This window comes from Lynx rufus, unplaced genomic scaffold (assembly GCF_022079265.1).
Source record: "Lynx rufus isolate CCGP_SWC_20201006 ecotype Redwood Valley unplaced genomic scaffold, mLynRuf1.p SCAF_1, whole genome shotgun sequence".
Taxonomy (NCBI): Eukaryota; Metazoa; Chordata; class Mammalia; order Carnivora; family Felidae; genus Lynx; species Lynx rufus.
The window spans coordinates 116,836,725-117,122,322 of NW_025814823.1; the positions used below are offsets into that span (position 1 = coordinate 116,836,725).

Here is a 285,598-nt window from a genome sequence, read left to right on the forward strand (position 1 = left end):
GGAAGACACTTTAGTTTTTTGCCTAGTAACTAGCCCTCTGTGTTTCTGTGGGTAACACTCCTCAATTCAAGCAGCAACCATTAAATCAATAATGAAACTTCCTATGTCAGCCCCTAAATTGTAGTTTTTATATAGGGTTAACTATCTAAGTTCTGACTTAATCTTAGACACTTTTGAGAGTGAAGGGACACTATAAGTAAGTATACAAGACTACAGACATAAACAGAGTATATCCCAGGTAACTTGGGGTCTATGGCCAGCCTATCCTATCCTAGACCTGATAATGCTAACTGCATTAGCAACGTCTGGAGTCCTTATTGAACATTCTGGTTCCCAGACTCTACTCCACAATTTCTGAAATAAGTAGGACTGGCAAACTTGCTTTTCAATAAGCACTCCAGGTGTTTCTTATTCAGCTGAAGTTTTAGATCTAATAGGCTTATGAGACACTTAGCAAAGCAAGTTCCTATTAATTGAGAGTATATAATTTAACTACCCCTGCTTTGTATTCATTATTGCAGATTTAGCTGGCACATTTATGCTATTACTTGCTATAAAATGCACATTAAGGGGCGCCTGGGTGGCACAGTCGATTAAGCGTCCGACTTCAGCCAGGTCACGATCTCGCGGTCCGTGAGTTCGAGCCCCGCGTCAAGCTCTGGGCTGATGGCTCGGAGGCTGGAGCCTGTTTCCGATTCTGTGTCTCCCTCTCTCTCTGCCCCTCCCCTGTTCATGCTCTGTCTCTCTCTGTCCCAAAAATAAATAAAAATGTTGAAAAAAAATTAAAAAAAAATAAAATGCACATTAACAGGAATGGAGTATAGTTTATATTATTACCTTGTGTTGCTATGATTATTCACTAATAAACTTATTTTTAGATTCCAGAAAGTAGCTCAAACTAAACATTGATTGGTATCGTAGATAGATACATAAGTTGTTACACTTTAATTTGTGCTTTACAAGAAAAATAGCCACTAAAACCAGAATTTGAATGGATTTTCACCTAGGGTCAATCTGAAGAAGTAGAAGATTATAAAAACAATTTAATGGCACACATGAATCCATGAATTAAATGACTCTCATTCCTGTCACTTTTTTTGTTCATAAGTGTTAGTCTGTTTTTCAGCTCTTAATAGCAACTGAAAGAGTTCAAAATTATTGATCTCTGTTATAACTTACAATATCATTAAAGTAAAGAAAATAACCTTTGTTAAGACCAAAGGTCCTATTATTTAGTTTTTCCTTTTTGGGGAAAAAAAGAACTTTTTCTCTTTTTTCAGTAGTGCAGATATATTAATAGAGAATTTCATTTGCTAAATACTTGATTCTAAAAACTTTAAGAGAGAAAATATTTTACTCCAGGTGATGATGGATATTTTATTGACACTGATAAAACTATTAGATAATTCCCAAACTGTATATTTGGGGTACTCGAAAAGCTTAAATGTAACAAAGATGAAAGTGCTTATCTTTAGAATCATAATTAAAGTTCTTTTTTCCCATGTAAGATACATATAAAAAATGTAACTTCTCCCTGTATAACTGATTTCTCAAAAAAAGTACTTTTCTGCTTTCCTAAGATGGGAACCACCCACCACTCAGCCTGTGTAGTAGCAATCGTAAAGGTATTGCAGAATGATAATATTATATAGGTAATAATTTTTACCAAAAAGCTGATTTTGGTCTCGACCATTATGAAAATACATGTGGCTAAATTGAGGGCTGAAAATATTGCCATTTATGAGCCACTCACTTTCCTTAAGGTAATATCCTAGGTCTCCTTAAGGTAATATCCTAGGTATCTAATGTATCATAATTCACACAACCCCCATATTATTATTGTATGAATGTTATGAAACTGGAAACAGAGACAGAGAGAGTCACACAACCAGTAAGTTTAAGAATAGGAATCAGAATGGAGTCATTTCCAATATTGAGCCGGTGTTCTTCTCTCAACTTTCTAGTGATTACTGAAATTTAAGAGTTTCAAACACCTCACAGAGAAGTGATACTTGAGATTAGCATCTGGTAAGGTTTATTTAATCGCAAAAATAATGAGAAAGAGAAATGAATTAAGTATCAAACTTGAAGACATATAAATTTGTTATCCAGCAAAATACTAATACACTAGTATTATAAAATATTAAGAGCATTTTCAAATGTAGCTAATGAGAGTCATGGGGAAGAAATTACTTCCCAAGATTCTGAATTTAAGAAAACGCTGAACTGAAGGTCGACAATGATTATTATTATGTACAAAAGAGACCTCATGTGAAGTTTTGAAGATCCATAGAGCTACAAATATGTACAAATAGAATCAAACGCTGTGAATGAAAGACAAGTTGTTAAAACTCACGGAATTGTACTTACACATTCAGCCACCGGATGTCGCTGTCTTCCACAAAATTTTTTTTGGAACAAAGGCATAATCCTGTTTCTCGAGGACTAGAAAGGAACTACATTCGCAGATCTCGGCCGTTTCCATAAAAGTGGATGTAAGAAATCGAATAGGAAAATTCAGACAGCAGTTGTTCTAGACCGCTGATTCATCAATTTGTAAATCGGCAGAAAGGTATGATGTTGGTCTACAGACCCAGGGGGCCAAGAGACTGGAGCCTGCTTCTCTTGCTTCTGCTCGCCGCAGCCTGGAAGGCGGGGAGCGGTCAGGTCCACTACTCGGTCCCGGAGGAAGCCAAACACGGCACCTTCGTGGGCCGCATCGCGCAGGACCTGGGGCTGGAGCTGGCGGAGCTGATGCCGCGGTTTTTCCGAGTGGAGTCCAAAGGTCGCGGGGATCTTCTGGAGGTAAATCTGCAGAATGGTATTTTGTTTGTGAATGCTCGGATCGACCGGGAGGAGTTGTGCGGGCGGAACGCAGAGTGTAGCATCCACCTGGAGGTGATCGTGGACAGGCCGCTGCAGGTTTTCCATGTGGAGGTGGAGGTGAAGGACATTAACGACAACCCACCAGTCTTCTCCGTCTCAGAACAAAAGCTTTCAATACCCGAATCTCGACTGCTTGACTCTCGATTTCCGCTAGAAGGCGCATCTGATGCGGATGTTGGAGAGAATGCAGTGCTTACTTACAGACTCAGTCCAAATGAGTTTTTCATTCTTGATATTATAAACAAAAAAGACAAAGGCAAATTTCCAGTGCTTGTTCTAGGAAAAATGCTGGATCGTGAAGAAAATCCTCAGCTTCAGTTATTATTAACGGCAACCGATGGAGGCAAACCCGAATATACTGGATCTGTTACTCTGCTGATCTTGGTGCTGGATGCCAATGATAATGCGCCTATGTGTGACCGATCCGTTTATGAAGTTAAAATGTATGAAAATTCAGCGAACCAAACGTTAGTAATATGGCTGAATGCGTCTGATGCGGATGAAGGAATAAACAAAGAAATGATATATTCATTTAGTGCTTTGGTTCCATCCAGCGTAAGAAGGAAATTTCTAATGAATGAAAAAACGGGAGAAATACGAATAAATGATGCTATTGACTTTGAGGATAGTAACACTTATGAAATTCATGTAGATGTGACAGATACAGGAAACCCACCTATGGTTGGTCACTGCACTGTCTTAGTGGAAATTCTGGATGAAAATGATAATTCACCTGAGGTGGTTATCACTTCTTTGGCTCTTCCGGTACAAGAAGATGCTCAGGTAGGCACTGTCATCGCCCTGATCAGCGTGTCCGACCGTGATTCTGGAGTTAACGGCCAGGTGACCTGCACACTGTCGCCCCATGTCCCCTTCAAGCTGGTGTCCACCTTCAAGAATTACTATTCGCTGGTGCTGGACAGCGCCCTGGACCGCGAGAGCGTGTCGGACTATGCTCTAGTAGTGACAGCACGGGACGGGGGCTCGCCTTCGCTGTCGGCCACGGCCAGCGTGTCCGTGGAAGTGGCCGACGTGAACGACAACGCGCCGACATTCGCGCAGGCCGAGTACACGGTGTTCGTGAAGGAGAACAACCCTCCCGGCTGCCACATCTTCACGGTGTCCGCGCGGGACGCGGACGCGCAGGAGAACGCGCTGGTGTCCTACTCGCTGGTGGAGCGGCGGGTGGGCGAGCGTGCGCTGTCGAGCTACGTGTCGGTGCACGCGGAGAGCGGCAAGGTGTACGCGCTGCAGCCGCTGGACCACGAGGAGCTGGAGCTGCTGCAGTTCCAAGTGAGCGCGCGCGACGCGGGCGTGCCCCCGCTGGGCAGCAACGTGACGCTGCAGGTGTTCGTGCTGGACGAGAACGACAACGCGCCCGTGCTGCTGCCGCTGCCTGGGGCGGGCGGCGCGGGCGGCGCCGTGAGCGAGCTGGTGTGGCGGTCGGTGGGCGCGGGCCACGTGGTGGCGAAGGTGCGCGCGGTGGACGCGGACTCGGGCTACAACGCGTGGCTGTCGTACGAGCTGCAGCCGGCGGCGGGTGGCGCGCGCAGCCCGTTCCGCGTGGCGCTGTACACGGGCGAGATCAGCACGACGCGCAGCCTGGACGAGGCGGACTCGCCGCGCCAGCGCCTGCTGGTGCTGGTGAGGGACCACGGCGAGCCGGCGCTGACGGCCACGGCCACCGTGCTGCTGTCGCTGGTGGAGAGCGGCCAGGCGCCCAAGGCCTCGTCGCGGGTGTTGGCGGGCGCCGCTGGCGCGGAGACGGCGCTGGTGGATGTCAACGTGTACCTGATCATCGCCATCTGCGCGGTGTCCAGCCTGCTGGTGCTCACGCTGCTGCTGTACGTGGCGCTGCGGTGCTCGGCGCCGCCCAGCGAGGGCGCGTGCGGGCCGGGGAAGCCCACGCTGGTGTGTTCCAGCGCGGTGGGGAGCTGGTCGTACTCGCAGCAGAGGCGGCAGAGGGTGTGCTCTGGGGAGGGTCCGCCCAAGACCGACCTCATGGCTTTTAGTCCCAGCCTTACCCCGTGTCCAGTACCAGATGTGCAAAGGGAAGAACAGTCTAGTGGAGAGGACTACTCAAGGAAGGTGAGTTATTACTTTTTATTTCCATATGTTGCCTTATGAATAATATTTTATTAACCGCTTTCCCCCGTCTTATGTATGTCTCGGATATCTTCATCCTTTATAACATAGCATATTTCTATAATGAAATATTTTAGTAATACCTAATATAATATTTATTTTAAAGTTCATGTTGTATTTTGTCTATTGTACCTTATGCATTTTTTCTTGATACTTCAATTTTTTAAATTATTCAACCTATTTTTAAATATTTATATTTCCAATGCAAGTATTTGATGTAGTTTGTAGGTTTTTTCCCTTAAACCACTGTCTTTTTTATGTTACAAGTATTTATGAGATTAGTACTTTATTTAATTTGTACTCATTAGTACTTTAATTTTATTTAACTTTCAAATCTAAATTTTGAAATGACCCTATTATCTTAACAAAGACTGTTCTGGTAAATTCTCTTGATGGTGAAACAATATAACTTATAATGCATACTATATCCTCAGTAGGCAGTGTTTACATTTTGTTTTTAATGGTAAGATATGTAGACTTAAAGTTTGTTCATAAATGTCATAATTGGGGCACCTGGATGGCTCATTCGGTTGAGCATCCTACTTTGACTCAGGTCATGGTCTTATGGGTTCGAACCCCACATTGGGCTCCCTCCTATGAGCAGGAAGCCTGCTTAGGATCCTCTGTCCTCTTCTCTCTCTGCCCCCCACCCCCCGCCCACTCGCAGGCTCTCTCGCAAAAATAAACATTAAACATAAAAATGGTTATTATGTAATAGTTATTAACATAATTTTACGCAGTAGCTTTTCATCATCTACTCCTCTATCAGCATGAAATCTTGCTTATGATATTCAAGTATTAGCTTTTTCATTCTGAGGAAAGAGTCATGATTATGTTTAATAATGGAGAATATTTGAAAATCACTTTAAGGAGCTCAAAAAAGTTACTTTAGTCAAAATTAATATGAAAAATTTGAAGAGAAAATTGAATTGTTCTCTTAGAATGTTTCCTACTGATTTCATATCATATAAGTGCAATTTAGGTTATAACTACTTTAGTCATCTTAAACAGGGTTGTGTTGGAAGAGGTGGACTGAGAAATGCCAGATAATTAACTCGCAGGATGCCAACACTATCCTATTCATTATTACATTCTAAAACATGTTATCTGATCCCTATGATTTAATTTTTGTTTAAGTTCAGTGTTACCAAAATAGCAGTGCAACTAGTTTACGATCTTGACTCTGGTTCTTAGCAATATTTTCCTTTCTGTATGCAGACTGAATTTTTACTCTGAATGTGCCTCACAAAAAGCTTCCCATAAATCTTGAAATCTCAGGGCACCTGGGTCACTCAGTTGGTTAAGTATCCCTCTATTGATTTTGGCTTAGGACATGATCTTGTAGTTCATGAGTTCGAGCCCACATTGGCTCCTCACCGACAGTGCGACAGTGTGGAGCCTACTTGGGATTCTCTCTCTCTTTGTCTCTGTCTCTCCCCGCCCCCCCCCCAAAAAAAAACTAAAAAAAAAAAAAAAAACCCTTGAAATCTCTATTCAAGTTTAGGAACACCAGAAAAGACAATTGTGGCAGGAGTTTAAGCATGGCATTGCCTTCGGTGTTAATACTTCCTATGGCCAGTCTCTAACTCTCAGAGATTACAAATGATAAGTTAATGCAAAGTATTTAAACTTGTGTACAGAATTCCTTTCTTTTATATCTGCCTTCTCTTTCAGCCTTTTATAATGTCATTTTATCCCCCTTGCAGAAAGGTCTTATACTAAGGTATCTGTTTATCTGAGCAATTAATGAAACACAGAATTGTGTGTTTACCAATTTAGTCTTATTTATTTTACTTTGCTTTTTTTGGGGGGGCATGTTTAAAACACAACTATGCACCAAAAATTTAACATAACTAATTAGCATTTTACCCAGCAACATAATAATTTTAAAGTCTTTGCAAGAGGTAGTGCAAATAGGAGAGGAAACAAGGTGGGATTTCAGGATAAGTTGGGAGATAGTAAAGACACATTATGTTTTTAGTTTGACAATGTCTTCCTCTGTCTCTGTTTTAAGATAACTATTTCAAAAAACTTTATGGATGGTTTCTTTTCATTCTATTTAGAATTACTGAAATTTTGGAATGAAACCAAAAAATTTTCCAAGTCACGAATTGCTTTTAACATACTTGTCAAAAAAGGAATATGTCAATTTCTTTTAAAGTTATAACATCTTAATTTTATAATCATGTTTAATATATTCTTTATTGGATGTCATTAAACTCAGGCTAATCATGAGTACTCTACAGCTCTTCAAGGCATAGTATTTGTTATAGTCTGTGTCAAGATCAGTAACCAACCCATAGCTTTACTGGTATACCATAGTTATTTAGCTATATGATAGCCTTAGAATTTGGGGACTTGAAAAACGATCTTTAATGTGTACTTTATGTGTACTTAATTAATGAACCAATTCCTTAAACCAAAAATGGAATGGACCTTCAGTATGGCATCATTCTCAAAGGGACTGGATTATTTAAATTAGCAAATGCAAGGGGATTTATTTCTTAGTCATGTTTTTTTCTGAATTTAGTCACTCTCACCCCCCCATGTGCTAAAATTTTTTGCTCTTCTTTAGGCGAATATGTTGGTCTTGAGTTTATGGCTTCCACAATTAAAAAATAATTAAAAGTAGTTATAACTATAAATCTTTTGCATAGATCTATAATAATCAAATCACTATTTTATTTATTTTTTCATTTTTTATTTTGTTTACATTCATTTATTTTTGAGAGACAAAGAGAGACAGAGCACAAGTGGGAGTTGGGCAGAGAGAGGAGACACAGAATCCGAAGCAGGCTCCAGGCTCTAAGCTGTCAGCACAGAGCCCGACATGGGGCTTGAACTCACAAACCACAAGATCATGACCTGAGCTGAAGTTGGACGCTCAACCGACTGAGCCACCCAGGCGCCCCTCAAATCACTGTTTTAAAAAGTGTTCCAAAATGAAGACTACAGCTCACTTTCACATAAAACCTAAGATTCCTTTGTGTAGCCATTTACAATATTTTTTTAGTAAGAAAGTTTGGGATTTTCCAAGTGGCTGCTATCTTATCAAAAGGATTTCAAATACTGGATATAGTTGGTTTCTTAACAGCCTTGAGAATGATTAAACTATTTTTCTCTTTTCATACAAGACTGATAAGCTTATTGCAGTAGATAACAGTTCCTATGCAAATTTCAATTTGGTTTTTGTATCTGAGATAAGAACAGGAAAATAAAATTGAGTGAATGAATTAGATTTGGAATGCTTTATATACTCTAGTCTCCTTAAACCATTTTTGGAATAAAATGTGTGTAAACAATCAGACAAATATAGCTTGAATTCATGATTCAGTGGGTTGGGGGGTAGAAAGAAATTATTTTTCAAATAGTAGTGGATATAATGCAAATATAAGTTGTTCTTCAGTCTGGAAACTACAACATTCACCCTTAGCAGATACTATAATTAAAAAAAAAAGCTTTAAAATGAGGCAAAGATAAATATACTTTTTATTTCTAAGGGTCAGTACTTGGTAAATTCATTAACATCAAATAAAATAAATCTTTGGGTAAACTGATAAATAGCTTGCATATCAGCATTGATTTGAAACACCATTCTATTGAGGTGGTAACTTAGAGAACTTGCATCTTGAATTATTCTGTGTACAACTGAACTAAATGTTTAGAATAATTTAACATAGTACAAGGATTAAGCAATAGAAATTAGTGTTAGCAATGGAGTAAACTTAATAAAAGTCCATTCCAAAGTAATCAATTTCTACAAGTCTAAAAAACATGACACTAATAACCAAGAAATGTGGACTTTTCATGCTTATATCCATGATAATTATACATGATAATGTATAGTTAGTGCAGTAGTAGTACGTCCTCTTGGATGTCTATATCCAAGATAAAACTCTTCTTAGGATTCTAACTTGTAAAACAAAAGCTACCTTTGTAGAGCTAGTGGTCATACACAAGGAATGTATAAATAAAGAATTAAAAGCCTACAAAATAAAACATGGACCAATATATGAAGGAATTTTGAGAGAAGCAGTATAGGTGAAAGAAATAGTATAAACACAAAGGCACTTCCATTTTGAGCCACGGGATGTCGTTGTTCTCCAAGAAGAGGATTATTTTAACAGAAGAAAATTACCATTATTCACGGACCAGAAAGAATCTCCACTGTTCCGGTGTTTTAAAGACTATACACACCCATGTTGTTAAGATCCAGTAGAGATCTCAGGAACAGACTCAAAAGAAAGATCTAAAAGGACTACACATTTCCTCTCATGAAACGTTGATTTACTAACCTGAAACAGAGCAGGATGTTAGCTTCAGGATCAGGTGGCCAGGAAGTCAAGCGCTTGCTGCTCTCGGTTATGCTCCTTGCAGCGTCGGAGGCCGAGAGCGGCCAAGTCCATTACTCTGTCCCGGAGGAAGCCAAACACGGCACCTTCGTGGGCCGCATCGCGCAGGACCTGGGGCTGGAGCTGGAAGAGCTGGTGCCGCGCTTTTTCCGAGTGGCGTCCAAAGGTCGCGGGGATCTTCTGGAGGTAAATCTGCAGAATGGTATTTTGTTTGTGAATTCTCGGATCGACCGCGAGGAGCTGTGTGGGCGGAGCGCGGAATGCAGCATCCACCTGGAGGTGATCGTGGACAGGCCGCTGCAGGTTTTCCATGTGGAGGTGGAGGTGAAGGACATTAACGACAACCCGCCAATGTTCCCAGCGACACACAAAAAATTGTTTATTTCTGAAACTAGGGCTCTTGACTCTCATTTTTCACTAGAGGGCGCGTATGATGCAGATATCGGGGCCAACGCTCTGCTGACTTACAAACTGAGCCCCAACGAATATTTCTCTCTGGAAGTACCCACCAACGAGGAACAGGTAAAACCGCTCGAACTAGTACTAAAAAAATCTTTAGACAGGGAAGTCGCTTCAAAGCTTCTCTTGGTGCTCAAAGCAACTGATGGGGGCAAACCTGAGCTGACAGGTACCACAGAGTTACACATCACAGTGCTGGATGCAAATGACAACGCCCCAGTATTTGACAAAGCAGTCCATCGTGTAAAATTACTGGAGAATTCGAGAAACGGTACTCTGGTTATTAGACTTAATGCCTCGGATTTGGATGAAGGTTCCAACAGTCACATTCTTTATTCATTTGCAACTGATGTCTCCTCTAATACAGAAGCCTCTTTTCACATAGATTCAGACAGTGGAGAAATAAAAGTAAACGGAAAAATAGATTTTGAAGAAACTAAATTATGGAAACTTCAAATAGAAGCAGTTGACAAAGGAAATCCTCCGATGTTTGGTCACTGCACAATCTTGATAGAAGTCTTGGATATTAACGATAATGCTCCGGAGTTGCTAGTGACTTCACTATCGCTGTCTGTTCCAGAGGATGCTCCACTGGGGACCGTCATCGCCCTAATCAGTGTAACTGACCGTGACGCTGGTGGCAACGGGCAAGTTACCTGCTCACTAACACCCCATGTCCCCTTCAAGCTGGTGTCCACCTTCAAGAATTACTATTCGCTGGTGCTGGACAGCGCCCTGGACCGCGAGAGCGTGTCGGACTATACTGTAGTGGTGACCGCACGGGACGGGGGCTCGCCTTCGCTGTCGGCCACGGCCAGCGTGTCCGTGGAAGTGGCCGACGTGAACGACAACGCGCCGACATTCGCGCAGGCCGAGTACACGGTGTTCGTGAAGGAGAACAACCCTCCCGGCTGCCACATCTTCACGGTGTCCGCGCGGGACGCGGACGCGCAGGAGAACGCGCTGGTGTCCTACTCGCTGGTGGAGCGGCGGGTGGGCGAGCGTGCGCTGTCGAGCTACGTGTCGGTGCACGCGGAGAGCGGCAAGGTGTACGCGCTGCAGCCGCTGGACCACGAGGAGCTGGAGCTGCTGCAGTTCCAAGTGAGCGCGCGCGACGCGGGCGTGCCCCCGCTGGGCAGCAACGTGACGCTGCAGGTGTTCGTGCTGGACGAGAACGACAACGCGCCCGCGCTGCTGCCGCTGCCTGGGGCGGGCGGCGCGGGCGGCGCCGTGAGCGAGCTGGTGTGGCGGTCGGTGGGCGCGGGCCACGTGGTGGCGAAGGTGCGCGCGGTGGACGCGGACTCGGGCTACAACGCGTGGCTGTCGTACGAGCTGCAGCCGGCGGCGGGTGGCGCGCGCAGCCCGTTCCGCGTGGCGCTGTACACGGGCGAGATCAGCACGACGCGCAGCCTGGACGAGGCGGACTCGCCGCGCCAGCGCCTGCTGGTGCTGGTGAGGGACCACGGCGAGCCGGCGCTGACGGCCACGGCCACCGTGCTGCTGTCACTGGTGGAGAGCGGCCAGGCGCCCAAGGCCTCGTCGCGGGTGTTGGCGGGCGCCGCTGGCGCGGAGACGGCGCTGGTGGATGTCAACGTGTACCTGATCATCGCCATCTGCGCGGTGTCCAGCCTGCTGGTGCTCACGCTGCTGCTGTACGTGGCGCTGCGGTGCTCGGCGCCGCCCAGCGAGGGCGCGTGCGGGCCGGGGAAGCCCACGCTGGTGTGTTCCAGCGCGGTGGGGAGCTGGTCGTACTCGCAGCAGAGGCGGCAGAGGGTGTGCTCTGGGGAGGGTCCGCCCAAGACCGATCTCATGGCCTTCAGCCCTTGTGTTCCTCCCGGTTCAAGTTCTGGAGATAGTGGAGAACAACGGGATATTTTCGGGAATGATGTAAGTACAGTAATTCTGGAACATTTTTTATGCCTTTTGATGTCAATTGCATAGTATGTTCAGCAATATTATTGTAAATTTATTACTTCATTTATTTGTTTCTGGTATTTTCCCTTGGGGTGGTTTATTTTAAAGCACATTGGAAGTCCATCCGTTTTCATTACTTTTCACTACAGTCTTCATGAACATGCCTGGAACATAATTTGCTGAAAATAATGAGAGTGGTAGTAATTGCAATAATGAAACAGATGGCTAACACTTTCTATAAATGAAAAAGGTTAAATCCTCCTGTAAAGAAAGCAAGGATCACTCATGGGAAGTGGAGGATATGGGCAAAGCTTACATCTTCTAGTTTTCAACTTTGCAGCAAGTTCATTCTTCCTATTTATTTTCTTATTCTAATTGATGTCCTCCACTAATTATATTAAATGTATTCAAAATTACCATAATAATGCATAACTTCATAATTTAGTTATTTTGAGTTTGAAATCTATTTAAATCCTTACTTCTCTATAAACTATATGCTTATTACTAATGGGCATGGGCTGTTGAGGTGGCTTCCTTTTATAAATAATTTTGTTTCTTTATCATCAATGGCATGCTTCTTTGAGATACTGGGTGAAGTTTCAGCCTTATCTTTGAAGAGGACTTTACTTTTTTGTCTTTAGGTCTCTCACAATTTCAAGCTTATTTTCTTCATAGTCTTCAGCTGCTTCACATAAACTACATTTTTTATGTAATTCTTTTTTTTATGTTTGTTTTTGAGAGAGCACAAGCCGGGCAGGGGCAAACAGAAGGGGACAGAGGATCCCAAGAGGGCTCTGTGTTGACATCAGTGAGCCTGATGTGGGGCTTGAACTTAACGAACTGAACACCAAATGGCAAGACCATGACTTGAACCAAAGTCAGTTGCTCAACCAACTGAGCCACCCAGGTGCCCTTTTCTTTACTTCTCGATATAATTTCAGTTTTGCTAATTGCCTGTTGAATCTATTGCTGCTGTCCTCCATATTAATTCATTGATTTCCATTTACTTTATTTGGAAGATTTATTTTATATTTGATCATATTTATGCTGCTTACATTCATGGGACTCATTATGAGGCTGTATGGAAATTTTTTAGGGTAGGGTAGAAAAAATCACACTCCTTTGTGTTTTGAGTTTAAGAGAGTGTTCCCATAATGGGGAAAGGTGATACTGATTCATGTGTTCCCCAAGCCACTTGGTCATTGAAATGACTTTGGTTTAAACAGCTTATGCATAACAACCATGAAATATACACAAAGGCACTTCTATCTGACAATGGTGTTGATCACATTTCACAATTTAACATTGTATACTGTAGATACATTTGATGCAAACTTTTTTTTTGTCCAAAAGCTATATTTATGTGAATTGCTTAAAGAATCACAGAGGGGGTGCCTGGGTAGCTCTGTTGGATAAGCCTCTGACTCCATCTCACCTCAGGTCATGATCTGTCACTTCCTGAGTTTGAGCCCTGCATCAGGCTCTGCTCTGGCATCGTGGAGCCTGCTTCAGATTCTGTCCCTCCCTCTCTCTCTGTCTCTCTGATGTAAAAGTTTATTATTATTATTTTTTTGCTCCAGTGTACAAGTTAGAGATCTTTTAACTATATTGTGTGAAAAATAAGTTATATATATTTATATATGGAGTAGAATGATGTTATGAATAGGGTGAAGTTAATAGAAATGGTGAGACGTCATTAGTGACCATTTTATACCCAGGAAAAAAAAGATGATTTCTATGAAGATGAACATTAGGAAATCTTCAGAAAAGGAAAAACCAGGGCCTAGTATATCACACTGAAATTCTCTTCCTCCAAAGCTACAAAATAGAACAAGAACAAAGTCACTAGCTATAAATAAACCACTACTATTTGAACTATTTCAGTTTATTAGACAATATGCAAAGACTTAAAATATATAATTTTATTTAATCTTTATAACAACTTGTAAAGTACGCATGACTACCTGAATTTTAAAGATGAACTAAGCGATGAGAAGATATTTGTGTAGCTTGTCTACTGCCATTCAGCTAGCACATGATAAAGTTAAAACTCAAATGCATATCTTTTGATTCCAGAGCCATTCTTTTATTCACCATACAGCTTACTACAGTAAATCTTTTCTTTGATCAGGCATAGTTTTGGCTAGGAAGGTCAAGCACAAACTGTTTACAAGTGAATCCTTCTTTCTGTTTTGCTTAAGAAAAAGCCTTCATGATTATTGTCATATTTAATTTTGTAGAATGTCATAATTGAGATCAGAATTGAGTTTTTTAATGTTAAGTGATTTTTTTCTCAGAAGAGTTTCTGATCACATTATCATGTCTTCATGCCACATTGGGATAGGTATTTATATTATTCAATCAGTAGATAATGAAGAATTGCCATTGTAAAGACTATATATATATTTTTGGAAGTAATATAAATAAGAATTATTTAATATGTGAGAAAATCCATAAGATTCTGATCTGCAATGTTCTAGCAAAACACTAAAGCCAAATGACAAATATGAAAATGACCCTGCCCTTTTCATGCTATGAATAAGGATGTTTTGGACAAATATAAGTGATAATATGATTATTTCCAGGATCCTGAACATCCACAAAGGATTCAATAAGTGTTTCCAAAATGTCATACTTCAGTAACAGCTTTAAGGTGTATATTGCCCTGAAAATCTTTGAATGTGTGTAGGTTTTTCAGAATTCAGTCTTCTTCAGTCTTGTTATCTGTAAGATTTGTGCTCACTGGACAAATGATCTGTGATCAAATAACTGTGTATACTTTAATGAGCAATGATAGCAAAGAGTGAACATCCATGAGTATATCCTATAATTTTGATAATACAATGTTGACTACTACTTCTAATCCATTTATTTTTAAGAACCTCCTGGGTTTCTAAGTATGTTTCAAGATTAGTTTCTCTGTTTTATGTTTTCAATAATAATGTTACCAGACTTGTTATGCTCTATTAGTGGATTATGAAGACTAGAAGAACATTAAATCATGCACTCTAATATATGGCTAGCAGGACGTACAGTTGAAACTTAATACTAATCAGATTGGTTTAGTAAAGGTCAGGCACAAAGTTCCTTTCAATCAATTTTACTGAATCAATGTTAAGAACAATATTGATATGAACTTCTTGACATTAGCTTATTGCCAGATCTTGAGCCCATCCCCAAAGATGAATTCAAAGATAGTATGATCTCTTTTATATGAGCTAGTTGAGATGGTGATACCTGAAATATCACAGCCAAAATGCAAAAGATGGGTCATTGGTTTATACAACACATCAACTCTTTTTAAAAAGTGTTTATTTTTAGAGAAAGAGAGCGAGTGGGGGGGGGCAGAGAGAGAGGGAGAGAGAGAATCCCAAGTAGGCTCCGCACTGTCAGTGCAGAGCCTGACATGGGACACGATTTTACAACCATGAGATCATGACCTGAGTTGAAATTAAGACTTGGATGCTTAACTGATTGAGATACCCAGGCAGCCCTATATCAAACTCTTTTGTGACTTGGTGTTCATCTTATATCCTTTCAGAAACTCAAAAAAAACCCCACTACATATTACTGGAGAGTAATTAGTAAAATGACATCTGGTTTTAATTCAGACATGTAATATTATCTAGCTTGGGTAACCTTTCTGATGTTTATCTCTTTATCTACCTTTCACGACTCCATATTGCATGTAACATTGCAATCCCCAATTTCTGTAATGAAATGACTGGAGATCTCTTGCTTCCTTTTTCTCCAAAATAAATCTAACATGTTTCAGATAAATGTTAAATCTACTGTTAATGTAATCTAATGTTATATTTTGATTAGAGGCCCTTATAACTGATTGCTTCACACATGCATAAGAAAATTCAGTGTTATAAAAAGTGAAGAGTCTGCTTTACTAATTTTTGATTTTTTGTCATTTTTTAAAATATGAAATTTATTGTCAAATTGGTTTCCATACAACACCTGCTTTATTAGTTTCTTAAGAAGGAATTTTGCATTTACTAAGAGTTCTAACAGGATGATAATATCAGCCATAGTGTATATATATGTGTGTGTGTGTTCAAGATAAAGAAAAATACTAACATACATATACATGTACTAGTAATTTTTGTATGCCATTTAAATATTTTTATTTATTATTTATTTATTATTATTTTTTAGATGTGGGCCTGTTATATTGTAACATTTCAAAAGGTTTTATTTATTTATTTATTTATTTATTTATTTAAATATGAAATTTATTGTTAAATTGGTTTCCATACAACACCCAGTACTCATACCAACAGGTGCCCTCTTCAATACACATCTCCCACCCCCCATCAACCCTCAGTTTGTTTTCAGTTTTTAAGAATCTCTTGTGTTTTGGCTCCTTCCTTCTCTAACCTCTTTTTAAATATTTTTAAATCAGAGATGAATCAGCAAAATCATACAACAAGCGGTGCCCAGGTTGCTCAGTCAGTTAAACATCCAACTTTGGCTCAGGTCATGATCTCACAGTTTGTGGGTCAGGCTGTGGTCATGTCAGGCTGTGTGCTAACAGCTCAGAGCCTGGAGCTTGGTTCAGATTCTGTGTCACTCTCTCTCTCAAAAATAAACATTAAAAAAATTAAATCCTACAACAAAATACTCAAGCTAAATGATCTTTATTCTAAATAACTTTCTACTTTAAACTTCCATTATATTCTCTTTTGACTCCTTTAATTCCAAGTCTATATGAAAAGACAGAAGACATATAACCAAATTACATCTTCATGCAATGAAAACTTGTATCAACAATTCCCATTTTCTACTTGGTGTTTTATGAAATTGAATTTACACAAACAGTAAAGTCATTTGTCATTTGGTTGAATTGTTTGGTTATTTTCTCCATATATATTTAGCACAGTATTAGGTACTTACAGGAGTTAATTACAATTATTTCCCTTGTTATGGATGAACTTATGATCCCAAACCCAGAATTGTTTCAACAAGGAACAGGTCAGCTATTTTCATGTATATATCTTGACAGATATACATAAACCAGTGTTGGTGACTTGGAAATACCAATATGGCACACACATTTTCATGGTGGTTTTTATTTATTTCATTGAATTATAATAAAATTTATTTTATAATTGAAAGACATCTTCTATATCATTAACATAAAGGTTTTGATACCTCACATTTTGATTCCTCACATAATTTTTGATACCTCACATAATACTGTTAACAATGCAACTTACATGATAAACCATGTGTGTCAAATATAATTTCATCTACATCCATAGACTTTTCCATTATGAATTCTGTTTTAAACATTAAATTTGAAAAAATATTTTTGTTTTTCAAAGGATATAGGATTGTAACAAAAACAAATGTATATAACAAAAATAATTGGAATTAAATAGATATGAATAGAAGGCAAGTGCACATAGATAAGAACACAACATGCAGAACTTAAAGACTAAAGAGTTGTTATTAAAATCTCAAGTTGGTCTTTGAGTTTCCTAGCAGCCAAAGTAACAAGAGAGACTAGAAGTAAAGCAATTCAAATTGGATAACATTTTGATATGAGAAGTAGTATCTTTAGGAAATGTTTAACCCTACCTTTTCATAAGGCTACCTGGAGAATTAAACTCTGTGTGTATTTATGTAGATAAGTAAAACAACAATTTTATAACTCTAAATCAAACATAGGAACAATAATTTCAATTTCATATTAAGAATAAAATGCCATTTTCCACATACCATCGGTTTCAATATAACTTATAATACGAGTGTTCCCTAAATAAGCACTTTGGAAATATTATTTTGGGAGTAAAATAATATGAAACGTGTGAAGTTTATTATATTTTTCTCTTTAAGTAAAATTCTATAATGTATGGTGTAGTGTACAGTACTCACTATTCAGGCGCAAGGTGTCGCTCTTTACTTGGTTGAAGTAGTTCTTTCAAGGGTTGGTCTGACCGGCCAGGAACGCCCCGTACAAAAACGACTCCATCATGCCTAATGCTACTGTTAAAGGATTCTTTGAAACTTCTCAAAAATTCAGCTAGATTTTTAACCCTTAACTGGAGTCTCTGGTACTGTAAGTGTGAGAACCTTATTTTGGAAGTCAATGTCGTATGCGATGTTTGACTCTCAAAGAAGGGGATTGCGCACTCGGCGTCTGCTGCTGTCACTTCTGCTGCTCACAGTATGGGAAGCTGGGAGCGGCCAGGTCCACTACTCGGTCCAGGAAGAGGCCAAACACGGCACTTTCGTGGGCCGAATTGCCCAGGACCTAGGGCTGGAGCTGGCAGAGCTGGTGCCGCGCCTTTTCCGGGTGGCGTCCAAAGGCGGCGGGGACCTTCTGGAGGTAAATCTGCAGAATGGCATTTTGTTTGTGAATTCTCGGATCGACCGGGAGGAGCTGTGCGGACAGAGCGCAGTGTGCAGCATCTACCTGGAGGTGATCGTGGACAGGCCGCTGCAGGTTTTCCATGTGGAAGTGGAAATAAGGGATATTAACGACAATCCACCGGTGTTCTTTCTCAGAGAACAAAAGCTGCTGATTCCCGAATCTAAGCAACCCGACTCTCATTTTCCTCTAGAGGGAGCTTCTGATGCAGATATAGGAGAGAATGCTCTATTGACCTACAGACTAAGTCAAAATGAGTATTTTTCTTTACAACTACCAACACATAGTAAGCAGACTAAAAGACTGTCGCTTACATTAAAGAAATATCTAGATCGAGAGAAAACTCCAGAACTTAATTTGCTACTGACAGCTGCAGACGGGGGAAAACCAGAGCTCACTGGCACCGTTCAGCTTTTCATCCACGTCTTGGATGTTAACGACAATGATCCAGAATTTGAGCAATCAGAATACAAGGTGAGATTGATGGAAAACGCAGCTAAAGAAACTTTTGTGATAAAGCTAAACGCCACAGATCGAGATGAAGGAGTCAATGGAGAGGTAACATACTCCTTGATGTCAGTTAAACCCAATGGAAAACTCTTATTTACACTAGATGAAAATAGCGGAGAAGTGAGGGTCAATGGAACTTTAGATTATGAAGAAAACAAGTTTTATGAAATTGAAGTACAGGCTACAGATAAAGGGAATCCCCCAATGGCAAGTCACTGTACAGTCTGGGTAGAGATCTTAGACGCCAATGACAATGCCCCTGAAGTCACCTTGACTTCCCTGTCTCTCCCTGTACGAGAGGACACTCAGCCCAGCACGGTCATTGCGCTGATCAGTGTATCCGACCGTGACTCCGGTGCCAACGGACAAGTGATCTGTTCTCTAACGCCCAACGTACCTTTCAAGATCGTGTCCACGTTCAAGAACTATTATTCGCTGGTGCTGGACAGCGCCCTGGACCGCGAGAGCGTGTCGGACTATGCTCTAGTAGTGACAGCACGGGACGGGGGCTCGCCTTCGCTGTCGGCCACGGCCAGCGTGTCCGTGGAAGTGGCCGACGTGAACGACAACGCGCCGACATTCGCGCAGGCCGAGTACACGGTGTTCGTGAAGGAGAACAACCCTCCCGGCTGCCACATCTTCACGGTGTCCGCGCGGGACGCGGACGCGCAGGAGAACGCGCTGGTGTCCTACTCGCTGGTGGAGCGGCGGGTGGGCGAGCGTGCGCTGTCGAGCTACGTGTCGGTGCACGCGGAGAGCGGCAAGGTGTACGCGCTGCAGCCGCTGGACCACGAGGAGCTGGAGCTGCTGCAGTTCCAAGTGAGCGCGCGCGACGCGGGCGTGCCCCCGCTGGGCAGCAACGTGACGCTGCAGGTGTTCGTGCTGGACGAGAACGACAACGCGCCCGCGCTGCTGCCGCTGCCTGGGGCGGGCGGCGCGGGCGGCGCCGTGAGCGAGCTGGTGTGGCGGTCGGTGGGCGCGGGCCACGTGGTGGCGAAGGTGCGCGCGGTGGACGCGGACTCGGGCTACAACGCGTGGCTGTCGTACGAGCTGCAGCCGGCGGCGGGTGGCGCGCGCAGCCCGTTCCGCGTGGCGCTGTACACGGGCGAGATCAGCACAACGCGCAGCCTGGACGAGGCGGACTCGCCGCGCCAGCGCCTGCTGGTGCTGGTGAGGGACCACGGCGAGCCGGCGCTGACGGCCACGGCCACCGTGCTGCTGTCGCTGGTGGAGAGCGGCCAGGCGCCCAAGGCCTCGTCGCGGGTGTTGGCGGGCGCCGCTGGCGCGGAGACGGCGCTGGTGGATGTCAACGTGTACCTGATCATCGCCATCTGCGCGGTGTCCAGCCTGCTGGTGCTCACGCTGCTGCTGTACGTGGCGCTGCGGTGCTCGGCGCCGCCCAGCGAGGGCGCGTGCGGGCCGGGGAAGCCCACGCTCGTGTGTTCCAGCGCGGTGGGGAGCTGGTCGTACTCGCAGCAGAGGCGGCAGAGGGTGTGTTCTGGGGAGGGTCCGCCCAAGACCGACCTCATGGCTTTTAGCCCCAGCCTTCCTCCAGGCCTGGATAGAGAAGTCGAAGGGCAAAGGCAGGAGGCAGGATCAAATCATCCTGGGCAGGTGAGTTCTATAGATTCCTCTTCTTTTGAAGTCTATGTTAAATTTTGAAAAATCCAGTTTATTTCATAGAAAAATTTAATGAATACTCTGTTTTGAGTATTAATGTTTTAAATGAGTATGAAGTTTTTAAAGAACAATTTCCTTTAATGAAATGTCAAATGGGACAAAAATCCAATTTTAATCATGAGAAGAATCAGGTTTTTAGCCAATAAATGTCCCGTTTCTCCTAATGTTTTGGTATAAAATAGTGAAAGAAGATGTTTCTCCTCTCATCACTTTATGAGCAACAATTTCTAATTTTCTTTTTTTAATTATTTTTTTAAATTTACATCCAAGTTAGTTAGCTTATAGTGCAACAGTGATTTCAGGAATAGATTCCTTAATGCCCCTTACCCATTCAGCCCACCCCCCCTTCCCACAACCCCTCCAGTAACCCTCTGTTTGTTCTCCATATTTAAGAGTCTCTTATGTTTTGTTCCTCTCTCTGCTTTTATATTACTTTTGCTTCCCTTCCCTTATGTTCATGTTTTGTATCTTAAAATTCTCATATGAGTGAAGCCATATGATATTTGTCTTTCTCTAATTTCGCTTAGCATAATACCCTCTAGTTACATCCATGTAGTTGTAAATGGCAAGATTTCATTCTTTTTGATTGCCGAGTAATACTCCATTGTATGTATGTGTATATATATATATATATATATATATATATATATATATATATACCACATCTTCTTTATTTATTCATCTGTCTATGGACATTTGGGCTCTTTCCATACTTTGGCTATTGGCAATTGTGCTGCTATCAACATTGGGGTGCACGTGCCCCTTTGAAACAGCATACATGTATCCCTTGGATAAATACCTAGTAGTGCAATTGCTGGGTCGTGGGGTAGTTCTATTTTTAATTTTTTGAGGAACCTCCATACTGTTTCCCACATTGGCTGTGCCAGTTTGCATTCCCACCAGCAGTGCGAAAGAGATCCTCTTTTTCTGCATCTTCGCCAACATCTGTTGTTGCCTGAGTTGTTAATGTTAACCATTCTGACAGGTGTGAGGTGGTATCTCATTGTGGTTTTGATTTGTATTTCCCTGATGATGAGTGATGTTGAGCATTTTTTCATGTGTCAGTTGGCCATCTGGATGTCTTCTTTGGAGAAGTGTCTGTTCATGTCTTTTGCCCATTTCTTCACTGGATTATTTGTTTTTTGGATGTTGAGTTTGATAAATTCTTTATAGATTTTGGTTACTAACCCTTTATCTGATATGTTGTTTGCAAATATTTTCTCCCATTCTATCGATTGCCTTTTAGTTTTGCTGATTGTTTCCTTCACTGTGCAGAAGCTTTTTATTTTGATGAGGTCCTAATGGTTCATTTTTGTTTTTGTTTCCCTTGCCTCTGGAGACATGCTGAGTAAGAAGTTGCTGTGGCCAAGGTCAAAGAGGTTTTTGCCTGCTTTTTCCTCGAAGATTTTGATGGCTTTCTGTCTTACATTTAAGTCTTTCATCCATTTTGAGTTTATTTTTTGTGTATGGTGTAAGAAAGTGGTCCAGATTTAATTTTCTCCGTGTCACTATTCAGTTTTCCCAGCACCACTTGCTGAAGAGACTGTCTTTATTCCATTCGCTATTCTTTCCTGCTTTGTCAGAGATTAGTTGGCCATACTTTTGTGGGTCCATTTCTGGGTTCTCTATTCTGTTCCATTGATCTGAGTGTCTTTTTGTGCCAACAATTTCTAATTTTCTTTTTTTTTTTTTTTAATTTTTTTTTCAACGTTTATTTATTTTTGGGACAGAGAGAGACAGAGCACGAACGGGGGAGGGGCAGAGAGAGAGGGAGACACAGAATCGGAAACAGGCTCCAGGCTCTGAGCCATCAGCCCAGAGCCTGACGAGGGGCTCGAACTCACGGACCGCGAGATCGTGACCTGGCTGAAGTCAGACGCTTAACCGACTGCGCCACCCAGGCGCCCCAACAATTTCTAATTTTCAATGACCTACCTAGACCACTTCATTTCATCTCTAATCCTCACTAATGTAGATAATCACTATGGATCATTTCAATTTACTCATCCTCTTTGTCTTTTAACACAGCCTTTTACTTTTATATTTTCACATTATTAGGTTGCTTGAGTTTTCTCAGTTCAGCCTTGTGTCAAAGATTGAACATTAAGTCTGAAAAGATTTACCTTTCTTTTTCTGTGGCATTAAACATAGATCATACATTTATTGTCCATTAAATAATCTTTAGTTTTGCCTCAACTGATAAGTTAAAACCTGTTCTCATATTATTTGCAGTTAAAAATTAGTCTTGCATTTTTGTAGGCTGTTTTCATTGAAATAGTGTAATTAAAGGTTCTGTTGATTTATTTTTTTAAGTTTTTAATGTTTATTTATTATTATTATTATTATTATTATTATTATTATTATTATTTTGAGAGACAGAGTGTGAGGGGGTAGAGGCAGAGAGACACGGAGACACAGAATCCAAACCAGGCTCCAGACTCTGAGCTGTCAGCACAAGAGCCCCACACATGGCTCGAGGAATGCAAGATCATGACGTGAGCTGAAGTCTTCTGCTTAACCCAATGAGCCACACAGGCACCCTTGTTGATTTTTTTTTAAACCTGTAATGGGCACAGATTTATCTACAACACACTCAAACAGAACTCCCATATTTATGCTTGCAAAGTTTACTAGGCAAATAAAGTTATTCATATTACTCAACCAAGTCTTCAAACTTGCTGGAGACATACACATAGGGCTATAATATCTGCAATATATGCTAGTTGGCAGTCTTTCCTAAGCTTTGTGAATTCATATAGAAAGGAAAATGTTAAGTCTATTAAAGTGAAATGAAAATTACCATTTTGACTCCTCTCACATTTTAAATGTCCTGTCTTTAAATGCTTTCTCTAGTGCTTGTAAAATTTTCTTTCTATGTGGTATAATCACATCTGATGATTCTATCAAAGGTTGTTTACCTCTAGGTCATTCCTCTAATTCAGTGATCCTTAGCTATATGCAGGGTGGCACAATTGCTGATCTCTTTGAGAATTTAATGAAATTCATATGTGGCTATTCTCGCTTTAAAATTATAGGTTAAAATTTATTTTATAGTAGGTAATTAAAATAAAATATAAAATGTCTCAGACTTAAAAGATTAAGCCATTGTATCATTTATGCAACTTTGTAAATATAATAAATGTGAATGTAGGGCACACATTATTATCCATCTCCAAATGAAGTTCTTAGAATGACTCAAGGTCATTTAAATTTAAGAAACAAAGATATTAGAATGATTTAAGTATATGTTAAATTTTTGTAAATTATTACTTTTATAGTACAAAAGTAGTTGATGCACATTTTTAGATAATTCCAAATTACATGGACTATTTTCTACAAGTTTTGTGTCTTTTATACTTATTCTTAATTTCAAGATTACATTCAGTGGTGTAAAATTATAATTTCAACCATTTTCTAGTTTAGTTGTTTAAGTATTAAGCTAATTTTATATGTTCCTATCTTTTTAGTAATTTAATTATGTCTAATGGTGTGTAAGGACTACATAACACACTACTTTTTCAGTAAAGTTTCTTAGCAATCACTGTACATTGACTATTTTTGAAAATGAGAGATAGAAAATGAAGAAGCATGGTAGTGATATTAGACAACTTAAATAGTCCAATAGCATCAAAAAATTTTTTTTGGTTAATTAAGAGCCAGTTTTATAGTTGATTTAAGTTATCTTATACTTGTAGAACCATTATTGATTACTTTTTTCTGGTTCAATAAATATTTCTTATCTCAGTTCCTTTTGTTATTATATGTAGAAGGAATGGTGACCGATCATTGACTTTAAAGATTTTGACTTGAATTTTAATGAGCTTATATACTCTGTATTTAATTGCTCACAACTAGCTGTAGGATCTTATCTGTGTTGTGTTTTCCCTTAAAGGTGCTCTTGATTTAATTAATCAGATTATGATAAGTCCTTTCTTTCTCCCTTGCAATCGTAGTCACCATTCTGACTTTCTGAAGAGAAGCATATTTTGAGTGACTACTAACTGGCCTGATGGGAAAATTTTTAAAGGGAAACCAGAAGTTCATTGTAAAGTTGATATTCTTTTGATTTTAGTTATTGAGACTGGGCTCCAAAACATCTCACCAGTTCTTTTCATATTAGGGCTCCACTTCTACTTTAGACAGTTGTGAAATTTGGAGGTTTTGATTCAACATTTTACAGGAAAATGCTTTCCTTCTGCTAGAATAAAACTTCACTGGATCTGTACCCAAACCTCATTTTAACATGTTATGGGAATGAGAGCAGTTGTATGAAAAGTCATCACATTTGAGTATCAAGGAGCCAAAACAATGACATGCTTCATATTTATGTTGAATTCTCATATTTACCAGAAGTATGAATAAAATAATTTGTATGAATGAAATATTCAGTTAATAGACATATCTTAGTTTCTTTTTCTTTACTAAATGAGGGATTCTTGAGTTTTCCCTAAAGTCCTACAATTAAGTGCTTGTGAAGGAGAAAAGGCACTACAAGTGGGAATTGTAAGCAAAGTCGAGGGTGATGTATATTATTCTTTGTTTTGTTCTCCATGATAGGCAAAGAGTAGCTTTTTATGGCTATTTTATGATAGACTTTGAAGCAGAATATTTAATAATCTGAAGAATAATGGAAATGATTGTCCTTTGTTACATTAAATAAATAGTCATTTACAAACGATCCATGAAAATATCCAAAAGTCAAAAAACTTAAAGTGTCCTGGGAAGTGGCTAAACCAAAAAGAACCTCAGGATCTTTCTTGTACTTACATAATCAGTCACATGATGTCGCTGTACACTCAGAAGGTGGAAAAGGAAAACTTTGTCTCGCGTTCAGCTTCCAACCACTGGCAGAATAGGATCGACTCCATATTGACCGGAACGCTGGGTAAATTTTATCAAACATATACCTACGGAAAGGAAGACTGCTCACAAAGGTTCCCAGGCGAGCAGTCCCTTAAAACTAACAGTCCCATCTCAGAGATCTCGTTAACTACAATGGTGTTTTCCTGGAGAGGAGGCCCAGGAGCCCGGCGATTGCTCCTGGCGCTTCTGCTCCTTGCAGCTGGGAAATCTGGGAGCGGCCAGGTCCACTACTCGGTCCCGGAGGAGGCCAAACACGGCACTTTCGTGGGCCGCATCGCGCAAGACCTGGGACTGGAACTAGCGGAGCTCGTACCGCGCTTTTTCCGTGTGGCGTCCAAAGGCCGCCGAGACCTTCTGGAGGTAAATCTGCAGAATGGCATTTTGTTTGTGAATTCTCGGATCGACCGAGAGGAGCTCTGTGGGAGGAGTACCGAGTGTAGCATCCACCTGGAGGTGATCGTGGACAGGCCGCTGCAGGTTTTCCATGTGGAGGTGGAGGTGAAAGACATTAATGATAACCCGCCGGTGTTCAGAGAAGTAGAACAAAAGGTACTTATCTCTGAATCTGCACCTCTGGATTCTCATTTTCCTCTAGAGGGCGCTTCCGATGCGGACATCGGCGTAAACTCTCTTCTGACCTATAGGTTAGGAATAAATGAGTATTTTACTCTTAAATTAAAAACGAAAAACGATAAAAGTATATTGCCTGAACTAGTTCTACGGAAGTCATTGGATAGAGAGGAAACGCCAGAACTTAATATATTGCTGACCTCCCAGGATGGCGGCAAACCCGAGCTAACAGGATCTGTTCAGATTAAAATAAGCATCCTGGATGTGAATGACAACGCTCCGGAGTTTGATAAGCCTGGCTATAGAGTAGTGTTGTTTGAAAATGTCCCAAACGGCACGAGAGTGATTCAATTAAATGCTTCTGATCTAGACGAAGGGGTCAATAGAGAAATTTCCTATGCAATCAGACTGATTTTGCCAGTGAGTGAGAAATGCATGTTTTCAATAAATGCAGAAACAGGTGAAATCAGAATTTATGGGAAATTGGATTTTGAAGAGAATAATGAGTATGAAATTCAGGTTAACGCCATTGATAAAGGGATTCCTTCCATGGCAGGTCACTGCACAGTCCTAGTGGAAGTTCTGGACCTGAATGACAATACCCCTGAGGTAATGATTACTTCGTTGTCTCCCCCGGTGAGAGAGGATGTTCAGGTGGGCACTGTCATCGCCTTGATCAGCGTGTCCGACCGTGACTCTGGCGCCAACGGGCAGGTGACCTGCTCACTAACACCCCATGTCCCTTTCAAGCTGGTGTCCACCTTCAAGAATTACTATTCGCTGGTGCTGGACAGCGCCCTGGACCGCGAGAGCGTGGCGAACTATGCTGTAGTGGTGACCGCACGGGACGGGGGCTCGCCTTCGCTGTCGGCCACGGCCAGCGTGTCCGTGGAAGTGGCCGACGTGAACGACAACGCGCCGACATTCGCGCAGGCCGAGTACACGGTGTTCGTGAAGGAGAACAACCCTCCCGGCTGCCACATCTTCACGGTGTCCGCGCGGGACGCGGACGCGCAGGAGAACGCGCTGGTGTCCTACTCGCTGGTGGAGCGGCGGGTGGGCGAGCGTGCGCTGTCGAGCTACGTGTCGGTGCACGCGGAGAGCGGCAAGGTGTACGCGCTGCAGCCGCTGGACCACGAGGAGCTGGAGCTGCTGCAGTTCCAAGTGAGCGCGCGCGACGCGGGCGTGCCCCCGCTGGGCAGCAACGTGACGCTGCAGGTGTTCGTGCTGGACGAGAACGACAACGCGCCCGCGCTGCTGCCGCTGCCTGGGGCGGGCGGCGCGGGCGGCGCCGTGAGCGAGCTGGTGTGGCGGTCGGTGGGCGCGGGCCACGTGGTGGCGAAGGTGCGCGCGGTGGACGCGGACTCGGGCTACAACGCGTGGCTGTCGTACGAGCTGCAGCCGGCGGCGGGTGGCGCGCGCAGCCCGTTCCGCGTGGCGCTGTACACGGGCGAGATCAGCACGACGCGCAGCCTGGACGAGGCGGACTCGCCGCGCCAGCGCCTGCTGGTGCTGGTGAGGGACCACGGCGAGCCGGCGCTGACGGCCACGGCCACCGTGCTGCTGTCGCTGGTGGAGAGCGGCCAGGCGCCCAAGGCCTCGTCGCGGGTGTTGGCGGGCGCCGCTGGCGCGGAGACGGCGCTGGTGGATGTCAACGTGTACCTGATCATCGCCATCTGCGCGGTGTCCAGCCTGCTGGTGCTCACGCTGCTGCTGTACGTGGCGCTGCGGTGCTCGGCGCCGCCCAGCGAGGGCGCGTGCGGGCCGGGGAAGCCCACGCTCGTGTGTTCCAGCGCGGTGGGGAGCTGGTCGTACTCGCAGCAGAGGCGGCAGAGGGTGTGTTCTGGGGAGGGTCCGCCCAAGACCGACCTCATGGCCTTCAGCCCCAGCCTTCCACAGTCGGGAGAAGATTGTTTAAATTCTTCCAGTGAAGTAAGTCATTGATATTATTTAAGCATATTTGTTTTCTTTAATAACTTTTTGTTAGCGTATAAATAATCTTTTCTTTTTTCTTTGTGTTATCTTTTCTTTTTAAATTCATTTATTTTGAGAGAGAGAGAGAGAGACCAAGCAGGGAAGGGGCAGAGAGGAGAGACAGAATCTTAAGCAGGCTCCACGCTGTCGGCACAGAACCCGAAGCGGGGCTGTATCTCACAAACCCTGGGGTCATGACCTGAGTGGAAATCAAGAGTCGGTTTAGCCTACCGAGCCGTCCCGGGGCACCCCTCAATTGAATCTTTTAAAGTGTATTTTACATCTTGTAATTTTTTTACCGCAAAAAAATCCAGAGGTTTCTCTGACTAGAGAATAAAAACTTAAGTCATTCAGCCTGGTAGTGAAGGCCTTAAAATTTCCTGCCTTTGCCTACTACTATGTCACATATCTTTAGTTAGAACATGAAATATAGCATCATTCCATCAATAATTTTAATCATATATGGTATTGAAATACACCACCTAGGTGGTTCCCTCCATTGTAGAAGTGTAGGTATACTCTTTATTAAAGAGTTCCTTGAAAGATAACTTTTCTTTAAAAAAATTTTTTTAAGTTTTCATTTATTTTTGAGAGAGAGAGAGACAGAGCATGAGTGGGGGAGGGGCAGAGAGAGAGAGACACACAGAATCCGGAGCAGGCTCCAGGCTCTGAGCTGTCAGCACAGAGCCGGATGCAGGGCTCAAACCCACAAGCCGTGAGATCATGACCTGAGCTGAAGTTGGACGCTTAACTGACTGAGCCACCCAGGCACCCCAAGATAGATAACTTTTCAACTGGAAAGTGTTCCCTTTGGAGAGATAAGTATGAATAATTGAAAAGAGTTTGCTCTAGTGAATGTGTACTTGAAGGATGGAGCAGGGGAGATTCTGAAGGTAGGAAAACTAGTAAAGAATTTTTTTATTGTATTCTAGATATCAGGTAATGGAGACAAATCATGACAGTCAAAATGGATTGAAAGAAACATGTACAAGAGGCATTGGCAAAGTAGAGGCAACCTAATAATGACTGATTCATTACAAATCATAAAAGAAAGACAAAAGTAGAAGACGACACTAATGTTTTTAGTTTGGTCACTTAGGAGGATGAGATTGCCAGTAACTGAGATGCAGGGTACAGGAGAAACAGTTTGTGTATGGTTGTCCAGCTACCAAACGGAGAGAAACATTTAAGAAAATATTACTTTTGTGGTTCTTGGAGCATGCCATTATGATTGGAAATGTCATTTTGATCTGGAACTCAGGGGAGATTATAAAGGTAGATTTGGGAGTAATTCCTTTAGAGAACAACCTATGAAAGAATTAAATCAGAAGATATACATAACAAAATGAAATCAATGTGTCCAAGTAAAGAATTTAGGTGAATAGGTGTGTTAGTTCCTGGGGTTGCTGTAGCAAATTACCAAAAACTGGCTGGCTTAAGACAACAAAAAATTACTTTCTCTCCACTCTGGGAACAAGAAGTCCAAAATTAAAGTTTTGGCAGGGCTGTACCCTCTGGAGCTTGAAAGAAAAATGTGTTATCTCTGATATCTCCTGATGGCTATCGGCATTCCTTGGCTTTTGGCCACACCACTCTGTCTCCCTGGTCACATTGCCTACTTTTCTTCTTCTTTTTTATTATTATAATAATTTATAGTTTTATATATTCAAAATCTGAGTGTATCCATTGTTTATAAATGTAGATTCATGATTACAAGTCAAATTGGGTAGTATTTATAAGTATGATCTATAAGTATTATTTATTATACTTATTATATAGCAATTTAATTTCTTTTGGACACAATAGAAACATATTTCTAGTTACACTCTTGGTTAAATTTATATTCCTTAGTGATGTGTTTATCCTCTGGAGTTATTACCGAGCATCAGAAATTCAGAGGAGAGGTTGAGGCTACATCTAAGACTTTAGTCAGAGATTCCAGTCTGTAATTATTGGGATGTCCATTACTCTTTTCAAAGCTACTATTTTTTCCCTGAATTTTGAGCCTTTAATATGGGCACAAGATTCTCCAAAATTTGAAGATTAAATTTTTTGCTTATGTTTATCTTTTTGATCCTTAAAACATTTAAAATGATTTTTTGAGGTGTAAAACTTCTTTGTAAAGAAATACACAATGTTAAGAACTATGTAGAATAAAAAGCGTAAGCTTCAAATGCTGGTAAACATTAACAGTTGGAGCCTATATTTTTAGATCTTTTGTCTGTGAATTAATAGGTCAAATTATAGGTATTCTATATAAATACTTTTGTCACTTTTGTTCAATGATTCTGTCTCTATTTTTCTTCAAATGGATTTTGAATTTGAACCCATTGCTAGAATAATTGTATAACATTCAAAAAAATTTAAAGTAAAATATCCTGTTCATTGCCACTATCACATAATTTTTTGACAAAAAAGTTTTATTTTTATTGGACTTTGTGCATATAATATTTCCAATAAAACAAAAAGTAAAAAATAAAAAATAATATATTATAAACATGCATATATAATGATTGTTTTTTAATTCCATTAAGTAATACCATTATTTTTTATCGTCCCTGTATTTATTTTATTTTAATTTAAATTTTATCTAGTTAACATACAGTGCAATATTGGTTTCAGGAATATAATTCATTGATTCATCACTTACATACAGCACCCAGTGCTCATCACAACAAGTGTTCTCCTTAGTACCCATCAACCCGCCTAGCCCATCTCCCATCCTCCTCCCTCCATCAACCCAGTTTGTTCTTTATCATTAAGATTCTCTTGTAGTTTGTTTCCCTCTCTTCTCTTCCCCCTCCTTCCCATATGTTCATCTGTTTTGTTTCTTAAATTCCACGTATGAGTGAAAGAAATCATATGGTATTTGTCTTTCTCTGATTGACTTATTTTGCTCAGCATAATATATTCTAGCTCTATCCACATCATTGCAAATGGCAAGATTTCATTCTTTTTGATGGCTGAATTACATATTTGTACATATATACATATCTTCTTGTCCACTCATCAGTCTGGACATTTGGGCTCTCTCCATAGTTTGGCTATTGTTGATAATGCTGCTATAAACATTGTGTTGCATGTACCCCTTCAAATCTGTATTTTTGTATCCTTTGGGTTAATACCTAATAGTGCAATTGCTGGATTGTAGGGTAGTTCTATTTTTAGTTTCTTGAGGAACCTCTATACTGTTCTCCAGATTGGCTGCACTAGTTTGCATTCCCACCAACAGTGCAAGAGGATTCCTTTTGCTCTGCACCCTCAACAACACCTGTTGTTTCTTGTGTTGTTAATTTTAGCCATTCTGACAGCTGTGAGGTGGTATCTCATTGTGGTTTTGATGTTTATTTCCCTGGTGATGAGTGATGTGGAGCATCTTTTCATGTATTAGTTAGCCATCTGTATGCCTTCTTTGGAAAAGTGTCTATGTCTTCTACCCATTTTTTAACTGGGCTATTTATTTTTTTGGGTGTTGAGTTTGATAAATTCTTTACAAATTTTGGATACTAACTCTTTATCAAATATGTCATTACAAATATCTTCTCTTATTCTGTAGGTTGCCTTTTAGTTTTGTTGATTGTTTCCTTTGCTGTGCAGAAGCTTTTTATTTTGATGAGGTCCCAATAGTTCATCTTTGCTTTTGTTTACTTTGCCTTCAGCGACATGCCTGGTAAGAAGTTGCTCTGATTGAAGTCAAAGAGGTTTCTGCCTGTGTTCTCCTCCAGTATTTTGATGGTTTCCTATCTCATATTTGGGTCTTTCACCCATTTTGAATTATTTTTGTGTATGGTGTAAAAAAGCGGTCCAGTTTCATTCTTCTGCATGTTGCCATCTAGTTTTCCCAACACCGTTTATTGAAGAGACTGTCTTTTTTCCACTGGATACTCTTTCCTACTTTGAAGATTAGTCGACTATATATTCGTGGGTTCATTTCTGGGTTTTCTATTCCATTCAATTGGTCTATGTGTCTGTTTTTGTGACAGTACCTTATCTTTGTAATACAGCTTGAAATCCAGAATTGTGATGCCTCTAGATTTTTTTTAAGGTTTGCTTTGGCTATTTGGGGTCTTTTGTGATTCCATACAAATTTTAGGATTGTTTGTTCTAGCTCTTCGAAAACTGCTGGTGGTATTTTGACAAGGATTGCATTAAATGTGTCAATTGCTTTGGGTAGTATAGACATTTTAACAATGTTTCTTCTCCAATCCACGAGCGTGGAATGCTTTTCCATTTCTTTGTGTCCTCTTCAATTTCTTTCATAAGTGTTCTATAGTTTTCAGAGTACAGATTTTTTACCTCTTTAGTTAGGTTTTTTCCTAGGTATCTTACTATTTTTGGTGAAGTTGCAAATGGGATCAATTCCTTGATTTCTTTTTCTGCTGCTTTGTTATTGGTGTATAGAAATGCAACAGATTTCTGGATGTTGATTTTATATCCTGCGACTTTGCTAAGTTCATATATTAATTCTAGAAATTTTTTGGTGGAGTTGTTCGGGTTTTCTACATAAGAGTATCATGTCGTCCGCAAGTAGTGAAAATTTGACTTCTTCCTTGCCAGTTTGGATGCCTTTTATTTCTTTTTGTTGTCTGATTGCTAAAGCTAAGATTCCCAGGACTATGTTAAATAGTAATGTTGAGAGTGGACATCCTTGTCTTGTTCCTGACCATAGGGGAAAGACTGTTGGTTTTTCCCCATTGAGGATGATATCAGCTGTGGGTCTTTCATATATGGCCTTTATAAACTTGAGGTATTTTCCATCTATCCCTACATTATTGAGGTTTTTTTTTTAAAATCAAGAATGGTTGCTGTATTTTGTCAAAACATTGCCTCCTCTTCTGAATATCATCTTCTTCATATGTTTGTTTGCCTTATAAGGATACATGTGATTGCACTTTAGGGCCTACGTAGGTAATCGAGGCTAAGCTCCTTCTCTCAGGACCCTAAGCTTAATCACATAATTTTCCATAGAAAGTAATATTTGCAGGTTCCAGGGATTAAGATGTGGGCATATCTTTTAGGGGAGTTGCCATTCAACCCACTATAATAAGCTAAAAATCACAAGGTAATACAACAGACAGCTGAAATAAAACTCAAAGTACAATACATCAAGTAAATGTTAGAAGTTTGAGGGGAAGAGGAGGAGATAAACAGAACAAACTTCCCCCCGAAGAAGTAGAAAGTTTAAATGTGTGTGTGTATAATATGTGTACATGTGTATGTATACATATTTAAAGACACTTGAGTATTTTTGTAGTGTGAAGAAAAGAAGCAAGTAAAGAAGGAGATACTGAAGATGAGGCAGATTAAGAATGTAGATAAAGATGAAAAGTATGAAGGATAATGTTTTAAGAGGATAAGATTGGCTTTAAAAGTAGGGACCACTTTTCCTTAGTAGGCAATGAAAAAATAGAGAATATAAAGAAAAATGTTGATATAAGAAGAGAGCCATTAAATTTATGTTTGATTACTTATCTCTCTGGGTAAATTATCTGAGAATGAAATGGTGGGAATGAGGCTGGGAATTTGAGAAGAGAAAGAAGAAAATCTAGAAGAATCTCTGTATGTAGGAGGAAAGAGTTATGAATTCATTTGAGAGCCCAATCAAGGTAAAGGTGAGAGTAAGCTTGTAGGGAATACAGAGATGATGGTGAAATGGCATCCCTAAATGGAGAAGCTCAATAAGAGAGAAAATGAGTAGTTAGGCTGTGTATTGGAAGCTAAGGGAAATGTTAGAGGAATAATGTAAGTAGTTAAGTGCTTTTGGGGTGTCTGACGTATTATAAATAGTTGATCATATAATCAAGGTTAGGTGGAAAGGAAAGGGAAACAGGATGGAGCTTGATAAACAAGAACAACAGAAAGAATTGAGGGACTGTTCCCACTATAAGAGTAAAGCTATGTTAATAAAAGTAATGGAACATGAGAGGAGGATGAGTTTAAGAGAATATCAAATACACTACCCAAATTTTCACAGATGAGCAAAAATACAAAAATGAACTCAACTATTGTTTCCTGCAGATTTGTGCATAGAACAGGCAAGATAATTGTTGGAGCTGTACTGCATCTTTTTTTTTAATTGTAAAATGTTTGTTTTTAAGAGAGAGTGAGAAAGAGTCACAGCGCAAGTGGGGGAAGAGCAAAGAGAGGGGGAGACAGGATTGGAAGCAGGCTTCAGGCTCCAAGCTGTCAGCACAGAGCCAGACGTAGGGCTTGAAGTGGTGAACCGTGAGATCATGATGTGATCTGAAGTTTGATTTTTAACCGACTGAGCCACTCAGGAGCCCCTGTACTGCATCTTTCATAGCCCTATTTCACCTGGAACTTTTTGGCTTGGTAAAGATAGTTGTAGCAGTAGGTAAATGTAAAATTTTCTTCCTTTCTTCCTTGCTAAAGATGTGTTAGCATCTACCTGTTGATTTTTGGAGTATCAGTCAATTTAAATGATAGTAAGTTTTTTTTACAGTGATGGTGTGCAAGAGAACAGGGAAGTTTAGCTTATTTGTAGTAATCTAAATTCCATCAAATAGATAGGATGCTACTTCTTGGCATGTTTTATACAAAGAGAAATTTAAAGCATTGTTATATTTTAATAGTCTAAATTATTGTGTTTATGCACAAGTGTGCTCCCATACAAACTCATACACACATTGACAGGACACTTCCTTTAAATACAAATATTGTATCCACATTTCACCGTCATATTTGGGGGAAGTTACAAATACAGTATATTTATTTAAAATCTGGTATATCACTTATTAATATTTTTCACAATCATTTGTTTTCTTCTTATAATTGATTGTGTTTCCATTTTGAGTCAATGGCTGTTGTGTGAGCAGTTATAAATAAATATTATAGGAAAAAGATATTCCCAAACAAAACCCCCAAAACTAGGCAGAACTGGAAACTGATTTCCAAAAGTAAATGCCGAAACTTCCTCTTTCAAAATTCTGCATGAAAGTTTCTGCAAAAATTTATTTGTGGAAAAATGGAATTCATCGACAAATTTTCAACTAGCATCCAATAAAAAGAAGAATGTAGTTATTTACTGTCTCTGGAACGAAAGACATTTAATCTTCAGTTGGGTATTTGCAGTGAAAAACCTCACGAAATGCAAAAAAAAAAAAAACAAACCAACCCTACATCAACGGAAAATAGGAATACTGAATCATGTTTACAGTTACAAATTCATGCGCTTGGTGTCGCTCTTCACTGAGAACGTTTGCCTGAAGAACGTGCCTCCGCTTCTTCCGTCCTGCAGAAAATTTGGCAGATAGTGGAAAACCTCTAGTGAATCCTTCCCCAATAGAAGGCCGTGAGAATCAGTTTGCGGTAAGGTATTACATATACATTAAGCTATCTTTGAATCCTTTTGAGTGTACCATGCTGTTTTCCTGGCGAGGAGGCCCCGGAGCCCTGAGTTTTCTCCAGTCGCTTCTGCTGCTCACAGCCTGGGAGGCTGGGAGCGGCCAGATCCACTACTCGGTCCTGGAAGAGGCCAAACACGGCACTTTCGTGGGCCGAATCGCACAGGACCTGGGGCTGGAGCTGGCAGAGCTGGTGCGACGCCAATTCCGGGTGGTGTCCAAAGGCCGCGGGGACCTACTGGAGGTAAATCTGCAGAATGGAATTTTGTTTGTGAATTCTCGGATCGACCGGGAGGCGTTGTGCGGGCGGAACGCGGAGTGCAGCATCCACCTGGAGGTGATCGTGGACAGGCCGCTGCAGGTTTTCCATGTGGAGGTGGAGGTTAAAGATATTAACGACAACCCGCCTGTGTTCCCTGAAAGTAAGAAAAGAATAATCATTGCGGAATCTAGACCCCCAGAAACTCGGTTTCCACTAGATGGCGCATCCGATGCAGATATTGGAGTAAACTCAGCCTTGACCTACCGAATCGATCCCAACGACTATTTCGCTTTGGACACACAAAACAATCGTGAACAAACGTCTTCGTTGTCACTTGTGTTGAGAAAATCATTGGACAGAGAGCAAATTCAGGAGCATAGTTTATTATTGACAGCCAATGATGGGGGTAAACCGGAGATGACCGGCACAGTTCAGCTGCTGATCGAAATTCTGGATGTGAATGACAATGCCCCAGAATTTGACCAATTCATTTATAAAGTGACGGTATTAGAGAACGCATTTAATGGTACATTAGTGATCAAGCTAAATGCCACAGATCTTGATGATGGTGCGAATGGAGACATAAGCTACTCATTTAGAAGGCCTGTATCTCCTGCAGTGCTGAATGCATTTATCATAAATCCTAACAGTGGAGAAATTAGAACAAAGGGTAAACTAGATTTCGAAGAAAAGAAATTGTACGAAATATCGGTGGAGGCAATAGACAAGGGGAATATTCCAATGGCAGGTCATTGTACCATTTTTGTGGAAGTACTAGATATAAACGATAATATCCCACATATTACCATCACTTCTCTGTCACTCCCGGTACGAGAGGATGTTCAGGTGGGCACTGTCATCGCCTTGATCAGCGTGTCCGACCGTGACTCTGGCGCCAACGGGCAGGTGACCTGCTCACTAACACCCCATGTCCCCTTCAAGCTGGTGTCCACCTTCAAGAATTACTATTCGCTGGTGCTGGACAGCGCCCTGGACCGCGAGAGCGTGTCGGACTATACTGTAGTGGTGACCGCACGGGACGGGGGCTCGCCTTCGCTGTCGGCCACGGCCAGCGTGTCCGTGGAAGTGGCCGACGTGAACGACAACGCGCCGGCATTCGCGCAGGCCGAGTACACGGTGTTCGTGAAGGAGAACAACCCTCCCGGCTGCCACATCTTCACGGTGTCCGCGCGGGACGCGGACGCGCAGGAGAACGCGCTGGTGTCCTACTCGCTGGTGGAGCGGCGGGTGGGCGAGCGTGCGCTGTCGAGCTACGTGTCGGTGCACGCGGAGAGCGGCAAGGTGTACGCGCTGCAGCCGCTGGACCACGAGGAGCTGGAGCTGCTGCAGTTCCAAGTGAGCGCGCGCGACGCGGGCGTGCCCCCGCTGGGCAGCAACGTGACGCTGCAGGTGTTCGTGCTGGACGAGAACGACAACGCGCCCGCGCTGCTGCCGCTGCCTGGGGCGGGCGGCGCGGGCGGCGCCGTGAGCGAGCTGGTGTGGCGGTCGGTGGGCGCGGGCCACGTGGTGGCGAAGGTGCGCGCGGTGGACGCGGACTCGGGCTACAACGCGTGGCTGTCGTACGAGCTGCAGCCGGCGGCGGGTGGCGCGCGCAGCCCGTTCCGCGTGGCGCTGTACACGGGCGAGATCAGCACGACGCGCAGCCTGGACGAGGCGGACTCGCCGCGCCAGCGCCTGCTGGTGCTGGTGAGGGACCACGGCGAGCCGGCGCTGACGGCCACGGCCACCGTGCTGCTGTCGCTGGTGGAGAGCGGCCAGGCGCCCAAGGCCTCGTCGCGGGTGTTGGCGGGCGCCGCTGGCGCGGAGACGGCGCTGGTGGATGTCAACGTGTACCTGATCATCGCCATCTGCGCGGTGTCCAGCCTGCTGGTGCTCACGCTGCTGCTGTACGTGGCGCTGCGGTGCTCTGCGCCGCCCAGCGAGGGCGCGTGCGGGCCGGGGAAGCCCACGCTGGTGTGTTCCAGCGCGGTGGGGAGCTGGTCGTACTCGCAGCAGAGGCGGCAGAGGGTGTGCTCTGGGGAGGGTCCGCCCAAGACCGACCTCATGGCCTTTAGCCCCAGCCTTCCTCCGTGTCTGAGTTCTACAGAGGGAACAGGTGAAGGAGAAGCTGATTCAGAACGTTTGAAAGAGGTGAGTTCGTATTTAAAACTGTCTTACTATTTTAGCCTTATTCACACTTTTATCGTTTAAGATTCATTCTCAATTGTAAGATTATTCTTTAATTTTGCTCATGGTTATGGAATTTAATGAGTATTACTGACATAGTGGGTCGAATTATTTTTCAGGTAAGTTTTTAGTAAAAAGTCATGATAAACTGCCCATAACGGTCATCATTTGTGGCGGTTTTTTGTATCACACAGGGTTTATAATTATTTGTTTCCTTTTTTAATGTTTATTTATTTTTGAGAGAGAGAGCGTGAGCGAGGGAGAGGCAGAAAGAGAGGGAGGGGCGGAGAGAGAGGGAGACAGAGGATCGGAAGTGGTGCTGCGATCGCAGAGCCTGATTCGGGACTCAAACTCACGACCTGAGCTGAAGTAGACCACCTACCTGACTGAGCCATCCAGGCACCCGTATTATCATTTATTTTCTGTGTGAGCATTTATAAGAAACCACACCTTGTGAATACTTAAGCATTTAGAAGAGGTTTGTTTTAATGAGGCTAACCAGAATTTTAAAACTTTAAATGTTTTTATAAAATTTATACATATGCCATTTTACGTGTTTTATTTTAAAGAGGGCATAACCTTTTACATAAATGCCCTTCAAAGGTGCATTTTTGTTTCTTTAAAAAAATTTTTTTTCTGGGGGCTCCTGGGTGGCTCAGTGGGTTAAGTGTCCGACTTTGGCTTTGGTCACGATCTCACAGTTCGTGAGTTGGAGGCCCGTGTTGGGCTCTATGCTGACAGCTTAGACCCTGGAGCCTGCTTCGGATTCTGTGTCTCCTCCTCTCTCTGTCCCTCCCCTGATCGCATTCTGTCTCTCAAAAATAAATAAACATTAAAAAATTTTTTAAAAGGGGCGCCTGGGTGGCTTAGTTGGTTGGGCGTGCAACTTTGGCTCAGGTCATGATCTCAAAGTTTGTGAGTTTGAGCCCTCCCCCCAGCGGGCTCTGTGCTGACAGCTCAGAGCCTGGAGCCTGCTTTGGATTCTATGTCTCCCTCTCTCTCGGTCCCTAACCCACTCGCATTCTGTCTCTGTCTGTCTCAAAAATAAATAAACAAAAAAAAATTTTTTTTTAAGTTTTTTTGGCTTGGTCCCTCCTCATTTTCTTCTAGTCACATCACCATTCCTGTCAGGTATCCAATACAAACAGGCTTGTAATTTTCCTTTCACATATTTATTTGCAGTCATTGGATTGCTACACATGTGCAAACATCTGGTGGCTTTTTGCTAGTGTTTATTTTAGCTTATTAGGATAGATAATGCATTTTACATTTCCTCAATCACCAATACCTTTGGAAATCCCCACATATCTAATACTTTTGTATGTTGTCAGACAAGTATCCAATTTCTTTTTTGTTTTTGTTTTTCTTATTTTTTAAAGTAAGCTCCACGGGGGTGCCTAGGTGGCTCAGTCGGTTAAGCCTCTGACTTTGGCTCAGGTCATAATCTCACGGTTTGTGAGTTTGAGCCCTGCTCAGAGCCTGGAGCCTGCTTTGGATTCTGTGTCTCCTTCTCTCTCTGCCCCTCCCCCACTTGTGCTCTGTCTCTCTCTATTATAAATAAATAAATGTAAAAATAAATTTAAAGTAGGCTCCACACCTAATGTGGAGCACAACATGCTGTGTGAACTCACAATTGGATGCTTTAAACAACTGAGCCACCCAGTTGCCCCATGATATTTTTAATAGCCGTGTAGTACCCCATAATACAGGGTGAATCATTGATATATATTCAGTTATTCACCTGTTGATGAGTATTTTGTTTCAAGTATTCATTAGCCCTCCTAAACCATGGTGTACTATTACTTACATGTTTCTTATTTATTTATCAAAAACTTTACATTTATTTATTTTTATTTTTAATTTTTTAAAACATTTATTTAGGTTTGAGAGACAGAGCATAAGCAGGGGAGGGACAGAGAAAGAGGGAGACACAGAATCAGAAGTAGGCTCCAGGCTCTGAGCTGTCATCACAGAGCCCAACACGGGGCTCAAACTTACAAGCCATGAGATCATGACCTGAGCCAAAGTTGATGCTTAACCGACTGAGCCACCCAGGCGCCCCTACATTTATTTGTTTATTTTGAGAGAGAGAGAGAGAGAGAGAAAGAGAGGGAGCACGAGCCAGGGAGGGGCAGAGAGAGAGGGAGGGAGAGAATTCCAAGAGGCTCTGTGCTGTCTGGAGCCAGATGCTCGGCTCAATCTCACCAACCTTGAGATCATGACTGGAGCCTAAATCAAGAGTCTGACGCTTAATCTACTGAGTCACCCAAGCACCCCTCATTTATATATTTCTAAAATATTGGTGGTTTCATTTCTGTGAAATTCATTTTCAGATGTGGAATTGACACATCAAAGGGTATTAATAATTTTAATTTTCAAATGTTTTGCTAGAGTACTTTTCAAGAATTTTGTAGTACTTTTAATTTCCACCAAGTTATGAGCAACCTCTTTTATCTCTAAAAGCAAAAGCAGTCTTACATTCTGCCAGTGTGATATCTCATTGTTACTTTAATTCCTACATACTACCGGTGAATTTCAGCATACTGTCATTTATGTTTGGTTTTCTTTGATTTATCAATTAAATTCTTTTCCCATTTTTATTTGAAAAAAAATGTTTTCAGTTCGAGAAAGTTCTTTTTAAAATATAGATATTAACTTTTATCTTCTACCTATATCACAAATATTTTTTCTCCTATACAACTTATATTGATGTAGTTATGTATATTTTGCCATATAAATGTGTTTTTTACATTTCTGTACTAAAATACATCTATTTTTCTTTTATGGATTTTACAGTCTCCATGTTTATTTAGGAAGATCTTAATTTTTATATGGAACATCCATTAATTAAATTAATTTAATAAACATTTATTTCTAATTTAAGTTAATTTGAAAAATTGAAGTATAATTGACATATAACATTATACTCATTTCAGATATACATATAATGGTTTGACATTTGTATATATTGGAAAATGATCACCACAATAAGTCTAGTTAACACCCATCAACATACATAGTTGCAACTTTTTTTTCTTGTAATTAGAACTTTTCCTATGTACTCTTTTAGCAACTTTGTTTTTAATATTTATTTATTTTGAGAGAGAGTGAGAGCAGGGGAGGAGAGAGAGAGAAAGAGAGAGAGAATGAGAGAGAGAATTCCAAGCCAGCTCCATGCTGTCAGTGCAGAGCCTGACTTGGGCCTCAAACTCACAAACTCAGATCATGACCTGAGATAAAATCAAGAGTTGTAGGCTTAACTGACTGAGCCACCCAGGCATCCCTAGCAACTTTCAAATATACAATTTAGTATTATTAAGTATAGTCACTGTACTGTACATTATGTCCCCAGAACTTATTTATTTTATAACCAGAAGTTTGTACCTCTTGCTCACCTTCAGTCATTTTGCCCACTCCCACCCCCTGCAAATGGCAAACACCAATCCATTCTCTGTATAGTTTGGGTTTTTTTAAGGTTCCACACCAGTGAGATAATTTTTCTTTTTTTCTTTTTTATTTATTTTTTAAAATTTACATCCAAATTAGTTAACAAATAGTGCAACAATGATTTCAGGAGTAGATTCCTTAGTGCCCCTTACCCATTTAGCCCATCCCCCTCCCACTACCCCTCCATAACCCTCAGTTTGTTCTCCAAATTTATGAGTCTCTTCTGTTTTGTCCCCCTCCCTGTTTTGATATTATTTTTGTTTCTCTTATGTTCATCTGTTTTGTCTCTTAAAGTTCTCATATGAGTGAAGTCAAAGGATTTTTGTCTTTCTCTGACTGACTAATTTCACTTAGCATAATACTCTCCAGTTCTGTCCACATAGTTGCAAATGGCAAGATTTCATTCTTTTTGATTGCCAAGTAATACTCCATTGTGTGTGTGTGTGTGTGTGTGTGTGTGTGTGTGTGTATCACATTTTCTTTATCCATTCATACATTGATGGACATTTGGGCTCTTTCCATACTTCGCCTATTGCTGATAGTGCTGCTATGAACATGGGGGTGCATGTGTCCCTTCGAAACAGCACGCCTGTATCCCGTGGATAAATGCCTAGTAGTGCAATTGCTGGGTTGTAGGGTAGATCTATTTTTAGTTTTTTGAGGAACCTCTATACTGTTTTCCAGAGTGGCTGCACCAGCTTGCATTCCCATAGTGAGATCATTTTTCTTTTTTTTTAATGTTTATTTATTTTTTTTAAGAGAGAGAGAGACGCAGAGCATGAGTAGGGGAGAGGCAGAGAGAGAGAGGGAGACGTAGAATCCGAAGCAGGCTTCAGGGTCCAAGCTGTCAGCGCAGAGCCCAATGCGGGGTTCGAACTCACAAACTGTGAGATCATGACCTGAGCTGAAGTCGGACGCCCAACCAACTGAGCCACTCAGGCACCCCTTGAGATCATTTTTCTTAATGTAGTTATTTATTGCTGTAAACTTACCTCTTAGCACTGCTTTTGCTGTATCCCCTAAGTTTTACTATGTTGTGTTTCCATTTTCACTTCTTTCAAAATATCTCTTATTTCCCTTTTGTTTCATCTTTGACCCACTGTTTTTTGTTTTTTTTTAATTTTTTTTTCAACGTTTTTATTTATTTTTGGGACAGAGAGAGACAGAGCATGAATGGGGGAGGGGCAGAGAGAGAGGGAGACACAGAATCGGAAACAGGCTCCAGGCTCTGAGCCATCAGCCCAGAGCCTGACGCGGGGCTCGAACTCGCGGACCGCGAGATCGTGACCTGGCTGAAGTCGGACGCTTAACCGACTGCGCCACCCAGGCGCCCCAATTTGACCCACTGTTTTTAAGGAGTGTGTTGTTAAATTTCCAAGTATTTGTGAATTTTCCCATTTTCCTCTGGTTATCGACTTCTAGTTTCATATGATTATGGTCAGAAAAGATACTCTGTATGATTTTAGTCTTTTAAAATTTGCTGAGACTTACTTTGTGACCTAATACATGATCTATCATGGAGAATGTTCCATGTGCTCTTGAGAGGACTGTGTATTCTGTTGAAGTTGGTGGGTATGTTCTGTACATGTCTATTAAGTCCATTTGGTCTAGTTCAGTGTTTTCATACTGATTTTCTGTCTGGATTATCTCTCCATTGATGAAAGTTGGTGTACTGAAGTTCTCTGCTATTACTGTAATGTCATCTATTACTTCCTTCAGATAAGTTAGTATTTGCTTTATATATTTATGTGCTGTGATGCTGGGTAGATATATAACAATTGTTATATTCTTTTGTTGACTTTTATCACGATATAATGACCTTTGTCTCCTGTTACGGTTTTTTACTTAAAGTCGGTTTTATCTGATATAAGTATAGCTACTCCTCTTCTCTCTTTTGGTTTCCATTTGCACAGAATGTATTTTTCCTTTTCTTCACTTATTTATTTGTTTATTTATTTATTTATTTATTTTAGAGAGAGTGAGCACGGGGTGGGGGACAGAGGGGGGGGGAGAATCTCAAGCAGGCTCCATGCTTAGAGTGGAGCTCAATGTGGGGCTTGATCTCAAGACCATGAGATTGTGACCTGAGCCTAAATTAAGAGTCAGATGCTTAACTGACTGAGTCTTTCAGGTGCCCCACGATTTACATCTTTTCAAAGGGTGTATCCATTAACAAATAATTGTAACTATCACTAGTTTTAATATATCTGTTCTTTGACTCTTAAAGTAGTTATGGCACCACCGTATTACAATATTAGAGTATTCTGAATCTGACTCTATACTTACTTTACCAGACTGTGGTATATTTTCATATGTTTTCATGTTACTAGTCATCACCCTTTCATTTCAGCTGGAAGAACTCCTTTCAGCGTTTCTCATAAGGCAGGTCTAATGGTGATGAACTCCCTGAGCCTTTTTTTTTTTTTAAATTGGGGAAAGTCTTTATCTTGTCTCATTTCGAAGGATAACTTTACTGCATAACACATCCTTGGTTGGTGGCTTATTTTTATTTCAGCACATTGAATATATCACCCATTCTCTCCTGGCCTGCGGTGTTTCTGCTGAGAAATCTGTTAATAGCCTAATGGGGGTTTGCTTGTATGAGAGAAATTTTTTTTCTCTTGTGTTTTTAAAATTCTCTCTTTGTTTTATACAGTTTTATTATAATTCATCTTAGGGAAGAGTGTTTCGGATTGAAATTTTGGGATGACCTACTAGCTTCAGGAACTTGGATGTCCAAATCTTTCCTCATATTTGAGAAGTTCTCTGTCATTATTTCTTTAAATAAGCTTTCTACCCTTTTCCCTCTTCTCCTTCTGTGACTCCAATGATTGTTTCTTTTTAAAGGTGTCCCATAAATTCCATATGTCCCAAAGGTTTTCTTCATACCTTTCTCTATTTTTTGTTGTTGTTGCTCCTTTTGACTGGGTTATTTAAATTATCTTTGTTGCTCCCTCTAGTGTCTGTCGGCAGCATTTCAGTTTTCTGGTTCTACAGCAGTAAGCTCTTCTGTTCTCAGTGGCCAGTAGGCATCCAAGTGTGCTGGTTTCCTGTCAGCACCCCTAGTCAGGTAGACAGATAGCAATTCCTTAGATAGCTTTCCGAAAACCCAAAAGGCTAGACACACCCTCACTTCTCTCCCTCCTTCCTGAAGGAGCAAGCTGACCCCTTGCTATTTTTGTTCTCTATAGCCCCCAGGCATCCAAACAATGCCAGTTCCATCAGTTCTCTGATTGAGGCAATACAGAAACTAGTCCTTTAGACAGCCCTGAGACCCATGTTATACTCTTCTCTTTCCCCTTGAAGGTGAAGTAGTGAGAGTATTCTTTCCGGGTGCTGAGGTGTACCAGTATGGGTGAGGGGCTGATGTGAGCAAAGTTAAAATGATCCTTCCTACTGATTTCAGTGCAGCTCTTTCAGCCTTGTGTTCACCTGGGGTACTCCAGCTTCTTAACTGGATTCTGGAATCCTCAAAAATGAATTTTGGCTTATATATCATTGTTATTGGTTATTTTTGTGTGGGAATAAGGGCTGGGAATTCCTATTCTGACATTTTGCTGGCATCATTTTGATACATTTTGAGTTAATTTTTGCAGCAGGTGTGAGGTAGTGATCCAGCTTTATTCTTTTGCAAGTGGATATCCAGTTATCCTGGCATCATTTATTGAAAAGAACTATCCTTTCCCTGTTGAAATGTTTGGGAACCATTGTTGAAAATCAATTGATCAATAAATGTGGGAGTTCATTCCTGGATTTTGATTCTATTCCATTGATTTATATGTCTACCCTTATCCCAGTACCACATTGTTTTCATTATTGTAATTTTGTGGCACGTTTTAAAATCAGGAACTATTAGTGCTCCAACATTGTTCTTTTTTTCAAGATTGTGTTGGCTGTTCTGTGTGACTTGCATTCCCATGTGACTTTTAGGATCAGTTTATCAATTTCTGCAAGGAAGCCAGCTTACTTTTGATAGGGATCAATTTGTACATCAATTTGGGCAGTATTGCCATCACCATCTTAACTTTATAAAGTCTTCTGATCCATGAACGTGGGATTTTCCTCCCATTTACTTAGTTCTTTAGTCCCTTTCAACAATGTTTTGTAGTTTCAGAGTATGCATTTTATACTGATTTTGTTACATTTATTCCTTAGTATTTTGAGTTTTTGATGCTATTATAAATGGAATTGTTTTCTTATTTCATTTTTTGTTGGTTCATTTTTAGAATGGTTAGTGTGTAAACTCTAATTGATGGATTTTTAAAGTTTATATTCAAGTTAGTTAACATACAGTGTAGTCTTTGCTTCAGGAGTAGAACCCAATTACTCATCTGTTATGTATGACACCCAGTGCTCATCCTGAAAAGTGCCCTTCTTAATGCCCATTACCAATTAAACGCACCCTCCCACCCACCCACACCCTTCTAGAAACCCTCAGTTTGTTCTCTGTATTTAAGAGTCTTTTATGGTTTGTGTCTCTCTCTGGTTTTTTTCTTATTTTTTCTTCCCTTCCCCTATGTTCATCTGTTGAGTTTCTCAAATTCCACGCATGAGTGAAATCATATGGTATCTTTCTCTGACTGACTTATTTTGCTCAGCATAATGCCCTCCAGTTTCATTCACGTTGTTGAAAATGGCAATATTTCATTCTTTTTCATTGCTGAGTAGTATTTCATTGTGTATGTGTACCACATCTGCTTTATCCATTCATTAGTTGATGGACATTTGGGTTCTTTCCATAGTTTGGCTATTGTTGATAGCACTGCTATAAACATTGGGGGTGTATGTGCCCCTTTGAATCAGCATTTTTGTATCCTTTGGATAAATTCCTTGCAATGCAATTGCTAGGTTGTAGGGTAGTTCTATTTTTAATTTTTTTGAGAAACCTCTATACTGTTTTCCAAAGTGGCTGCACCAGTTTGCATTCCCACCAACAGTGCAAGAGGATTCCTCTTTCTCTGCATCCTTGACAACACCTCTTGTTTCTTGTGTTGTTAATTTTAGCCACTCTGATAGCTGTGAGGTGATATCTCATTGTGGTTTTGATTTGTAATTTCCCTGATGATAAGTGATGTTGAGAATCTTTTCATGTGTCTGTTATTCATCTGGATGTCTTGTTTGGAAAAGTGTCTGTTCATATCTTCTGCCCATTTCTTCACTGGATTGTTTGTTTTGTGTTGAGTTTGGAAAGTTCTTTTTTTTTTAATTTTAAAACCTTTATTTTTTTTATTTTTTATGTTTTAGCTTAAAATAACAGAAATTTATTCTCTCAAAGTTCCAGAGTTAAGAAATCCAAACTCAAGACATCTGCAGGGTCATAGTCCCTCCTAACCTTCTAGAGAAGTGTTATTCCTTGCTCTTCCAGTTTCTGGAGGCTGGTAGCTATTTTTGGTATTTCTTGGCTTTTAGGTATCATTCTAACCACCACATCCATTTTCACATTGATTTCTTTGTTTTAAATTAAAACAATATTTTTTCAGGAATAGAACTTAGTGATTCTTCATTTACATATAACACCCAGTGCTCATCCCAACCAGTGTCCTCCTTAATGCTCCTCACCCCCTTAGCTCTTACCCCCACCCAACACACTGCCAGCAACCCTCAGTTTGTTCTCCATATTTAAGAGTCTTTTATGGTTTGCCTCCCTCTCTGTTTTTATATTATTTTTGCTTCCCTTCCCTTATGTTTATCTTTTTTGTGTCTTATTTATTTTTTATATTTATTTATTTTGGGGAGAATACAAGTGGGGGAGAGGTGGAGAGGGGGGCAGAGGATCTGAAGTGGGCTCTGCACTGACAGGCTGACAGCAGCAAGCCTGAAGTGGGGCTTGAACTCATGTACCGTGAGATCATGACCTGAACCGAAGTCAGACACTCAAATGACTGAGCCACCCAGGTGCCCTTGTTTTCTATCTTAAATTCCACATATGAGTGAAGTCATATGATAATTGTCTTTCTCTGACTGACTTATTTCGCTTAGCATAACACACTCTAGTTCCATCCAAGTTGTTGCAAATGGCTTGATTTCATTCTTTTGGTAGCCAAGTAATATTCCATTGAATATATATACCACATCTTCTTTATCCATTCATCAGTCCATGGACATTTGAACTCTTTCCATACTTTGGCTATTGTCTATGGTGCTGCTGTAAACATTGGGGTGCATGTTCCCTGTGGATCAGCATTTTTGTATCCTTTGGATAAACACATAGTAGTGTAATTGCTGGGCCATGGGGTAGTTCAATTTTTAATTTTTTGAGGAACCTCCATTCATTTTTCTAGAGTGGCTATACCAGTTTGCACTCCCACCAGCAGTGCATAAGCATTCCCCTTTCTCCACATCCTTGCCAACATCTCTTGTTGCCCGAGTTGTTAATTTTAGCCATTCTGACAGGTGAGGTAGTATCTCATCATCATGGTTTTGATTTGTATTTCCCTGATGATGAGTGATGATGAGTGATGTTGAACATTTTTTTCATGTCTGTTAGCCATCTGGATGTCTTCTTTGGAGAAATGCCTATTCATGTATTTTGCCCATTGCTTCATTAAATTATTTGTTTTTTGGGTGTTAAGTTTGATAAGTTCTTTGTAGATTTTGGATACTAACCCTTTGTCTGGTATGTCATTTGCAAATATCGTCTCCCATTCTGTCAATTGCCTTTTAGTTTTGTTGATTGTTTCCTTCGCTGTGCAGAAGCTTTCTATTTTGATGAGGTCTCAATAGTTCATTTTTGCTTTTATTTCCCTTGCCTCCAGAGACATGTCAAGTAAGAAGTTGCTGTGGTCAGCGTCAAAGTGGTTGCTGCCTGTCTTCTCCTGCAGGATATTGATGGTTTCCTGTCTCACATTTAGGTCTTTCATCCCTTTAAATTTATTTTTGTGTATGGTGTAAGAAAGCGGTCCAGTTTCATTCTTCTGCATATCACTGTACAGTTCTCCTAGCACCACTTGCTAAAGAGACTGTCTTTTTTCCATTGGACATTCTTCCCTGCTTTATTGAAGATTAGTCGGCCATATATTTGTGGGTCCATTTCTGGGTTCTATTCTGTTCCACAGATCTGTGTTTGTTTTTGTCCCAATACCATACTGTCTTGATGATGACAGCTTTGTAATACAGGTTAAGGTCCAGAATTGTGATGCTTCCTTCTTTGGTTTTCTTTTTCAACATTCCTTTGGCTATTTGGCTATTCTTTTGTGATTCCATACAAATTTTAGTATTGTTTGTTCTAGTTCTGCAAAGAATGCTGATGTTATTTTGATAAGGATTGCATTGAATGCATAGATTGCTTTGGGTAACATCAACATTTATTTTTTTTTAATTTATTTTTTTAAATATGAAATGTAATGTCAAGTTGGTTTCCATACAACATCCAGTGCTCATCCCAACAGGTTCCCTCCTCAATGCCCATCACCCACCCTCCTCTCCCTCCCACCCCCCATCAACCCTCAGTTTGTTCTCAGTTTTTAAGAGGCTCTTATGTTTTGGCTCCTTCCCTCTCTAACCTCTTTTTTTTTCCTTGTCTTCCCCCATGGTCTTCTGTTAAGTTTCCCAGGAACCACATAAGAGTGAAAACATATGGTATCCGTCTTTCTCTGTATGACTTATTTCACTTAGCATCACACTCTCCAGTTCCATCCACATTGCTACAAAAGGCCATATTTCATTCTTTCTCATTGCCATGTAGTATTCCACTGTGTATATAAACCACAATTTCTTTATCCATTCATCAGTTGATGGACATTTAGGCTCTTTCCATAATTTGGCTATTGTTGAAAGCGCTGCTATAAACATTGCGGGTACAAGTGCCCCTGTGCATCAGTACTCCTGTATCCCTTGGGTAAATTCCTAGCAGTGCTATTGCTGGGTCATAGGGTAGATCTATTTTTAATTTTTTGAGGAACCTCCACACTGTTTTCCAGAGTGGCTGCACCAATTTGCATTCCCACCAACAGTGCAAGAGGGTTCCCGTTTCTCCAGATCCTTGCCAGCATCTATAGTCTCCTGATTTGTTCATTTTCGCCATTCTGACTGGTGTGAGGTGGTATCTCAGTGTGGTTTTGATTTGTATTGCCCTGATGAGAAGCGATGTTGAGCATCTTTTCATGTGCTTGTTGGTCATCTGGATGTCTTCTTTAGAGAAGTGTCTATTCATGTTTTGTGCCCATTTCTTCACTGGATTATTTGTTTTTGGGGTGTGGAGTTTGGTGAGTTCTTTATAGTTTTGGATACTAGCCCTTTGTCTGATATGTCATTTACAAATATCTTTTCCCATTCCATTGGTTGCCTTTTAGTTTTGTTGTTTGTTTCCTTTGCTGTGCAGAAGGTTTTTATCTTCATGAGGTCCCAATAGTTCATTTTTGCTTTTAATTCCCTTGCCTTTGGGGATGTGTCAAGTAAGAAATTGCTGCACCTGAAGTCAGAGAGGTTTTTTTCCTGCGTTCTCTTCTAGGGTTTTGATTGTTTCCTGTCTCACATTCAGGTCCTTTATCCATTTTGAGTTTATTTTTGTGAATGGTGTAAGAAAGTGGTCTAGTTTCATCCTTCTGCATGTTGCTGTCCAGTTCTCCCAGCACCATTGTTAAAGAGACTGTCTTTTTTCCATTGGATATTCTTTCCTGCTTTGTCAAAGATTAGTTGGCCATACTTTTGTGGGTCTAATTCTGGGGTGTCTATTCTATTCCATTGGTCTATGTGTCTGTTTTTGTGCCAATACCATGTTGTCTTGATGATTACAGCCTTGTAGTAGAGGCTAAAGTCTGGGATTGTGATGCCTCCCGCTTTGGTCTTCTTCTTCAAAATTACTTTGGTTATTCGGGGCCTTTTGTGGTTCCATACAAATTTTAGGATTGCTTGTTCTAGCTTCGGGAAGAATGCTGGCGCAATTTTGATTGGGATTGCATTGAATGTGTAGATAGCTTTGGGTAGTATTGACATTTTAACAATATTTATTCTTCCAATCCATAAGCACGGAATGTTTTTCCATTCTTTTATATCTTCTTCAATTTCCTTCATAAGCTTTCTATAGTTTTCAGAATACAGATCTTTTACATCTTTGGTTAGGTTTATTCCTAGGTATTTTATGCTTCTTGGTGCAGTTGTGAATGGGATCAGTTTCTTTATTTGTCTTTCTGTTGCTTCATTATTAGTGCATAAGGATGCAACTGATTTCTCTACATTGATTTGGTGTCCTGCAACTTTGCTGAAGTCATGTATCAGTTCTAGCAGACTTTTGGTGGAGTCTACCCAGTTTTCTATGTATAATATGTCATCTGCAAAAAGTGAAAGCTTGACTTCATCTTTGCCAGTTTTGATGCCTTTGATTTCCTTTTGTTGTCTGATTGCTGATGCTAGCACTTCCAACACTATGTTAAACAACAGCGATGGGAGTGGACATCCCTGTCGTGTTCCTGATCTCAGGGGGAAAGCTCTCAGTTTTTCCCCATTGAGGATGATATTAACTGTGGGCTTTTCATAAATGGCTTTTATGATGTTTAAGTTTGTTCCTTCTATCCCTACTTTCTCGAGGGTTTTTATTAAGAAAGAATGCTGAATTTTGTCAAATGCTTTTTCTGCATCGATTGACAGGATGATATGGTTCTTATCTTTTCTTTTATTAATGTGATGTATCACATTGATTGATTTGCGAATGTTGAACCAGCCCTGCAGCCCAGGAATGAATCCCACTTGATCATGGTGAATAATTCTTTTTATATGCTGTTGAATTTGATTTGCTAGTATCTTATTGAGAATTTTTGCATCCATATTCATCAGGGATGTTGGCCTGTAGTTCTCTTTTTTTGCTGGGTCTCCGTCTGGTTTAGGAATCAAAGTAATGCTGGCTTCATAGAATGAGTCTGGAAGTTTTCCTTCCCTTTCTATTTTTTGGAACAGCTTGAGAAGGATAGGTATTATCTCTGCTTTAAATGTCTAGTAGAATTCCCCTGGGAAGCCATCTGGTCCTGGACTCTTATTCGTTGGGAGATTTTTGATAACTGATTCAATTTCTTTGCTGGCTATGGGTCTGCTCAAGTTTTCTATTTCTTCCTGTTTGAGTTTTGGAAGTGTGTGGGTGCTTATGAATTTGTCCATTTCTTCCAGGTTGTCCAGTTTGTTGGCATATAGTTTTCATAGTATTCCCTGATAATTGCTTGTATTTCTGAAGGATTGGTTGTAATAATTCCATTTTCATTTATGATTTTATCTATTTGGGTCATCTCCCTTTTCTTTTTGAGAAACCTGGCTAGAGGTTTATAAATTTTGTTTATTTAAAGAAAAAAAAAACAACTCTTGGTTTCATTGATCTGCTTTACAGTTTTTTTTTTAGATTCTATGTTGTTTACTTCTGCTCTGATCTTTATTATTTCTCCTCTTCTGCTGGGTTTGGGGTGTCTTTGCTGTTCTGCTTCTATTTATTTTAGGTGTGCTGTTAGATTTTGTATTTGGGATTTTTCTTGTTTCTTGAGATAGGCCTGGATTGCAATGTATTTTCCTCTCAGGACTGCCTTCACTGCTTCCCAAAGCATTTGGATTGTTGTATTTTCATTTTCATTTGTTTCCATATATTTTTAAATTTCTTCTCTGATTGCCTGGTTGACCCATTCATTCTTTAGTGGGGTGTTCTTTAACCTCCATGCTTTTGGAGGTTTTCCAGACTTTTTCCTGTGGTTGATTTCAAGTTTCATAGCATTGTGATCTGAAAGTGTGCATGGTATGATCTCAATTCTTTTATACTTATGAAAGGCTGTTTTGTGACCCAGTATGTGATCTATCTTGAAGAATGTTCCATGTGCACTCGAGAAGAAAGTATATTCTGTTGCTTTTGGATGCAGAGTTCTAAATATATCTGTCCTGTCCATCTGATCCAATGTATCATTCAGGGCCCTTGTTTCTTTATTGATCCTGTGTCTAGATGATCTGTCTATTGCTGCAAGTGGGGTATTAAAGTCCCCTGCAATCACCACATTCTTATCAATAAGCTTGCTTATGTTTGTGATTAATTGTTTATATATTTGGGGGCTCCTGTATTCGGCGCATGGACATTTATAATTGTTAGCTCTTCCTGATGGATAGACCCTGTAATTATTATATAATGCCCCTCTTCATCTCTTGTTACAGCCTTTAAAGTCTAGTTTGTCTGATATAAACATGGCTACTCCAGCTTTCTTTTGACTTCCAGTAGCATGATAGATAGTTCTCCATCCCCTCGCTTTCAATCTGAAGGTGTTCTCAGGTCTAAAATGAGTCTCTTATAGACAGAAAATAGATGGGTCTTGTTTTTTTATCCATTTTGATACCCTCTGTCTTTTGGTTGGAGCATTTAGTCCATTTACATTCAGTGTTATTATAGAAAGATATGGGTTTAGAGTCATTGTGATGTCTGTAGGTTTCATGCTTGTAGTGATGTCTCTGGTACTTTGTGGTCCTTGCAACATTTCACTCACAGAATACCCCTTAGGATCTCTTGTAGGGCTGGTTTAGTGGTGATGAATTCCTTCAGTTTTTGTTTGTTTGGGAAAACCTTTATCTCTCCTATTCTGGTTGACAGACTTGCTGGATAAAGGATTGTTGGCTGCATATTTTTTCTGTTCATCACATTGAAGATTTCCTGTCATTCCTTTCTGGCCTGCCAAGTTTCAGTAGATAGGTCTGCCACTACTCTTATAGGTCTACCTTTGTAAGTTAGAGCCTGTTTATCCCTCACTGCTTTCAGAATTTTCTCTTTATTCTTGTATTTTGCCAGTTTCACTATGATATGTCATGCAGAAGATTGATTTAAGTTACATCTGAAGGGAATTCTCTGTGCCTCTTGGATTTCAATGCCTTATTCCTTCCCCAGATCAGGGAACTTCTCAGCTATGATTTGTTCAAGTACACCTTCAGCCCCTTTCTCTCTCTTCTTCTTCTGGAATTCCTATTATACGGATATTGTTCCATTTGATTGCATCACTTAGTTCTCTAATTCTCCCCTTATACTCCTGGATTTTTTTATCTCTCTTTTTCTCAGCTTCCTCTTTTTCCATAATTTTATCTTTTAATTCACCTATTCTCTCCTCTGCCTCTTCAATCTGTGCTATGGCCGCCTCCATTTTATTTTGCTCCACATTTATAGCATTTTTAGCTCCTCGTGACTATTTCTTAGTCCCTTGATCTCTGTAGCAATAGATTCTCTGGTGTCCTCTATACTTTTCTCAAGCCCAGCAATTAATTTTATGACTATTATTCTAAATTCTTGCTCTGTTATATTGCTTAAATCATTTTTCATCAATTCGTTAGCGGTCGCTACTTCCTGGAGTTTCTTTTGAGAATTCTTCCGTTTGGTCATTTTGGATAGTTTCTGGGGTGGTGCAGAACTGCAGGGCACTTCCTCTGGGCTGTCCAGAGTAACTTGTGTTGGTGGGCTGGGCCGCAGTCAGACCTGATGTCTGCCCCCAGCCCACCACTGGGGCCACAGTCAGACTGGTGTGTACCTTATCTTCCCCTCTCCCAGGGGCAGGACTCACTGTGGAGTGGTGTGACCCCTGTCTGGGCTACTTGCACACTGCCAGGTTTGTGGTGCTGCTTTGATGGGATCTGGCATATTAGCCGGGGTGGATCTGCAAGGTGCACAGAGATGGAAGGAGCAGGCTTAGCTAGTTTTGCCGGCGGTGGTCCCCTGGGGGAGGGGCCCTGCAGCACCTGGAGGGAGGCCGACCCCTTGGAGGGATGGATCCAAAGAAACACAGCATTAGGCGTTTGTGTGGTGCAAGCAAGTTCAGTGATGGGAACTGGTTCCCTTTGGAATTTCGGCTGTGGGATGGGAGAGGGAAATGGCACCTGCCAGCACCTTTGTTCCCCCCACTGAGCTGAGCTCTGTCTTCTGGGGTTCAACAACTCTCCTCCCGGTGTCCTCTCACCCTCCCCGCTCTCCAAGAGCAGAGCCGTTGACTTTTAACATTCCAGATGTTAAGTCCCACTGGCTGTCAGAACTCACAGAGTCCGGCCCTCAGCTTTTGCAAACCAGACTTCGGGGGCTCTGCCTTGCTGGGCGGGTGGGCTGCTCCCCTACCGCTGCGGCTCCCTCTCCCTGGTCCTTGTAGCACGCATCACCTCTCTGCCCTTCCTATGCTCTTCTGTGGGCCTCTTGTCTGTGCTTGCCTCTAGTCCGTTCTGCTAGTCTTCTGGTGGTTTTCTGGATTGTTTAAGCAGATGTGGGTGGAATCTAAGCGATCTGCAGGATGAGGTAAGCCCAGCATCCTCCTACTCTGACATCTTCCTCCTAGCTTTTCTTAATAAATAGACCCCTTAATTATGATATAGTGCCCTTCTTCATCTCTTATTACAGTTGTTGTTTTAAAATCCAGTTTGTCTGATATAAGTATGGCTACTCCAGCTTTCTTTTGATATCCATTAGCATAATAGATGGTTCTCCATCCCCTAACTTTCAATCTGCTGGTGTCCTCAGATCTAAAATGAGTCTCTTGTAGGCAGCATATAGATGGTCTTTTTTTTTTTTTTAATCTGTTCTGATACCCTATATCTTTTGATTGGGGCATTTAGCCCATTTACATTCAGATTGATTATTGAAAGATATGGATTTAGTGCCATTGTGTTATCTGTAGATTCCATGTTTGTGGTGATGTCCTCTGGTCCTTTGTAGTCTTTGATGCTTTCCACTCACAGAGTCCCCCTTAGGACCTCTTGCAGGGCTGGTTTCGTGATCATGAACTCCTTTAGTTTTTGTTTGTCCTGGAAAGTCTTTATCTCTCCTTCTATTGCAAATGATAGTCTTGCTTGACAAAGGATTCTTGGCTGCATATTTTTCATATTCAGAACATTGAATATTTCCTGCCACTTCCTTCTGGCCTGCCAAGTTTCAGTGGATAGGTCTGCTACTAACCTTATGTGTCTACCCTTGTAGCTTAAGGACATTTTACCCTAGCTTCTTTCAGAATTCTCTCTTTATCTTTGTATTTTGCCAGTTTCACCATGATATGTTACAGTGATTAACTGGTTTTTGTTGATTTTGAATGGAGTTTTCTCTGCCTCTTGGACTTGGATGTCTGTTTCCTTCCTCAGATTAGGGAAGTTCTCATCTATAATTTGTTAAAATAAACCTTCTGCCCTTTTCTCTTGCTCTTCTTCTTCTGACACTCCTATGATATGGATATGGTTTCATTTCATGGAATCACTTAGTTCTCTAATTGTCCCCTCATGATCTAGTACTTTCTTTTCCATCTTTGTTTCAGCTTCGTTATTTTCCATAATTTTATCTTCTATTTCAGCTATTCTGCTGTCTGCTTCTTCCATCCTTGCTGTCACTGTATCTAGTTTATTTTGCATCTCGGTTGTAGCATTTTGAAACTCATCCTGACTAGTTCTTAGGTCTTTGATCTCTGCAGCAAGAGTTTCTCTGGTGTCTTCTATACTTTTTTCAGCCCAGGTATTAGTCTTATGACTGTTTTTCTAAATTCTTGTTCAGATATATTATTTATATCTGTTTTGAGCAATTCTCGGGCTGTGATTTCTTTTTTTAATTTTGTTTATATTAAAAAAATTTTTTTCAATGTTTATTTATTTTTGAGACAGAGAGAGGCAGAGTATGAATGGGGGAGGGTCAGAGAGAGAGGGAGACACAGAATCTGAAGCAGGCTCCAGGCTCTGAGCTGTCAGCACAGAGCCCAACATGGGGCTCGAACTCACAGACCGTGAGCTCGTGACCTGAGCCAAAGTTAGACGCTTAACCGACTGAGCCACCCAGGCATCCCACTGGCTGTGATTTCTTTTTGACCTTTCTTTTGAGGGGAATTCCTCCATCTTGTCATTTTGACTAGGTTTTTGTCTTTTGTGTGTTTTAAAGCTTGTTATGTGTCTTGTACCTGAGAGTACTACTATATTAAAAAGGGGGTCATACCCTCTCCAGGGCCTGGCACTCCAGGGAGTGTTTCTGCTGTATGTTGCGTGCACTCTGTTGTTGCATTTTAGCTGCTCTGTTCTACTGGTCAGTCCTCTGCAGAGCTCTTCCTTGATTGCAGTGGTGGAGTGTTTGGACCTTTAGGTAGGTGTGCTTTGATTTGTTGAAGTAGCCCTAGAAAAATAAGGGAGGGTGAAAGCCTTATGCCGTAAAAAGAGAAAAATGAAAGGAGAGAAAAGTAAACCAGAGAATCAAAAAACTCGATCCTGCCAAACTATCTCCTTCCAACTGTGGAGATCCTTCTGCTGCTCTGCAGATCAATTTCCTGGGTGTTCCAAGTGATCTCAACCTCAAAACAGCTGCGTTTGAGGGATGAGGACAATCCTGGTCCCCCTACTGCTCTTCCATCTTAATTCCCCCTGAACTCTTTTTTTTTTTATTTCTTTAAGGTCAATAGTAATGTCTCCTCTTTCATTTCTGGTTTTAGTAATTTTCATTTTCTTGTCTTTTCTCTTGGTCAGTCTAGGTAAAGGTTTGTCAATTATGTTGATCTTTTCAAAGAACCAGCTTGTGGCTTCAGCTTCATTGTCTTTCTCTACTATTTTTCCATTATTTATTTCATTTATTTCTGCCATAATCCTATTTACTCTCTTTCTATTGTTTGCTTTGGGTTTGGTTTGCTCTTATTTTTCCAGAAACTTAAAGTAGGAGGTTAGGTTATTGATATGAGGCATTTCTTCATTTTTCTGTGTCAACATTATAGCTGTACATTTTCCTCTGAGCACTGCTTTAGTTGCATCCCATAAGTTTCTCATATATTGTATCTTCATTTTCATTTGTCTCAGAGTGTTTTCTAATTTTCCTTGCTCTTCTTTGACCCATTGGTTACTTTAGCATATGTGATTTAATTTCCCCATATTTGTGAATTTCTCAAATTTCATTTTGTTATTGATTTCTAATTTCTTTCCATTGTGGTCAGAGAACACACTTTATATGGTATCAATACTTTTAACTTTATTGAAGCTTATTTTATGGTTAGTGTTGGGAAGGGCAGTCTAATTTGTAGTCTTTCAACCTTCACTTATTCACATAAGAATGGGCCTTGGACTTGGAACACTTCCTTACCAAGAGATAAGGAGTTCACACAGCCTGTCCTAGGCTTATCATCTTGTGTGGAAATATCATTCCCTATTTTAGGCTCAGTGAAGCACTTTTGTTTCTGCTTAGAGTGTGTGAATCATATGGCATCTGACCAGTCCCACTGTTAGTCTTCTGTGGAAAGGGGTAAAGGTTTTTCCACTGTGGTACAAGAGTGCACATAGTCATATTGCCCTGCTATAGCCTCTAGGAGAAACCCACTGGCCTTGGGGTACTGATGCTCAATACTGAAATTGATTACCACACTTTCCAAAGCTCCAGTGGCCAGAATTCACTGTTAGCACTCTCTCACATCTTGGTCCAGTTTTCATGGCACTTAGTAACTTCTTTTCATATATATTATGCTTGAAGTCCAAATGTTTTATAGAATCTCATCAAAGATGAAAGCTAATAATGTCACTGAACTCTTTTTAGTTCTAATTATTTTTTTCTTTAATTTTCTTGGATTTTATGAGTAGAAAATTATATCAGCTATAAACTTATCTTGTAACCATACATGTTATCCTCCTTTCTAACACACACACACACACACACACACACACACACACACACACAGAGTCACACTTTCTTATCTTGTGTTGTTTAGAGTATCCAAGTCAGTATTGAATAATACTATGACATGAAATGTCTTGTTATGCTCATGATTTTTCATGGAGATAATTCTGGTGTTTTACTGTTTAAAATGAAGATGGTCATTTGTAACAGCTGTCAAATTTTATCAAATTTCTTTTAAGAATCTATCATAATGATGATCTAGTGATATTTGTTTAGCATGTTTTGAAACCATAATGTGAGATTTGTATGTTGTCTTTTTTTGGATAATGTTGATAGTGTCTTGTTAGATTTTTTTTTTAAGTTTATTTTTTTTGAGAAGGAGAGAGAACACAGGGGAATGGCAGAGGGAAAATCCCAAGTAGGCACTCAGCTGTCAGTGCAGAGCCCAGTGCAGGGCTTGATCTCACCACCATGAGATCATGACCTGAACAGAAATAAAGAGTCAGACACTTAACCAACTGGGCCACTGAGGTGCCCTTCTTGGTTTAATTTTTATTTCAGGTTAGGTACTGTCTAATAAACTGATGTCTGGTGGGGTTGTTGGTAAAGGTTTCAGGGCTTCCTTTTCAGCTACACTTGATGAAAACTTTCATCTGCAGCTCAGAGGAAGATGTGGTGTTACTACTTACCAAATACATAGCAATATGAAATTTGAATGTAGGTAAAATATATTATGTGATTGAACTAGATAGGTTAGCTCTTAACACAATGACATTCATCATATTTGAGTGAAAAGAAAAAGTATAGAAGTCTAGGACTTTCTGATCTGTGGCTTAAGAGTATCTCAAAAAAAATAGGTGTGAATTTTAGTTTTCAATCCATGATTAAAAAAGTGATATGGGTGTTAAAGAGCTAGATGCAATTTTAGACTCTTTTCCTTGATTTATAGTATTTTGTTTGAAAGTGATGCAGGGGTACCTGGGTGACTCAGTCGGTTAAGTTTCTGACTCTTGGTTTTGGCTGCACTTGGGTCATGATCTTGGGGTTGTGAGAAAGAGCCCGATGCTCCAATTCTCTCTCTCTCTCCCTTTACCATTTGCATTCTCTCTCTCTTTCCCTCTCTCTCAAAAAAAAAAAAGTGATGCAGGTTGGCTGGGTTCAAGGAGCCAGAGGGGGGTCCCACAGGACCAGCAAAGGGGGTCCTTGGCTTTTCCCAGGATGGAAATCAAACATGAACCAAAAGGAAGTGAGAGCAGAGTTTATTGAAGATACAGAGAGAGAGCAGATTCAGACAGAGAGTCTGAGAAACTCAGAAGGAAGGTAGGGGCCTAGGTCCTAGCAAGAACTGAAGCAGGAAAAGGAGCAAAAAAGGCAGTTTTTTCATGGGGTCCCTTCAGTTTCCCTTTCTAGATCTATTCTTACACATGCCTTAATGTACGTCCTCCTTGTAAAGGTCAAGGATTTCATGATTTCTTTGGAGTCTTCCAGCACAACAGATTAACATCTAAGGAATGACTAGGTGAGGTTGTCATGAATGTTTTCCAAGACCACTGACTCAAGGGCCTCAGTGACTTATGGAGGACGTCTAAAAACTCATCGTTTTGACCAATTCTTGGATGCCTGAGGGGACACATATACCAGACCACCATCCTCAACAAAAACCCCAAGCCCCAAGCAAAGACAAGACTCTGTCTCTCCTTTCCTTTCTGAGTCTCCCAGACTCTCTTTCTGACTCTGCTCTGTCTATCTTCAGTAAACTCTGCTCTCCCTTCCTCTTGGTTTGCGTTTCCATCCAGGAAGATTGATTTCCATTCTGGGAGAAGCCAATGACCCTCTTCACTGGTCCTGTGGGACTCCCTCTGGGTCCTTGGACTCAGCCAGCCTGCATTGAAAGGGCCAGATATCCTCTTTTTGGATAAGATATGACCAACCTGGAGTATGACTTTAGGTTCTGAGGGCTATACTTTGAAGATGAAATAGAAAACAATTTTTAGAAAAAGGTAATTTTTGGAAAATTATTACATAATCATAAAGTAGTAAGTAAACACAACATAGAGTTAGAGTGAGGATTCACAAAAGAAAGGTCCAAGATACTTTATATGGTATTATGTGATGTATTATGTGAAAAACTGGTTCCTTGGCAATAGAAAATTGAGAAAGAAATTCTGTAGTAATGTGTTATTGGTAAGGATGTAAGTAAAAAAAGAAAAAAGGATGACATAGGTTGTTGTATATTGAGAGTGCTTTAGCCACTTAATTTGTGTGCCCAGAACCCAGCTAGATACTTAAGACACAAAATTTGAGTGATACAGATCTCTACTCTCAAAGAAGTCCTACTCTGTTAGACTTGATTTGGACACTTCATTAAGCTTTACAGGATGAAAATGTGCTTGATGTGATGCTGCTGATGTCCTGTCTTTTAGTTTCTTAAGCACATAACATGTTCCCAAGGAATAATCTTAAGCACTAAGAAAAAATCTGGTTTAGGGGCACCCTGGGTAGCTTACTTGGTTAAGTGTCCAACTTTGGCTCAGGTCATGATCTCACAGTTAGTGTTCGAGCCCTGCATCGGGCTCTGTGCTGACAGCTCAGAGCCTGGAGCCTGCTTCCATTCTCTCTCTCTCTCTCTCTCTCTCTCTCTCTCTCTCTCCTCTCTCTCTCTCCCTCTCCCTCTCCCCCTCCCCCATTTGTGCTTTGTCTTTTTCTCTCAAAGGTAAACATTAAAACAATTCTTTAAAAAAGAAAATCTGGTTTAAAATCATACATATCCTTTTGTTGTGGGGTTGTCAAGAACAATGGCCAAGAATTTCTTGAGATGTTATATGGTGCAACATAGTGAGTTTATTTAAGTAGCATAGGACAGGACCCATGTGCAGAAAAAGCTGCACTTTCTGCTGTATGAAGCTTGTAGTTATATGCTTAGTGCTCAAGGTGGAGGGAACATGTAGGAAGTATCATAAATATTTCTTTGAATTTCTACTCATAAAACTGCTTTCACAAGATTTCTCTGGTGTTTATCATTCAGTTTGATATTAACTATGGGTGAGATATACAGGCAGTCATGAGACCCTTTAAGGATGTAGCAACCAGCACATATTTAATCCTTATTAAACCTATGCAAGCATGGCACCTGGGTGGCTCAGTTGGTTAAGCTTCCGACTTTGGCTCAGGTCATGATCTTGCAGTTCATGAGTTCGAGCCCTGTGTCAGGCTCTGTGCTGACAGCTCGTGAAGCCTGGAGCCTGCTTGGGATTCTGTGTTTCCCTTTCACCCTGCTCCTCCCCTGCTCACACTCTGGTTCTCACTCTCATAAACAAATAAAAATATTTTTAAAAACTATGCAGGCTGTAGGTCAGCCTTCGGGACTAAAGGTGAGCATTTCTGCTTCTATCCTTCATCACTTTTGCTGACATACTCTTTGGTGTATGTCAAATTTACTTTTTTCCTATTTGGCTGCAAGATCTCTAATAGGAGCTTATGCATTATGGCTAGAATTCTTTTGAATTTATTTCAAAATTTATTTATTAAATAAAAATTTGAAGTTATTTAGTTTAAGGCCAAGTTTGGTTGGGAGAGCTTTATAATAATTGTTTTGGCAATAGAATCCAAGCAGAAATCAAGACTGTTTTTGTATTGAGTCCACTTAAAGTTATACTTGCACGTAGTTAAAACTTGAAAATACCTGAATTAGGGGAAACTATGGAAAATGGCATAAAATGGCAAAATGAAATATTTGAAAGTTAATGCTAAGGAGAAATTTTGTTAATTTATGATTTAATGTTCAACAAGTCATCTTATACAAAAGGAAGAACTTGTGACTTCCTCATCTTTGGGGTTTTCGAATATCCCAAGTATCTCCTAAATAATGCTTTCGCACAAATCCCAGTTATGCCTAAAGATAGGGAGGCTGATGTTGGGACAAATCCTATCAGGTGAGCGCTATTCATTTATTCTTTACAGAAATTAAATCTTTTGAAAATAATCATTAGTGGCAGTTTGGACAGAGAAATGGGGGAAAGGGGAAGCCAAAAGTGTGAGAGGGGTGTGAAGGGGGAAGAGTTTTTGTCAGCATTTTCCATGTTGATTTTCAGTATGAGTTTTTCCTTTTCCCCACTTGCTAATCTACACCCCCACACACTGTCCTCCTAGACAGAGCTCAGAAATCCTAAATCCAGTCTAACTGGGAACTTGATTGTAGGTCTTAAAATCAGGGGCATTCCAAAAGTTGAGTATATCTCTCCAGATGTATTTCATCAGGTGCTATTGGAAAAGTGAAAAGTATAATCTTTCACCCCAAAGCAGTTAGCAGCATTAAATGAAAGCGAGGAAATGCAAATTTTAATCTCTGGCATTTGAAGTAGATAATTAGTTTTGGTTCTGAAATTTGGTGAATAAATTTAATTTTTATGGGTTATTTCACATCTTAATGCAGATCCCCAGTGATGGCTATATTTATGTCTCTACCTAAACATTTCACTGGGCTGACATATTTCCTGCTTTAATTTTATCCAAGACTTGGTGTCAATGATTTTCTTGGTTCCTTATCTCAGAAAGACAAATTATCAAGGGCATTTACTATTTAAATTGCCTTATGTTGCGCTTACTCTGCTTTCCTGGAAGAGATAAGGGCTGGGTTTATATTGTTCTGGGGAGGTGATTGGTTCTTAGTGGCATAATGAATTTACCAATCCCACTTTCAGTCTTAAAACCAGAATGCTGGAACAGCTTACCTCCCCCACCCCCATTTTAATCATCAATTTTAAAAACTATTATAACAGTGTATTCAAACATACAGTAAAGAGAATTGTGTAATTAAATTTTTTTTTTCAACGTTTATTTATTTTTGGGACAGAGAGAGACAGAGCATGAACGGGGGAGGGGCAGAGAGAGAGGGAGACACAGAATCGGAAACAGGCTCCAGGCTCTGAGCCATCAGCCCAGAGCCCGACGCGGGGCTCGAACTCACGGACCGCGAGATCGTGACCTGGCTGAAGTCGGACGCTTAACCGACTGCGCCACCCAGGCGCCCCGAGAATTGTGTAATTAGCTCCCATGTATCCAGCCTTCAGCTTCAGTGATTATCAACACTTGTAGGCAGTTTTCTGAACAGAAAATACAGTGCCCTGAAAGCTTCAATTCTTGATCAGTATCTAGCTTTTGTCTTTCAAATTTTGGTTCCTGGGGTTTTCGACGTTGCAATTACATTAAAAGAAGTTTAAGGAATTTAGTGTTTAATAGTCATTGAAGTCACTCTTTTTCAGTTCGCCTCCCCCTCAGGGAAAGCCGCGGGTTGTTGGGCACAAGGCCAAATTTGGAGATAACTTCTTGTAGCTCGGAGGTGTTTTTACAAGGACAGACCAATGTCCCAATTTCCCTTCAGAATACCGGCTTAAAAACGAAGTTGGACAACATATGGGCAGTTAGTTCCTACCCTGCCTCAATGCTGTTTTCTAAATATTTACAGAGAATAAATTTACACAGTAGTTTTCTGGTTACACTCTGGAGAGTATCTCAGTAACTTTCTTCCACTTCCACTTCACACGCCCCATTGGGGAGGAGTGTCAGTTTTTCTGAGTTTCAGGGGCTTGTACTGACTGGTTTCTAACCTGTCTCATCCAGAGCGTCACGGGCCGCTTGTAAAGCAAGTAGGGGCTCCTGAGGAAAGGGAAATTGCTGACCCACAAAAAAGCGGAACGAACCATAAGCCTGGCGCTCGCCCACCTGGGTGTCTCGAAAAGCTAGAGCCGGGGATGGGGGGTGGGAGGGAAGCTTGGGGAAGACCCTATTACCCAATTTGTTCCTCACTGGTCGCCTCTGTTGAAATCTTGGCTTCCCATATATAAGAAGGTGCACAGAGACTTTAACCCTCAGTGGAGAGGCTAGGAATCTAGAATGTAATGCTTCAGCCCTTAGCTTGGGGCTTCCGGTTTCCTTAAGCTTCGAAGGCGTGGTCATTCAGGGTCGCGATTCCACCTCTCGCCGCCTCCGCCCCGCGATTTCTCTGGGAGTTCCGATCTCTTCGCCGGCACTGGAGGGGTTCCGTGGGTCCGAGCGCCCGGAACTGGACGCTCCCCTGTGAAACAGTGGAGAGAGAAGCCCAAACGAGCTCAGCCTCAATTACGAGCAGTCTTCAGTCAGAGGTTGTGGAAGTTAAGACGGAGGCCTTCTTAGGGCGTTTTCCTTAGAAACAGGGTTCAAAGGAAGATGTGTTAATTTCTCACGGCATCTTCCTCGCTGTGCCCCGCCCCCCACCGGCTGCCGGGACTTTGTGGAGAGAGCCCAGCTCGAAGGGCATGGAGATGGCCCCTCCCTAGCCTGAGTAGTTTACCTCGTCTCTGCACCCCTAGGCGGCGCTGCGCTCCTCTGCACCGACCAGCTCCGCTTTCCCAGACGGCTGCCAAGCCTCCAGTCCCGAGAGTTTAGCTTCCAGCCCGTCAGCCCGGGGCAATTCCAGTATATTCAAGAGGCAGAACGTCGGCGGTCTGTGCACCTCGAGTCCGCTTCGGCGGGCGGCCGGCTCTTGCTCTTTACCACAGTTCGTGCTCTCCGGGAGTCCGGAGCATGGTTCTGGGTCACTGCTGGTGGAGCGGGGACGCCAAGAGGGAGGAGGATGGTGGTCTGGAGGGTGGCGGTTCTATGTCTGTGGGTCTCCTGCTGCTCTGCCGCCAGACAGCTGGAATACTCAGTGTTGGAGGAGACCGTGCGGAGCGTAGCTGTAGGTAATGTTTCCGCGGACTTGGGGCTGTCAGCGGCCGCTCTACGCTTGCGGAACTTTCGCTTACTTTCCAGCCTCCGCGAGCCCTACTTCGGGGTGGATCTGGCCAGCGGTAGCTTGGTGGTCCGAGAGCCGGCAGACCGCGAACGGCTGTGCGGGACTAAAGCTGCCTGCGTCTTGACCTATGAGCTGGTGCTCGAGGACCCGCTGGAGCTACACAAGATGCGAGTTCACGTCGTGGACATCAACGACAACCCTCCTGTCTTCCCTGCCGGCGACGTGCAGCTGCACATCCCCGAGTTCCTGTTGCCTGGAGCCCGCTTTACTCTTCCTAATGCCCTAGATGCGGACGAGGGAAGCAACGGTGTCCTGACCTACACCCTGAGCCCCAGCCAGCACTTTCGCTTGATCATGGGGTCGCGAGTCGACGGCAGTGAATACCCGGAGTTGGTATTAGAGAAAGCGCTGGATCGGGAGCAGCGTGCCACCCACCAGCTACTGCTCACCGCTAAGGATGGAGGGCAGCCCGCGCGCTCCGGAGAAGCACAAGTTACCATCATAGTGGTGGACACAAACGACAATGCGCCTGTATTTGAGCGCACAGTATACCGTGCCAAGGTACCAGAGACTGCCCCGAACGGGACTTTGTTATTACGAGTTCAGGCCTCGGACCCGGATGAAGGCTCCAATGGGGAAATCCGGTACTCCTTAAGCAATAGCACGCTGGTGGAGCTGCGACACTACTTTCACGTGCACCCTAGAAATGGGGAAGTGCGGGTAGCTGCTTCACTCGGTCTACCTGAAACGGTGTTGGAAGCATACATTGAGGCGAGGGATGAGGGTACCTTCGGTCTAGCTAGTACTGTCAAACTGCTGGTGGAAGTGACTGATGTGAATGATCATGCCCCTGAGGTGAACCTCCTGACTCTATCCAGTTCAGTTTCTGAGGACGCAGCCCCTGGCACAGTGATTGCTCTCTTCAGTCTAAGGGACGAGGACCTCGGTCCCAATGGTAAGGTCTTTTGTAGCATGTCCAGTGGAGGCCCTTTTAAGCTGAAGGCTTCTTTTGACAACTACTACAGCTTGGTGACTGATGGGCCGCTGGACCGGGAGCAGGTCAGCGAATACCATGTCCTGATTACTGCCTCAGATGGTGGCTCACCCCCACTGAGCACCCGCAGGACAGTGACTGTGTCTGTTGCTGATGTGAACGACAATTCACCAAATTTTGCTCAACCACAACAGGAACTTTTTGTGGCTGAAAACAATGATCCTGGGGCCTCTTTAGGCCGTGTTTTTGCCCAGGATCCGGACCTAGGGGAAAATGGCCTTGTCTTCTATGAGCTGTTGGATATTATCTCTGAAAGGCAGACAGCCTCTAGCTTGGTGGCAGTAGAATCATCCAGTGGGGCTATCACTGCCAAAATTCCCTTTGACTTTGAGCAACTCAGGGGGTTTCACTTCCAAGTGGAAGCCCGGGATGGTGGCATTCCTCCCAGAAGTGCAGCAGTGACTGTGAACTTATTTGTGGTAGATAGGAACGACAATGCTCCAGTCATCCTGTTTCCCTTGCCCAGAAATGGCTCTGTTCCAGTGGAAATTGTGCCTCGCTCTGCCAGAACTGGACACTTGGTCACAAAAGTGGTAGCAGAGGATGCAGACAGTGGCTCTAATGCTTGGCTTTCTTACCATATTTTTCAGGCTTCTGACTCTAGCCTCTTCAGAATTTCAGCCAATATGGGAGAACTTCGTACTGCCCGCTTCATTCTTCCCACTGATGCAGTTAAACAGAGGGTGGTGGTAGTGGTTCGAGACCATGGAGACCCCTCACTTTCCTCTTCTGTCACATTAGGTATACTGTTGAGCAACTTTGCCCCTCAGGTCCTTCCAGACTTTGAAGATACCTGGGAAAGAGGAGGCCACCTTTCCACCCAGAACCTGTATTTAGTAATTGCCCTGGCCTCTATTTCCTTTTTATTTCTGGGGTGCTTACTTTTCTTTGTGTGCATCAAGGTGAACCAGAGCCCAGCTTGTTGTTCTCAAAGCTGCTGTCGCTCTTCAGAAGAGCTGAGGCAAGGGAGGAAGATGGCTTCAAGTCCTTGTATGACATCAGCCACGATAGATGTCACTACAGTTGAGAGACTTTCTCAGACCTATCTCTATCGGGCCTCTCTAGGGCTTGGTTCTGATAATAACAGTTTGCTGTTGCGTGGGGAATACAGTGCTGCTGACCTGAGAAATCTGGCTACTGGGGTAGGACTGAATTTGCCAATATCCTGCATTCACATTCGGAATAGGAAAGGGGATCACGTAAATGTCAATGCCATGGTAAGCAAATCTTGAGGGATTTGATTCCCTTGCCCAGGAGATGGCTGCTAGCTATGTTCTGAAATGCTTCTTAGATGAACCTTTAGCAACATTTAATCCATTGAATTGAACACTCCTGCTTAGCACCCCCATGCTAAGAATTCTGGGAGTATAAAAGTATTAAAAGACTGTCCTTGGCCTCAAGGAATTTATAGTTTATTTCTGAGAAACAAGGGTAAGAAATTTAAGCCTATTAAAGAACAATAAAAGTAATCTAGTGTACAGGACTAAAATTAGAAATAAGGCACCAAAGTTTCTGGTACAGGAAATAAATGGGGATGTCTTTAATTCCTTTTATGAATTTATTCAAGGAATTATTTAAAGCATAAACCCCTTCATTAAAAAAAACATTTTGAGCCACAGATGTGTAAGGCATTTTTTTAAAAAGTTTATTTATTTATTTTGAGAGAGAGAGGCAGAGGGAGAGAGAGAATCCCAAGCAAGCTTGGTGCTGTCCGCAGAGAGCCTGACGTGAGGCTCAATATCACAAACCATGAGATCATGACTTGAGCCAAGATCAAGAGTCAGACCCTTAATGGACTGAGCCACCCAGGTGTCCCAGATATGGGTAAGGCATTCTGATACCAAAAATGGGAATGAAAAATATGCAAGGATCTTTACATTACATAAGCATAGTATCATGGAAGATGAGGCATTTGCCCAAACCATTACATGATTTGACAATGATAACCTAAAAAATGTAAAAATAAATTGCAATGGATGTTCAAAGGGAGAGAGAGACTGTGAGAGGACATCTGGGAAGGGAGGAGGAGGAAATCAGAAGAGGAATTGTGGTAGAGATGGCATTTGAATTAGATCCTGAATGATACACCATTTAATAAAATGGCAACATATTTTCTAGGTCATACTTTTTAAATAAATGCCATTTTTGCATAGTAGTCTTTTTTGAGAATGGCACTCTGAAACATAGCTAATGATAGCTCCACACAGTGTTTCTAAGTATATGGAAATTATAAGCATGTCTCAGAATACCTGTTTGTACTGATAGAAAATAAAACCATTGGGTATAGGACTTGACAACCTTTTATTTTACATTTTATTGATATATTTCACAAAGAAGAAAGAGTAGTAATTGTTTTTAAAATTTTAATTCCAGCGTAATTAATATACAGTGTCATATTCATTTCAGATGTACAATATAGTGATTCAACAATTCCATTTATTACTTATTGTTTGAAAGAGGAGTAATTGTTGTGTCAGAAACATTTGTGTATTCAAGGTGCACTTGCCATTCAAAGTCCATTCAACTTGGATTTAATTTTCTTATTATTTTAGAAGCCAATATACTTTAAAATAAGTAAATGCTATATTTGAAAGTAATGCATGTAAATATTAACATATTTTACAGTACTAAAATCTGTCAGTTTAGGAAATTCAGGAAAACATTTTTATCTTTATTTCTCGTATTAATAATACTTTATAGATATAAACAAAATGAATAAGTTAAATTATTCAAATACTTAAATTTATCCTTAGTGGCTCTTTGCATTTCAAAAACTTATCAAATAGAGTGAGGACAGTCTTCAGCAATTTTACAGTATTTCTGATTTTTCATAGAGATCATTGATAAAAGGGAAGGAGGTATGCAGAAATTGGGGAAGGGAATGGAGGATTCCTTGTTTTATGATTCCAGGTAATAGGGGAAAAGTAAGTTATAAGTTAGTTATTCTTCAAATGATGATCTTAACTGAAAATAAAATAGATTTATATGCATTATAATTTTGCATATTTTATGTTTCACATGGCATAAGTGCTTGCTGAATGAAAGAATAAATACATTTGTGAATGGATGAATTGGGTGTTAATGTAGATGGAAGAGTTCAACATCGAGAACAAAGATTTAACTTACTTTTCCACTTTATGTGTATATATATTTAGCAGTTTAAAGATCTCTTTCAAATATATTATTTCAATGATTATTTTCTTCCTCATGTATAGTAGTGAAACAACATTAACAGTGGGATTTTCTGGTCCTAGAAAAACCTCAATACTGTGTCTGACACTAAATATGATCACAGTTCCTATAGATGACAAAGTGATTAGTAGGGACACACATGTTTATACTGTGAAAGTTGCAGCAAATACAAATGAAAATGTAGTTAATTTTAAGACAGAAAATTGGTGCATTGTAATGTTAATATTTCAGGTATCAAAACAATGTATAAACTCTCTTCCTATCAAGAAAATGCATCATTTATTTTATTTCACTGCTTTCTATAACAAATAGAGATGAGAATACTGAAGTTTGGGAATCTGAATGTTTGGCAGTCAGGTATTGTTTGAGAAACACATTTTGAGCAGACTTGAAAGAAATGCATCTGGAAGTTGGAAAATTATTTAAAAGGAGGAATATAGCTAGTAACAGAGGAAAATATCCCTTGCCACTGAATTTTTAAACTTATATGAGTGACAGTAACAAAGATAGACTGTTCATACATGGAGGAATACTGTGCCATCCCATTTGTTTACCTGCACAATCTTTTTCCATCAATGTTGATATTTCAAGTTATAGGTAGTCCATTGCCTGCTAATAATTTTTGTGTACTAGATATTTCCTTATATGTAAAGAAAGTATGATGTATAAGAACATGAATAAAATAACTTCTAGAAAGCTGGAGTATTTGTAATTCACCCAGGCATTTTATTATTGACTTCTTCCTATCCAATTGCATATCGATCCAATCTTGATTCTTTAGAACAGAATGCTTGTCATAGTGTTCACTGAATGCCGTAATACCAACTACAGAATTCTAGAAATAAAATATTTACTGCTTGATTTTATAAAACAAAAATCCTTTGAAAAGAGTGCAATTTCATAATAATTTTAACTGTGTGCCTGAGTCATAAAGAATCTTGTTTAGGGGCGCCTGGGTGTTTCAATCAGTTGTGTCTAACTTCAGCTCAGGTCATGATCTCACGGTTTGTGGGTTGGAGCCCCGCGTCGGGTTCTGTGCTGACAGCTCAGAGCCTGGAGCCTGCTTTGAATTCTGTGTCTCCCTTTCTCTCTGCCCCTCTCGTGTTCACACTCTGTCTCTCAAAAATGAATAAATGTTAAAAAAATTTTTTATTAAAAAAAGGAATCTTGATGTATATATATTTATATTTTTTTCAAATACTAAGCCCTTCTTTTTTACTTAAGTTTTTATTTTAATTCCAGTCTAGTTAACACAGTGTTATATTAGTTTCAAGTGTACAATATAATGATTTAACAATTCCATACATCATCCATTACTCATGATGACAAGTGCACTCCTTAATCCCCATCACCTATTTGACCATCCCCCCACCCACCTCCCTCTGGTAATCATCAGTTTGTGCTCTATAGTTGAAAGTCTGTTTCTTGGTTTCTGTCTCCCTCTCTGTCTCTGTGTTTTTCCTTTGCTCATTTGTTTTGTTTCTTTTTTTTTTTTTTTTTTTTTTTTTTTTTTAATTTTTTTTTCAACGTTTATTCATTTTTGGGACAGAGAGAGACAGAGCATGAACGGGGGAGGGGCAGAGAGAGAGGGAGACACAGAATCCAAGGCAGGCTCCAGGCTCCGAGCCATCAGCCCAGAGCCCGACGCGGGGCTCGAACTCACAAACCGCGAGATCGTGACCTGGCTGAAGTCGGACGCCTAACCGACTGCGCCACCCAGGCGCCCCTGTTTTGTTTCTTAAATTCCACATGTGCGTGAAATTATTTCGTATCTGTCTTTACTGACTTATTTAGCTTAGCATTATACTCTCTAAATACTGAGTCCTTCTGTCTTGTTTTAGTTTACAGTGTGTATTAACATATTTTACAGTACTAAAATCTGTCAGTTTAGGAAATTCAGGAAAACATTTTTATCTTTATTTCTCGTATTAATAATACTTTATAGATATAAACAAAATTGATGTACTATGCAACAAGTAGACAACATGTGTCTCATGTTAGTTTTTTGTAAGATTTGTGATGGGCCCTTTAATTTTTTTTAGGTTGGTATCCAACATGTTACCTCGGAGATGTACATTTCTGCCTATCATTTAAAATTCATTGCATTGGCAAATTTTTTAGATAATAAATATTAATGTAGCAAAAAATTTACAACAGTGAACAACTGACTTTATTAAATATTCCACATGAAAATTATAGTGAACATATCAGTGTTATGTTAGTGTATTGTTCTTCTGTAACTGAAGCAGTTTGTCCATTGCCACGATGTATATGTAGGGTATACAATATTTGTCCTGTGCAGTGTCATTTGTTTACAGAGTGGTAGAATGTTTTTGACATTCTACGTGTTTTTATTTATTAAAATATATGCCATTAGCAGACTTTCCCATAGGTTGATTAGATATTTCCTCATATCTATTTTGACTTTTAAACTGATAATTGACTTAGAAAATCTTTAGAGTGCTGTAACTAAGGAAGCTTGCAGAGCATATGAAATACATATGGATTAAAAAAACTATGTAGACAGTACAATAGAATTTATTGTATAATAGAGAAACCTCAAACTAGTAAAAGGGAAGGAAAAGAGCTTAATACCTTGAGGAAACAGTAGGAAAAAGCAATGCCTGGGAAATGTATCAATGTGGAAATTTTAACAACATGTCTGATAATGTTAATATCTATTAATGTGTGTTGCCTTAAATATTTACAGTTAGAGGGAAACAATTACATTCCAGAGACTAAATATGTTTTGCTGGGTTGGAGTGAAGATGGATTAAGTCCTAAAGAGACTTTTACATTTCTCAAATGGGGATAATAGGAATATCAGAAATAATTAACATTTGGAAGAATGTCAAGTGAATGTGGATCACAGCCTAGGGTTCTGACTGAAGTATTAAGGGAAGTAAGGAGTTTATTGGTAAAGATTATTCTTAAAAACAACAACTAAATCATAAAAGTAGTTACTTACTTTTTTCCCAATTTTAACTGACAAGATGAGAATGGTTTAGGATATAAATAAGGTACATGTCTCTTTTATTCTGCGTTTATGAAAAAGAAGAGAATTAGGATAACAATTTCCTTCTCAAGCTATAAACACAGAAGGTCATTATATATTCATCTGGAACTTGTCTTTCAATCTGGGAATGAATATGCAATCACATATTCTCTCTCCTGTGCTTCAGAGAAAGAGAAAAAAACTTTTCTGTCACATCCCCAAATCTTGGCTGTTCTAGAACCATCTGGTTGCCATCTACATATATACTGTTTTCATAGCAGAAGTGTAATGGCACACCCTCAGAAATGTATTCTCTGAATTCATGCACATTATGCTTATTCTTTAGAATCTTTAAGCAAAGATTACAGCTGTTTTGTTTAGTCTCAAAATGATGTTCATACAAAATAAAAACAACCAGTTAAGACATCTTCATAATGGGGTTTTGCATCTATACTTACCACTCAAGATAGGCTTGTCATTTTCCTTTCTTATAAGGATTTGATGTCAAGGTTATGCTGGCCCTGTTAAACAGGTTCAAAGTATTTTTTCTCTCTCCTCTTTTATATTCTCTGAACATGTTTATTAAGATTGGTGATATTTCTTTCTTAAATATTTAGTAGAATTCACTAGCGATATTCTCCGTGCCTTAGTTTTCTTTGTGGGGAAGTTTTAAGTCATGAAATTAAATTTTTCCATTAGTAATAGAATTATTTATATTTTTACTCTTCTTGCTTTTTTTTTTATGAACTGTCTTTTCCAAAAATATGTTAATGTCATCTAAGCTTTCAAATTTTGTTATGAAGTTGTTTATAGTGTCCTCTTATGATCTTAAAAAACATTTTTTTATAGAAGTACAATTAACATACAGTATTATGTTAATTTCAGGTGTATAACATAATGAATCCACAATTCTATATATTACTCAGTGCTCATCATGATAAGTGTAGTCCCCATCTGTCACCAATGTTGCTACCATCTTAATGACTATATTCCCTATGCTATACTTTTCATCTCCATGACTTATTTATTTTCTTACTGGAAATATACACCTCTTAATCCTCATTATCTATTTCACCCATCTCTCCATCCACTTCCCCTTCGGAAACCACCAGTTTGTTTTCTTTATTTAAGAGTCTGGTTTTTTGTTTGTCTCTTTTTCCCTTTGTTCATTTCTTTTGTTTCTTAAATTCCACATATGAGTGAAATCATATGTTATTTGTCTTTCTTTTACTTATTTCACTTAACATTATACCTCCAGGTCCATCCATGCCGTTGCAAATGGCAAGATGTCATTCTTTTTTATGGCTGAGTATATATGACATCTTTATCTGTTTATCTATAGATGGTTATTTGGGTTGCTTCCATATCCTGGCTATTGTAAAGAATTGTAAATAATGCTGCAATAAACATAGGGTTGCATGTATCTTTTTGAATTAGTGTTTTCATTTTCTTTTTTTTTTTTAAGTTTATTTATTTTGAGAGAGAGCACGTGTATGCAAGCAGGGGAAGGGCAAAGAGAGAGGGAGATAGACAATACCAAGAAGGCTCCACACTATCAGCATGGAGCCCAACGTGGGGCTCAATATCATGACTATCACCTTAGCCAAAACCAAGAGCCAGATGCTTAACTGATGATCCCAAGTGCCGCAGTGCTTTCATTTTCTTGGGGTAAATTCCCAGTAGAATTACTGGATCATACAATATTTATTTATTTATTTATTTATTTATTTATTTATTTATTTATTTAAAAAAATTTTAATGTTTATTTATTTTTGACAGAGAGAGAGAGAGAGCACATGAGTGGGAGGGGCAGAGAGAGATGGAGACACATAATCTAAAGCAAGCTCCAGGCTCTGAGCTGTTAGCACAGAGCCGGATGCAAGATTATGACCTGAGCAGAAGTCGAAGCTTAACTGACTGAGCCACCTAGGTGCCCCATATGATATTTATATTTTTTATTTTTTGAGAACCTTCCATACTGTTTTCCATAGTGGCTGCACCTATTTTCATTCCCAGTAGCAGTGCACATGGATTCTTTTCTCTCCACATCCTTACTAACACTTGTTATTTCTTGTCTTTTAATTCTATCTATTCTGACAGGTATAAGGTGATATCTCATTGTAATTTTGATTTGTAATTTCCCTGATGATCAGTGATGTTGAGCATCTTTTTCATGTGTCTGTTGGTCATTTGTATGTCTTTGGAAAAATGTCTATTAAGGTCCTCTGCCCATTTTTATTTATTTGTTTATTTATTTACTTATGTAGGTTTATTTATTTACTTTATTTTTATTTTAAGTTTATTTATTTTGACACCCAATGTGGGACTTGAACTCACAACCCCAAGATCAAGAATTGTATGCTCCCTTGACTGAGCCAGCCAGGCACTCTACCTCTGCCCATTTTAAATCAAATTATTATTGTGGGGTGTTGAGTTGTATGAGTTGTTTATGTATTTTGGATATTAACCCCTTATTGACTATGTCATTTGCAGCTGTCTTCTCCCGTTTAGTAGGTTGCCTTGTCATTTTGTTGATGGTTTCCTTTGCTGTGCAAAAGCTTTTTGTTTTGGTATAGTCCCAGTAGTTTCTTTTTGCTTTTTTTTTCCTTGCCTGAGGCGATACATCTAAAAAAATGTTTGTAGAGCTGATGTCAAAGCGATTACTGCCTATGTTTTCTTATAGGAATTTTATGCTTTCAGGTCTCACATTTAGGTCTTTAATTCATTTTGAGTTTATTTTTGTGTATGGTTAGAAAGTGGTTCAGTTTCTATCTTTATTGTAGAAAAAAAAATCAATGAAACCAGGAGCTGGTCCTTTGAAAAGATAGACAAAATTGATAAACCTTTAGCCAGACTCATCAAGAAAGAAGAACAAAGCTGCTAGTGTCCCAATCCCAGATTGCAAGATATACTACAAAGCTGTAGCAATCAAAACAGTATGTAGTACTGGCACAAAAATAGACACACAGATTAATGGAACAGAATAGAGAGCTCAGAAATAAGCCCATGCTTATATGATAAATTAATCTATGACAAAGGAGGCAAGAATATACAACGGGAAAAAGACAAGTCTCTTCAACAAATGCTGTTGGGAAAACTGGATGGCTTATTCATTCATTTTGAAGAGAATGTCTGCTGTTTGGTATTACAGATATCCAGGTTCATCTTGTAAACTTCTTGTCTCAGACCTGGAATTAAGCATTTTTCAAGGATCCTTCAGTATTTTTTGTGCATGGTGATATTTGGAGATAGAATCTTGACAACAGGTGTGCTTATTGCTACAGTGTTGAGTCAGTGTTTTAGGTACTTTTAGTTACTGAGCTAAGGGATGTCCATTTTTTAAAAAAATATAAAAGGCATAACGTTTTTTTTTTAACTTTTTTAATGTTTATTTATTATTGAGAGACAGAGATGGAGCGTGAGTGGGGGAGGAGCAGAGAGAGAGGGAGACACAGAATCTGAAGCAGGCTCCAGGCTCCGAGCTGTCAGCACAGAGCCTGACGCGGGGCTCGAACTCACAAACCCGCAAACCGGGAGATCATGACAAGAGCCAAAGCCGGACGCTTAACCGACTGAGCCACCCAGGTGCCCCAAGGCATCACAAGTTTATACTAATCTGTCTAATTCAAATTCATCACTCTAAGGCTTTTACTTAATTCCATCAATTTTACATTTGTGTCTCCTTTCTTCCACAATAAAAATCCCAGTTTTCATTTATATCAACATAATTACTCATTTGTTACCCCACACTACTCAAAAAACAGACTTAGAAAACAATACCAGCACTAAACCAACAATATGATTACAGTATCAGTTTAATATTTTTGTCATTATTTTCACTTGGAGGGTATATCCCACTAGGCACATATAAATTATTGTGTTTTAAAGTTTTGGGATGGGGGGGCACCTGGGTGCCTCAGTTTGTCGGGCGTGGGACTCTTGGTTTTGGCTCAGGTCATGACCCCAGAGTCATAGGATTGAGCCCCACATTGTGCTCTGTGTTGACAGTGCAGAACATGCTCAGGATTCTGTCTCCCTCTCCCATGCTTTCCCTCTCCCTCTTACTCTCTCTCTCTCTCTCTCTCTCAAAAATAAATAAAAAATAAACTTTAAAAAAAAAGTATTTTAGCGGGTGCCTGAGTGGCTCATTTGGTTAAACATCCAGCTCTTGATTTCAGCTCAGGTCATGATCTCACCGTTTGTGAGATCAAGTTCCGAGTCTGGCTCTGTGCTGACAGCATGAGATTTGCTCTCTCTCTGAGATTTTCTCTCTCTCTCTCTCTTTGTGCCCCTCCCTTGCATGCATTTTCTCTCTCAAAATAAATAAACATTTAAAATATCTTGGAGTAGCTCATCTCTGTGTAGGTAAGCTGCCAAACACATACAGAGTTAGGTTCATTTGTTTTGAGTTACTTTCAAATTTAGGCCTGAAAGTAATATTACACTGTATGTTAACTAACTAGAATTAAAAAAAAAAAAAAACTTTTAAAAACTCAGGCTTGTTTTTTAAAATTTAATTTTCTTTTATAGCTATGTGAAATGTTACAATGGTTCTAAAACAAATTCATAAAAGAAAGTATATTTAGAGAAGTCTAGTATTTACTATGCCTGTTCCTCCACTCTAGTCTTTCTTCTTTTTTTAAAAAAAATCATTTTTACGTTTATTTATTTTTGAGAGACAGAGAGAGACAGAGCACAAGTGGGGGAGGGGCAGAGAGAGAAGGAGATAGAATCCGAAGCAGTTTCCAGGCCCAGAGCTGTCAGCACAGAGCCCAACACGGGGCTCGAACCCACAAGCCATGAGATCATGACCTGAGCTGAAGTCGGACGCTCAACCAACTGAGCCACCCAGGTGCCCCAAGTCTTATTTTCTTCTAACTGGTAATCAAATTTTATGATTTATCCTTTTATTATTCCTTTTTAAATGCATATATAAGTGTATATATATTATATATATATAGACACATTTATATGTATTTATACATATAAACGTATATATATTTTAAATATATATATATATATATAAATATAAGCAAATGTATATGTGTGTATATCTTTTTAGGATAAATTATAACATACGAAAACATACTCTTCTCCACTTTGGTTTTTTTCACTGAAAAACATATACTTGTGGGGCGCCTGGGTGGCTCAGTCGGTTAAGTGTTTGACTTCTGTTCATGTCATGATCTTGTGGTTTTGATCCTGCATGATGCTCCGAGATGATAGTGCAGAGCAGAAACTGCTTGGGATTCTGTCTCTCCCTCTGTCTCTGCCCCTTCCCCACTCCTTCTTTCTCTCTCAAAAATAAACATGTATATAGATGTATATCTATACATAGATAGATATACATCTATATATAGATATAGATAGATATATAAACTTGCGATCACTCCATAGGAGTATATAGAGCTACTCTATGTTTCTTAATGATGTCTTTTGATTAACAGGAACTCCTAATTTTAATGAGATCTAACGAAATCTAATGCATTTTCTTTTTTACTTGGTACTCTTTCTATCCTTTTAACAAAAATGTAGCCTACTTCAAGGTCATGAAGATATGTTCCTATGTTATCTTCTAGAACATTGCTGTCCAATGGGACTTTCTGTATGTTGGAAATTTTCTATATCTGCATATATAGGACATATGACTACTGAGCACTTGAAATGTGGCTAGTGAAACTGTGGGACTGAATTTTTAATGTTCCTAAATTTAATTTGATCTTCAGTTTAAATAGCCATATTCGATTAGTGGTTGCCATAGTTCCAGCAGCTTTCTTGTTTTAACATGCACATTAAGAATCTTAATCCATCTGAAGTTGTATTTTTGTGTATGGTGTAATGTTGGAGCTGAGATTAATTTTTTTCCATGTAAAAATCCAGCTGAATTTTCTACATACACAGCACCACTTAATAAAAAGACCATACTTTTCTTGCTATTCTGTAGTGCCGCCTTTGTCATAAACCAAATGACTGTATAGTTGTACCTATTTCTAGACTTTCATTCTGTTTTAGTGGTGTAGTCCTATATTCTTGTGCTGATACCATTCTGTGTTGATACGCACTGGTATACAATTGTGTAAGTTTTTCTAGCTTCTTCTTTTGCCTCCTGATTAATTTAGTTATTTTCGGCCCTTTGCATTTCTACATAAATTGTGAATCATTGTGTTAATTTCTACCCCAGAAAACTCTGCTCATATTTTAATTGGTGTTACATGGAATCTGTAGAAACTATGAGGCATATTCCCATTTTGACAAACTTTTACTTGGATTTTTATTTACTGTGTAAAAAATAAGGGATTTATTAACACAATGATAATATGTACATAAACATCTGGTCTACTAACATGATATATCTTTCTATTTATTTTTTTCTCTCACTGTTTATATGTGTTTATGTGTCTATATAGAGATATTTTTGTACAACTTCATTAAATATTTGATATTTTGATATAATTTTAAATGGCATTTAAAAAATTTCATTTTATAATTGTTTTTGTTGCAGGTATATAGATATAAAACTAATTTTTGTATTACGTTTATATCCAGGGTCCTTGCTAAATTTTATTTTGAAATGTCACATTTTTATATTATTTTATATTTTCTATAGACACTGTTTGCCATTTCCAATACTCTTAGTTTTATTTATTTATGTTTTAACTTTCTAATCATATTGTTTCCTTGTTTTATGGTTTGGTGGCATTGCTGAATTGAAGTGATAATAGTCTTGTCTTAATCCTGTCTCAGACAGAAAGTTTTTTGTATTTAATATGAGATACATTTTGTTCCAGAGGTCTTTTGTCAGGTTAAGGAAGCTTCCTTCCCTTTCTAATTTAACTAAGGGATTTTTTAAAAATTATGAATGGGTATTAAATTTATCATATATTTTTCTGTTTAAGTGATCATATGATATCCTTTTATTTTATTCAAATCATGAATTATATTGGTTGATTTATTAATGATAAACCAATATTACATTCTTGGAATAAACCCTGGTTGGTTGTGATATATTATCCTTCTTTATATCACTGGATTTCATTTCCCAATATTTTGCTTAGAATTTTAAAAATCTGTGTTTATGATAGAAATTGGTTTGTAATTTTCCATTCTTCTAATCTTTTTGTCAGGGTTTGGTATCAAGGCTATGCTGGCCTCTTATAGTAAGTGGAGAAGTTTTACCTCTTTTTCAATTCTTTGGAAAGTTTGTTTAAATCATTTTTTCTCCCATAAATATTTGGGAGAATTCAGAATTAAGCTTTATTAGAGTTATTTTCACGAAAATGTTTTTAATTACAAATTCAGTATCTGCAGTAGGTTTAAAACTATATAAATTTTAAACTTCTAGTTGTATAGTTTTGCAAATTGGTTTTTTTTTCAATAAATTTGTGCATTTATAATGTAATATATAGGCTTAAAGTTATTCATTATATTTCTCATTATTTTAATGTAGTAGGAACCATAATGGTTTTTTTTTACATTTCTCATTTTGTATTTTTGCTTTCTTTTTTTTTTTTTTTAATTTTTTTTTCTTTCAACGTTTATTTATTTTTGGGACAGAGAGAGACACAGCATGAACGGGGGAGGGGCAGAGAGAGAGGGAGACACAGAATCGGAAACAGGCTCCAGGCTCCGAGCCATCAGCCCAGAGCCTGACGCGGGGCTCGAACTCACGGACCGCGAGATCGTGACCTGGCTGAAGTCGGACGCTTAACCGACTGCGCCACCCAGGCGCCCCTTGCTTTCTTTTTTTTGAAATAAAGTATGCCATAGCTGTATTGATTTTATTAGTATTTTTAATAATCTTTTTTTGACAGCCAGAAAATAAAAGACTTATTACCTTTATTTTTTATTTTTTTAATGTTTATTTATTTTTGAGAGAGAGAGAGAGAGAGAGAATGTGAGCAGGGGAGGGACAGAGAGAGAGGGAGACACAGAATCCAAAGCCAGCTCCTGGCTCTGAGATGTCAGCACAGAGCCCAATGCTGGGCTCAAACCTATGATCTGAGAGATCATGACCTGAGCTGAAGTTGGACACTTAACTGAATGAGCCACCCAGGTACCCTAAGACTTATTACCTTTATTTTATTTTATATTTTTAAGACTTATTACCTTTAAATGAGCAATAGCAAGACTGACAACTGAACTCTCAAAAAAAAAAAATTGGAAGCCAGAAGACAATGAAATGACATCTTTAAAGGGCTTAAAGAAAACATCTGCAAACTTAGAATTTTATGCTCAGCAAAAAATATTCTTCAAAAAGGAAAGTAAATGAAAATATTTTCAAATGAACCCAAACTGAGGAAATATATCCCAAGCAGATCTTCACTGAGGTAAATAGTAATTTCTTTAGGTATACATAAAATATTTCTAAGTAGAAGCATGAGAAATATAGGAAGGAAGGGAATGAAGGGAGGGAGGGAACAAAGAAGGAAGCAATGGAGGTAAATATTTACTGAATATAACAAAACTAAAATATAGTAGGATTTAAAATATGAAACGAATTCAAGTATATGAGAACAATAATGTGTTCTTATATCTAGAGAAAGGTAAATAGAATTAATGGATTTAATAGAATTGAAATTTAATAGAATTAAAAGAATCTAAGGCCATTATATCATTCCAGAAGTCAAGGATGCATTTATATCTTCTAGGTTAATCCATTTAAAATATTAAAAGAATTGGGGCGCCTGGGTGGCTCAGTCGGTTAAGCGTCCTACTTCGGCGCAGGTCATGATCTCGCGGTTCGTGAGTTCGAGCCCCGCGTCGGGCTCTGTGCTGACAGCTCAGAGCCTGGAGCCTATTTCAGATTCTGTGTCTCCTTCTCTCTCTCTGACCTTCCCCCGTTCATGCTCTGTCTCTCTCTGTCTCAAAAGTAAATAAACGTTAAAAAAATTAAAAAAAATATTAAAAGAATATGAGACCAGAAAGTTATTAATGGGGTCATAATAGGATAAAAATATACTTAATTAATCTATGAAAAGGCCAGAAAGGGGGAAAAAGACAAATAAGAACAGATGGGATTAAAAAAAAAGTGGTAAAATGACAGATTTAAATTGAAGCATATCAGTAGTTACATGAAATGTAAACAGGCTAAACATTCCAATTAATGAAGATGGTCAGACTGGTTAGAAATTAAACAACCATATGTCATTTATCAGAGACATACCTTTATTAAAAGGATAAAGAAAGGTTGAGGGGTGCCTGGGTGGCTCAGTTGGGTAAGTGTCTGACTTTGGCTCAGGTCATGATCTCACAGTTTGTGGGTTCAAGCCCCACGTTGGGCCCTGTGCTGACAGCTCAGAGCCTGGAGCCTGCTTCAGATTCTGTGTCACCCTCTCTCTCTGCACCTCCCCTGCTTGCACTCTGTCTCTCTCTGTCTCTCTCTCAAAAATAAATAATAAACATTAAAAAATTTTTTAAAAAGGTTGAAAGTAAAAGGATGGAAAGAGATTATACTATGCAAATACTTATCAAAAAGAAACTGTATACAGTATTTGCTATACAAATATCACTTATAGTAGACCTTAAGACAAGAAACCTAATAGATATAAATAGGGACATTATATAATGAGAAGAGGGTCAGGAAGTTAAAATAATAATAAATTGCATCCTACACGTTTTAATAATAATTATTAGGTTATCTTGCCTTAGAACACCTGAGCAACTTGAGTGTTTACCCGGGGAAAATGTTGGGGTTTTCTCCTAAAAATCCTTTTGAAGCTCTGTAGCTTATTTCCTCTTAATTTTCCTATTTCCTCATAGTTGTGAAGTGAGATGTTAGAACTATATCTATTTCTTTTAATCATCTACTCCACTGTATAGTTCCTAAACTCTGTATAGTTTCCACTCCAGAAACATCCGTTTGTGCTCTCAGCTTCTAATATTGTCTTATTCTTTCCATTGATGATTGTGATTAAAAATGTTGTCTTTTTAGGGGCTCCTGGGTGGCTTAGTTGGTTAAGCACTCCACTCTTGATTTTGGCTCAGGCCATGATCTCCTGAGTTTGAGCCCTGAGTTGGGCTCTGCACTGACATTGCAGAGCCTGCTTGAGATTCTCTCCCCTCTCCTCTCTGCCCCTCCCCAGCTCCTGTGCTCGAGCTCTCTTTCCCTGAAAAGAAATAAACTTTTAAAAATGTTTATTTATTTATTTTGAGAGAGAGAGAGGAGAGAGAGAGAGTGTGTGTGTGTGTGTATGTGCACAAAGAGAAGAGGTGGGGCAGAGAGAGAGGGGGAGAGAGAGAATCCCAAGCAGGTTCCAAGATGTCAGCACCGAGCCTTACTCCAGGCTTGATCCCACCAGCTGTGAGATCATGTCCTGAGTAAAAATCTAGAGTCTGGCGCTTAACTGACTGAGCAACCCAGGCACCCAAGAATATTGTCTTAACTTCTCTGCTGGATCTCCTGTAATTGTTGTAGATCATGAATTATTCTCTGAGACATAATTCTCTTGGGTTCCTATTTCTAGCCATAGTTGGGTCTATTTTGGAAAATATTTAAAATAGTCCATCAGATCTAATAACGAATTGCAAGTTGTCAACTGAGCCTTATTGTCTCAAGTCCCCAACTTAGTACCTACAAATAACATAGACACCCAGTAGGTTAATAACAGACCTAGTATTTTCATTCCTACTCTTTTGATTTGGAAAATGTCATATAATAGAGAAAAAGATTTTACATTTGGCTTCTTCTCTTAAAAAGAAGGACATATTCTACATCTCCATCGAAGCCCTAAAGGATACCTTCCTAAGGTTAACGGCAGCCTGAGTAAGATAGTTAGTAATTAAGGTGTTTAAGGTGAAATGCATCTCCCAAACACCTATTCTCTACCACCAAAGGTTAAAGTATTGGGAAGATCTTAGCCATGCTGTCTGCATTTTGGTGCATTGTGAATCACAGTTAGTGATCTCTGATGCCTCTCAACTTTTATTCAACTAAAAATTAAATAGGTTTGAATTGTCATGATGCTCCTTGTGGCTCTGTGGAAAGGAACTTTTATTTTTATTTATTTATTTATTTATTTCTACAATGCAGGGCTTGAACTCATGACTCTGAGTTCAAGACCTGAGCTGAGATCAAGAGTCAGATGCTTAACCTGCTGAGCCACACATGTACCCCCAAAGGACCTTTTAATTTTGAGAGCATAAGCATTATCCTTTGCCTCTTACATTGTGTGCTTCAAAATCTATGACTCTTGGGTTCACAAATAGCTTATTCGTACTAATTTTTACCACCAATCAAGAAGATTTACTGTGTGTGTAATAAATGATGAGTTGGAAGTAGTTTATGTTCATATTTGTAGTTATGATATTCTGTATTCTATTTAGGTGAGCAAAGGGATAAATAATGAAAATTTAATCTATAGTTTAGATATATTTCAACTGCCATCTGCCTGATTCAGTTTTGCCTCTTCTCTGAAGTATGCTATCCATTTTCATTCTATAATGCATTTATAAATTAATCAATATTTTATCTATTGTTCTCTTGAAATGTCCTACTGTAAGTGTTCCCTAGAGTGTTTGATCAAATTTACTTTGAACTTTTTTCTCCTTTTTGTCTATATAATGACTGAATAGTCTCCTATTCAAAAGTTTACTGGGGGGGGTATTTTTTCATTATTTGTTTATTTATTTATTTAATATTTGTTTATATTTTGAGAGAGAAAGAGAGAGAGAGAGAGAGAGAGAGAGAGAGAGAGAAAATCCCAAGCAGGCTCTGTGCTGGCAGCACAGAACCGGACACGGGGCTCAATCTCATGAACTGAATCTGAGATCATGAAACTTGGGGGGTTTTAGAAAACCAAGACAAGAAACTTAAATCAATTTTTGTGTTGGAAGATTTTGTTTTCTGTTTATAATGTCAGTAGAGTTTGTTTTACATCTAAAATAATACAAAAATTTTACACAGAAACTGTAAATCCCCAGAATCCCCCAAGGTATTAAGTAATCTAAATTTAGATAAGCAACTATATGCAGTTAAGGAAATGGAATAATTTCCATTTCCCCCATTGTTGTTTAAGGTTTTTATGAAGTACCTCAAGATAATTTAATCAGGATAAAAAACAAAAGACCAGTATCCACATTGATCTAAACACCTTAAAATTTTATAGTGATAAACATAATGTATCTGGCTTTATTTTTATCAATTTTATTAAAGTATAGTTAACTAATATAGACTGCATCCATTTAGAGTATATGATTCAGTGAATTTTGATGATTGTATACAGTCTTGAAATCACCAGGAAGATCCAGAATATTTCCATCACCCTCAAAAGATTCCTTTTGTTCCTTTGCATTCATTCCCCTCCCTCTGTCCCAGGCCCCAAAGAACAACTGATCTCCTTTCTCTCACTATAGATTAATTCTATTTGGAATTGTATGGAATTGTTCAATGTGGGCTTTTTGTATCAGCCTTCTTTCACTCAGCATAATGAGTTTGAGATTGATTTATGTTGTGTATATTCAGTAGTTCATTCCTTTCCATTGTTGAGTAGTATTTTCCATTGTATGGGTATATCACATTATTATCCACTTACCTGTTGATGGATCTTTGAGCTGTTTCCAATTTTTGGCTACTGTGAATAAGAGTTCTGTGTATGTTTGTGTGCAAGTCCTTGTATGAATATACGTTGTTTCTCTTTTATTTCTGTACTACTTGTGAGTACATTGATTGGGTTCTGTAGTGGATGTATGTTTTAAGGAACTGACAAACTGTTTAGCAAAGTATTTGCACCATTTTACATGTTCACTAGCAATGTATGGGAGTTTCAGTTGTTCCATAGGCTCACAAACATTTAATATTGTCAGTCTTTAATATTATCCATTCTAATGGGGGTGAACCATTATCTCATTGTGGCTTCAATTTGCATTTCCCTGAAGACTAATCATGTTGAGTGTTTTTTTAATGTGCTTCTATTTGTATGTTATCACTTGTGGAGTGTGTTCAAATTGTTTGCACTTTTTAATTGGTTCGGATGTCTTATTATCATCATGTTGTAAAAATCTATGTACAAGTCCTATATCAGATGTATCTATAGCAGACATTTTCTTCTGTTCTATGGCTCGCCCATTCCTTTTAACAGTGTCTTTTGAAGAACAAAGTTTTAAATTTTGATGAGGGTAAATTATTTTTTTGTTTTATGTCTTTTGTATTATGTTTGAGAAGCTTTGCTTACCCCAGGTTATAGAATTTTCTCTCACGTTTTCTTCTTGACGTTTTATAGTTTTAGCTTTTAAATTTAGTTCTGTGATCCACTCAAGTTAGTTTTTTGTGAATGGTATAAAGTAAGTATCTAGGTTTATTTTTCTCTATTCGAATATCCAATATACCATTTGTTGAAAAGACCTACTTTTTTCATTGAATTATCCTGGCATCTTTGTAAAAAAGTAAGATAAAATCAATGCACCTCATCTGGAATTCCATTTCATTCCTTTGATCTGTATATCTATCTTTTCACCAATAATAGATTATCTTTATATTGTAGTTTTAAAGTTTGGAAGATTTCTTGGGATTTTCCATGTAAACAGTCATATGATCTGAAAAAAGAGTCAATCTCTTTCTTCCAAACTTACATTTAATATTTTTTCTTGCTTTATCACAATGGCAAAGACTTACAGCACAATATGGAATAGAAATGTTGAGAGCAGGCATCCTTGCTTTATTTCCAATTGTAGGGGGCAAGTGTTCAATATTTCACCATTAAGTATTATGGTAGCCAAAGATTTTTCATAAATGCTTTATCTAATTGAGGAAGTTCCTTTCTATTCCTGGTTTGCTCAGAATTTTATCATGAGTAGTTGTTGAATTTTGTCAAATTCTTTTTTTTAATCTGTTGAATATAAGGTTTTCTCTTTATCCTACTAGTTGGTGAATTACCTTGATTGATTATTTATTTATTTAAATTTTTTTTTAAAGTTTATTTATTTTGGAGAGACAGAGCACAAGCAGGAGAGGGGCAGAGAGAGAGGGAGACACAGAAACTGGAGGCTCCAGGCTCTGAGCTGTCAGCACAGAACCCTATGCAGGGCTCGAACCCACAAGCTGTGAGATCATGACCTGAGCCAAAGTTGGACACTTAACAGACTGAGCCACCCAGGTGCCCCTGGTTTTTTTTTTAAATGTTTATTTATTTTTGAGACAGAGAGAAAGAGAGATCACAAACCGGGAAGGGGCCAAGAGAGAGGGAGACACAGAATCCAAAGCAGGCTCCAGGCTCTGAGCTGTCAGCACAGAGCCTGATGCGGGTTTGAACCCACCAGCTGTGAGACCATGAGCCAGAGTTGGACGATTAACCAACTGAGCCACCCAGACACCCCTACATTGATTGATTTTTGAATGTTGGAACAACATTCCATTTCTTGAGTAAATACCACTTAGATATGATTATTATCTTTTTATATGTTGCTGGATTCAACTTGTTAATGTTTTACACCTAATGTAATATTTTCACATCTGTGTTCATGCAAGATATTTGTATGTAATTTTCTCATCTTTTTTTCTTTTCCTGCCTTCCCTCCCTTTCTTTCTTTCCCTTCCTTCCTTCCTTCCTTCCTTCCTTCCTTTTTCTCTTTCTCTCTTTCTTTCTTTCTTTCTTTCTTTCTTTCTCTCTTTCTCTCTTTCTCTCTTTCTCTCTTTCTCTCTTTCTCTCTTTCTCTCTTTCTCTCTTTCTTGTCTTTGTCAAGTTTTGGTATTATCTGACCCAGTAAGATGACTTAGGAGGTGTTCATTCCTTCTGTTTTCTGAAAGGCGTGTAATACTGGAATAATTTATTCTTTGAATTAAGCCTCTTATAGTTGGAGTTTTCTTTTTGGGAAGTTTGAGAATGAATTCAGTTTCTTTAATAGATTTTTCAGTTAAAAATGGAAACACTTGGGACTCCTGTGGCTTAACTCAGTTGGTTAAGCGTGGGACTCTATTTCTGCTCAGATCACAATCTCACTGCTCGGTTCGTGAGTTCCAGGCCTGTGTCGGACTCTGTGCTGACAGTGAAGAGCCTGCTTGTGATTCCCTCTCTCCCTGTCTCTCTCTGCCCCTGTGTCATTCATGTGCATGAAATTCTCTCTCTCAAAATAAATAAATAAACTTAAAAATGTTTTTAAAAAGGAAACACTACCTTTTTGTGTTTCATCTTTTGTTAATCTTGTTAAGTTGTATTTTTCAGAGAATAGAAATCATTTGAAATGAAATACCCATTTTATTTAATTTGTCACATTTGTTGGTACAAAGTTAATATTCTCTCATCTTTCAATGTGTGTTTAATCTGTAGTGATAGCAATTCTTTCATTCCTGATATTGGTGATTTGTGTTTTGTTTCTTTTTTTCTTGATTAGTCTAGCTAAGAACTTATTAATTTTGTTCATCTTTTCAAAGAGCTAGTTTTTGGCTTTGTTGATATATTCTCTATTGTTTTTCTTTTTTTCTTGATTTATGCTTTTATCTTTGTTATTTGCTTTCTTCTAGGACTTTGTATTTACTTTTCTCTGTGTATATAACTGATTTTAGATTTTTTTCCCTAATATAAAAAATTAAAGGTATAAATTTCCCTGTAAGAACTGTTTATCTGCATTAAACAAATAATTTTGGTATGTTGTATTTTTATTTTATTCATATGAAAATGTGTCCTAATTTCTTTTATGATTTATTTTTTCACCCTTGATTACTCAGGAATGTGTTCAAACTTATAAATATTTTCATTTTTCTAGATGTCCTAGTGGTTTTGATTTCTATTTAATTCTGTTGTGGTCAGAGAAGATACTCTGCATGATTTCAGTCTTTTAAAATTGATTGAGGCTTATTTTATGGCCCAGCATTCAGTCTGTGTTGGTGGATGTACCAAGTGCACTTGAAAAAAATGTACGTATGGGCATTTGGCTGGCTCAGTCAGTTGAGTGTCCGACTTCAGCCCAGGTCATGATCTCACAGTTCTTGGGTTCAAGCCCCAAATTGGGCTGTGCACTGACAGCATGGAGCCTCTGTCTTCCTCTCTCTCTGCCCCTCCTCCACTCACACTCTCTCTCTCAAAAATGAATAAACATTAAAAAAAGAAAAAAAATATGTATATTCTACCGTTTTCAAGTGTAATGATTTATAAACATAAAAAATCATTATTCAGATTGTCTTTAATGTTTTTTCCCCCCAGTTCTATCAGTGGCTCAGGGAACAGTGTTAAAATATTTATTATTATTTTTCTCCCTTTAATTGTGACCCATTTTTGCTTCATGCATTTTTGAGGCATATATATATATATATATGGCATATATATATATGCCATTTTATAAGGCATATATATATATATATACACACACATTGATATTCATTAAAAACTTCTTGATTTATTGATCCCTTTACCATTATGAAATATCTCTCTCTTGCTGGTAATATTCTTTTTTTCTTCTTTGAAGTATATTTTATCTGATACTAAAGTGGCCATTCCAGTCTCATATTTAGTGTTTGCATGGAATATCCCTTTTTGCCCATTTACTTTCTGTTTCTTTAAATTTAAAGTGTGCCCTTGTCAGAGTGCCTGGCTGGCTCAGTCGGTGGGGTGTGTGACTCCTGATCTCCATGTTGTAAATTCTAGCCTCATGTTGGGTGTAGAGATTACTTAAAAATAATAAAATCTTAACTAGCTAACAGATACATGAAAATATGCTCAACATCACTCATCAACAGGGAAATACAAATCAAAACTATAATGAGATACCACCTCACACCTGTTAGAATGGCTAAACTAAACAACACAGGAAACAACAGATGTTGGTGACAATGCAGAGAAAGGGGAACCCTCTTACACTGTTGGTGGGCATGGAAACTGTACAGCCACTCTGGAAAACAGTATGAAGCTTCCTCAAAAAGTTAAAAATAACCAATAAACATAAAAAAAGGAGGGTGTGCCTGAGTTGCTCAGTTGGGTAAGCATCCGACTTCAGCTCAGGTCATGATCTCACAGTTCATGGGTTCGAGCTCCACTTTGGGCTCTCTGCTGTCAGTGTGGAGCCTGCTTTGAATCCTCGGTCTCCCTCTCTCTCTCTGCCCCTCTTCCGCTTGCGTGCACACTTGCTCTCTCAAAAATAAATAAACATTAAAAACAAATAAATAAGTAATAATAGAACTACCCTATGACCCAGCAATTGCACTACTAGGTGTTCACCCAAAGAATACAAAACTACTGAATCAAAGGGGCACATGCACCCCAATGTTTATAGCAGCATCATAAACAAGAGCCAAATTATGGAAAGAGCCCAAATGTCCATTAACTGATGAATGGATGAAAAAGATGTGGTATATATACACAATGGAATATTACACAACCATAGAAAAGAATGAAATCTTGCCATTTGCAACAATGTGGATAAAGTTAGCATGTATTATGCTAAGCAAAATAAGTCAGAGAAAGACAAATACCATATGATTTCACTCATATGTGGAATTTAAGAAACAAAACATAGATGAACACAGGGGAAAAAAGGGAGAGAGAGGCAAACAGACTCTTAACTATAAAGAACAAACTGAGGGTTGCTTGTGGGTGGGGAGATGGGCTAAATGGGTGATGGGTATTAAGGAGGCACTTGTGATGAGCACTGGGTGTTCTATATAGGTGATGAATCACTAAATTCTACTCCTGAAACTAATATTATACTGGATGTTAACTAACTAGAATTTAAATAAAAACTTAAGACATTTAAAAAAAATTAAATAGCTAAAGTATGCCCTTGTAGAAAGACTATTTTTGGATCTTGTTCCTTTATCCATTTTGCTCATCTCTGTCTTTTAATTGAAGGGGTTAGTCCAATAACATTAGTGTAATTGTTGATATGTTTGAATTTGTGTTCTCTAACATATCATTTGTCTTTTATTTGTCCCCTCTTATTTATTGCTCTGTTCCCCCTTATCTGTTGCCTTTTGAATCCTTGAATATTCTTTAGAATATCCTTTCATTTTTAGATCTGTATCTACTTTCATTTTTTAGTGGTTGCTGTGAGAATTATAGCATACCTCTTAACTTTCCCCAGTGTAGTCACAGTTACTAGTATATCATTTCATAAGATATAGAAACTTTGCAACCGTGTTAGACCATTCAGATCTTCCTATGCCATTGCTTATGTTATAGGTTTTGTTTGTATTAAATATCATACAATATTAACTCCATAAGACAAAGTTATAATTTTTCATTAAACATTCATTATATATTTTAAAGAAACTAAGGGGGAAAAAGTCATTTCTGTTTATATGGACATTTATCATATTCAGTGCTATTAATTCTTTCCTAAAGAACTGAGTGGCCCCATAGGATCTTTTCACTTCGACCCAAAAAACTTCAGTTAGCACTTCTTGTAATGCATATCTCTTGCAGCGATTTCTCTTCCTTTCCCTGTATCTGAAAATGTACTTATTTATCAGGTATTTTTGAATGATATAGAATTCTGAGCTGGTTTTGTTCTTATAGCGTTTCAAAGATTTTATTCCATTTTCTTCCAGCCTCCATGATTTTTTTTATTTAAATTTTTTTTTCAACGTTTATTTATTTTTTTTTGGGACAGAGAGAGACAGAGCATGAACGGGGGAGAGGCAGAGAGAGAGGGAGACACAGAATCGGAAACAGGCTCCAGGCTCTGAGCCATCAGCCCAGAGCCCGATGCGGGGCTCGAACTCACGGACTGCGAGATCGTGACCTGGCTGAAGTCGGACGCTTAACCAACTGCGCCACCCAGGCGCCCCACCATGATTTTTTTTTAATGTTTATTTTTGAGAGAGAGAGACAGAGAGACAGAGGGTGAGTGGGGAGGGGCAAAGGGAGAGGGAGACACAGAATCCGAAGCAGGCTCCAGGCTCTGAGCTGTCAGCACAGAGCCCTGATGCAGGGCTCAAACCCACCAGCTGTGAGATCATGCCCTGAGCTGAAGTCAAACACCTGACTGACTGAGCCACCCAGGAGCCCCTCTTTTTTTTTTTTTTTACACTTAATTTCTTTATTTTGAGAGAAAGAGAGGAAGTGCACATGAGCAGAGGAGGGGCAGAGAGAAAGGGGAGAGAGGCTCTGTGCTTATAGCGCAGAGCCCAAGGTAGGGCTCTGTCCCACAAACCTTGAGATCATGACCCAGGTGGAGAACTAGAATTGGAGGCTTAACTGATGGAACCAGCCTGGAGCGCCTAGCCTCCATGATTTCTGATGAGAAGTCTATAGCTATTCAAGTCATTGTTCCCTTTTTGTAATATGGTTGTTGTTTCTCCTTTTGGGGAGTGAGGGGCACTGATTTTTCAAGGTTTTTTACTTATCTTTGGTTTAGAAGTTTGACTCTGAACTTTTTATGTACTTTTCATATTTATCCTGTTTGAGATTGGCTGAGCTTACTGAATCTGTAAATTTGTTTTTCATCAAATTTGGAAAAAATTTGGTTCTTATCTCCTCAAATATTTTTTGGTTCTCTTCTCTCTCTCTCCTTTCTGGACTCCAACTACCTACATATGAGACTTTTTGATATTGTCTGGTTTCATCATCTGGGTTAAAGTTTGTTCTTTTAATAATATTCATTCTTTCTATTCCTATATTGTCCCAAAGGTGTCTGAGACTTTGTTTATTTTATTTCAATTCTTTTTCTCTCTCTTAATTCATATTTGATCATTTCTATTGCTCTATTTTCAGGTTCACTGAGTTTTACCTTTGTTATTTCCATTCTTCTATAAGGCTCACCCAGTGAATTCTTAGTAGTAAATTTTCTGCTTGGCTCTTTTTTATATTTTCTATTTCTCTGCTAAGGTGTACTTTCTTCCCATTCATTGCCAGCATGTTTTCCTTTACCTTATTACATATAGTAGCTACTTTAAAGTCCTGGTCTACTAGCTCCATTATGTGCATCATCTCAGGTTTGGCCTCTAAATGATCTTTACCCTTGAGAATGCATAATTTTGAGAATTCCTTATTTTTTTTCATGTTTATTTATTTAGAGAGAGAGAAAGAGCAAGTAGGGGAGGGGCAGAGAGAGGAGTACAGAGGATCCATCTAAAACAGGCTCTGTGTTGAGAGCAGAAGCCCAACATGGAGTTTAAACTCACGAACCCTGAGATCATGACTTGAGCCAAAGTCAGATGCTCAACTAACTGACTGAGCCACCCAGGCGCCCCTCCTTCTTCCTTATATGCTAAGAAATTTTGAATTGTGTCCTGGGTACTATAAATGTTTTCTTGTAGAGACTGCATTCTGTTATATTCCTCTGAAGGGTGTTAATGTTTTAGTTTTAGTAGAGGATAAACTTTGTTGGACTAAAAATATAATTTCTCTCTTGCTTGTGATAGGCAATCATTCAAATTTTAGTTTAATTTGTTTAGCTTTAGCCTTAGCTTTCTATATATGTGGTTCAGGGATCTGTAGAGATGTGGGAAGAATCCAAGTACAGAATTTAAAGATTCCTTTTTTTGGACTTCTTTACTCAAATATCCTTCCCCTCCACCACCCTGCTTGCTAGTCGCTACTGGCTTCTTCCTCTTGTTCCTCCTGCATGAGAAGCTGAGGGCTATCTATTAGAGCTTTAGCTTCCTTGCGCTATGCCATAACCATGACCTGTCTTCATGCCAAAGCAACAAAAACAGGAAACTCACTCCATCCATGCTAATCCCTTTCTCCAAATTTTGACTCCATTCTACTTCCCCTCAAATCTGCCTACTTTTGCTTATTCTCAAGAGCTCTCAAAGAATTGCTTTATGAATTTGTCTCTGAAAGACCTGTTGTGAGCTTACATAGCTATACTAGATTCAGCTAAATCTCACATTTATCTAAGAATTAAATATATTAATTTCTTAATCTTTGGCTAAAGAGTGAGATATCAAGAAATATCTGTTCTTAAAGGAACAAGATTTAACCCTGTTGGATATAGGGTGAAGATGATATAAAATACTGTGATGAAACCAGTCCATTTAAGTAAAATAAATTTAAAGAAGTAAGTTGACTTTTTCAGTGAGCATTTAGGTACTTATGCGAGTCATATGAAATACATTATAATATGAGACCTTTCTATTAAGGAAAATGAAATATTGCTGTGAACATGATTCTGTGTTTCTTTACTACATTATGAACTAAGATTTTTGGAGACAAATCAGAAGTAAATGAATTGGCTTGTTTACATTGAGAGTATAAATTGGCACAAAAATTTGGGGAGGCAGTGTGGCCTAACTAAAAATTAAATGTGCATCCTTTTAACTAAGCACATCTTAGGGGCGCCTGGGTGGCGCAGTCGGTTAAGCGTCCGACTTCAGACAGGTCACGATCTCGCGGTCCGTGAGTTCGAGCCCCGCGTCGGGCTCTGTGCTGACTGCTCAGAGCCTGGAGCCTGTTTCCGATTCTGTGTCTCCCTCTCTCTCTGCCCCTCCCCCGTTCATGCTCTGTCTCTCTCTGTCCCAAAAATAAATAAACGTTGAAAAAAAAAAATTAAAAAAAAAACAAAAAACAAAAAAAAAAACTAAGCACATCTTAGAATAAACACAGAGGCATTTACATGCACATACTTTCAGAAGTGCACCTAAATATTCAATCATGGAGTAAAAATAAATTATGAAATATCTATACCATTCATATTATGTAGCTGTTACTAAGATGAAACAGAATTATAGGCATTGACATGGAAGGATATCCATCATATATGTTAAGTAAAAATAAAAAAGTGAAGTTTCATGATAGTGCATAGAATACAGTTACATTTTGGTAAAATATATATGTGCATATTTATATGCGTATAAGTAAAATCCTGGAGTGACATACAATTATCTGTTAGAAGTGTAATCTATTGGAGAAAGGCATTTGAAAGGACTTTCCCTTTTTTTTTTTTTTTTTTTTTTGCTTTTTACAATTCTGGATGAATTAAATTTTGTACAAGGACACATATTATTGAACCTAAATTAAACAAATAGAAGACCAATAAAAAAATAAAAATAAGTCATCTAGGAAGTATCACCAAAATTTATGTCTTGTAAAAAACCTAAAATATATGGATATATTGTATTCACTTATTCAAAACACACATGTGTGTAATAGCAACTTTTTTTTACAGCAGTATAAGCTGTAATTTTACTGTTTAATGGTACCTATATGATTTTTCCTTCATTAGTTACTTCTAAGAATATGTAGAACACCAAGTACCCTTTGCCTTGGGTAGGTGATCTGTGCAATTTTGTAAGTATTTCAGGAAAGGTCATATATATAGAAATGAGGAGTATCGCTGTAGTAGAAGAGTAAGGCCAGTACAGGAAGCAACTATTAAATTTTTTAAATGTTTATATTTCAGAGAGAGAGAGAGAGAGAGAGCGCAAACAGGGGAAGGACAGAGAGAGAGGGAGAGACAGAATCTGAAGCAGGCTCCAGGCACTGAGCTGTCAGCTCAGAGTCCCATGCGGGGCTCAAACTCATGAGCTGGGAGATCATGACCTGAGCGAAAGTTGGAGGGTTAACTGACTGAGCCACCCAGGCACCCCAGAAAGCAACTATTAAAGGGTGAAGGATAACTCTGCCACTTTACCCAGTGTCTACATTTATTCAGAAAATATTTATTCATTAGTAATTTAAAATTTTTCAGCCCAGACTCTTCTGCTGAGTTCTGAACTCTTGTATCTGATTGCCTAACATTTCTGCTTGGCTTTCTCACAGGCAATTCACCCATGTCTAAAATTGAACCCTTGATTTGTAGACCTGCTCAGACCATCTCTTCCCAAAGCCTTTTTAGAATCTGATTCCGCTGTCCACTCAGTTCTTCATGCCAGAAGCTGGGGAGTCAGTTCTTGACAGCTCCCTCTCTAGAGGGTAGCTTGTCGTTTCTCTTTAATCAATCAGTCCTATAAATTCTACCTCTGAAACTCAGTTTACAGGTGTCCATCTTCAACTGACAGCCATTATCTTGGTCTACATCACCATCTTACCTCCCCTGGATGCATGTAATAGCCTTCTAACTGGTTTTCCTGCACCCTTACCCCGACCCCTGCTCACTATAGATCGTTCTCCATATAGCAATTATGGTAATATTTTTAAATATATGCAGTGGGTCATCTTATGCACCTGATTGAAACCTAAAATAGTGTACTACCTTGGAATAAATGAAACAAAATCCAAACTCTTTATGGTAACATACAAGACTATAAGATCCCACCCTGGTGGTTTCCCATCCATCTTATACCACTCTTCCATTGCTTCCTATGCTTCAACCATAATCTTCAGGTGTGACTCACTTTTTCTACTCTAGTGTTTTCACACTTGCTGTTCCCCCAGCAGGAAATGCTGTCCCTTCTAGTCTTTGCATGGCTGGCCTCTTCTCATCCTTCTGGTCACAATTTTTTTTTTAATTTTTTTAATGTTTATTTATTTTTGAGAGCGAGAGACAGAGACAGAGTGTGCGTGGGGGAGGGGCAGAGAGAGAGGGAGACACAGAATCTGAAGCAGGCTCCAGGCTCCGAGCTGTCAGCACAGAGCCAGACGCGGGGCTCGAACTCACAAACTGTGAGATCGTGACCTGAGCCAAAGTTGGACGCTTAACCGACTGAGCCACCCAGGCGCCCCTGTGGTCACAATTTTTAAATGTTACCTCCTCAGAAAGGCCTTTCCTGATATCCATATCTTAGTATATTTCCTTCAGGTGTCCTTTATCATAATTTCTTGATTGTTTCTTTTATGTCTTTTTCACTTTTTGCCTATTTGTTTATCATCCTCTTCCCTTATTGCACTACTCCATGATCAGTATCATGTCTATTTCTTTTGCAATGGTTCCTCCAGCATCCAGAAGAATGTCTGACACATAATAGTCATTCAATCAATATTTGCAGCATGAATGAGTAAACTCTGTCCCTTAAGCACGTTGAACTGGGAAGATATGTACACACCTAGCTCTAATTTAATATATAAATTAAAACTATACATGAGAGGTACCAGGAGAGTGCTACACAGGTTAAATATCTACTTCAGTCCTTGTCACAAAGTTAATGTTCAATAAATGTTGAATGAATGAAAAGTTCCCCAGCATCTGAAAGTGGACATGTTTTCTTTTAATAAGAATAAATGGGGTGCCTGGGTGACTCAGTCCATTGAGCATCTGATTTTTGATTTTAGCTTAGGTCATAATCCCAGGGTTCTGGGATCGAGCCCTGTGTTGGGCTCCACACTGAGCGTGGAGCCTGCTTAAGATTCTCTCTCTCTCCCTGTGCCCCTCTCCCCCTCTTGTGCACACACACTCTCTCTCTAAAATAATAATTTTTTAAAGTTATAAAAAAATGAAGGGACACCTGAGTGGCTCAGTTGGTTAAGCATCCGACTCTTGATTTAGGCTTAGGTCATGATCTCACAGTTCATGAGTTTGAGCCCTGCGTTTGGCTCTACACTAACAGCATGGATTCTCCTTCTCTCTCTCTCTGCCCGTCTCTCCGTCTCAGTCTGTCTCTCTCAAAATAAATAAATAAACTTAAAAAAGAATACAGTGAGTTTGTTTTGTTCTGACTTCTGCAATTAAAATTCTTACACCCTAATTTGGGGCACCTGAGTGGCCCAGTGGGTTGGGCATCTGACGCTTGATTTTGGGTCAGGTCATGATCCCAGGGTCATGAGATAAAGCTTCATGTCAAGCTCTGCACTGAGCATGGAGCCTGCTTGGGGTTCTCTCTCTCTCTCTCTCTCTCTCTCTCTCTCTCTCTCTGCCCCCCTCTGCTCCTCTCCCCAGCTTGCTTGCACATGCTCTCTCCCAACTCTGTCTGAAAAACAAAACAAAACAAACAATTCTTACACCCTAACTGAAAGCATTTTTTTCTTTACAAATTCTGAGATTTAAAAATTTTAAAAAGAATAGACATAAGCTAAAAATAAATGGAAATACAATGCACATATTTCTCAAGGGTTAGGTTCCAAAATAAATATGTATGGTGAATATTATCTTTAAGTAATAGTAAGCTTGAAAATCACATACATTTTAACAAGTACAATTTTCCTGGTTGTATTGGTACCACCTTACAAAGAAATTCTCATTGATGCTGAAATTTGAGAGCCGCTAAACTTATGTAAATCAGGGAAGAAAAGAAATGTCTATATCTAGACATTCAAATTTTTCTGCCTTTAAGATAAATGATGAATGAGGGTTTGTTGGAGAATTACAAAGTTTCTGCTTGCCTACAGGGTTTACTCCAAACACTTTTAACGTTGACTCAATAATCTTGATGTATATTGAAATATTTCTTTAATGAGATTGGCACATACTAGATTATGAATGCTTGATGAATTTGAATTTAAATCTTGCTTAATTAGACCAACATACAAGAGTTTTGGAATACTTATATGGAGAAAAATGTGATTTACTATTTCCTGCATTTCCAAGTTGGCATTTCCTGTTTACTACCATTGAATCCCTTCATAATTTTTTTTTCAAAATATATTGGCCCATGGGGAAGTAAGATTAGGAAATGATTAATGATAATTTTCTGGGCTTGTCTGAAACCTACAATTGCCAAGTTCTCAGAATTATAACTGGCTTTTTCATCCAGAGATGCAGTATTCATCCTTGTACCCAGGAAATCACAGCCTGACTTTATTAGGATGGTTGCTACTTTCTTAACATACCATTATTGACCCTTGGAAAGAATGACTTTTTGTAATTTGAAAATCTCCTTTATTTCTCAACTTCTGCTAGCTTAAGGAGCACTAAATCCACATATCCTAGGAGGAATAGCTGTGCAATATATCCTATGTATATATTGATTTATGAACCAATGAATGTTTCATATACAGCTGAGATTTTAAATGAGCTTATGATAATTGGATCAAAAGAATACTAGTCCAGCTTAAGAATACCATAGATAACTAATCATGGGAAGCTATGATGAAATTTTAATTGTAAAGGATATTGAAAATCCTAGGGTGACAACTCTGTTATAATAGATGTAACACTGAATTGGAAAGACAGAAAGTGAGATTTTTACCGAGATCTGCTTGAAATCAACTCTGTATTTCTAGTAAATTATTGAACCATTCTATGCCTCAGTTCTATATCTTTGTTGAAGTTACCACTGCATTACCTTTGGTTCAATGGATTTATTAGACAATTGTCCAATAGAGTTAAATAAAGAAAAGTCACAGGTAAAGTGTTGGTTGATTGGGAAGTTTTGTGTATATTTTTTCCTATTCAGTGCTGAAAAGCTGAAGTTGGCATCAACCAACTTCAGGTTGTAGATGCATCAAGTTAAATGATTTTAAGATTTTTGAGACTATTAGTTCGGAGGTGCTGTATGAATAGAAGCAGTACTACATTTTCCTTCTCTCTACCTAATTCTGTCAGTTAGATAGAGTATATACTTTTTGCTTGTGATATTAAAAAAGAGAGAGAATGCAGAAGCTTGGATTTTCCAATTTTTTTTTTGACTCGTCCTTCCTTTCTCCTCAGGTTATTTGGATAATTTCATGAGACTTCTATTCCTATGCTGCCCCCCCCCTTTTTTTTTTTTGGCTAATAATCACTAGGAATTTATATACTGATTTTTTACATGCTTCATCTCAATCAACATTTGTAGTAAGTACTATGTTTTCCATATATTACTAAGCTGAGTTTTAGGGAAATTAAACAACTTTTCCAAGGACACATAATTAGTAAACAGTAGAGCTAGATCTTGAATCACAGAGTCTGGTTTTACTTCAAGCAGGAGTGCTAGAAGGCGGCCCTGCCTAGATGCATGATCTCAGCATATAATGTGATTAAAAACCTTGAAGTGGGTGGTGGGTCTGTAATTGCTAGTGGAATTTAATCCTAGATCCTACTACCTAAAAGTAAAAAAATTCTGAGGTTACCACAAAATTCAAGAATCTATAAGTCTTTTCTAAATAACTTTAATAAAAGGAGCTTTGATAAAGTTTTTTTTAGATAACCTTAATTCTCATCAAAATGCTTTAAAGGATCTTTTAATATTCACAGAAATACAGTACATCCTAACTTAGCTAATTTAGAGGATTTATATTTTACCCACCTTATAACGTGTTGTGTACACATAACTGCTGAAGGAATTATGTAACAAAATCTACCACAAGGAATACATGAGTGGCATTTAATTCAGAAAAGTCCAAGTCATTTGTAAAACCCCATTTGTAAGAAAATTGTAGGTGGGATGATGATACTGAAAGAAGAGATTGGGATATGAAATACAAATTTATTTTTATCACAATTTTGCTAATAAGGCCAGCCATTAAAAAAAATTCAGACGATCCAATAGAAGTCTCTAAAAGAAAAAGAAATTTGTAGTTATGGAAATAATTGAATAGGATCCCATATGAAATACTTTGAAATTAATAGCTCTTGAGACCAGAGAATACAATTCTTAATCAGGAATGCATGTGTAGTGGTCAGATGTCATAGTAGAATCTCAAGAAACAGAGGCATGGAAAAAAGTTTCCTGGAGATTCTGAGACATTATCTTCATCAATACTCATTGTGCTCTTGTGAGGATTAAATGAGATAATATGTATAGGAATAATATGTATAGAAATTCTGTAATATGTATAGAAATTCTATAATATGTATAGAAATAGTAACTCTCAAGTGCTAAGGCATCAGGAGGAAAGAGGCACCCAAAAAGTCAACAATCACTTCATACTCTGAATATATGAACAGATACTTTTGAGAAGTATCTGAGAGGTATAGTTTTGTTTTGTCCAAAGAGCAAGCAAACCGTGGCCTTTATTTAGACTGAGCTTAAGTCATATCTTAGAAAACAGTTAAATTCAAGGAACCTCAACAATATGTAAATTTTTTTTTATTTTTGAGAAAGAAAAAAAAATATCCAAATCAATGAATGCTTTGGCTAAAACCCACTTGGGAACAAAGATGTTCTTTAGTGCCAGATTCCCATCTTATTTTATTCTATGGCTAAAATCCCAAGAATTACAGAGAAGAAACAGGGCCAGATTAGGTTTTCTATTAAAATAAGAGGCCCCGAGTGATGAATGGAAACTTGGAACAGATTTTAATGCTAGCAGAAATTAGCTTAAATACAAACTTAGGAATTTCTGGCGTGTATTGAATCTCAAATAGGATATTGGTATTAATTTTAGTGAATTAGAAACATGGCTTAACCTAAGCAGTTGTTCTCATTCCAGAGAGCTCAATTTCTTGCTGGATTGGCCTGGACACTTGATGCTTCCTTGTCTTGAGTCATTGATAAAATATGGAATGGGATAAGACCAGTGGGGGATTGCTGTATGACTCAGAATTAACCTTCGGAAGCATTAATAACACTAACATTAATTAACACTCTTTGGTACTGTTATTCAAACAGTTATGAAATCACTTAATTCTATTGTGCAGCCTTTCTTAATTTCGTCTGCAAGGATATAGTGGGAGATTTTGTTTAGTTGTCTCCTTGAACTTCAGATAGAATGTGCCTATAGCATTTCCATTATCAAAGATTCTAGCAACTGAATATCTAAAATGCCAATGAGAAATATTTTTTTTAAGTCCATGTGGTTGGTTTGATGTTATCAGTTTTTAGTTAAGCCAGTATAGTCTCTGGTATGAATGCCTTCATTTCTAAATGCTCATAAACAATCGCTTTATTGATATTAGAGTTTGAAGGAATTTATATCAAGCTCAATGGCACTTTTTTAAAAATAGGAAATTTGGTTCCCTGGTTACATCTGTAAGTGCTTCCATTACCCTGGAAGATCATTTATCTAGTTAAAGACATTTGACTTACTACTGGCCCTGATCTTGAAGTTTAAGTTCTGCTTAAACTTGGGTGAGATAGTTTGTAAATATCTTTCAACCTTTAACATTATGATTTTTGTTAGGCTTTCTCCATTGAGAATACTGATCGAGAAGTGGAACCACAAAATAATTGGAACAGTTTGATTTTATCTGTCAGTATTACACTGTCTGCCCAAATCCTTTGGCCTACTCTCTCCTTAATGTTACTCATCCAAAGATAGTTTGAGTATCTTTGCTTATTGTAAGCAATTTTCAGATGCCTCAGTTAAGAATCAACAGTGTATTATATTTGTTTCTCAAAACTAAACATATAGAGATCTTTCCCTAAAAGTTAATGCGTTCTCTCTGGAGGGAAGGGAATGTGAAAAAAAAATACCTGTAATGTTATATGAAAAATCTTTTTATCTCCCCATCTACTGGATGCTATACCTGTAAAGAAGGCTGTAAACACATTGAAAAGTATTTTACTTCTGGAGATGCATAAATATCAGAAGTCCTGTTCCTTTATAACAATGTGAAATTGTTTAACGTCTTTGGACTGCACTAAACATTGGGATGTTCATGGTCTCTGTTTTTAAATTTTATATATATATATATATATATATATATATATATATGCTCAGTTTGTGAAACAACACAAATATACATCTTAAAAATGAAAATTAGATCCTTCCTGGGGCACCTGTGTGACTCAGTGGGCTAAGCATCCAACTCTCGATTTTGGCTCAGGTCATGATCTCATGGTTTGTGAGATTGAGCCCTGCATTTGGCTCTGCACTGATAGTGTGGAGCCTACTTGGGATTCTGTCTCCTCTGTCTTTGCTCCTAACCAACTCCTCCCTCTCTCTCTCTCAAAATAAATAAATAAATAAACTTAAGAAATTATTTTTAAAAATTAGATCCTTCCTGATTTGGCAGATATTCTTTTTTTAATTTTTTTTAATGTTTATTTGTTTTTGAGAGAGAGACAGAGCGTGAGTGGCAGAAGAGCAGAGAGAGAGCGAGATACAGGATCCAAAGCAGGCTCCAGGCTCTGAGCTGTCAGCAGAGCCCGACGCAGGGCTCAAACCCATGAACTGTGAGATCATGACCTGAGCCGAAGTCAGACGCTGAAGAGACTGAGCCACCCAGACACCCTGGCAGATACTCTTATCATGGCCAGCCCAAAGCCTGATCAAACTAATGGATTATGTCCCCTTGACCTATGGCCAGAAGACTCCAGATGGTTTGGTTCTAATCATTTCAAAGTAAAATTATTTGTAATGATGCAATAATAAAGGGAAAATTTATGTGAATTAGGAGAGTTCACTGAGTGCCAATATTTTTCTTAATAGGCCTAATTCAGTTGTGTTGTGATTGGTTTTGCTCTTGTGCCCAATGACCTCACGATAGATGTATTTTACAAATGCAATTAAGGGATACAATTGAGGAATACTGTTTAAAAGTTATTATCTACCAAGGGGATACACAAAACCATGTCTACTATGGCACTTCTCTCATCATGTCACTTTTCTTGTTGGTTATATAAGCAGCAAATACCTGTACTTTATAAGTTATAATTACAATACAAAGTAGAAAAAGCAATAACATAATACTTTTGGGCAGAGCCTTTTTTAAAGTCCAGCAACTTTATTAGTGGGATTCAGTTCTCCAGGTTTGAAATACTTGTATTTCAAATATTAAAGGAAGAAATCTATAGTAAGGTCATTTCAGACTCTTGAGCCCTCTCTCCATTAGAAATGGTCTGTTCATATACAACAAAGAGGACAAGCCTGAATTGTAGCAACTCTTGAATTTGCTAAAAAAGGATCTGAAGAAAATTACACAATCATCATTTATTGTGAGTTTATAAGGTCTCCCACACTGTGAAGAATACACAGAAATAGAAGGCATGGCTTCTACTTGCAGGTTGCTTATAATTCAGGTAAAGAAATGCTACTAAAGCTTTTGGATGAATTAAAGAATGACACATGTCAGCATTCAGAAATATGTGGTAGACTGTGAAAGGGGGGAAAGGCCATTGTGATTAGAATAGACAATGTTTTATGGATTAGGTGAGTTTTAAGATGGATTTTTGGAACGTATATAAGACTTAGGGGGAGAAAAAAGAAGAAGCTATTTCTATCTGAGAGAATTGCACAAGTTGTAAATTTAGTTCTGTTCAAAAAACATTAATTAAGTGCCTCTGTGCCAAGCACTATACTGGGTGCTGAAGATTACAGCATGCTTAGGAACTCTTTCGTACCCTGTTGCTAAAGTATCTTCACGTATCCTAAAAAGGTGAATCTCTCTCTTGTGAGGAAGTAAATCCCGTGGAGGAATTCTCATGACAGAAGTCCCTTTTCCTTGGTGATATAAAATGGGAGTGGTTTTTGTTTTCAAAATACAGGATAATCTCTAGAAGTAATTGGAAAGCTTAACTTTGGAGCTCACTCAGCTTCATCACTGACTTCCTATCTGGCGTAGTTTCAGATGCTCACCTGTGTTTGATACCTAAAGGGCTATATATAGACTGTCAACTAAGGTATTATTTGATAATAAATTGTTGCATTTTAGTAATAATAATAATAGTTATACTTGTCAGTCACTATGCAAATGCTTTATATATATCATCCCATATAATCATAACTACCTATGAGTTTTACTTAATATTGTGTCTTCCCTGATTAAAATGAGTGAACTGAAGCTTGGGTTTCAGTGCATGTCCATGGCCACACAGTCATTGGCAAGGGTGTGAATGACTCCAAACTCTGTGTTCCTAAACATTGTGTTATTCTGCTTTTTAATAGGGGTTCTTAAAGTTCCAAGGAAAGGAGTGTATAGTGAGAGAAGGAGTGGTCAAGGCATTAATATTCATATTTCTAGACAGGACACTTGCCAGCAATGTAAGCAATCTCATTCCACCAAGTAGGAAGGTTGGCAATTTTTAAAAGGTTGGCAAGCCAATTTTTAAAAGGTTGGCAAGAGGCTAAGTACAATAGTGTGTGGAACAAAATTATTGTAATATCACAGTACAGTCAATGGGGTGCCTGGGTGGCTTGGTTGAACAGCAGACTCTTGATTTAGGCTCAGGTTATGATCTCACAGTTCATGAGATAGAGCCCCGTGTCTGGCTCCATGCTGACAGCGTAGAACCTGCTTGGGATTCTCTCTCTCTTCTCTTCTCTCTGCCCCTCCCCCATTCACATGCACACTGTCTCTCAAAATAAATAAATAAACTTTAAAAAATATATAGTACAATCTCTTTAGTACAATGTCTTTGAAAAGGTGTCTGATTTGTGTTGGTTTTCTGTTTGCCTTCCCAATCACTGAGGGAGTAAATACTAGTTGAAGCTTATGATCCTGACACATCAAAATGGACAACCTGGCAGGTGTCCTTGCTGAAAGATGACAAAATTGCTAAAAGGCAAGCCCCGTTTTTTTGTGTTTTTTTTTCTCTAGAGATGTGACACTTGGGGGCTTTCATTAAAAACTTCACCAAGCCTTTGTCATTTTAATCTCTCCCTTAAGTGCCTTTGATCTTTTTAGGGGCACAGATCCATGCATGGTCAATACCCAGTGGCCAGGTTTCTGAGCTGTGGGCAAAGGTGGCAGTGACTGTCAGAGCCTGGGAGGAGATGAGAGAAGAAAAGGTTACTCCTCCTGACAACTTATAACTTGACTCCACTTAGAAGCCATTTATTTTCAGAAATAAGTAATGGGTGAAGACATAGGCCAGGCCTACAACTCATGCACTTGAGAGTTTAAGGCTTTCTGAGATCAAATTACCACAGCAAACAGAGATAGGATTATTGTAGGGACATTTGGGGAGGAAGCAGACAGAGAGGGAGAAGGGAGAGACCTAAGAAAGGAGACAGGAATAGAATGTGATGGAAATTACTTCCCACTCTGCACCCTTGAGGGAACAAAGAGGACAAATAAGAAGCAGCAGTGATAGGAGGAGTCTGGGAGCATCTCTGGAATAAAATTGGTTAGGTTATGGAGTGTTGTCAGCAAGTTCACTTAGTGGGTGGAAGGGAGGGATGTGCTAGTCCAGGCCTTTGAAATCTGGCAGGATCGTTGCCTTGGGCCCTTCACCTATGCCCTCAAGGCAGGAAGAATACCAACTGTCAGGTCTCATTCTGGCGTTGTTTCCAGCTCAGGGCTAGAAAATGACCCACAGAGGAAAATCTAGGAGTGAGAAGGTGCTAGGAGATGAGAAAGGGAAAGGACTTTTTAGTGAGTGTTTTTTGCATGTGGGACAATGGATTTTTCTTTTTGAGATTCTTTTTTAAAATGTTTATTTTGAAAGAGAGAGTATGTGCACTTGCGCACCCATGGAGGAGGGGCAGAGAGGGCTGGGAGAGAGAATCCTAAGTAGGCTCCTTGCTCAGCACTGAGCCCAATGCTCGGATGCTTACCCGACTGAGCCAACGAAGCACCTCAACAATGGATTTTAAATTTCTGTGGAAGAGATGAGAGGGCCTGGGAAGAGTGGATATCTGGAACAGAGAAGCAGAGGCAGTGACACAGCATGGAGCTGCTTCCTCTGATCCATTTGCCTTTTTGTTCACTGGAGAGAAAATCGGTCGTCTTTTTGTTATCTCTGTAGCAATACAAGATTGAGTCTTAGGGGAAAGGAGCCCCAGAGGTGTAAAGGAGACTCATATTTATGGAAGGTGAGCTGCAGCCATCGAAACTGCTGGCTGTTGTTAAGACAAATGCCAGCCTCCCACATTTTGCCTAATAACAGCAGATTTTTCACTGCAAAGCATTAATGGCATCCGAATTCCAGCCGGGCTTGGGAGATGAAGAGTAACGCTCTTGACGTAATGGTTTTGCAGCCTCTTGAAGACATTGTCATCTATTAAAGAAATATTTTAAACCACTCATGAAGGAACAAAGAAAATTTCTTGGATGATAAATGAAAAAAGATTTGGAGTAAAATGAGGAAAAGCTTGAGAGAAGAATTTCTTTAAAATTTTACCATATTTCCCCACTATGATCAAAAGAGGTCAAATAAGAGCTTAGCCTGTAGCTTCGTGGAGCCAATTTTTAAAAGAGAATTTTAAAACTTCAAATACTGGTTATTTGCCAAGATACACACTTGAAAAGCAAGCGCTACTTGGCTCCTAGCAGAACTGAGTATTGAGATCCCAGGATGTTTTTGGCTTGCTCCGCAGAAGAGGACAGCATTTGTCCTCCCCCTCCCTTTGCCCCAGGAGTTGAACACTTTCTGTTCTATTTAGGAGTATTCTAGGGAAAATTTGGGGGGCAGGTAAATAATCTCCATCATCAGCAACCCCAGAGCGCCTCCCTTGCGTTCGTTTCTTTTGACTGTGGGGCCGCCGCCCAGGTGCCCATACTTAGCTAAGGTCCTGAGTTTATTTTCCTGAATTGCGGTTGGAAATCTTTTCCTGGGAAGGTCGGATAGCCCAGGTCCTAGAGACACAACTGTCTGTCCTAGAATAATATCCTTACAAGACCCGTTAAACAGCCGAGGTACCGTGGAGACTGGCTGAACCGGGGGATGGGGGCAGGGAGAAAGGGAGTGGCCGTGTTCCCGCGGTCTGCCGGGATCCCGCGTGTCCAGGGTGAAGGAGCCGGGGCTAGAGTGGCTGGGGCGACCGATCACTTGCGGTTGCCGTCTGCCACCTCGGTGCGGAATCGGAGCCGGACTTGCTGAGCACTCCTCCCCCTCCCGTTCTGCTTCCTTTTCCCTCCCCCCTGGAGCGGCGGCGGCGGCAGCGGCAGGCAAGCAGGCAGGCTTGCAGCGAAGCCAGGCGGAGCGACTCCCAGGCGAGCGGAGGAGCTGGGATATGGGGAGTCAGCGGGGGCGGCGGGGCCAGGAGCCCTCCGGGGGGCCTACGAGAGGAGCGGCCCCCGGCGTTTGCTAGCGCGTGAGCGGTGGGGGAGCGGGCGCAGGGCAGCACGAGCGGAGGCGGAGGCGGGGCCCGGGCGTGGAGCGCGGCTGGGAAAGCTGCTGCCTCCGGCCCTGCCCGGCTACCTCCGCCGCGGCCGGTGGCTATGGAGCTGGCGGGCACCAGACCTGGGGCGACAGAGCATCTACGACTCCGGCCGCCCATGTCCTGGCTGCTGCTGCTGCCTCTCCTGCTGCTACTGCTGCTGCCGGGCCCAGCGGCCTCCCAGCTACGATACTCGGTGCCGGAGGAACAGGCACCCGGCGCTCTTGTGGGCAACGTGGCTAACGCGCTGGGGCTGGAGCTGCGGCGTTTGGGGCCGGGCTGCCTGCGCATCAACCATCTGGGTGCGCCCAGTCCGCGCTACCTGGAGCTGGACCTGACAAGTGGAGCGCTCTTCGTCAACGAGCGCATTGACCGGGAGGCGCTGTGTGAGCAGCGGCCTCGCTGCCTGCTCAGCTTGGAAGTGCTGGCGCACAGCCCCGTGGCGGTGAGTGCCGTAGAGGTGGAGGTACTGGACATCAACGACAATTCGCCGCGCTTCCCGCGGCCGGATTACCAGCTTCAGGTAAGCGAATCGGTGGCTCCTGGAGCGCGCTTTCACATTGAGAGCGCGCAGGACCCCGACGTGGGCGCCAACTCGGTGCAGACTTACGAGCTCAGCCCCAGCGAGCACTTCGAGCTGGACCTTAAACCCCTGCAGGAGAACAGTAAGGTGCTGGAGCTGGTGCTGCGGAAGGGCCTGGACCGCGAGCAGGCAGTCTTGCACCACCTGGTTCTCACAGCTGTGGACGGAGGCAGCCCAGCCCGCTCGGGCACGGCACAGATCTCTGTGCGTGTCCTGGACACTAACGACAATTCTCCCACCTTCGACCAGAACACTTACCGTGTCCAGCTTCGGGAGGACGCTCCTCCGGGCACATTGGTGGTGAAGCTGAATGCCTCGGACCCGGATGAGGGCTCCAATGGCGAGCTCAGGTACTCATTGAGCAGCTACACGTCGGACCGGGAGAGGCAGCTCTTCAGCATCGATGCCAGCACTGGGGAAGTGCGGGTAAGTGGAGCACTGGATTATGAGGAGGCCTCTTCCTACCAGATCTATGTGCAGGCTACTGATCAGGGTCCAGTGCCCATGGTGGGTCACTGCAAGGTGCTGGTGGACATCGTGGATGTGAATGATAATGCACCAGAGGTGGTACTCACGGACCTGTACAGCCCAGTGCCTGAGGATGCTGCATCGAATACTGTTGTGGCCCTTCTCAGTGTCAATGACCAAGACTCAGGCCCCAACCGGAAAGTGAGCCTGGGCCTGGAGGCCTCACTCCCTTTCCGGCTGAATGGCTTTGGAAACTCCTACACACTGGTGGTGAATGGTCCGCTGGACAGGGAGCGGGTAGCTGCCTACAACATCACAGTGACAGCCACTGATGGGGGAGTGCCACAGCTCACATCCCAGCGGACACTGCAGGTTGAGATCTCTGACATCAATGACAACCCACCAAGCTTCCTAAAGGACTCCTACAACATCTACATCCAGGAGAACAATTTGCCGGGGGTGTTGCTCTGCACTGTGCAAGCCACAGACCCAGATGAAAAGGAGAATGCAGAGGTGACCTACTCCCTCCTGGAGAAGGAGGTTCAAGGGCTGCCAGTCACCTCCTATGTCTCCGTTAACAGTGCCAGTGGCAGCCTTTATGCTGTCAACTCCTTTGACTATGAGAAGTTTCGGGAGTTCTTTGTGACTGTGGAGGCCCAGGACAAGGGGAGTCCACCGCTGAGCAGCACTGTGACCGCCAATGTGTATGTGGTGGACATGAATGACCATGCCCCTCACATCCTATACCCTACCTCAACTAATTCGTCAGCAGCCATTGAGATGGTGCCTCGAACTGCCCCTGCTGGCTATCTGGTCACCAAAGTCATAGCCATGGACTCAGACTCTGGGCAAAATGCTTGGCTCTTTTACCACCTGGCTCAGACTTCTGACTTGGACCTCTTTAAAGTAGAGCTACACACAGGAGAAATTAGGACTACCAGGAAGATGGGAGATGAGAGTGGAACCACTTTCAACCTGACCGTGGTGGTTCGAGACAATGGAGAGCCATCACTGTCAGCCTCTGTGGCCATTACAGTAGCTGTGGTGGATAGGGTTTCCAAAATCCTCCCTGATACTCAGAGACACGTGAAGGGTCCTCGGACATACTCTGAGATTACACTTTATCTAATAATAGCATTAAGCACAGTGTCTTTTATATTTCTTTTGACAATCATTGTTTTGAGCATCATCAAGTGCTACCACTATACTGCATATGGAACCGCGTGCTGTGGGGGCTTCTGTGGAGTGAGGGAGCGGTGCCCTGCTGAACTAAACAAACAGGCCAATAACAATATTGATGCCAGGTTACCGCACGGCCTCAAAGTGCAGCCTCACTTCATTGAAGTGCGAGGGAACGGCTCCCTCACCAAGACCTACTGCTACAAGGCCTGTCTGACAGCAGGCTCAGGGAGTGACACTTTCATGTTTTATAACACAGGGGCACAGACAGGACTGGGGCCTGGGGGAGCCCAGGCGACAGCGAGTGACAGCAGGCACCTCACAGGCCAAAGTGGGCAGAGTGCCGGGAACCTGATCATTCTCAAAAATGATGCCATTCCTCAAAACGAGGTGAGATAGCAGTCAAGGGGTTCTTCCACAGTCGTGCATTTTCACACACACCCTCCCTTCACCAATATCGTGCGCTCTACTGAGTTATTAACATTGACAGGAGTTATCTGGTAAACTGAGGATACTTAGTACCTGTGACTTGATATTAATCTGCTCTGTTTCTCCTCTAGAAAAATAGTATCAGAATTGCTTTACTTTATTTTCTTTTTGGATATAGGAGGCCTTAACCATAACATTGTTAGAGAAATAAGAATTAGTCTTAAATGTTTGATGCTAAAACACAGCTCTGCAGAGGTATGGAACAGGCTTGAGAATAAGATGATGCCATAGTGGGTAATATTTTGAGATTCAGGGACAAATGGCCTCTGCTGTATCATCTATAGGGAAAGTTCTCTTTTGAAATGCTACAGGAGTGTTGGTTTTTAAAAAGCTCTGAGACCCTAGGGGTTGTGGTGGTCACCTCTGCATGCTGTCCTTGTTTATATCTTGAAAATTATCCAGTTAATATTTCCAGTAATTACACTGAACTAATGTGGTAGGACCTTCTGGAAATTCATGTCAGAGGTGACAAAGCCCTAGACTGTGGATTTCACCCTGAAGCCAAAGTTTGCTTCTTTGGCTGTTTGATGCGGTAATTCTTCTGTAGGTGCTGTCAGAGGAGATGAAGGATGGTGGGGCAAAGAGACCAAGGACCAATTTGTCTGGTTGGGCCAAGGAGATATTAGAACAAGTGGATTAGGGATGTGGGGATGTGGTGAATACCAGGACAAGCTGGAACTGGAGAGAAAGAGAAGGAGAAAAGGACTTTTCCATTAGTTACCTTTCTGGTATAGCGGGTGTTCATCATAAGGTGATTTCCCTGCATTAGATTAAATGTAGTCTGTAATCTTCTGATTTCCTGTTGGCAATTTGTAAAGTTTTAATGATATGTGAAGTAGCCTCTCAAGCCCTTTATGTCTTTAAGTTAAATGACAGTACTTCCAACAATACTCCAACGTGTTCCAAAGCACATGTTCATTTTCTGAATCTAAATTTTAGTTTGTGATAGCTAGAAAAGCCTTGTAAAGTGGATGGCTTGCTGTGCATGAAGGACAGGAGTTAGTAAATACATTGGTTTTAAGTAAGCATAGGGCCAGCTTGCTCATTATTATGAAGACTGCGTATAAATTATTGGACAGTGCATGAATGTGCGGATGTGTTTGTGTAGTATGTCGCCGTATGCAAACTTGAAAACAGTGGTTTGCTTTGTGATACTTTAAAGTTGTATTTCAGGGGCCCCTGGGTAGCACAGTCAGTTAAATGTCCAACTCTTAGCCCTGCATTGGACTCCATGCTGGCCGTGGAACCTACTTTAAAAAAAAAATGTATTTCAGAAGCCAAATTTTTGTTTCATCAATAGTGATGACCTGTTATCTTCCCAAACAACTACTTTGTAGCGAGGACTTTGAGAGGTACTATAAAAGGCATTAATAATTGTCCCTCCTATATTTTTGTGATGTATTTTCATTGACATTTTGCTGTCTTTTTATTAATGTCCCTAGTTTCACATCCTAATTCATGCTAATCTTGAGGAAAGTAATGCTTAAATACAGAAAAAAAAAAAAGATGGATTGAGAGAATTTCCCATGTACCTTGAGATGTATCAGAAAAGCCTGATAAATTTTAGTTGATACATAGCAGCCACAGGAGGCAGAAGGCAGATTAAGAAATACAAGGGGACACAATCAAGGCGTTTCTAGAATTCTTTAGATCATAGCTTTTGGAAGCATGTAAAAAGGCCTAGCTTTAAGTAAGGATGCTGTAGACCTTTGCTTAACAAATTCTTGTGAAGTCCTTTTGGGCCTGGGTGGGCTGCAGATGGTGAAGAGGCTGGGAGAGCAGGCCAGACAAGCTTGCCACCAACTGGGAGCTGGAAGCTCCCAAAGGACACTCTACCATCGTTCTCCTGGTTCAGAGCTTGGGGCAGTTTGACACATGAACTATTTCTGTCTTACACTGACCTGTGTGTTAATGCATGTTTTGGTACACAAATCTTTAATTGAGGAAGAAAATTATGTCAGAAAAGTGTTTGCTCTTGTGGGATTTTTCCAGGAGAATGTGTGATTTGAATTAAAGCAAATTTCTGCCAGCCACTTTCAGGAATCCAGTAGAGAGCCCTAAGATCTATAGCTCCTGACATTATTACAGTTAAGAGGAGAGAGAGAGTCAGGTCAGCATGGCAAAATGGGAACAAAATCAGTCAACTCTGAAAGTCATGACCGCTAGATCAACCTGTTAAATTCCCATGTTAGGCTTTCTCTTTTCCCTACCCAGTTACTGCAGATGGCATAAGAGTCCTGAGGTGCACTTCATGCCGTGTGCCTATGTTAAATGAGATGAAGATTAGATTATAAAGGATGAGTAAGGGAGTTTGCACTCATTGACCACTATGCTATATAAAAATGTTCTGCTTTGCAGCATATGGGTGGTTTCATTCCCTGTAAGTCATATATGAAAGAAACATTTACCAGCATCTAACATATGAGGCAATAAGCTCAGAGAGGTTAAGTAAGACACAATCATTCTGCTTGTCTATTTTAAGTCCGGTCAGTCTGATTCCAAAGACTGTGTTGTTTGAAATAGTACAAGTAGACAGAAATCCCAACGTATATACTTCTTTTCATATGTGATAACTTGGGCATTTCAGCCAGCATTGGTTCACCTAGTGGTGTAAGTTAACTTACTTTTAGAGATTAACTGCTTTTAGAGAAAGAGCAATTCCTTGAGTAAAAGTAGGTCACAAATGGGAGGATCAATGAATAAAAATGTTACTACCAAGCTGATTTATTTTTATATGTTTATCTGTTTTACTTTGGCATAGCCTGTTAAGATCTTTTATCTCTGTTCTTTTTCTGATTTCTCTTTTGTTGCTTATTAAACAACATTTAATACCAGACTCTAATCTTTTGACAGATTTCACCCCCCAGTGAGTTTATAGGATGAGTCACTTGTGCAGTGAAGTTTTTGAAGTAACTGTTTGGCAATGGGGCAGAATTTCTCTTTGGAGATTTCTGAAAACCCGATATTGAATGTGGTTGGCACCCCTTTCAGAATCTCCAAGAAAAGGAAACCAAATCTTAAGGTAGATTTTGTGCGTCTGTGGTCCTGTGACTGCTAATGAATCACTCTGAGTGCTCTGGACAGACTTGTCCAGCTGTGCTTCCATGGGACCAGGTGGCTCAAGGTGTGGAAATCACAAAAGACTAGCAGAAATAAGATAAGTTTGCTTTCATTTATTTTCAAACAATTTGGAGTCATCAAATCTTGAGTATTTCTGCCACTGTGTATGCACATTCACCCTCATTCCAGATGCAGTGATCTGAAAAAGTTAACTCTTCTTTTAGTGGCTCCTAATTTATCTCCCCTAGGACTGACTTTTCTATCTGGTGACTGTGTCCTGTTTCAGAATTTACACTTAGTGCAAAGTGACATGGTGTTATATTTATAAAAAGAGTATGGTGGTCAGAATAGGTAGAGAAATTCTATTTGTGAACTTCCATTCCAGTGTTGCATCCTCTTGTGGTCACTTTTGAGTGGGTGGGCTGTTTTGTCTTGCCATTTCCATACCGGTTATAGGACTGTTCTTCTGAGAAAAAGTTTATTTTCTTTCATCTGATAATATAATAATTGCTTCAGATTACCTCCTTCCTCCCTTTTTCTGCAGATCTGCTGAGCCAGATGGAATTATGGCTGAGCTCTTCTCGGTCTCTTTATCTTGCACATATTCTGACTGATGAAGAAATCTATTTATTGTAGCTTGAATGTCATTGGCCTACCCTTTCCTCTGACCCAGGAGTGAGCTGTCACATGGGCATCTGGTCTACCTCCAAACACTCTGCAGGGACACAGCCTGGCATATTATAAATCGTCTATTGGCATGCTGTCTGCTTGACAGAATAGCAGAGTCGGTTCTGGATACTTGCCTTGGTTTTCCACCAATTTTTGCTCTCAATGAGAGGTTAGGATGATGTCAGTTTTCAAATATTTGAGGAAAACTTGCCATCACCAAGCCCAGTGGTTTAGATGGATTTAATGGAGATTTACAGGTGTCTTTGAATGTGACTTTTGTTAGGAATTTACCTAGCTCAATTTTTCTGTGCATATTAAGTATAAATGTAAATTTAGTTTATCCATATGATAATTTTTTAGCATTATAATCTATAATCATGATTTCAAAAAATCAAAGGGCAAGAGGATTCCTTAGCAGCATTTTAAATCTGCTCACCTAAAAATTAAAATTTTTTTCTTTCAGGAATTTGAACTTGACCTGCAAAGAAATATCTGACATTGCAAAAGTGAAGAAACTTTAGTTCCTTGGCACATAAACAACATGAGTTCCTTTCTGGCCTTGCAGGGTCAGAACTCTGGGCTCCAGGGAGGTGAAACTGTGAGAGAGAGGGTAACTGCTGTGCTGGCAGGCTGTGTGTCCAGAATTAAGCAAACCTAGCATTTTCTGTTGTACTGAAACCCATTCGGTATATTTTAATATTGTGTTTATTTTACTTTCCTGCTTCATGGATTAGGGATTGCAAATGACTTCAGAAGAAAGTATTTCCCTTAGAATCCACATATTTACCATCTTTTCAACTTGATTTACTAGAAGACTAATATATAACAGTGATTATTTTAAATGTTATACTTCTTTTTGCCTTAATGACCAATAGTTTATATATTCATTTGCTATTGCTTTATAAGAAATTACCACAAATTACTGGTTAAAAATAACTCTCAGTTATTGTCTCAGAGTCCTGCAGGATGTGAGTGGGTTCTCTGCTCTGGTTTTCACAAGGCTGAAATCCATATGGCAGCTGGGCTGAGTTCTCTTCTGTGGGCTTTGGAAAAGAATATGCTTTTAAGTTCATACAGGCTGTTGGCAGAATTAGTTCTTTTTAAAAAAAAATTTAATGTTTATTTATTTTTTGAAAGAGAGAGAGAGAGCAAGCTGGGGAGGGGGCAGAGAAAGGAGAGAGAAATTCCTAACAGGCTCTGCACCATTGGTGCAGAGCCCCACATGGGGCTCAGACTCTCCAACCGTGAGATCGTGACCTGAGCTGAAACCAAAACCAAAAGTTGGATGCTTAACCGACTGAACCACCCAGGCGCCCCAGAAGTTAGCTCTTTCTGGACTACTTACATACTGTTAGCTGGAGGTCACTTTCAGCTCCTAGGGGTTGTGCTCAGGCCCTTGCCCCATCATTGCCTCCATCATTAGAGCTAACAGGGGAGAATCTTCTCTCACGTGGAATCTGTCTCCAATTTATGTCTTCAAATCTCTCCAATTTATGTCTCTGATCTCTAGACCCAGATTTAAGGAGCTCACATGATTAGGTCAGTCCCGCCCAGATCGTTTTCGTGTCTTTTTTTTTTTTTTTTAATGTTTATTTATTTTTGTTAGAGAGAGACAGTGTGAGTGGGGAAGGGACAGAGAGAGAGGGAGACACAGAATCCAAAGCAGGCTCCAGGCTCTGAGCTGTCAGCACAGATCCCTACATGGGGCTCGAACTCACAAACCTCAAGATCATAACCTGAGCCAAAGTCAGACGCTAATTGACTGAGCCACCCAGGTGCCCCATGGTTTCCTTGTCTTAAAGCCAAGCGTGTCATACGACATAACCTAATCAGAGTGAGAGCCATCATATTTATTCTTGGAAATTATGCAGGGCATGTACACCACAGTGTGAGGATCTTAGGAGGGCATTTTAGAATTCTGCCTATCATAGTTTATATCAGTGTTGACACAGTATCACTGAAAAAAATATGCAATGGATACATCCTTAATAGAGTCCTAATAGAAAGGAAAAGGAGATGCTACTTATAGTTTCATGTCTCAGAGGGCCATTTACTGATAGCTTCAACATAGATTTCCATGACAGAGTGTCATTTCCGGAGTGGTCTAATGATTTTTTTTTTTTTTTTGAAGGAGACAGGGTATTTTAAACCTAGTTTGTTTTAAATTTTTCTTGAAAAGGTGATTCATCCTTCTGTAGCTCAAATATTCTATGGTATAAATATTACAATAACATGGTAATAATATCATTACAGGATAAATTAAATCTTTGCTACAATTTTGATAGAATCTTAAGTGGGTTCCTGTTCTTCATTGATGCTATATCACCCATATGGACTACCTAATTCATTTTTTCCACATCTGGAATTTTGTGGCCATTAGTGTCCTGAAGGACTAAGCTTTGAAACGACAGACATACTGGGGCTTTTCACCAATAGAAAATAAGCATAGTTCTGGAATGTATCATCCAAGTGTTAGGGAACTAAACAATCACAGTTAGTTCAGATCCTCACTATATGTCTCCAGTATGTCAGAGATATCAGAAGTCAACCTTTAAACTTGAGTTTTTCCAACTTTAATCAAGTTTGGTTGAAACCCATGTGCATTTATCACTTTAAATTATGTATCATTTAAAAGTAAATCAATATCTGTGAAACTCAGAAGTAAAAGAAAAAATTAAAGTACAGTTGGCCCTTGAACAACACGAGGATTAGGGGTGCCAGACCCATGCAGACTTGAAAATCTGATTATAATTTTGGCTCCCTTAAAACTTAACTACTAATAGCCAGCTGTTGCCCAGAAGACTTACTGAGAATGTAAACAGTTGGTTATCACATATTTTGTATGTTATATGTATTATATACTGTATTCTTTAAAAAAAATCTTTTATTATATTTTATTTTATTTTTTGCAAGAGAGAGAGAGAAAGAGACAGCAAGCTGGGGAGGAGCAAGAGAGAGGGAGAGAGAAATCCCAAGCAGGGCCCTGACGTGGGGCTCAAACTCACAAACTGGGAGATCATGACCTGAGCCAAAACCAAGACTCCCATACCTAACTGACTGAACCACCCTATATACTTTATTCTTAAAATAAAATAAGAATAGCCTTAGAGGAAAGAAAATGTTATTAAGAAAATCATAAATAGAACGCCTGGATGTCTCAGTCAGTTAAGTGTCTGACTTCAGTTCAGATCATAATCTCCTGATTCATGAGTTCAAGCCCCACGTCAGGCTCTGTGCTGACAGCTCAGAGCCTGGAGCCTGCTTCAGATTCTGTGTCTCCCTTTCTCTCTGCCCTCCTCCCCACTCAGACTCTCTGTTTCTCTCTCAAAATAAATAAATAAACATTTAAAAAAAGAAAATCATAAGGAAGAGAACATACATTTACAGTACTGTATGGTATTTATTGAAAAAAATCCACATATAAGTGGACCTGTGCAGTTCAAACCTCTGTGGTTCAAGGGTCAACTATATACATGTCATTCTGTGTAAATTAATTTAAAACACGAACTTTGGTTTAGGGAGACCTAAATGTAACGATCAACAAATCCACCAAATCAGGCAAGTAATTTAATCTCTCTAAAGCTCAGATTTCTTATTTCTATACATTTAAATACATTAATATTATCCTTGCATGATCATAAATTTGTTCAGAAACATTTTAAAAACCTACCAAATACCTGAACACTGCTCAGCTCGGAGGACATAGCTATGTATTATGAATATCTGAGCATATTCATATGTTTTATGGACAAAACAGATATATCCCTTTTATAGAATTTATGGTCAAAAAAAGTGTTAAGATAAATGCAATAATATGTTTAAAGTGCTTATCTCATTGCCTAATATTGTGTGGATCCTTAAAACATTCTGTATTCTTCCTTACCTTTTCCCTGCCTGATCTTACTACCCTAAGTGATCTCATATCTATGATTCTGGCAAATGAATCTGAGAGGCACCTTGTTGTTGATGGACTATCATAGAAAATAGCAGCATGAGAAACTGTCGTTGAGGAAGTGACTCAGTGAACTGAGTTCCATGGTCAGTCCCACTAGAATTGTGCCTCTCAGCAAAATGAGGTTGGTGCTCTCAATCCAAAGATCAAGTGGCAGCAGTTTTCATCATGAATGTTATCCAATCGTAAAAAAAAAAAATTGGCAACATTTACTTAACAGGTGTCCAAGTCTTTACTGAAGAAAGGTTCTCACAGTTGATACTAGTTCTGCTGATGGTAAGGGAAGAGATGATGGTGATTTGATTAATACAAATAGTTCAGTCATATTTCCAGGTTTACAAAATGATTTGCAAATGGTTTCTTTTGGTTCCGTCCAACACAACTAGTAGAAAATGGGAAACCCTTTCATTTCTTCTGTGGAGAGTTTCATGCTACTTTACATGGAGTATCTGTAGTATTCTGAGAACTGCTTCAAGGATAAAGCAGCTTGCATATTCACATCTTGCCAGCAAAGTTGAAAGGAGCGAGGGCAGTTAGTGTGTGGGGACATTTGAGGAAAAGTATTCTAGACTTGTAGCTTTTCCTGGGCCTTGACTTTGGCTAACTCTCTGAATACCATCTAACCACCCCCTAGTCTGTCTGAAAGTTGAGATGCTGATCACTTCTTTCCTAGGTGTTGTGAAAACGTGTCTTTATGAAATACTCTGCATCCTTTGAATAAACTATAAAAATGATATGGACAAGAATTATTGACATTTTGAAGTAGTTTACTGGTATTACTGTGGCTTTGTGTCTATGAAATATGATAATTATAATCCAGAGGAAAATACAGAATACAGCCTCCACCTCTTCATCTTTCTGCTCACATAGACCTCAGTATTCAGTGACAGGGCCGTGAAAATACATTTAAAGGAAGACCTAACACAGGTTTTTTTTATAATAAACTTTTTGCTAATAAATACAAGATAGTGACAGTCATCTCCATTTTGTCTCCTGTGATTCCTGAGTGGCTTCTCTTCAGCCCATAACTCCTCAAACAGTCTTCTGGGGCCTATATGTTCCTTCTTTGTCCACTCCCCTTTGAATTGACAGTTTGTAGACAGAAGGCAACAGATCTTTCTAATACATAGGTGGTGCAGCGTGAGTCAGGTTCTTCCTGGGTTTCAGCTACTCCCTGTTAAACAATCAGAGCTTGGTGAACAGTAATTGAGTGAGGAGGCAAAGCACTCAGAAAAGCAGGGAGCGAGTGCAGTTTTATGAAAAGGATTACGTAGCAAAATAAGATCCAGCTCCCGTAGTGGTTTATTTTCCTCTCTCTAGTATTCCTCTTCAGTCAGCAGAAGAGGCAGTTATCAGTCACTGGCGTTATGACTGGGCACATCCATCCTGGGTCAAACATGCTGCAGTCTGCAAAGCCAGCAGCAGATTGCAGTCCTCTGCAGTCCGGCCAGACCAGCAGAACTTGTGTAGTTGTGCACCCTGTTTTAGCTTGAACACCAAATTGGAGATGTTCCCTTAATGAGGCATTTGAGGGCAAAAACAATGAAAGCTTTCCCTGTCTCAAAATAGACTGCCCTCCCCCTGTTGCTGCTTTAGGAACGTAGACCTGTTTTGAGCAAGGCGAAGCCACAGCTGGTCCTCACAGCATCATTAAGTCTAGTTTTTCATGATATTTAGTCTTTGCAAGGACCCTGATGAGCTAATTTTCTCACGAAGCGCTGTATATCCAGATACCCTCATAGAGTTGCACATAAAATGGCTCCTTCAATGTTTTTTTTCACATACATGGAAATATTTAAGAAACAACTAATCAATCACTGGGAGATCTCTGTTTTGCCTTATTAACACAGCCTCCCTTTGTGATTTTGCAGCCACGACAGCCCAACCCAGACTGGCGTTACTCTGCTTCCCTAAGAGCAGGAATGCACAGGTATGTGTTTCCTTCCTTTTTTTCAATGAGAAGTACTTTAACTTTTTATGTCTCAGACAAATTGTGTGTGTAGGGGCTGGAAACTGTTGTTTAGAAGCTTTAGATACTTTTACAGGGGAACTTTGTCTCCATGTCTATTCCTTGAAACATTGAACATACTGCCAAATGCTTCTCAAACGCTGGCAATAAGAGTCTCTTGCAAAATTACAGAGACAGACTGCTGTATACTTTTCTCTCATCAAAATTTCCATAAGGAATTAATGACAACTTCTTTCATCCCTTCTCCACCTATGCTTTCTGTCCCTCCCTTAGAAATTATAATGAACACTGATGCTTTTGTACTGGAATATATGTACATGTTGTCTGCCTTGGTTTGCTATCACACATCACCTCTTATATCCTATCAACCACAGTAATCAGCTCTTATTCTTGTTCATGTTTACGCATATTAGAATCTCCTTATCTTTTCCATCTTGTTACTCTTTTGTTTCCCTCAATGGCATGGGCTCTTCAGAGGATGAGCCATGTGAAAGGCCTTTATTGAATATCTGGAGACCCAATCTAGCTTATTTTAAATTAATCTAGAGTAATAGCATTACTCTAAGACTCAGATTAATATAATTTTGCTTTCTCTACTTTGTCTCTGTGACAGTAATTGATTAACTACCATTATTCCCAGAGCTGATTTAATGCCATGGGGCCAAATAAAAGATTCTTTATGTTTGAGTGTCTTTGGAAACCAAGAAACCATAACAATCAACACCCACCAAAAGGATTTAGTTTTAAAGAAGGAATAAACTCTAAACTTAAGCTCCTCAAAATGTGAGCAACACTTAAGTAGATCTTTACCAAACCTGGATCGATTTTCTAAAGAGAGAGCTCACAAAGTATGTGTTAAGTTAATGAAAAATTAGTTTTAAGCCCCTTTAGAAATGCATTAAAGTAAAATAAATTAACACATTCTCAAGCATTACAAGTTGAGCAGAAATCATTATAATGGGTGCTGTGTCTGAACAAGAAGCAATCAGTGAAGGGCTGCAGATCATAGCTGGCATAGTGAGATGTCACTTTGGAACCAGGGTCACAATTTTAGCCCAGAAACACTTATGCAGATGCCAGGATACGAGGTATCAGAGGGATTCTTTCTGTTTGTTAGTGACCAGTTTATGCTTTGGCCTGCACCTGAGCTATCATTGCAAAACCATATAAGAGGAGAAAGCATGGTTTATAATACCAGCTTATTCGCTCCCAGTTGAATCCGTACTTTACTTGAAAAGTACCAAAGCCATGAGATGTACCTTTAAAAATTCACTTAAAATAAAATACTAAAACATTATCACTTCCTTATTCTATTTTCAAGTGGGGAAAAGAAAGCCAAGTATCCTCCTATTCAGGTTTCGATTAAGATATTATGAGATATAAGTAGGATAAGAAATGTAATCAGAATGGAAGCTAAATGTAATTTATTCCCCACAGTGTACTGAGCAGGTATTAGAGTTGTAAACTTAAAGAATACTTCTTTTTTACACATATGCTTGGCTTCCTGGCAGTTCCAGCCTCAGACATCATGTAACGGTATCTGGAAATTCTGCTTTGAGCTGAGCTGGTTCCCAGGTAGTTACATCTTCAGAATGAGTCTGATTAAACCCATATAAGTTGCTGGTAGAATCCAAGAACACACGAAGTATATTACTATTTGGAAAAAAGAGAGTATTCTAGGATATAGATGGAGGGAAGAATAACAGTAGGGCAGAGCGTAATGAGTGAATTTCGATTAGATACGTTATTCAAAGTCACAGAGTGAGAAGATACTCAGTTTATAGATGGGCTTCTCCCACGATAGTTCAAGATTGTCTGCTCTGCTGCCTCACATAACCCCTCGGACAGTAGTATAAATTTTGTCTCTGTAACTTAATTTGCAAGATGAACCGATGTCTGTTTTAAAATAATCCTCTAATTCTGGTGAGGATGTTCTTGGATGATGTTTGCTTTTAGAGTCTTTGTTCCTTCCTTCATCCATCTAACAAATACATGAGGGTCTTCTATGTGCTGGCATTAGACATACATCGATTAATATTTATGAGTGCTGCATCCTTGAATAGCTTATATTCTATCTCTACTTGCCTCTAAGCATATCCCACTTTATGTCTCACTACCTGCAGTAGTTCATGCTGAATTGATTTCTTCTGAATTGGGATCTGTGAGTGGTGATGATAGGCTTCCTCAAGTCCCAGGAAATGTACTAGGATGGGTTGTTTGCAAGTAAAAGATACAGAAAGAGTAAAACAGAAAATAAGGTCAAGAAGGAATTGGGTAGCTAAATGGGAATGATGCTACAGTTGCCACCAAATAATTTTTTGTGTTTTCGTCTTTGCTATAGAGAACCCAGAAACAAGACAATCAGCAAGAGAGGCCTGGGGCTTCTGGTAGTAAGCTCTCCTCCTCTGCTTCAGCATTTAGATGTTAAAATGGCATTAGCCCTCTGATGGGCTTCCTGTTAGATTTAGTGAATGCCATGTGGCATTGATGATGACCAAAATTGTCTTAAAGATAAAACATGTTTATTGCCTGAATGGTATAGCAAGCAGCACATAGCCCTGCCTCCAGAGATGTATGCATTTTCTGAGGGTGGCAGGAGATCTGGAGAGGCATTTATGGTCTAACCATGATTTGGGTCTGTGTGTTTACTCAGCTCTGTGCACCTAGAGGAGGCTGGCATTCTACGGGCTGGGCCAGGAGGGCCTGATCAGCAGTGGCCAACGGTATCCAGTGCAACACCAGGTAAAGACCCAAAGTGTCTCTCTTCTTGTGTGGGTTCTAGCAAGCAATTAGATGATCTGTTTGTTTTTAAGACCAGGAATATTAATGGTTCTCTTTTTAGTCTTTCTTCTTTTCCTTATATGTATGACATCCTTACATACATGCATGATTATTTTAGTTTTCTACTTAATGTCCTTCAAGAACGGAAAACAGATAAAGGTGTCTCTGTGTGTGTGTGTGTAGCTGTTTTGTAAAATAGCCAGGCATCTTTCTTTATTTTTTTAAGTTCATTTATTTATTTTGAGAGAGAGAGCAAGACAGTGCACGTGGGGGAGGGCCAGACAGAGAGGGAGACTGAGAATCCCAAGCAGGCTCTGTGTTGTCAGCATAGAGCCTGACATGGGGCTTGAACTCGTGAAACCATGAGATAAGACCTGAGCCAAAACCAAGAGTCGGATGCTTAACTGACTGAGCCCCCTAGGCGCCCCAAACCAGCATCTTTCAAATACTTAGGCTGTCTGAGCTACACAGAGAAGATCTGGTGGTCTTATGCACAGAAATGACACTGTTAGCAAAGATCTTTCAGTTGGAGACAGTGGAACCCCATTCAAAGTGGTAAGCAAAAGAGAGATACATAGACACATAAACAGATACATAGATAGATGGAATGGAGTTTCTCATGGAAGTGGAAAGTTATGAAAACCAAGACACTACTCTCTTTGACTTCAGGTTAAAGTCAGATCTGCTTCTTTCTGCACATCTATATGATGATCTGTATCACTCTGCAGACTGACTTTTACTGCCTTGACATGGACATTTCCAGACATGAACATCTCACAGTGTCTTAGTTCAGAGGACCAATGGGGACCAATTCCTAACCTAAACTTTCAGGAAAGAGAATCTTCCAGGTTGGATCAAGAGCCAAGTGGCTGATGAGCATAGACAAATTGCTTAAACTCGTATTTCCATAGTTTCCTTATTCTTGCCCAATCACTAAAGCAATGTCATATAATAAAAATATGGCTTTGGAGGTCCATCCCTGTGGCAGTTTTCAGAAAGGAAGGATTACAGAGACTGCAAATGGTGTCCATCATAATCCTCTATTAATAGAACATCATAATGATGATAATAGTTACTAATTATTGAGCCATTATCAACTCAGACATTGGGCCGAGCTCATTATATATGTGATCTCATTTATTCCCCATGACAGTCTTGCAAGGGATTTATTAGATCTATATTACATGTGAGAAACTTGAGACACCAAGAGGGTAAGAAACATACCCAGGTTCAGGCAGTTTTGTAAGTGGCAGAGGTAGGATTCAAACCCTGTGTCTAGCTCCAAATCCAAGTGTATCTAGCACTTATATTCATACCATGGCTGGCTTGCAAGAATCCATCCAAATTCAAATACATACATAGATACATTACAGATGACATAAGTGTGTGTGTGAAACATTCTTTCCAGAAATAATCAGGTGCTTTTCAAATGATTAGGCTATCTGAATAACATGTGCAGCAAAGGGCCCATTTTTGCTGGCAATTCTAAGAGCTTTCATTGATTCTAATCAGCCAGCATTTGCTATTTGTGAATGTTGCATGATTCAACTAAAAGTCACATTTGTCAAAAAAAAAAAAAAAAACAAATGCACAAGCTAAAGCAATTCATTAGAGTTAATATTGCCAGATGGCAAAGAGAAGAACATAAAATAGTTCATTGACAAATCTGCAGCCCCAATACCAGTGGTGAAGTGAAGAAGTGGCTTTGGGCTGCCAAGTATAGCAGGATAGGAAGCATCTGGAATGGTAAGAATGATGCTATGAAAGCAGCCACAACCTTGCCCTGCTCACCTGTCTTCAGGGCTTTTCTTGTTCCCACAGAGGGTTTGCAGGTCGGTCTAGTGAGCCAGGAACTAAGGTTGAATACATTCTCCTTTTGTTGATGATGCTGGTGGGTGTGTATTCCTAGGCAAATATGCATTAGGAGCTGTCTGCTGATTATTTCAGGTCTCTCCTTCAGATTTAAAAGAATGTTAGGAACCCATCTTCTTCACACAGAAGATAGGGAAGGAGTCCCATTACTCTCCTTCCCGAGTTTCCCAACCCCTCCTGTCTCATCCCTTCTGTCCAGGACTGTGCCTGGCTCCTGATTCGAGTCCCGGTCCTCATGGACTGAGCTGTACAGACTTTCCATCTTCCCAGTGCTCCATGGGTGACCTAGCCTTGCATGTCAACATACCTCCTCACAGTGATACTAAGTTAAAGGGAGGTCCCTCTGCCTGCCATTCTGACCTTTTGACACTTGACAGTTTTAGGACTCAAAATACGCCTGCACTGTTAGTAGAGAATAGCTGCAGCTGGGCAGAGAGAGAGAGAGAGACCTGCTGTGCACTAATCCTCATTCACACGTCTTCCTGAAAGTTGTTTTTCCTCCATTGATGAATTCTTTTGCTTTGTCACTAAACTGTTCATTTATCTTCACAGTCCTAGCATAAGGATCTGAAAGGATCAATGGGGATATCACCAGGTGATGTTTCCTGCAGGATAAACAAGTCAGGCATTAAATTGGTTAATCCTGATGACTGGCCCCTCTCTCCAGCCTCACCTCTGTGTGAGCAGACCTGGCCTAAGGGCTTCTTCTTTAGCAGCTTCCCGTGAGACAGAGCAGAGAAAGAAATGGGCTGAGGAGGGAGAGCCTGGCATCCAGTTACAGCTTCTTCAGAGGGAGGAATGTATTTGGGGGGAGGGGCATTAAAGGGCCAGTCATTCACAATTACAACTCTCACTTTCTCAGTGTGAATGTTCTCAAGAGGTTTTAATGAGTGCCTTTGTGTGATCAGTTCCTAGAGGGAATCCCAAGAGGTTGTAAAAAGACTGCGCCTTTGAGACAGCTGGTCTGGCTTCAGGGCACCAGACTGCTTTGCTCTCTCCTACTGGTCCTTCCGGGGCCCCTCTTCCTACATTTCACTACCTAAGGCAGCAGTAAATTGTTCCTGGAGAGGGACATACTATTTTCAGAAGAGCTCAGGGAATTCCAAAATACACAGCACTGCCAAACATAACACTATAGTTTGTCAAGGAAGACCCCAGGGGATCTGGGACTAAGCAGTGAAAGATTACTTAGGCAGATGAGGTGACTAAGGCAGTAAGGCCTAGAGGACCTCAGTGTTGAGGGACCAGACAGTGGTTCTCCAAGTACGATACTTGGAGCAGACACACTAACAATTGCTACCGAATCAGAAATTCTCAGAGTGGAGCCCAGAAATCTGTGTTTAACAAGCCCTCCATGTGCTCCCGATAAACCCCAAAGTTTAAGAACTGGTCTAGAATCAAGAGTACATGTTCCTGAGGTTGTCTTATATCTTTGGAGGCTCAGAAATCATGCGAGGAAGGCATCTACTTATGATTCTTGCAGGAAGCAGGAAGCAGGAAGCCTTTCCCTATATCAGAGAGATCATCACTAAGAGCTCAAGCTCTCGGTCAGAGTAACCCTCCTTTGAATCCTAGCTCTGTTACTCAGCAGTTCTGAGTCCCCTATTTAACTTTTCTGGTTCCTAGTTTCATTCTCTGTAAAATGGAGATAATAGTAGTGTCCACCTGATAAGGTTGTTACAAGAATTAAATGAGATAATACACGCATATTACACAGCCTAGAGAACAATGTTTATAGTAAATGGGAGCTATTTTAGTGATTTTTCAAGGTAGGAGTCTATCTTTCACATTCAGAATTTAGGTCTGAGTTGTTCTGAGTAGTCTCTGTGGGAAGGCTCTATTATAGAGATTTTTCTCAAAGTGCCTGTTTTTTTGTGTCTTTGGGGGATTGTTTTTGCCCTGGTTTGCCATATCTCTTCACTCTGTGGTAGATGGACATAGTTTATGTGCCCTAGTTTTAGGGGGAGTGAGGGGGAATTCATGCTTTTGTTTTAGGATTCCTACCTCTCTGACAAAATCAACTTTGCGTGAAGGGGCTTTATGCAGACTCCATCTCTGATTCTTCCCCAGAAAGAAGGCATGATCTTTAAGTTTTTTGGAATCCATTTAGGAGCACTGCCAACATGAATTTTTCCACTTCACGAGTGAGGACAGCCTCAGGCCTCGTTTGAGAATTTAGAAAGCATGCTGTTCCACTAACCTGCTCACCCTCAACTTCTGCTGTTGTCATGGTGATGACAGTCCTGGGAGGTGTGTACAGATCCTTATTAGGGAAAAAAATGAGGTCAGCGGTCTCTGTGTGTGGGGCAGCTCCTTCCTCAGCATTGTCCATTCTCACCTGCGTCTCAGGGCCAGAGGGCCAGCCTGGCTTAGAGGTCTCTAGCTGAGGAACGTGAGTGAGTCCTTGTGAGATGCACTGTTACTTTCTGGGGGTTTGGAGTCACCACATCTGCTGGAGTTCTCTGTGTAGCTTGTGTGGTGTGTTCTGACCTGGCCTGGAGGGAGGGAGCAAGATAGTGTGGGAAGGCGAATTAGAATCCTCTACCTAGGAGAAGCCATGAAACTTGTCTGTACTGGCTTCATTCATTCCCCTTCATCTCCTTCTTAGAAGAACACGCTGTCCCTTCTATTTTTAATGGTCATATAAATGAAAAACTAGATGGAAGACTTCCTGGTTTTTCTGAAATTAAACATTTCTGTTTAGTAAATGGATTCTGAGATAGTTCTTTCCTTCCACTCTGTGTTTCCCCCACCTCTCCCCCTTTTTCTACACCCTTTCCCCCAGGATTGGTTAGCCCCGGGCAGAATACAGTCAGAATTGGGACCATGATACATAATAAATACATTTCTTCCTTGAAACAGAGTTCATGTGCTTCCTGAAAATATAATCCTGTGTGCACTCCACTGTATGCTCCTGGGCATACATTTTATAGGGTAGAGCGAGGAGAGAAGAGCAGCAAGAACTGTTCCCTTAGGCTATAGTTTTCTTCAAATCCCACAGATGCAGAGAAGCAGCTAATGCAGGGTCAGGAAATGGATACTCATTACAGTTCCTTAGGTTATCATTGATCCACTTAACGTGTCACTAGAGCATACAGTCTGGCCCCTGAAAACTTCATCATGAGCAACAACTTTTGAATAATGTCTTAGGAAAATGATACACTTTTATCCTTCTTTGTTTAAGAGTTTTGCATGGGACGAGAGAGTTTCCAAATTACCTTCTCTTCTAGTTTTGTCTACACACCATACTTTGTAGCTAAATTTTTAAGTGCCTTATCAGAAGGGAAATTCAGGTTTATACTGGGAAGACCCTAGTGTCTCAAAGGACCAAGGAAGGAGTGGGGAGGAGGAAGTCACAAGCTACCTGTAGTCTGAGAGCTCTGTGGCAAAGTAGAAGTGGAGGGTGAGAGTCTACGCTTCATTCTGGGGGAAAGATGTCTTGGATTGTTTGGAATTGCTTGGAGCTCCTCCCTCAGAGGTGTTTGGACAAGAAGGACCTGCTTATAATCAGAAGTGAGGGCAGAGGAGAAGTAATGGCTTGTAATTACTTTAAGCTTTGCGGTTCCAGCAAGCGTTGCCTTAAGCCTCACTGATTCTAGTAAACTAGAAACGAGAGCCTGTCCCTAGCAATAGCAAGGGTCTTTAATGACAAGTGTTTTCAGAGAAACTCAGCCCAGATTCCGAAAGGACTTGAAAAGTTCATTTTCACAGAGGCAGTCAACTTTGAATTGAGAAGGCCATTGCCTAATCTGGAGAAACATATTCAGGTCAAGCACTGGCTACAGCCTTGGGGCCTCTAGGAAAGGGTCACTAGAGAGTTCATTGCCAAGAGACCTGGACTTGAGCATGTGGACTGGAGAAGAGCCTCTTCTGCCTCTGCACTTAGAGTTTATTATCCAGAGTCGAAAAAAAGAGAGGAAGCAGAGATCAATGTCATTCTACTCTCATCTCAAAGAGACCAAGAGTTTCCTCAGCAGTAGTCCTGCCTGGAATGGTCTACTGCCAGAGAGGTGGGTAGGTGAAGAATGGGAAAAGGCAGTCCTGAGCATGGCAGTAACAAAAGAAATAAAGGAAAAAAGGAGTACCCTTGAAACTCATATAACACTGTATGTGAGCTATACTGGAATTAAAATAAAAACTTAATAAATCTTTTTAAAAAAGGATGTTTGTGGGGCAGCTGGGTGGCTCAGTTGGTTGAGCGTCTGACTTTGGCTCCGGTCACAATCTCACAGTTTGTGAGTTCGAGCCCTGCGTTGGGCTCCGTACTGACAGCTTAGAGCCTGGAACCTGCTTCTGTGTCTCCCTCTCTCTCTCTGCTCTTCCCCCACTCATTCTCTGTCTCTTTCTCATTGAAAAATAAATAAACATTAAAAAAAAAATTAAAAAACAAAAGGATGTTTGTACCAGTATGGAAATAAGATATTGAGAGCTTTGTAGAAGTAATTCTCACAGGTGTAACTTTAGAAAGTTGGGGTACAAAAAGTAACTTTTAGGAACCAAATTTTTATCTATAAGAAAACAACGATGATAAAAAGCTTATTGTTACTAGAGTGTGGCTCTTGACTGCTGAGTCCCAAATAGTGTACTGGGCCTCTAGATTACAGCTGCCAGTGAATGTAATAAACAACAAACAAACTTTAAAAATGAAGAAAGTCTGAACAAACAAGTTTGTTGTTAATGGTCCCAGAAAGTCTGGCAGTTTGTGCTTCCTTCCAACATTGGACCAATCCAGTGTCCAGAGTTGTTGCTCTGGGCAGTATCATGGGCCAAGCTGAGTAGCAAGGTGACATTTCCCAAGTCTTCTCTTTTATGTTTTTTGACTCTGAACTACAGATACTATCTTACCCAAAAATGCATGTGTCACATCTCTGTTCTCATAATCATCTAGGGTGACTCAAAGGTCTGTAGCAAGGCTAGAAGCCTCAGTCTGTAGGTATGATTTACATTAGACGCACACTAAGCTTCATGTCAGAGAGTTTTGGGCGGAAAAGAGTATTACCATGTATGTAAACAGCCCTGAGGTGGACACTTTTGAGCCTGTGAGATTGGTTCTGTGTTTGATGATGAGCCATGGAATACAGAAACCTATTAGCAAGGAAGTATGTGTGTTGATGAGAGGGTCTTTGTTGTTGAAGCTTCAAAGTCTTTAAATCCTGTTCTGTTGCTCCCTGTTGTTGTACAAATAGCCTTTTAGAACAAGAGAAAGGAAGGCTTAATAGTAGTTATTATTTAGTGAAACTGTGGTAAGTACTTTACATGCATTGCATACTTAAGCAAGAGAGAAACTGTTATTCCCATGTTTTAGATAATGAACTTGAGACTCATAGGAATTAAGTGAGTTCCATACATTCATACATGTAGTGTTTTTTTGCTCCCTATTATCCCAGTCAAGCAAGGTGTCTAGCACATAGTGGGGCTTAATATTTGTTGACTCATTAATGAATACAATGGCAAAGGCAATATTTGAACCTGTGTCTGTCTGCTGCTGAATGCTGTGCACTTAATTAACACACTACTGATTCTTTGTCCCATATGCCAGCTGAAGGGAATAGTTTGGTAACTTGGAGAGGTATATTCATTGTCTGAGTTCTAGGCTGACTGTAGGGTCTGTATTAGTTTCTGATTACTATTATAACAAGTTACCACAAACTTCATGGCTTCAAGCAATGCAAATTTATTATCATACAGTTATGGAGGTCACAAGTTTTACTAGGCTAAAATCAAGGCGGATTCCTGTTACTATATAACAAGTATCCACTTTCCTTCAGTTTCCAATAGTATGTGCCTCATTTGCATTAGAGCTATCACTAACAACACTTTTAATGTCCCTATTTGTACTAACATTCTGTTCATGACAATTTATTTTTTTTTATTTTTATTTTTTTTAATTTTTGGGACAGAGAGAGACAGAGCATGAATGGGGGAGGGGCAGAGAGAGAGGGAGACACAGAATCGGAAACAGGCTCCAGGCTCTGAGCCATCAGCCCAGAGCCCGACGCGGGGCTCGAACTCCCGGACCGCGAGATCGTGACCTGGCTGAAGTCGGACGCTTAACCGACTGCGCCACCCAGGCGCCCCTGTTCATGACAATTTAGGTATTCCCTAAGATGATGATATGTTTTCTGTAACATGCTACTCACTTCTTTCGGAGTCCTCTCTAACAGAGTCTTAGTATCTACTTTTCTGCTAGCAGTCTGTTCAAGGGAAGCTAGGCTTCTCAGAATTCTTCCAATCTCTGACCATTGCCCAATTCCAAAGCCACTTCAGGATTCTTAGTTATTTGTAACAGCAGAACCCCACTTTCAGGTACCAAAATCTGTATTCATTTCCCAAGGCTGCTGTACCAAATTACCACATACTAGGTGGTTTAAGCCAATACAGTTTTATTATCTCATGGTTCTGGAAGTCAGAAGTCCAAAATGGGTTTCACTGCACTACAATCAAGATGTCAGCAGGGCTTCACTACTTCTGGAGGCTCTATGAGAGGATCTCTTCCCTTGCCTTTACCAGCTTTTAGAGGCTGCCTGCATTTCTGGGCTCCTGGCGCCTTCATCTTCAAAGCCAACAAAATAGCATCTGCAAATCTCTGTCTGACTCTTGACTTTCCTCCCCCTCTCTTTGCCTTATAAGGACTCTTGTGATTACATTGGGCCTACCTGGATAATCCAGGATAATCTTGCTATCTTAGCATCCTCAGTTTAATCACATTTGCAAAGTCCCTCTTGTCATGTAACATATAACATATTCACTGGTTTCAGGAATTAGGATATAAGCATCTTTGGGGGACCATTATCTGCAGAGCTGTCTGTGTGCATCTGTGTGTTGTAAACTTCAGTAGAGGCAAAGGTAAAATAAGGTGCATCTTAGGACCGTGAAGAGGTTGTAGTCAGTGTTGACTAGACTTTAAACGCCTTTGAAAGCTATTATTAACTGTCAGAACTTTGGTGGAGACTAATTAACCACCTTCCTTTCCCTCCAAGTCTTAAATAATTAAGAATAGATGCAGGGAGCCAACTGAGGGACCAAAGTTCAGAATCAGACTTGTAATTGGTAAAGATGGTCTGGAGAATATGACAGGACCTCCACCTCCTACGTACAAGGGAAGAAAATCAAGAATGGCAGACCTCTGCCTTTGTGAGGAGGGGGAACTGTCCTGGTTTAATTACCAAACAGAGCTAGAGCAGAGTGAAAAAGAGTTAGAGGAGAGGTATATCATGAAAAAACAGTGTCTGTTAGTGCTAATTTAACCTAATCAAAAACAATGATCCCTTTGAAAAATGACTTATGATAATCTCCCCAATTAGACAAGCAACTTTTCTTTCCTGGGAAGAGTAAGTATGGAAATGGAGCCAAAGGTGAGAGCCCCCTTCCTAACCCATTCCCCGAGGATGGAAGTATTGGTTGCTGGGTGTCTCTTTTCTGTGGGCAGAGGTGGAAATGTGGAGACAGAAGGTAGATGGTACATTGTTATATTAAAGACTAAGATATATTGTTCTGTCCCAGGCTTAAGAGTATTTTCCCAAGAATTAGAAAGCAGTCAGGAGAAGACAGAACTCCTTGGATCACCACAATCTGGAAAGAGTCAATTAAATGACATGATAGCCAGTGGAAAAGTCACTGTCCCCAGGGTGATGTCAGGAGATAGGGACAATGCATATTGCCTGCTCTGTGTATGCATCTAGAATCTGTGTCTAGGTGAAAGCAGATTAAAACATATATCCGGGACTGCCTTGAAGAAGAAAGTAGAGCCTGATTGGTGTGTATGTGTGTGTCGGGGGTTGTGGGCAGTGTGGGGGAGGAGATACTTCAGACAGCATTCACTTGCTTTTCCTGAATGTGACGTCCTACCTGCGGCAGGGGCAGGGGTCACAGTGGTTGCAGGCCAAGTCTATGGATACATAGAATGCAGGATTTGTTTTTTTTTTTAGGAGCATTTTGCGTAACAGACCTATTCTCATACTAGCTACCTCCTTGAGATCCTAACAGGCTAGGCACCTCCAAAGTCTAGAGCCTCTCAGCACCCTCAGCAGCTCTCACCAGAGACCAGATCACCTCCCATGACTCTGACAGTGAATAGGCATTTGACCCATGGCAGAACCTTCTTGGAGGCCAACATCCCCCATAGGCTCCTTGTGTCACCAAGATGTTAATCCAACTGTTGTCCCTGCAGTCTGCAGTCAGCGGGGTTGTGTTTAGTCAACCAGAAGTGCCACATAAGTTTCCCCCTATTAAACCAAGTATAAATTGATTCTAAATATTTGCTTTGGGGAAATTTCTTTGGGAAGAATGAGCTGTCTCTAAATCTAGGGATTTAGAGATATACATTAGCTTCTTTTGTCTTTTCACTCAGGGTTGCAACCCTGCGTTCTAACCCTTTAAATGGGGGTAATTTGAAGAGCACTAGGAAGATGCTCACAAAACCCACCTCACAGGCAGGTTCCTAGAATTCCACCATCAACCACCACCACCAGCATTCTCATTTAAAATCCTTATTCATTCGGGGCATCTGGGTGACTCAGTAGGTTAAGCGTCTGACCCTTGGTTTCCGTTCAGGTCATGATCTCACAGTTCATGAGTTTGAGCCCCACGTTGGACTCTGTGCTGACAGCATGGGGCTTGCTTGGGATTTTGTTTCCCTCTCTCTTTTCCCCTCCCCTGCTTACTCTCTCTCTCTGTCTCTATCAAAAATAAATAAATTAAAAAAGTAAACTGTTAAAAAAATCTTCTAAAAAAAAAGAAAAAGACTAAAATCCTTATTCATTAAATCTCTCTCTCTCTCTCTCTCTCTCTCTCTCTCTCTCTCTCTCTCTCTCACACACACACACACACACACACACACACACACACACACAAGTGAAGTATTGGAGTATTTTATCCAAGCGTAGGCTTTAATATAGAATTTGTTTGGAACCTTTTATATAGTCATTAAACAAACATTAAGCACCCACTTAAAGTCAGTCTCTAGTCCAGGTGATGCCAGAATAATATTAACACAGTCCTGTCCTCGGAATTTAGTGGGGGAAGATAGAAATGTAAGGAAATAAGATGGAAATATTACAGTGTCCTGTGATAAGGACCATAATAGCACCATGCACAGGTAGGGCCAATGAGGGGGAAGGAAGCTGGGACAAACCACCAGAGCATGTCAGTCCAGAGTGGTATCCAGAGTCGTCTATCTATATTGTAATCAGTACAAACTCCATGTAAATGTGGTAAGCTGGCCCCCCCTTCCTGAGAGGGCGCAGACCCTCCCTCAGTAACCATGAATACTGAATGTTGTGGGAGCCCAGAACATCGAATTGGGGACCATCTCAGAGATTGTGACATTTAATACTGGGTATTGAAGGCTGGTATGTAGGATGTTGGGAGAGAATTCTGGACAATGTAAAAAACACCAAAAATCAGAAGTCCATAATCTTGGTGAATAGAATAAGTACACTTGATGGATGGAAGGGATAGAAAACTGTTGGGAAATGAGATCCGAAAGACAGGAGTTAGATTTTGTAGAGCCTTCAAAATCCTGCTAAAGAACTTGAAGTTTCCTTTGTTGGCAGTGGTGAGCCACCAGGTTGGTTTGTTGGTTGGTTGGTTTTTAAGAAAGGAGGCTCTAGGGGTGCCTGGGTGGCTCAGTTGGCTAAGTGTCTGACTCTTGATTTTGGCTCAGGTCATGGTCTCACTGTTCCTGAGTTTGAGCCCTGTGTTGGGCTCTGCAATGGTGGTGCAGAGCTTGCTTGGAATTCCCTCTCTCTCCCTCTCTCTGCCCCTCCCCCACTCTCACTGTCTCTTTCTCTATTTCAAAAACGAAAAAATAAAAAAAAAATTTAAAGAAAGAAAGGAGGCTCTGTTGAACCCCCTTACCTCTGCTGAATCTTCAAAAATATTCCTATATCAAGACAAGCTCATGATCTATTAACTTTACTGGTTTTTTCTACTTAAACCAAGAATTGGAAACTTTGAAAATTGCATATAGTTAACATACAGTGTTATATTAGTTTCAGGTGTATATATAATTCAGCAATCTATATATTATTCAGCATCATGATAAGTGTACTCTTAATCCCCATCATGTATTTATCCCATCCCCCTACCTACCTCCCCTCTGGTAACCATCAGTTTGTTCTCTATTTTTAAGAGTCTGTTTTTTGCTTTGTTTCTTTTTCTTTCTTCGTTTGTTTTGTTTCTTAAATTCCACATATGAGTGGAAGCATGTTATTACTCTTTCTCTGACTGTCTTCTTTTTTTTAATGTGTATTTATTTTTGAGACAGAGACAGAGCATGAACGGGGGAGGATCAGAGAGAGAGGGAGACCCAGAATCTGAAGCAGGCTCCAGGCTCTGAGCTGTCAGCACAGAGCCTGATGCAGGGCTCGAACTCACGGGCTGCGAGATCATGACCTGAGCTGAAGTCAGACACTTAACCGACTAAGCCACCCAGGCACCCCATGACTGTCTTATTTCATGTAGCATTATGCCTTCTAGATCCATCCATGTTGTTGCACGTGGCAAGATGTCATTCTTTTTTTATGACTGGGTAATATTCCATTGTAGATATATACCACATATTCTTTTATCTTATTTTTTTACATCTTCTTTATCCGTTCATCTATCACTAGATACTTGGGCTGCTTCCGTAATTTGGCTACTATAAATCACACTGCAGTAAACATAGGGACACATATGTCTTTTTGAATTAGTGTTTTGTATTATTTGGGTACATACCCAGTGGTAGAATTATTGGATCAAATTGTAATTCTATTTTTAATTTTTTGAGGAACTTCCATACTGTTTTCCATGGTGGCTGCACCAGTTTGCATTCCTACCAACAGTGCACAAGGGTTCCTTTTTCTCATATCCTTGTCCACACTTGTTATTTCTTGTTGTTTTTGATTTTAGCCATTCTGACAGATATGAAATGATATCTCATTATGGTTTGATTTGCATTTCCCTGATGATGAGTGATGGTGAGCATCTTTTCATGTGTCTGTTGGCCATCTGGTTGTCTTCTTTGGAGAAATGTCTGCTCATGTCTTCTGCCCATTTTTCAATTGGATTATTTGTTTTGGGGGGGTGTTGAGTTGTATAAATTCTTTATATATTTTGGATACTAACCCTCTATCAGATGTCATTTGCAAATATCTTCTTCCATACAGTAGGTTGCCTTTTAGTTTTGTTAGTTGTTTCCTTTGCTGTGCAGAAGTTTTTTATTTTGATGTAGTCCCAATAGTTTATTTTTGCTTTTGTTCCCCTTGTCTCAGGAGACAGATCTAGAAAAATGTTGCTATGGCTGATGTCTGAAAAATTACTACCTGTGCTCTCTTCTAGAATTTTTATGGCTTCAGGTCTCCATTTAGGTTCTTAATCCATTTTGAGTTTTTTTTTTTTTTTAACGTTTATTTATTTTTGAGACAGAGAGAGACAGAGCATGAACGGGGAGGGGCAGAGAGAAAGGAAGACACAGAATCGGAAGCAGGCTCCAGGCTCTGAGCCATCAGCCCAGAGCCCGACACGGGGCTCAAACTACGGACCGCGAGATCGTGACCTGAGCTGAAGCCAGACGCTTAACCGACTGAGCCACCCAGGCGCCCCATTTTGAGTTTATTTTTATATGCGGTGTAAGAAAGTGGTCCAGTTTCATTCTTTTGCATGTTCCTTTCAGGTTTTTCCAACATCGTTGGAAAGGAGCTGGTATTTTTCCCCATTGCATATTCTTGCCTCTTTTGTCAAAGATTAATTAACCGTATAATCGTGGGTTTATTTCTGGGCTCTCTGTTTTGTTCCATTGATCTGTGTGTCTCTTTTTGTGTCAGTACCATACTGTTTTGATTACTGCATCTTTGTGTAGTATATCTTAAAATCTGGGATGGTGGTACCTCCAGTTTTGTTCTTTTTTTTTTTTTTTTCAAGATTGATTTGACTATTTGGGGTCTTTTGTGGTTCCATACAAATTTAGGATTACTTGTTCTAGTTCTGTGAAGAATACTGCTGGTATTTTGATAGGGATTGCATTAAATCTGTAGATTGCTTTGGGTATTATGGACATTTTAACAATATTTGTTCTTCTAGTCCATGAGCATGTAATATCTTACTACTGGCCTTGGAAATGTTCTTAGCTAATTCTGGTGGACTTGATCTAATCTTATCTGAGAAAATGTGGAGAGTGAAGGCCATATTTGTTTAAATTTTGTGTTGGTTTGCTTCTTAAGGGAGGCAGCATAGCATTGCACAGTGCCTTGGGTCCCTATTGTACCACTCAGTCATTGTGTCTCAGATTTATTAGTGTGCAAAAGAGGAAAGACTGTTGGCTGCTATAAGGATGAAATGAGAGTACATGCAGAATGCTTAGTGTAGTGCTTAACTCATGGTAAGCATTCAAAAATATAATCATTTACTCAATTTAATATTCCTGGCACTTAGCACAATGCCCGGCACACAGTAAATAGGATTCAAATTGGTTTTGTTAAGGGACACCTGGGGGGCTCAGTTGGTTGAGCATCCGACTCTTGATTTCAGCTCAGGGCTCAGGTTATGACCTCATGGTCATGGGATTGAGCCCCGTGTTGGGCTCCATGCTGAACGTGGAGCCTTGTTGGGATTCTCTCTCTCTCTCTCTCTCTCTCTGCCCCTCCCCTGTGCATGCTTTCTCACTCTCTCTTTCAAAATAAATAAATAAACATTAAAAAGAAATGGTTTTGCTAAATTAAATGAAATGGTATAGAATAGAAGTGCAAAGTGGGGGATAGTGGTGGTGGAGTGGGTTTTCCCCCGATGACACTCATTCTCTTGCGCTCCTTCTACTGCAGTGTTCTGACGGCACCTCCATTTTATACCCTCGGTGCAGGGAGATCACTGCTTGTCTAGAAATGGTTGCTCAAGGCTGAGAAGTGACACAGCAACACAGAGCCTGGGATTGCTGCCAAATTTTAAGAAGCACAGATTGCGACAAAGTGAGGGGGAAGGGTAGCGACGAAAAGTTTGAAAACCCAACCAACCCGGAAGCAGTTTTACTGTTGGGTGAAATGATTATCTCTCACAGGTGGACAGGCAGCGTGGAAACTCTAGAAAGAGTCCCTGTCAAGCTGTGGTGCTGAAGTGGGGACCCAGCACTGGGCTCTTGGGTCCAGACAAGGCTGCTTCATGGGGCCTTGCACTTAGAAGGGCCTCTTGGTTTAATATTATGCTGTTGCCATCTCAAAGTACTTAATAATTTTTTATGGGCCCTGCAAATCATGTAGCTGGTCCTGGGTCCAGACTATCTGGGACAGTGATGTTTTGTCTCAGCTAGTTTTTGAATTTACAGCTGATTAAGTAGTGGCTGGGCTAGTCATCTTTTTAATCTCTCTCTCTCTTTCTCTCTCTCTCTCTGATTTAACTGTAAAAGAACAAAGATTATGACAAATTAAATCTGTACAAAAGCAAAATAAAATGATTAGTACCTTACCTCTATCTCCGGTCACGCTCCCACGAAGTAACCTCTACCAATAGTTTAGTGTGTATCCCCCAGATTTTTTATAAATATAAAGTTCAAAGTACTGTATTATAAAATAACATGTAATTATATTGTTGATATGGATATGAAACAATACAACATCATTTGCATGAAAATATTCAAGTGTCCCTGAATCCCACTCCCCTTCAGTGAGGCAACCACTGTTAACAGTTTTGTGTATATCTTCCAAATATTTTTTGAGGTTAATAGACTTTATTTTTTATAGCAGCTTTAGGTTCACGGTAAAACTGAGCAGAAGGTACAGAGGAGTTCCTATGTAGCCCTGTCCCCACACCCGCACAGCCTTACCCACTATTGAGATCCAGCACCAGAGTGGTCCATTTGTTACAATCGACAAATCTACATTGACATGCACTATTGCCCAAAGTCCATAGTTTACTCTAGGCTTCCAAATATTTTTCAAAATAATTTTTTTTTATTTGAGAGAGAGAGGGAGAGAGCATACACACATGAGTGGGGAAGGGGCAGAGAGAGAGAATCTTAAGCAGGCTCCATGCTCAGAGCCAAGCCTGAATCAGGGCTCATTCCCATCACCCCAGGATCACCATCTGAGCCAAAATCAAAAGTCGGATGCTCAACTGACTGAGCCACCCAGGTATCCCCAAAATAACTTTTAATCACATAATTGATACATGAATTTTTTTAAGATTTTATTTTTAAGTAATCTCTACACCCAACGTGGGGCTCACTCACAACTCTGAGATCAAGAGTCGCATGCTCTACCATTTGAGCCAGCCAGGCACCCCTGAATGTTTTTGGCTTAATAAAAAAGAAGTAGGTTTTCAAAAAGCAAAATGAGATGTTATATGTATTAGTATACAGCTTTTTTTTTAAATAAACATCTTTCCAAATCAGTACATATAGACTCACCTCATTTTTCTTTAATAAGGACATATTGTGCCGTATGCCCATATTATTATTTATTTATCCAGCTTCCTGTTGGTATCTATGTTTTTTAAACCATGCAATGGATATTCTTATACATAAATCTTATGTATCTTATGTTTCCAGAAGTGGGATTACTGGTTTATAGGGTATGAACATACCAAATTGGCATGCTCTTATCTAGGGTTGGACTGCATTTGTTACACATTTCCCTCTGACCCCACCCCTAGCCAGTACTATGTATCACTTAAGTTAGCCATCCCACCAAGGGACTTAGCCCTCAGGCTTGAGAATTCCTGGAGCAGAGATAATGAGAGAATTTATTTGTGAATGATAATAGTAATAGCTTACCTGTATTGAGCACTTAAACCATGTTTTGTTTACTTAAGCCAGGTACTGTTCTAAGCACTTTACATGTATTATCTATCTCTTCCTGTGTATAACCACCCCCAGAGAAGAGTCTTTTGTAAATGTTTATTTTTATTTTTGAGCAAGAGACAGAGTGTGAGCGGGGTAGGGGCAGATAGAGAGGGAGACACAGAATCTGAAGCAGGCTCCAGGCTCTGAGCTGTCAGCACAGAACTGGACTGAACCCACGAACTGTGAGATCATGACCTGAGCCAAAGTGGGACGCTTAATTGACTGAGCTACCCAGACGCCCCTGTTATTATCCCCATTTTAATGCTTAGGAAACTGAGGCACCTAGGGTTAGGAAAGGTCACATATCTATCTAGTTAATTGGGGGGTACAAGATCTGAAACAGGGCTCACTGACTTCTGAGCTAGTGCTCTTAACCTCTGCACACACTGTCTCTAGAGAGTTTAATGCCATCTTTATGCCATAGTTTCTCTATCTTGTTTATTCCTTATGTAACTGGGTCACAGAGGTGCAAGAGCACGTGGCTCTGGGGCATCCCAGACAGACCAGGTTCAGCCGGTCGCCACTGACAGAATCCAAAAGCAGGGAGAAGAGTGGTGGTGAAACAAGACAGGAATTTAGTTCAGTGAGGCTGACACCAGGAAGACAGTGTGCCAGTGTCTCAAAGACTGCCTCCAGAGTGCTGAGAAGACTTCCAGGTTTATATAGGGAAAATGTGGGGCAAAGGTGGGTGGGTACAAGTGCTGGGCAGTAAAGGTTGGGTCGATCACTGTCTTGGGGTCAATCATGCAGAATCTTGCTGGAGTCAGGGCAGTAGTAGTTAATGCTTGAGGGGCAGTTTCACTTCCTGTCCTGGAAGGCTTTGCCTGCTGGGAAAGATATGCTGGAAAGAAGAACTCAATTAGTTAGAAAGTACAGACTGAGGTCACAGTGGAGGTAGTTGAAATCCCCTTTCACTTAAAACAATATTGTATTTATTCATTTATTTGTCTTTTTCTTCAGTTTAACTCTTGGAGGGCAGGGTACCTGCCCTAATATTATTCATATCTCTGTCCCTAATTCCTAGCACAATGTCTAGTTTATTGTACATAATAAATAAATTTAGTTGCCTCTTGGAGGTGGCTACTATATCCATGTTACCTGTGAAAAAACCACAAGTCTGCTTCACCCAAGTAGTGTAGTAGAAAATAGTAGAACGCAGAATGCCAGAACTGCGATTTGAACCTGTCTTTTTAAAAAAAAGTTTTTTAGGGGCACCTGGGTGGCTCAGTTGGTTGAGCATCTGACTTTGACTCAGGTCATGATCTGATGCTCGTGGGTTCGAGCTCCATGTTGGGCTCTGTGCTGATAGCTCAGAGCCTGGAGCCTGCTTCAGATTCTGTCTCCCTCTCTCTCTGCCCCTCTCCCACTCTGTCTCTCTCTCTCTTAAAATAAACATAATAATAAAAAAAATTTTTATGTTTATTTATTTTTGAGGGAGAGAGAGAGAGACAGAGCATGAGTTGGAGGAGGGGCAGAGAGAGAGAAGGAGACAGAATCCAAATCAGGCTCCAGATTCTGAGCTGTCAGCACCAAGCCTGACATGGGGCCCAAACTCCTCTGCCATGAGATCATGACCTGAGCTGCAGTCGGACGCTTAACCGACTGAGCTACCCAGGCACTCCCTCAAGTCTTTTCCAACTTCATCCATAGTGGGGTCCCACCGTGACTAAGGTGCATCCTTCCTGCCTGCTTCAGAGGGCTCTAGAGAATGGCTCTCTACCTAGCAACCAGTCCTAGGATGGAAAACTTCACAGCTAGACTTCTTTAATGATCCCTGGGAGTGGCAGAGCCAGATGGGAGGAGGGCCCCTGGAAAGGAGAGTTCCTGGAATTACTGCATCCAGGAATAAATTGTTGGGGGGTAGGGTGGGCAGGGAGTCAGGTTCCTCAGAGGAACACTACATTGTAATAATACCAATCCTCTATTTCGGTTTCTGCGTGACAGGCATTGTTCTATGTGATTTACGAGCACTATGTCCTTTTAGTGCTCACAGTTCCATTAGATGGATATTGTTATCTGTTTTACATATGAAAGAATGCAGGCTGAGAGGCCAAGCGACTTGCTCTAGGTTACACAACAAATAGGTGATAAAGCTGAGATTGCAGCTCAAATGTTTGTGTCCCCCAAACCTTCATTTTCAGCATTCTGCTAGCCCTAGGTTATAACAGCTTGGCTGAGGCTGGGGGCATTGTAAGAAGGCTCTAAGGGGAAATTGCCCTCCCTGGACTCCAGCAACCAGGAATAAGGTACAGAAAACCATGCAGCTTGAGCCCTGCTAGGTTAGGGGGTCATGGAAAGAAATATTATTGATTTTTTTGGCTTACTTCGGAGAGCTTGGAAGATTTGAAACCAGCCATTCCAGTTTCTGAATCTGTGTTCACAGCACATGATGTCTTTATACTCTTAACCTAGAAATGGTAGAGTTATTTTGGGCACAAAGCAAGAGCTGTGGCTTTAAAAATATGCCACTGTATTTATCTCTTCCGCTCCAAAATTACTGAAAATTAGCCCAGCTGTGGCCTGAGGCAACAAATAGCCACAAAATCTCCTTCCAGATCACGCAGCCACTGCCCCCCTCAACCCCCCAAGCAGGCGGTTCACCCAGGAGTGGCACTCTCTGGGGAGTGGATTCTGACCAGCCTGCCTGGCTTCATACTCACATCATCCCCTCCCTGCCACTCTAGGGGTCAGACTGCTAGGCCTGTGAGTGAGCTCAACTCTGTCTCCTCCCTCATCCCCAAGGCTTCACAGAAATAAAATAATAATAACAAATCAATTATTGAGCTGGGGAGTCCGAGCCAAAAGAATTTTTCAGTTTTATTACCAAATCCCTGTGTGATTCAGGGCAAAAGACCTTGCTGTAATTAAGCCTTCAGTTCCTTACCTATAGAATGGAAAATTTTTTTTTTTTTTTCAAAGTAGGCTCCCTGTCCAGCACGGGGCCCAATGTGGGGCTTGAACCCACAACCCTGAGATCAAGACCTGAGCTGAGATCAAGAGTTAGACGCTCCACTGAGCCACCCAGGCACCCCGGAAATCCTTTTTTATAACAATTATTTTTTATAATTATTACTTATTATAGGGAATATATGTGTGTGTCTGTATGTATATACATATAAATGCAAATGCAAAATGCTTTATAAAATGCTTGACCTTTAATAAGCAATTTATCAGTATTCCCTAAGTGACTGAATCTTCTGCTCCTCTGATCTTACTAACAAGTAAAATGTAATGAGTTTTTACTTTGTGTCATGTACTGTTTTATATTCCATAAGGATAATTACATTTAATCCTGCAAAAACCCTATGAAGTGCTATTATCTCCTTTACACATGAAAACTGAGATACTAAATGATTTGCTAGACATCACATAATATATACGCTGTAGCCATATTTAAACCTACTATTCTGATTATAGAGCCTAAGGTCCTAACAGAGAACACGCAGTGTATTTTTACATTGTCTTGTTTCCTCGGAAAATTCTTTCCACTGACTTTTGAAGGCCTAGGAAGTGGTGGAGAAATGGTGGAAATGCTAGCCCAGGTGGTTGGAGCTTTCTCCCTCTCTCTCTGATCCTGAACAGGATTTGGGTTGCAGACTGCGGTTCTCCTGTGTTTTGTGGGCTGTAATTACTCCGATTAACATTGCCCAATTCATAAAGGCTGAGTGAGCGAGAGGAGGCGGAGCTTGTTCGGGCAGCCCACAGCCCCACAGATGGTAGGATGGGGGTGGGGTAGAGCTAGGGATGCTTTACAGCCAGGTCTTTCAGCAGGTTTGATGGCGGATGGTTTTTGCCTTTTGGTCAGACTGAGCGTGTATGATTCTACAATCTGCTAGGTTCTGCTAAAACACACACACACACACACACACACACACACACACACACACACGAGAGACAGATGAAATGGTTGCTTAAGACGGTGCAAACAAAATCGGAGCTGCTTGAGGCTGTAGTGGCAGGCTCCGGTGGGGAGAGGAGTCAAGGAAGGGGGAGAAGTGGGGTGTCCCTGCGCAGAAAGCCTGCATGTTCACCTGCAAACCCAGAATCTGCAGAACCTTCTGTGCTGTGACTTTTCCCTGGGCAGCCAGAAGTAGCAGCGGCAGCCCCAGCCAGAGAATGAGCAATCCAGGGGAGCTGTCTGGCTGGGCCGGAAATGGCTGTAATCATTTAATAGCTTTTGCTGGCTGCACTGACCTAGCGGAGTGGGCGGTAGGCAGGCTGCAGAGTGCTGTCTGGAAAGATAGCCCGGGCTTTAATCAAAATGATGGGTTTTCTGGAGGCTCTTTATTAACCTTAGGACTAAATCCCAAAGATGGCAACAAAGGGATGAATGGGGTGGTAAGGGGAGGGCTGAAACCTGCAGAATGGGCTGTGATTTTCCTGAGCTTGTCACTGCTGCATCCATGCCCCGCCCCCAGCCTCTGTTCTTCTTTCAGCTGATTCTAGTTTAGGGGTTCCTGCCTGCATCTCTGTCTCTCAAATGGTGGCAAAACAAATCTACCAAAGTAATCGCTACATTTGTATAATGCTTCAGGGTTTTTCAAAGGGCCTTCAGGTACAGCTCAGCATGTGGTGGAGTTAAGACTGCCTAGGTTCCATCCGGTCCTAGGCTCTTCCACTAAGTAACTGGGAGATCATTGATCCTTAGTCTCTTCTTTATAAAACAGACATACCTATAAAAGAGACATGGATATTGGCAATATTTACTTCGTCTGGTTCTTGTGAGGAGCAGAAATTATATTGCACACAGGTCTGCTTAGCCTGTGCCACGCACATAGGAAGAGTACAGAAAATGTTAAATACATCCAGAATCCTGTGGTGTAGACAGCAAGGTGATCATCTCCATTTTATGGATGAGAAAACTGTTTCAGAAATACTTATGCAAATTGCCCAGGACTTTGTATTATGAATGATAGAGGTCAGGGCAAGCTCTCAAGTTCAGAAGAGCAAAAAGCAAGGTGAACAGAGGAAAAGAGAATTCGACCCCCCCTACCCCCCCCCCAGCATACTCCAGCCTGTGACCCTCCAAGAGCTTTCCTCAAAGTACTATCCTTGGTCAAAATGACTTGGTGTTATTCTGTTGGGGAAAATTAATGTAAATCAGAAAAATCTCTTCTGGCCTCAGCTGACTGCCCAGAGCAGTTCAGAATAGGGTTGGGGGTGAGTTCACAAGGCTGGCATTTGCTGCACTCTGTTCAGGACCTTCCCCACCATGTGCTTTGGCAAACCCACTCATTCCCAGTCCCTGAGGCCAAACTCTGGCCACAGTTCCTTTATAAAACAGTAAAGTTGGATGTTGCCAAAAAAGACCCTGGGCAGTGCCTGAGAGAACTGTCTAAGGTGGCTTTATAGGATTAAATGAAGTAGCTAGCTACCTTCAGAGGACAGGGGTTTTGTTGTTGCTGTGTTGTTTTTTGTTTTTGTTTTTGGTGCAAAAAGGTGATTTTATTAAAGTATGGGGACAGGACCTGTGGGCAGAAAAAGCTGCCAGCAGTTTTTTTTTTTTTTTTAAGTTTATTTATTTGTTTTGAGAGAGAGAGAAAAAGTGTGAGTGGGGGAGGGGCAAAGAGAGAATCCCAGGCAGGTTCTGCGCTATCAGTACAGAACCCAAAGCCCAATTCGGGGCTTGAACTCACAAACCATTAGATCCTGTGGTGTAGACAGGAAGGTGATCATCGTGACTTGATGTGAAGTCAAATGCTTAACCAACTGAGCCACCCAGTTACCCCAGAGGGCAGCTTTTTAAGTTGGAGATCTTTATGCATTTTAAAAAATATATATGTTGTTCTGACTTTTAAATGTATTCCTACATGTGGTGGAGAAATCAGCCAATACCAAAAAAAGGGGAGGAGGCAAAACCATTTACTGTAATTATGATTATATTCTATTAAAGCTTTTATTTATTTATTTTTTTAATGTTTATTTATTTTTGAGAGAGAGACAGACAGAGCGTTAGTGGTGGAGGGGCAGAGAGAGAGGGAGACACAGAATCCAAAGCAGGCTCCAGGCCCTGAGCTGTCAGCACAGAGCCTAATGTGGGGCTTGAACTCACAAACTGTGAGATCATGACCTGAGCTGAAGTCAGACGTTTAACCGACTGAACCACCCAGGTGCCCCTCTATTAAAGCTTTTAAATCCCATTGGCTTGTAATCTGAATGTCAGGGAAGGACTCTGCCTAAGGATCCAGACCCCCACCTGCTTGGTATATACCTGAAATCCCCTTTCTAGGCTCTGATAGAGTCTTAAAGTTTATTTATTTTTTATTTATTTTGAGAGTGAGAGATGCTGGGTGTTGGGGGATGGGCAGAGAGAATCCCAAGCAGGCTTCACACTGTCAGTGCAGAGCCCAATGCTGTGCTTGAACTCACCAACTGTGAGATCATGACCTGAGCCAAAATCGGGAGTCGGAAACTTGACTGAGCCACCCAGGTGCCCCTCCCCCCATAGAGTCTTGACTTGTTAGTCTTGGCCTTGCCAGTGAGCTAGGTTCCCTAGGACAAGAGGGGAGGGACTTGTGGGAAGTCACAGGAGGGGGAAAAGGAAAAGAGGAAACATTCCCTGGATTGACTATTTGCTGGTACTGGCCCTGGTGTCTCTTCCTTTCTCATCTTCTTTAAAGGGGAGTATTTCCTTGATCCTGCCCCCAAAGTCACAGCATTTTATAGGTGAATATGGCCAAGGAGCTTTAGTGCTCGGTCAAGAGGGACTCAAGATTAGGAGGTCAGTAAGTGTTGTTCGTCAGATTCTGAAGCTCTTATTTCACCTGAATGAGCCCTCAGAGATGTTTGCTTACACATGAACCAGAACAGGTTAGTCACAATCGTCTGTAAGGGACTCTAGAAACCAGATTTCCTTCTGCTCTGCAGAAGCTGGATATGAGGAAGATGCACTGGAATGGATCTCTGATCGCTTCTTGGAGTTAAGGCTGAGTCAGACCAACCAAGACTCCCCACAAAGGCCGAGAAGCTCAGTGACATGTAAAAGAAACTCATTAACTCTTAGCAGTCCTGCTGTGAGGGGCTCCCTTGTCCAACAGACCTAGCCTTTAATGTCCTTTAATTCTGCAAGATAAAGACATCTCTGAGCTCTGCATCTCCAGATGACAGTCCTGAGGCCTCATGCAGAGTCCTGGCTGTGGTTGGGAAAAATTTCCATCCTGGGCTATGTGAGAGACCCCAGAGTGGTATTGAAACCCAGTTTTCCTAGATGACAAATCCCGGCTTTTAAACACCTGCCTTGCTTTTGTCTCCATCTCTCAAGGACCGGGTCTGTATGTTAAAGGTAAACAGGCAGCTTCTGGCTGAGCTCAGTTGCAGATTTATCTCTGATGGCTAAAGAAATTAGTCTTAGTCTCAGAGAAAAAGCATCCGTGGCCCCCGTGTCCACAGAGCAGTAAAGTTCACTCTGCCAGGGGAAGCATGTTGTAGGGAAAGAGATTTGGGGGAGAGATGAAAGTTCCTTGCTTCTTTTCCCTACTGCCTGCTGGTACTTGAGCTAAATTTGCAATATATTCTTAACCTGCCTTCCTAGCCCCAAGAGCTGTGCCATATATAGTTGCCCATATGTGGTTCAATTTATTGGGCTCTTACGTTGTGCTGGCGATCAGGCTTAGCACTTTACACACATCACTTCACTGTCTTTAGGGACAAGCAGCAGTGAGTGCAGTCAGTGGAGGGCTGTTGGATCTGTTGGGGGGCCTGCTGCTTCTCCTACCAGTCCTTGAATTCACCCACCCAGCAAGTATTTATTTAAACCCCTGTTATGGGCCAGGAATTGTGCTAGACTCTGCTTAGGTAGTGGTGAATGAAGCAGATACCTTTTCTGCCTCTCTGGATGTTACAGTGACAGATGGAGGTGAAGGACATTGCTGCTTGGCCGGGAGGGTCATAGAACACCTCAGTGAGGGGGTTACATTTGAGCACAGACTTGAAGAATGAGGAGTCCTGCTAAGAATAGAGGGGAGATCATTCTAGGCAAAAGGAAACTGTGTGCATACAGGCCTTGAGGCAAAAACAATCCCAAGAGGAGTCTGAGGACCCAAAAGAAGGCCTGTGTGGCCAGAGGCTAGTGGTGAGAGGGAGTCTTGGAGATGAGATTGGAGAATAAAAAATATCAGATTATTGAAGGGCCTTATATACCATGTTAGGGAGTTTGATTTTTATTATTTTGTTAAGGCAGTAGAAAGCCTCTGAATAATTTTAAGCAGAGGAGTGATGTAATCTGCTTTCTATTTTTAAAGAATTTTTACTGTATGTATGCTATATTTCAGTTTTTAAAAAAGGGAGAAAAACTTAAGGAGTAAAGATGACTCTGGCTCCTGGGTGGAGGGCTAGAGAGAAGCAAAAGTCAAAGCAGGCTGGACAAGGAAGAGCCTGTTGCTATAATTCACATTCAAGGTAATGGTGCCCTGAAAAAAAGGTAGTGACAGTTCATATGGAGAGAAAAGGACAAAGTCAAGGTATATTTAGGAGGCAGGAATGACAGATCTTGATATACGTTAAGTGGAGAATGGAGAATAGGGAAAAAAATGGAAGTTTCTGGCTTGAGCATTAAGGTGAATGGAATGCCATTTATTGAGACTGGAGAGATTTAGAAAGGAATAGATGAGAGGAATCAAGAGTTCTTTCTGCTTGAGATGTCCCATGAGACTTTCAAGAATAGATATAGGATGGGCATTTGGAGACATGAGATTGGAGCACAGAGGGATACAGTCTCTAAATATAAATCTATATCTCATCAGCATATTTGGACGGTACATATACTGATGGACATGGCTGAGACCTCGAAAGGAGTGAAGAGAAAGAAGAAGGTACAGTGCCAAAAGAGGAGAATGGTTTGATAAGGAACTCATAAAAACAAGTGTCTCCCAAAGCGGCAGACAGATGCCCCTGAGAGGTTCACTACAGTGCAGACTAAAATGTGACCACTGGCTTTGGCAATAACGTGATTAGTGAGCTTGACATGAGCAGTGTTAGAGAAGTAGTGTCTAAGAATGCCAAATGAGAGGAGATAGGTAAGTGACAGGTCGGGAGATGGAAATGGCAGATGTAGAGAATCTGAAACTGCAATCAAATGTAAATGGTTTATCTTGCAGAATTTTTCAGGATTCCACCCCAGGAGCAGTGTCAGATACATGCATGCTACTGTGATGTCAAATGGTTTCAGTGTCGTGGCCGCTGGGATTACTTTACACAGAAAGACCATTACTCTTCCTCTCTAGATCTGACCTCTACTCTTCTAGAAGTCATCCATATCCTTTATCATGTATCTTCCAGCTAGATTCTTGGGGAGGTCTTGCATTGAAAACCCCTGTGGATACATCATAATTTCCCCCTACCCAGGGCAAATTTCATCTCTCCTCTGGAATCTCCTTTGACTTTCTCAAGTATAATTAATTTTTTCCTCTGGAATCCCATAACACTTCTTGTGTACCTTGGTCATTGCATTTATCCAGTTGCCTTATAATTGCTTGAGTGTCTGTCTCAACTAGACTCTGAGCACACTGAGGGAGGGGACTGGGTTTGGAAAGTAAGGTTGGCTCCCAGTGCTTTACCCAAACAGGACTATATTTACAACAGGATTCCATTCTTCCATACTAGGTAGCATCCCTCTATACCCACACATCTTTCCATCTCTTCTCTGCTTCATCCCATCACCCCTCAAGGTTATTGTGATACAGTTAGGATCAAATAGTTGGTTCCACTAATTCATCTTTTGTTTTGGACAAAGTAGGTGTCAAAATACATTTGTAGCCAAAGTTTTCTGTAATCACACACTAATTTGCTGCTGCTTATGCTGCAGCTGCTGCTGCTTCCTTCCCCCCCCACCCAACCTCCTCCTTCTTCCTCCCCCTATCTCCCTGCCTCCCCCCGCCACCTTCTTCCATCATGTACCTCTGGTTTAGGTTTTTCTCCCATTACCTGAAGACAATTAAAGTATTTTGAGTATAATTGCAGACAAAGGTTCTGAAATCCTTTGGCGGTTCTTAGTTTGGGGGAGTCAGGGGACGGGGGTGTTGTCCAGGTACCACAGAATCTACTTATGTCTACAGCTGCCTTTTATGTTACCATCATTATTGAGACCTCCATTTAAAAAATTCTAACAGAGAACTCAGGAGACCCCAGAGGTCCTTAGAACTGTTCTGAGAAAACAGTAGTGTCTACCCAAAATGAGATTCAAGTATTTCAGTTTGTGATTACAATAACAAATGCCCAGGGCTTCTTTCATTGTAGAAAGAGTACAAAAAGTTAATTAACAGCACTAATTGTTCCAGGGAATGCCCTGTTTACAATAGCTCTTACAACCTCAGGACTTTTGGTTCTTTGTTTCTTTTTATGAAAAAGATTCTCTTTAATAATATTTTTTTTTCTTTTTACTGAGGTATAGACATATAACATTATATTAGTTTCAGGTATACAATATAATGATTTGATAGTTGTATACATTATAAAATGATCACCACATTAAGTCTAATTGACATCTGTCACTATAGTTACAAAAGAATTTTGTTTGTGTGTATGTATGTGTGATGAGAACTTACAGATCTCTCTTGGCAGCTTTCAAGTAAGCAGTATCATCACCCAGGTGATTAAGAGTCCGACTCTTGATCTCAGCTCAGGTCATAGTTTCAGGGTTGTGAGTTCAAGCCCTGCATTGGGCTCTGCACTCTCAGTGGGGAGCCTGCTTGGGATTTTCTCTCCCACTCTCTCTGTGCCTCCCCTACTTGCGCATGCTCTCTCTCAAAATAAATAAATAAAGAAGTTAAAAAAAAGAAAATAATTGGGGTGCCTGGGTGGCTCAGTCAGTTAAGCATCCAACTTTGGCTCAGGTCATCATCTCATGGTTTATGAGTTTGAGCCCCGCATCAGGCTCTACACTGTCGGCACAGAATTTTAAAAAAAGAAAGGAAGGAAGGAAGAAAGGGAGAAAGGAAGAAAAGAGATGCTTTTTTAAAAACAAACAAACAGGGGCGCCTGGGTGGCGCAGTCGGTTAAGCGTCCGACTTCAGCCAGGTCATGATCTCACGGCCCGTGAGTTCGAGCCCCGCGTCAGGCTCTGGGCTGATGGCTCAGAGCCTGGAGCCTGTTTCGGATTCTGTGTCTCCCTCTCTCTCTGCCCCTCCCCCATTCATGCTCTGTCTCTCTCTGTCCCAAAAATAAATAAACGTTGAAAAAAAAAATTAAAAAAAATAAAAAAAATAAAAATAAAAACAAACAAACAAACCCAGAAACAATCATCACCATGCTGTATGTTAACATCCCAGTGACTTACTTATTTATAACTGGAAGTTTGTACCTTTTGACCACCTTCACCCATTTCACACATACCTGTCCCCTTCCTGCCACTGGCTACCACTAATTTGTTCTCTGTCTCTATGAGCTTGGCTTTTTGTTTTTGGTTTTGTTACTGTTGTTTTTTAGATTCCACACATAAGTGAGATCATACATTATTTGTCTTTCTCTTTCTGACTTATGTTGCTTAGAATAATGCCCTGAAATTTCATCCATGTTGTTGCAAACGGCAAGATTTCATTCTTCTTATGGCTGAATAATACTCCATTATATATATTGTCAAACATAAATAAAACCGCCAGTTATTTTACCAACAAAATGAGTTTATTAGGGAATAGCAGAGGAATGCAATTTGGACAAATTGTGGTAAACCACAGGCAAGTCCTAAGAGACTAAGGAAAGGTCACCTCTTACTAGGTTTTAGGAGGAAATTGGGGAGGGTTGTTTTGATCAAAATTCTTTAGAAAAGAACAAGAGTCTGAGATCCGTGGTGGTTTCTGTTTGGCTTCAGGTGGTGGTTATTGTGTTGTTGCTGGGGCAGGGAGAGATTGTCCTTTCTTTGTCTTACAAGCAGGTGATAAAAGTCCTGTGTGAAAAGTATCGTTGTCAAGATAAGAGTTACCTTCCTTCTTCTTGTTGGTAGTGCGGGCTTCCAGGAGTGGTATGTGTGCGAGAGATCCCCCTTCCAGGCTTCCTGACTCCATTATTTTTTTTTTTTAAAGTAAGCTCTACTTGCAACATAGAGCTTGAACTCACCACCTAGAGATCGAGAGAGTCACATGCTCATGGATTAAGCCAGCCAGGTGCCCATCCTGACTCCATTAAATGAGGTTTTCTTTACTCATTTTTACAATACATGCCACATTTTCTTTATCCATTTTTCCATCTACAGACACCTAGGTTGTTTCCATATCTTGGCTATTGTAAATAACGCCACAGTGAACACAGGAGTGCACATATCTTTTCAAGTTCGTGTTTTCATTTTCTATGGATCAATACCCAGAATTACTAGATTGTATGGTATTTCTATTTTTAATTTTTTGAGGAACCTCCGTACTGTTTTCCATAGTGGCTGCACCAGTTTACATTCCCACCGACAGTGCTCACAGGTTGCCTGTTCTCCACGTCCTCGCCAGCACTTGTTATTTCTTGTCTTTTTGACGATAGCCATTCTGACAAGTGGGAAATGATATCTCGCTGTGGTCTTGATTTGCCTCTCCCTGATGATTAGTGATAACTGGGCAACTTTTCATGTACCTTTTGGCCATCTGTATGTCTTCTTTTTAAAAAAGCCTATTCAAATCTTCTGCCTGTTTTGAAAATCAGAGGGTATATTCTTTTGCTGTTGAGTTGAATGAATTCTTTATACATTTTGGATATTAACCACTTATCAGATATATGATTTACAAGTATTTTCTCCCATGCAGTAGGTTACCTTTTCATCTTGTTGATGGTTTAGTTTGTTGGGCAGCAGCTTTTTAGTTTGACGTAGTGTAGTTTGTTTATTTTGCTTTTATGGCTTTTGCTTTTGGTGTCAGATTCACAAAGACTCACGTCAAGGAGCTTACTGCCTATGATTTCTTTGAGGAGTTTTATGCTTTCAGGTCTTATGTTCAAGTCTTTAATCCGTTTTGAGTTTATTTCTGTGCGTGGTGTAAGACAGGGGTCCGGTTTCATTCTTTTGCACATAGACATCCAGTTTTCCCAAAACCATTTCCTAAAGAGAATGTCCCCTCCCCACTGTATATTCTTGCCTCCTCTGTGGTAAACTAATTGACATATATGCATGGGTTTACGTCAGGGTCCTCTATTCTGTTTCAATATCTAAGTGTCTGTTTTTATGCCAATACTATACTGTTTGATGACTATAGCTTTGTAATATAGCTTGAAATCAGAAAGCATGATGTCTCCAGCTTTGTTCTTCCTTCTCAAGATTGCTTTGGCTGTTGGGGCGCCTGGGTGGCTCAGTCATTTGAGTGTCCGACTTCGGCTCAGGTCATGATCTCACCATTAGTGGGTTCATGCCCCACGTCAGGCTCTGTGCTGACAGCTCAGAGCCTGGAGCCTGCTTCGGATTCTGTGTCTCCCTCTCTCTCTCTCTGCCCCTCCCCCACTCATGCCCTCCCTCTCTCTCTCTCTCTCCCTCAAAAATGAATAAACATTACAAGAAATTTTTTTAAAGATTGCTTTGGCTATTTAGGGTCTTTTGTGGTTCTGTACAAATTTTAAGATTTTCTCTTTCTGTGAAAAATACCATTGGAAATTTGGTAAGGATTGCATTGACTCTATAGTAATATTAATTCTTCCAACCCCTGAGCACAGAATATCTTCCCATTTATTTGTGTCATTTCTTCAGTTTTTTCCATAAACATGTTAGAGTTTAGAGTACAGGTCTTTCACCTCCTTGATTAAATTTATTCCTAGTTCTTTTATTGCCTGTTCTGCTTTAACCCAGTACATTTTCCATCCCATTCCCAGGCAAAATAATCACGACCACATTCTTTAGGAAATTCTGCACAAAGAACCAAAAATATGTCCCTAGAAAATTAGACTTCCAGACCCCTGGTGAGAAAATCTGCCTTCCTGATTGTTTCCGAACACTGACCTTGCCCTCAGGCTCAAAGAAATAACCCCTCATTTCTTGGGGGGCGGGGGAGCCAGGGTTGTCTGTGCAGCTTCCCCTGTATTCTCCCCACTAGCGTGACCTGGAAGGCGTGTGTTGACTCTCACTGACTTGGGATGTTTTGTCTTTCAGAACCAGAGGCAGGAGAAGTGTCCCCTCCAGTGGGTGCTGGTGTCAACAGCAACAGCTGGACCTTTAAATACGGACCAGGCAACCCCAAACAATCTGGTCCCGGTGAGTTGCCAGACAAATTCATTATCCCAGGATCTCCTGCAATCATCTCCATCCGGCAGGAGCCTACTAACAGCCAAATTGACAAAAGTGACTTCATAACCTTCGGCAAAAAGGAGGAGACCAAGAAAAAGAAGAAAAAGAAGAAGGGTAACAAGACCCAGGAAAAAAAAGAGAAAGGGAACAGCACGACTGACAACAGTGACCAGTGAGGTCATCTCATGGAAACAAGCCACTTAGCCAGTTTTTGTAATAATGGCAAATCTCTCCCATGTAGCAACTCCCCACTCCCTTCTCCTATCTCCATGAGCCCTCTCTTATAGACCTCAGAAATCTGCAGAAAGTTCCCTGTGTCTGTGTAGATCACATTTAAGAGGTTTTGTCTTAAAAGCTTTACTAAGTCTGGTGTTAACTCTTTCTCTCCACTCTGGCTTGTTTTCAGAACCTAAAAAGCAGACCCAAGTTTCCTTTCTCCTCCGCCGCAAAGGAGAAGCTTCCCAGCCCCGCCAGTGAGAGGTTGGACTCTCTGCCCTGTGCTCCGGGGATCCTGTCTTGATGACACTTGCAGGGCAGGCTCAAAGGTTTTGAGATTGAGCAGCTTGGGTGTCTGTGGCCACTGGGTTTGTGTGGTTACCGTGGGCGTGTGAGTGCCAGACATTGGCTGGGATGGGCCAGATGAGACTAGTTGGTGCAAGGAGGGCTGGGAAACAAAGGCAAAGAAACAGTGGGAGTTGCCAATCCAGGGGGAACGTGAACTAAAAGGGACCAGACTTTCTAAATCTTACAACTCAAGAGGCAGTGGCCACCCTCTCGCAGACAAAACCACCCCTGCCGACAAGGCTTTGGGCATCCTCAAGTCTGTTGGCTGTGGTGTCATTATCCCTAAAACCTGCATTACACCTACAAGCCAACAGTTCAGTGTTGAACGGGGCCAACCAGGGCACCAGAAGCAGATCTGATGTGTTTGCTGTGCGTCCTTGTGCTCACTTTATCAAAAATTCTTTTGCACACAATGTTTATGAAAAGGCTAGATCCTTTTCCAACACATATGCAAAAGCAGAAGCGAAAGAAAACCCCAACACCTCACTTTATGCTGTTTGTTGTTTGATAGATTTATTTAAAAAAGAGAAAATCTATGACTATAAATCTTTAAAGAGAAATATGATGAGTCCCCCCTCAACTCCTCAAAAGAGAATCCAGTCTACAGCCATTTAAATGATCATTGCTGCTACAGAAGTGCTTTAAGAGAATTGCCTGAAACATCTGTATTATACCGGCCACCTGCCAATCACAGCTTTACTCTTTCAGGTCACTCTGGGGCTGCCTCTTGCATGTATTAATTACTAAATAAAAGGATCTTTCTCTGTCTCTTTTCTAAGAAACAATTACGTGCACTTTGAATACACAGTACCTTCTCTAGCCAACTATATCAAGACCCCGAAATTGAAGAAAAATAATTGTTTTCTCATACACACAGTGAGCCGACTTTTCAATCCTCGAATTCTGTGATTTGTCTTGGTGTGCCAGCCCACACCTTCTCTTTGGTTTAGTTTTCCTTTTTTAGAACACTCTGAATTGCTAATCTTGCTGACACCTATGATGTTACCTGAAATCAATCTCCCATATGTATGCTGTATGCTATTATAAGACTCCTGAAATATACTTACTCCGTGCTTGTGTATGTGAATGTTAATGCAACTATACCTAGAGTGAACTTTAAGCTTTATTGTTGAATGTAATTCCATTATATTTCCTTTTGTACACCTGTGAAAAAGTGGAGTAGTGTTTTTTTAACCATTGTTAATCAGCTTTTGTGTATGAAAGACACAGTAAAATTTCTTTCTTAAATCAAGACACTGGTGATTCAAGGAATTTTATTTATGGTCAGCCAAGAGCTGTCTCTTGCCAAGACTCCCTCTGGCAAGGGAATAGATAGAGCTGTTTTTTTCTAGTAACAATTCTGGAATGAATACCGTGGTTATTCCCTGAGGGTATGCAAGCACAAAATTTACCAATCGGACCTCTCTGAAGTCACAGAATGCTTTGAAATTATAATGACATCTGGAATATCAGCTCATAGCGAAGAATAAAATTTACTGTCACCTTAAATAAGAAATTTTAATTTTGTTAAAATGTACGATTTAGAAGTTTAATTACATTATCTTTTAAACGTTATCATAAAAGGTAGGAGTCTGTTATTAAAACAAAAACATTAAATCTCAAAAAAAAAAAAAGCCTGTTCTGTCTGCTTTTAGCTTCATTCTCCCATGTTTTGAAGGGTGTGTAACTTCAGCTCTGCAGGATTGCATGGGGTAAAACTTGTTGCCAACACATGTGAACCATTGCTACATTGTAGGTTGTGATCATTTTGCCCCACTGAAACCCATGTATCTGACCTTACGTGCCTTTTGAATACTAGGAGAATCGGGCTAATTTATTAATGATGATAATTATGATGTATCTGTACAGCACTTTTTACATTTGCGAAGTGCTTTCCAGTCCATGTTAGTTACTAGTTATTACAGCTGTAAGGATAAAACACGCCATGTGGATTCATTTTTAATTGGTGCTATTGGTATTTATTCTGTTATTGCTAATAAATGGAAAATGGTGGTATGAAAGAAATGGTGGTCATTTCTCAGTATAAGAGTAGGAGAAAATAGAACGGTGATTATCATTAGCTGTTATTTTTGAAGAAGTTTGCAGTATGACTCTTAGAGTATCGCTCTCTGGCTATCTCCCTGGCTTTTGTGTTTATCACTAAGGCAAAACGCTCGATGGAATCAAGACTCAAGACTCTACAGTATTACTAGAAAGGGCAGTCAGGAGGCTTCGGGGTCACTTCCCGATACACTGTTTCTGTCTTCTCTAGTAAGAATTGCAACAAACCAATTTTTTATCCCTGGAGCCTTCCAGTCATCTTATTCATTACGTGTTTAGCCTTTGCTCTTCTCTCCAGTTGGGCAAATAATGCCCCCAGGAAATAAAATTTTATGCATGCAGGGCACATGGTAGCCACTGTATGAAGTAGGTTCAGTTCACAGTCTATATTCCGTAACAAATAGATCTTCCTTTTTGTAGTTAAATTTTATGAGCAGTTATTCTCAACTGGGAGCAGGTTTGCTTCTCAGGGGACGTTTGGCAACATCTGGAGACATTTTTGGTTTTGCTATTTGGGTGGAAGTTCTTCTGGCATCTAATGGGCAGAGGCCACAGATGCTGCTAAGCACCCTATAAGGCACAAGACAGCCCCCCACAGCGAAGAGTTTTCCAGCCCCAAATGTCAATAGTACCAAGATTGAAAAATATTGAAACAGAATGAGCATATAATTTGTTGTTGAATCTATTTTTGAGATGGAAAGGGAACACCATTAATAATTGGGATACAAGATTTAAGCTGGGCTTAAATCCCAGTTTGCCTTCTATGGTGACTCTACTTACAGAAAGAAAGAGAAACTGACATTACACTAGATCTTAACTAACTGGAATATAAATAAAAAGTTGGGAAAACAGAAAGAAAAGAGAAAGAAAGAAGTAGAGGAAAGAAAGAAAGAAAAAGAAAGAAAAAGCAAGCAAGCCAGTACAGCTCTATAACTTGTTAGCTGGTGAACCTTGGGCAAACCACTATGTCTCTCAGTTTTTCAGCCTCTGTTTCATCATCTGTCAAATGGGAATAATTCTAGTACAGACCTTATAGATTTGTGGGGAAGATACAGCAAGATAACCTCAAAAAGGTTTTAGCACAGTTTCTGGTGCACTACTAGATAGTTGTTATTATTAATAATCCTTTTCTTCCATCTCCTCACCCTTTTTCAGAAGTTTAGCTGTTATACTCAGGACAATTTTCCTATTGATTAAAATGTGAGTGACAGATTATAAAACATAAACTTTGCAATAAAAATATTTTCACTCCTTCATATTTTTGCTCACCTCTGAAGGAAAAGAGGTGAAGTGAGTTTCCTAACTCTTTACTTATTTCTATCCTGAATAATAATGAGGTTTCTAAGTGGTCAAGCAACCATTCTGTTTACAGCTGTTCCACGTCAATGATCTGAAAGCCAGAAATCAAAGGGTTTAGAAGTCACTTTGCATGTTCAAATGAATAAATTCCACATGAGCTTAAGTACAACAACTTGAGAAAGAGAAGAGTTACCTCCACAACTTCTTTTGGCGAATGGGCAACTCAGAACAAACCAAGTTTCTCTCTCTTAAGACTTCTTGATGTGGGTCTTATAGAGAGAATGCAGGATTCATGCTTTCGAAGAATTACAATTCATCAAATTTTAAAGGATAAGGTTCCCCAGTGAGTGTTCAGAGCTTTTGCTGTTGGCTTTTAGGCTAAAGTCAGATTCTAAGTAAGTTGCAAGATGTCATATTAGTATATTTTATGTTTTATAAATTCAGAACTCAAAGCACAAATGTAGTTGACCAAACACTAAATCAATTCTAATATTAAATCTAGATTTTCGAGTCACCAAAACAACAAGAGGCATGCTAAAACAAACACATAAAAAACTACAGATAAGCTTCCTTAGGATTTGAAAGCCCCAAGAGCTTTCCTAAATAAATGGCAAGTTGGCCTCTCCTTGACCCTCTTTCATCAGTTTTGTTTGTGTTTCCTCTTCTTGGAGAAAAAGCTGATCACATAATTTACCCCAGAATTCACTTGACTGTTGACTAGCAGGACATACACTTGCAACCTGAGATACCTCTCTGATTTTTATGCAGACACACATACGCACACAGAGATATTTCTGTTCTAATAAAGCAGGGGGCTTTAGCAAAGGAGCAATGTGCTCTTCTTCCTGGGAAGTTGGACCTAAGAGTGATCAGTAGCAACCCTATTGTCAGAACCCTTAGGTAAAGTGCTTGTTGGTTCCCATTTTCTCCATGGGGTTGATCCATGGGGAAATGCCTGCCGAAACATGAAATCTTAAAAGTTTTTTTGCCTCAAAAAAAATCTGAGTTTATCTCTAGGCTTAGGTTCCTGTGAGAAAGAGACTGCTCGATTTACTTCCATAGCATGGAGTCTAGTCTGCATAAAGAAATAAGGGAGATTAGGTAGTGAAAAACACAAAGCCCAGCAATTTGTTAGGTTATGCAGTTATCCTGTGACTGGGGAATCATCAATCCTCAAAGAACATGAACAATTCAACCACTGAGCCAGCAGCTGGTCTTAGAGCAGAGCTCAACTGAGGCATAAACAGGCAGGAGACTTAATTAAATAGCTCCCATTTTTAAGGTCAGCTTTCACTAGTCTAACTTGATTTAATTTTATGTGACATTTTATTTTTATTATAAAAGTAATCATGTTCTTTATAAATTAGAATCTTAACAATTCTCTCTCACACAAGTATCCAATGTCAACACGTTCAGGTGTGTTTTTCCACATTTTTCTCACGTGCATGTGTGTGCATGCCCACAAACACACACCACACACACACACACTCATAATTAGGAAGGAGACTTTAGTCAATGAGCATGGTGCTCTTCTCCCTTAGAAGTTGTGCCTAAGAGTGGTATGTAGCAACCCTATTGCCATAACCAGTTAGGTAAAATGTAGAAAATTAAACTTATGGGGGGGCACCTGCCTGGCTCTGTCAGCAGAGCATGAGACTCTTGATCTTGGGGTTGTAATTGGGTATAGAGATTACTTACAAATTTAAAAAATCTTAAAAAAAAGAAAGTTAAACTTATGTGATATATGCATATCATATGCATAAGTGTAATTGTTTTCCTTTTCAAATTAAAAAAAAGATAAGCCATGCTTGTTACTCTGAAGCTTTTTTTTTTTTAATTTACAGTAACATGGAGATTTCACCAGTTAACTCTAAATCACTTCTTGTAATTCCTGTACAAATTTCATATAATGGCCAGATGATAAGGTCATAATGCATTCACCTTTTCCTTTATTAATGGACATTTAAGCTAACCCAAATTTTTGTGACTAGAAACAAAAAATGGCACTCATGTGCAATGATAAATTCAGTACCTGGGCTTTATAGTGTATCCCAAAGGGGAAATTTGGAAGGACTTTATGAACTTTATGTGACTCCCTCTAGAGTAGAATAACCCAGACCTCTGTCTGAACACATGCTCAGTGTCAGTACTCAACACTAAACTATGGCTTTGTTTATATAGATAAATGATGAAAACAGAAGAGACATTCACAAGAGACACAGAAGTAAGGAAAATGTGCTTTCATTTACTTGCCCCAAATCATTTCTTGGGAGCTCCATTTCACCCAAGACTTTTCTTCATCCAGTCACAGATTGAGGTGCACGTATGAAAGAGGGAGCCTGGAAGACAGTTCAAATACTTGCTTGGGCCCATGCTATGTTAATATCATCTGGTTGAATATTGCACAGAAAGCAGTGTGATTTTCTTCAAGGTTGTTATATCCTAGCTGAGAAGTAGACATCTGCAGAACAGATTTCATTTTAAGAAAAATAAATTGTTTATCAATAATGACTCTGAGACAGCCACGGAATCAGGGTAGCCATTCATGTGTTAATCTCTCAGTTTCAAAATCATCTGGATCACAGCTTTGAAAGGTCTTCCTCCCTAAATTATTGATATGTATCGGCCTTTCAAGAAAGAATTACACTCCCGAGTCCTTAGGTTTATTCCATTCTCTAAGGCTAACAGCATTCATTATCCAGATGAAATCCACATTTCTTCTCAACTGCGGGAGCTTTCCAGATCACTTTGCTCTTTGTCTTCCTCAGGCATACGGCCAATTTTCTGGGAGCCAGGGAGTCTGGAAGCTTCAGTCTTCCTTTCACACCTTTCAAAATGGGACAGTTAGCTTAGAGCCCAGTTGGAGGTCTCGTGGACTGGTTCCGGAACGTAGGTGGGTAGTGCAATGTTTGGGAGCAAGAGCTCGAACAGACAGTGCTAGATCTAGCCTGGAAATGCCTGTAGGACGGAGAGGTGGTTTTCTGCAGGCCGAGCTTACATCAGAAACGTAGGAGCATTCAGTAACTTTCTTTGCATAAATTTGGAATGATAGGGCAGAGGGGCCATGGGACAGGTCCAGTCTGCTGGCAGAGATGTGCATTGTAGAACAGATTTTTGATTGCAAGAAGCCAACCCCATCTAGATTAAGCTAGAAAGGACAGTTTATAAGGGCACAGGTTGTCTCACTGAAACTAAGAATGGGAATGCAGCTGGGCCTCTAGAAGGGACCAGAGGTTAGAAAGCCAGAACTGTTTTTGTGTTTTTTTTTTAATGTCATCTTTTTTGGGATACCTGGTGGCTCAGTTGGTTGAGTTTCTGACTCCTGATTTCATCTCAGGTCATGATCCCAGGGTGTGGGATGGAGCCCAGTGTCCTGCTCTGAGATTAGCACGGAGACTGCTTAAGATTCTCTCTCTCTCTCTCTCTCTCTCTCTCTCTCTCTCTGCCTCTGCCACTCTCCCATGCACATGCTCTCTCTCTCAAAATAAAATGAAGTGGAATAAAATAAAATGTCATCTTCTCTAATTATCTTTCTCCATCTGCTTCATTCTTCCCTATCTCTGCAGACCAGTTTTTCTCTCCTTTTCCCATAGCTTCTAAATGTGTATATCCTTGGTTCTAGTGGTCCACAAAAACCTGCCTTCTCTTTCTAAATACCCATTACAAATTCTTCTGGGAGAGAAAAACTGATTGGCTTGCTTTCAGTCAGGTGGCCAACTGTGGTCTCATCAGCTATGGGCCAGTGGGACGTTTGGAGATTCAGACATTTAGAGACAAATTTAAAAGCTTTCTGACCGCTGGTATTCCTCAAGTGTAAACTAAACATCAGTGTAAAGAATCTCAGAAAGTTAGGGCCTACAGGAAACTTGTTTAACAAGTAAGAAGACCGAGCAAAGGAAATGTTTCATTCAAGGTCACAGTCAGTAAATGACAAAAGAAAAGTCGTTCTTCTATGACCAGGAACTGCAAAACCAGAGACCACCAGGAGGGGATAATAGTACCTGTTTCATGATATCCTTAATAGACATAAGTAGTATAATTTAAGGAGGCCATATTTATTTTATATAGTCATATGTCATTGCTATTTCTCTTTTTATTCAAAATGTAACTAGCAATATTAATTTCTTTTAAAGAGAAAGTAAAAATAACACAAAATTTTACATATATATGTGTATATATGTATATATATACATATTTTTAAGATATATATATCTTATATATATAATATATATCTATATATATCTATATATATTTATATATATCTATATTATATATCTTATATATATCATATTTTTATTTTTAAGATATATATGTGTATATATATACACACACACATATATATATATCTTAAAAATAAAATATACAGGAGACCAGACCTTGGAGAGTAGCCAGGGAAGTTTTGTTTTGTTTTGTTTTTTGGGTTTATTTATTTACTTTGAGACAGAGAGTGCACAAGTGGGGCAGGGGCAGAGAGAGAAAGGAAGAGAGAAAATCACAAGCAGGCTGTGAGCTGTCAGCGTGGAGCCTGATGAAGGGCTCAATCTTCCAAACTGAGAGATCATGACCTGAGGTGAAATCAAGAGTCAGACACTTAACCAGCTGAGCCACCTAGGTGCCCTGCAAGTGAAGTGTCTACAGAGAGGTACCACGGAGAGTTTGGAAGCTAGTCTTCCATGCCTTTTTCATTGCATACATAACTGGGTGCTTGAAGGACCCAATAAATAGCATCCTTCTTCCTTGCCCAGAGTAATGAATAAATTGATAAACAAATGAATAGCCTAAGAAAGCCAGAGTGCTACTTTTGTTAATGATACAGATGAGTTAGAGGAGGCAAATTAGTTTGAGTGCCAAATTTAGGGACTAACTGAACCCCATACTCGTCAGGGCTTCTATCCCAGCATCAGGCAGGAAGGATAGCACTGAGGAGCAGAAGAGAACCAGTATTCACAGTGGGTAGTTCATTTCCAAGAGGCAAAGGGGCAGAGTCAAGTCAAGAATTAATAGTTTATTCTCTCCCACATTGCCAAGCACATAAGTGACTCCAATCCCCTGAGGCAGAGTGAACAAGGGGCGTAGAAAAGCTAAGAGTGTGACTCTGAATCCCCTTTGCATATAAGGGAGCATCAGGAAAGAAAAGATGCATTTTTCTGTAAATACATATATATATTTTCAAGGATCATACTAGTATTTTCTGTCACTTGCTTTTTCCCATATAAATATAAATCTTTTTTTTTATTTTTTTTACGTTTTTATTCATTTTTTTTTTGAGACAGAGAGAGACAGAGCATGAATGGGGGAAGGTCAGAGAGAGAGGGAGACACAGAATCTGAAACATGCTCCAGGCTCTGAGCAGTCAGCACAGAGCCCGACGTGCTGAACTCACGGACCTCAAGATCATGACCTGAGCCAAAGTGGGACGCCCAACCGACTGAGCCACCCAGGCACCCCGATAAATCTTTTAAATCATTTACACATATTTCCTGACATGGTTATATAATTTACTTAACCGGTCCCTGTTCATTGATATTAAAGGTTTTGTATATTTTTACCACTGTAAACAGCACTACAATGAACACTCTTTTACCACGTTTGGCACGTTCGTCCAGTATTCCTGCAAGATAGGTTCCAAAAGTAGAATTACTAAGTAAAACAATATGCACATTAAACCTTTTATACACATTACAAAATTGGCCCCTGTAAATGCAGTATACTCCTACAGTCAGTTTATAAGAATTTCTACACCTTGCTTAATGGATATTATTAGTCATTTTCATCTTCGAAAATAAGATAAGCAAACCACTATGGTTTAATTTGTATGTCTTTGATTACGAAACAGTTGTACACTTTTTCTGTCAGAAGATTATGATTTAATTGATCTGACGGGGTTGTAGTGTAAGCTAAGTGATAATTGGCTTTTCTTTTTGTAATGCAATTGCCTGACTTAAGTTTTGATTATTGAGGCATTCACTTTAACAGGCACCCACCTCGAAGATGGCTATTTCAAGTGGCAGTGCCAGCTGAGAGACTGGAAAAAGAGCTGCCCCCCACTCCCTGTCTTTGTTAATTTCCATACCTGGCCTTTCTGGTAGCTTGTTTTTTCTCTCCCCACATTTTATTTTTTATTTTAACGTTTACTTTTGAGAGACAGAGGGAAACAGAGCACGATTGGGGGAGGGGCAAAGAGAGAGGGAGGACACGGAATCTGAAGCAGGCTCCAGTCCCTGAGCTGTCTGTCTGCACAGAGCCCTACACGGGATTTGAACTCAACGAGCTGTGAGATAATGACCTGAACTGAAGTCCCATGCTTAACCCACTAACCGCCCAGGAATCCCTCTCCCCATGTTTTAAATTCTCACTCTTATGTTTTAAATTACTAGTGAGGCCACGAGAACCTTGCCACCAATAAAAGCAGAACCCCAGACCCACGTGTGCTCAGGCCTACGCATGCGCCCATGCTCCCCTGCCCTCCGTATACAGCGACCCTGCCGTTGGCCCCAGCTCTGCCACATAACTTCCATGATCTGTAAGTTATAAAGCTTTCTCTTTTTCCCTCAGAGTTTCCTTTTGGGTATTGCTGGGAGCGTCTTGCAATCATAAGAACCACATGGGCCTATCGAGCCACAAGCGTGGATATTGATAGGCTGAGATCAGCACAAGAGCAGGTGTCAAATATTTACCAGGGTACAAGATGCCTTTAAGTATCCAGGCAGCAAATTTGGCTTTAAAACAGTGTGAAAAATTGATGGTGTTATTTGGCCCAGTAGGTATGTTAGATAGATTACAGTGTGTGATCTCAGAATCAATATTCAGTCCATATATTTGTGCAATAGATAATTACCATAATAAATGCAGACTTGACGTTTCAGTAGGAGGATGCATTAGGTCTGTGTCCCGAGAGGTTTGCTGAATCAGGAGCTTAGAAACAGTGGAGCACAGTGGGCCAACTGCCTTTCTTCTAGACTTCTACCCTTCAGTCTTCAGAGCGACCCTAAGACCACACCAGAACATGTAAGATTTTGTCTTCCATTCTCCTCAAAAGGAGCCCACATGTCATTGTCCTGGTTCTCTGCACACATTGATAGAAGTCTAACTCCCCAAGTGGCAGACATGGAGACTTTAGGTGTGGGTCTTAGATTTATGAAAGACTTGGAAATGTGCATTAATAATACAATGGAGAGGGGAAATGGGAGAGAAAGATAATAATACTATTAAAAGTAATAAGTGATATAGCAGTTTGGATTAGTTTAGGTTATATTTTTTAAAAAACTGCAATATATTTTCAGAATAAAAATGATGGAAGTTCTATCTCTCTCATAAAAAGAAGTCTGCAGGGGCGCCTAGGTGGCGCAGTCGGTTAAGTGTCCGACTTCAGCCAGGTCACGGTCTCGTGGTCCGGGAGTTCAAGCCCCGCATCAGGCTCTGGGCTGATGGCTCGGAGCCTGGAGCCTGTTTCCGATTCTGTGTCTCCCTCTCTCTCTGCCTCTCCCCCGTTCATGCTCTGTCTCTCTCTGTCCCAAAAATAAATAAAAAAGTTGAAAAAAAAATTAAAAAAAAAAAAAAGAAGTCTGCAGATAGAGAGTCCCAGCTGATAGGGTAGCCTTACTATGACATTAGGGACCTAGGATCATATCTTCTACTCAGTGATCCCCAGCATGAGACTTACTCATTGTCAAGGTCTCCCATAATTAAATATGGCTGTTAGATCGCCAGCCATTTCAGGAACGGGAATGAAGGGAAGTCTTTTAAAGGTTTCCCACAAGTCCCACCTAACATGTCCGTTTATATATCACTGGCAAAAAAAAAAAAAAAAAAAAATCATATGGTCAAAACCAGTTGCAAGGATGTGTGTGACCAACTAAAACACAGGGTTCTTTGTCTAAAGAGAATATAATTTCTGTCATAAATGGATCAATTTTTTTCTTAAAAAAATTTTTTAATGTCTTATTTATCTTTTTTTTTTTTTTTTTTGAGAGAGAGAGGGAGAGGGTGCGAGTGGGGGAGGGGCAGAGAGAGAGGGAGACAGAGGATCCAAATAGGGCTCTGTGCTGACAGGCTGACAACAGTGGGCCTGATCTGGGGCTCGAAATCATGAACCACTAGAGATCATGACCTGAGCTGAAGTCGGATGCTTAACTGACTGATCCACTAAACAGATGAATTTTTAAAAATAATCTCAAAGTGGGGAAAGATTTTATAAGCATGACAATACTAAAGTGATAAAAGATGAAATATTTTTTATAAACAGATTTTTAAAAATTGTATTGCAAGACCACCATGAACAAAATCAAAAGGCAAAATATCTATTAATGTCACAAATAAGGGCTAATTTCTATTCATAGAAGTAACTCCTGCAAATTGAGAAAAGCCCTCAAAACAAATAGAAAAATGTACAAGGGACATTTCACAGAAATGAAAGTACATGCAGATGTTTTAAACATATGGTTCAAACAAATTCAAAACACAACTCCTTTGAGATAAAGTTTTTTCATCCATTGATTGGAAATGGTTACAAAGTTTAATGCCACAGTGTGCTAGCAAGGGTGCAATTCACCAGGTGTTCTCATTTGTGGTCTTTCACATACTTACTTGTACCTTCCCTCATGTGCTCTAAACTTAACCCCTGATGCTGCCTGTTGCTGCCATAAACAAAATCTTCTGTGACCTTAGACTCATTTCTGAGGACAGGGTCCTGCCTCAAGCATGCATTTAAGTCTTTTGCTTTCTTTCCTAAGGCTTTTCTGATGTCTTATTAAGGGACTCTGGTCCTTAAAGATACAGGTTTACCCAGAAGTATAGGACTTAACACTTCTGGGTCAACCTTCAACCAATGAGTGATGAGAAACAAACGTTTATCTCAGTTGATCCTTGGGTGAACAAGTACAAGAGGCATCCTACACCCTTGTTTAATGTTCTGGCTGGCTGAAACCTCAGTTGCTCACAGTGGCTATCTCAATAACGCATCCTGGATTGGCTTTTCTCTCTCTCACTTTTCCTGGTCCTTTGGATCATCTCCCAAACTAATTACCTGTGCAGAAACTATTGTCTCAGTCTTTGCTTTTGAGAGTAATTTGAGCTCAGACATACTGCTAATGAGATATAAATTGGTAAGAGTAATGTGACAGTTTTGCTATAATTTTTAAAAATACTGACCTAACAATTCCAGTTTAGAAATTTGTTTTAGGGACACCTGGGTGGCTCAGTTGGTTAAGTGTTCAATTCTTGGTTTCCACTCAGGTCACGATCTCATGGTTCGTGAGATCTTGTGCTGTCAGTGGATCCTGCTTGGGATTCTGTCTCTCTCTCTCTCTCTTCCCCTCCCCTGCTCTCATGTGTGTGTGTGTGTGTGTGTGTGTGTGTGTGTGTGTGTGTATGCGCTCTCTCTCTCAAAATAAATTTTTAAAAATTTTTAAAATAATTTATTTTAAAGAAATATACTAATAGTTGAGCAGGTGTGAAGTGATGGTTGTAAAAGAATATGCATCGCAACATTGTATAATAACCAGGAATTAAAAAAAAACAACTCACTGAATCCCAAAATAGGACATTGCTTAAGTAAATGCCAGTATGATTCATACAATGAAATAGCAGGTGGTAAATAATAAGATAGCTTTATATGGAAAGATTTTTAAAACTAAGAGCAATGGCATGCCTGGGTGGCTTAGTTGGTTAAGCATTTGACTCTTGATTTAGGCTCCAGTCATGATCTCACGGTTTGTGGGTTTTCAGGCCCTGCTTTGGGCTCTGTGCTGGCAGTGTAGAGCCTGCTTAGGATTCTCTCTCTGTCTCTCTGTCTCTCTCTTTCTCTGCCCCTCCCCTGTTCTCTCCCTCAGAATAAATAAACATTTGTTAAAAATTCTAAGTTTTAATTCCTAATTTAATTAATCCTATAACTCTGTCTCAAAATAAATTAAAAATTTTTAAAAATAAAAACTAAGATCAATAGATAGATTAAATTAGCATTTTGTAAAATATATGTGTATATATACTGGCATATGTATAGAAGATCCTCCTGGAAAGAGACACAAGGATTTGACATTGGTGGGTTGTCTATAAGGAGAACTTGGCTGCAGACAAGTGTGAAAGAGAGACTTCTTTCTTTCTTTCTCTCTTTTGTTTTTTTGGGTTATTGATATATCATGAATTAGTATTACTTTGCTGTTTGGAATACTGAACCCTGTCTGAAACCCTGTCTGAAGTGTCTATTTCATCTATTAACTGTGGTTTTTAAAAATTTATTTAATTTTTTTTTTTAACGTTTATTTATTTTTGGGACAGAGAGAGACAGAGCATGAACGGGGGAGGGGCAGAGAGAGAGGGAGACACAGAATCGGAAACAGGCTCCAGGCTCCGAGCCATCAGCCCAGAGCCTGACGCGGGGCTCGAACTCCCGGACCGCGAGATCGTGACCTGGCTGAAGTCGGACGCTTAACCGACTGCGCCACCCAGGCGCCCCTAAAAATTTATTTAAAAACTGTTTCAAAAGCTTCAATTACATATGGGCACCTGGCTGGCTCAGTCAGTGGAACATGTGACTTTTGATCTTGGGGTCATGAGTTCGAGCCCCACATTAGGGGTAGAGATTACATAAGAAAATAAAACAAAATCTTTTTTAAAAAGTTTCCATTACATAAATTAGAATGAATTGTACAGTGAACCCTTGTGTGCTCATCACCCAGCTTTGAACAATTACCATCATCTTGCCAATTCTGTTTTATTTATCTCTCCACTTTCCCCCAGTGAAAATTCTAGTAAATGCACAAAGGAATACAAAACAATAGGGAATATTAAAAAGGAAGTAGATACTCTCAAAAGGGTTAAATTGGATGAATCAAATGAAGCCTAATATATTATAAATATATTATATGAAATACAATAGAATATGAAAATAATAGATATTTAATAGTTCTTTAGAAACAGGTAAAAAATGAATCCTTGAACTGCCTAGAAATGGGGAAAATATGCTTTTATTTATTTATTTTTTTTTTAAATTTTTTTTTCAACGTTTATTTATTTTTGGGACAGAGAGAGACAGAGCATGAACGGGGGAGGGGCAGAGAGAGAGGGAGACACAGAGTCGGAAACAGGCTCCAGGCTCTGAGCCATCAGCCCAGAGCCCGACGCGGGGCTCGAACTCACGGACCGCGAGATCGTGACCTGGCTGAAGTCGGACGCTTAACCGACTGCGCCACCCAGGCACCCCGAAAATATGCTTTTAAAAAGATGCAAATATAATCAGAAAACATTCAGTAAACCCAGTCCAATCTGTCTGATCTACATAAATAGAGCCAATCCTGGCTAAAACTAGAGTTACAGGTAGAGTTGCCAGATTTAGCAAGTAAAAATATAGAATAGCCAATTAAATTTAAATTTTACGTAAATAATGAATAATTTCTTAGAATAAGCATGTATCATGCAATATGTCCCACATAATATTTAGGACATATTTGTACTAAAATATTATTATTTGTTTTATCTGTTACTTGTGTATGTGATAATGCCTGGGTTCAACCAAAAGGAATCAGAATTTCTGGGGTTGTAGACTGGACATTACTTTTTAAAAAATTCCCCAGGCCAGAATTACCTACTTCATATCCAAGATTAAGAACCACTGCTCTAGAAAATGCTAATTTTAGCCAAATTAATTAGGTCAATTGGCATCAGGAGAATTGACTTTAGGTGAAATGGTATCAGGTGAGCTAAATCCTCATTGCCACATTAGCATGCAACTTAGAAAAAGTTGTCCCTCTTGGTGCACTGTGTCCTTCTAAGAACCTGATTCACTTTGTAGCTGTTACTTATAGGCTCCCAGCTTAAATTTGGCATCTGCCTCTGGCTGTTCTCTCTGGCATAAGTGAGGTCTCTTTGGGGAGGAGCACTTTTTGTGTCTCACTTACTAGCTAAGGCCTGGAAATGAAGATGTGAACGTTCTTTCCAACTTGGAGGTAGAAACACCCTGGTCTCAAGTCAGCAGTGGCTCCGAAATCCCCTTTGACACTTTTGGGCAGTTTAATTTTTCACTTGCATACATGGAGAAGCTGTAAGAGAGTCACTTGGTGACTTGCAAGTATCAGGGACAGAAGCAGAGGTAAACTAAGGTACCCTAACTCCTACTTGAATTGGTGTAAGAAAAGATAACATGGTGAAATTTTCCAGTATTGCTCAGGGTTGCTCAGAAAAACAGACTTTTACATTTCTAGCCTTTTCCCAAAACCAAATGTCACCTGAAAGCACTTCTTTCTTCTTTTCTATAGCTAAGGTGCTGTATCTTTGTCCTCATCAGCTCCCAGTGGCCATGGTGGCAGAGAAGAATGGGCTGTTATTTGATGCCAGATTGAATCTGCAGAGATTCTGTGAACTGAGACTAGAGAATTATTACAGTGACTCAGAATGTGTGTGTCTATTTGTGATTTTTAGCATTGATAGCAAGCAAGACTTACTTTTAATTTCCTTTTAAATATTAGGATGTTTCAAAATGTCCACAGTTACTGATTAGGCCATTGTGTTTCAGATTTTGGTGATAGAAAGTAGCCAACTTTTAAACTAAAAAAAAAAAAGAAAAAAAAATTCCTCTGGGAGGTTCTAACTGAACTTCCATATTTCAGAATACCCTTCCCAGCCATAGCAAAAACATGAGTATTCTTCTGCTCTGTGCTACTTTTAAGACATCCTTGTTGCCTTCTGGTTGTCACAGGCCATTGCCCCAGATGAGAAGTGCTGGCAGCATTGGCACAACTGTTGCCCCAATGTTCTCATCTTTAGAGAAGCATGGGCTTCAGGAGTGGGTTTGTCTTCAAAATGCGTAGAAAGCCAGCACCTTGTGATTCCTCCTGCTGTGGATAATATCTAAGGCAGTGGAAGGAAACTCTCACGTTAGATGGCAACTGCCCCATGTCTCTGGCCTCCAAACCTGCATTGGCAGGGGCCAGAGGGGGTCTCTGTGTACCCTTGGGCTGAAGGGAAGATGCCAGTTTTAGTGAAGTGAGAGCCCAAGAAGTCTGAATGTTCTGACCAGATACCCCCAGCCCCCGCCCCGCACCATAACTCACCCCTGTGTCATGGCCTTATCAACAGTATCTCCTATTGCTACCATCAGATTAACTTCACAGTTGATGTCAGTTTCCAAATGTTCGAACTCCCCCATCAACTCTTTTTCCCCCAGAGAGTAACTTACATGTTGTTTTGTGGATTTCTTTTCTTTCCTTTCACTGTGCCCTCTGGTCAGTCAGCAAACTTCCCTATATCCTCAGCCTTTTTTTCTGAAAATTCACCTTCTGACTAAAAACTGGCTCTCCCTGAAGACGTGACTTATATTTATTTTTCTCAAAAGGTAGCTATGCTTTCTCTTTACCCCTAATACTACTGGGCCTAGAAAGAAGAAATTCTCTTCCTGCTCCTTGGTGCCACTTTCACATCACTCCACCTCCCTTTTGCTTAACAACATTCAGCTTGGAATTTCATGTCATGGAATTCTTCCACCTACTACCTCCCCTCATGGCGGCCATCCGCTGACCCCATGTCACTCATCCTCATTCCTTGAACATTTTAACTGCTGATTTTTCATCATGCTGTCCAGTGTTATTCCAGCCATAATTCTTGGTAACATCAATATCCAGACAGGTGTATCTTCAGCAGCCTCTCCGTTCCTTGACCTTCTCTCCTGTAGTTAGCCAGTACTCTACTCAACTCAGCCACTTACTCCGATCCCAAGTCAGATACAGATTTCATGTTATCAATGCCTACAATTTCTCTCTTAGCCATTTTGAGCATCCAACTGTCTGGCTACCCTGTCCAATTTTTGCAGCTTACACCCTCTAAGAGCCTAACTTCAAAAATCACTTCACCATTCCAATACATAAAATCCATTAGTACTACCACCCCCATGTCCTTACTTCACCTTATCCAGCTAAAATCCCACGGCCAGTCATTATAATCATTCCATTTCATATACCCTTAACTCCCTGACCTTCTCACACTTTAATATATATACATGCTTCTAAAAATCCTACTATTCATAAATCCAAACTTTGCCAATACCAGCCCTGTATACACATTGGTTAAAGTGATAGGAGAGGGCTGCCTGGCTGGCTCAGTCAGTGGAGCATTTGACTCTTGATCTTGGAGTTGTGAGTTTGAGCCCCATATAGGGTGCAGAGATTACTTAAAAATAAAATCTTTAGGATCACCTGGGTGGCTCAGTTGGTTAAGCGTCCAACTTTGGCTCAGGTCATGATCTCATGGTTTGTGAATTCGAGCCCCAGGTTCGGCTCTTTGCTGTCAGCACTCAGCCAGCTTTGGATCCTCTGTCTCCCTCTCTCTCTGCCTCTACCCTGCTCGCATGCACACACACTCTCTCTGTAAAATAAACATTAAATAAATAAATAAAATAAAATCTTAAAAAAAAGCGATTGGAGAAAATATTTCTTGCTGTTCTCACTTTCTATTTGTAATTACAAATTTCAAATGGCCCTTAATGCTGCCTCATGATCATATTGTGTTTTCCTAGTCCATTAGTCCTCCTACCCTCATCCATTTGCTGGGACTACTTCTTACTCTCTGCTCTTTTCTCAACCTTTAGCACACGCCCATATTCTGTATCAGTAGAGCATCTTCTTTATTCACTGATAAATGAAGCAATCAGAAGACTGTGTCCACAAATTCACACCACATTGACCTTCTAACCTGTCTTTGTTCCCTTGTACCCTGCCTCATGTTCTGTGGTATTAAATTGTCCATGCTCCTTGCTAAGGCCACCCTTCCATGAGTACTCATATCCCCTCCCATGTCATATCTTCAAAGACATTGCTTTCTGCCGCCCCTGTATTGCCAGTTTTCTCCTTTCTACAGGATATTTCCCATCAGCATACAGGCATATTGTTATTTCTTACATCTTAAAGTAACCATTTTTTGACCCAATTTTTCCTTCTAGTTACTGCTCATTTCTCTCTTCTTTACCAAAAAACCCCCCAAAAACAAAACCAAAAAACTTTCTTGAAAGAGTTCCCTCTACTTACCCACCCGATTCCTTTTGTAATCTTTTTTCCCCAAGGTTTTAAATAGTTACATTTAAATAATTAGTACTCATAGCTATTGACCATAAATTCAAATTATTTCATTTGAAACCACTGTTTTTCATATTAGAAATTAGTATCTGGCCTGAAGAGAACGTCACAATGGCTCAGATTTATTTTATTTTAATTTTTGTTCTATAAAAAAATCAAACCTATTGAAAAGTTGACAAATTATTAAGGTTAAAAAATAAAATTTGACATTTAACCATAATAGTGAATAAAAATCAATTTCAATGTAATTTGAAAGTCACTAAAAAGTATTGAGTATATAGGTCATCCTAAAGGAGAGAAAAATAATGATAGTTTATTCCCTTGCTCACAGAGTGCTTCAAATGCACTACGTTTCTGTTGTGTCATTGCCTCCAAACCTTTGTACATGCTTTTCCCTATTGCTAGTCACTGTTTCCCTTCCTGGATAACTTGTCATCTTTCAGAGCCCAGTCTTTCCCAAACTTCCACCCCAAACCTGCAGTTCTGAGTTCTTTTATCATACTATTGTCTTCTTATGGTAGTCTGTAATGTATTTATTGTAACAGTTACCTATCTTACCTGTTAGGATCCAAGTTTTGTGAGGCTGGAATGGTGCACATTTCATTCAACATCATGTTTTCTGATCCTAGAATAGGCCAAACACATAGAAGGTGCTTAATAATATTTAGTAACTGAATGACTATAGTGCTGATTGAGTGTTACATGAGATGAAACAATCTTTGGAAGAAAAGTCTCTCATTTTAACACTTCTGTGAAAAAGAGCCAGCACAGATTATTTAGTGATCATGTTCTAAAACTTATTTATTGGACCCCTGCAAAGGATTTAAGAGCTCAGTGAAGTGGACACCTTGTAAGATTAGAGACCTTGAGATCACAATGGTGATGACTGGAAACAGCCTCATGATGGTATAAATGCAAGTAATATAATGAACTAGTTCGCAAACATCAATGCACCATATGGAGGTCTTGGAAAATGCTTTGAAAGCCATTGGTTTAGATAAAATAGGAAGTTCAGCAAAAAGCTCCCCCTAAGGAAGTTCATATTTCTATTTCAAGGCACAGAGTAGGCATCTGTATCTACTTCAGAAGAGGGGAGAAATTTAAAATTATGATTTTTGTTATTGCAAATTATGGGCAGAGAATATAGTAATGTCTTCAGAGCTATGAAGAAACTGTATCAGTGTTTCCCCCCAGCAGCCACCATTACAGTGAATCCATCTATATACTTTGATCTCATATCAAGAAATTGTGAATTTAGAAGTTTTACTAATTTGTTACATAAATATAGACCATCAGTCTTGGCAATTCATATAATCTCTGCTTCAAGTAGCATTATTGTTATTTTTAAATTTTATTTATGTATTTTGAGGGAGGGAGAGCAGGGGACCCGGAGAGAGAGAGGGAGAGAGAGACTCCCAAGCAGGCTCTGCACTGTCTGCATAGAGCCCAATGAGGACTGGGCTCAATCTCACGAACCATGAGATCATGACCTAAGTCAAAATCAAAAGTCCAGTGCTTAACCAACTAAGCCACCAAGGTACCCTTCGAGTAACATTATTTAAAAGGAATCCAAGCTGAATAATATTTTCATAATGGATTGTCACATTAGATCAGGCTTTTTTTTTTTAATTTTTAATGTTTATTTTTGAGAGAGAAAGAGAGAGTGAGAGTGAGAGCGGTGAGGGACACAGAGAGAGGGAGACACAGAATCTGAAGCAGACTCCAGGCTCTGAGCTGTCAGCACAGAGCCCGACACGGGACTCAAACTCACAAGCCATGAGATCATGACCTGAGCGAAAGTCGGATGCTTAACCAACTGAGCCACCCAGACACCCTTAGATCATGTTTTTATTTTATTACTTTATTGAATCTGCTCTGTCAAGGTCACAAGGAACCTTCATCTTTCCATCTCAGGTTGTATTTTACTAAACTCTCAGGAATATTTCCTTCCTCCTTCTTGAAACAATTTCTCCACATGACTTCCAGGGCACATTCTCTCCTGGGTTTTCTCCTACCACACTGGCTACTCTCCCGAATCTCCTTTGCTGGCTTCTCCTCATTTTCTAGACCTCTAAATGTTGAAGTGCGCTAGGACTGGCCAATCTTCTCTGCCTTCACTAATTCCCTAGATGATCTCATCCAGTTTCATTGCATTTTAAATATAGTTTTCCTAATCTTTACTCTAAAATTCTTATTTCTAGATGTGATATCTCCCCTACCTCCTCAGACCCAAATATTCAATTGCCCAATGAAGATAACTTTATAACTTCAACAAGCCTTTCAAATTTAACATGTACAGAATTCTTGATTTTCCATCCCCAGATTAACCCTGACTTCCCCATATCAGTAAATGGCACCACCAATCACCAAGATACCCCAAACAGAGGGCCATTCTTTATTATTTAACATTCCACATCCAAATCCATCATTAAACCATGTCAAAAAATATCTCAAATCCAACCAATTTTTATTAACTCCAGTACTGTCATCCTAGTTCACACTATCATTGTCTTCTGACTATTTTACTGCAATGGCAGTAAACCGGTCTCTCTTCTTCCACCCAGACAACCATCAGACTTGTCTTTTTATCACATAAATAAAATATCCATTCAAAACCCTCTGTTGCTTTCTCATCATACCCTTCTTCTTTATAACACTTGCCACCTCACATAATATTATGTATCAATTTGTAGATGCCCTAAACATAGGGACTTCGTATTATTCATACTGTGTACCCAGAGCCTAGAAGAGTACCTGACATTTAAGGATGATCAATAAATATTTGCTGAATAAATAAATGAATCACTACGTATTTAAAAACCTTTGGTATATGATATTATAACCTGGTAAAATAGAGATTAAAAATGGTTGCCTGATGATACCTGTCTTTGTAGCTAAATCCTAGGATCAGACTTAGAGATCTATGCACCACATATTTTCTCACATGCTTATAACAAAGAATTGCCACTTTTCATCCTTGATTATCTTTTCTTCAGCAGCATGAGCCCTGTGATATCCTATTTTCTAGCAGGAGGTACCTTATAAACTATCCTTATAAGTACAATAAAAAGATGAAGATATGTTTGTGACATATATGGGTCTCTATCTGTAGGCATCATTTTTTTGCAGTGAGTTAGTATGATGGAGAGCTTAAAAAATCTATGTTGTGATTCCTTCAGAAATTCCCCTCCTGCAAGACACAATATATACTTTTATATGATAAGGAAAGATAAAAACCAAACAGAGCTAAGTGTCAAAACATAAACCTAAAATCAATCATTTATTTATTCTTTCCACTAATACTTTTTGAACTAAAGTGTGCCAGGCATTATGCTAAGCACTGGGGAAACAGCAGGTAACAAGACGGATAGATAGGGTCTGCTGTCATAGATTTATACTAGAGTGAACAAGTAAACAGATATATAAAACAATAAAAAATTATGAGTAGTGCTTTTAAGGAAATAAACATGATGCTGTGCTAGAAAAAAGAGGGGGATTGTGGTAGGCAGAATAATACCCCTCCAAAAGATGTCCCCATTCTAGTCCCCAGAATTTTAAATATGTTATACGTAAAAAATGAGAATTAATATTGTTAATCAGCTGACCTTTCATATCAGGAGGTCATCTTGGATTATCTGGATGGACCTAACATTATTACAAGAGTGGAAGAGAGAGACAGGGGAGAGAATGTCAAAGTCAAGATTTTAAGATGCTGCACAGCTGACTTTGAGGGTGGAAGAAGGGGTCACATGCCAAACAGACAGGCAGCCTCTAAAATCTGGAAAAGGAAAGGGAATGGGTTCTTCTCTGCCACCTCCAGAAGGAAAGCATTCCTGCTAATACCTTGATTTTAGCCCAGTGAGACCCATCGTGGACTTCTGACCCTCAGAAGTCTACGATAATAGATTTGTGTTGTTTAAAGCCATTACATTTGTGGTAATTTGTTACAGCAGCACACAGAGAAATAACACAGGGACTTTAGACAGGAGAGTCAAAGCAAGCTTCTCTAAAAAGATGTTATTAATCTGAAAGTGGAAGGGTTACAAGAAGCATGTCATGAAAAGAGGTAGCAATAATTAATTTGAGGCAGAGAAAACAGCAAGCCCAAAGTCTCCAAGACAGAAAAGAGATTGATAAGTTCTAGACACTGATGAAAGGTCAGAGTAATTCAAGTGTAATAGTGAAGAGAGAAAGTGGTTAATAAGAGATTAGAAATTAGGTAACATTAGTTTATTCAGGGCCTTATAAGCTATACTAAGGAATTTAGTGTGTGCTCTCAGTGTAATGGTAAGACATGGAATGGTTTTAAATATAAGTATGAAATTATCTGTCTTGTGGGTTTTTTTATTGCAGTGTAACATAATTAGCACATACGAATCATAGTGTATATATAGCTCAAGAGATTTTTACAGAGCGAACATACCTGTAACCACCACCCAGATCAAGAAATAGAATATTACCAATACCCTTGAAGCCTCCTTAGAGCTCTCTGCTAGTCTTTATCTCCACCAAATGGAACTGCTATTTTGACTTTTATCATCTTAGGGTAGTTTTTCAGTTATTGAGTTTTATATAAATAGAATCATACAAAATGTTTTCTTTGGCTTCTGATTTTTTTTTTTTTGCTGGACATTACATTATGTCTGTGAGATGTTAGGCATACATAATTTTAAAAAAATGTCAGTGCTGTATATATTTCTGTATTTGGTAGTAACAATATATTTTCCATTATACTGTTGGGGTACATTTGAAGTGCTTCCAAGTTTGAGCTATGATGAACTTTCTTGTACATGTATTTTTGTATGCACATATAAGCCTTTCTATTAAGTATATACCTAAAGAGTGCAATTACTGAGTTGGAGGGTATACATATATGGTACTTTACTAAATGCTGCCAGTTTTCCAGAATGATTGTACCAAGTCACACTCTACCAGAATGTGCGCTGGTTGAAGTTGTCCCATCCTTTCCAACACTTGGAAATGTCATGTTTTATTATTAATTAATCAAGTCATTCTCTTGGGTGGGTAAAGGCATTTTACTGTTGTTTAAAATTTCCTTTCTTTGATAATTAATGATGTTGAAAAGCTTTTTGTATGCTAACTGGCTATTAGGTTTTTTTTTCTTTTATTAAGTGCTTGTTTGCTAACTTACTACTTAGGTTTTTAAAAGGTAGTTCTGTCTTCCATGGGGAGATTATAATTATAGTTAGAATTATATAGGCATTTTTAAGCACTTGTTTAGATCTTGGTACAAGATGAATGAAATTTGGTATATGCATAGAAAATTTATATTATAAGTGCTTATGTACAGAGGGCATGCTACAAAAACACAGGTGTTCAACATACCATCAAAGTGTATTTTATCTCTAAGACTAACCATGAAATTGTGAGTCAAATCATTCTTTCTGAAAAGTGTTGATCTATCTTGTTAAGACCTCTTTCTCTTGCCCCCCAAAATAACCAACTTTAAGAGTTTCATACTCTTTCAGGAGTTGATTTTATTAATGTAATGGTGTCCTTTAAAAATTAGCTTTACAGAAATTTAATGATTGAAGGAGAGAAACTGCAATGCTACATAATATTTAGTTTAATGGCCTCCAGAAAAAATTAATTTTGCTAGTTTGAAACTGAGTTAGATGAATTCTGAGACATAAATATACAGAGGAGAAAGGACATGTCCAATTAATAGGATTTCTGGCTGCCTGCCCAAGGAGATTCTGCAAAATCCTACAATACTAGGTAAAACGCCCCTCTGGAGCAAATACTGTGTTTGTTGAGAATGTGGAAGGCTCTGCCCAACAATAAATTAACTTTGTGCAGCATGCTTTATTGCTCTGCCCTGCATTCTGGCAAGCTTTCTCTCATTGTCCCCCCCCCCCCCCCCCCCGCCAGTGGCTTGCTTTGCTTGTTTTGTATTAAAGATGACTCAGCCAGACTCTTAGTCTTTCCTTTCATCTTCTCCTTTCCCTACCCCTCAACCTCCTATTTTTGTTCCTAGAGTGGCAAAGCCAGGGCAGAGCCCCCCCCCCAACCTTTTTTTTTTTTTTTTTTTTTTTTTTTTTGTGGCTGATGTTCCAGCATACTGAGCTATTGGTCCTGAAAAGTCAACTGCTTTTTTTCTCTTTGGAACTTTCACAGGTTACATTCCTCCTCTAACTAGGTTACCCCCTGGCCCCCTTAATTCTCTGAAGCTAGTGATCCCAAACATACAGTTCCTAGGGATGGGGCTGTTTTTCATCCCTGCCCCCTCCTGAACAACCACTGCAATCCCCTTTGCAGCCTTAAACAAGGAGATACAAGAGCAACCACAGATCCAAGGGTGACAGGGCGGGCACTCTGCCAAGCTCTGTGTGCTACTATCTTTCCACCACACCTCCCTCAGTATATTTGAGGAGCCCAGGAAATTAATGTCTCCTGGGCAAGGGGAGAGGGGTGGGGGTAGGGGAAGGAAAGAGGGAGTGTCTTAGGGGCGGAAAATGCAGTAAATTCGCCCTCTGCTGGTTAAAGTTCTGAATTACCACCGCCAAAATAAAGTGGGAAAGAGAAAGAAATCAGTTTAACGTGGATGAATTATAGCTAAAACTAAGCTGAATTTAACCTATTTGTCCATCTTAAACAGCTCCTTGTTCCTACTTGGCCGTACCTGATGCCCCAGGACTGGGATTTAATTAGACTCTGATTCTAAGCCCTAGTCTCAGTTAATATGTTATGCTGTCCTGAGCCCATTTTCATTTGCCCTTGAGTTTTTGCCATTCTGAGACACGAATTAAAATCCACAAACATGCTCTTTTTGTCTAAATTTGTTGCTAAGCAACTAGAAAGATAACACCTAAATCGTCACTTCTTGGGCACACTTGTGCTTCAGTCCAATCAGTCCCTTTGCCTAAAACAGTTCTTTCATGCGAACAAAGCTGCTTTTTGTGTTTTTGAGAATAATTAATTGGCAAACAATGCAGAAAAAGCTATCTAGCCTCATGCTAATTTCTTGAGAAAACTGACAAGCAGCTTTGTGTAAGACGAGGTATTGGCCGCCATAACTCACACAGACTTTTGTACCGCCTTTGATGTCTTAGGCATTTTGTTGGAATAAACCAACACACCAAGGTTGGATGATCTAATGTCTGTCACACACGAAGACAACAATTACAAGCATGCACTTAGAATCTGGGAGTAGAGAGAGAAAAAAGTCAACATTTTGCAATAAGGGATATTATTTACTATCAGCTGGTTTCCTTGCCAGCCTAAATATCTAAAATCAAGGGGTTCTTACCCCCTCCATATCTGGCATTGTAACTTAGTCAGTCACACGGCCCTTTGAACCAGTTGGGATTGGCCAGTTCCTTTGTCAGGTGAAAACCTCTGCAGCAAGTCATGAGACTAAACTGGGCGGTGTCGCTGTCCGCGTCTAGGGTGCTGAACTTTAGGCGTGGCTAAAGAGGTTTCCTTTGCATGACAACTTCCGGTAGGGCGGGGTTGGGGTCTTGTGCCAAAAAGTGGATCCATCTGCCACCTGGTGGTAGAAAAGGAAAATGCTTTTGATAAAGTTTAAAGAGGACTTTGGATTGAGACCCTAAACTCTGAAAAAAAAAAATTTGGAAAGGTTGGAGATCTTAGACCTCAGGAAGTGGGTTTTGGGAGATCTGCCTATTCTTAAAATCCATAAAGATATAAAGGAGAATTGAGAATTTTCAGAGTTATCTCTCACTTCTGTCCAAGAAAATAATCTACAAATACATTGGTTTTCCCAAGCATTTCTTTCAACACACCTTTGTTACCAGATAGGTATTTGAGAAATATTTGTACGTATAGGAATTCAGAAATATTTACTAAAAATACTAAAATAAATGCTCTATCTTATGAGCCACATACATTCAAGAAATCATAGCTGAGAGTATTGCTTTGATTTCAGCTTCTGGGAGGAAGAAAAGTGTACTTATATTTAGATGTGGTAATATGTAATAGGAGTTCTAGGAGTAAAACTTGGTTTTTTTTCCATTTTCTTCCTGTAATAGTATATAGGCTATCAGAAGGCTGAAAATAATAGGGTTTTTTTGGTATGCTTATTATTTTTACTCTGTGTATTTTACTGTTTTACCATGCATATTTTTATACAGTGATGAATAAATCACTATGAATTCATTAAATTCATAATTACACTTATAATTACATCCATAAGGGAATGGAGATCCCCTTAGGTTGCTAAGTAAATATAGATTCTTTGATAGGTAACAAGAAAAAAAACAAGAGACAGAGGTAATGACATGCCTCATTCAAATCTTGTTATTTTTATAAAAATACTGTAAAAAGTAGATACATATTTATAGAAGCTCTAAAGTCAAAATTCCAACTAAACATCAAATTTCTATGTCTCTACTGGTAACCTCTCCTTCCTAATTGTTTTAATATCGTTCTTTCCATCTTTTGAAAAAAGTTACTGCTATATAGCCAAAGCCTTACTGTATGTTTAGGTGTATGGGTTACAGTGTAAAATAAATTCTGTCAAGTTGAGAGTAAAATAAATTTCTTTCTCAAATGAAAAAACATCAATCTCAGAAAAAAAGACCTATCCAGGAAGTATACTTGGCTTTGTCAGCCAATCCAGTTAATATTAGTATTCTAATAGATATTTTTTTCATTTGCTCTTCTATGGATCTTAACACAGAAAATATAGTTATCATTTGTTTTAAGGTATAAAATATTTTCAGAGTATTAATTTTAATAAAATATAGGTACTGTGTTTGGGGTTGTTACATGAATTGTCTTCAATTATAAAAGGGAGAAATTGGTTGGAATTTAATGAAGAGACAAATTATCACTCTAGTCTAGGTTCCATTTGATTAAATTGGGAAGTTTAGCAAACATTTGTCAGGTTTCATGGAAAGACACCTGTAACCTGTGCTACCAGAGTCAATATGGAAAACAAATAAGCATGAATAAGGGCATGAAAGCCATCTGTTTAAAAGACGAATGTAATATAAATCTTGCCTGTAAATGGTATTGGTTTATGTCTTCTTACATTACTGTGAAAGACTGAAACATTAGACGCACGTGCACATGAAGGACAATAAGAGGTATTGTCGTTCAAAACAACAGATGGCAGATCAAGAGCAGCTGCAATAAATTGAGCTGCCTAAGAAGACTTCTGGACCCCTGAAGCCTCCTGTTCCTGCCAAAATGAATAAGAAACCTAAAATGCATGAAAAAAAACACATGGAAGAAAAGAAGTCTAAAATCGTAGTAAAGTCTGAAACAGCAGATGTGACCTCAGTGCTTCAAAATACATTGGCTCCTAAAAATAGATATTTTTTTTCCAGATTAAGGAGTATATATGAAAGAAAATTAGAGGGCATTTTAAATAGCAATATAACAATAACAATCAAAATAAATATCCTAAATATTACAACACTAAGACAACTTAAAGTTTGGATACAGTAATAGAAAAAACAGATGGAGAGATTCTCCAATATTCTAGTTAGATAGAGTATTTTTTCTGAAAGAAGTTGAAAATAGTGACAAAATTCTCAGAATAATTTCAGAGGCATTTAAATGTATGGTATAGAGGTAAATAAAGTAAACATAAGTGACCCGTTTTGCATAAATGTTAGAACAGATTTTTATTTAAACTAATTTTATAAACAGGAAATATAGAGTTGTATAGAGCAGAACATGGAGTAAAAAGAATTTGTTTTCCAATTTAAGCCTAATTATATTTCTCTGGCTTGCCTGAGTTGATTTTCAAACAAACAAACAAACAAACAAACAAAAATGGCACTTGTGTAATAATGTAATTACAAATTCCAAAATTCTTTTGTGCATATATATTTTAAAAGATTTTTTTTAGAACAGTTTTGGTTCATGGGAAAACTGACCCCAAAATACAGAGAGTTTCCATATATTCCCTGCCCTGACACATATACAGCTTCCCTCACTATGATCATCTTGAAGCATATAGTAGTGCATTTGTTACAACAGATGAACCAACAGTGATACATCATTATCTCCCAAAGTCCATAGTTTACATTAAGTTCACTCTTGGTGTTGTGCATGCTATGGATTTTGACAAATGTATGATGACCAATATTTACATTATAGGATCAAACGAATAGTTTTACTACCCTAAATCTCTGTGGCTTTCCCACTAAGATTGGGAGCAAGGCAAAGATGTTCCATCTCACTACTACTTTTAAACATTGCACTGGAAAAGGAAACAAAAGGTGTACTGATTGGGAAGGAAGAAAAAAACCACCTTGTTTACAGATTACATGATAATGTATATAGAAAATCTGAAAGACTCAATTAAAAGAAAACTCCTGAACTAATAAGCAGTTATAGCAATGTTGCAGAATATGATGTTCATATACAAAAGTCAATCATTTTCCTATATACCAGTAATGAAGAAGTGGATTTTATTTTATTTTTTTTTTTTAATTTTTTTTTCCACGTTTATTTATTTTTGGGACAGAGAGAGACAGAGCATGAACGGGGGAGGGGCAGAGAGAGAGGGAGACACAGAATCGGAAACAGGCTCCAGGCTCTGAGCCATCAGCCCAGAGCCCGATGCGGGGCTCGAACTCATGGACCGTGAGATCGTGACCTGGCTGAAGTCGGACGCTTAACCGACTGCGCCACCCAGGCGCCCCGAAGTGGATTTTAAAATTGAAAACACAATACCACTTACATTAGTACCCCTGAAAAAATGGAACACTTTGGTATAAACCTAAGCCTAAATATGTACAAGATCTATAAAACTATAAAACTCTGATGAAATAAATCAAAGAACTAAATAAATGGAGAGATATTCCATGTTCATGGATAGGAAGACTCAATATTGTCAAGAAGTCCGTTCTTCCCAACTTGATGTGTAATCAATGTAATCCAAATAAAAATCCCAAACAGATATTCTGTGGATATTGACAAACTGATTCTAAGTTTATATGGAGAGGTAAAAGACCCAGAAGAGCCAACACAATATTGAAAAAGAACAAAGTCAGAGGACTGACACTGCCTAACTTCAAGACTTATTATAAAGCTACACTGATCAAGCCACCGTGGTATTGGCAAAGTAATAGACAAACAGACTAGAATAGAAAGCCCGGAAATAGGCCCACATAAAAATAGTCAACTGATCTTCGACAAAGGAGCAAAGGCTATGCAATTGAAAAAAACCTGGTCTTTTCAAAAAAGAGTGCTGTAACAGCAGGCCATTGACAAGCAAAAAATAATTCTAGACATAGACCTTATACTCTTCACAGATTATCTCAAAAAAGGATAAAAGCCATCTTGATTTCTTCCAAGCTCTGGCAATTATGAATAAAGCTGTTCTAAACCTCTGTGTGCAGAGCTTTGCATGGACCTTAGTTTTCACATCTTTTGGGTAAATAACAAGGAGAGCAACTGCTGGATCTTACAGTAAAATAGAAACACAAAACTATAAGACTCTTAGAAGATAGGAGAAAATCTAGATGAACTTGAATGTGGAGATAAATTTTTAGGTACAATACCAAAGGCATGATCCATGAAAGAAATACTTGATTAGCTTGACTTCGTTAAAATTAAAAATTTCTTATCTGTGAAAGACAATTTCAAGAGAACAAAAACACACGTCACAAGTTAGGAGAAAATATTTGCAAGAGACATATCTGATAAATAATCAAGATTAATATATATTTAAAATATACAAAAAATTCTTAAAACTCAACAAGAAAATAAACAAACTAAATATTGAGTCAAAGACCTTAACAGACACTTCACCTAACAAGAATTAAAGATGGCAAGTAAACGTATTTTACTTTGCATGGTAAAACAGTTCTCAGCACCAGGTGATGTATGGAATTGTTGGATCATTATATTGTACACCTGAAACTAATATAACTGTTGACTGGAGTTAAAATAAATTTTTTAAAGTTCTCATTACAAAAAAAAAATGGTAACTCCATATGGTGATAGATGTTGACTAGACTGACTGGGGTGATCATTTCATAATCATACAAATACCAAATCATTATGTTGTACACCTGAAACTAATATAATGTTGCATGTCAATTGTATCTCAGTTTTTGAAAAGATTCCCTAGGAGGCCATAAGTTTTCACATAATGTGTGAAACACTGGGAGAAATATTGCCTTTTTAAATTTTTTTTCAACGTTTATTTATTTTTTTTTGGGACAGAGAGAGACAGAGCATGAACGGGGGAGGGGCAGAGAGAGAGGGAGACACAGAATCGGAAACAGGCTCCAGGCTGTGAGCCATCAGCCCATAGCCTGACGCGGGGCTCGAACTCACGGACTGCGAGATCGTGACCTGGCTGAAGTCGGACGCTTAACCGACTGCGCCACCCAGGCGCCCCGAAATATTGCCTTTTTAAACAAAAATCCTGTAGATATATATCAACTAAGGGTAAATATGTCTCATTTTCTTATAAAGAGATATTCAGGATTCATATTCAGAATATATGAAGAGCTACAAATCAATAGAAAAAAGATAAGTGATTCAATGTAAAAACTGGGCAAGAGAACTGAACAACCGTGCCCCCACCCAAAGGATAACCAGGTGACTAAAGACATATTACATAGTGCCCTGCCTCATCAGTAATTAATCATCAGAGAAATGCAATTAAACCCACTCTGGGAGAACAAGAATGGTTAAACTTTAAAAAGATGAGTAATGCTAGGTGTTGGTAAGAATTTGCACAGCTGGAGGTTACACTGCTGGTGAGAGTATAAATTGGTACAACCTCTTAGCAGTTTGGCAATATGAAGTAAAGCGAAAAAGAACATACCCTATGACATCAATGCCTCTTCTAGGTATATGTCCCCTCCCCCAAATTATGTACACAGGTCTACAAGGTGACATATAGAAGGGCACGCTGCTGTGAATAGTAGAACAATAGAATGAGTAAATGAGTTTTGCTGCACTCATACTGAAAAAGACAAAAGCAATGCCTGACTGCTAGCAGCCCTGATACTCCAGGCTGGGCCATGGTGTTCTCCTGTTGAACGAAAACAATTTCATAGAACACCAGCATTACACGAGGCTGTGTAATGTGATAGATCAAAATTAAAACAAGAGCACACCTTAATCATGCGTGAATATAGACAGAAAAGAACACTGTCCAGTCCACAAAAATGATCAAATATCCCTCTGTGCTAAAATGATTTACCAGTCACAGCTTGTTTGCCAATCACAGATTTACCTTCTCCTTTCTGCTTTTCTATGTAAGAATTATAGAGAAGATATAAGAATTATATAAGATACAAGATAATTATAAGAATTATTAATACACCCAACTATAGTATCAACTCCATTGCTGATAGCATCCCATCCAGAGTAAAGTCCTTCTTCATAGCACCCCAGATCACCTTGCACAAGACTAAATACTCTAAGTCCTTTCCGACACCCTCTTACTGTGATTCCCCATGATTCTCTGTGGTATGCAATCTCCTTTGTTGGAGTCAGAAAATACAGCTCTTTTCAACTACAGGTGCGTTCCTGATGCTCTATGGCCAAAGGGTATTGACAATACTCTGGAATTCTATACAGCAATGGAAATGGGTGAACAAGAACTAAACACAAAAATGTCAGTCTCACATGGAGCTAAATAATGAAGGAAAGAAACTAGACTTAAAAGATTACTCATCATAAATGTTAAGGGTTTTTTTTTAGCATAGTGAAAATATTGCCATCTGTACATTTTATTGTATGTACTTTTATATACAGTTTTTTTTACATTTATTTAATTTTGAGAGACAGAGAGAGACAGTGTGAGCAGGGGAGGGGCAGAGAGAGACGGAGACACAGAATCAGAAGCAGGCTCCAGGCTCTGAGCTGTCAGCATAGAGCCTGATGCAGGGCTCAAACCCACGAACCGTGAGATCATGATCTGAGCTGAAGTCGGAAGCTTAACTAAGTGACCCAGGCACCCCTATATACAGTTTTTTAAAGAGGCAAAATTAAACTGTTTAGGGCTGCACACTTAAGCTAGATATTAATTTAGGTAATGGAGATTGGGGGATCCATTAACTCCTTCATGTCAGGATGTCAATAACATTATATACACTTTTCAGTCATTTTTTTTCTCATTTGGAAAATATGGTTTAGATTTCTCATAAGTGGCAGTAACTCTATAGCACCTAGCATAGAAAATGCTGAGCACAAATGGGGACTCACCAAATGCTTTTGATGGACATGAGATGAGAGTGTCAAAAGACAGGTTCTAGTTCCTACTGCCAGGAATAGCTGTATGAACTGGGCAAGTAATTTCATCATTTGGGCCTTAGTTTCTTAATCTTTAAAAAAATCGAGGGGAGTATTGGACCCTATCTTTTTTGAGGTCGTTCATCATTCTTAAACATTCTATGATCTAATGATTGTAAACGAAACTCTGAACAAGTATCCCCCAAATTTCTATCAGGTCATTTTCTTTTTTTTTATTTTTTATTTTTTTTTTTTTTTTTTTAAATTTTTTTTTTTCAACGTTTTTTATTTATTTTGGGGACAGAGAGAGACAGAGCATGAACGGGGGAGGGGCAGAGAGAGAGGGAGACACAGAATCGGAAACAGGCTCCAGGCTCTGAGCCATCAGCCCAGAGCCTGACGCGGGGCTCGAACTCCCGGATCGCGAGATCGTGACCTGGCTGAAGTCGGACGCTTAACCGACTGCGCCACCCAGGCGCCCCTCTATCAGGTCATTTTCAATATATCTAAGTAGTCTGTTATTTCATTTCCTTTGAAATCCAAAGCCAAACATTTTCATTTCATTTATCCATTATGTTATTTGGGAAACACAGTAATATACTGATTAAGAGCAGAGACTCTGGAGTCAGACAAAATTAAACTGAATTCTTTCTCTAATCCTTATGAGGCAGGGGGTCTTGGAAGAGTGACATAACTTCTCCAGTCTGTTTCTTTGTCTTTAAAAAAAAAAAAAAGAGGGGCACCTGGGTGGCTCAGTCTGTTAAGCACACGGACTTGGGTTCAGGTCATGATCTCGCGGTTTGTGGGTTCGAGCCGCGTGTTGGCCTCTGTTCCCACAGCACGGAGCTTGGAGCCTGCTTCGGATTCTATGTCTCTTCTCTTTCACTCACAGTTTCTCTCTCTCTCTCTCTCAAAAATAAACATTAAAAAATGTTAAAGAAATAATGTGTACTTAATAGAGCTGTTGCAAGGATTAAATAATGCATGTAAACCACTTAACACAGTCCCAGTGCTATATAGAAACCATACCCAGTAAATATTACTATCATTATAATCCTAAGTGCCAAGCCAATTGCTTCCTGAGGGTGAGGGTTCTAGGAAAGGAATGGATTTGTGCATATCAAGAGCCTAGTTGGCCAGTTCTCCTATCAATGTACCTACTGGACACCAGGTTCCTGAAAGAAAAACCTCTGTCTGTCCCCTTTCTTTTTCCTGCTGACCACTTTCTCCAAACCCCTGCCCCTGCCTGACTTCCATCTGGCTCCAAAAGACACTGCAGGATCTTTTTTACTCCCCCCCCCCACCTTTTTTGGTACAAAATAGGTGATTTTATTAAAACACAGGGACAAAAGAGCTGCCTTTTTGACTCTCCCTTGATCTCTGGACAAGCAAGGTAGCTTGCTTACTCCTCGCTGTTTGCCGGTTGCTGCAGCAGCCCCAGCCGGCTCCCAGATTGGTGACTTCAGCTTAAGTGACTATCCTTATTGGCTTCTTAATTCCCAAGGACTTTTTTTCTGAAAGGGAATTAAAGACTCTGCGTTGCTTTGGCAACAACTTTCATCCTCTGCCTAACTCTCCAGAATGAGAACATATCTATTAATACACTGGATAGACTGGGGAGTTGAGTTGCTCAATGCAAATTTTCTTCCAAGTGCAAAACAGCTTACCGGGCTTTGCTAGCCCGGTGCTGCGGTTACAGAGGAGCAAAGCCGAGAGCAGCAGTTCCAAGAATCTGTGGGCAGAAAAGTGAAGTATACCCGCAACAGGTGGCGGCTGCTGCAGAGAGTGCGCTTGTGAGACCGGATGGCGGTTGCGCACAGAAAGCTCATGCAGAACAGGCAAGTAGGGTCTCTTCTCTTTTTTGTGTGCATATCTGTGGGAAGTGCAGCAACCATCCGCTACTCCGTGGCAGAAGAGATGGAGAGCGGTTCGTTTGTGGCTAATGTGGCTAAGGACCTGGGGCTGGAGGTAGGGAAGCTGGCTGCGCGCGGGGCGCGGCTGGTTTCCGAGGGCAACAAAGTGCACTTCCGGCTCCACCGCAAGACAGGGGATCTGTTCGTGAAGGAGAAACTGGATAGGGAGTCACTCTGTGGCAAAGCTGACCCGTGTGTTCTGCATTTTGAAATAGTCTTGGTGGAGCCACTGCAGTCCTTTCGTGTCGAGGTCAGGGTATTTGATATCAATGACAATGCCCCGATTTTCCTAAACAAGGAGCCGCTTTTAAAGATTCCGGAGAGTACCCCCTTGGGCTCACGTTTTCCTCTGCAGAGTGCCCAGGATCTGGACGTGGGCCTCAATGGTCTCCAAAACTACACCTTAAGCCCCAACAAGTATTTCCACCTGCATACCCGCTTTCGCAGCCATGGGCCCAAATACGCTGAGCTGGTGCTGGATAAGCCCCTGGACAGAGAGGAGCAGCCTGAAGTCAACTTGACAATTACAGCGGTGGATGGCGGGTCCCCTCCCAAATCTGGCATCGCTCACATCCGTGTGGTCGTTCTGGACGTCAATGACCACGTGCCTCAGTTCTCCAGATTGGTGTACCGTGCTCAGGTACTAGAAAATAGTGCCAATGGTTCTTTGGTGGTCACTGTGAGTGCCACAGACCTGGATGAGGGCTCCAACAAGGATATAACTTATTCCTTAGCTCAAAACCCAGAAGCAATTCTCCAGACGTTTCAGATTGACTCGCAGACTGGGGATGTTCGACTAAGAGGGCCCCTAGATTTTGAAGCAATTGAAACATATGATATTGACATTCAAGCCACCGATGGAGGGGGCCTCTCTGCCCACAGCAAAGTCCTGGTGGAAGTGGTGGATGTTAATGACAGTCCTCCTGAAGTGACAATCTCCTCTGTGTCCAGCCCTCTCCCTGAGGACTCCCCATTAGAGACTGTAGTGGCCCTTTTCTCTATCCGAGACCGGGACATTCGAGTGGGAGGAAAAATCATCTGCTTCCTCAGAGAAGACCTTCCCTTTGCAGTCAAACCTACTTTCCGGAATTCTTACTCTCTGGTTACTGACAGAGTCTTGGATCGGGAAGAGGTCTCAGGCTACAATATCACCGTTGTTGCCATGGATACTGGGCCACCCAGTCTGTTCACAGAAACTGTGATTGAGGTGCTAATATCTGACATTAATGACAATCCCCCAATATTTCAGGAAGACTCATACATTTTGACTGTTCGAGAAAACAACAGCCCTGCAATTTTTATTGGCAAAGTTCATGCTGAGGATCTAGATTTGGGTGAGAATGCCCAAGTAACATATACTCTGCTTCCTCCAGAAAGTGGAGATTTATCAGTCTTTGCTTACATCTCCATAAATTCAGACAATGGGAAGCTCTATGCACTGAGAACCATGGATTATGAGGCCATTCAAAAATTTCAGTTTGTGGTAAAGGCAACTGATGGGGGCTTCCTGTCACTGAGTAGCCAGGTTACTGTCAGAGTGGTTGTTCTGGATGACAATGACAACCGCCCAATGATCTTGTACCCACTGCAGAATGGCACCTTGCCCTGCAATGACCTAGTGCCCAGGTCTGCAGAGGCAGGCTACCTGGTGACCAAGGTAGTGGCTGTGGACGGTGACTCAGGTCAGAATTCTTGGCTTTCATATCATCTCCTTAAGGCCACTGACACTGGGTTATTCTCTGTTCAACAACAAAATGGGGAAATCCGTACACTGCGGCAGATAGCTGAAAGAGACCCCGTGGTTCAGAAACTTACAATTCTTGTTCAGGATCATGGCCAACCAGCTCTTTCCACTACTGCCTCACTCAACATTTTGCTGGTAGATGGGTTTTCTGAGCCCTATCTACAGTTTCGGGATCCATCCAAGCATCCTACAAGGGTAAATCCATCCACTAAATATTTGGTCATTTCTCTGGCTGTGCTTTCCTTTCTCTTTCTCCTCTCTGTCACAGTGATCTTTGTTATACACATCTACCAGAAGGTTAAATATAGAGAAAAGTTCACAGTTCAAGAGCATTTCTATGATGACTGTAATTTCCCTAACAACTTGGTACAAGAAGGAGCCAATGGATCTTTATCTCAGCCATGTCCCTATGAAATGTGCTCGGCCACTGGCACTGGCAATAGTGAGTTTCGGTTCCTTAAGCGCTTTATGCCCAACTTCCCCTTCCCACATGGCACTGGAGAGGCGAAAACAGAGGCTGGCTCCAGTTTACCCCCAGATTCTGGTAGGAATAGGTCTCGGGGGTCAGAGGGCCATGGCCAAGTACCTGATGACTATATGTAGTTCTTGCTCATGAGCTATAAGTAATCATTATTCATGTGTCCTCTGGAAGTTCATTAGTTCTGGACCTGGAAATGCTTAGTTCCTCAGAGATATCCTGTTATTTTGCCTTTAAATTGTTTTCTAGTAGACAGTTATGTATGCATGGGGAAGAAAACTAGCTTCTAGTTTTGATACATCAGGAAGCAGTTAGGTTTGAGAAACAGATATATAGCTTATCATTACTCAGAAATTTCTAGATTTTTATACCTTAGTAAGTGGAGATCTTCTTTGAATCATAAGGACACAAATGCCTGGTGAATGGTCCTCATAGATAATCAGGTAAAAGGAAAGGTAAAGAAAAAAAAAGAATTGACTTATTTGAGAATGTGAGTAAGGGTAGAAAGACTAAAGAGATTCAGTTCAGGAATGTTCTCCAAAATTAAGTTAGATGGGATTTCTTAATGGTCGTTTAGGCCTTAGGCAAGCCGAAACCTCTCTTTGTATACAGGTGTCTATCCCTTACTTATCAGAGAACAGTTATTTGAATGTGGAGAATAAAAGGTAGATGAGGGGAAAAAATCAGTAAGGCTTATTGTCGTTAACAAATGCTATCAAAATAAAAGATATTAAAGGAAAAAGTGATAATACCAATTAAGCGGCCTTAAGAAAAGATACATTTCCAGATATTACCAGATTGGATTTTAGGCCATTTTTGCTTCTGAGGATTCTGAAGTGATGTCATGGAAACAGAAAAAAGGTACTTCCTAGCAAATCATTCATAAAATGAAATGGAATCATGAAAGAAGTTAGGCTTTTTTTTTGGATTATCATGGTTTTGCCTTCATAAGCTATTGTAATTTCTCTCATTCTAAAATAAAAAAAAACCAATATTAAAATGTTAACATATTTCAATGATGCTAACCATACTACTAACTTGCCTTAAAAGTTTTTTTTAAAGTTTGCTTTAATGACACTTTAATCATGTGCCTTATTTTATTTAAATGTGTGTAAATTCAGACCCATGAGGATATGTCCTGTACAGGAGAGCACAATATTTGTACCTGGATTTCTTAGGGTACAGAAGTATCTCTTAAAATACTTCTTAAATCATATTCATTGATATAAGTTTCATTCATAGAATTATGACTGACTCCGAATGGTACTATCTGGCTGTCTACCTGGTGACCAAGATATACTAAAATTTAGTAATAAGTTATTTTTAAAATGTTAGAAATGCTTAGGGCAGAACTGGTATAACCTATGTCTGCCTTCAGTATTTTCCTTAATATTTTGAGAATGGATAAATCAAATGTGGAATACCAATGAATTGTCTTTTTTATTAATATTAACTGTTTTCCATAAATCATGTTATAATCTGCTCTTTTGGAGTAAAGGTCTTTCTTGAACAAAACATGGAATAGTGTTTCAGTATATTTAGGTTAGGATTGTTAAGGTATGCTGAAATCAGAGGCCTTAAGTGAGAAAGAAGATAGAATTCTTTTTTGGGTAAATAGTAATTAGTTAAAACATTATTAACTAAAAGCCTCTGGGTTAACTGCATTTGATTAAATAATTGTCATGGATTAACTGTATTTGATTACATTTCATGATGTGACCATAATCAATGGCAAAACTCTGGCTTGATGGTAAGAATAAGGAAAGAAAATTGTATAGAATGGTGATTTTAAGACTTTGAATTTCATTTTTTTAAGTTTATTTATTTATTTTGAGAGAGCGGGCAGAGAGAAAGGGAGAGAGAGAGAATCTCAAGTAGGCTCCCCACCATTAGCACAATGCCTAACGTGGGGCTCGAACTCATGAACTGTGAGATCATGACCTGAGCTGAAATCCAGAGTCCACACTTAACTGACTGAGCCACCCAGGTGCCCCTAAGATTTTGAATTTCAAATAGTAAAGTTCACATACACAAATACACAAAATGGATGGAAAATGTAGATTTGTCAACTTTTTCTTTTGCCATGTATGGAAAAATAATTAAAACGAAACAAACACTATTAATTTGTAACATTATTTCACAAAGGAAATGGCATTTTAATGTAAAAATGATAATACAGTGATCCAATAAAGGAAACTGTCCTCTAAACTAAAAACGTCATTTTATGAAAAATGTATTATGCCATTATTGGGCTCATTTTTGCCTTAGACCAGTAAAACTTTTGCCATTGACTTCAGATTGACAACCACTGTGTTAATTGATGATCTGTCATTTTTATTCAGACTTCAAGTTTCTAAGAAAATTCCAATTGTACTTTATGATTAAAAACTAAAAACATCTCTGTATCAATTTGCTGAATGTGATGTGAGCCATTTGAATTTGGAGAGCACTCTATATACCAGCTGAGATTAAGTCAGATTTCCATCCGCAAATTAAAATAAAGAATGGAAATAATTAGGACAGTTACCTTCCCTCAAATGTCAAGTGACGTTATAACTATGTATTTAGTCAAAGACCTAATTCAAGTGCTTTAAAGTGCTCTTGTATAAAAAGGCCATGATAAATATTCAATTAAAAATATCTAATTTGGGCAAATTGCTTCAATAACCTATTTAACTTTGAAATATATATAGACTTACATTTATACTGGAAGTTTTAAGTTATAAGGAATTTAAGCCCTTTAGAAACTTTTTGTTATGAGATAATTTTAGACTTACAAAACCACATGAGTAGTATAAAGTTCCCTTCACCTAGCTTCCCTTAAGGTTAACATCTTACATAACCGTTGCCAGTTATCAAAATTAAGAAATTAACCTTGGTACAATTCTATTAACTAAACTGTAGACTTTACTTAGGTTTTGCCACTTTTTTCCTTAGTGTCCTTTTTCTTTTCAAGGATCCAGTGCAAAATCCTACAACACATTTAATTATGTCTCCTTAGTTTCTACCATCCATGATAGTTTCTTAACCTTTCCTTGTCTTTCATGACCTCAAGACTTTTGAAGAGTACTAGTCAGTTATTTGTAAAAATGTTCCTCAACTTTTTTCAGTTTTATTGAGATATAATTGACATATAGTACTGTATATGTTAAAGGCATACAGGATAATGACTTGATTTACATGTATTGTGAAATGATTACCATAATAAGTTTAGTTAACAAACATGTCCCTCAATTTGAGATTGTCTTTGTCTTCTGTAGATTATTTTCCTTTTAATTTTTTTTTTATAATTTTTTTTTCAACGTTTATTTATTTTTGGGACAGAGAGAGACAGAGCATGAATGGGGGAGGGGCAGAGAGAGAGGGAGACACAGAATCGGAAGCAGGCTCCAGGCTCCGAGCCATCAGCCCAGAGCCCGATGCGGGGCTCGAACTCACAGACCGCGAGATCATGACCTGGCTGAAGTCGGACGCTTAACCGACTGCGCCACCCAGGCGCCCTCCTTTTAATTTTTTTAATGTTTATTATTTATTTTTGAGAGAGAGACAGAGTGTGAGTGGGGGAGGGGCAGACAGAGAAGGAGACACAGAATCCGAAGCAGGCTCCAGACTCTGAGCTGTCAGCGCAGAGCCCGATGCAGGGCTTGAACCCACGAACCATGAGACCATGAGATCATGACCTGAGCCAAAGTCGGACACTCAACCAACTAAGCCACCCAGGCACCCCGTAGATTATTGATGCTATGCATTATTGGGAAGAATACTGCAGAAATGATATTGTATCCTTCTCAGTACATCATTATCAGGGGGTACATGATGTCAATGTGTCCTATTGACTGGTGACATTAATCTTTTAAAACAATTGTGGTTAAAAATAACACAAAATTTACCATGTTAAAGATTTTTAAGTGTACAGTTCAGTAGTGTTAAGGTGATATTAATCTCCAACACTTGCTTAATATAATATCTGTCAAGTTTCTCCACTGTAAAGTTACTATTTCTCTCTTTGTAATTAATAAATACTTGGAGAGAGACGCTTTGAAACTATACAAATATCATGTTTCTGCTTAAACTTTTGCCCATTAATTTTTGTATCCATTGCTGGATATTTCCTATGGCAATTAACACTGTGGCATTTGGATGGTAATTTTCTATTTCCCTGATTCCTTTTACACTAATTAATTGAAATTCTCCTATAAGGAAATCTTGTCATTTCTCCTCTATTTACTTATGTAGTCATTTCTTTATGTATAGTTTCATGGATATTTACCTTTTTATTTGGGTAATATGTATAGTCTCATGGATATTTACCTTTTTATTACCTTTATGTATAGTCTCATGGATATTTACCTTTTTATTTGGGTTATAATTCACTGTTATTATTTATTTTGTTGTTCAGGAAGTCTTTTTATCTGGGATGAAAAGCAGATTTATAAAACTGGAATTATCCACATAGAACACATTTGGCCAAAATAAGTATTTCTTTGTAACTCTATATTCTGTATGATCTTAAACAAGTATAAGTTTCTTAAATCTTGTTAAAGTTTCTTCATAATGATGTTTTAACTTCAAATAAAAATTATATTAATTTGATTTAAAATTTCCATTACAGTTATAAAACTACTAAATAAACAGTAAACTATGAAAACTTTAAATTTTATTATGTGGGCATGTTTATATATTTATAAGCTATGTTTAATAGAGTTGTCAGTTAAGACATAGATTTATACGCTGAAATTAGACATACAGATATACAAGAAATGGAATTGGTCTGTCTGGTTCTATTTAATTCTCCGAAAAATAAGTAAATATATTGCTTTCTCTGCAATGTCTCTGTATTTTGCTGTTGTTGGTTTCTTTTTTTTAATGTCTTTTAAATTTATTTTTGAGAGAGAGAGCATGAGAAGGGGAGGGGCAGAGAGAGAGAGGGAGACAGAGGATCTGAAGTGGGCTCTGCTCTGACAGCAGTGAGCCCTATGTGGAGCTCGAACTCAGAAACCGCGAGATCATGACCTGAGCCGAAGTCAGACACTCAACCAGTGAGGCACCCAAGTGCCCGTGTTGGTTTCTATTTAAAGATGAATTTGTCTCCTTTGTGGAAGCAGAACTCATCCATGTAAGTCTCCTATATAAAGGCCTATTTTCTGTACAGTTGAATATCATTAAAGTATGCAACTAATCAGACACTCTTCAACAAAAAATTTGACTTCATTTACAATTTCTGTAACACTTAAAAATATTACTAAAGTATTGGTTGTGTTTATATAACACTGAAATAAAATATTAAAAAGTAAAAATGACACAGTTTTCTCTTAAGCTGGTGAAGCAAGCTTATACTTCTGTGCACCATGCCCTGCTCGCATGAACACACAAAAAAATAGATAAAAATTAAAAATTAGAAAATGTGTAAAACAAAATGGAACAAACAAAATAGCGAACAAGGATGAAGCCCTTATATTTCTGAGCTACAGGATGGGAAGCTGGCATTGGTTATCATGAGTTTGGCTCTGATGGGCTATTGGGAGAAAAATGTTCTCCATGCAAGATGGAAAATAAAAGCTGGGGTCGCTGCTTAGAGCCAGAAGCTAAAATGGGTCTATCTTGCTCATGAAAAAAAGGTTGAAAAACCACTGCCAAAAATTTCTGAAGATATGACACACACAAATGGAAAGATATTCCACTCTCATGTATTGGAAGAAAAAATATTGTTAAAAGGTTCATACTACCCAAAGCAATCTATAGATTTAATGCAATCCCTATCAAAATACCAACAGCATTTTTCACAAAACTAGAACAAGTGATCCTAAAATTTGTGTGAAACCACAAGGACCCCAGATAGCCTAAACAATCTTGAAAATACAAAACAAAGCTGAAATTATCAAAATTCCAGATTTCAAGTTATACTACAAAGCTATAATAATCAAAACAGTATGATATTGGCACAGAAATAGACACATACATGAATAGAACAGGATGGGAAGCCCAGAAACAAACCCATGATTATATGGTCAGTTAATCTTAAACAAAAGAGACAAGAATACACAATAGGAAAATGACAGTCCAACAAATGATGTTTGGAAAACTGGATGGCTACATGCAAAAGAATGAAACTGGATTACTCTCTTACACCATAAAGAAAAATAAACTCAAAATGGATTAAAGACCTAAATGTAAGACCTAAAATCATAAAAATCCGAGAAGAGAGCACATGCAGTAATTTCTCTGATATTGGCCATAGCAACATTTTTCTAGATATATCTCCTGTGGCAAAAGAAGTTAAAGCAAAAATAAATTATTGGGATTAGATCAAACTAAAAAGCTTCTGCACAGCAGAGGAAACAACGAAACTAATGGAAAACCAACTGAATGAGAGAAAGACATTTGCAAATGATGTATCCAATAAAGGGTTAGTATCCAAAATATATAAAGAATTTACACAACTCAACACCCCAAAAACAAATAATCCAATTAAAAAATAAGCAGAAGACATGAACAGATATTTCTCCAAAGAAGACATCCAGATGTCCAAAAGACTCATAAACAGATGCTCAGCATTACTCATCATCAAGAAAACACAAGTCAAAACTACAATGAGATATCACGTCATACCTGTCAGAATGGTTAAAATCAAAAACATAGGAAACAAGTGTTGGCAAGGATGTGGAGAAAAAGGAACCCTCATGCACTCTTAGTGGGAATGCAAACTGGTGCAGCCACTGTGGAAAACAGCATGGAAGTTCCTCAAAAAATTAAAAATAGAACTACTCCATGATCCAGTAATCACACTACTGGGAATTTACCCAAAGAACACAAAAACACCAATTCAAAAGGATATATGCATCCCTATGTTTATGGCAGCATTATTTACAATAATTAGAAGCAGTCCAAGTGTCTGTCGATAGATGAATGGATAAAGAGGTGAAACACACACACACACTCACACACACACTTGAATTTATTCAGCCATATAAAGAATGAAATCTTGACATTTGCAAAAACATGGATGGAGCTAGAGAGTATAATACTAACCAAAATATGTCAGTCAGAGAAAGACAAATATGGTTTCATTCGTATATGGAATTTAAGAAACCAGTGAACAAAGGAAGAAAAAGAGAGACACAAACCAAGAAACAGACTCTTAACTATAGAGAACAAACTGATGGTTACCAGAGGGGAGGTCAGTGGGGGAATGGGTGAAATAGGAGATGGGAATTAAATAGTACACTTATCATGATGAGCACTCAGTAATGTATAGAATTGTTGAATCATTATATTGTATACCTGAGACTAATATAGCACTGTATGTTAACTATACTAGAATTAAGATTAATAACTTAATAAAAATTTAAAAAAGAAAGTCTCAGTAAAGAAATAAAAAATACAAAGAAGAACTAAATGGAAATTTTAGAACTGAAATATACAATAACTAAAATAAAAAGTTTAGTGGATAGGCTGAATAGTAGAATGGAGGAAATAGACAAAAGAATCAGTTAATTGGCATACAGAACAATAGAAATTACCCAGTCTGAACAAGAAAGAAAATATACTTTAAAGTAAATGGACAGAATTTCAGAGATGTGTGGGAAAATAACAAAAGATCTAATATTTGTGTCATTGGAGGTGTAGAAGGAAAGGAGAAGGAAGATAGGTCTAAAAAGTATGCAAAGGGATAGACTGACAACTATCCATATTTGGCTAAAGACATACGCTTGGATATTTAAAAAGCTGAGCAAGGGGCAACTGGATGGCTCAGTCAGTTAAGCCTTTGACTCTTGATCTCAACACAGGTCTTGATCTCAAGGTCATGAGTTCAAGCCCTGCATTAGGCTTCATGTTGGGCTCTGCGCTGGTCATGAAGCCTACTTAAAAAAAAACTGAGACTCCAAACAGTAAAAAACTAAGAAATCCACACCAAGACATGTTATAGTCAAACTTCTGAAAACTAAGACAAAAAGTCTTGAAAGCAGCTAGAAAAAGGACACTAAAAAATTACCTACAGGGGAAAACCAATTTGAATGATAGGGGGTTTCTCATCAGAAATGATGGAGGCCAGAAGCAAGTAGCACAATGTTTCTAGTGACTGAAAGAAAAGAACTGTCAACCCAATATCCCATACCCAGTTAAAAGATCCTTCAGGAATAAAGAGGACATCAAGACATTCTCAGGTGAAGGAAAACTGAGAGCTTTGTCATTAGCAGACTGACCCTAAAAGAATGGCTAAGAGAAGTTCTCTAAACAGAAAGGAAATAATTTAAAAGGGAACCGTGGGGAGTGCCTGAGTGGCTCAGTTGGTTAAGCATCCAACTTTGGCTCAGGTCATGATCTAGGAGTCCATGTGTTTGAGCCCCACATTGGGCTCTGTGCTGACAGCTCAGAGCCTGGAGCCTGCTTTTAGATTCTGTGTCTCTGTCTCTCTCTGCCCCTCTCCTGCTCGCACTTGCCCTTTCTCACTCTCGCTCTCTCTCAAAAAATAAACAAACATTAAAAAAATTTTTTAAAAAGGAAACTTGGAACATCAGTAAACAATAAAGAACACAGTGAGTAAAAAATGGGTGAATACAATAGGCTTTCTTCTCCTCTTGAATTTCCTAAATTATGTTGAAACAAAAATGGCAACACTGCCTGATGTGGTTCTGAATGTATATAGAGGGAATAACTAACTATATTTCATTCAAACAGATGAAATGATATAAGTAGACTGTGAAAATTTATCTATATATAATGTAATACCTAAAGCAGCCACTAAAAAGTCTTATAAAGCAATATACTCAGAAACACTATAGATAAATCTAAATCAAATGTTTTCAACGTTTTTTTTTTCTAAATCAAATGTTTAAAAATGGTCAAGTAACCTACAGAAAGATAGAGAAAAAGAAAACAGAAACAAACAGAAACCAAAAATTAAAATGGCAGACTTAAGCCCTAGCATATGAATAATTACATTAAATGTAAGTGATGCAGCGGTACCTGGGTGGCTCAGTGGGTTAAGCATCCGAATTCGGTTCAGGTCATGATCTCACTGTTCATGGGTTCGAGCCCTGCAGCGGGCTCTGTGCTGACAGCTCGGAGCCTGGAGCCTGTTTCATATTCTTTGTCTCCCTCTCTTTCTGTCCCTCCCCTGCTCGCACTCTGTCACTCTCTCAAAAATAAACATTAAAAGATTTTTTTTTTAATGTAAATGATCCAAACACACCAGTTAAAGACAGAAGTTGGCAGAATGGATTAAAAAACATGACTTCAATATATACTGTCTATAATAAATTCACTTCAGGTATAACAATACAGGTTAGTTGAAAGTTAAAGTATGGGAAAATATATATCATAAATATGTTAATAAAAGAAAGCAGGTGTGGCCATATTAATATCAGAAATTTCAGAGAAAGAAAATTATCAGAGGCAGAAAGGTACATGATATAGTGGTAAGAAAGTCAGTTCACTAAGAAGCCATAGTGATCCTAAATGCTCACGTGTGGAACAACAGAGCTGCAAAATATGTGAAGCAAAATTGATAGAACAGAAAGGAGAGACAGACAAATTCACAACTGTAGTTTGGAGACGTCAGCATTTCTCTCGGCCATTGACAGAAGTAGACAAACTCAGCAAGAACTCGACAACCAACTAACAGGATCTAATAGACATATATAGGACACTCTACCCAAGAAGAACAGAATTATACTCTTTCTAAGTGCTCACAGAACATGTACCAAAATAGTAGATTATATCCTGGACCATTAAATAAATCTTAACAAATTTAAAGTAATTATTATGATAGAGAAGGCACTCAGCAACCACAATAAAAGTAAACTAGAAATCACTAATAGAAGGATAAGATAAAACTATCCAAAACACTTCAAACCTAAATGATACACATATAAATAATGCACATATTAAGGAGGAAGTGCCAAGGGCAATTTTAAAGTGCATTGAACTGAATGAAAATGAAAATACAACATATCAGAATTTGTGGGGCACAGCTAAAATAGTGTTAGGAGGGAAATGTATAGTACTAAATGTAAACATTAAGACAGAGGAAAAGCCTCAAATCAATAGTCTAAGCCTACCCTCAAGAACCTAGACAAAGAAGAACAAAACAAATCCAAAGCAAGGAGATGGAAGTATATAATAATAAAAGCAGAAATCAATGAAATTCAAAACAGAAAAATAATAGAAACAATTAGTGAAGCAGAGAGCTTGTTCTTAGAGAAGTTCAAAGAAAAAGAGAAAACACAAAGTTCTAATTCCAGGAATGAAACAGATCATTACCACAGACCTTGGAGATATCAAAAGGATTAAAAGGGAGGGGTGCCTGGGTTGCCCATTGGTTTAAGCTCAGGTCATGATCTCATGGTTTGTGGGATCCAGTGTGTGAATCAGGGTCTTTGCTGACAGAGTGGAGCCTGCTTGGCATTCTCTCTCCCTCTCTGCCACTCCCCTGAATGTGTTTTCTCCCTTTCTCTCTCTCTCTCTCTGTTAATAAACATTTTAAAAAGCTGATATTGTTAACACAACAAATTACTCACATGTGCATACAACTCAAGTTGCAGGACTCTCCTTTAAATTGAGTATTAGACATCTGTACCAAATTCAAATCAGAAAAAAGGGCCCATCCCTAGTCTTTTAGTTGTCAACCCACAATACTTCATAAAGTCTCTGTGCTGTTCACTCACTGAAAGACTGCATTGAATTTCACATAAGCCCTGATGTTCCCATCTTTTGAGAAAATCTCATTTCTCACAAAATCAGAAATACTTCATCAGGAGTAGAAAATAATTTCACTGGGTTTGTGTTTAAGTTGGTACCATAAAATTCAACTTAGTTCAAACCTCACCTCCTCTGGAATCTTCCTCATAGCCCATTTCTGTTCTTACTTAGTATCCCTTTGAGTAGTCATAGTGCCTGTGCAAATCTCTTATCTTAGCCCTTAGCTCCCACTAAGGTCATTGTCTCTGGGTCCCCCTTCTAGGCTGTAACCTCCTGGGGTGTAGGCACCAGGCTTTATTCCATTTTCTACCCTCAATATCTTTCACACGGCCTGAATATAATCCCAAACACCTGCCGATTAATTAATAAATTCAATTAATGCATGGCCAAATGGGTGGCCTCTCTGAAATGGAAGAAATCCAGTTCAAGTTACTCTCAAAAGAAATTGTACAGCTATGATAGTATAACAAAATAATTGATAATTAGAAATATAATAAAACCGTGCACCAATTAATAATTGTTTTTGTTCACATTGGTTAAACCAAAAACCCGAGGAGTAGCCCGAAGAAATAATTTAAGAACTGTGCCACCAGACGACGGACATGACGAAGAACAGATTTTGACAGTTTCTGACGGAAAGCTTGGTATATACATCAGGTTTTCAGTTCGGACGCCTGGTGGTGCTACAGGCTAAAAAGTAGGAGGAGGAGCCTGACATTTGCCGCAGACTCCATTTTAGAAAAGACAAAACCTGAAAGGTGCTGGGGATGGACGCGGCTTGGAAAGTGTCGGCTGCAAGCTTGGATTGCAGACCTTTCTTAAAATGAATGAGAACTAGACATAAATTGACGTTATTCCTCTTACAGACTCCCGAAGGCTTCGTTTGTTACAGACAGCGCCTTCAGAGGATGTGCAGGAAATTGTGGGAGAGAAAATCTGGCAGAAAAGGCAAGTGGTGAGTTTTCCTTTTCTTCCTGAGCGTATTGCAGGCGGCCCTGGGAAAGGAAGGTGCTTATTAATGGCCAGAGTTTCCGGAGATTTGGCGTCGGCTGCGGGAAGGGGAGCGTCCGTGTACCTGCGGGAGGACAGACAAGAGCAGGGTGGTTTCCAAACAAATCCAAGAATATTTTAGCTCCACCCACAGAAGAGTCTTTTCTCCCGAACAGGAAACCAGACCTGTAGGAGTTCAGCGTTTCCAAGTATTACCTGTAAACTTCTTTTTGGTTTTCTGAGAAAAAGCTAAGATGTTCCTTCTTTGAAAAATTCTTCTGAACGTTGCAGAATGTGCACCGGGGACATGCGTGAGATTTGGGTGAATTTTCCGTAACTGGAAACTACACCATCAGTTCAATATCCATTCTCACAATAAAGTGCGATGCAGTAGTGGGGTAAGTAATTTACTCATTCGTGGCAAAAGAAATCTCTGGATGAAGAACAACCCAAGATAAGTCTGACTGTCACAGAGAGGAATGGTAGTTATCAGCACTAGTTGGGACCTCCTAGGTCCAAATAATGACAACCAGCGACAACCCTTTTGATGCATTCCCCTCGGCAACCTGGTTGTCAGAAGTTTCTGCTGAAGATTTAGTCTTAATAATTAAGAAACGGCTCGCTGAATAATCTGAGCTCACTAAATCCTCCAATATCTGGAAACTACTCGGGAACATTTTAATTACTGCTGATATCTGTGCATTGTAAATATGCACTGCAAGGAAATTACCAGGCAGTTTCAGGGCTATGTGCTAAATACTTAGAAAATTTACAGCAGAAATAGTTTCAGAAATCTTTCTCCCTGTGAAGGATGTTGGATGACAATCTCAATGGATCACAGTTCTACAGAATTGGTCATGTTGACACTTAATCTGCTCATCCTGGAAAACTTCCAGAAACAGACTTCACCTGTTCAAGGATCATAATCTAAGCACTCTGGACTAAAAAGAAAATGCCTTGATCCTTCCTTCCAGAATTTTTTTTCCATTAAATGTTCAAAATATTCCATACTCTGCCAGCCTAATGCAGGACAGAGAGAAGAGAGATTCATGCAAGCAACATCACTCATCACTTTATCTTCAGTGAAACTAAGTTCTTTGAAGCTGAAAACAAGACAATAGGTAGATACAGCTATCATCCTTGGTATTGTTGCTTTGGGGCTCTGGATAAAAAGCAGAAGAAAACATCCCTTTTCTGAATAGCATCATAGTTGTTTTACGGCTCTACCTTTAGTAGTGTTTTCTTCGGAGGCATAGCTAAGGTTAATTTATAGTCAACAAGTATTGATAACTTAGCTATTTTTATCTTTTTATTTACCTCATAATGGTCTTGGTTTAGAAGCCAGTAACTTCTATATTAAGTACTGAAAAAGAATGCATTGTTTTCTGTGCAGACCTAATTTCCTTTGATCTTTCATAAAGGTAAGTTACCCCTAAAATTTTGTGTACACTATCCTAGGAGGTATCCCAGTGCGTGACCAGGAAACTCATCCCAGTCTATCCATAAAATGATAATCTTTAAGAGGGAAGTATTCCCAGGGAAGGCTGGGCTATTTCTTTTAAAGTCATCTTTTATTTTCTTGATATTTCATAGATGATGGCCCATAAATTGTGATAGTTTACTTTTCAGCTAGACTCCTGTCCATCTGCTAAATTCAAATAACTATTTGATTACTATTATGTAGTTTTTACTTTTTATTGAAATAAAGTCACTTTATTTTGATGACATCGATGAGACAAAATCAAATGCAGATATCAAACCTCAGGAGAAAAGTAATTGATAGAAATAAATGTCTCCTTTGTTATTTACGGTGTAATCCACTGAGTTGCTGTGAAGCTTATTTATTGATATGCTAAATTTGTATGTGTTAATTTTTACTAAGTTTTCTTATTAAGATAAAAAATAATTCATTCTTTAACAATTAATATCCCAGCATCTCCAATACACTGAAACAGAATGCCATTTAATATGGAGTGGTGAAATAACCTCATCTTTCTTCTCTTTGCATCAATGTTTAATAGTCTCTGGTATGGTTTAGAATAATCAAAGACAGCAGATGCAAAAGCATGATATGCCTCAAATGAGATCTAATTGCTGGTTTTTAATGTATTTGTAATAGTTGCTGAGAAACTAAAAATACACATTATTCAATACATTAGATAATAAGCCTATTACATAAATATGAAATATTTGATATTTATGTTTGTCTCCCTAAAATACTTTTCTTCTTTCTGGAGAGTTTGAAAAACTAAGAGAAGCCTGGTGATTACACTGCAGGCTCAGATGGTAGAGCAACCTGACTGCAAATATACACTGTATGCTCCATATTAAACTACTCTGACTTTGAGAGTGTATTGGAAGCCTGAGACTCTGGTGGCATAAAGAACACAAAGATCAGTGTGATAAAACTGATTATTCAAAGCTGTATTTGCTAAGAAGGTGTTAGAAGAAGGAATAATGGAATACTTAAAGCCCAATCTAAGACAAACTTTGTTTCTATTTTACTTAGCATATAACATTGAGGAAACTGAACTCCTACAGAATTCTGTTCCAGAGGCACTAGAGAGCACTTCCTTCATTGCTAATTTAGCAGATATTTTGGGCCTGAGAGTGGGGAAGCTATGGGTGGTGGTTGAGGGGGGTGGGGATGAGAGGGTAATTAATATTCCTGAAGACAAAAGACAGCATTTTCAAACCAACAGACTCAGGATTTGCTGCTAAATAGAAATTGGATCCAGAGTTGGTGTACAGACCAAGCGAGACACAGGCGCTGAATTTTCAGTTGCTAAAATAAAATCTTTTGCATTTTTCCAAGATGAGATTCATGGATACAATCATTCACCAGTGTCTTCTTGGACTTGAGAATGCTGCAAAAAATCCATTAGAGCATTGCTATATTAACCAAAGTCCATAAAGGTGGCAGGACTTGGATATAAACAATAGTATTCGTAAGTATACCTTGAATCCCAATTCTCATGTCTACTTTTGACAACTGCCAGGACAGTGGTGGCAAGAAATATCCAGAGCTGGAATGGCAGATTTCTCAGTGGAAAGAAATGGGTTGGGTTTAACTTAACGATAACAATATTGGATGATCAGTATTGTTGGCGAGACCCAGATCTGCACTGGTCTTCATTGGAAAAGTTATTGGTTGTCAGTTATTTTGCTCAGCTGTATTATAAATTGTTAATCCCAGAAGAAAGCTTTCTCTCCTTGGCTATCACCATTTTTGTCAGAGATTGGAATATGAGATATAATAGAGAAATATTTTTAAGGTATTTCTGGGCTCCTAAAGACTTAAGGAAAACTTCTGATAAAACATAGATATTGGGGGGGGGTTAAGCAACTGACTCGATTTTGGCTCAGGTCATGATCTCATGGTTTGTGGAATTGAGCCCCCCGTGGGGCTCCACACTGATATCACAGAGCGTATTTGGGATTCTCTCTCTCTTTCTCTCTCTCTGCCTCTGCCTCTCCCACTCATAAACACACACACACTCTCAAAATAAATAAACTTTAAATAAACATAGATAATGGTTTTTAAAAACCCATTAATAAAATCCATAGATTCTAAGGCAATACTAAAGTACAGTGTGTATTCTGAGATCATCAATTATGAAGGACTTTCTGGAAAGTATATTGTCCTGATGTAAAGAGGACTCCACTCCTGTTAATCATGTCATTAATTATGAACTACATCCCAGGGCACTAGTTTGAGACCTTAGTTGCTGTTTTCTGTTTCAGATCCAAACCAGATAAACAATAGAGATGTTTTGTCTTCATAATACCTTCCCTACACCCTAAAACCTTTGGTTGAGATGGACATTAAAAATACAAGTACAATTCTATTATCACTGCCAGAAATCAGGAGTTTCTCAAGCTGAAAATGAAATGTAATATAACCATATCTTTATTTTCACCAAATGGCCTCTACTTAACAAGCAAGAGAACACAGCTTCTGAGAGCATGTGCTCTAGTAGCACATGTAGCTGCTGTAGATACTTAGAAAACTGCCCAAGTAACTACTCCCTCCTGCTGCCCCTCCCTCAAAATGAACACAAAGAACCTGTTTGCTCTGATATCTCTGAATTGTAAGGCCCTAAGAATCAAGTTCTGCATAAGGGAAAGAGTAGCTGTCTCAAATTGAGCAGCATGGTGTCAGTGTGAGTGATAGTGTTTGATGACAATGGCAACTTACCCTTCATATTTTACCTGATGCAGAAAGAGATACCGGATGCAGAAAGATGTTGAAGGTGGCAGCAGTGAACAGAGATTAGGTCTGGAAGGCCTTCGTGTGTTATCAACTATTTATAGGCTTGAATCTCAGTCTGTTTAACATGAAATCCCAAGACAGGGAAGTATATACTACCAAATTTCTGAGTAATAGCAACCTAGCCATGATCTGACTTAAGGTTATAGTCAAGGACACTGAGATGCCACCTTACTCCATGTTCAGGCTATGACCTGTTGCTGGTCAGTTGTCTTTTTCAGCTCTACTGACCATATTTTAACAGGTGCCAGGAAAAGTTTTAGACTCCTCACTTAGCATCTACTTGGTCATTATTGTGGTCTCAGTATTCTTCAGCTATCTTATCTGCCTATTCCTTTTCATGGTGTGTGTTCAAATAAGTACCCTAATGTGACAGTACACTCATAATTGCATTTTCTCATTTTCAAATATTATTTCCTTATATATATTTATCACATTTAAATTGGTAATTTATGCTTTGTATTTTATAGTCAGATTCTCAGGTTTCCTTCCTGTTGACATATTCTTTGCCTTCCCTTACATCTTTAGACTTCATTATTTATTACTTTTCTGTATTGTATTTGGTAGGTAAAAAACACTTAGGCATATTTTCTTTCTAAAATGAAATTTCAGGGTGAGGGGATGAGCAAAATGGATGAAGGGAATCAAGAAGGACAGACTTCCAGTTACAAAATAAATAGTCATGGGGATGTAAAAGTACAGCATAGGGAATATAGTCAGTAATACTGTAATAACTTTGTATGGTGACAGATGGTAACTACACTTATCGTGTGAGCATTTTGTAATGCATATAAATATTGAGTCACTATGTTGTATACCTGAAACTAATATAATAGCATATGTCAATTATACTTCAATTAATTTTAAAGAGAGAGAGAGAGAGAGAGAGAGAGAGAGAAAGAGAAACCAAGAAACAGACTCTTAACTATTGAGGACAAACTGATGGTTTCCAGAGGGGAGGTGTACGGGTGATGGGTGAAATAGGTGATGGGGATTAAGGAATGCATTTGTCCTGATGAGCACTGGGTAATGTATGGAATTGATGAATCACTATATTGTACACCTTAAACTAATATAACATCGTATGTTAACTATGCTGGAATTAAAATGAAATAAAATAAAATGAAATTTTAATTGTGCTCTTAGTAAAAATGCAATCATCTATCAGACTGCCAAGACCTGATACAAATTTTAGCTTATTTTAATAATGGGAGAGAAGATATCTGAGATTCTTGGGAAAAAATCATATAGAGTATATGAAAACATATAAAACATATATATACATATGTACGCATATATACATATCCCTAGGAGAGAGAGAGAAAGAGACGTAGTCCAATATATACACAATACTAGCCAGAACCCATGGCAATGCCTGGTCAAGACTTTCTTTCAAGGGAACACTTTGTACTAATGGACTATGATAATTCTCCTAAAGCAAAAAATGCCAAGGTTGTTATGCAAGTGTCCCTTTCCCAACCATTAGTTGCACATTCATTCTGGGGGAAGCAAAAAAAACAGCATCTTCATATCCCCCACTCGAATCACCTTTATTTTGAAATCCTTCTTGCTTGAGATTTGTAAAATATATATCTTAATGGATTATGGAAAAACTTAGTTGTTTGTATCCTTAGTAATTCAAAAGCAAATTGTTTGAGTATTACCACAGGCCCACAATTTCCACATTAGGATAAGTGCGAGAACACTTGCTATCAAATGAATTTAAATTTTTTGTTATAATATTAATATAAACATAATTATGAAAAGAAAAACTAATATCAACAGAATAAAGTAGGCATTTATTTTCTAAATGTTAAGGAACCTGTGATTGCCCAATTTTTTTTTTTACGTAATTACAGAAAATAAATGAGAACTTTAAAAAGTGTTATGTCATGATTACACTTAATAAATCATCCATTCCAGTTTTCTGGAAATACAGGGGATAGAGGAACAGGTCAGATGATACCACAAGGAAACAATCAGACAAATTCAGAATGTAGAACAACCTACAAGACAATGAGTCTGGATACTGAAAAAAAACTCAGTATCATAAAAGACAGGGGACTGTTTTACAATAAATAGATGCAACACCAATACAATCATGAAACTGTTAAAAAACAAATCTTCTAAGACATTCTTTATAACAAGTGGTCAAGAAAGTAAGTGCATTTGTAAAAGGAAATCAAGAGTGCATATGAATTCTTACTAAAGTTAAAGACATTGAGGAAAGATAATAGAAAAATGAGATTCAATAGGAATTGGATTTTAGATAATGTTATGGAATTATTAATTTTGTTAAATGTGCTAATAGGATTATAATTATGTAGGATAATGACTTTATACTTAGGAGATGCCTGCTGAAATATATAGAGGTGAAGTATTATGTCTTCAAATTACTTTCAAATGGGTAAGCAAAAAAGGGGGTATTTGTGTGTAGAATAAAAATATATAAAGATAAAAAATATGTAGACAGAATAAATATGGTAAAAATAAGTTTTAAATTTGGATGGAGGTTAGAATTATGTTTGTATAATTCTCTTAACTTTTCTATGTATTTGAAACATTTCTCAGTACAAATATTTAATTAGTAGACTCAATATTCTAGAGAAGTTTTAGGTTTTACAGCACATTGAGCAGATAATACAAAAGGTTCCCATATACCCACTTTCTCTCCCTCACAGTGTTCTCTATTAATATCTTGCATTAGTGTGGTTTATTATAATTGATGAATCAATATTGACCCATTATTATTAACTAAAGTCTGTAATTTAAATCCGGGTTCACTCTGTGTTGTTTTATGGGTTTTGACAAATGCCTAATGTCATGTATTCACCATTACAGTATCATAAAGAAAAGTTTCAATACCTCCAGATCTCACGTGTTTTACTTCCTAATTCCCCTCCTTCTCCTTCCCTCTGGCAACCACTAATCTTAATGTATCTTTACTTTTGTCTTGTCATGTAGTTGCAGAAATAGAGTATGTGCCTTTTCAGACTAGTTTCTTTCACTAAGCAATATGCATTTACATTTCCTACATGTCTTTTTTGGGTTGATAACACTTCTTTTTATAAACATTTTTTAAATACAAAGAGACAATCTTTAAACACCTAACAACAAATTGCAACATACATATCTTGATTGGCACCTGATTTAACAAATTATCTCTAAAAAGACATTTTAAAAGATAATTGAGAAAAATTCACTACCTACTATTTGATAAGAAATTATTGGCGTTGCTAGATGTGACAGCTGATTTGAGGTTATGTAAAAAATGCTCCTGCTGCATCTGGGTGGGTCAGTCGGTTAAGTCTCCGACTCCAGCTCAGGTCATGATCTTGCAGTCTGTGGGTTCAAGCCCTGTATGGGGCTCTGTGCTGACAGCTCAGAGCCTGAAGCCTGCTTTGGATTCGCGTCTCCCTCTCTCTGCCCCTCCCCTGCTCGAGTGCTCTCTCTCTCTCTCAAAAAAAAAAACAAAAAACAAAAACACACACACATTAAAAAAAGAAAATAAAAATATTAATACATTAACATGAAGACATTTTCCGACTACTTTTGGAGATTTTCATGTGGCCCAAATGCATCAAATTTCAGGGAAATGTGAATTGAAAGTGGTCCCCAGAGAAAGAGTAAGAGGAATATTTCATCATCCTAAGAGAATGTTCTCATTTGAATACTGTGCTTGTCCTGGGTTTCTATAGTTTTTGGTTTCTTTGGGGTGTGAGAATGGTAACCTAAACACCACCGAGATGCATACATGCCCAACTTCTAAATAAAACTGGGAACTGCCTACTCAAAGCCTTGTTTCCTCCTGGGACTGAAGTTATTCCCTTCCAGTTTCCGAAGTCGATTTTTTTTTTCTCATTTAAAAAGAGCCCCTTCGATCTGTGAGAAAACTGGAACGGAAATTTGTCAATGCTTGCCGTGGTTGTTATGGATGCAATGAAAAAGGCTTTGGAGACGCAGATAAGACTTTGAGATATTACTTGAAAATACTCCCTTTAGATGGCCATCTGTCTTGAAAGAAAGGATTAGGATTTTCTTCCTGTTTTGGATAAACTAAACACTCAGGAAGGACGCTGGGTGGCGCTGCAGCATTATAAGTAGAACGAAGAGAGCTACCAGCCGGCGCTCCTTGAGCCAAATGCTCCGCTGAAGAAACAAGCAGGAAGGGGAGGCATTCTAAGGTGGTTGCTCCGGGAAATCAGGGCCCTAGGCGTCTCCATTTCTCCTACCATCTACGAGATACTGGGAGATAAGAGCGACAACTCGAGCCGAAGCTGGGTCAAGTTTGCTGGGAGACCGGAAGGCGATGGAGGCCGGAGAGGGAAAAGAACGCTTTCTAAAACAAAGGCAAGTCTTGATATTCTTTGTTTTGCTGGGCATAGCTCAGGTTGCTTCCAAGCCTAAGCAGTACTCAGTGGCTGAGGAAATGGAGAGTGGCTCCTTTGTGGCCAATTTGTTAAAAGACCTGGGGCTGGAGGTAAATGACCTAGCTGCGCGGGGGGCTCGGGTCGTTTCCAAAGGGAAAAAAACGCGTTTGCAGTTTGATAGGCAGACAGGGAATTTGTTGTTAAACGAGAAACTGGACCGGGAGGAGCTGTGCGGCCTTGCCGAGCCCTGTGTGCTACCTTTCCAGGTATTATTGGAAAATCCCTTGCAGTTTTTTCAGGCCGAGCTATGGATTAGAGATATAAATGATCATTCCCCGGTTTTCCTAGACAAAGAAATACTTTTGAAAATTTCAGAAAGTATCACTCCCGGAACTACTTTCCTAATAGAACGTGCCCAGGACTTAGATGTGGGAAGCAACAGTCTCCAAAGTTACACGGTCAGTCCAAATTCCCACTTCCATCTTAAATTACAAGACAGTTCCGACGGCATATTACCACAGCTGGTGCTGGACAAAGCGCTGGATCGAGAGGAACAGGCTGAGATCAGGTTTACTCTCACTGCGCTGGACGGCGGGACTCCACCCAGGTCTGGCACTGCCCTGGTCCGCATTGAAGTTTTAGACATCAATGATAACGCGCCCGAGTTTGCAAAGCTGCTCTATGAGGTGCAAGTTCTGGAAAACAGTCCCATTGGATTCCAGGTTGCCGTAGTCTCTGCTAGAGATTTGGACATTGGAACCTATGGAGAAATATCTTATGTATTTTCCCAAGCCTCTGAAGATATTCGCAAAACTTTTCAAATAAATGCAAAGTCAGGAGAACTCATTTTAACACAGAAACTGGATTTCGAATCCATTCAGAGTTATACATTAAATATTCAGGCGACAGATGGTGGAGGCCTATCTGGAAGTTGCATGGTGTTTGTCCAAGTGATGGATTTGAATGACAACCCTCCGGAACTGACTATGTCAACACTTATCGATCACATCCCAGAAAACTTGCAGGAGACCATAATTGCTGTACTCAGTGTTTCAGATCCTGACTCGGGAGACAATGGAAGAATGGTTTGCTCCATTGAAGATGATCTTCCTTTCTTCCTTAAACCTTCTGTTGAGAATTTTTACACCCTACTGACAAACACACCTCTGGACCGAGAGACCAAATCCGAGTACAACATCACCATCACCGTCACCGACTTCGGGACCCCCAGGCTGAAAACGCAGCACAACATAACCGTGACGGTCTCCGACGTCAACGACAACGCCCCCGCCTTCAGCCAAACCACCTACACCCTGCGCGTCCGCGAAAACAACAGCCCCGCCCTGCACATCGGCAGCGTGAGCGCCACGGACAGGGACTCGGGCGCCAACGCCCAGGTCACCTACTCGCTGCTGCCGCCCGCGGACCCGCAGCTGCCCCTGGCCTCCCTGGTGTCCATCAACGCGGACAACGGGCAGCTGTTCGCGCTCAGGTCCCTGGATTACGAGGCGCTGCAGGCGTTCGAGTTCGGCGTGCGCGCGGCCGACCGCGGCTCGCCCGCGCTCAGCAGCCAGGCGCGGGTGCGCGTGCTGGTGCTGGACGACAACGACAACGCGCCCTTCGTGCTGTACCCGCCGCAGAACGGCTCTGCGCCCTGCACCGAGCTGGTGCCCAGGGCGGCCGAGGCGGGCTACCTGGTGACCAAGGTGGTGGCGGTGGACGGCGACTCGGGCCAGAACGCCTGGCTGTCGTACCAGCTGCTCAAGGCCACGGAGCCCGGGCTGTTCGGCGTGTGGGCGCACAACGGCGAGGTGCGCACGGCCCGGCTGCTGAGCGAGCGCGACGCCGTCAAGCACAGGCTGGTGGTGCTGGTCAGGGACAATGGCGAGCCACCGCGCTCGGCCAGCGTCACGCTGCACGTGCTGCTGGTGGACGGCTTTTCGCAGCCCTACCTGCCGCTCCCGGAGGTGGCGGCGGCCGAGGCGCGGGCCGACCCGCTCACCGTCTACTTGGTCGTCGCCTTGGCGTCCGTGTCGTCGCTCTTCCTGTTCTCGGTGCTGGTGTTCGTGGCGGTGCGGCTGTGCAGGCGGAGCCGGGCGGCGTCTGCGGGTCGCTGCTCGGGGCCTGAGGGCCACTTTCCGGGCCACCTGGTGGACGTCAGCGGCACGGGGACGCTGTCGCAGAGCTACCAGTACGAGGTGTGTCTGACGGGAGGATCTGGGACCGACGAATTTAAGTTCCTCAAGCCGATTCTCCCCAATTTCCTTGGTCTCGGTGAGGAAAGGGTTCATGAAGCAAACCCCAGTTTCAGGAATAGCTTTAAATTCAGTTAAGTATTAATTAATAAGGGTCTACTGAGCCTAGTCTCCGTTAATTTGTGTAAAGTCTTTTTGTACTGCCTTGCCCACTTGGGTTCTTTTTATTTGGTGTGTAGCTATCCTATTCCAATTCAGTGCATGTTGCTGGTGTTTCTAAATGCCTTCGTTTGTGGTGTAAGGAATGCAGATTTCTTTTTCTTTTTGTTGATTAGTCTCACTGTAACTTAATTCAACTTAAAGTGTGAAAGTAAACTTTGTATTTTCTGAAGTCTTTAATTTTTAAGTTAGAATATCTTTTTCCAAATTCACCTTCCACAGTTCCTAGGTTACTTTGCAGAACTTAAAATTTAAAACATTTTTTAAATGTTTGCAATCACTACATAAGCTTATTCTTTTTCCAGAATATTTGTGTTTTGTATATTCTCTTAAACTAGTATAACTTTAATTCTCTTCACTCACATTGGCTAAAACTTTTAACATATGTATGTTCATGAACACTAAAGCAATGTCTCACATTTTTCTAAATATGTATTTCCTTAAAGTATCCTTAAATGGAAGTTATGATTCCTTTGAGATTGTGACAACCTTGACTGTTGGATTCTACAAACCGTTCATATTAAAATGCTCAATTAATCAACCACTAATATTCTCAAATGTAGTTAAATAAGTAGCATATGTCTAGTCGTTTTCAAAGCCATGTAATTCTTAATGCTTTCTATTAAAATTTTTTTCTTTAAACTTTTCACATCAATTCCCCCTTTAAAATATTAGTTTTAGCAATTACAAACATCTATTAACTTTGAGCAAGTCCTTAAAATCCAAAAGATATGAGGAAATAAACATGTCTTTGTCCTTCACCAAATTTTAGAAACTTCAAATGCAGTTTGGCATTGCATGTTTCAAAATTTTTGGATTGTTTATAATTCCTTTGGGAATAAGCCTGTGAGGAAAAGATTTATCTTGGTCTGGCCATTATTTTGTGGTGTTCTTCTTTTTTTTTTTTTTTTTTTTTTTTTTTGCACCACTAGTTTTCCCTGTTCAGTTTCCTAGGGTTTTCAAAGCTCTTTTCTTTTTTTAAGTTTATTTATTTTGAGAGAGAGAGAGAGAGAGAATGCATGTGTGATGGGGGGAGGGGCAGAAAGAGAGGAGAGAGAATTCCAAGCAGGCTATCAGATAAAAGCCGGTTCTGGGGCTTGAACCCACTAACCGTGAGATGACAACCTGAGCTGAAATCAAGAGTTGGAAGCTTAACCAACTGAGCCACCCAGGTGCCCCAAAGCTTTTTTCTTTTTATGTGCTTGAATATGTGTCTCACTAGCTGCCCTTTTATTGCATGACTAGTGTAGTAACTGGAAGATTATAGGTTCTTAACAAAATTTTTAAATGATTGAAAGGAAAAAGTGTCTTTTCTTCACCTGTGATATTTTGATATTTAAAGACACTAAGATACTCATAGGACAAAATTTTGCTGGCATTAAATGCTCTCTGATGTTTAAGGAATTACATATATAATTTTTGTTTACTAATTGAACTGATGATCACTGTTATTCAAACAATATGCAATTTCAGTCCCCTGTCTCTCTCCTTCAACATATTTTTGCTGTTCCCTTTCTGCTTAATTGGAGTCTCCTCTCCTGCCTTCTAGCTTAAGGAATACATATGGAGAAACTGTTTTTTTTAATTTTATAATTTAAATTTCAGTGTATAATTCCCTAATTCATCCAACTTTATTTATTTGTTGTAGTTCAATTTCTGATCCATACATTAAAACACATTTTTAATTCTTAATGTTCTTCAATCTGTCTTTAAATTATTGTATATTATGTTTATTTGAATGAGCTATACTGTTAAAATTATAATATGAATTTTAAAGGTGTCCTATTGAGATTAGCAATGTAGAGCACTGTCTTACTATCAAAATTCTCTGATCACCCAACTTGTTACCTGTAGAATCTTGGACAAGTCACATAATTTCTGTCCTGTCAAAAGGACAACAGCTATTTCTATAACTTGAAATCATGACTAAGGTAATACAAAGATATAGAAGTGCAATCGCTGTTATTTTTAGCGTTACTAATATTAAGAGAAAACCTAATAGAGGATCCTTCATGTAGCATTCCTAATTATTGTGAAGATGCTAGATTGAACACGTGATATTTGCATTGTTTCATTTCTCTGCTTAAAACCTTGCAATATCTTCGTTTTATTCTTAGAATAAAATCCAGTTACCCATTATTTGCCCTCAGTTTATTTCTCCATCCTTCTCTTCCCACTTACTCTTGAGACACTAAGTTTTAGGTGCACTGTCCTTTTATTATCTAGAATAGCTATACTTTACTATTGCATGGCCTTTACATATCAGTTTTTCATTTATGGGTTCTTCCCATTTTACAGTTTTAGCCTGGCAAACATCTTTTTTTGAATATTTATTTATTGAGAAAGAGGGAGAGAAAGCATGAGTGGGAGAAGGGCAGAGAGAGAGAGAGAATTCCAAGCAGGCCCTCCACTGTAGGTACAGAGCCCAATTCAGTCCCACTAACCATGATGAGATCATGACAGGAGCAGAAATCGAGTCAGATGCTTAACCCACTGAGCCACCCAGGCATCCCAAGCCTAGAAAACATCCTTCATGTTCCAGACTAAATGGCACAACTTTGACAAAACTTTTTCACCCCCCAACTCATTAGGTCAGGTCCCCTATTGCATACTTTCATGCACTCAGTACATTTCCTATATAGCACAAACTGTTACATTTGTTTGTTTGAACATATATTTAAAGTCTGTTTACCCCCTTAGATTGAAAACCATATAAGATATATAGACACAGTCTGTCCTGTTACCACTAGATGCTTAACTTCTACAAACTCAACAAATAGCTATTTCCACAGATGAAATACAGTTGTACAGTTAATAGTTAATATAGATGAAACCAGTAATTATAAAAAGAAATCTGTGTTCCTTGAGTGATTGTGAAAATTTGATAGAAATTAGGCATTTGTGGTCTCTGGATAATATCCCCTGACATGATCTATTATCATTTTTTGTCACCTTGCATGAGATAATCTTTTTATAGTATTTTTTTCTGAGTATAAATGCAACTGATGCGCATTATACAAACTCTGGAAAATAAGAGAAAAACGCAAATAGGATATGAAGCATGTCATAATTTAAAAAACAATCTTTTAAGGTTTACGTGTAATAATTACAGAAGGGCAGGCGGAGTAGCCCTAGCAGCGAAATCATATAAATAATCAAAATCATGTAAATGAGGACTCCACCAGAGACAGTGGGATTGTTTTTTAGATAACAGCACATTTCATTTACCTCGGTTGTGTTAGTTTCACTGATATAACACAAGAACCTCCTCCAACAGCGTCATATGGGTTTGATAAGGGGAATAAGCGATTAAAATATCGAAACAACACCCACCCCCCTCTCGCCCGAACAACACACCTTCTCCGGAGATTTTTAAACTGCCAGCGAACGCATGGTGGCACTGTTGTCTAAGAAGGCGAATTAAACCACAGGAACTGTGCGCACTGCGTAAGGCACAGATCCAGTGCCGTGAACTAGGGGTTGTGAGCCTGGACAGATTTTTAAGCAACCAGAACTGAGCCCTGGAAAGAATTATTCGCTAGGCCTTCTTCAAAGATTGGAAGGCAAAAGACTGCGTTTCCTAGCACTGCCAGAGGCTTAGCTTGGCAATATTTCCAGGAAGAACATGGTCGAAAGCACAATGGAGGCCAGAGGGGAGCGCTTTCTTAGACAAAGGCAAGTCCTGTTTCTGTTTGTTTTTCTGGGTGGGTCTCTGGCTGGGTCTGAGTCAAGACGCTACTCTGTGGTTGAGGAAACAGAGAGGGGCTTTTTAATAGCCAACATAGCAAATGATCTAGGGCTTGGGGAAGGGGAACTGGCTGTGAGGGGTGCACAAGTTGTGTCTAAAGGAAACAAACAGCATTTTCAGCTTAACCATCAAACTGGCGATTTGCACCTGCGTGAGAAATTGGACCGGGAAGAGCTATGCGGCCCCACGGAGCCATGTATACTACATTTTCAGATATTACTGCAAAACCCTTTGCAGTTTATTACAAATGAGCTTCACGTCATAGATGTAAATGACCATTCTCCGGTATTCTTTGAAAATGAAATGCAGCTGAAACTCTTGGAAAACACGCCACCAGGAACCATGATTCCTTTGGGAAATGCTGAGGACTTGGATGTGGGAAGAAACAGTCTCCAAAACTATACGATCACTCCTAATTCCCATTTCCACGTTCTCACACGCAGTCGTAGGGATGGAAGAAAGTACCCACAACTAGTGCTGGACAAATCTCTGGACCGTGAGGATAAGCCAGAGTTCATTTTGACTCTTACCGCGCTGGATGGCGGCTCTCCACACCGGTCTGGGATCGCCAAGATCCACATCCTGGTCTTAGACATAAACGACAATGCCCCAGAATTTACACAGACACTCTACGAGGTTCAGATTCTAGAGAACAGCCCCCTTAACTCTGTTGTTGTCACTGTCTCAGCTACTGATTTAGATACAGGAAATTTTGGGACAGTATCATATGCATTTTTTCATGCTTCTGAAGAAATTCGTAAAGCTTTTCAGCTAAATCCAATTACTGGTGATATCCAGCTAGTCAAATATTTGAATTTTGAGGAGATGAATACTTATGAACTGGACATAGAAGCCAAAGATGGCGGAGGCCTTTCAGGAAAAACAACAGTGATAGTTCAGGTGGTTGATGTGAACGACAACCCACCAGAACTGACATTGTCCTCAATTACCAGCCCTATCCCTGAGAACTCTCCAGAGACTGTAGTGGCTGTTTTCAGTGTTTCTGATCTAGACTCTGGAGAAAATGGAAGAGTTATGTGTTCCATCGAGGACAGTCTCCCCTTCATCCTTAAACCCTCTGTTGAGAATTTTTACACCCTACTGACAAACACACCTCTGGACCGAGAGACCAAATCCGAGTACAACATCACCATCACCGTCACCGACTTCGGGACCCCCAGGCTGAAAACGCAGCACAACATAACCGTGACGGTCTCCGACGTCAACGACAACGCCCCCGCCTTCAGCCAAACCACCTACACCCTGCGCGTCCGCGAAAACAACAGCCCCGCCCTGCACATCGGCAGCGTGAGCGCCACGGACAGGGACTCGGGCGCCAACGCCCAGGTCACCTACTCGCTGCTGCCGCCCGCGGACCCGCAGCTGCCCCTGGCCTCCCTGGTGTCCATCAACGCGGACAACGGGCAGCTGTTCGCGCTCAGGTCCCTGGATTACGAGGCGCTGCAGGCGTTCGAGTTCGGCGTGCGCGCGGCCGACCGCGGCTCGCCCGCGCTCAGCAGCCAGGCGCGGGTGCGCGTGCTGGTGCTGGACGACAACGACAACGCGCCCTTCGTGCTGTACCCGCCGCAGAACGGCTCTGCGCCCTGCACCGAGCTGGTGCCCAGGGCGGCCGAGGCGGGCTACCTGGTGACCAAGGTGGTGGCGGTGGACGGCGACTCGGGCCAGAACGCCTGGCTGTCGTACCAGCTGCTCAAGGCCACGGAGCCCGGGCTGTTCGGCGTGTGGGCGCACAACGGCGAGGTGCGCACGGCCCGGCTGCTGAGCGAGCGCGACGCCGTCAAGCACAGGCTGGTGGTGCTGGTCAGGGACAATGGCGAGCCGCCGCGCTCGGCCAGCGTCACGCTGCACGTGCTGCTGGTGGACGGCTTCTCGCAGCCCTACCTGCCGCTCCCGGAGGTGGCGGCGGCCGAGGCGCGGGCCGACCCGCTCACCGTCTACTTGGTCGTCGCCTTGGCGTCCGTGTCGTCGCTCTTCCTGTTCTCGGTGCTGGTGTTCGTGGCGGTGCGGCTGTGCAGGCGGAGCCGGGCGGCGTCTGCGGGTCGCTGCTCGGGGCCCGAGGGCCACTTTCCGGGCCACCTGGTGGACGTCAGCGGCACGGGGACGCTGTCGCAGAGCTACCAGTACGAGGTGTGTCTGACGGGAGGATCTGGGACCAGTGAGTTCAAGTTCCTCAAACCGATTATTACCAATGGTCTGGTTCAAGACACTGAGTGAGACTAAAGCAAAGCTCCAATTTTAATGATAGTTTAGGTCAAAAAGTAATTGTTTGGCTATGATTGTTTTCTTTTATAATCAAGAATCTTTAGTTGATGTAATATTGTCTTTAAATATTGATTTTACTTTGTGGGTTTTGTTAATCCTCGTGTATTCTCTTTTATCTGCTTCCTGTCTTAGTAATGCAGTCTTAATGCCTCTTTTCTTTTTCTAATAGGTGAGCAAAAATAGATTCATTATCTTTTAATGGTGATTTCAAACAAGTTTACTTTAAGGAACTATCTCAAATTCTCTATCCAAAGCAATGTAGATAGAGTTCCAAAACAGTAATCTTGTAATTTACCCTGTTGAATACAGTCAGATAATGTTCTTTATAATATACTTAAAGCAGCTTTGTAGTTAATGAAGTTTGTGGATAGATTAAAATGTATTTTCTCTAAGCTGTACCTTCTTCAAGGTACACCATGTTTTTAGGGACAATACATTTAGTTCATTTTATGTTTTGACATTTGCAATTAATATTTCAATATTTTTACATTTACGTTGTCATAAATGCACACAAAATACAGGCTATAAGGCAAATTACTCTTGGATTTGCCTAGAATATTCTCATGAAGACTGAAGAAAAAATATAAACCTACAGCATTTTGAAAAACAGATTGTGCTTTTACATTTTGCATGAAAATGTTGTTTAGTGGGGCATCTGATGCTATGACAATTTAGTGTGTAAATTCTGAGAGAAGTTATCAACCTAAGAGTCGTTTTTTAATAATTTCAAGAAAGCACGTACATGTATGATCTCTAAATGCTTTATGTAAAAGTAGTGTCCCATCCAATCCTACTTTTAAAATTAATATCTACTTGGCATTTAGATGGTGATATATGAGGAAAATCTATAACAAAAATTATAATATATACATATATGTATATTATATACTTTTATTATATTTTATAAAATTATATAATTTTATTATATATATGTATACATACATATATATGTAATTTTTGTTTTTTGTCTTGGTTCTCTTCTCCTGATTTCAACCTGACATGACCCAGGATTATAGATGGTCCTTCTGAGGACTGTCCATCCACACTAGCATTCTACCACCTACAATGTAATTAAAAGATATACAAGAATAGGTAGTTCTAAAGAAGACAGAGCAAGGGGCTCCTGGGTGGCTCCAGTTGGTTGAATGACTGATTTGACTCAGGTCATGAATCTCACAGTTTGTGAGTTTGAGCCTTGCATCAGGACCTGTGCTGATAGGTCAGAACCTCCAACCTGCTTCAGATTCTGTGTCTCCCTCTCTCTCTGCCCCTCTCCCACTCATTCATTTCTCTTTCTCTCTCTCTCAGAAGTGAATAAACATTGAAAATTTTCTAAAAGAGCAGTATCATTGTGAAAGTCTAAATTAGCTATAACTATGAATAAAATCTGGAAGCAACCAAAGTCACATTTTATGGCTATTTTGAGTGAAAGAGAAAAACTTATTTTTAAGTGATAAAATATTTAGTCCCCAGTTAAATAAGTTGATTAGGAAAAAATTGGTTTTCTTCTTGAAGGCATTTTCTCATCCAGAAGGACAGAACTTTCCAAGAATTGAATACTTATGACTAGAAGAGAGAAAACTGAAGTTTCTCAACAAATTTGAAAATCCCCAAAAGAGAAGAAGAATTTAAGATTGACATGCCTTCAGTCATATTTTAAAGTGCAGCTATAAATGGCGTCATTTTACATAACAGATCAAATGCATGAATCTTAATAATCAGGGGAAAGAGTATTTCCTTTCATTGATGAAGCACTTTATAGAGATATTTTAATCTGGCTCTTCTGTTTATTTTTTTTTTTAATTTTTTTTCCAACGTTTATTTATTTTTGGGACAGAGGGAGACAGAGCATGAACGGGGGAGGGGCAGAGAGAGAGGGAGACACAGAATCGGAAACAGGCTCCAGGCTCCGAGCCGTCAGCCCAGAGCCTGACGCGGGGCTCGAACTCGCGGACCGCGACATCGCGACCTGGCTGAAGTCGGACGCTTAACCGACTGCGCCACCCAGGCGCCCCTCTGGCTCTTCTGTTTAGATCTTTTTTTTCTTCTTTTCATAAATTGGCTGGATTTTCATTAAGAGAGGAAAAGATCAAAGAATTGTGACCAAGTCTTCTCTGTTTGGCTGGCTTAGTCCTAGGTAGTATCAGAGCTACTATTCCATTGTGGAAAGTATAGAAAGCAGTTCTTTTTTTGGCCAATATGGTATATGATCTGGGACTAAAGTTGGAGGAGCTATATGCTGAGCACTCATTTAGACCCAGAAGACAGAAGAACAGACGCTGTTAGTAACTTGGTAGATCCATTGAATTCACCTATTGTTGAGTGAACAGAATTTAGTAAAGCCAGAAAAGATCTTCTAGACTAAATTTGAAGATTAGAAACAATTACACCTTACTCTTGTTTCAAAGTTGATTTTTTTTTTCTGTGCTGTTGGAAAGTTTTTCCCTTTTATTTAAAGACAATTTTCAAAGACTTCTTTATCTGGATATTAAGTACAGGACAGAGAAGGTACCATATGTATAGTACTATCTATTGTGGCCACTTTTTGGAATTCCCATACTGAAAGTCTGGTACAAGGTAAAAACGATGACCTTCTATGTTAATGATAATTTTTAGTAGTCTTCTGTGAGGACTAGTAAGTTCATTACTGTGAATTATTTCCAAATTGATCTCTAATAATCTAATTTTCAAAAAGTAAGAGAAATTAAAATGGCTCCTCTGCCCAAATATACTAAATAACCTTACTAGACTTTAAGGAACTTGACAGTAGAATCTGTTTCTGTTTTATTCAGACTTGTATCTCCAACACATGGCATTATGCCTCACAATAGTAGATGCTTGAATAACTTTTGCTGAATGAGTAATTTTTAAAAAATATTTGAGAAATCAATGAATTTTTGAAGAGCTCATTTACTTGGAACTTATCTGTACACTGAATTTCAAAAGAACTAGCTACATTCAGAAAGGGCTGGGGATTGATAATGCCAATTTCCATAGAACCAATATATTATTTAGTTGTCTTCCTTCACTTGTGTGGAGATTTCTGGAAACTCAGAGAATTGTAAAACAATGTACTGACCTCCAGTTGGGTTCCAGATGCACTTGCTCACATCTTTGATTTCAGCAATAAAGAAGAAATGAAATAAAAGTAATTTATAAAAGCACTGTCAACTTCCCAGACCTTCTGTTTACCAAATTAACTTCCTGAAATCTGTATTTAAATTCACTAGCCTCTAATCAATTATTCTCTTGAACTCTGGTTAGTCCTTGTGGTATAAAAATTAAGTGAAATTTGCAAGATCTGAAAGTCTTTGAATAAACTTTAAAGTAGCCAATCATTAATGTATTTTCAAAATGTAATTCTAGATAGTGTACATTCTTTTACCTCTCTGAAAACATAAATTCATAAATAACTTAAATATTTCCTTGACATTCACAATCTAGTTTTTAACACTTAAAAGCAAAGAAATGACAATGAATTTAAAACTTTTATGTAGGTTTGTTAAAAAACTAAACTATATTCAAGTATCACTCATTAAAACTAATGAAGTAAGTTACCATACTTTTTAGAACTCTTTCTTAATCCTTAAATATGGCTTCCTTGTAAATGAGGACTTTTTTTTTTAAATGCAAGTTTTTCTGTACATGTCACTACTTTTATTCTCTATTTATACTTGCTTCTTAGGGTAGCTTGCTGTATATTTTAAAGCTAGAAATCTATACTTTTATGTCTAATAGTTCTCTTCTTAGCCAATAGTTTGGTTGAACATCGATATTTAAATCTAAACTCGTTTTCCTTCTGTTCTTTGGTATTCAACACTGTTGATTAAAAGTATGAACTCAGTATAGTTGCCATTTTTTATCTGTAAACTTCTTTATTTTATTTTGTTAAAGTAATCGCTATTCCCACTATGGGGCTTAAGCTCATACCCCAAGATCAAAGTCACATGCTCTACCAACTGAGCCAGCCAAGAGCCCCTTCTTTACTCTGTTTTAGATTTTTTACCTTTATCCCAATGTTCTGGTACTTTCTCGGTCTCAGCCTGAGATTCACCCAATATACTGATATATATTCAAAATATATAATATATATTCAAAATTTCCATTTGATAAGTTTTCATAACAGCTTGTTCTTTATTTACAACTTATTTTTTGTTTGAGGACATTAAATGTCTTTTACTCTTAAGTTCTTTCCATATTGTTCTGAATCTGTGTTTGTTATGTATACATTCTTTTATCTGTTGAGTGCATTTTTCACACTGTTAGTCTTCCTCATATGCTTGGTGATACTTTACTGATCACTCCTCTCCTACTGGAGGTTTCACTCACACCAGTACTGGTTTTGGTAGCCTTATCGAAGGGAGGAAAAAGGAGTCTCACGGTGGTTCCAGTCCCAGGTTCTACAAACCCGAGCCTTAATTAAGAAGCTTAGCTCAACTTTGTCAGACACAGAAGTTTGAGACCAACACCTAATGATGTGTTTGATTTGGTCCCGCTCTCCCTACTACAGAGTAGGTGGTCCTACTCTGCATTTGCTCCATGAGGCAAAATCGCAGGGAGTGTCACCCTCTGCCTCTTGTTTATCTTGGTGTCTGTTACAGCTGTAGACTTGGGAGCTAATGGAGACATTTTTTACTTTTCAATCTTCAGAGTAAACAAACTGATTTTGAGGAAAATCGAGTTGTAGCTGAAGTAATTGATACATAGGGTTTACCTACAGGAAAAAAATCATAGTCTTTATTAATATATATGACACTGCTGCACATGGTAGCCCTGGATGACACACATACTTGCTGGATGGCCAGAAAAACTTGCTGCAAAACTATCTTATATTATGCATTGAGCTGGTGCCACATAAAACAAGGTGGTAACCTGGATGTAACTTGAGTTAAAACTCAGGACTATTTTATCAATAATTCAAAGCTTCAGAATACTTGATGTTTACATGTCGAAGTATGGAGCACTGAAGCATAACTACTAGGCTCCTAAGTGACAGGCACAGCCAGGCACAAGCTGTTGCTGTTATTAAGGACTATAAGCCACCTCCATTTGACATGGTCTAGGACCTATCCCAGCCTGACCTGTCATTCCCTGAACCTCCACATAAGTCTACTCAGCTGACAGGTTCTCTATCCTCTTGATCACTGAGTTGACTCAGCCATCTTCCACTCTCGGTTTTCTGCTCCTGTTGTGGAGGACTAACAGGGAACTTTCAGTGGACTACTTCTCATAAGGCCATTTTTTGAGTATTTGGGGGATATCAACATCATTGGGACTTAGTTGCAGAACTATTAATGTGAGAGATTTCTGACCAGAATATCAGAGACAAATGGGTTCAGATTTCTAAAGTCATTTGGCTCCAGATAATATGGGCTGTCTATGAGGAAGAGCTTTGATGAGAAACTCAACTTCTAGAACAATTTGGGGTTTATAAAAAATTAAAATTGTGTTCTCTATTGTCATTTTCAGATTTGTTTTGCCTAAATTTATCTCTGGGGAAGTGAATTTTTTCATCTTGAATGTTTTCCTATTCAAGAAGGTTTAATAAGTAATCAAAAAACTTTCCAGGGGCTCCTGGGTGGCTCAGCTGGTTAAGCATCCATCTCTTGATTTTGGCTCAGGTCATGATCTCATGGTTTCTGAGTTTGCGCCCGGTGTCAGGCTCTGAACTGACAGCATGGAGCCTACTTGGGACTCTCTCTCTCCCTGTCTCTCTGTCCCTCCCGTGCACTCTCTCTGTCTCTCTCAAAATAAATAAATAAACTTAAAAAAGTAATAATACTATTTTTAAAAAAATTTACACAAAGAAAGTCCCAGGACTAGAATTCTATTGAATGTTTAAAAAATTAACACCAGTCCGTCACAAACCTGATTTTAAAAAGAGGAGCAGGGACCACTTCCCAATTCATTCTGTGAGGCCCATATTATTCTGATGTTAAATGCAGGCAAAGATAACACAAGAAAAGAAAACTCTATGCCATTATCCCTTACGAATATAGATGCAAAAATTCTCACCCAAATGTTAGCAACCTGACTCCAGCAACATATGAAAGGGATTAAACACCACAGCCAAGTGGAATTTATCCCAGAAATCAAAAGCTGGTTTAACATATGAAAATCAATCAATAAAATATACCATATTAACAAAAAGGGAAAAGCCATACAATCATCTCAATTTACACAGAAAAAGCACTTTACAAAGTCTAACACCTTTTCATGATAAAAACACTTAACAAATTAGTAAGAATAGGAAATGTCCTCAACCCGATAATGGGCAATTATAAAAACCCACAGCCAACTTCATATTTAATGGTGAAAGATGAGAAATGAACAAGAATGGCCCTTCTCCCTGCTTCTATTTAATATTGTACTGGAAATCTAGCCAGGGCAATTAGATGAGAAAAAGAAAATCATTCGGATTGAAAAGAAGTAAAAGCATATTTGTGGATGACATGATCTTGCCTAAAGAAAATCCTCAGGAATCCACAAAAGTTACTAAAATTAATAAATGAGTTCAGAAAGGTTGGAGGATACAAGATCAACGTACAAAAATCAGTTGTATTTCTATACACTAGCATTGGACAATCCAAAAAGGAAATGAAGAAAACAATTCCATTTATGATAGCATCAAAAAGAATAAAATGCTTAGGAACAAATTTAACAAAATAAGTGCAAGACTTGTACACAGCAAAGCATCATTGAAAGAAATTAAAGCTGACTTAAATAAATGGAAAGTGTTCATGGACTGGAAGACTCGACATTATTGAAATGATGATACCTCCCAAATTGCCAAATTGGTCTACAGGTTCAATGCAATCCCTATCAATATCCCAGCCAGATTTGGTTTGTTTTTTTTTTTTTTTGGAAATTGGCAAATTGACCTTAAAATTCATATGGAAATATAGGGGACCCAGAATAGCCAAAAAGTCTTTGAAAAAGAACAACAGATTTGGAAGACTCATACTTCCTGAGTTTAAAGATGTATTGTGAGGCAGACATTAGATGTTTGAAATTTTTGATACATTAAACATATAATCTATTTAGTATGTCCTGCAAGGAATTATTAGAAATTGTCTTAGATTACATCATAAATTTCTCAAGCCAAATTCTCATTATTCAAATATCTCCTTTCTAAATTTGCATTTCAATACATGTGATAAAAATATCTTATAGATTTAGTTTGGAATTTTAGCTGATATTAATAATAATTTTAGTTTGCTTTCACCAGTGAGCTGTATTGTTTGCTTTATAGTTATTTCACTCAAATGGCAAGCCTGAGGTATCTAATTTATCTATCTAGTAGAAACAAATCTCAAAAATTTATAAGACTTTCTTACAAAATCCACAAACCATCAATATTAACCAATTATTAATATTAGTTTAATATTTTGAAATAATATTATTAAAGTGCAATTTAATGGGGCGCCTGGGTGGCGCAGTCGGTTAAGTGTCCGACTTCAGCCAGGTCACGATCTCGCGGTCCGTGAGTTCGAGCCCCGCGTCAGGCTCTGGGCTGATGGCTCAGAGCCTGGAGCCTGTTTCTGATTCTGTGTCTCCCTCTCTCTCTGCCCCTCCCCCGTTCATGCTCTGTCTCTCTCTGTCCCAAAAATAAATAAACGTTGAAAAAAAAATTAAAAAAAAAAAATAAAGTGCAATTTAAGGAACTAAAAATACTAATTAAAATCTAATACCTATTTCACCAATTAATTTCTCTTTCTCTCAACAATTAATGTTCAAACTCCTTCTACTTTCCCCCTTAAAAATAGCCCTCAAGTCATCATGAAGTTTGAAAAAATTCTTACTTTTTTTTTAAAACAAGTGAGAGTATTCAAAACTTCAGAGTATGGATTTTGCATTTTGAATTTTCCATCTACTTGTATTCAAATACCTTTAAAATGATTTTTACCTTTTCTTCAATGAAATTTAAAGTTCTTGCCTATATTTTACCAGGGAGATATTAAAACTATTCTCTCTCTCTTTGTATACTCAAAATGGAAAAAATACTTTAAATGTCATATTTCAGTTCCTGCAAAAGTTGTGTAAATTGTTGTATGAATCCTTCAGAATGTATAATGCAACTTTCCTGACTGGAATAGAATGGTTTTTTGGGTGATCATTATTTATATCATTAACTCCTCCTCCATGCAGGGAAAATATAATAGGCTGTTTTTAAATTTAGCAGTTTATTTGGGGGGAATAATCTATGATGTAATATGTTAGATAGTCCTTTTAGGCCATCTTTCTTGATTTTAACTTCACATACTAATAACATTTCAAAAGAGCATACATAACTATCTTTTTCTCCAATAATTAAGGCTATAGGGAATTCATTAAATATGTCATTCTTAATTTTTATTTTTTACCTAATTAATGGTCACAACAAAGCACTATTAGTTTCCCCTCCAATTCCTAAGTTTTGTAAGCACCTCTTTTTGCTGGTTTCTAACTCTAAAGGAAGACAGACCATCTTGAAGATGGTCATCTTAGGTTAACTACAAACTTGAACACAAATATATCTCACCTATGATGTCTATGTACCCAAGACTTAAATTTGGATCTACATTATCTAAAAAGTTGCCCACTTCTCCAATTCCACTTATGTAGATAAGAGAATAGATTCTGGAGCCACACACAAACAACAGTTTGAATCCCAGCTCTGCCATTTCATATGATGTGTGATTATGGGTAGGTTATTTAAACCTAAATTTCTTCATCTATAAAATGCAGATGATAAGAGTGTCCACCTCATAAGGTTGTTGGGAGATAAAATGAATTAATATATGTAATTGCTTAGAGTATTACATAGAATGGCATATAGAGACACATTTGTGTTAATATTATCTAGATTTCATTTGCTTTGGATTGACAAAAGGAACTGAAAAGAGCTGGTTTGCAACACTGTTTGAATGTCAACAAATAGGAATAAGCAAATGAAATATAGTTTGAGATTTGTTCTGAACACTTTAATTTGAATCTAACTAGAACTTCATTATTATATTGTATACAATTTGCTCTTTGTTTTGCCCAGGATATTTGTTTTCCATTTATATCTAAAATAATATTCTTGCTTTTTATTCTTTTCAGTATTTATTTCACTTAATGTTCATATATATATTGTATCTCCTCTGATTTGCCTTAAATGTAAAAGAATTCTAAAGTGTATTAATGTTATTATTGCCAATGCTGTATCTCTTATAGGAATTCATTAATAGAACTAGACTCAAAGTAAATTTAATTGAATAGTACTTAGCATGTACTATACTCTCATCTCTGAGAATACTATATTTATTTTCAGACATGTTCATGGCTGCATATATGATCTGGCAATAATCTTACATATATAGAAACATGATCATTAGAGTGGATTAATTTATTTATTCAACTGATATTTTTTAATGATCACCATAATCCAGGCTTCTTTCAAAAATATTTTTTAGGTTTATTTATTTTTGAGAGAGAGAGAGAGAGAGAGCGAGCACGAACAAGGGAGAAGTGGAGACAGAGAGAGAATCCCAAGCAGGCTCTGCACTCACAGTGCAGAGCCCAATGCGGGGCTTGAGCTCCCAAATCGAATCACCACCTGAGCCAAAATCAAGTGTCAGACACTTAACCAAGGTGCCCCCCAAAATATTTTTATAATACTTTCTGTCACTAACAGAATCTAAGATTATCATGCTTTTAAAATAACTCATTCTACATGAATTATAATTTATTAAGTTAATTAAGTAATTAAATAAAATGACAGGGTATTTAAGGAGGGGAAATCCCGTATGTGCCAAGATAAATGGCACTCCACTTAATATACTAATTGTAACCAACAAACTGGTTAACTGTATCTCAGTTAACTTACTGTATCAGGGCAATTACAATAGCTGCACACTGTGCTGGAACCCATTTTATAAATACGTTTCTTCTCTTTATGATATATGAATAGACAAGGCCTGAGGCACCGTTTGTTCACAGATTAAAATGTTTTAAATCAAGATTTCCTATCCACCCCCCACCCTGCAGTGAGTTGGTTGAAGAATATAGTATCTGGGATACAAAGGATGAATGTGCTAAGAAGCAAACATAAAATATAGATATCTATCTAACAAAGTAAGCTTAAACTTAAACCCTTTATTTTAACAAAATATTATGATTTTTATTCACTTGATTTTGTCTTTATATTATCCTGCTAATAGTCAAGTAGAGTAATCAAATCCTTTACCCTTCAGTTTCCTTATCGGTAAAACCCCTTTCATTTACTCTCCAAGTCTATTACTTGGAGAGAATAGAATCAAATTCTAATACTTTTTTATTCCTTCTGAATTTAATGTGGGTTCACACTGTAAAAGGATTCATAACAAATCAAGATGCCTCTTCATTCAACTATATTACTATTTGTACCAGTGTAACGACATAGAAACTTTCCTTTGAAAGATAGTCTCCCTGAGACCTTGTGATACAGAACACCTTAACAAGCTTTTGCATCATCAATTCCTCACATACTTGGAAATAAACAAATGTAACTATTATGAATTATAATTTTATGAGAATTTATCTCCCCTGGTTAGATTATGCAAAGGGAAAATGGAATTCTTTGAAGTTACACTGATTAGAATGTGGGGAGATTAGGGTATCCTCCTGCTTTGTGCTCACAATTACTCTAGCTCATGCAATATAATGAAGTAACCTTATATATTATGCAATTGGATGGAATAACAAGGTTTGTAAAAGTTATATACACCTTAAAAAATAGTTTACATTTGGACCCTTAACAAAATATGCTTTGACTTGAAAATATTAATTTCCCAATCAAGACGCAGGGTGGCGCTGCAGGCTAAGACTGTGAATAAAGAGCTGTAAAAAGCTCCGTATTCCTTTGTTGCAAAAAGGAATCAAATACACGGAAGAAGCTTTGCCAGCCATACTGGGTTACCAGCGAGTTTGGGCTGCGATAAACGAATTTAAGATTAAAGGCAACTTTATGAGGATTCTACCAAACAAGAAACCAGAATTTAGTATCTCCAGTTTTTTTGTGGTTGCTAGGAAGGTTTGGATGTAAGCGCCCGGACTCCAACATGAAGACGCCAGAGAGAATTCAACCACACAGGCAAGTGGTGGCCTTTATTTTGATGGTGTTCTTGTCCCAGGCTTGCCCTGAGCCTATTCGTTATTCTGTGATAGAAGAAACAGAGAGTGGCTCCTTTATAGCCCATCTGGCCAAAGATCTGGGCCTGGGAATTGGGGAACTGACCGCTAGGTCAGCCCGGGTGGTGTCTGACGATGACAAGCAGCGCTTGCAACTGGATCGTCAGACTGGAGATTTGCTTTTGAGGGAGAAAATAGACCGGGAAGAACTATGTGGCTCTGTTGAACCGTGTGTACTGCATTTCCAAGTGTTGCTGGAAACGCCGGTGCAATTTTTTGAAGGAGAATTATCAATCCAGGACATAAATGACCACTCCCCAGTATTCCCGACTGGGGAGATGCTCTTGAAAATACCGGAGAACAGCCAGCCAGGGACTCTGTTTCCGTTGAAATTAGCTCAGGATTTGGATGTGGGTAGCAATGGCCTTCAAAAGTACACTATCAGCCCCAATTCTTATTTTCATGTTCTAACTCGAAATCATAGTGAGGCCAAGAAATACCCAGATTTGGTGCAGGACAAAGCGCTGGATCGAGAGGAGCAGCCTGCGTTCAGCTTAACCCTCCTAGCTCTGGATGGTGGATCTCCACCTAAGTCTGGCACCATCACAGTGCGAATCCTGATCACAGACGTCAATGACAATGCTCCGGAGTTTGTGCACACCCCATATGAAGTACAGGTCTTGGAAAACAGCTCCCTAGATTCCCCAGTACTTAGTGTCTCAGCTAAAGATATAGATTCTGGAAACTTCGGGAGTGTTTCCTACGGCTTTTTCCAAGTATCAGATGAAATTAAACAAACTTTCTCAATTAATGAAGTCACAGGAGAAATCCGACTGACAAAGAAATTGGATTTTGAACACATTAAATCTTACCACGTAGAAATTGAGGCCATAGATGGCGGAGGCCTTTCTGGAAAAGGCACTGTAGTCATACACGTGGTGGATGTGAACGACAATGCCCCTGAGCTTACAATATCTTCACTCACCAACTCCATCCCAGAAAATGCTCCTGAGACTGTAGTGTCTATCTTCAGAATTCGAGATAGAGACTCTGGAGACAATGGAAAGATGATTTGCTCTATTCCAGATAATCTGCCGTTCCTTCTGAAACCGACTTTCAAGAATTTCTACACGCTGGTAACGGAGAGTCCCCTCGACAGAGAGAGCAGAGCCGAATACAACATCACTATCACCGTCACCGACTTGGGGACCCCCAGGCTGAAAACGCAGCACAACATAACCGTGACGGTCTCCGACGTCAACGACAACGCCCCCGCCTTCAGCCAAACCACCTACACCCTGCGCGTCCGCGAAAACAACAGCCCCGCCCTGCACATCGGCAGCGTGAGCGCCACGGACAGGGACTCGGGCGCCAACGCCCAGGTCACCTACTCGCTGCTGCCGCCCGCGGACCCGCAGCTGCCCCTGGCCTCCCTGGTGTCCATCAACGCGGACAACGGGCAGCTGTTCGCGCTCAGGTCCCTGGATTACGAGGCGCTGCAGGCGTTCGAGTTCGGCGTGCGCGCGGCCGACCGCGGCTCGCCCGCGCTCAGCAGCCAGGCGCGGGTGCGCGTGCTGGTGCTGGACGACAACGACAACGCGCCCTTCGTGCTGTACCCGCCGCAGAACGGCTCTGCGCCCTGCACCGAGCTGGTGCCCAGGGCGGCCGAGGCGGGCTACCTGGTGACCAAGGTGGTGGCGGTGGACGGCGACTCGGGCCAGAACGCCTGGCTGTCGTACCAGCTGCTCAAGGCCACGGAGCCCGGGCTGTTCGGCGTGTGGGCGCACAACGGCGAGGTGCGCACGGCCCGGCTGCTGAGCGAGCGCGACGCCGTCAAGCACAGGCTGGTGGTGCTGGTCAGGGACAATGGCGAGCCGCCGCGCTCGGCCAGCGTCACGCTGCACGTGCTGCTGGTGGACGGCTTCTCGCAGCCCTACCTGCCGCTCCCGGAGGTGGCGGCGGCCGAGGCGCGGGCCGACCCGCTCACCGTCTACTTGGTCGTCGCCTTGGCGTCCGTGTCGTCGCTCTTCCTGTTCTCGGTGCTGGTGTTCGTGGCGGTGCGGCTGTGCAGGCGGAGCCGGGCGGCGTCTGCGGGTCGCTGCTCGGGGCCCGAGGGCCACTTTCCGGGCCACCTGGTGGACGTCAGCGGCACGGGGACGCTGTCCCAGAGCTACCAGTATGACGTGTGTCTGACGGGAGACCCTAGGACTGGTGAGTTCAAATTCCTGAAGCCGATATTTCCCAACCTCTTGGTTGAAGACACTGAGAGAGAAATAAAAGAAAACCCCAACTGCAGGAATAGCTTTGTATTCAGTTAAGGATTGTATTTGGTCAAGTCAGCCTCTCAATTTTGGTCAACCTAACTCCCATTGCAACACCTTTCTTTTAAAAAAAATTTGTTGTCTAAATATGTACACCTCTATTCCAACCTATGCGTGTCCCTGATTGTGCCAAATTTTTCTTTTATTAATATTCATTGGACTTGGCATTTTTAGTTAACTGATTAAGTATGTATATTCTCCATATTTGACCTTCTCTTGGTGATTAATCTTTCCATAACTATAAATTACTCAAGTAGCATAAGAAGAAATTTTATTTAAATCGACTTCTTAATGTCTTAAAGCTTTTATGTAATTATGCATTTCTCTATATTTGTGGTGTTTGTCTTTACCGTTAACTTTATCTGTAGAGTGTTTGAAATACCTAGGCTTTGTTCATTGCTCTCCAGGCTCCTCCCTGAATAACCATAAGCATATAACTTATTTGTTTCTCTCAGATTGTACATAAACATGCACTTCCATTAAAATATTAATACACTAAAATTGTGACTTTCTGTTGTGCACACCATGTATGCTAGAATTTAAAAAATGTATTTGATCGATACTTACATGGTACACTGTATGTATTCCATAAATACTAATAATAAATTTTAAAAATTATTCTCATAAATAATTGAAGAGAAAATCTTCTATAATTTGGTATCAGGTTCACTAAACAAAACTAAGTCACTACTTGGTAAAATCCTTTATAACTATTTCAGAACCTTAAATACACCTTAGATCCTTTCAAAGGATGCAAAACAGGAAAGGCATCATTACTTCCTTGTCCTTCCTTTTCCTCTGTAAATAAAAGATCAAGTATAATGTATATTTCTTTTGGTTTTCCTGCAGCTTCTCCTCACCTTTCAAAAGAAAGAATTTCTTCTGAGTTTCTCTTATCCTATTCAGGTTTGATTATTGGCTGGTACAAGATTTTCACTTTAAATTACTTTGCAGACATGAACATCCGTTATCAACCAAATAATTATTTACCTTTGATGTCCAAGTTATCTTCTCTTCAATGTAGCTTTGAGGTATTTTATTTCAATTTATCAGTTTTACGTTAAACTTTCATTGTAAGAAATAAGCATTATTTTGCCATTTTGGACAATAAGAACAGAAATAGAAATTAAATAAGAATGAACTTATCTTAAGTGTCATTGTTTTATGTTGTGTTCAGTAAGCCTAGTAAGCTGATCATGTGGTTTCCAACTAAATTTATATGGATATAAGTATAAGACCTCTTAGTTGAACTTTTGGTACAATGTGAGCAATTAAAGAGTCTGTTTCATAGTCTAAATATTTTTAAATCTCATGGGTCATTCTACTGGAATTTAATGACTTGTACTTATTAACCTTGAATTACTTTTTTCTCTAAGGGTAAAGTGACATAAAAAGGGGAATTACTGGTTAAGTTATTCTTGAAACATAACTTTTAGCCTTCATCCAGTCTAAAAATTGAAATGAGAAAGCAATAAAAATGAGAACAAAATTAAGCACAAGTATATATGGACATAAATTTGGTAGTCAACTTTAACAACTACTGATTAGCTATTATATGAATAGCTTTATGTATGGTGACAAGAAATCTGACTGAAGCTTTCACCAGTGTATTTCACCATTATGAAAATCCAAGTTGACTTCCCCCCCCCCTTTTTGTTTATGTCACGAAATTCCCAATTGTATAATTGCCCAAATGAGACTGGCTAAATAAACACCCAGAACCCACCTTTATGAATTTGTAGGTAAATTTGTGAATTACTTTGTATATTATTTTATGGATTTCTGTATGTATTCATAAAGCACAGATCATTCTTTACCATAAAGCATAGGTCATTCCTTACACCAGACTTTGAAAATCAGTCATTACAATTTAGTAGTAAATATGATCCAAATAACTTGCACAAATGCCTACATTATGAAAAATTGGCCAGTTCTATTGTTGCAAAACAAAAATAAAGAATGGAGGCCAAATATCTTGATAACATTGTTCATTTCAATTCTATGTTTCTCACATGTTTCTGTTATAAGTGCATACTTTTCCCAGTGTTATTGATAAATAATTGAGAAATAATTTCATTATTAATAATATTAATAATTTTCATTGATAATTTACAGCACTGTAAATTTAAGGTGTACAGCATGATGCTTTGAATTACACATATTGTGAAATGATTACCACAATAGGTTCAGCTAACTTCTATCTTATACATACATCTTTTACAGTTACTTTACTGTTTTTAGGCACAGTGCTCGCTTCGGCAGCACATATACTGTTTTTAGGCACAGCATATGGTCAGTTTAACATATGCTGTTTTGGGGGCAGAAATTTTACTCAAGGCATTGTATAGGACTTTACAACCACTTTAAGGACCCCTCTTCCTTTACTACCAAAGTTACAAAACACAGATTTTAAAAAGCCTGAGGTTAAAAGTTATACACTTATTTGGTGGAATTCTGCTTACAGGTAGACTGGATGTATTATCTAACAGCAGAAACAACCACAAAAACTCGTTAAAATTCAGAAATTATCTGTTTGAAGCAACAGACAGCAGGTGTTATAATAAGAACAGAAAGGGCTAAGATTTCTGAAAAGGAGAATCCTCTAGTTGTGAACTGACTTCTACAGTCGATTTGCCCTGAGGAAATTTGTCTTAGAACAGACAAAAGGCTCTTGCTAGGGGTAGAGCACATTCATTAGCCTTCCGCAGACTGGAAGATTCAAGCTCAAGGCCAGTTCTCCCCTCAGGATACTTGTCAAACTCAGGGACATTCCATTTAGTCTTTTAGAAGACTAAAAACCTAAGTAAAAAAAAAATCTCTGAATAGCAGAGTGCACTTTTGATAGTCTTGATGCATCAAGATTAGGGTTTAGAAACTGCCATGGGAAGGGACTGTGGACAATACACTAAGTTCTGAACTGGTAATGCTGGAGGGTTAGGTGTTATTAGGACTGCAAAGCAGCTTGACTAATTACAGTGCCTGTTTGGATTAAGGAAATTGGATTTCACATGATTCAAGTTAATGGGAAAAGGTGAACTCTTTATGGAAAAAGATAATATCATCTAGATCCTGGACAGCTTTTTACATAAATATTGAGAATTCAATAAAAAAACTACTAGGAAGGGGCGCTTGGGTGGCGCAGTCGGTTAAGCGTCCGACTTCAGCCAGGTCACCATCTTGCAGTCTGTGAGTTCGAGCCCCGCGTCAGGCTCTGGGCTGATGGCTCGGAGCCTGGAGCCTGTTTCTGATTCTGTGTCTCCCTCTCTCTCTGCCCCTCCCCCGTTCATACTCTGTCTCTCTCTGTCCCAAAAATAAATAAACGTTGAAAAAAAAATTAAAAAAAAAAACTACTAGGAAGACATACAAAAAACTGGTTGACATGAAAAAAACCTAGAGAAAAAACAGACAATACAAACAGATACTAGAATTTACTGACAATGATGTTAAAATAAGTATGACTAATAGATTGTAAAGAATAGAGAAAATAGGGGCACCTGGGTGTCTCAGTCGGTTAAGTGTCCGACTTCAGCTCAGGTCATGATCTCACACTCTGTGAGTTCGAGCCCCGCGTCAGGCTCTGTGCTGACAGCTCGGAGCCTGGAGCCTGCTTCAGCTTCTGAGTCTCCCTCTCTCTCTTCCCCTCCCCTGCTTATGCTGTGTCTCTCTCTGTCTCAAAAATAAATAAAAACATTTTTAAAATTTTTTAAAAAAGGAATAGAGAAAACAAAAGAGAATTTCACCAGAGAATTGATATTTAAAATAGAAATTCGGGGCGCCTGGGTGGCGCAGTCGGTTAAGCGTCCGACTTCAGCCAGGTCACGATCTCGCGGTCCGTGAGTTCGAGCCCCGCATCAGGCTCTGGGCTGATGGCTCGGAGCCTGGAGACTGTTTCCAATTCTGTGTCTCCCTCTCTCTCTCTGCCCCTCCCCCGTTCATGCTCTGTCTCTCTCTGTCCCAAAAATAAATAAAAAACGTTGAAAAAAAATTTAATAAAATAGAAATTCATTACAGAACAGAAAAATATAATATCTGAAATTAAAAGCTATTAAGGTAGTTTATGACTTAGCAGATATAAAGGAATACAGGATTAATGAATGAAAGACAGGCCAATATAAAATATCCAAAAAGCAGCATAGGAAAAAATAGTGAAAAATACAGAGACATATATGGCCTTTTGTTGCAACGTGGATGGAACTGGAGTGTTATGCTAAGTGAAATAAGTCATACAGAGAAAGATACCATATGTTTTCACTCTTATGTGGATACTGAGAAACTTAACAGAAGACCATGGGGGAGTGGAAGGGGGAAAAATACAGAGAGGGAAGGAGGCAAACCATACGAGACTCTTAAAAAACTGAGAATAAACTGAGGGTTGTTGGGGGGTGGGAGGTAGGGGAAAGTGGATGATGGACAATGAGGAGGGCACCTGTTGGGATGAGCACTGGGTTTTGTATGGAAACCAATTTGACAATAAATTTCATATAAAAAAGAAAGATACAGAAAAGAACATAATTGACAAGTGAGACATAATGAAAAACTCTAATATACATAGGACTATAATCCTAAAAGGAGAAGAGATACTAGGAATGGAGAATAAGCAATGTTTGAAGAGATAATGACAAAGAATTTGTACAAATCCTTCATCACTCAAAATGCTCAGGGAAACCCAGTCAATAGAAATAAAATACAGGGGCACCTGGATGGCTCAGTTGGTTAAGCCTCTGACTTTGGCTCAGGTCATGATCTTATGGTTCGGTTCATGAGTTCCAGCTCCGTGTTGGGCTCTGTGCTGACAGGTCAGAGCCTGGAGCCTGCTTCAGATTCTGTGTCTCCTCTCTCTGCCCCTCCCATGCTCCCATGTCTGTCTGTCTGTCTGTCTGTCTCTCTCTCTCAAAAATAAACATTAAAAATTTTTAAAAAAGAGAAATAAAATACAAAATACAACTAGGAAATATCATAGGAAAACTGCTGAAGACCAGCATCAAGGAGAAAATCTTAAAAGCAACCACATAAAAATGACACATTACTCTTAAAGGAGCAACAATAAAATGGAGAGCTGGCTTTTCAACATAAATCATGAAACCAAAAGACAAAGAAATGAGGTCTTTAAGGTCGTGGGAAAAAGAAACCAGATTAGCACTCTTCTATCATCAGAAAATATCCTTCAAAAATAAAGTTTTCAAACAGATAAAAACCAAGAGAATTAATCATAGTCACATTTGCACCAAAACAAATGTTTTTAGTAGAATTCACTGGGTAGAGGGAGAACAGTTCTAAAGGAATCAGACTTGCAGGAAGAAACGAAGAGCAACAGGAAGAATAAATATAAATTAATATTGATTATACGAGGCAAAAACAGTTTCTTAAAATATTTAAAATATATACAAGATTTAAATTCATGACAACAATAATGTAAAGGGGAAGATGATATAGATACAGTCGATGAGTTCTAAGGTTCTAAGAATGATCATGGAAGTAGTAAAATTAAAAAGTTTGTATCAGACTCTTGTAGATCAAAGATACATGCTTTAATCTGTAGGATAATTACTACAAAATTAACTAAAAAACTAACTGAAGGAAAATGAAAAATAACAAATATCTGAATAGTCTAAAAATAACAAAACTTTAGGGACAAATAGAGAAAAATAGATGGTAAATATAAATAGAGAATTATCAAATATTACATTAATCGTGGTTAGATTAAATAATCAATTAAACAACCAAAAGTTTTCAGACTATGGGGCGCCTGGGTGACAGTTAGTTGGTTAAGCATCTGACTCCTGATTTCCACTCCAGTCATGATCTCAATGTTTATGAGTTTGAGCGACATGTCAGGCTGTGTGCTGACAGTGCAGAGCCTGCTTGGGATTCTGTCTCTCCCTTTCCCTGACCCTCCCCCGCTTGTGCTCTCTCTTTCTCTCTCTCTAAATAAACTTTAAAAAATGACATGATTGTACATATAAAAAGTTGTAAAGAATCTCTTGATGATTAGGCTTAATAAATAAACTAGTTAGCAATTCCACTGGTTATAAGGTAGCATAAAATATAAATTGTATTTCTGATAGCAACAAAAATCCTAAAATTAAAAATTTTAAGTATAATTTACAATAGTTTAAAAAATATCAATTATCTAGAAACTAACAGAATATGTGTAAGACTTATATACTGAAAAACTATAAAATATTGAGAAAGGTTAAAGATCTAAATAAATAGAGGATATATAATTTTCAATAGTTGGAAGACTCAATGTTGGGAATATGTCCATTATCCCCAGTCTATAGATGGAATAAAATTCTAAACAAAATTTCAGCAGATTTCTTTGTAAAAATTGACAGGCCAAATCTAGAGATTATATAGAAATGCAAAGGGACAAGAAGAACCAAAACAATCTTGAAGAAAAAGAATGAAAGTGGAGAACTTATTTATTAAGTAATTTCTATACCTGACATGGGGCCTGAACTCACAACCCTGAGATCAAGAGTCACAAGCTTTTCTGACAGACCCAGCCAGATGCCCCAATAATAATGACTATTATAGGGGCGCCTGGGTGGCGCAGTCGGTTAAGCGTCCGACTTCAGCCAGGTCACGATCTCGCGGTCCGTGAGTTAGAGCCCCGCGTCAGGCTCTGGGCTGATGGCTCGGAGCCTGGAGCCTGTTTCTGATTCTGTGTCTCCCTCTCTCTCTGCCCCTCCCCCGTTCATGCTCTGTCTCTCTCTGTCCCAAAAATAAATAAACGTTGAAAAATAATGACTATTATAAAGCTATAGTAATTAAGAAAATATGGTATTGCAGGATAAATTAAGGGAAAAATGGAAAGAAGAGTCTTGAATACACCTATGGTCACCTGATTTATAACAAAAATGACACTTCAAAAACAAAGGGGAATGAAACTTCTCAAAAGATAGTGCAAAATCTGGATATTTTTATGAAAAATGATGTAAGCCTAACTTCATATGAAAAAAATTCTGGAATACTATAGCTCTAAATGTGAAAGGTAAAGCAATTGATTTTTCAAAAACGCCATACAAGAATATTTCCATGACCTTGAGATGTGCAAACGTTTCAAGAGAACACAAAAAAGTGTTTTTTTAATGTTTATTTATTTTGAGAGAGAGAGTGAGTGCAGGAGCGGGGGGCGGGGTGCAGAGAGAGAAGAGAGAATTCCAAGCAGACTCCATGCCCAGCATGGAGCCGGACTAGGGGCTCATTCCAACAGACCATGAGATCATGACCTGAACCAAAAACAAGAGTGGGATACTTAACTGATTGAGCCACCCCAAGAACACAAAAAGTCTTAAAACCATAAATTAAAAAATATTGATAAATTAGACTAAAAATAAGTTTTGTTCATCAAAGATAGCACAAGAGAACTAAAATGCAAGCCATAGAGTAGGAGAAGATATTTGCCATACTTACTTCTGAAAAAGTGCTTATACTCAGAATATAATAAGGAACTTCTAAAGATTGATAAGAAAAAAAGGCAAATGCCCTAAATAGATAGACCAAAGACAAGCACTTCACAAGTGCTAATATGTGTCCTAATAGCCATTAAACTTGTGAAAAAAAGTGCTCAGTTTAATTAATCAAGGAATTGCTAAAGTTACAATATGATATCACTACACACTCATCAGAGTGGTTAAAATTAAAAGACAATATCAAGTGTTGACAAGGACATGGAACAACTGGAACTGTCATTCTTTGCTGGTTTTCGTGGAACCACATTTGTAAACTTTTGCAATATGTGTTAAAGCTAAATATATATTCATGTCTTATAACACAGAAGTCTAACTCGTAGGAATATATTCAACATAAATGCTCCCATAGACACTAAAAGACATGTTCAAGAATGTTCATAGCAGCACTATCCAAAATACCCTCAAACTGGAGCACCCAATCAATTGGAGAATAAACAAATAGTAGTACAGTCATACAATAGAATAATATAAAGCACTGAGAATAAAATTAATTAGGATAGTGTGTAACAGATGAATTTTACAAACATAATGTTGAGTAAAAGAAGCCAAACATAAAAGAGAAATACTCCATGAGTCCATTTGTATAAAAGTTAAAAAAAAAAAAAAAGAGGGGTGCCTGGGTGGCTCAGTCGGTTAAGCGTATGACTTCGGCTCAGGTCATGATCTCGCGGTCCGTGAGTTCCAGCCCTGCGTCGGGCTCTGTGCTGACTGCTCAGAGTCTGGAGCCTGTTTCAGATTCTGTGTCTCCCTCTCTCTCTGACCCTCCCCCGTTCATGCTCTGTCTCTCTCTGTCTCAAAAATAAACGTTAAAAAAAAAAAGTAAAAAAAAAGAAATGAATCTATGATAATAGAAGTCAGAAGCATGCTTACATTTAGCAGGGAGGGTAATGAGCACACAAAAACAGAAGGGAGCTTCAAGGGTTTTGGTAACAGTTTTAATTTAGGTTCTACTTATACAAGTGTGCTCACTTCATGAAAATGTATTGAGTTGTACACTTAGAATGTGTACCCTTTTCTGATATATATATTTCAAAATAGTGACTTTTTAAAAATTGTAAACTTTTGTAAACATCAGTTATCACTTCTTTCTTAAATATAATCAAACCCACAAGAGAAAGTTTCTTCTCAAAATGTATTTTATGAGGAACACTAATATATCATTTCAGTTTGTTCTGAAAAGTGTTCTTTTACTGAAAGCTAACCCAACAGATATTTCTTTAGAACTTCCACTACTTAAGAACTGGAGAAACGATCGGGCGCACTTCTGTGACTTAAAAGGACATTGGTATGACAACAGTTATAATTTGGAATGAAATGGCAAATACTATATGCAATAGTAAATAAGGACGCCTGGTGGCGCTGCAGGCTAGGAGTATGAATGAAAAGCTCTGTGACTATGCCGGACGCCATTAAGCTGGGACTCAGAATAATGAATGCTTCCTGAAAGACGGAAGTATTTTAGGTAAGATCTAAGGGCAGATGTCTTCAGAGAGGACATCATTCTAGGGCGAGTCAGTCAGAAAGATCTAATTCAAGGTTATTTAATCAAATCATCTGGGTCGACCGTATACAGAGGTGAAGAAACTGCACCACATGAATTTGGTCTGAACAATGGAGACAGCGCTAGCAAAAACGCCACAGAAAAGGCAAGTTCTCTTTCTTGCTATATTGATGCTTTTGTGGGAGGCTGGCTCTGACTCAATTAGGTATTCCATTCCAGAAGAAACAGAAAGTGGCTCCTTTGTGGCCAACCTGGCAAAGGACCTGGGGCTCAGGGTGGGGGAACTAGCTACTCGAGGCGCGCGAATCCATTACAAAGGAAACAAACAGCTCTTGGAACTGGATGTAGAAACCGGGAATTTGCTGCTATATGAAAAACTAGACCGGGAGGTGCTGTGCGGAGTGACAGATCCCTGTATACTGTACTTCCAGTTATTACTGGAAAACCCGGTGCAGTTTTTTCAGGCTGATCTGCAGCTCACAGATATAAATGACCATTCCCCAGAGTTCCTAGACAAGGAAATGCTCCTCAAAATCCCAGAAAGCGTTCAGCCTGGGACTGTATTTCCTTTGAAAATAGCTCAGGACTTTGACATAGGTAGCAACACTGTTCAGAACTACACAATCAGCCCCAACTCCCATTTTCATGTTGTCACTCATAATCGCGGAGATGGCAGAAAATACCCAGAGCTCATGCTGGACAAATCGCTGGACCGGGAGGAGCAGTCTGAACTCAGTTTAACCCTTACGGCGCTGGATGGTGGGGATCCACCTAGGTCCGGGACCACTGCAGTCCGTATTGAAGTCGTGGACATCAATGATAATGCCCCTGCGTTTTTACAGTCGCTCTATGAGGTACAGGTCCCGGAGAACAGCCCGCCAAACTCCTTAGTTGTCGTTGTCTCTGCCCAAGATTTAGATGCAGGAACATATGGGAATGTACGCTACACTCTATTCCAAGGCAATCAAGTTATTCAACCATTTGTAGTAGACGAAGTAACAGGAGAAATTCATCTGAAAAAGGCATTGGATTTCGAGGCAACTCGATACTATAACGTGGAAATTGCAGGCACAGACGGTGGGGGCCTTTCAGGAAAATGCACTGTAGCTATAGAAGTTGTGGATGTGAATGACAACGCCCCCGAACTGACCATGTCGATGCTCACAAGCACAACCCCAGAAAACTCCCCAGAGACTGTAGTTGCTGTTTTCAGTGTTTCTGATCCAGACTCCGGGGACAACGGTAGGATGGTTTGCTCCATCCAGAATGATCTTCCCTTTCTCTTGAAACCCACATTCAAGAACTTTTACACCCTAGTTACAGAAAAGCCACTGGACAGAGAAAGCCAAGCTGAGTACAACATCACCATCACCGTCACCGACTTGGGGACCCCCAGGCTGAAAACGCAGCACAACATAACCGTGACGGTCTCCGACGTCAACGACAACGCTCCCGCCTTCAGCCAAACCACCTACACCCTGCGCGTCCGCGAGAACAACAGCCCCGCCCTGCACATCGGCAGCGTGAGCGCCACGGACAGGGACTCGGGCGCCAACGCCCAGGTCACCTACTCGCTGCTGCCGCCCGCGGACCCGCAGCTGCCCCTGGCCTCCCTGGTGTCCATCAACGCGGACAACGGGCAGCTGTTCGCGCTCAGGTCCCTGGATTACGAGGCGCTGCAGGCGTTCGAGTTCGGCGTGCGCGCGGCCGACCGCGGCTCGCCCGCGCTCAGCAGCCAGGCGCGGGTGCGCGTGCTGGTGCTGGACGACAACGACAACGCGCCCTTCGTGCTGTACCCGCCGCAGAACGGCTCTGCGCCCTGCACCGAGCTGGTGCCCAGGGCGGCCGAGGCGGGCTACCTGGTGACCAAGGTGGTGGCGGTGGACGGCGACTCGGGCCAGAACGCCTGGCTGTCGTACCAGCTGCTCAAGGCCACGGAGCCCGGGCTGTTCGGCGTGTGGGCGCACAACGGCGAGGTGCGCACGGCCCGGCTGCTGAGCGAGCGCGACGCCGTCAAGCACAGGCTGGTGGTGCTGGTCAGGGACAATGGCGAGCCGCCGCGCTCGGCCAGCGTCACGCTGCACGTGCTGCTGGTGGACGGCTTCTCGCAGCCCTACCTGCCGCTCCCGGAGGTGGCGGCGGCCGAGGCGCGGGCCGACCCGCTCACCGTCTACTTGGTCGTCGCCTTGGCGTCCGTGTCGTCGCTCTTCCTGTTCTCGGTGCTGGTGTTCGTGGCGGTGCGGCTGTGCAGGCGGAGCCGGGCGGCGTCTGCGGGTCGCTGCTCGGGGCCTGAGGGCCACTTTCCGGGCCACCTGGTGGACGTCAGCGGCGCGGGGACGCTGTCCCAGAGCTACCAGTATGAGGTGTGTCTGACGGGAGGCTCGGGGACTAGTGAGTTCAAGTTCTTGAAGCCGATTATCCCGAACTTCCCTCCCCAGGGCATTGGAAAGGAAATGGAGGAAAACGCCACCTTCCGGAATAGCTTTGGATTCAGTTAGGGATCTGATCACAATGCTGTGAGTTTTGTCATTTATCTCTAATTTCCCCAAATACCGAGTTTGAGAGCGTCATGGAGAAAAATCCCACCTTCAGGTATGATTTCCCTGAATTTATCCTTTTCAACTTTATCTTGCCCAATTTTGGGAAAACTGAATTTTCTGTCCCTGCATCTATGTATACACAGTGCCATCCCAAATCTATGCATGCTGTTGACTTTCCTAAAATGTTTGCTTTTGATGGTATTTGTCAGGATAAGCTGTCTTAATGAAATCAAATACTGTTTTTCTCTGTATTCTGTCCATTCTGTTTCATCACACTGTTTTTGATGCTAAATAGCAAAAATAAAAAGGTTTTACATAATTTTATTTTGTTTTCAAAGGAATACATGCAAATGATAATGAATGTAATATGTGAGAAAACTTGACAAAAAGCAACAATGTTCTAACTACTCTTCTTTCCTAGCTTTCATCCATACTGGCAAACATTTTTTAAACAATTTTTATTGAATTATACATACAGAAAAGGGAACGAATCATAATTTCAATGTGTTTTCAGAAAGTTAACATACCTGGTACCAGCATCTTGGTGGTTAGTAATGAAACGTTACTAACATTTCAGGTGCCACACAAATTACCCCTTAAAGTCACTACCAGCCCTAGTATAACAATATCCTGACTTCCAATACTATGATTTACTTTTGCCTGTTTTGAATTTATATAATTGGAATAGTAGAGTATGAACTGCTTTGTGTCTGGCTGATTTCACTCAACATTATGTTTATGATATTTGTCCGTGACAATGCTTTTAATTTTAGTTTTTCATTCTCATTGCTGTATAGTATTCCACTGTATGAATATTTTACAATTTATGACCCATCCCACTATAGACGGATATTTGGGTTGGTGCACAGTTTGCCTGTTTGAATAGTACTACTTTGAACATTCTCATACACGTCCTTTGGCAAACATGTATATGCATTTCTGTTGGTATATACCTAGGGGTGAAATTGCTGCTCATTTAGTAAGTACATGTTCCCTTTTTGTAGATTCTTCCAAATAGTTTCCAAAGTGGTTGTATCAGTTTACACTGCTCTCAGTACTGTCTGAATGTACCAGTTCCTCCATATTTTTGCCAACACTTTCATTTTATCCCATTGGAAAGTACCTTTAAACCTTTTATCTCTAGTCCTTTTTATATTCTTTTTTTATTACTAAAGAATATGTTTGTAACCTTTTCATAAAGTCTAAACAATTTCCTTAATTTCCTGCTACTGTTGTCTAGTACCTAGCACACTTAAAACTTCTCTCATTCATCCTTTACATAGAGCTCTGTCACTATTTTCCAGTACTTCCCTGAACAAGCTGAAACCATCCATTTATTGTTCATAACAACAGTTCCTTTCATTTACTTGTCTGACAGAAAAAATACAATTCTTACTTTTTCCTCTTACTTCTTTCTCCCTTACACTTTACAACCTCTGTCAAATTAACTTATACTTTTATATAGTCCAGATTGATGACATTTTTACTCCATAACCATAGCTAAGAATAGAATTCCCCCTTTTGTCTATATATCTGTTGTAGAATCTGAAATCACTATTAAAAATTCACTTTTAATGACCATTATATTATGAATGCCCTGTAACCAAAGATCACAAGGACACACTGGATCAGAACAAAGCTGAGTTTATTGACTTGTTGTAACAAGGGAGACTGCACATTCTGGGAAAGCTTTGGTTACCTTAGTAATAGCTCCTTAAAAAAGTATAAGGCTTGTGTTTGGTAGTTTTGCATATGGCTCAAGGAAGTAGCCCTGGACTGGATGCTTCCAGTGAATGGGAGTAATTCTATTATAGGGTATCTTACTGAATTGTATTCAGGAAACGAGAAGAACAAAGGGAGATTAAAATGTAATTGTTTTTTTAAAAACCAGCATTCAATCATAATCGGCCAGGACAGAGTACTCTGGGCATTGTTTTGGTTTATACAATGTTCTTGTTTTTGACTGTGCTCAAGCATGATCATGATGTCATCTTATTGCAGTTTTGTTCCATCTGATCACAATCCCTCTTTAATGATGTTGTTCTGTGAAGTTGTTTATATTCAACAGGAGATCATGGCCTATTTGTGAGTGCCACGCCAATTCCTATGTATAAGAGACTGATTTTCTCAAAATATTCATTGCACTATAAAATTCCTAGAAGAAAGCATAGGAGAAAAGCTTCATGACATTGAATTTGGTGGTGATTTCTTGGCTTTCACACCAAAACACATGGAACAAAGCGAAAATAGACCAATGAGACTACATCAAACTTAAAAAATTTTGTGCACCAAAGAACACCATCAACAGTGAAAAGGCAACCTATGGAATGGGAGAAAATATTTGCAAATACTATATCTGATATGGGGTTAATGTCCATAATATTTAAGAACTCCTACAACCCAACAAAAACAAAAAAATCAAATAACCTGATTAAAAAATGAGCAAAGGACTTAGATATTTCTCCAGAGATGATATGCAGATGACCAACAAACATATGAAAAAATGTTCAACATCACTAATCATCAGAGAAATGGAAATCCAAACCACAATGTAGTGTCACCCTACACACATTAGGATGACTGCTATCAAAAAAAAACCAAAAACAGAAAATAGCAAGTGTTCAAAAGGATGTGGAGAAACTGTTCCCTCCGTGCACTGTTGGTGAGATTGTAGAATGGTGCAACTGCTATAAAAACAGTATGAAGTCTTCTCAAAAAAGTGTAAAAGAGAACTTCTATATGATCTGGCAATCCCATATCTGGGTATATACCTAAAGGAATTGAAAGCAGGGTCTCAAAGATACTTGTGCACCCATGTTCATAGCAGCAGTATTCACAACTGGCCAGAGGTGGAACCAACCCAAATACCCATGTATGGAATCTTAAAAAAGGAAGGGAAGCCTATCACATGTTACAACGTGGATGAACTTTGAGGGCATTATTCTAAGTGAAAGAACATAGTCACAAAAAGGCAAATACAGTATGATTCCACTTATATGATGTATCCAAGGTTGTTAAATTCATACAAACAGAAAGTAGAATGGTGCCTACCAGGGACTGGGCGAGGACGAAAAGGAGAGTTTTTGTTTGATGGGTATAGAGTTTCAGATTTGCAAAATGGAAACGTTCTGGAGATCTGCTTCCCAACAATGTGAATGTACTTAACACTATGGAACTGTATACCTAAAAATGGTTATGATGGTAAATTTTGTGTTACATTTTTTAACCGCAGTAAAATACATTGCTCATTGCAGAGCCATATTACTTAAGGACTGTATTTTCTGCTCCTTTGATCTACTGTTGTGTTTCCTGTGCCATTGAAAATACGGTGTTCCTAGAATCAAGATAAAATAAATTCACCATTTTATTTTATTTTACTTTACTTTAGGTTACTTTTTCTTTTTTAGAGAGAGAGCACACAAGTGGGGGACAGAGGCACAGGGAGAGAGAGGGAGAGAGGGGGGGGGAATCCCAAGCAGGCTCCATGCTTAGCACAGAGCCTGATGTGGGACTTGATCCCACAACCCTGGGATCATGACCTGAACAGAAATCAAGAGTCAGATTTAGCCAACTGAGCCACCCAGGTGCTACAGATTCACCATTTTAGACTCCATCAGTTGGCTTTACCATATCTTCAAATATTTCTAAATAATTCAGGTTCCCATAACTCTTACCTGAAGCTCTATTTCTGCTTCTGTCTGGACTAAATGATCTCTAAATGTGTACAAAACTATCATCTTGTTTTTATACCTCTCCTAGTTAAGCCCATTGTTTGATAGATTACTTATCTCCTATTTTTAAAGTCCTCTCTGTGCTACAGTATATCCTCAAGTGGATTCCTAAGAGAGGGCACATGAAAAATAAACTCTGTCTCTGCATGTCTGAAAATGCATTTAGTTTTCTTTTACACTTCATTGATGTGCTATATAGTATATATGTCATGTAATATCCTAAAAATTCTAAAAATTCCTGCCTTTTCATATCTGGGATCATTTCATCTCTACTATTATTTCCTTAATAACTGTATTCCTAACTTTATTTTTTTCTGAGCCTTGTGTTTTGTCAGTTATTGAACATTCTCAATAATATCTCTAGTTTCTTATATTTCTCCTTTATTTTAAATCTTTGGTTTTTCCTCTCCATCCTCTTTTAAAGTGAGTCCCTCACTTTATTTTGAGCATTTCTGTTTCTTCCCCTAGGAGAAGTGTTGATATTTGTTGCTACAGGATGCAGGGATATCCTGGCAACTTCACAGCAGAAGAGTGACATGCTGAAAACAGGGGAAAACCCTCATGACGTCAAATCTGGTAATCCACACTAAATTTCTGAAAACTAAAGAGAAGGAAAAAATCTTGATGGCAGTGACAGTAGATTTCTCACCAAAAACCATGGGAGTCAGAAACAAGTGACACATATTTTTCAAGTGCTGAAAGAAAAGAAATGTTAAAAGAATCATATATCCAGTGAAGATATCTTTCAGGAAGAGAATTTGTTGCCAGTAGACCTACCCTAAAAGACTGGCTGACGGAAGTTCTCCAAACAGAAAGGAATCAATTAAAAAAAGAATCTTGGAACATCAGGAAAGAAGAACACAGTAAATAAAAATTTGGTTAAATGCCATAGACATTCCTTCTCCTCTTGAGTTTTCTAAATTATGTTTGATGGTTGAATCCCAAATTATATATGATTATGTCTGATTAGTTCTAAGTATATATTGAGGAAAAACTTACAACAGCTTTAAATGGGGGAGGTTAAAGGGAGGTAAGTTTTCTACCTTTCTCTTGAACTGGTAAAATGACATACCAGTAAACTGTAATAAGTTAAGTATGGAGCAACTACTATAAAAGCTATACAGTGTGATGCACCAAAAAATGCTATAGATAAATCAAAGTGGAATTCTAAAAAAGTGTCCTAATAAACTACAAGAAAAGCAGGAAAAAGAAAACAGAAACAAAAAACAGAACAAATATAAAAGAAAAAATAAAATGTCAGGCTTAGGCTCTAATATATCAGTAATTACATTTAATGTAAATGGTCTAACATATCAGTAATTACATTTAATGCAAATGGTCTGAACACACCAATCAAAACAAAGAGATTGATATAATGTGTTTAAAAATGACCAACTGTATGCTGTCTACAAGAAACTTCACTTCAAATATGATATAGGCAGGTTGAATGTAAAAAGATGGAAAACATATTATGCAAATGTTGATAAAAATGTATTAGGAGTGGCCATACTAATGTCAGATAAAGTGACATCAGAGGAAAGAAAATGACCAGAGACAGAGTAGGACATTAGGTAATGATAAAAGAAGACATAGCATTCCTAAATACGTATACATATTTACAAACAACAAAGGTACAAAATACGTGAAGCAAAAACTGACAAAACTGAAAGGAGAAATAGATCTACAATAAAAGTTGGATACTTCAATACAGAAAATCAGCAAGAACACAGAACCGAACAACACCCTCAACAGGATGGATGTAATCCATATTTACAGAACACCTAGCCAAAAATACCAGAATACACATTCTTTTCAAATGCTTCCCAAAAATATGCAAAATAGACTGTGTAAACAAGGCCATACACAAACTTCAATCAATTTAAAAGAATTGAAATCATACAGTGTGGGTTCTCCATTCACAATAGAATCAAACTAAAAAACATAAAGTAACAGGAAAATCTTCAAATGCTTGAAAACGAAACATTTCTAATTAATCCATGGATCAAAGGCAAAGTCTCAAGGAATATAAAAAATACATCAAGCTGAACTAAAAATGAAAAGACAACAAATTAAAATTTATAAGACACAGCTAAAGCAGTGCAGAGGGACATTTATAGCACTAAATGCATATTAGAAAAGAGGAAGGGGCGCCTGGGTGGCTCACTAGGTTAAGCATCTTGACTCTTGATTTCAGTTCAGATCATGATGTCACAGTTCGTTGAGTTCCAGCCCTGCGTGGGACTCATCACTGATGGCGTGGGGCCTGTCTGGGATTCTTTTTCTCTCCTTCTCTTTCTGCCCTGCCTCTGTGCACATGTGATGTTTCTCTCTCTCTCAAACTTAAAAAAATTTTTTAAAGAAAAGAGGAAAAGTCCCAATCATGTAATCTCCCACCTCCAGAATCTAGAAAAATAAGAGAAAAATAACCCAAAGCAAGCAGGAGAAGCAGGAGGAAGGAAATAGTATAAATAATAGAAGAAACCAATTAAATTCCAAATAAAAATAATAGAGAAAACCAATGAAATAAAAAGTTGATTCTTTGAAAAAATAAAACTGACAGACATCTAACAAGGAAGTCTTCCCCAAACATTTGAGATTTCAAATGTGTTTAGCATCAATTCCTTTATATTTTCAGACTTTTATGCATCATTTCTTTCTCCCATGAATTGAGAGTGTTCTTTAAGTGATTGCTTACATATCTGCATCTTTGCCCTGAGTCATTGTTTTTCCTTGCATATAGTTAAATGAGATTTTAAGAGATTTATAACAAAATTAAAGAGTTCTAAGATGAACCATGAGGGTTAGTCTTTATCTTTCATTTTTAGTAAACTTGAAGAATTTTTAAAATGTATAATGGAATGAAAGGAAAACAAACATTTGTAGCATAAAAGTGGAAATCAGCTTGATCAGCTATGCAATAATTATAAGCTAACTAAATAAAATTAAGTTTAATATACTTTATAATGTTTCATCAAAGTATTATTTCAGCTCTTTGATAATAATCAGTTAATCTTAATGATCTGTCACTTCACATAAGCATACACAAACATAAGTATTGGCATGAGTATTGGAAATGGTGTTTTTTTACATTGTTTACCTTTACATGTTGTGTCTAGAGGAAACCAAGGTTTTGCCACCTAATTATTAAAATTAAGCTGGAATATGAGTAAGAATGTTCCCAATGAATGAAGGAAACGTTCAATATCTTGAAAGAGGTGTGGGTTACATGGATGGATCCATTGTTAAAATGGCACAGTTAAGATTGGTGCATTTCAATTTGTGTAAATGTTACCTTAAAATAACTATACAAAAATAAACATTGACTGGGAGGCGGAGGGTGGAGGGAAAGATATAGATGAAGCAAGACAAGATGTTTTGAAGCTGGGTGATGTGTACATGGAAGTTATGCTGTTTGCTTTGTATGTACTGAACTTGTTCCACAATAAATGCTAATGAGTTATTACTTGTGAGACAAGTTGATAAATGTCAATTCAATTCTACTCTAGCAAGCAAAACAAAAGAGAGTAAAGCAGAGATGCATTCTCCTGAAAGAATCTAAAGTAATCCATTTCCATAAAAAGGCAGTTTCTTCACATACCAACTGACACCCTTGAAGGATACATTAAGATATTCTGTTCTTCTTTCTATAATAAATAGCAATGTTCTCCAAGATATTTCAGTGATCTAAACTGAGTTCTACAAATGCTGTACTGCTAGTAAAATTTGCTTTAAAATGAAAAATTATTCAGTAAGCTATCTATGAAGATGTGTGGTGGTGCTGCAGGTCAAGAGAGTAAATAAAGGACTGCGCATATGTCAGGGATGCCATTAAGCTGGAGTCAGAATATCCACTGAAGGAAGGAAATCTTTAGGGTTGGGCTAGAAATAGCTCTGTTTCAAAGAAGAAACTACACCCATCTAATGTGTTTATGGTTGTTGGTTTTACTTCATCAGTTTATTTTGTCATTCATACCCTCAAGGAAATCTATTCTCAGTAACATTTATCAAGTGAACCATTGAGACTGGTCACCATGATCTTATTTTTTTATCCTTCTGGATAGATAGAGTGCTTTTTAAGTACAAAATTATTTCATATGGTCAGAGTTTAGATTTTATTTAGCTTTACTTATTTTACCTAGAGTTGAAACATTTTGAAAAAGATCCTCAGTTTTACTCTTTCATCATTTTGGCTCTTACCTGAAGTGAAGTTTGGTTGAACTCAGTTGATTTAATCTCTCAATATATATGAAATCAATCTGAAATGAAATTATGCTTGGCGCATTTTGTGTTGTTATATGTGCACTGACCCAGTTCATGTATTTTCAGGATGTTTAAAGACATGTTTTCCTATTAATCTGAACAGAAACTGAGGAGATAGAAATGGATAAAGCCATGATGAACCATCATTGAATTCTGTGGAATCCACTCAAGTGTAATTCACCTTTCACGTTACCTTATTTGATGTTTATTTATAGAAACTCATGTCATCTTTGTTGTGGGAGGGTTGGTAGAGGTGAATGTTTATTTTCTGCATTGCATTATGTCCTTACAACAGGATAATATATTTGGGCCTCGATTAATTACTATAGGAGTTAAATTTGATTTAAAAATTACAATAATATAAACAATCCTAATAAAAATCATGACCAATTCTACCTGTACAAAATGAAGTAAAATCCCAAGATGTGTACTCATGACAGACTATTGATTGTTGCTAGTTCCTCTTTTAAATAATTGAATTGATTAGATACTTCTATCTTAAGTATTTCTTGGCCTCAGTTTTCCTTCTAATAGCCTAATTCTTTCCTTTATTTTGCAGGTATAAGCACAAAATAAAGTAGGTCTGTTGTTTATGTCATTTTATGAGCCATATAACTTAGAGAAATAGTTTTTTTTATCTTATAATTGGTGTTGCTAACCAACATTTACATTTTGTAGTTTATTGATTTGTTTGTTGGGACAAATAATGTACATTTTGAATTCACAAATCACACTATTCGTCAGAGATAAATTTCATTGCCAAAGAATACAAGATGATTATAGTAAATATACATTATTTGGGGTAGTGATTTTTAAACGTTAGTATGCATGAGAATCACTTAAAGACAAAGATTGAAGTGCAGATTTCAGTTAGCACCCCCGGAGAATTTGATTCAAGATCTAGAGAGAAGACCAGAAGTTGACTTTGAAAAAAAAACAACCCAAGACTCCCAAGTAATTATTTATGCATATGGTTCACACACTATGGTTTGAGAAACACGGACTCCACCTCAAAGTCTTTATAACGCTCAGATTTGGGGAATATTATTGCCTGTATGTTATCATATTGAAGTTATCAATTTGAACGCGTGGTGGCAGTGCAGGCTAAGAGAGTGAATAAAGCTCTGCAGATTCGGTGGACTCCATTTTATTCAGAGACCCCCTCTCCCCTCAAATACAGGACACATTTACAGCTAGAGCAAAGTTAGAAGTATTCAGGAAGGCAGTCGTCACCAGAGAAGTTATAAGACAAATTCGAAATTCAACAGCAAAGAGATTACGGAGGGTAGATGATGGACGTGGTGATTGGGACTGGAAAAGGATTTTTTCCTCTGGAATCAGACCTAATAGAAATGGCGCAAACAAAAGTACATCGCAAGAAAAGGCAAGTGACTATCCTCATTATATGGATGATTTTGTGGGAAGTGGGTTCAGAATCGATTCAATATTCTGTACTGGAGGAGACAGAAAGTGGCACGTTTGTGGCCAATTTGACAAAGGATCTGGGACTCAAGAGAGGAGAGCTGGCTGAGCGGGGTGCTCAGGTCGTTTTCAAGGGGAACAGACAGCATTTGCAGCTTGACCCACAGACTTATGATTTGCTGCTAAATGAGAAACTGGACCGGGAAGAGCTGTGTGGTTCCACTGAGCCCTGTGTGCTACCTTTCCAAGTATTACTGGAAAATCCTTTGCAGTTTTTTCAGGCTGCTTTACGAGTCAGAGATATAAATGACCACGCCCCAGAGTTCCCAACCAGAGAAATGCTACTAAAAATATCAGAAATTACTACACCAGGAAAGCTATTTCCTTTGAAAATGGCACAGGATTTAGACGCTGGTAGCAACGGTCTTCAGAGCTACATAATCAGCTCCAATCCTCATTTCCACGTTCTCACTCGCAATCGCAGCGACGGCAGGAAGTTCCCGGAGCTGGTGCTAGACAAAGCCTTGGACCGGGAGGAGCAGCCCGAGTTTAGGCTTACCCTCACAGCACTGGATGGTGGGTCTCCGCCGCGTTCTGGAACCACGGAGATTCAGATACTGGTCTTGGACATCAATGACAACGCCCCCGAGTTTGCTCAGGAGCAATATGAGGCGCAAATCCCTGAAAACAATTCCCTGGGCTCTCTGATTATCACCGTCTCAGCGAGGGATTTAGATGCTGGATCTTTTGGGGAAGTATCTTACGCCCTATTTCAGGTAGATGACATTAATCAGCCCTTCGAAATAAACGCAATTACAGGCGAAATTCGACTGAGAAAGACTTTGGATTTTGAGGAATTTCAATCTTACCATGTGGATATTGAGGCTACAGATGGCGGGGGACTATCAGGAAAATGCTCTTTGGTCATCAAGGTTCTGGACGTAAATGACAACACTCCTGAATTGACCATGTCCTCACTCACCAGTCCCATTCCCGAAAACCTGCCAGACATCATAGTGGCAGTTTTCAGTGTATCGGATGCAGATTCTGGACAAAATCAACAGATTGTTTGCTCTATAGATGACAATCTCCCCTTTCTTCTAAGACCATCAGTGGAGAATTTCTACACATTGGTAACTGAAGGAGCGCTGGATAGAGAGAGCCAGGCCGAATACAACATCACCATCACCGTCACCGACTTGGGGACCCCCAGGCTGAAAACGCAGCACAACATAACCGTGACGGTCTCCGACGTCAACGACAACGCCCCCGCCTTCAGCCAAACCACCTACACCCTGCGCGTCCGCGAGAACAACAGCCCCGCCCTGCACATCGGCAGCGTGAGCGCCACGGACAGGGACTCGGGCGCCAACGCCCAGGTCACCTACTCGCTGCTGCCGCCCGCGGACCCGCAGCTGCCCCTGGCCTCCCTGGTGTCCATCAACGCGGACAACGGGCAGCTGTTCGCGCTCAGGTCCCTGGATTACGAGGCGCTGCAGGCGTTCGAGTTCGGCGTGCGCGCGGCCGACCGCGGCTCGCCCGCGCTCAGCAGCCAGGCGCGGGTGCGCGTGCTGGTGCTGGACGACAACGACAACGCGCCCTTCGTGCTGTACCCGCCGCAGAACGGCTCTGCGCCCTGCACCGAGCTGGTGCCCAGGGCGGCCGAGGCGGGCTACCTGGTGACCAAGGTGGTGGCGGTGGACGGCGACTCGGGCCAGAACGCCTGGCTGTCGTACCAGCTGCTCAAGGCCACGGAGCCCGGGCTGTTCGGCGTGTGGGCGCACAACGGCGAGGTGCGCACAGCCCGGCTGCTGAGCGAGCGCGACGCCGTCAAGCACAGGCTGGTGGTGCTGGTCAGGGACAATGGCGAGCCGCCGCGCTCGGCCAGCGTCACGCTGCACGTGCTGCTGGTGGACGGCTTCTCGCAGCCCTACCTGCCGCTCCCGGAGGTGGCGGCGGCCGAGGCGCGGGCCGACCCGCTCACCGTCTACTTGGTCGTCGCCTTGGCGTCCGTGTCGTCGCTCTTCCTGTTCTCGGTGCTGGTGTTCGTGGCGGTGCGGCTGTGCAGGCGGAGCCGGGCGGCGTCTGCGGGTCGCTGCTCGGGGCCCGAGGGCCACTTTCCGGGCCACCTGGTGGACGTCAGCGGCGCGGGGACGCTGTCGCAGAGCTACCAGTATGAGGTGTGTCTGACGGGAGGCTCGGGGACTAGTGAGTTCAAGTTCTTGAAGCCGATTATCCCGAACTTACCTCCCCAGGGCATTGGAAAAGAAATGGAGGAAAGCCCCACGGTTCGGGATAGTTTCTTATTCAGTTAAGTATTCTATTCAGCTCTTTTGAAAATCTCTTTTAACTCAAAGTTACATGTTATTGATGGTCCGATTTTAATTATTTACGACACGTCCTTAGATTGAGAAAAAATCAGATACTGAGTATACACAGTATTTTCCCTATGCTATGGTTAGTAGATTTTTGTTACTCTCAACTATATTTGACAGTCTGAATAAAAAGTAAATTTTTATTTGAATACTTTAAAATTTTTGAAACTCAATCATCTATTCATTTTACAAAAATTGTAATGCAAAGTCCTTAAGCAGGATTGTATATCTAACTATTAGTGAAAATGGTCATCACTATAGCTATGTAAGGAAATTTTTAAAATGTGAGTGTTTGGGGCATTTGGCTGACTCAGTTGGTAGAGCATTCGACTCTTGACCTGGGTGGTGAGTTCAAGTCCCATGTTGGTTATAGAGCCTACTTAAAAAAAAAAAAAAGAAGAAAATGTGAATGTTTGATATTTAATCTGCTTGTTTAAGTTTCATTTTGGGGTGACTGCCACAGTGTGAATAACTAAAGATAAATACTAAAGATGGCTAAATGCGAGGATAGCCATTCATATTTATGGGTAATTCAACATACCATAATAGTCAATACATTTTTCTATGCATATAAACTTTACAAAAGTATCAGTACATTAAACTCCAATTTGTGAGCTTCATGTAAGCCCATGATAGTCTTTTTTAATAATACCAACCCAATTATAAGTGCATAATAAATATTTGTTGAAAGTTATTAACATTCCAATAGTGAATTTTAAAAATTAATTTTCAAGGAATACAGAAAAATGCTAATGAAGTACCTTTGTCAGTAAGTGAAACTACACATCATTGTTTTATTTTCTTTCTAAACAGAAAACACCCTCCATGCACCCTAAACTCCATTACAGAATATAAAATGTTGAGAGTATATTTAATCTCCTTGTCTTTGTCTAACAAGCTGAAAGTTCAAATGTATTATTTAGTAAAATCCAAATTATATTGAAAAATACCTTCCTCCTAGCTTCTAAAGCTTTTCTATATGTGATACCTGCCAAGACCTAAGTAAGCTATTAGTGTCAGGTTATTGGGTAATGTCAGATTTTCTGTTCTAGTGCTGTGTAAGTATCATTTATCTTTCTTTTTTAAGTAGGCTCCACGCTCAGTGTGGAGCCCAGTGCAGGTTCTGAACTCACAACCCTGTGATTAAAACCTGAGCTGAGATCAAGTCAGTTGCTCAACCAGCTGAGCCAGCCAGCCACCCTGTCATTTATCTTTATTAACCATAAAATCATTTACTTTCACAGTTTAGCCCGTATTTGTCTTGTGCTGGTTTTATTTGTAGTATTTTAAGAAAAATTTCTCATTTCACCTTCCCATCAAAGTCAGGCAATTTATACTAAAGTGACATCTGAGTGAATATTTTATTTTTATACTTAATTAAAATGGAACTAGCCTTAACTAAATTATATTTGGCTGTGATTTGTGTCCAAATAAGTGAACTGTCATGGATTATTACTAGGTGGTTCAATGAGTGTAGGGAACACTTACTGTTTTGCATTCTTAGATATTTATCCCCTGCTCCTCGGAATAGCATTCTTCTTTGGGGGAAACTACTTTTCCTGCTAGGTCACTGCAACCACTTGGCTTTCGTTGGTGCCGTGGTATTTTTCGGTATACTCATTTCCATAGTCCCAGGGGATATACACTGGGATGGACCCCTGTCCAATGTTGACAGGTTAAAACACTTCCCCAGAAAGTGTATCTTTAACTCCATTGACTTTTTTTCCCTTCTTCATCTTTGTAGAAAAGACACTGCCTGAATCCTGAACTTATATTGATTTCTAACAAATCAAACAGCCATTTCCTCTTAGTCTTACTGGGCATTGCATGGAGTGATTTTATGAAGGAAAAAAAAATGCCAAAGGTTATGTAGTCCAGGAGACTGACACGAAATCACATTTTAATTTTTTTCAGGGGTTACAGGCACATTTCACTTTGGGAGTGGAAAGTAAATTTTAAAATTTGTAACTTCTTCCAACAATACAACAAATTAGTATTTTTGTAATTGAATGTAAGCACCCATGAGGAAGAACTTTTGTGTTTATTTTACCACTTAATCTCCAGAAGCTGGAAAAATGCCTGCATGGAGAAATACTGGTTAAATGGGTAAGTGATTTTGTCTTGAGCAGAGTTTTGTGTTACTGAACTTGTACCTTGTACCTTTAACGAAGATGAATATAGACATAGATATATAGGTATTACTTTTGCTCTCACAAATATTGTTAGTTACCTGTTACCTGCAATTGGGTGGAAGAGAGTTTATAACCCAAAAGGCTTTCTATTTGTTTTAACTGTTGCATGATGCTTTGAAAAGGAAAAAAACAAACAAAAAACCCTGAAGTTGTAAGGCAAGACGCTTGGTGGCGCTGCAGGCTAAGAAAGTAAAAAACTATCTCTGCAGGCACCATAATAGCTGAGCAGTTTCTAGCTGCTCAAAAAGGAAGTGTTTTACACCATTAGGGGGATAGTAGGTTTCTGAGAGGCAGCTATCGCCATATCAATCAGTGTTAAGAACTAACTCAAGATTATTGAACCGAGATAGCGGAGTTGGCTGCACAGCAATTATTTTGTGATTAAATAACTGCATCTTTTGGACCCTAAGGAACGATGGAAACACCGCTACCCAAAGCGCCACAGAAAAGGCAAGTGACCGCCATTATTATTGTATTAATACTATTAATTCTGTGGGAGGTGGACGGTATGACCATTAAATATTCGGTTCTAGAAGAGAGGGAAAGCGGCTCTTATGTGGCCAACCTTGCAAAAGATCTGGGGCTTGGCTTAGGGGAGCTGGAGGCACGGGACGCCCGGATTCTTTCCAAAGGGAATCAACAGTATTTGCAGCTCGAGCAGAAGAGTGGGAATTTGATCCTAAAAGAAAAATTGGACCGGGAAGAGTTGTGCAGTGACACAGATCCATGTATACTGCATTTCCAGGTGTTACTAAAAAGCCCAGTGCACTTTATTCAAGGTGAACTACAGCTACTAGATGTAAATGACCATGCCCCAGAATTCCTGGAAAATGAAATCCTCCTGAAAATCTCGGAAAGCAGTCATCCAGGGACTGCATTTCCTTTGAAAATAGCTCAAGATTTAGATGTGGGTAGTAACACAGTTCAGAACTACACTATTAGCACCAACTCCCATTTCCACCTTTTCACTCTAAATCACAGTGATGGCAGGAGATACCCTGAGCTGGTGCTGGACAAAGCGCTGGACCGTGAGGAGCAATCAGAGCTCAGGTTAACGCTCACGGCGCTGGATGGTGGGTCACCGCCGAGAACTGGGACTTCTCAGGTTCTCATTGTAGTCCTAGACATAAATGATAATGCCCCTGAATTTGCTCAGCTGCTCTATGAGGTCCAGGTCCCAGAAAACAGCCCTGTAGGTTCCCTCGTCATCACCGTGTTTGCTACAGATTTAGATGCTGGGACCTATGGAGAGTTATCCTACTCATTTTTCCAATCCTCAAATCAAGTGATTCAGGCCTTTGAAATAAACGCAGTCACGGGGGAAATTCGATTAAAAAAAACGTTGGATTTTGAGGAAATTCGATCTTATCGTTTGGAAATTGAGGCCTCAGATGGTGGGGGTCTTTCGGGAAAATGCACTATAGCCATAGAAGTGATGGATGTAAACGACAATGCCCCCGAACTGACAATGTCAGTACTCATCAGTGATATCCCAGAAAACACGCCTGACACCGTCGTCGCGATTTTCGGAATTTCAGATCCAGACTCCGGGGAAAATGGCAAAATGATGTGTACCATCCAAGACCATCTCCCCTTCTTTCTGAAACTTACTGTAGAAAATTTCTACACTTTGGTGACTGAAAGAGCGCTGGATAGAGAGAGCCAGGCCGAGTACAACATCACCATCACCGTCACCGACTTAGGGACCCCCAGGCTGAAAACGCAGCACAACATAACCGTGACGGTCTCCGACGTCAACGACAACGCCCCCGCCTTCAGCCAAACCACCTACACCCTGCGCGTCCGCGAGAACAACAGCCCCGCCCTGCACATCGGCAGCGTGAGCGCCACGGACAGGGACTCGGGCGCCAACGCCCAGGTCACCTACTCGCTGCTGCCGCCCGCGGACCCGCAGCTGCCCCTGGCCTCCCTGGTGTCCATCAACGCGGACAACGGGCAGCTGTTCGCGCTCAGGTCCCTGGATTACGAGGCGCTGCAGGCGTTCGAGTTCGGCGTGCGCGCGGCCGACCGCGGCTCGCCCGCGCTCAGCAGCCAGGCGCGGGTGCGCGTGCTGGTGCTGGACGACAACGACAACGCGCCCTTCGTGCTGTACCCGCCGCAGAACGGCTCTGCGCCCTGCACCGAGCTGGTGCCCAGGGCGGCCGAGGCGGGCTACCTGGTGACCAAGGTGGTGGCGGTGGACGGCGACTCGGGCCAGAACGCCTGGCTGTCGTACCAGCTGCTCAAGGCCACGGAGCCCGGGCTGTTCGGCGTGTGGGCGCACAACGGCGAGGTGCGCACGGCCCGGCTGCTGAGCGAGCGCGACGCCGTCAAGCACAGGCTGGTGGTGCTGGTCAGGGACAATGGCGAGCCGCCGCGCTCGGCCAGCGTCACGCTGCACGTGCTGCTGGTGGACGGCTTCTCGCAGCCCTACCTGCCGCTCCCGGAGGTGGCGGCGGCCGAGGCGCGGGCCGACCCGCTCACCGTCTACTTGGTCGTCGCCTTGGCGTCCGTGTCGTCGCTCTTCCTGTTCTCGGTGCTGGTGTTCGTGGCGGTGCGGCTGTGCAGGCGGAGCCGGGCGGCGTCTGCGGGTCGCTGCTCGGCGCCCGAGGGCCACTTTCCGGGCCACCTGGTGGACGTCAGCGGCGCGGGGACGCTGTCGCAGAGCTACCAGTATGAGGTGTGTCTTCGGGGAGGCTCGGGGACCAGTGAGTTCAAGTTTCTGAAGCCCATTTTCCCCAACTTCGTGGGTGAAGCAGCTGGTAGGGACGCCGAGGAAAACTCTAATTTTACAAATAATTTTGGGTTCACTTAGGCATGTCACCTTAAGGGGAGATATATGATGATACTAACTAATGTATTATTAGTTCGCAACCTGTTCATTCACATAAAGAACTACATATTCACACAATAATTATTGTCATATTTATAGGTATTTCAGCCTATTGAGGTATTTTACGTTCTGAATCTCTGGGTTTTTGGTGGTGGTGGTGGTGGTGGTGTTTTTAGCCAGCTCACATTTTGCATGTTCATACAATAGGGGAGAAATGGTGTATCTGTTTTGTGGGGGTAAGATTTTTGGAGGTCAGAAATGTTTTCAGGTTCCTAATGTTTGAGCTTGTTCACTAATATCTTGTTATGGCTAAGAGAATTGTGTTTTCTGATTATCATTAGCATAGAGTATTGTAAATCATGACTTCCAATTTTAAAAATACTTTTCACTTATACAAATGAATTATACTTTTCACTTATACAGAAAAAAACTTGTCACGTTAGAAATTGTTAGATTTCTGTAGTAGTGTTTTGTCTTGCCTCAAAGGAACTAATATTTTATCTGGGTGTCGTCTAAGTTGAGTATTGTCTTTCAAAATTGATCTCTTTGGACTATATCATCTGATACAATTTTAAAGAATTCAGTCCCTGTTAAATAGAAAAAATGTTGGTAAACTTATGATTACTTTTTCAAAATAAATGATTTGGGTATGTAAATAATGATTCTCATTCTTTTACAATAATAGAAAGTTACATGATTCAAACATATTCAATATGAATAGAAAACAAAATTTTTTTCTCTTTCAGATTTTTGTTTAAATTCTAATTAGTTAACATAGAGTGTAATATTAGTTTCAGTAGAATTTAGTGATTCATTACTTACATACAAGACCCAGTGCTCATCATAGATTCATAATTAAAACTATCATGTTTCACCTGAATGTAATAAAGCAAAAATTATATGCAACTATAGATTTTGCTTAAGCTTAGATAAATAATCTCTATAAGGTTAAAACACAAGAATATAATGCATAGTAAGATATTAGCATCGCTTAACTGCCTGCTAAAAAATGAGGCATCCTCTAATACATGCCCCCTCACCTTACTTTATACTTTTTGTTATATATAGTACCTTTTCAATGTTTATAGTATTTACAATGTATTTTTAAAGGATAATCCCCATGATTTTTTAGACTTTTTATGTTTTCAAAGTCAGTGTACCCTTTCACTCTGTTTCATGCAAATATGTTCAAGCAGTCATTTATTTATTTACATATGGTAAGCATAGTTAGTTTTTAAACCTGTCTGATACTTCTGATAGCTGAAGTTTGTATGCGCCTATTTCTGCTGTATTGTTACTGATTTTTCTTATTGGTTTTATCTTTGTTTCTTTGTGTGACTCATATGGTTGATTGCCCTTGAAAAATTTACTTGTAGGATGTCCTCAAAGCCTAGGTTGCATGTTTCATCCTTCAAAATGTATTTTCATTGGGTTCAGCTAGGATTCTTAAATCACTCTCAGTAGGGAACCACTGCAAACCAATTTTATGGCTTGATGTTTCTCACAACTCAACATATGCATATTGAAAAATAAACACACATGAAGACCAGTCAGTAGCTATAATTTCCCAGGCATCTTTTCTTTTTTTTCTGTTCTACTTAACATCAGGAGCGCTTCCATATAGTTCCCTGAACTTGGGGTGAGGGAGCATCTTTAGATTTGTTTATGTTTACATTGTATAAACATATGTATATATAGTGGATATAGCCCTGTGGGGATCTCTTAAAATGGGAGGATCTTTGTAGAATATGCTGCAAATTTGGTTGACCCTGAGTCTTGATTTATATTTAATCTCATGAATAGCTTCAAATCAAAGTCCAAGGGCAAATATTTTTAATTGCCCTGAGGGAATAATGAGTTTTGTTGTTCTGAGACATGGTTTACTCCTCCATTACAAGCTTCCATCAAAAATTGGGCTTTTTTTCCATTGTGTTTTCTACTATGTTTTTAGCTCTTCAATTTTTTTAAGAGAGAGAGCGAGCGAGTGGGGAGAGGGGCAGAGGGGGAGAGAGAGAGAGAGAGCGAGCGAGTGGGGAGAGGGGCAGAGGGAGAGGGAGAGGGAGAGAGAGAGAGAGAGAGAGAGAGAGAGAGAGAGAATCTTAAGCAGGCTCCACACTTAGTGTGGAGCTGGAGGCAGGATTTGATTCCAGGACGATAACTTGAGCTGAAATCAAGAGGGAATTGCTCAACCGCTCAACCCACTGAGCCACCCAAGCACCCCTAGCTCTTCAATATTTTTAAAGTAGTTTTTTTAAAAAGTCTTGTCCATTATTCTTTATTGTTTTCCATGGGAAAGTCATCTGAATTATCTATACCATCCATTTCAGAAATGAGGAGTTTTGCCTAATGTTGTTTCAATTTGCAGATTCAATTTTGCCATCATTCCAATGATATATGAGGCTATTTTTTCTTTGAATCCGGTGTTTCATTCTTTGGCTACCCTGCCCAGGCAAATGATCTCCTTTCCTCACTAAACTTTAATCTCATGGAGAGAGCTCTTTTTCTATTACATTTAGGAAAATACATACTGAAGTAAATATAGACGAATGAGAGTTGAATAAATTATTGAATTAATGAATTAGTGTGTTATTTTATCATCTGGCTTTATAAACTTATAAACTACAACAAAAAAATTACCTATTTTTATAAAATGTTCATGTACTGTTTACACTATTTGACATTTGTTTTGTTCACCTAACAATTTATCATTTACAAGTGCCTGGGCTCAGTGGTTGGGTGTTCGACTCTTGATTTTGGCTCAGATAATGATCTTACAGACCATGGGTTCAAGCCCTGCATCAGTCTGTATGCTGACAGTGTAGAGCCTGCTAGGGATTCTCTCTCCCTCTCTTTGCCCCTCCCCCACTCATGTGTGCACGCACACACACACACACACACTCTCTCAAAATAAATAAACAATAAAACTTAAAAAAGAATGATTTATCATTTAGAATATGTGAGCCAACTATCATCTTGTAAAGTGTATGATATGTTGAGCACTTTCCATATTTATTCACAAATAATGAAATTTAATTTTATTTATTGTATTACTCATAAGGGGAGAAAGAGTCTAAGATTCAGTTTCAGACTGTATGTATATATATATATATATATATACACATACATATATATGCATATATATATATATATGCATATATATATGCAACTAATTATATATATAATTAGATTATTAAACATTTTTATCCTTAGTTTCTCAGGAATGCACCTGTAATTTTTTATTCTGCCCTATTTTTGAACCAACTAAGATGTGTTAGCATAAGGGAACACTTTAATTGCTTGATGATTTTATACCTTACTTGTTTTCCTTTACAAACTCTGACAAGTTCCTATTCCTTATAATTTGAGTGAAGGTATGCAATTTTGACTTTGACCTTGGGTGACTTTGGGGGAATTATTCAGAATTCAGCACAATAAAAAAATAGAAACCACTTTATGTATATCTAACCAATAACAGATATTTGCTAGAAGGTATTAGATGCTTACAGAATCAGAAGAACTGGACAAGCAGAAGTGAGAGAGCCTGCAATTAACTCCTGGTTTTGAAGCCATACTACCATTTTTGTAGTATAGAAATCAGGAAGCCACTGCTACTGCTACTATCAAAACTGTTGCTCCTACAATGTCCTCTCCCATCATCACCTCTAAAACTGGTGAAAATTCCGGGGAACCTAGTGTCTAGCTGCCACAATGGCCTCCAATTACTTCTGAAACTGATGGCTCGACACAGAAATGCTGACTTGGCTGCAAGCACTCACATCTCTCTGACCTTGCTGATTAATAGCAATGACAGTGGGTAGATGACCTTTGCCTGTCTTTTCAGGCTCATCATCTGAAGCCATCTCATTGGTAAAACCTAATTTTCATCCAGAATAATAATTCAGAGTCCTTAAAATTAAATTTTAAGATATCTGGACCCAGAATTTTTTAAAAATCATAAAAAGAAGTAGGAATGGATGACAGTTGCCAAGAGCCCACTGAGGAAGCATCTTTAGTTCAAAGAGAATCTTGTCTCAGCAAATGAATTCATTTATTGCTTTGGGGCTAAGTTTTCAGTGGAACAAAAATTCTTTTGGCTACAAATCACACCACCAATATGTAGAAATGCAATCATATGCTCCTCTAATAACCAACCCAAACAGGCAAGTTAGTTGACCCTATCTGCTTCTAGTGAACAATGGGAACTATTGGTGTGGTTTGAGTGGGTATGACAAAGACTACTCATTTCACCCAAATATATGTTATCCCCTTATTTTTTTTTTACTAATAGACCTCTCATTTTTTAGTTGCTCATGTGGATATGTGGGCTATAAATTATATTTCCCAACTTCTGCTGTGATTGGAAGTGGTCTTGTACCAAAGTTATGGCCACTGAGACATGACTACAAGTGCCATGGAATATTTCATGGAAGTAGTCTTTAAAAATGAAGACAAAGCCTTCCCTTTCTCCTACTTATTGGTCTTAATGGAGCTATAAAGGGTGGATATTAGACAGCGGTCTTGAACTGTAAAGTGAAGGCCATGATTTGAAGGTGATAAAACAACAAGATGGAAAGTGACTATCCCAGATAGCACTGAATGCATTTCAAGCCACTATCCTTTTATAAGAGAAAATAAAATTATATTTTGGAGAAGCCATTGTTGTTATGGTTTCTTCTATAATATCAGGTTGAAATTATAGAGAACATATTTATATATAGAAATTACCTAGAACATAATTCTTGCTTTTATAGTAAGCTTCTTTAACAAAATGATATTTAAGATAATCAAAGAAGGAACAGAGAAAGTTATGAGGTTTACATGCATGTCTTACAAAGAAAACAGCTCAAGATTTAAGAAAAATAATTTTTAAAAATGAATTGATTATAGGAATAAAAGTAAATTAATTAAGTAGAATAATAACCACAGAAGATTTCACCAATAAAACATAAATCTATTTCTTTGAAAAATTCAAGGGTATTTTGAGTTAAATTGGTGGGTTGGACATATACCTTTAATTTGGCTTCCTCTAAATATGCACTAACATGAAAGTAAAGAGATATTTTCAAAAATATAAACTTATAATAATGGAAAGAAGAAGGTAGAGGACAACAGGGAAAAATCTTAGTAGTTGGAAAGTAAATGAATGACTTAGTGGAATGACAAACCAACTACCAAATCCTGAAGTGTGAAAAGCTGAGAACCAATCCTGTTGAGGCTGCAGGATTTTCAGAAGCATCAGAGCCATCAGCCCTAGATACTATGGAAATGATGATAGCATGCCAAATATGGAGGGTCACATTAAAATTGCCTGAAAAGTGGTTAAATCTACAGCAGATAACTTTTCCCCAATGTAGTCAATGAGCAACCTCTTTCTCTGATCCTAGCATTAATTCTAGAGTTTTGATTTCTTATCACCACAAAAAAGGAGAGTCATTATATTAGAGGTTCCACTGGCAAAGTTGAGAGCAGGGGTCATATGGGTAGTAGAAATAAATGACCATCTAAACATTGTATGCTGACGGATTGTTAAAATGCAATGAGAGTCATTGGGACCAATTACAGATGTTTCCATTCTCAGACACATGGCAGAATTTTAATTGTATTTCTTCTTTAAATTACATGTGGCCAATAAAATGTGAGAATAAATGATATATGTTACTTCTGGGCTAAGGCTTTCAGAGACTGCACATGGTTTAACACATTTACTTTCTCCAATACAGTGATCCTGAAAGCATAGTTAGAGATGGAGTCTCCAGAAGCCTGGATCCCTGGCTGAGCACCATGAGGACTCCATGCTGAACTGTATAGGATATATGGTGTGAGAAATGAATCAACCTTCATTGTGTTAAGCCTCTGAGATTTGGAGGGGTTGTTTGATATTGAAGCATTACCTGTCATATCCTGAGTGATGCAGATATCCACTCGTCTTCCTCCATCAGTCCTTTACCTTTTCAACTTATACCTTTTCCTTTTGAGTAGGAGATTTTATAGAGTTGAAGAATCTAACCAGTCCAAGTGGCAAAGACCTATTCCGACTGACACTAGGGTTTCCCCAACCACAAGTGCTTCCAGTTCACCTTAGAGCACACATCAAAATGGACAAGCCCTGCCAACATGCTTAGAGCTAGCACTGAACTCCTTAGGCTACCAAACTAAGTTAAGAACAGACACCTGAATGATACCCCTGAAGAAAGCTTCTAAAAAGAAAAACTGAAACAAAAACCAGGCAAAGAGGGAAAAAAGGTAAAATGGACAAAATAAAGTTTTCAGAGATGAAAACTTGAAAAAAACCCCTAAAATTAATATCATCAGATAAGTTGTTGCATCTATGAAATAAGCACAAAAAGAGGACTCTCTTGAAAAATTCCTTAAGGGGCGCCTGGGTGGCTCAGTCGGTTAAGCCTCCGACTTAAGCTCAGGTCACGATCTCGCGGTCCGTGAGTTCGAGCCCCGCCTCGGGCTCTGGGCTGATGGCTCAGAGCCTGGAGCCTGCTTCCCATTCTGTGTCTCCCTCTCTCTCTGCCCCGGCCCTGTTCATGCTCTGTCTCTCTCTGTCTCAAAAATAAATAAACGTTAAAAAAAATTTAAAAAAAGAAAAATTCCTTAAAAAAACAGAGCTCTTGTAAAATATGAACATAATAAATGAAAATCTCAATAGAAGAGCTTGAAGGTAAGGTTGAGAAAGTATTCCAGGAAATATTGCAAAAGTATTTTAAAATGGCAAAAAGGTGAGAAAAAATAAGGAAATTAGAGATCATACCAGAGGTCCAACATCTTATTTGTAGTAATTGAGAGAGACAGAGAGAGGAGAGAGAGAGAGAGAAAAATAACATTACCCATGAAATAATTCCAGAAAATTTCTAAAAGCTGTAGAAAATTAGTTTCCTAGTAGAAAGTGCTTACCAATTGTCAGTGCATGAACTTAAACCCAAACCAAGACACATCAGTGTTTAATTTGAAAATAGCACAATGATGAAATACTCCAAGAAGTAAAAATACAGGTTATATAGAAACTATAAAATAAGGTTTCCTTTAGACTTCTTAGCAAGCACATTGATTTTAGGGAGCTCACTGACAAAATATTTTAAAATTCTGAAGAAAAATATTTCCAACCTCAAACTCTATCATCAAATTTCCAATCAAGTTTGAGGGCAGACTAAAGATATTTTAATACCCTCAAGGTCACAACAAAATGTAACTCTCATACATTCTTCTCTGGAGACTACTGGAATATATCTATTAAAATGATAGAGTAATCCAAGAGAGGAAGTCAGAATAAAAAGAGAAGAGAACATTGAAAAAAAGAAAAGAAATGAATCTTCAAATGATGTCCAAGGATAATCCCAGGATGACAACTGTGTCTCAAGTGCAAACTAGTCCAATTTGGAGCTGTGTAACTCAAGAGACAGGCATTTTGGAGGATATCATCATCAAGTCCCCTGACATCTTTTCAGATGAAACTATTATAGGATGAATCTATTAAAGCCATGGAGTAAACCAAAAAAAGAGGAAGAAATAAAATCCTAAAATAGGAAATCCAACGAGAATAAAAGACAAAGAGAACTCCAAGAATGACAGCAAAGGAAAGTTCCAGGATGATAGCAATGCAGCAGATGTAGAAAACAAACACTCAATTTAAAGAAAATTGGTATCTCGGGAGATATGGGAATGACCATGTGGAAAATTCTACTGAGAGGCAATTGGAAGTATGGAAAGAACACGTGATAAATAATAAAGAAAATCAAGTAAATGAAAAAGCAAGGCAATTATTAACTTCAAGAAAACAGTGAAAAAGAAAATATAATTAGTACACAACCATGTTTGAAATAGTACTACAACTAAAGGAAGGCATGAAAGGGCCTTGAGTGTACAAGAGCTAAACCTAATCCAATATAATGAGTCAATTGATAATGCCTAAAATTAATAAAAATACAGCAGAATACAGAATAAGGCAGAAGAGAAAACTAAAGGAGTTTAAAATGACTGCCTATTGGGAAGGGATCTAGGAAAGTAAGGAAACAAAGGCGGACAAAGATTTTATTCTAAACCACTTAGTACTATTTGATTTTGAACCAAGGGTCACATATTTTGAAAAAAGAACCGCATTTTAAAAGATCAGCAAAATAGAGACCTTACAAGTCTCCCCAAGAATAAAAAAGAGATAAAAAATTAAACATTACTAATAAGAACAAGGCTATAACCAAAGATAAAAAATACAATGAATTTTGCAAATCCAGATAAAATGACTAGTTTTTAAAATTAAATACAAATTACTTTAAAACTAAACAAAACCTGGACAGATAGATAACCAAAAGTGAAATGGAAAAAATAGTCATTGATTTACCACCAGCAAAGCCACCAAACCCCCAATCCATTAAAAAATTGGAGAAAGGTTTAAGATTTACTTCTGGTAGGAAGCCAGAGTTGAATTTCCTGTTCCCAGATTAAGGAAAACAACAAATATACTTTTCTACTAATTCAGACTATCAGAGGGGTAAACAATGTAGGCCCTTACTAACATTACTGTGACCATCTAAGGTAAATGGTAATAAAACCGCAAAGACACTTGGGGGGGAAGCTACTCCTGTTGCAGTTCCTTTAATCTGCCATCTTTTTGTTCTATTCTTGAAAGTGGGAATAACATCCACAAAACGCAAGGTGGCGCTGCAGGCTTAAAAAGAGAGGGAAATATTCGCACAAAGGATGTTACAGACTCCAGTTTTCAGAGGAAAGCTGGCCAGACAAGAAAAGTAGAAGAAAGGAAACCGTGGTGTTGGAGTTGGGGAAAAGTAGGACCCCTCCCCACAAACATACCAACTCATTTCTAAGGATTCGGTTTCTGCCATTTCTGAGAACTGCTTGAGGCCGAGTGAACGTGGTTTTGAAAGATTGTTTAAACGAAGAATGGAGGCCAGAGTGATGCCTGAAGTGCAGAAAAGGCAAGTGTTTTTTCTTTGTGTATTTCTGGGAATGTCTTGGGCTGGCACAGAACCGCTTCGGTATTTTGTGGCGGAGGAAACGGAGAGAGAGACCTTTCTGGCCAACCTAGCAAATGATCTGGGGTTGGGGGTGGGGGAACTGTCAGCTCGGGGATCTAGAGTCATTTCAGATGAGAACATACGATTTTTACTATTCAAGCCGCTTACTGGTGATTTACTTCTAAATGAGAAATTAGACCGAGAGGAACTGTGTGGGCCCAGAGAGCCGTGTGTGCTACCTTTCCAGTTGTTACTTGAAAAGCCTTTTCAGATTTTCCGTGCTGAACTATGGGTCAGAGACATCAACGATCATTCTCCAGTATTTCTAGATAGAGAGACTACCTTGAAAATATTAGAAAGTACCACTCCAGGGGCAACATTTCTCCTAGAAAGTGCACAGGATTCAGATGTTGGAATCAACAACCTGAGAAACTACACCATCAGCTCCAATGCCTATTTCCATATTAATGTCCGTGATAGTGGGGAGGGAAATGTTTATCCTGAATTGGTCCTGGATGCAGTGCTGGATCGTGAAAAGGTTTCTGAGCTCAATTTAACCCTCACAGCCTTGGATGGCGGGTCTCCGCCCAGATCCGGGACTGCCCTCATACGCATCCTGGTTTTGGACATAAATGATAACATCCCTGAATTTGCACAGTCCCTCTACAAGGTGCAGGTGCCTGAAGACAGCCCTGTTGGCTCCCTGGTTGTCGCTGTGTCAGCTAGAGATTTAGATACAGGAACTAATGGAGAAATAGTCTATGCATTTTTTTATGCCACTGAAGTAATTCTCAAAACATTTCGAATCAATTCAACATCTGGCAAGCTTTATCTTAAAGCCGAATTGAACTACGAGGCAATACAAACTTATACATTAACTATTCAGGCCAAAGATGGCGGAGGGCTTTCTGGAAAATGTACAGTGGTGGTCCATGTAACAGATATAAATGATAATCCACCGGAACTGCTTATGTCATCACTTACTAGCCCAATTGCAGAAAACTCACCTGAGACAGTAGTAGCTGTTTTTAGGATTAGAGACAGAGATTCAGGGAACAATGCAAAGATGGTGTGCTCCATCCAAGACCATCTCCCCTTCGTCCTGAAGCCTTCAGTACAGAATTTCTACACCCTGGTAACAGAGAGACCCCTGGACAGAGAGAGCCAGGCCGAGTACAACATCACCATCACCGTCACCGACTTGGGGACCCCCAGGCTGAAAACGCAGCACAACATAACCGTGACGGTCTCCGACGTCAACGACAACGCCCCCGCCTTCAGCCAAACCACCTACACCTTGCGCGTCCGCGAGAACAACAGCCCCGCCCTGCACATCGGCAGCGTGAGCGCCACGGACAGGGACTCGGGCGCCAACGCCCAGGTCACCTACTCGCTGCTGCCGCCCGCGGACCCGCAGCTGCCCCTGGCCTCCCTGGTGTCCATCAACGCGGACAACGGGCAGCTGTTCGCGCTCAGGTCCCTGGATTACGAGGCGCTGCAGGCGTTCGAGTTCGGCGTGCGCGCGGCCGACCGCGGCTCGCCCGCGCTCAGCAGCCAGGCGCGGGTGCGCGTGCTGGTGCTGGACGACAACGACAACGCGCCCTTCGTGCTGTACCCGCCGCAGAACGGCTCTGCGCCCTGCACCGAGCTGGTGCCCAGGGCGGCCGAGGCGGGCTACCTGGTGACCAAGGTGGTGGCGGTGGACGGCGACTCGGGCCAGAACGCCTGGCTGTCGTACCAGCTGCTCAAGGCCACGGAGCCCGGGCTGTTCGGCGTGTGGGCGCACAACGGCGAGGTGCGCACGGCCCGGCTGCTGAGCGAGCGCGACGCCGTCAAGCACAGGCTGGTGGTGCTGGTCAGGGACAATGGCGAGCCGCCGCGCTCGGCCAGCGTCACGCTGCACGTGCTGCTGGTGGACGGCTTCTCGCAGCCCTACCTGCCGCTCCCGGAGGTAGCGGCGGCCGAGGCGCGGGCCGACCCGCTCACCGTCTACTTGGTCGTCGCCTTGGCGTCCGTGTCGTCGCTCTTCCTGTTCTCGGTGCTGGTGTTCGTGGCGGTGCGGCTGTGCAGGCGGAGCCGGGCGGCGTCTGCGGGTCGCTGCTCGGCGCCCGAGGGCCACTTTCCGGGCCACCTGGTGGACGTCAGCGGCGCGGGGACGCTGTCGCAGAGCTACCAGTATGAGGTGTGTCTTCGGGGAGGTTCGGGGACCAATGAGTTCAAGTTCCTCAAGCCCATTATCCCTAATCTGCAGTTTCAAAGTACAAGAAAGGAAGTGGAAGAATATCCCTCATTTCAGAATGATTTGGGTTTCTGATAAGGGATGGAACATAAATGTCCATATTGTGTCTGTAAATATTTTTCTATTATGAAATTCGTCCTGAGTTACCTGTAGAGGAGTGCTTTAATATTATTTAAAGTCAGGGTAAATTTCTTTACAGAGAAACGGATCCAGCTTTAGCCCTAGGAAACTTCCACAAAGCATGCAATGTATATGTGTTATATTCTATCTCAAACAATTGTGCATTTTTTTGCAGCCTGTTACGTGAATAATCTTGTTTATGATGTTTTAAGTTGGTTTTGTCTTTAAAATTTTGCTACTCTTATTTTCTGAGTTGGAGTGTTGTAGTATACCTACTCTTAGTTTTAGAAGTAAAGATAGTATCTTTTAAAGCTTTTTAAAAAACGCTTACTATGCATCATACACAATTTTAACACTTTTAATATTAGAAGTAAATCTGTAAGGTGTTTTAGAAATGAGCAAATAGATATTCATAGAGGCCCAGCGAGTTCACTAGGGTCAGCAACTAATAAATGGTAGAGCTGAGCATCTCTCCTAGATCTGTCTGACTCTGGGATCTTGCTATGATGCTATACTGCTTTCTGTCATTAGATATCACCTGGCAAGTTTCTCCTAATTAAGGAGAAGAATCTTCTCAGGTTAGCATACCTGTTGAGTGTTTTCTACGTTTGGAGATAATAATGTGTGTAGTGGTCTGTGGTTATATGTTCTCACATACCAATAAGCCAGCTTTTCTGGATCAATTATTCAACTATTATTATTAGAGCTGTGATCTGACCAAAGCTTAAGTTAAAAAATATTGAAGGATCCATTTGTGTTTTCTCCTTGTTATCTGAACATATGACCTTCATATCACAGAAAACTTAATGACCCTGAATAGAAATAATACATCAGTTTGATTGCTTCATTAGTTTATTTTTCCTCACATTGCAATAACTTTTCTACAGTGGTCCCTACCTACTTTTAAAACACATTTTCCTTCCTTAATTTTAAAGTTAATTTTTAAAACTTCCTATTCAATATATTGCAGTGATGAATCAGGGAAATATAAGAAAAAGAATAGTTTTAAATATGTCATATTAAAGAAACAAATTGTCATTAAATTGCTTAGAGATTTTGGAAAGTTAATGAGAAGTTTTGCTTGCTATAATAATCTGCCACTGCTTTTTCTTTAACAACTATTCAGATAATTTATACATAGCTGTATTCTGAATGTATTATATGCTAAGTGCTGGTAACTCTTAAAATAGTACCGCTACTATGAATTACTAATGGGATATAGTCTAAGGGCAAAAGAAAAACCCCTCATGGCAGTAAAATCCTAAATTGTTTTCATGGTGTCAGGGTAAAATTATCCTTTTTCCAACAAATCAATGAAATGGAAAAAGGGAGGAGGGAATTCTACACAATGAAAGAAATTAAGACACATACCAAGCAAATATAATGCTTGGTGGGTCTTGATTCAAACAACCATAACAACTGAAAGAATTAGAGAAAATTGAATCTAAGTGGATATTAAATAATGCTAACCTAACTTCTTAGGTGTGGGGATGGCATTATAGTTGTTTTATTTTTTTAAGTATTAAAAGTTGGAGATCTATAATGAAGTATTTATGGGTGAAAACTTAGTTTGGGATCGGAAAATGATGGGCAGATAGAGTGAGCAATAATGGCAAAATATTGAGAACTGTTGAAGCTAGTGATGAGTACCTGGAGATTCATCATACAGTTCTTCCTTATGGGGTTTGAAATTTTTCATAATAAAAAGTTTTTACAATTGACACTGTAAGAACGGAAGTTAATGAAATTAGGACATCCATCTGAGATGTGGAATCACCACTGCAGTTACAGATTATATCTCTCTTAGATAAACTCTCCAACCTTTCCTTGTTTCATCATTTGAGATGATAATTTCTGAGTAATCCTGCTCATACATTCTTCTACCACATGAATCTTGGGTGTTTTCAAGTCACGGCAATGGACTCATGTAAACTCTGCTACCTGATGGCATCAAATTACATGCTTAGTGTGTGTGTGTGTGTGTGTAAAGTTAATCTCTCTCTGTCTCAGTATCTTCATCTGTAAAGTGAGGAAACTCAAGGCGGCCCTATGAGGTATACACTATTACTATCTCCATCCTACAAGTGAGAAAACTGGGTGAGGTTAAATAATTTGTCCAAGTTTCATAGCTAGCAGTTTCCATAGTTCTTGGCAATAAAAATATATAACTCTGAAATTTTTCTGTATGACTCCAATTGTGTGTGTGTATGTATATGTATGTGTGTGTATATATATATACATAATACATATACTATATATATGTTTAATTTTGAGAGAGAGCACAAGCAGGATAGGGGCAGAGAGAGGCAGGGGCAGAGCATCTGAAGCAGGCTCTGTGCTGACAGCAGTGAGCCGAAAGTGGGGCTCTAACTCACAAACCACAAGATCATGACTTGAAGTCAGACGCTCAACCAATGAGCCACTCAGGCACCCCTCCAGTTGTATATTTTAATTGTATATGTTTTCTTCTTAGCCAGATAAATATTTTCTTTTTGCTCCAAATTCACTTAGCGTTACTGAAAGTAGAAAGTCCTTACTAGTGTTATCTCTCTTTTTTGGCTCTCAGACAGTTGTCTGCACCGTAAAGTCCAGGGATAGTAAAGGTAAGACTCAGTATAGTACATAACAGGCAAGAGTTGGGAATACTGCATCATTTTTCATCCCAGAAAATGTAAGATCCTATGAGGACGCCTGGTGGCGCTGCAGGATAAGACGGTACAGACCAGCACCGCAGCTGCAGCACCATTAACAGGCAAAACTAAGCAACAGAACCTGGAAGCCCACGGGAAGCTTGGATGCCACTGGAGGAGGACTGGGTCCTTTGATAAGGACCACTCACTGGAATATTTCTGAGTTATCCTGTGACAGAGCCACAGTCTCGGATACTGAAGTCGTTACAGTTCAGCAGAACCACCCTGGAGGGAGGCTTTACCAGACAAGAACAATGGAGGCCAGTGGGAAGTTCATTTGCAGACAAAGGCAAGTCGTTTTATTCTTTGTCCTCTTGGGCTTATCTCAGGCGGGTATGGAACCTGGGCGCTATTCTGTGGTGGAGGAAACCGAGGGTAGCTCCTTTGTAACCAATTTAGCAAAGGATCTAGGTCTGGGTCAGAGGGAACTCTCCAAGCGTGGGGCAAGGGTTATTTCCAAAGGGAACAAACTACATTTGAAGCTGGATCAGGAGACTGGAGATTTGTTGCTAAATGAGAAACTGGACCGGGAGGAATTGTGCGGTCACACAGACCCCTGTGTGCTGCGTTTCCAGGTGTTGCTAGAAAATCCCTTACAGTTTTTTCAAGCTGAGCTACAAGTAATAGACATAAATGACCATTCCCCAGTATTCGTAGACAGAGATATGTTGCTAAAAATATCAGAGAGCAGTCCACCTGGAACTACATTTCCACTGAAGAACGCTAAGGATGTGGACGTAGGCCGAAATAATATTGAGACCTATATAATCAGTCCCAACTCTTATTTTCGCGTCCTCACCCGCAAGAGCAGTGATGGCAGCAGATATCCTGAGTTGGTGCTGGATAAAGCGCTAGATCGAGAGCAGGAACCTGAGCTCAGGTTAACCCTTACAGCTCAGGATGGCGGCTCTCCACCCAGGTCTGGCATCGCTCAGATCAACATTGAAGTCGTGGACATCAATGATAACGCCCCTGAATTTGAGCAGTCTCTCTATAGGGTGAAAATTCCTGAGGACAGTCCGATAGGCTTCCTGATTGTCACAGTCTCTGCTACGGATGCAGACATAGGAGTCAACGGAGAGATTTCCTATTCACTTTTCCAGGCTTCTGAAGAGATTTGCAAAACCTTTGAAATCAATTCCATGACGGGAGAAATTCGACTTAAAAAACAACTTGATTTTGAAAGAATACAGTTCTATGAAGTCAATATTGAGGCCAGAGATTCTGGCAGCTTTTCTGGAAAATGCACCGTCCTGACTCAAGTCTTGGATGTGAACGACAATGCCCCAGAAATCACCATGTCTGCATTTACTAGACACATACCTGAGAACTCGCCTGAGGCTATGGTTGCAGTTCTCAGTGTTTCAGACCTTGATTCGGAAGAAAATGGGAAAATAAATTGCACAATTCAGGACGATCTACCCTTTCTCCTGAAATCTTCCTTAGAAAATTTTTACACCCTGGTAACAGAGAGACCCCTGGACAGAGAGAGCCAGGCCGAGTACAACATCACCATCACCGCCACCGACTTGGGGACCCCCAGGCTGAAAACGCAGCACAACATAACCGTGACGGTCTCCGACGTCAACGACAACGCCCCCGCCTTCAGCCAAACCACCTACACCCTGCGCGTCCGCGAGAACAACAGCCCCGCCCTGCACATCGGCAGCGTGAGCGCCACGGACAGGGACTCGGGCGCCAACGCCCAGGTCACCTACTCGCTGCTGCCGCCCGCGGACCCGCAGCTGCCCCTGGCCTCCCTGGTGTCCATCAACGCGGACAACGGGCAGCTGTTCGCGCTCAGGTCCCTGGATTACGAGGCGCTGCAGGCGTTCGAGTTCGGCGTGCGCGCGGCCGACCGCGGCTCGCCCGCGCTCAGCAGCCAGGCGCGCGTGCGCGTGCTGGTGCTGGACGACAACGACAACGCGCCCTTCGTGCTGTACCCGCCGCAGAACGGCTCTGCGCCCTGCACCGAGCTGGTGCCCAGGGCGGCCGAGGCGGGCTACCTGGTGACCAAGGTGGTGGCGGTGGACGGCGACTCGGGCCAGAACGCCTGGCTGTCGTACCAGCTGCTCAAGGCCACGGAGCCCGGGCTGTTCGGCGTGTGGGCGCACAACGGCGAGGTGCGCACAGCCCGGCTGCTGAGCGAGCGCGACGCCGTCAAGCACAGGCTGGTGGTGCTGGTCAGGGACAATGGCGAGCCGCCGCGCTCGGCCAGCGTCACGCTGCACGTGCTGCTGGTGGACGGCTTCTCGCAGCCCTACCTGCCGCTCCCGGAGGTGGCGGCGGCCGAGGCGCGGGCCGACCCGCTCACCGTCTACTTGGTCGTCGCCTTGGCGTCCGTGTCGTCGCTCTTCCTGTTCTCGGTGCTGGTGTTCGTGGCGGTGCGGCTGTGCAGGCGGAGCCGGGCGGCGTCTGCGGGTCGCTGCTCGGCGCCCGAGGGCCACTTTCCGGGCCACCTGGTGGACGTCAGCGGCGCGGGGACGCTGTCGCAGAGCTACCAGTATGAGGTGTGTCTTCGGGGAGGTTCGGGGACCAGTGAGTTCAAGTTCCTCAAGCCAAATGTGCCCAATTTCCAGGGCCACTCCCCTGGGCCAGAAATAGAAGAAAACGCCAACTTTAGGAATGACTTTGGTTTTAGTATTCAGTGATTGTATTGTTTTTCATATTCCAGATATTTAAAATTGGTAAGTTCAAGATATAGCTTTCCTGGCAACCCGTTAAGACTTTTTAAATCACACTAAACTTGCCTGCAAAATACTTTATATTACCCCTTTGTTATAAAGAATAGTCTTTTTTTCATCACTATGAGATGATTGGTCTTAAATTTTGCCCTCAAAACACTGGTGAGGTCATTAGTTGTACAAATTGTTGCTGTGGAATAGTTTAGGAATGGATTAGGATGGGGCACCTGGGTAGCCCGGGTGAGCATCCCAACTTCCCCTCAGGTCACGATCTCACTGCTCCAGAGTTGGAGCCCAGAATAGGGCTGGATGCTGTGGGAGCCCCGTTCGGATCCTCTGTCTCCTTCTCTTTCTGCCCCTCCCCCTCAAAAAGGAATAAACATTTTTTAAATAGAGCTTGAAAAAAGAAATGGATTAGGAAAAAATAGTGGAAAGTTAACTTTATACAATCAATTGTATTCCCTTTTCTTGTTTTAAATCATTAGATAAATAAAAGCAGTAATACACTAACACATGAAGTATGCCTGGTGGAGAAGGAAATAACTGGTACAGTGAGAATCTGGCTCTTGCTTTATTCTGCTCTCATAGCTCTTTTTTAATTTACTTAGAGAGAGGATGTGTGCACACATGCATGCGAAGGAGGGGCAGAGAGAGGGCAGAAAAGAGAGAATCCCAAGCAGACTCTGCGCATTCAGGGAAGCTGCTCTCATAGCTCTTAACTCTGATATTGTTTTCTCTCAAATGTTATACTAACTGTGCTTCCTTTCATTCATATAGTAGTGTTAATTTTAATATAATTATTTTAATTGCTTTCTATTAAGTTTCATTGCTGTTAACTGGAGGAAAAATAGCTACATTGTGTTCATCCAGTGACATAAGATAGCATAGTAGTGAAATGGACTTTTTCTATTTGAGAAACATTGAGCATGGATGACAGTAAATGCAGTGGCCACCAAATATCCATTTATTTTTTCTTCCTTAGTAACATCACAAATTACATGTAGAGCATTAGCAAGTTTAGTAAAAAAAAAAAATACTTTTTCCCTCCTTGGCAGCTGGAATGGAGCATTTCACTAGGTTATTGCCAATGGAATGTATATACAGATGTTGTAGGAGATTTCCAAGAAGGCTATTTAAAGGGAGAGGTACCTTTTTGTTCTTCTCTAACTGCTTCTTATGGCTTGGAATGTGTAAGTAATAGCTGAAACACAATTAGCCATGTTGGACCATAGAACAACACTAAGGATGGAAATAATGTACAAAGACAGTCAGTGTAGAATAAACTTAAAAGAAATGAGGGTCCCTGGTAACTATGGAGTCATCATATCACCCCTGGAGTGCCTACTTCTGAATTTCTTTTTTTACTTGAGAGATAAAAGAACTTCTATCTCATTTCAGCACCATCATTTTAGTTTTTGTGCTACCTCCAGTGGAATCCAATCCTAAGGCTTTAACAGTAAGATTTTTTAAAACTAAAATGTTATGTAAGACAGTAAAATGCACAGATCTTAAGTGTATAGTTTGATATAACTGATCTTTTAAAGCTCTTATTCATGATTTCTAATTTAGTTCAAAGTAGGGTACAGAAAAAAAAATAGTAGACTAGAATGCTTTACATTCATTATCTTTTTAGTCCTCTGCCAAACTCTAAGGTCTGAATAAGGGACTTAGAAAAAAATGTATGTAATAAAGTGAACTTTAACTTTCTAAGTTACATATGAGAAAACTGAAGCTTGGAAAGGTTAGTAACCTGCTAGCAATTATAAAGTAATAAAAGGAGAAATTTGAATATCTGTCTGTTTTAACTGAATACTCCAGTACTTAATCCATGTGTTATAATGGCAGGCATTAACTGGTAGCATTGTCTTCCTAACTAAGGAAAGTGAAATCCATCTATTCCATAAACTGAACCTTATGTAGAAATGTAGCTTTTAGTCTACAGTTTGTACTTGTTTCTTTACTATAGACTAAAATACTACTCTGGACGAGTAGATCCAAAGTTCTTATAGAAGCACTGACCTACTATCTGGGTGAGACACCAGAGTTAATCTTCACGGGGAGTAATACAGCCTGATCGTTTTCCTGTACCGTCTCAACATATCACATTCATTATTGCAGTAATGAATGCCCTGAATAAGGAATAAAGTTACCTTATGGTTATGTTTCTTGAGTTTCTTGTACTTAGCCCTTCAGTCTGTTTTCTGTCAGTCCTAATATAAAATTTTTATTTTCCTTAGAAAGTTGAAATTCACTTTATTATTTACATTTTTTCTAAGTCCCTTATGCAGATTAAAGACACTGTATTTATTTTAGCACACTATTATTTGAAAGCAATTGATATTCTAGTATTAATTTTATTTTTTAAAGCTTATTTTTTTTATTTTGAGAGAGGGAGAAGGAGCATGGGAGAGGGGCAGAGGGAGAGAGAGAAGGAGACAGAGGATCGGGAACAGGCTCTGTGCTGACAGCAGAGAGCCAGATGGGGGTCTTGAACTCATGATTGCAAGATCATGACCTGAGCTGAAGTCAGATGCTTAACCAACTGAGCCACGCAGGTGCCCCTCATATTCTAGCATTAATTTTAAATGAAATAACTAATTTCAGAGACGTATAGGCAATGATGTGGAAGATTTTTTTTCACTGAATAATTTAGAGATTCTGGAAATTTAGTAGGAACAAAACTGATAGGCTCCAGCTATGTTCTGTTAAAATTAACCACATCTTTGGCAACTCCACAAAAAAATTATGCTGCAAAAAATTTAGAGAGTCATAAATGACTTTATTCTGAAAGGATGGCTTACTGGAGCTGAATCAGACATCTTCCAGCAATTGCTGTGGGAAACTATTCTTGTAGAGTGATAAATTGTTGTTGACTCAGCTGTGAGGTGCATGAATATCCATACTTGTGTAACATATTTTTTTCCATTGTTGCTATAAAAAATTACCACAAAGTTGCTTAAAACAAAAAAAATGTATTACCTTATAGCTTTTTAGGTCTCATGTCTGGTATAGGTATCACTGGGATAAATCAAAGTGTTGGCAGGAGTGCATGTCTTTCTGGTGGCTCTAGAGGAGAATCTGTTTGTCTTTTCCAACTTCTAGATGCTGCCTACATTACTTGACTCATGTCACCTTTCATCCATTGTCAAAACCAAATATTGTATCTCTTAAACAGATTATTCCATAATCATATCTCCTTTTGACCATTCCCAACAAATTTTTCCCACCCAGATAATCCAGGATAATCTTCCCTTCATAAGATCTTCAATTTAATTACATCTATAAACTTTGCCATGTAAGATACATATTTACAGATTTGGGGAATTAGGATGTCTTTGGGTGGGTAGCCATTATTCTATCTACCACAGATTGGCTGCTTGGAAGAAAATCATCCAGTCTAGCAATACCACTGGTAGCCAATGGAAAGCACATAAAGGTCTTTATAACAGGAATTTAGGCCTCATTGATTAGATGCTTTAATCCCAGACAAGGTATTTAACAAACTTCTAAGAATTACTAAGAAAAACACTGAATTGATAAAGATATGAAGCTTACTGCAATTCAATTCAAATTATAGAAATGGAAAGCCTGAACAAATAAATACAAATCTGAAAGGGACTTGTATCTAGGATATACAAAGAACGCTTGCAACTCAATTATGAAAAGATAAATAATCCAGTTTAAAATGGACAAAGATCTGAATAGATGGTTTTCTAAGGAAGATATGCAAATGGACAATAAGCACATGAAAAGATGTCCAACATCATTAGTCATCAGAGAAATGCAAATTAAAATCATGTGATACAATTGCATACCCACTAGAGTGGGTAGAATCAAAAAGTCAGATAACCAATGTTGGAAGGATGTGGGAAAACTGGAATGCTGATACAAAGCTGATGGGAATGTAAAATGGTGCAGCCACCTTGGAAAATATAGAGCTACCATATGACCTGGCAATTCTGCCAGAGAAATGAAAGTTTATGTCCACATGAACTCTTGTATATGAATGTTTGCAGCAGCAGGACTCTGAATAGTGAAAAGGTGGAAACAAACCAAATGTCTATCAACAGACGAATGGATAATCAAAATGGGATACATATCTATACAATGGAATATTATTCATCCATAAAAAGGAATGAAGTACTGATACATGCTACAACTTGAACCTTGAAAACATGCTCAGTGAAAGAAGCCAGTCACAAAACTCCACATATTAAATTATTCTATTCATATCAAAGTCCAGAATAGGGAAATCTATAGAGATAGAAAGTAAATTAGTTATTGATTAGGGCTCAGCATGGGAGGGATAGGGTATTAGGGTTGTTGCTAAAGCGTATGGATTTTGAGGGGTGATGAAAATGTTCTAAAATTGACTATGGTGATGGATGTACTACTCTGTGAATATACTATAATTCACTGAATTGTACACTTTAAATGAGTGAACTGTGTGGTATGTGAGTTATATGTCATTAAAGCTTTTTAAATATAACAAATTATTCTTGTTGTATATATTTTTTAAAAGAATCCAAAAGCATGGCAGGCCTAATCTTGAGATCTATGTATTTGGGAAATAATTTTTCAATAACTTGAAAATTGCAAAAACAGCTCTCAGTCTTCGGTGTTGTAAAGAAGAGGAAGTATGCAATTTAATAACGCATTGGTTAAATAATATCTTTAGAACTGTCACTAATTGCAATTTTGCAGTGTCCATTCACTTGTAATTCTGTAATGTGTACCATGAAAATGATCTACTTGTGAAACTGTTCCCATGGTAATTCAAAAACATTTTGCTCCTAAATGTACATTGTTTTCAGCTTAAATGTTAATTATTTTATTTAATCATTAACTCTCAACAGGTTTTAACAGTAACATAAGTGACAGTTTGATCTTTGTACTCCTCCTGTGCAACAACACAGAGCTCTATCTGAACACACACACATCACATGAAAATAGAGCTCATTGTTTTATATTACAGAACACATTTTACACAACTTATTCGGTACATTTAGGAGTATTTTGTGGAAAATATAAGACTCAGTGAGAACACATGGTGGCGCTGCAGGTTAAATGATGAAAAACAGAATTGCCTATGCAGCTCCAGTATCCAGCCAAACAATTTCACATTGCCTGGAAGCTAAAGTACGTTTTTCTTGGCCACAGCAAACGTGAATCTGAAATCTCTTTAAAACTATATTTAGTGGCATAGTTTTGATATCTGGACTGCAGGACCAGGCTACCAGGATTCTGGACATACACAAAGCTCCTGTAAACCAAATTTTCATGAAAGAGCAATGGAGATTGGCTGGATGTGCTATCTGAGACAAAGGCAAGTCCTAGTTTTCTTTGTTTTGCTGAGCATGTTTGGGGTGGGTGCCGAGTTAGGTCCCTATTCAGTAGTGGAAGAAATGGAGAAAGGCTCCTTTGTGGCAAATCTAGGAAAAGACTTGGGGTTGGGATTGACAGAGATGTACAACCGCAGGGCTCGGATCATTTTTCAGGGGAACAAAGAGCATTTGCAGCTCAAGGTTCAGACTGGGGATTTGCTCATAAACGAGAAACTAGATCGAGAGGAGCTATGTGGTCCAGCTGACCCTTGCTTGTTATATTTCCAACTGTTAATGGAAAAGCCCTTAGAGATATTTCAGGCTGAACTGAGGGTGAAAGACATAAATGACAATTCTCCCGTGTTCACCGAAAGAGAAATGATTCTAAGAATACCTGAAAACAGTCCTCTAGGAATTGCATTCCCTCTGAGTAATGCTCTGGACTTGGATGTAGGAAGCAACAATGTTCAAAACTATAAAATCAGCCCCAACTCCCATTTCCGGGTTCTAACCCGCAAACTCAGTGACGGCAGAATATACCCTGAGCTGGTGTTGGAAGAAGAGCTAGACAGGGAGGAGGAGCCTGAAATCGTTTTAACTCTAACGGCACTGGATGGCGGCTCTCCACCTCGGTATGGGACCGCTCAGGTGCGCATTGAAGTGGTGGACAGCAACGATAACGCCCCTCAGTTTGAGCAGCCCATCTACAAGGTGCAAATTCCTGAGAACAGCCATGTAGGCTCCTTGGTTGTCACTGTCTCTGCCAGAGATTTAGACAGCGGAGTATATGGAAAAATAGCCTACACGCTCTTTCAGCCTTCAGAAGATATTAGCAAAACTTTGGAGGTGAATCCTGTAACAGGAGAAATTCAACTGAGAAAACAAGTAGATTTTGAAACAGTTCAATCTTATGAGGTGGACATCAAGGCCACAGATGGGGGAGGCCTTTCAGGAAAATGCACTCTTCTCCTCCAGGTGGTGGATGTAAATGATAATCCCCCAGAAGTGACCATGTCTGCACTCACCAGCCCTATCCTGGAGAACTCACCTGAGATTGTAGTTGCTGTTTTCAGTGTTTCTGATCCTGACTCTGGGGATAACGGGAAGACTGTTTCCTCCATCCAGGATGACCTTCCTTTTCTTCTAAAACCTTCAGTCAAGAACTTTTACACCTTGGTAACCAAGAGAGCACTAGACAGAGAAGAAAGAGCCCAATACAACATCACTATCACCGTCACCGACTTGGGGACCCCCAGGCTGAAAACGCAGCACAACATAACCGTGACGGTCTCCGACGTCAACGACAACGCCCCCGCCTTCAGCCAAACCACCTACACCTTGCGCGTCCGCGAGAACAACAGCCCCGCCCTGCACATCGGCAGCGTGAGCGCCACGGACAGGGACTCGGGCGCCAACGCCCAGGTCACCTACTCGCTGCTGCCGCCCGCGGACCCGCAGCTGCCCCTGGCCTCCCTGGTGTCCATCAACGCGGACAACGGGCAGCTGTTCGCGCTCAGGTCCCTGGATTACGAGGCGCTGCAGGCGTTCGAGTTCGGCGTGCGCGCGGCCGACCGCGGCTCGCCCGCGCTCAGCAGCCAGGCGCGGGTGCGCGTGCTGGTGCTGGACGACAACGACAACGCGCCCTTCGTGCTGTACCCGCCGCAGAACGGCTCTGCGCCCTGCACCGAGCTGGTGCCCAGGGCGGCCGAGGCGGGCTACCTGGTGACCAAGGTGGTGGCGGTGGACGGCGACTCGGGCCAGAACGCCTGGCTGTCGTACCAGCTGCTCAAGGCCACGGAGCCCGGGCTGTTCGGCGTGTGGGCGCACAACGGCGAGGTGCGCACGGCCCGGCTGCTGAGCGAGCGCGACGCCGTCAAGCACAGGCTGGTGGTGCTGGTCAGGGACAATGGCGAGCCGCCGCGCTCGGCCAGCGTCACGCTGCACGTGCTGCTGGTGGACGGCTTCTCGCAGCCCTACCTGCCGCTCCCGGAGGTAGCGGCGGCCGAGGCGCGGGCCGACCCGCTCACCGTCTACTTGGTCGTCGCCTTGGCGTCCGTGTCGTCGCTCTTCCTGTTCTCGGTGCTGGTGTTCGTGGCGGTGCGGCTGTGCAGGCGGAGCCGGGCGGCGTCTGCGGGTCGCTGCTCGGCGCCCGAGGGCCACTTTCCGGGCCACCTGGTGGACGTCAGCGGCGCGGGGACGCTGTCGCAGAGCTACCAGTATGAGGTGTGTCTTCGGGGAGGTTCGGGGACCAATGAGTTCAAGTTCCTCAAGCCCATTATCCCTAATCTGCAGTTTCAGAGCACCGGGAAGGAAGTGGAAGAAAATCCCCCCTTCCAGAATAATTTTGGGATTTAATTATTGCTAGGAACCTATGTAATAAAGACATTAACTTCTAATTTTTTTCTTGACTAAATTGTTTATGCCTGCCACCACAAATAAGGTGTTGTTTAATTTTCTCTATTTGGTTCATCCTCAATTTCCAATTTTATACCTGTCTTCACAGGTTTCTTTACCCTCATATTTTAGTCCAGTGAAGTATTTTTCAGTAGAATCCCAGTAAGTGAAATTAGTTCTACTTTCAAAGATGATACCATTAACATTTTCTACTACTTTATGAATAAGTGTCTTTATTGGCTTTGTACTTATAATTTTCATTTTAGTTTTCTTTCCAGAGCTTCTTCAGTTATGAAAATAATGTGCATGTGATCTATGCATTTCCTATTTGGTAGTTCTTCTCTTCCCTTTTAAAACTGGTATTTTTGTTGGTTTATCGACCTCAATTTTTATTATAGCGATTTTTAAAACTATTACTTTTTTAAAGTTGTTTTCCCGTTATTGGTATTTGCATCTTTAAAGTATTTACATTGTGTGATAAGATAAATAAATCCCTAATAAGTCTTATGTAAAATAAGAAGAAACACCTCTGTAAGATACTGAGTGTGTGTATATGTATTTAAGTTTGGAGACAAAAACAATGTTTAGATGTTTTATAGCATCATGTAGAAATATGTAATCATTTGTTTTAAATCCTGTATGAAAAAAAACAGAGATTCCTGTTAAGTTTTTAATGGCTAACAAAGCAGTCCCATTCAGTTGGAAAAAAACTGTAGAAATCGTCAGAAGTTTATATGGTATAGATTCTTCGTTTAGCAGTTAGAGTTTTTGGCAGTATCTAGCCCTTTCCCTCTACAATGTCCTTCAGTTTAATCTCTATCTCTTGCTTATTAGAGGAAAAACAGAGTTATTTCTGGATATTAGGCCTTTGAATAAAATTGTCTATGAGGTAGATGTTATGCTTTTCTTACTGTCGGTAGTGTTTGGATAGGCATTATGCTGGTCTATTCTTTCCCTCCCTTTTATTTGGTACAGAGAAATTAGATCCCACCAGATTTTAATTAAGAGGAACTTTAAAATAAAGACCAGTCCCTTCTTTAATTTTGTAAGTAATTTTAAAGCTAATATAAGAAGGGGCGCCTGGGT

The 285,598-nt window shown here is 40.0% G+C and overlaps 16 protein-coding genes across 17 annotated transcripts; all 16 read left to right on the plus strand.

The window, feature by feature from the left end:
• Nucleotides 1-2,577: 2,577 nt before the first annotated feature.
• Nucleotides 2,578-5,108, plus strand: LOC124509507 (protocadherin alpha-10-like). The gene is given in 2 exon segments (XM_047076190.1): nucleotides 2,578-4,984; nucleotides 4,987-5,108. Coding segments are annotated over 2 exon segments (2,529 nt in total).
• Nucleotides 5,109-9,341: 4,233 nt separating this feature from the next.
• LOC124526407 (protocadherin alpha-10-like) lies at nucleotides 9,342-11,783 on the plus strand. Its single transcript, XM_047099425.1, has one exon. It carries the CDS (start codon nucleotides 9,342-9,344, stop codon nucleotides 11,781-11,783), a length of 2,442 nt encoding a protein of 813 aa, XP_046955381.1.
• Nucleotides 11,784-17,868: 6,085 nt separating this feature from the next.
• LOC124509515 (protocadherin alpha-11-like) lies at nucleotides 17,869-20,310 on the plus strand. The gene has a single exon (XM_047076202.1). The coding sequence runs from the start codon at nucleotides 17,869-17,871 to the stop codon at nucleotides 20,308-20,310; it is 2,442 nt and encodes an 813-aa protein (XP_046932158.1).
• Nucleotides 20,311-23,495: 3,185 nt separating this feature from the next.
• On the plus strand, nucleotides 23,496-152,389 carry LOC124516586 (protocadherin alpha-C2). Of its 2 annotated transcripts, XM_047086007.1 has the most exons (6): nucleotides 23,496-23,521; nucleotides 25,320-27,659; nucleotides 76,783-76,804; nucleotides 118,469-118,527; nucleotides 121,220-121,308; nucleotides 152,079-152,389. In XM_047086007.1, the coding sequence occupies exons 1-6, from the start codon at nucleotides 23,505-23,507 to the stop codon at nucleotides 152,387-152,389; spliced, it is 2,838 nt and encodes a 945-aa protein (XP_046941963.1). In that variant the 5' UTR covers nucleotides 23,496-23,504. The 2 variants fall into 2 exon arrangements, with proteins under 2 accessions (XP_046941963.1, XP_046941955.1); XM_047085999.1 differs by lacking the exons at nucleotides 23,496-23,521; nucleotides 25,320-27,659; nucleotides 76,783-76,804 and adding an exon at nucleotides 106,259-108,817.
• Nucleotides 35,083-37,572, plus strand: LOC124512497 (protocadherin alpha-13-like). Its single transcript, XM_047080378.1, has one exon. It carries the CDS (start codon nucleotides 35,116-35,118, stop codon nucleotides 37,570-37,572), a length of 2,457 nt encoding a protein of 818 aa, XP_046936334.1. The 5' UTR covers nucleotides 35,083-35,115.
• PCDHAC1 (protocadherin alpha subfamily C, 1) lies at nucleotides 64,149-66,596 on the plus strand. The gene has a single exon (XM_047081523.1). The coding sequence runs from the start codon at nucleotides 64,149-64,151 to the stop codon at nucleotides 66,594-66,596; it is 2,448 nt and encodes an 815-aa protein (XP_046937479.1).
• A 34,803-nt stretch (nucleotides 152,390-187,192) lies between the features above and the next one.
• On the plus strand, nucleotides 187,193-189,649 carry PCDHB1 (protocadherin beta 1). The gene has a single exon (XM_047099522.1). It carries the CDS (start codon nucleotides 187,193-187,195, stop codon nucleotides 189,647-189,649), a length of 2,457 nt encoding a protein of 818 aa, XP_046955478.1.
• Nucleotides 189,650-209,794: 20,145 nt separating this feature from the next.
• Nucleotides 209,795-212,188, plus strand: LOC124526556 (protocadherin beta-2). The gene has a single exon (XM_047099630.1). It carries the CDS (start codon nucleotides 209,795-209,797, stop codon nucleotides 212,186-212,188), a length of 2,394 nt encoding a protein of 797 aa, XP_046955586.1.
• Nucleotides 212,189-215,894: 3,706 nt separating this feature from the next.
• On the plus strand, nucleotides 215,895-218,252 carry LOC124526628 (protocadherin beta-3). The gene has a single exon (XM_047099748.1). It carries the CDS (start codon nucleotides 215,895-215,897, stop codon nucleotides 218,250-218,252), a length of 2,358 nt encoding a protein of 785 aa, XP_046955704.1.
• An 11,111-nt stretch (nucleotides 218,253-229,363) lies between these two features.
• LOC124526703 (protocadherin beta-4) lies at nucleotides 229,364-231,751 on the plus strand. Its single transcript, XM_047099864.1, has one exon. It carries the CDS (start codon nucleotides 229,364-229,366, stop codon nucleotides 231,749-231,751), a length of 2,388 nt encoding a protein of 795 aa, XP_046955820.1.
• A 9,089-nt stretch (nucleotides 231,752-240,840) lies between these two features.
• LOC124526783 (protocadherin beta-5) lies at nucleotides 240,841-243,228 on the plus strand. Its single transcript, XM_047099978.1, has one exon. It carries the CDS (start codon nucleotides 240,841-240,843, stop codon nucleotides 243,226-243,228), a length of 2,388 nt encoding a protein of 795 aa, XP_046955934.1.
• Nucleotides 243,229-252,613: 9,385 nt separating this feature from the next.
• PCDHB6 (protocadherin beta 6) lies at nucleotides 252,614-254,998 on the plus strand. The gene has a single exon (XM_047100089.1). It carries the CDS (start codon nucleotides 252,614-252,616, stop codon nucleotides 254,996-254,998), a length of 2,385 nt encoding a protein of 794 aa, XP_046956045.1.
• A 2,667-nt stretch (nucleotides 254,999-257,665) lies between these two features.
• On the plus strand, nucleotides 257,666-260,065 carry LOC124526948 (protocadherin beta-17-like). Its single transcript, XM_047100200.1, has one exon. It carries the CDS (start codon nucleotides 257,666-257,668, stop codon nucleotides 260,063-260,065), a length of 2,400 nt encoding a protein of 799 aa, XP_046956156.1.
• Nucleotides 260,066-268,987: 8,922 nt separating this feature from the next.
• PCDHB7 (protocadherin beta 7) lies at nucleotides 268,988-271,375 on the plus strand. Its single transcript, XM_047100308.1, has one exon. It carries the CDS (start codon nucleotides 268,988-268,990, stop codon nucleotides 271,373-271,375), a length of 2,388 nt encoding a protein of 795 aa, XP_046956264.1.
• A 2,989-nt stretch (nucleotides 271,376-274,364) lies between these two features.
• LOC124527105 (protocadherin beta-8-like) lies at nucleotides 274,365-276,761 on the plus strand. Its single transcript, XM_047100398.1, has one exon. It carries the CDS (start codon nucleotides 274,365-274,367, stop codon nucleotides 276,759-276,761), a length of 2,397 nt encoding a protein of 798 aa, XP_046956354.1.
• Nucleotides 276,762-282,085: 5,324 nt separating this feature from the next.
• LOC124527212 (protocadherin beta-16-like) lies at nucleotides 282,086-284,473 on the plus strand. The gene has a single exon (XM_047100448.1). It carries the CDS (start codon nucleotides 282,086-282,088, stop codon nucleotides 284,471-284,473), a length of 2,388 nt encoding a protein of 795 aa, XP_046956404.1.
• Nucleotides 284,474-285,598: the final 1,125 nt, after the last annotated feature.

Excerpts from the sequence above, each read along its gene's own strand:
- LOC124527212 (XM_047100448.1), top strand. The coding sequence starts at position 282,086 with ATGGAGATTGGCTGGATGTGCTATCTGAGACAAAGGCAAGTCCTAGTT.
- PCDHB7 (XM_047100308.1), top strand. The coding sequence starts at position 268,988 with ATGGAGGCCAGAGTGATGCCTGAAGTGCAGAAAAGGCAAGTGTTTTTT.
- LOC124526703 (XM_047099864.1), top strand. The coding sequence starts at position 229,364 with ATGAAGACGCCAGAGAGAATTCAACCACACAGGCAAGTGGTGGCCTTT.
- LOC124526556 (XM_047099630.1), top strand. The coding sequence starts at position 209,795 with ATGGAGGCCGGAGAGGGAAAAGAACGCTTTCTAAAACAAAGGCAAGTC.
- PCDHB6 (XM_047100089.1), top strand. The coding sequence starts at position 252,614 with ATGGCGCAAACAAAAGTACATCGCAAGAAAAGGCAAGTGACTATCCTC.
- LOC124526948 (XM_047100200.1), top strand. The coding sequence starts at position 257,666 with ATGGAAACACCGCTACCCAAAGCGCCACAGAAAAGGCAAGTGACCGCC.
- LOC124516586 (XM_047085999.1), top strand. The coding sequence starts at position 106,259 with ATGGAGCTGGCGGGCACCAGACCTGGGGCGACAGAGCATCTACGACTC. Across the intron at positions 118,528-121,219 it reads CTAAGAGCAGGAATGCACAG|CTCTGTGCACCTAGAGGAGG; the intron begins GTATGTGTTTCC and ends GTGTTTACTCAG. Across the intron at positions 121,309-152,078 it reads GGTATCCAGTGCAACACCAG|AACCAGAGGCAGGAGAAGTG; the intron begins GTAAAGACCCAA and ends TTTGTCTTTCAG.
- LOC124526628 (XM_047099748.1), top strand. The coding sequence starts at position 215,895 with ATGGTCGAAAGCACAATGGAGGCCAGAGGGGAGCGCTTTCTTAGACAA.
- LOC124527105 (XM_047100398.1), top strand. The coding sequence starts at position 274,365 with ATGGAGGCCAGTGGGAAGTTCATTTGCAGACAAAGGCAAGTCGTTTTA.
- LOC124526783 (XM_047099978.1), top strand. The coding sequence starts at position 240,841 with ATGGAGACAGCGCTAGCAAAAACGCCACAGAAAAGGCAAGTTCTCTTT.
- PCDHB1 (XM_047099522.1), top strand. The coding sequence starts at position 187,193 with ATGGCGGTTGCGCACAGAAAGCTCATGCAGAACAGGCAAGTAGGGTCT.
- LOC124509515 (XM_047076202.1), top strand. The coding sequence starts at position 17,869 with ATGTTTGACTCTCAAAGAAGGGGATTGCGCACTCGGCGTCTGCTGCTG.
- LOC124526407 (XM_047099425.1), top strand. The coding sequence starts at position 9,342 with ATGTTAGCTTCAGGATCAGGTGGCCAGGAAGTCAAGCGCTTGCTGCTC.
- LOC124512497 (XM_047080378.1), top strand. The coding sequence starts at position 35,116 with ATGCTGTTTTCCTGGCGAGGAGGCCCCGGAGCCCTGAGTTTTCTCCAG.
- PCDHAC1 (XM_047081523.1), top strand. The coding sequence starts at position 64,149 with ATGGTGGTCTGGAGGGTGGCGGTTCTATGTCTGTGGGTCTCCTGCTGC.